This window comes from Bombina bombina, chromosome 10 (genome assembly GCF_027579735.1).
Source record: "Bombina bombina isolate aBomBom1 chromosome 10, aBomBom1.pri, whole genome shotgun sequence".
NCBI classification, from domain to species: domain Eukaryota; kingdom Metazoa; phylum Chordata; class Amphibia; order Anura; family Bombinatoridae; genus Bombina; species Bombina bombina.
The window spans coordinates 80,524,344-80,792,341 of record NC_069508.1 but is presented as its reverse complement, the minus strand read 5'-3'; the positions used below and the strand labels follow the sequence as shown (position 1 = coordinate 80,792,341).

General features: G+C 41.6%; 1 protein-coding gene across 1 annotated transcript; it reads left to right on the top strand.

The window, feature by feature from the left end:
• Window positions 1–25,569: 25,569 nt before the first annotated feature.
• On the top strand, window positions 25,570–171,388 carry LOC128640724 (flavin-containing monooxygenase 3). Its single transcript, XM_053693152.1, has 4 exons — window positions 25,570–25,583; window positions 34,963–35,318; window positions 55,494–55,566; window positions 170,888–171,388. The coding sequence occupies exons 1-4, from the start codon at window positions 25,570–25,572 to the stop codon at window positions 171,234–171,236; spliced, it is 792 nt and encodes a 263-aa protein (XP_053549127.1). The 3' UTR covers window positions 171,237–171,388.
• Window positions 171,389–267,998: the final 96,610 nt, after the last annotated feature.

Below are 267,998 nucleotides of genomic sequence, written 5' to 3'. Positions count from 1 at the left end.
CCAATAGGATTTCAGAAGCTCTCATCCTATTGGCTAATTTGAAAATTTCAGTCAATAGGAATGCAAGGTACCCCAAATATGCGATGGTTGCATGAAGAGGATGCTACATGCTGGATGGCTCTGCGGCCGCAGGTCCTGCTTTGCAGCCGCCTTCACTCTGCACTGCCTTTGCTCTGATGAACATATATGTCCCCTCGCTGGATGAAGATGGAGCTGCCTTGAAGAAGACCTTCACCACTGGACTTCAGGAATGGTAAGTGCCTATTTCGGGGTTAGACTTAGTTTTTTTTTTTTTGGGTGAGCTTTTTTTTAGATTAGGGCTTTTTTATTTTAATGGGCAGCAAAAGAGCTGATTGCCCTTTTAAAGGCAATGCCCATACACATTCCCCTTTAGGGGCAATGGGTATCTTAGGTTTATTTAGACTTAGGTTTTTTTATTTTGGGGGTTGATTGGGTGGGAGGGTTTTACTGTTAGGAGGTACTTTGTATTTTTTTTAATGTAAAAGAGCTGTTTAACTTAAGGACTATTTGTAGTTTATTGTTAGATTAGGGGGTGTTTTTATTTTGGGGTGACTTTTTTGTTTTATTATTAGATTTAAATTTTATTATTTTATTATTTTGGATAATTTTGTTTATTTTTTGTAATGTTAGTTTTTTATTTTTCGTAGTGTTATGATTTTTTTAATTTTGTAATTTAGGTTTTTTATTTTTAGTTTATTTTAGTTTTTTTTAAATAGTAATGTTATTTTTTTTTATTTCACAGGTAAGTTTTTATTTATTTTAAGATAGTTATATTGTAAGGGCTTATTAGTTTAATTCAGTGTGTTACGATGTGGAGGCCGGTGGTTTAGGGGTTATTAGGTTTATTTTAGTAGTTGCGATGTGGGGGGTCGGTGGTTTAGAGGCCAATAGATTTATTTTAGTAGTAGCGATGTGGGGTTTAGCGGTTTAGGTATTAATACTTTAATTTAGTGTTGGTGATGTGGGTGGGTTGCGGATTAGGGGTTAATAGGTTTATTATAGTATTTGCGATGCGGGGGTGGTGGAGGTTTAGGGGTTAATAAGTAGTTTATGGGTGTTAGTGTACTTTGTAACATTTTTGCTATGAGTTTTGTGAGACATTTTTGTTTTGCAAAATCCATAACTACTGGTCTTTGATCGCGGAATGGATCGTTGCGGTATAAGCTATAACGCTAGCATAATAGCCGGACCGCACAACCTGTAATGCAAATGACCTGAAAATTCCACACGCAAGAGCCATTTTTTGAGTGCGGAATGGAGAGTTGCACTATAGGTGAAAACGCTAGGGGTAAAGCCGTACCTCTACGACTTGTAGTACGAGTGACCTGCCATTCCACGCGCATAGGCCAATTTTTCAGCGGTGTAGCCATACGGCAAAACTTGTAATTTAGGTGAATGTGTACAAAAAAGAAATCAAAGCAATTCTAATATACAAAGAATGAATTATATGCCAGTCAAAGTGTAAACCTTCCAGGATACTTAGGACGTCACTCTTGGACTTCAAACAGAAACAAGACAAAGTTAACAATGCAATGTAATCCTGAATGTAAGGATGGTTCCCTATAAACAACCTCATTTTTTTTATTTTTATTTTTTTCCATATGTTTAGCTTTAAGTAGTTTACTCAAAAATGTTCTCCCCTTTAATTTGTTCCAATGATTCACTTTACCTGCTGGAGTGTATTAAATGTTTATAAGTATTTCCATTACCTTTATTGCCATTTTAATTAATTTATTTAGCCTGTGGCAGCAATAGAAGAAATTACACTCCCAGTGGGTTATAGAAGGGATAAAGTAATAAAAATGTTAATTTTCCATTGTCTCTCTCCAAGTATTGGTGATTGGTTTATGGACAGATATAGGATAAAGAGAGCAGGTATTTTTACACAATGTGATAAAGTAATGAGATCTGATTATACCTACAAGCTCAACCCATTTTACTAGGCTGTGGCTTCAAAACACAAAATCAGCTAATTCATATACACAAATAAGCCTTAAAAAAGCAAATCTTATACATTTTATACTCTGCAGTCTGGTAAAAAAGTAATTGGAAACACATAAGGGAAAAACAATTTTATAGTATACTGTCCCTTTAAGGGAGAAGCGACTTTTTATGAGATTAATTGGAACATATGTGTATTTCCTCTAAACAAATAATAATGATATATATGTTTAGAGAAGATTAATATGCACTTGAAATATCCTGAGCTCTTAGTTATGGAGTTCTCTTAAGTTTTATAAAGGCTCCCAGCACAGAACTTATAGATGTAGATAAGGCTAAGCGAGTCCTTATATATCAAGGGGAATATCTAATAGACCTTCTTGTAAGTTATCTAATTATTAGGCAACAATTCTGAAGCTATAGCGATATGCCAGAATAATATTTCAGTTTATGAGTGCCCGTATCATAATAAGTGGTGAACAGCTTAGAAGCAGATTCCCAGAGTGCAGGCATAGTATAACATACTTTGAGAATAGGGTGAAGATGCTAAAGTCAACATATTATAAGTTAGTAATAATGTCTATGCACCTGATATACCCTCAATGGATTCTCTTAGACCATATCTGTTCAAGTAGAAGCACCTTATACATATCTTACAGTTTGAATAATGCTAAGCATGCCCATATATACAAAGGTGAGTACCTAAGAACGCTTTGCTAATTTAGCAATAATCCAACAACCATTAAAAGGCTATAATAGTAAGTGGAAGTAGTAATTTGTAAAGTAAGTGCCACTGACATAATGAGTGGTGAACATTATAAAGGGATATCCCCAAAGTGTCTTAGTATAGCATATGTTCAGCTTAGGGCAAGAGGGCACTAGAATCAACAAGTAATAGGTCATCCTAGAGCAATGTACAACACTAAATAATATAACAAAAGGTGTTGATTGAGTAGGCAACGAAGATGCCCAGGTTCTATTTGAAATAATGTGTTAACCCTTATCAGCTAGATCTAGAGCTTGATTAGTTAATGCTAGTTTACTGTGCCTAATAGGGAAGCCACTCAATAAGCAAAAGGGGTATGATCCAATAGGGTAATACTTGGTGGCTCCTAATATAGGCTATAGTTTATTTATATTTACACGAGGATATCTATGAAATAATCATAAAAATTATAAGAAAGTATCACCACAGTTTGGGTATAGCATAATAAGCATAGAGTGCATGAAAAAATTCAGTACACAGTTCTCCTTATAGGTGACTCAACATCATAGAAAATAACTATAATACCCCTAAAGAGCATTATGGTATGCTATATATAAACATAACTATACTACAAATAGGGATTAATCTAATAAATCACATAGCAATGTACATCCTCAACCCAGGGTGTTACTTGTGGTTGTAAAAGAAGCATTCCCATTTAACCAGTATGAGATAACAAGGATTCAGATTTGGTGTAGTCCTCATATATACTGTAATTGACCTGTTTCCAGATAAGTCAAACTAGGCAGAGAGATAGATTTCATGTCTTAGTTACACATACTTTCATGTCGGTTGAAGCTTGGCACGCTTACACTACCACAGTATCACCCAATTCCACCTTTGACGGTCCTCGCAATTTGAGGTAGTCCTTATTTCCAAAGTAGCAAAAAATATGCTTAGTTGCCCATAGAGACTCAGGCTCATATGATTGTTTTAACATATCATTTTTATTAGGGAAAAAACTGAATGTACAGACAGTATAAGCATCCAGTATACAAGATACAAATAATAAGCAGAATTGTAGTGATTTACAAGATATGGGGTAAATGACAACATAATCACGCAAGATGTTATCGCCTGGTACAGTTAGACATTTCTGCTAGATTTAAAGATATAAATGCGTTAAAGGGACAATCTCTGCTTCGTGTCTGCCCGCTCCCAAACATTTTATTGATTTTAAACCAGAAAGTCCCTAAATTCTCTAACTCTAACTAACTATATTTAATAACCTGCACTACTATTACCCTATCAGAGGGGTCCCAATGTGGGACAGGTTGGGTGTCGATGTCGAGGCCTGGCAGAAGATAAAAAAAAAAGGGGGGGGGGGAAGAAGAAAGGAGGGGGTGGGGGAAGGCAGGAGGGAAGAAGGACACAAGGACCGTGAGAAATGAGATGAGAATGTGTGAGAAGGGTATTGTAAAACCTGGGTGTAGTTCTCTAACGACCTTCATGAAACAAGTGGACCCAGTCTCCTCTTAGAGTGCTCTCCATGAAAATCACAGAGTCTGTGAATGGTCTGAGAATTAGCCTCTGTATTTCCAACTCAAAGGTGAGAATTAGTCTGTGCCATTTGCGCAAAAACAGGTTTAGTCTGTTCTGGACATCCGGTCGTAAGTCCATTTGTTCAATGAATAATTGGGATTGTAGCAGGTTTTTAAAACCTTTAAAAGAGGGGCCCTACCGTTGCTATCCAGTGTTTTAATATATGTTTTCTAGCCACCAAGATCATTAAGCTCAGTACCCAAATCATGTTGTTAATACCGTTCATCCAGCGCAAAAAATATGAAGTTTCAGGTCGTATGTCAAGCTGTATCTGAAGTTTTTGTTTCAACTAGAATTGTATTTTACCCCAATATTGCCTAATCGGAGGGCAATCCCATATGTAATCCAAGAGACTAGGGTTATCTAATGCACATTTAGAGCATTTTATTCGTGTAGGTAGGTACCCATTTTGCCATGACCCTCGGTGTGAAATATGCCCTGTGCAAGAAGCGTACTTGGGATTCTCTAAACATAGCTGATAGAGATGCTTTCCTAGTTTTTTCCATACTGTTCCTTATCTCTGCCCATGAACCTCTTCTAAACCCTCCCTAATCCAGCCCGCCTGTATAGACGGCTGAAGCTCCGAAAGGTGATGTTGCAATAGAGTTTGATAAATTTCTGAGATGGAGAACCTGCCCATGGCGTTACAGTGATTGTGTGAGATGGAAAGGGGACCCCTCCCAAAAATGTGCTGTGTCTCTGACCAATGCCCCAACATAAGTGGCATACTTGGAGAAAGGCATAAAAGTGGGTTCTTGTAAGCCCATAATCCCTTTGTAAGGCACCAAATGTCTTGACTGTTTTAGTTAGTGGATCAAATAAGTGTTTGAGTGACTTTATCCCTTTTTCCTCCCAGACCTTGAAGGGCAAAGTGTCAGATCCTGCCGGAAAGTCTGGGTTTTTCCTAATAGGTAGATAGAGTGAGGTGTGACAAGTTTTACCTAGGTATCTGTGGGCAAGGTGGTCAGGCTTCAAAGGGTCCTTGAACAGAATGCTAAGACCCAGGGTCTTCAAGGAACCTCGGGTCTGCCATATGGGAAGGTAAGTCAGGGACAACGTCCCCCAACCACTGCCTGCTCCAAGTTTGGGCGACAAAAAATGATGGGTGCCTACCTGCCAATCCACTACCAGGCGTATCAAAGCGGCCCAGTTATAGAGCCTAAAATCTGGAAGTGCCAAACCTCCATTAAGGAAAGTCATATTAATTTATCTCTCGAAATCCGCAATTTTTTTCCCCTGCTAAATGAACCTTCGAGCTGCAGAGTCTAAGAGCTTGAGGTCTGGTTTGTTCAAGATCAGGGGGAGCATGAGAAGTGGGTATAGGACTCGGGGAGCACCACCATTTTAAGTAAGGCAATTCTTCCCGACAGCGACAATGGCAGAGAATTCCAAGTTTATCTCTCGAAATCCGCAATTTTTTTCCCCTGCCAAATGAACCTTCGAGCTGCAGAGTCTAAGAGCTTGAGGTCTGGTTTGTTCAAGATCAGGGGGAGCATGAGAAGTGGGTATAGGACTCGGGGGAGCACCACCATTTTAAGTAAGGCAATTCTTCCCGACAGCGACAATAGCAGAGAATTCCAACTATTCATTTGAGCTTGTAGTTTAGCACAAATGGGGGTTAAATTGTCAGCATATAGCCTGTTAGGGTTAGCAGAGATCTTAATACCGAGGTAGGTAATATCATGCTTAGCCACAGTGAAGGGGTAGTCCCCAACAGTGCCCGCTTTTCTATTTAGCCAAAGGATCTCCAATTTTTGTACGTTTACCCTATATCCCGAGAATAGGCCAAAGTTCTTAAGGTTATTCATGATATCAGGCAGGTGCTTCTGAGGGATCCCGCTCCGAAGAGAAGCATATCATCTGCGTACAGTGCAGATGCTGCGGTACTCCTGCTATATCAATGCCCGGAAAATCCTGCCGTAATTTAATGGCCAGGGGTTCTAATGCTATATTAAACTATATTAAAGAGCAGGGGTGATAAGGGGCACCCATGTCTAGTACCCCTGTGTAGCTGGAAGTCAGGTGAGAAAACATTATTCACAAGCACATTCGCAGTGGGTGAGTGATAAAGGTTTTTAATAAGAGTGAGGAAGGGGCCAGAGAAGTTAGCCTGGGTCATGGTGTTGAAGAGGTGGCCCCCACTCCACTCAGTCAAAGTCCTTCTCTGTGTCAAGTAACAGAAGGAAGGCCCCCCCGGACCGTCCGTCCCTGTACGAATCCCAGAGCCAGACCAGAAGTGTTGGACTATCTGTAGGACCCTGCATACATTAACCACTGAAGAACATGTGTGCATGAAGCCCATCTGGTCCTCGTGGATGATGGCAGGTAAAATAAATTTTAGTCTCTCGGCGAACAATTTAGTAAGGATCTTATAGTCCGAGTTTAACAGGGAGATTGGTCTATAAGATTCGGGCAACAAGCAGTCTTTACCTGCTTTATGGATCAATGTGATGGAGGCCGATAAGAATTCTGGGGAGGGTGTCGGTCTCCTCTCTGAGATAGGTGGTAAACAGATCCACGAGGGAGGGGGCCACCTGTGGTTTAAGCAGGCGGTAAAATTCGATCGGCAACCCATCAGGACCGGGTGCCTTATCCAAAGACATGGTCATGATAGTTCTCTCAACCTCCTCCCTCTCTATCGGAGCATTCAGTTTGTTCAATTGCTCCTCAGAGATTTTTGGGAACAAACATCCCCGTCCCCGTAACGATAATATTTACCTCGGTTCCGGAGGAGCGCCTGTGAGGCCTGATGCGCAAGAAGCGCATCATATTCTGTTTTGGACACCAACATATTTATGATAGGAACAGGTTGGAGGGGGTAGTGCAGTACTCGCGGTAAGTATCCGCCAGACGATTTCTTAGTCTCTCGATCTTTTCCAAGCATTGTTCTTTCTGCGAGCTAAGTACGCAATAATATCACCTGAAAGCACCGCTTTAGCCGCAGTCCAGAAAAGTTCTGGAGTGTGGTATGTGTTGAATGTTGTTTGCCCTATAATCGTCCCAGCAACGCACTAGGTAAGCTTGGAATTCCTGAGACGTCACAAGATATTTTGGAAAACGCAAGGTGTGCCTGTTACCTACTCTGGGAGTCACGTCATGAAAGAGTTGCTATGGGGGCATTGGTCAGAGACAATAACTTCAACATTTTTTGTATCAATTACTTGGATGACTAGAGAGCTTTGAAATCATGAAGAGGTCAATGCGCGACATGGAGGGCGTTGCTCGAGATATGCAGGTATAGTCTCTGCCATCGGGTTAAGCAGTCGCCAGATGTCTAATACATCCAGGGGTGCCACCCAGAACCCTCAAAAAACATCTCTCTCAAATTTATCTGACACCCTAGGCAGGCTCCTCGCTGCGCATCTGTTGGGATCTTTAAGCCTGTCACAGTGAGGGTTTGGGGCCAGGTTGAAATCCCCTCCCAGAATGATATGAGTGCCCAGAAAAGGTGTGAGTGTAGTCAGTATTGGAGTCCCAGAATTTCCTATCCTTTTGATTTGGGGCGTTAGATATACATAATGTGTAGATATTATCTGAGGTGCGGATCTGTACAACAAATGTATCTACCCTCGGGGGTCTTTAAGTACATCTAGAACCTCATAATCCAGTTGTTTACCAAAAAGTATGGCTACCCCTCTGCTGGCTGTCTTGTACGAGGTATATTCTACTCTACCCACCCAATCAGTCCGCAATTTGTTATGTTCTAAATCCGAGAGGTGCGTCTCTTGTAGAAACACAAGGTGGGTCAGAATCGACTTCCTCTTAATAGGGGAATGAATTCCCCCTATGTTCCAGGAATATAAATTAAATGTTGTCTAATATTAACGATCTTCGAGGGAAGCCACACAGTGTAGGCAAAGGAGCCGCATAGTGTGCATGGCAAAGCAAGAGAGAAGAGGTGACACCAGGGAAGGGACAAGAGCGTAAATAGTGGAGAGAAAGAAAAGAAAAGAGGGGAGAAGGAAAGAAGGGGAAAAGAGAGGGAAAAAAAAAAAGGGGGGGTCACACACCTCACTTTCGTAACCCTCCGTGGCGTATGTAAAGGCTCCCGGTTCAGCCTCACAGCACACCATTCTCTCGCCAGGCCTCGCCAATCGGACATTCTCAGCTGCTGTGCTGTAAAGAGATTCAAATTTGTCATTGAAATCCAGTTAGTACATCTTTTATATCATAACCAATAAAAGTTAGTGTGTTGTGACAAAAACATTTTCCTTATGCTTGCGCTTAAATAGCAGTAGTGCAAAAGAACAACCCTAACAAAAAACTTTCTTGTAAAACTGTAGCTGTTGTGCTGTAAAGAGACTCTTTAGTGTACATCTTTTGTGTCATAACCAGTAATAAGTAATGCGTTGTAGCATAAACATTTTTCTTTATACTGGCATCTAGATAGAAGTAGTGTCCAAGAGACACTCTAACAAAAAACTCAAAACATTTCTTCTAAAACTGTGTAAAAAAAACATCCTGATCGACCTTTACTACCTCTTGTCTGAGGTCTAAACTGAATCCCACCCTCCCAATTCCTATTTGTGGCCTAGGACATAAAATCCCAACCATATCAGAAGGTTTCCCTAGGAGGAACCTCAGTAGGCATATAATCAACTGGGTTACCATCAGCCATTACCAATCCAGCCATTATGTAAGAGTGAAGATTAGCTGCGCAAGGGGGCTGCGTACAGGGGGCTCATATTTGTCAAGAAACTCCTGGGCAGCAGCTGGGGAATCAAAGAATCTAGGGCCCCTAGGTGTAACCAATTTGAGTCTGGTGGATACCAGAAGATAGGCCTGCCTGCCCTCCTTGTGAAGCTGGGAGCAGAGAGGCGAGAACTCCCTGCAGCCGTCTCATAAGATCCGCAGAGTAGTCCTGAAATAATAGCAATCACAAACACCAGCTCATGTAACTTCCTGTATGCTCTCAGGATGGCCGTTTTGGTCTGAAAATGCAAGAACTTTATCATTATGGGGCAGGGTTGTGCTAAGTTCTGTCCTTCTCTGTCCGGACCCACTCTGTGTGTCCTCTCCACCCCTCCAATTAGGTCTTTAGTAGGATATGTTTAACTGAGGTGGCAGTGTGTTTTCTACAAAAGGAATTAATATCGGATTGCTTGATGGATTTTGGGGAGCCAAGGAGACGCATATTATTGCGCCTCAATCTATTTTCTAAGATCATATATTTTCAATTGGAGGGTTGTGGCTTGCCTCTCCAGTTGTTCTATCTTGCTAATGTTCGTAACATTGGAATCCTCCAGGTCAGATATTCTGCCCTCCGCCTCCCCCCATCCTGGTTGAGAACTGTTTAACCTCACCCGCAAGGGTGTCTACTCCCTCTGAAAAATGTCAATTTTAGGCATGAAAAGCATGGTTATTTGTTTGACAATGGAATGGGTATCTATTAGTTCTCCCTCTGATAGGGATTCAGAACTGGGACCCTGGGTGGTCAGATCATTTGAAGCCCTGTGGTGGCGGTCATTAGCTTTATTGCGGCTCGCCATTGGTGTGTTAGTTAAGTATTTCTCCATAAACCCATAAAACGTGAAGGGCAAGTGTATTACGGTAAAAAGGCAAGGTTAAGAAACTGTATCAAGTTGAGATAACACCAGATGTAAACCCCACTAGTGATGTCGTGAACCTAAAAATTTAGGTTCGCGAACGGCGGGACTCGAACTTCCGCAAATGTTCGTGAACCGGGCGAACCAGGTGAACCGCCATTGACATCAATAGGCAGGCGAACTTTAAAACCCACAAGGACGACTTCCGGTGGGCGGGTCAAGGAGCAAGCAGCTGCATTGATGAGCTCCGGTGAATCTGCAACACTAATGGGCTTTTACCTGCACTTTTCTTACTTTTTGAGAGAAGATAGAATCTGCCTCAATTGCCCAACATTGACCCTTGCAAAACCCTAGTGCACTTTAGCCTTAACACAGAAGGTGTTCGGCAATTCTACAGCACAGGCGACAAACACCTCGCCCCCACCGCAAGCAGACTAGCACATCTACGTGCGCTCATGCCCTAACAGAAAGTACCCGACCTGGTCAGCCAAGCCACGCTACTAAGACACAGCTTGGCGAAGACTAAGTGAGGCTGAGGACCGAGGCGACCACCTTGCAAACACCTGACTGCCATACCACAGAGCCGACTTACCGCTCCTTGGCACCGGAGTGAACCGGAGCTGGGCCGGCGGAGGTGAACAGACTGAACCACTTGCGGAGTGAGCCCACTTGAGAAAACTGTGGGCGGGAGAGCCGGAGCATCTACGGCTGCACGAGACTCACTAACTCTGCCTGTCGGCTGATAAAGCAGCCCATTGAGAGAGGGCGCGAAAAGACACCATATTGCCCGCCTCAGGCAAAGAAGAAGGACCCAAGCTAAAGCCCCACTGCTGCACAGACAAGGGACTCAACGCAGCTACCGGTGGCCTAGATCACCTGCAAGGCCCTGTGACTCACTGCGGACCCGGCCGGATGTCGCTTCGAACCAGCATACAGACCTCCATCACAGCCTGCCTACAGCCGACTGACAAGGTAACTCTGCTGATCCCCCCACACAAGTACACAGGGCCTTTGTTTTGCTAAAAAGGGGATAAGGACACTCACCACCCCAGACCTACTCTAGACAAGCTTATTTTCTGCACCCGGGCCTGGCCTGTGGGACTTTGCAGGGGGTCTGAGGCATCGGAACTTGGTGGCGGAGGTTTGCCAGACAGGGCTTGCCACACTATACCAGAGAGACTTTTCCTTAGTACTGCCGGCTCTGGAACGCAAGTCGCCCTTCTCTCTATATAGACGTCTCCGGCAAGTCACAGATCTGAACTACTGAGTGGGTTGTGCCGCACTGACCACAGCCCTGCTTTCTTTCTGCACAGCTTAATTTGCAATACATACTGCAGGTGGTTGGTGCTGTGCCGCTGAGAGACCGGGACTTGTCAGTAAAGGATTACAGGACAGGCCTCACTACACTATATTGCAGAAAACTAATCCCTGCTGCAAACTGCTACAGAACACAGGTCACCCCTCTCTCCCTGCAGACGTCTTTTATATGTTACAAGTATGCCATGCTGAGGGGGGTTCTGCACTTCTGATCACAGACTTGCTGTGCTCCTGCATAGTTTATTTCTGCTTTGTATATTATTGATGTACTGTTTCTCATACCTGCACATATCTGCCCTGTACTGTCATTGAATTGCTGTGGGGGATAGATAAACACGCTCTGTATCAGTGGGAGATACTATATATATGGATAAATTCCTAGCTGTAGGCAAAATGTCGGGGAAAAATAAAAGCTCAGGAAAGACTAGGGGGGCTGCTGACCACCTGCATGATACATCCTCTAATGTGCAGGATACAAACACGCTACCATTTGAAACACATGTGGTGGTGGCAGCAGCTCTCCTCCATCTTTCTCGCCAAAATGGAGAGCTTGCAGAGAGGCCTAGACCATCTGGCGGGCGAGATGAAGCAGTTCTCGGTCCGCTTCACTGAGATAGAGAATAGGGTGTCAGGGCTGGAAGACACGGCTGTCACCCATGGTACCCAAATTGATGTATTGGTAAAGGAAAATGTGATTTTGCACCAACGGCTGGAGGATCTAGAAAATAGATCCCGCCGCAATAACCTGCGTATCTTAGGGATCCCTGAAAATGTCAAACCTAAAGACCTTATCCATTTCATAGAAAACACTTTACCACTTTTACTTAAACTAATCCCGGCCATATTCAAAGGCAGTGTAGAGAGAGCACACAGGATGGGCCCCGATAGGCAACATGAAAGGGAAAACGCACAGCCTAGACAAGTGATGATTAAGCTACTACACTTCCAATTAAAAGTGGAAATGCTAAGGGCTTACAGAAAGGTCGCCCCAATAATGTATGAGGGTTCCAAAATACTAATTTTTCAAGATACTACTCTGCCGAGCTCATGAGAAGGCGCAAAGAATTCTCCCCACTTTGTTCACAGTTAAATGGGGAGGGTAGGAAGGTATATCTCTTATATCCTGCTAAACTAAAAATGCTAACCTCCTCAGGCCCAAATTCTTTGACACCCCATGGGAGGTCAATGAGTATCTAAACAGGGAGCAAAACGAAATGGCGACTGGCTCACCTAGAGCGTCCCACTCAGACCCGGGCTGAAGAGTATTATCTGTACTATTATGAGTAGGTACACACATTCTTATCTAGGGCGAACATTAATAAACCCCTAGAATATGTTATGATGGGGTTGTTAAATATGTATGATTATAGAGTTATTGTTATGATTGTTATAGTTTTGTTCTATGTTCAAAGTGTACTTAATTTCAGACAATGTACCTCTCCAGGATCTGGGACGATTGCTCGGGCCCCCGAGTCAGAGCAGATTCAGCCCCTTAGTTTAAATATTCCTGACAATACTGATGCAGAAGAAATTCCCCATCCTGGAGAGTACCAGTTATTCTGTTTACTTGTAATGTCGCTACCATATAGAACAGTAAGTTTATTCACCATACACCATGTTTTTTGGAAGCGCGAAGCTTTGCATGACTTAGTACCAATCCTGTTTCAATATGCAGCCAGACTATGTGGGGCAATACTAGTCACTATACACGTTACAGCCGCACATGCCTTAATTCATCGTAAGAATGGGACATTGTATCCGTGCCCGGGTGTGGCAAACCCGGAGTTCTTTAGTTTAAATAATCTAGACAATCCAAATGAGTATAACAAACAACCCCATTCTGAAATGTCTCACAGCTCATCCTATTTACTCTTCAGGTTGCATAGACTTAATCTTTTTGTACGCCTAATACTGATTTGTGGTTGTGGGAGTTTTTTTTTTTTCTCCTTCTCTCCCTCTTCTCCTCTTCTCCTCTCTCTCCCCTTCTCCTTCTTGCTTGCAGGTGTCTGGTCTGGTTCGGAACCGTGCATGGCCATTTAAATGACGGTAAGACTTATGACATGGAACGTGGGAGGGATTAACTCCCCCACTAAGAGAAAAACTATACTTACACACTTAAGACGCCTAGGGACAAACATTGCACTACTACAGGAGACCCACCTCTCTGAGGTGGAGCACGAAAAACTGAAAAGAGACTGGGTGGGAGCAGTAGAGTATGTTTCTTACACTAACTCTAGCAGAGGCATAGCAATTCTGTTTGGGAAGCAAGGGAATATAGAGGTTCTAAACACCCACAAGGACAGGGAGGGAAGATTTTTGATAGTTAAAATCAGAATAAACCAGAAAGTTTTGGTTATATGTAACATCTATGCCCCAAACTGTAAATCCACAGCTTTCTGGACTAGACTAACCCAAACACTTTCCCCGTACTTAGGCCTAGATATCATACTGGGGGGGGATTTTAACCTAGCACCAAATCCCATTTGTGATAGACTGAGGGATCCAGAGCGCTTGGCGGAGAGGTGTAGGCGAGTGGCAAGGGCACTTTTGAACGGAAGATATTCTCCAGGCTCACGAACTCACTGCAACTCGTGGATATTTGGAGACTGCGGAATGCGGAAGGCAGAGACTTCACTTGCATTTCGAGGTCTGCGCCTACAGTGTCGCGAATCGATCTCTTTATGGTATCTTCTACTATAATCCCAAGAGTCACCAGCACCAAGATCCATAATGTAGTGGTCTCTGACCACGCGCCGGTTGAACTGGCACTTTTGTCTGGTGCACGGATTGCTAACAAGCAAACGCTGAGATTTCCGGGATATTTATATACCTCGGACGCTTTTACAAAACACCTGGTGCATGCATGGAATGATTACTATACTGATAATATGGCCCACCGAGATAACCCAGAACTGTTCTGGAATACAGCCAAAGCGGTCTTGACAGGCGACATTATCTCCTATGTTGCAACATTGCGGAGGTAGGCGCAAGCCAAGCTGCAAACGTTGCAAGAGGCCCTGGCAGAGTCTTATCAAACATATTGCGACAATACCCACCAATCCTCAAAGGATGAGTACCTCACCCATAAAAATGCACTGGATGTATATCTGGAGCACCAAGCGGTTTCTCAACTCCTGAGGTCCAGCGCTAAGTACTATAGAGAGGGTGATAGATCTGGCAGATTGCTGGCCTCGCTGATCAACAGGAGAACGACTCGTAAACCCATTGCAGCCATAGTGGGAGCTCTGGCGAGCTACTACTCCTCTTTATATGCAAGTCAAAAGATGCTGTCTCAAGGGGCAATTGAGTCCTTCTGGAGGGGTCTAAATCTACCCCAAATCACAGCGGAACAGCTGGAGGCCCTCAATTCTCCTATCTCCTTAGAGGAGATCACAAAAACAATCTCCTCTATGTCCAATGGTAAGGCGGCAGGTCCAGATGGCCTTCCAATTGAATTCTTTAAACTATTGAAATCCCAGATTGCACCTACCTTAACTCACTTATTTAACTTGTACTATAAAGACTCGGTCTCCCTCCAAAAACGTTCACGATGGCGCACTTGTCCCTGATTCCGAAACCTGGGAAGAACCCCGGCTTGCCTGAATCTTATCGCCCCATTTCCCTTCTCAATTCGAATTACAAGATACTCATGAAGATCTTGACCGATAGGCTGAAAGTAATACTGACGGATATCATTCATCCGGATCAGACCGGCTTTATGTTCCACAGAACCTCAGTGACTAATGTACGGAGGATACTCCATGCAATGGCGCATTTTGCGACAGACTCGGGAGATCCAGGAGTACGGAGCGAGTCGGAGGCCTTCCTGCTGTCCTTGGACGCAGAGAAGGCCTTTGATAGAGTGGAATGGAGCCATCTGTTGGACACGCTACAACGCTTTGGCTTCTCGGGATCGTTCCTGCAATACATAGGTAACATCTATGCAGCTCCATGGATCCACATCATGGCCAACGGCCTATTCTCGCCTCGTATTACTTTACAGAGGGGCACTCAACAGGGGTGCCCCCTATCCCCCCTTCTCTTCAATCTAGCCCTAGAGCCCCTGGCTACCAAACTACGTGCGGTGTACCCAGGTATCTTACTGGGTGATGAAAGGCTGCATCTAGCACTCTATGCAGATGACATGCTCCTGTTTGTGGAGCACCCAGCGAACATATACCAAAAATCTTGGCAACTATCGAGGCATTTGGATCCTTTTCGGGATACAGGGTGAATAACACCAAGTCGGAGATCCTGTGGCTCCGAAGACACAGGGTTCAGAACATCTCCTACCCTTTTCAGGAGGCTAAGCCCACTATGACCTACTTGGGCATTCAGCTGTCCACTGACAACCATACCCTTTACCGTACCAATGTTACCCAGGTTTGTCGCGATATTGAACAGACTCTAGAGGGTTGGAGAAATTTACCGGTCTCTCTTACAGGACGCATTAACCTGATAAAAATGGTGATCCTGCCACGGATTTTGTACCCTCTTTTAATGCTGCCACTTCTAATTACTAAAAAGGATCTGGCACTATATACCCGGGCCCTCTTAAAATTCCTATGGAGGGGGAGTAGACCTAGGATAGCGCTCGCGAAGCTGTGCGCGCATCCCTCATTCGGCGGTTTGGGGCTACCCAGCCTAAAACTGTATAACTGGGCGGCACTTGACCGCCTCATGCTCGACTGGCAACTACAAACAGGGCACTTCTACTCACCAGCACTGGAGAGACATGCCCTGGGGGGCTTCGACCTCTCTTTCTTACCATATGCCTCAATCAATGACATTCCATCCAAAGTCAAAGACAGCTTGTTATACAAGGATGTTTTGAGAGCTTGGTGGCTGACTCTTGGCCACATTGGCCGCTGTCGCGTGGCTTCGAGAATGATCCCACTACGGAATAATATTGAATTCCCCCCAGGGATCGACACCTCTCCGTTTGCTAATTGGGAGGGCAGGGGATTATGCTCAGTGGGGGACGCTCTGGATCTCTCTAGAAGGTGTATAAAGTCATTTATTGAACTACAAGTCCAATTTGGGATTCCGAGGGTCCACTTTTTCGCTTACCTTCAGATGAGACATTATATTGACAAGCTGATTAGAGGCGACCCACACTTCTGGGAACCACATGCACTTGCCATGCCGATGGCCTCCTTTAAAACAGGCTGTTTTTCAATTTCAGGGATCTACAAAACCTTGTTGAGCCAGATTGAATCTAAAAACTTACTCCTGCTAGAGAACAAATGGAACACAAGCCTGGAAAGGGAAGACTTAACAGAGATGATCCAACATAGTGTAGAAACTACCAAAAGAGCTACTCTGTCTATGACCCTTAGGGAATCCCAGACTAGAATGTTACACAAGGATTACATTATCCCACGTAGGCTATCTAAATGGAACCCCGGAGTGGTGAATGAGTGTAGCAAGTGCAGACTTTCCAACCCAGATTTCCTGCACTACTTCCTTGCCTGCCCCCCGGGTTAGACAGTTTTGGGGTAGAATTGCCTTTTGGATCACTACGGTCCTTAAGCACAGGATCCAAATTGAAATCGAGCAAATCTGCTTTTTGGAGTGGAGGGAGCAGAGCCCTAGACACATCCCCCTGCTAACTACTATTGTCTTGGTGGCTAGGAAGGTCATTCTGAGAGTCTGGACGGAGAGTACGGCTCCGACATTCAATGCTTTTAAACACAGCTTGCATAAACAACTACTCACAGAACAGTTAGATACTAGGATGGACACCAATAGAAGACTAAAACACTTCATAAATAAATGGAGGGATTACATTATGACGCTAAACATTGACTTACAAAGCCAAATTTTAGGACCCTTTGCACACACTGAATACATGCTTACCGCCTCTTTGCGGGGAGAGTGGGGTTTCTTGTATCGTACACGGGGCGGCGTGGAGGGAGAGAGAGAGACAATCACTATATAGAAAAGTAAACCTACTGAACTGTTCCTGCTTTTCCCCCTTTTTTTTTTTATGCTCTCACACCACAAAAGTGATTGGTGAACTAACTTCTAGGCTGCCACAAAGGCCGATTCTGGTGGTTTCACTATACCCTGGTTAATTTGTTAATATATTTAGGTACCCCACAAAAGGGGAACAAGTTAGGAAAAAAAAGAAAAAAAAGGGAGGACCGAGAACTTGAATATTGTCAATATCATGATTGTATTCTTTGTATGTACATGTGGTAATGTTGTTTAACCATATCTCTTCTATTGTACTGAGAAAATGTACTTGTATACTGTTTTCGTGTCCTCAATAAAAACAGAATTTAAAAAAAACAAAAAAAAAAAAAAACCCACAAGGACTCTTTCTGGCCACAATACTGATGGAAAAGTTGTTTCAAGGGGACTAACACCTGGACAAAAACAAAACAAAACAGTTTATTGGAAAAATATTAAGTTAGTATAACCTAATGGTTTGGTTTTTATCACATTCACTGTATCTACATATTGAATTTCTGAAACTGAACTCCCTCAAACCCCATAATTTTATAATTTATAATAAAATGCAATAATAATAATATATATTTGATGAGGGAGTTTAAGACTGGACTTTGATGGAGTTTGTTATGGTTGGGAGCTTAAACACAAAAACCTACATATGTAATTTATATAATTAACATAATACAGATTTTCCTTCTGAAATCAATATTTCATATTTTTTTTATGCATGTTTCTATCAATTTTAATACAAATTTCTTTCTACTCTATTTTGTATATGGGTATGAGAAGGTATTGAAGAATATACAAACATCAATTGTTTTTTCTTTCATAGTTGTTTTACGCAAACATTTTATTATTTAGTTTGTGTGTTAATTCTGGTATTTTTAATGTAATAGTTACAATAAATATTGGAAGATAGTTATAAGAATGATATTTCACAATCAGTTAACAATTAATTTTTGACATTTGGCATTAATGACACATTCTATGTAATGGACTAAACCTTTGTTTAAAAATATATTACTATATGTGTTATATAATGGCATTAGAGAATGATACAATGTAATGCGCTACATTTAGCGGACTACACAAATTTGATCATTATTCTTATTGTTCGATTATGAAGACTTTGCCCAACCTTGTGTACAACTTACTGCTCTGTCAGTTATGTGTCTTTTTTTGTTTAAGTAATTTTTATTGGGTATAACAATTTGACAACAGAGTGATATTTCTCTGAACAGCAAGATAACAATTGAATACATATACATTGTGAGACAATATTGACCCAATGTTTTCTAAAGTTAAGGGAAAGGATGGGGACGGGAAGGGGTATAGGTAAGGGGGAAATGGGGAAAGGTAAAGAGATCCTATCGCATGTATATCTTTTCAAATCCGTACTGTGCCGTAAGGCTGAGGAAAAAAATAAGAAAAGAAAAAGAAAAAAAAAAAAAAGAGAGAATTTCCAAGATGCTGAATTAACATAACCGAACTGAGCTTCATATTTCTCATCATACTGTACGCATTTCTATTTACCACTGTGGATTAGACAGTTACATAGGAAAGAAAAGCAAAAAGGGAAGATTTACCCATATGTCAGTTGTGGATATGGGGCCTTTGTTCCCATAAGAATAGTACGTTAGCTATGAAGTCTTGTTTCCCAGAGTAAGAGTAGTGCAGCTTTTCAAGGGCCAGAACATGGTCTACTTCCGAGATCCATTTGGGGATGGAGGGTATCTCTCGTTTCTTCCAAAGTCTGGGAATCAGTCTTTTAGCGCATGTCAGCATTAACAGAAACTATTTTTTATGGTAGGCGCAGGGGATCTGCGGGACATGATTTAGAAGAACGGAGCATGCATTCAGAGATATGTTAGTACCCAACACATGGTTTATGTTCTGCTCAACTTGCGGCCAGAAGCCGGCCAGACCAGGACAAGACCACCATATGTGGGTCATGGAGCCCACCTCACCACACCGCCTCCAGCAACTGGAAGAGGCTTTGGAGTAGATGACTCGTAGGCGCTGGGGTGTCAGGTACCAACGAGCTATGATTTTATAATTCGCTTCAGCCATAATTAGAGAGGTGGAGGAGGTGTGTGTAGAGTGGAAGCAACTCTTCATCAGTTAAGTCATTCAACACTTCCTCGTTCCACTTCGCCAAGTATGCAGGGCGTTGTTCTGGGAAGGAGCCCCGTAAGATAGTATACGTCCTAGACAGGTGTGTTTTTTTGATCTGAGAGTTGGTGCAAAGTAGTTCGAATTGTGTCAGTGATCTTTGTATATCTTGTTTAAAGGGGCTACTATGGATAGCATGCCTGATTTGAAAATACGCATACCAGGTTTGGAAGGGAGACCCCAACTCTTCATAGAGCAAGGCTCTTTCCTTAACGCCAGACGAGCCTATGAGTAAATATATAGGTAGGTTCTGTAGTGGTATGTTTGCGCTGGTGCGGGTGAAAAGGTCATGTTGTAGGAATAGTTGGTTACCCAGCAACAAAAGCAGAGGGGATACTGAAGTGGATACTCCACTAATATGGGTAAGGACATAGTCCCATGTATCAAGAGTAGCTTTAATATAGCTATTGAAATATGGAGTCTGAGGTCTGGAGTGCTTCGGTAGCCCAGGCTAAATCTCTCATATTGTTAACTCTAGAAAGGTGGCTCTCTATTTGTATCCATACTTTATCAGGCGGAGAGCGATTCCAAGAAAGTATTCTCATTAAATGAGCTGCTCTGTAATAATTAGTGAGGTTAGGGACATTAAGACCACCATCATCCTTACTCAGGCCTAAAGTATGTTGTGCTATTCTAGGTCTCTTATAGGCCCATATGAATGAATTTATCATTTTCCCTTGAGCTCTGAGGTAAGTATTTGGCAAGGCCATCGGGAGAGTCTGAAAAAGATATAAAAATTTAGGGACTATCATCATTTTGATTGTATTGATCCTGCCCATCCAGGACAGATGTCCTTGTCTATGCCAGGAGTCTAACAGTCTTTTGACCTTTTCTTGGAGTGGTATGTAGTTGTCTGAGAATAGTTTGCGGGTGTCTTTCGGAATCACCAAACCCAGGTATTTAAGTTTATCAGTGAAAGTGAATTTTGTGAGTCGTGTTATGGCTTCTACCCCCTGTGGTGGTAGATTAAGTGGGATTAGGCCAGATTTTTCCATATTAACGGAAAAGTTTGAGACTTGCTTATACCCCTCAAGTGTCTTAATTAAGGTCGGTAATGTCGTCTCTGGGGACTGCAAAGTGAGGATCACATCGTCCGCAAATAACAGGCACTTCTGGTTGACAGTGCCAGGCCTCTGATTTCTACGTTGTCTGATCTGTATTGCAAGATTTTCCACTGTGAGGGTGAATAACAAGGGTGACAGGGGGCAACCCTGACGTGTGCCATTAGAAATGGGAAATGATTGGGAGATGGTGTTATTTATTTTAATTTTAGGGCTTGGTTTATTGTATAGGGCCTGAATCCTGTTGATAAATGAATCTGGGAGACCAAATTTCGACAGGGCTTTCCACATAAATTGCCAGTCCACCCTGTCGAAAGCTTTCTCCGCATCTGTGGAGAGTAAGGCTAGTGGAATGTGGTAGTCGTGGGCATACTGCAGGGAGTGCAATAATCTAATTGTGTTATCCTTGGCTTCTCGTCCCCTGATAAAGCCCACCTGGTCTGGGTGAATAATCTTTGGTAATATATTATTTAACCAATTTGCAAGGATCTTAGCATAGATCTTCATATCTATATTAATAAGTGAAATTGGTCTATAGTTGCCCACTAGATCAGTTGCTTTGTCTGGTTTCGGAATGACGGTAATTAACGCCTCAAGTAGGGATTCTGGAAAAGTTATATCCTGGTCCACAGTGTTCTAGGAGTAACTGGTAGAATTTAACTGTAAGGCCGTCAGGGCCAGGGGATTTGCCATTCAGTAGTGCTTTTATAGTGGTAGTGATTTCCTGTAACGTTATTGGGGAGTCTAAAAATTTCTTATCGTCGTCTGTTATAGACGGCGTAGCTGTGGTTGCTAAGTATGAATCTATGAGTCGTGATCTTTCTGGGGACGTCGAGGTTCTTAGGTTATATAGTTTGGAGTAGTAGGAGATAAAGGAGTTCGCAATCTTGTCATTATTACTAACAGTCACTCCAGGGGATTGCGTGATAGACTTGATAAAGTTAGCATATCTTTGTTTCTTGAGTGACCTGGCTAGCAGGCGACCTGCTTTATTGCTCTCTACAAAAAATTTGGCTTTGGTAGTCAGGGCTCTCATATGTGCATTCCGTATAAGGAAATTGTTAAGAGTGTCCCTTGCCTCCGTGAGAGTGGCGAGTTTTGTGGGGGAAGTTGGGTCTAGTTTATGAATAGATTCCTGCTTAGCAAGATTATCTGTCAGTGAGGTGAACTGGGCAGATCTAAGTTCACGCTGTTTAGCATTGTGCTTTATCAGTACCCCACGTATAAAACATTTGTATGCCTCCCAGTTGGTTGTGGCTGATGTGTCCTCAGGCTTATTAAAGGAGAAATATTCCTCAGAAAGCTTTTTTTAGCTCGTCAATGGTTTCTTGATTAGTGAGAATAGTGTCATTTAATCTCCAATTAAAGGTACCCTGAGAATCTTTATACCAATTGAACTTGGTGATAACCATACTGTGATCTGACCAGGGTGTATGGGATATTTTAGAGTGAATAAGATTTGTCAAGAGTGTTTGGTTGCATAGAATAGAGTTTAACCTGGAGTAGGAATGCTGTGGATGGGAGAAGGTGGTGTAATCTTTCCTATTTGTATGCGTTACTCTCCAGGTGTCAAATTTATACTTTGGAGAGATGCACAATTATTTTTCAAAGAATTGTTACGTAGATAAGACATCCCAGTGGATGTATCGATGGAAGGGTTCATAGGGAAATTGAGATCACCCCCCAGGATTATCGGGCCTTTAGAGATGTCTAGTAGAGTGTTGGCCAGAGACCTAAAAAAATTAGGGGTGGGTCTGTTTGGTGCATATACATTAGCCAGGGTGACAGGAATCCCATAACATAGACCAACTAAGATTAGGATCCTGCCCTCCTTTTCAGTGTGCTTTTGTAGAAGCTCAAAGGGGATGTTGCGTTTGATGGATATGCATACTCTGTTCTTCCTATGTGGGCCGGAATTACAAAATGTTTGTCATAATATCTTGTCGAGAGTGTGGGTTCAGCATGTTTTTTGAAATGGGTTTCTTGGAGCATAACTATATCTAAATTTTTCTTATAGAAATCATAATAGGCAATAGACCTTTTTTCAGCTTGCAAGAAGCCTTTGACATTTTGGGTTGCTAGCACTAATGTACCTTTTCCTTTGCGTGTCGGCATGTCTGTATTGGATTAGTGACTCCTACAAGGATGAGTGGACTAATCCAGCAAGCGCTAATAGGATATCAAGTTAGTCAGGGAGAGGGGAAAATAAAATAAAAGGGAGGCAATAAATTGCTGTGAATAACTCAGGGGGGATTAAATAAAAATACATTTTTCAAGGTCTGTGACAGTACAATAACCGCACAGCTCCTGAATATCTGTGGCCACTAAGTATCCCTGACATCGTGATAAGTGAGTCATTGTCTGATACAGTCAGTCTGCGAGAGCAGTGTGGTGTGGTCACTAGGTAATAGTGTAACAATGGTAATCACAGCGATAATAGACCTTAAAGGATTACTTTCTGTTATAATTTTTAAGCTAAACAACTAACATATTAAAGTTAATAAACATTAATTAAAACCTACTGACCTATATATTTTCTCCAAAACGAAGTTTCATAACGTTCTAAAAGTTATATCTTTTATTCGCCGATGATGTCACGTTATCCTGCCCACTATTTTCAGCACTGCATGTTCAAAATACTTAAACCAATAACTTTGTGTTTAAAGCACCATTTTGAGAGCTAGGTATTGTAAATGGATTGGTACAGAGCAAAGGATACCCACGGAGTGGGTTTGGAAAACAATTAAATTTGCAGACAAGATTTCTGATATATGGTAGAGATATGTTAATGAAATGCTATTGATAAAAAGCGTATTTGGGGTAGTTAGTTAGTAACAGGCATAGAAAATATTTACTTACAGTGGCCCTTTAACTTATGCTGGTGCATTAATTACATTGTGCATTACATTCAGGGTACAAGCATATTGAGAGATCCATCCTGCCTCAAACAAAGTACATGTAACTAGATGCAATTATAACCCAAACAATACCTGGGGCTTGTAGCCAATTAGAATAGTAACATTAATACATGGCATGAACAATACACAACAACTTCTTGAACTCAGAGTGCGGTTGCATAGTGCAGCAGGATAACTAACTTATTGAGAACATTAAGAAAACATATCGAAACAACTTACTCCTGTGACATAAATTACATTCCAGGTACAAACACCAGATAACCTGGTGATCACTAATCAATTCTAACCAAGAACTTAAAACAGATCTCTAGTGTTACCCTCCTGCAGAAGTGAAGGCGGACCCAGCTGCTTCAGATTGGTCCAGGACCTGCAAAAAAAAAAAATGTTATCTTGACTCTGTAGTTCCTTTAGAAAGTTCACTTGAGAAGGCATAATATTTGGGGCTATACTGCAGCACCCTAGTGACTCAGAGGACGTAACCCTGTGCGGGCCGTCTTAGATGTTCATCCTGGAGTCTCTATTTCTACATCGTCAGATGAGGGCAAGGTGGTTTGTCTACATTTGTGTTGCAGAGCTGGCAGCTCCGGGCCTTGGCGCCTTTGAGGTCTTGGGTTGTTTTGCCCGCCCGATGGCCTCTGGGAGGGCTGTGGATCACTTTTATCAGGCAGAGAAATGTTTAACAAATTGCAGAATTTCCCCATGTCAGACATAGATGTGCATTCAATCTTTTTCCCATTCTTTGTGGTGATTATTGATGTAGGGAATCCCCATCTGTAAGGGATATGTAAGGCACGTGAGTAGTCAGAATCAGAAAGTCTCTCCTCTTTTGGAGGGTTCTTATAGATAGATCTTGATAGACCTGGATCCTATGGCCTCTAAATGACTATGCTTGCTGCTTTCTAGCGATGTTATACAGTTCCTCCTTTTGCTTGTAATTTTGGAAGTGAACTATGTCTCTAGGAGCATCGTCGGGTGGTCTAGGGCGTAGCGCCCTGTGGGCTCTATCGAGTGGTATAGCCGGACTCTCTTCTTCAGGGCTTTCCATCATCTCTGCAAAAAGGGCTTGCAAGTATTCTTGGAGTTCATTGTTCAGCACCATCTCAGGGATTCCCCTGAATCGTAGATTGCCTCGCCTAGAACGATTCTCCAAGTCGTCAATCTTATCTTCTAGCGCCATTACCAGTTGATTCTGCTGAGATTGCCTGGATGACAGACTTGCAACTTTTTGTGACATAACATATTCATGCTCTGCGCCCCAGGTCATTAATCTCTCTCTTTAAGTCTGCGCACTCGTCCTTAATGCAGGATTTAACCTGTTCTATGAGCGCTTCCATTGCCTTGTAGGTAATCTGGGAGTCCTCCCTGCTCATCTCTGCTGGGGGAGAGGGGCAGCTGGAATTATCAATCATGTCGCATTGACTCTCTTCAATGTGTACCTGCTGGGTTCCTGAGTCTCTTTTATTTATAACCTGATCTGTGTGCCTAAAAAAGGTGTTAACAGTGCTCTGGGTATTTGACGGCAGCTTTTGTACTTTTTCACTCTTTTGAGCTCTCCTTTGAGACATCTTATAAGATAAGCCACAGACACAGGGTTAACAGAGGTATTTTATCACAAGTCCTGCAATATAGTTGGTAAGCGTGCCCCTGGAACACCACAGCCCCCGGGGAGTTTACCCTCACAGGGTGATCACGGCAAAGGGAATAGATGATATGACCTGCTGTTATCTAGAGCAGCAGGAAAGGGGAGAGGGCTATGTGTTCCAGGGGAGTAGCAAGTAATGCCGTTTGAATGGACCAGAGTCTTAATCCAGAGCTGCAGACTCAATGGGCAATATTTTACTTATTAGGGGATGCAAAAAAAAAAAATATATGTAAAGTCCTAAACAGCTGCACAGACTACAGATCAATGGTCTTGTATTTATATGCTCCAGTTCTGCAGAGATTAAAGCTGTTCTGTGGCTCTCAGGGTTTTCTCTGTTTGCACTGTCTCAGGTTAGAAAGGTTAGAAATGAAGTTTTTACTGACCATGTGTAGGTTATAACAAGCTGAATTGATGTTGCCACCTCTCTAAGTCAGTCCTGGGAAATACTATAACCCTTTTAGATAGAATATGTGTCAGCAGTGGGGTTTATATGGCAGCGTTGTACTCACATTAAGAAGCTCCACGTGGCGATCCATTCTCAGAAGCCCTCAAGCCAGCAAAGGATGCACTGCAACACATTTCCCCTCTACTACAATCCGCCTCAGCCAAGAATTGGTGGTCAGCGTTAATCCGTAGCCCCAGATAAGACAGCCGGTGGCCCGAGGTAAATGACCGTTACTTTAGAATGAGCCTGGACAGGTGAGTGGGTGCAATAACATAGGCGCCTTTCCGTGTAGGCCTCAGACCTGGTTGCTGGCACTAGCGATGTTTCGATCGTGTAGGCGATCCGGAGGCAGCTCAGATTGTTTGACGGAGCTTTGCGACCGCTTCACATATCATAAGGAGAGGTCTTGGGAGGAATTAGGCAGCTTTTGCCGATTTATGCACCCGGCTTGTTCACGGAGCCTCAGTGTGTTGCGACCATCTTGGTCGGTCGCTCGCTCCGCTCCCAATGCAGAGTCTGGTTTTAACCCATAAAGGGCCTAAATCACCTAACATTCCTAAATTGTTTGGAATAACGTGCTTTAAAACATCAGGTATGATGTTGTATTGATCAGGTAGTGTAAGGGTTACGCCCGCTTCACAGTGACAGACCAAACTCCCCGTGTAACGCACCGCAAACAACCGCAAACAGTCCATTTGCACAACCACGAGATAGATAGATAGATACATTGAAGGCAACTTCAATTAGATTACACTAGCAGACTGATGTTTCACAGTCAAAAAATATTTTTTTAAAATATTTACACTACTGTTATAACAAATATGATTGGTGGCACTAGTTTGCAAGTGGGCCTGGCACACACGCTGGGAGGAAGGCAACTGCAATTAGATTACACTAGATGACTGACGTTTCTCAGTCAAAAAAGTTTTTATTTTAAATATTTACAATACTGTTATAACAAATATGATTGGTGGCACTAGTTGGCAAGTGGGCCTGGCACACACGCTGGCAGGCAGGCAACTGCAATTAGATTACACTAGATGACTGATGATTCACAGTCAAAAAAGTTTTTATTTAAAATATTTACACTACTGTTATAACAAATATGATTCGCGGCACTAGTTGGAAAGTGGGCCTGGCACACACACTGGCAGACAGGCAACTGCAATTAAATAACAATAGCAGACTGATGTAAAAGTTTTTTTTTAAAAAAGTTACACTAATGTTACAACAGATAGGAGTGATGGCACTAAGGATAGACGTAGACACAGTATGTGCTGGCAGCCTGACACACAGACTGGCACTAGTGGTAGGCTGGCCTGGCAACTAAAATTAAATAACACTAGAAGACTGATGTTAAAGGTTTTTTTTTTACAAAATTTAAACTAATGTTACACCAGATAGGAGTGGTGGACTGGCACTGAGGATGGAAGTAGGCACAGTATATGCTGGCAGCCTGACACACAGGCTGGCACTAATGGCAGCCAGGCTGGCCTGGCAACTAAAATTAAATAACACTAGAAGAGGACTGATGTAAAAAAAATTTTTTTACAAAAATTTACACTAATGTTACACCAGATATAAGTGGTGGAAAAAAGAGCTATTAATCACACTATATGATGTGGGCCTGACACACAGGCCTGATGGAAAATAAAATTAGATTACACTAGCAAAATGATTTAAAAGTTTTGTTGTTTAAATTTACACTAATGTTAAGCAGATATGAGTGGTGGCTGGCACAGAGCAATAAACCACAATATATGCTGGGTGAGCCTGAGACACAGGCCTGATAGAAAATGAAATTAGATTACACTAGCAAAATGATTTAAAAGTTTTGTTGGTTAAATTTACACTAATGTTAAGCAGATATCAGTGGTGGCACTAATCACAGTATATGCCGTGAGCCTCACACCCAGGCTGAAAGCCAGGCAAATGCAAATAAAAAAAAATAAAAAAGACTGAAGTTATAGCCCTAAAAAGGGCTTTTTGGGGTGCTGTCCTTATAGCAGAGATTAGATGAGTCCTTCAGGACTGTAGTGGACACTAAATACACTAGCCTAGCTATCTATTTCCCTATAATGTCAGCAGCAGCAACACTAAAGCTCCTCTCACTAAGAAAGCAAGATCGTAATGAATCTAAAATGGCTGCTGCCAAGGAGCTGGGAGGGTCTGTGAGGGAGTGTCTGCTGCTGATTGGCTCAAATGTGTCAGAAGGCTGTGAGATACAGGGTCAAAGTTTCCTCAATGATGACACATAGGGGGCGGATCGAACATCGCATATGTTCACCCGCAGCGGCGAACACGAACAAGCTATGTTCACCGGGAACTGTTCTCCGGCAAACAGTTCGCAACATCACTAAACCCCACTATTAAAGGTAATAAAACAGAGTTAGACCGCTAATCTTTGCAGGGAGCAGCTGCACAAAACATGAGTAAACCGAGCAATATACAGTCAATTATTCCTGTGTGAGAATCAGGGTGTTATATGGTTGCCAGAGCTAACAACCTAGCTGTCTAGTGAGGAGGGGAAAAAGGTTAAGTGCAAATATTAACAATGCTAAATTTTAAATTCTATACAGTAGACTCTCTTAAGAAACACATGAGGTTATTTTTCAGCATAATATGCACAAGAATCTTTGCAGGAGCAGCTGCACAAAACTTGAGTAAACCGAGTAGTATACAGTAAATTAACCCTGTGTGGGAATCAGGGTGTTATATCTAACAACCTAGCTGTCTAGTGGGGAGGGAAAAAGGTTATGTGCAAATATTAACAATGCTAAGTTTTAAATTTTATACACTAAACTCTCTTGAGAAACACATGAGGTTATTCTTCAGCATAATGTGCACAAGTTCTTTGTCTCAGGGGCAGGAGATTACATGCCCCATCAAATATGGGTCAGAAAAGCAAGTGATAGAAAGTTCCACAGTTGTGCTCCTAGGGGTTATAGGCTCAGACCCACAGCAGTCCAGCCGAAGGATGGCAAATGTCTGAGTAATTCAGGGGGAAAAATACAAAAGGATATAATCCTAGACCCACGTGGATCCAGTGAGGGTAGGCACCGTTCATTGCCTAGATAAGAGACTCTCTCCACCCATGCAGGGCTTCACCGCACTTAGGGGATTGAACTAAACCCCGGCGCATTTCCACCGGGTAAACAGTGGCAAACTTCAGTGTCACAAAGAGCGTGGGTAGTTCACTTAATTACTGTGCTTAAGAGAAGGCATTATAGACAAGGCCCCATGTAGTTCAAACTCCAGGTTCCCCCCCAATGTAGCTGCTCATGTGCAAATGGCCATGAGATAGAGCAGTTGTGGCCAGCAGTGGTTAGGGGGCCCCTTATTAGGGAAGAATAAAGCTATCTTACCCCTGTCAGGCTCCGTGCCTTTCACTCGGTGTCCGATGAGTGGGGAATTCCTCCTGGGAGCAGCCGTATTGTTTCGCGCCAAATGGCGGGCTCTGTGGTAGAGATGTTCCGGGGCATGTGACTCCTTACCAGTCCGGGCTGGCCAGGTTGGGGGGTGGTGTACGTTCCCAGATCTCTGTGCTGGTGTCTGCTTTGGTCCCAGATTTCCGCCGGTCTCCCTGCTTTACAGCGGCCCAGAGAGGGAGCGGGCCACGCGGGGATAAGATGCTGGCTCACAAGTAAGGAGGTAGTTCCTCCCGGCCGGGGTATTACCGATGTAGGAAGCTGTCGGCAGGTCCCCGGTGTCAGTCTGGGCACAGTATGGTGTCCCGTGGCTACGATCTGCATCCCAATTCTTGGTGGCTCAAGCAGCAGACCTCGGTGGTGGAGCGGTGCCTAGCTCTCCTGAAAAGGGCAGAAGGGGTCCTCTTTTGAATGTCCGTTCTGCTCCGGGCAGCAATATCTGCCAAGGATTTTTCAGTGGGCTCCTGGTCAGCAGCAGGACCGATAAGAGACCATATTAGGGCAAAATAAAGTATTCCGAGTCACTTTATAAGAACTTTTAGGCAAGGTTTGTGCAGAGTTCAATTAATCTGCTGCCGGCCATGGAGTCTGCCCACCGGAAGTCGGCTCATATGATTGTTGATTGTAGGAAGGTAAAGATCAGCGGTCTCTGTACTTGCGCCCGGCTCAGTTTTATCCTGTAGGATATCCTCTCCACCAACTTCTATGCCTTTGTGTCACGCAAAGATCAAGAGTAGTTCCAGGGGCTTTCCTCTGTCTCCTTGATTCTGGAAATTATTGCAGGTTTCATAGGGACTGCCAACACCACCACAGTAGGTTGAATCATAGGCTGATCTATGTGTGGCGGCTTCCAGTGGGATTCAACTCATGGCTCCCCAAACTGCTCGCTGATTTCACATTGTATTGATGGACCGCGTGGCGCAGCACCAACACACTGCGCACTGGCTTCTTCATCTTTGTTAGCCTCAGAATAACATGCAACTGAACCCATGTGCCAGGACACCCACTTCCCGCGCCAGAAATATGTAACTAAAGAAACGCCATGATTTTTCTATGCCGTCCCCCAGCTCTGACCGACAGACCAGTAGCTGATTTCGTGCTTCTTGGCGAACAAACCCTTAAGGGACGCTACACAGGCGGTCTTATTCTGAGTGGCAGAAACACACACATTTTCACTCTCCCACACTCACACACACACACACTCTCTCTCTCTCCCACACACACTCTCCCACACAAACTCACACACACACACTCTCCCACACACACACAAACTCTCCCACACACAAACACACACAAACTCACACACAAACTCTCCCACACAAACACACACTCTCTCTCTCTCCCACACACACACAAACTCACACACACACACACTCTCTCTCTCCCACACAAACTCTCCCACACACACACTCTCTCTCTCCCACACAAACTCACACACACTCTCTCTCTCTCTCTCTCTCTCCCACACATTTCCTAGACAACAATTGATTATGCAAAATAATTCAAGAACCTAAACTTTAATACCAAATCTTCAATTAATTGAAGCTAAGTACTGCAATTTAAAAGAATGAAGAAAACCTTGGCTTTGGGAGTGTTCATGAGCACTATGAGTTTAGTGGGGGGGATTTTATATGCCAAAAGCCCCCGTTTATTGGTGTCAGCAAAAGTTTCTGTTTTAAAATATAAAAGCCCATGTTTTCATTGGAGTGGCACATGGAAGGGGTGTTCATTTGCTGATCCTCACATTTATGGAACCCACATTCCTCTCATCAGAATACTAATGCCTGATTTTTCCTTTTTTTTTTTTTTTTTGTACAATACATTTATTATATTTGGTATTTATTGTCAATTGTATACCTATTGGAAAGACTAATTAACACCACAATATATTCAGACTTAGCTGGTGTAGCCTCAGCTAATGTGTATTAAATTCTGCTTGCTAGCCAATGAATCATCAGGGGACCTCTCCCAGAGTATAGCCCTTCTCATTTTTAAATATATTTAAACAAACTGAGCTAATAACCCAAAAGACAAACAGGGAGCACAGGTATAGAGCTAGCCTCAGCATAGACAGATCACACAAATGTAGTATGCACTTGCAGCAGCACAACATAAATGTTTTCTTCACAGACAGCTTTTTGATTAATGATGATGACCTGTGCACTCTGAAGTAGGTAGAGTTTGTAGTATCCGTTTTCACTGCAGCAAGAGAATAACAGACTTAACCCCTGCAAAGGAATTCTACTCACCCCCAGCACAATGTTCCCGCGCACCTTAGTGAAGCAAACAGTTTTCAGAAGCTACACTGCAGGGTGGATCACATGACCGCAATAACAGGCAAGCTAAAAGGGAGGGGATTGCCCTCATTACAAAACCACATCAAGCAATTACCATGTCAGCTCCGTATAACTAGCTGCAAAGCCTGTGCCACTTAATTATGTAAACAGTAAACACTTTTAGTTGTGACAGTGTTCTCACTAAGCTGAGCACATTTCAGAATTGTTTGCTTGCATAAAAATACTGATGTGTGCTTCAGTGTCTTAGCCAGGGTGCTGTCATCGCAAATCTACCTGCTCTGTGCTTAGTGTAGACGCTCCGTATCTTGCTGGGTGAGGGGAAAGCCAGGGAGGGAAGCAGAGTGCACAGCGAGTGGTATAGTCTCAGCTAATTCTGTAGCAGTTAACTACGCCCTTTTTTAAGGTAGCACCAGTCACTCTGAATGTTCTCTGCACGCTTCTGGAGTAAGGGAGTTTACGTTTCCGGTCCTGTGTACCCTGACATGTGGCAACACTCAGGGGGCTGTCTTCCCGGGGACATAATTTGTCAGGGGACAGTATCCTCAATCCGGGGACTGTCCCCGGAAATCGGGGACGTCTGGTCACCCTACCTTAAGGGGCGCTACACGGGCGGTCTTATTCTGAGTGGCAGAAACACCACAGCATCTGCCCTTAGCCGTGTCGCTTGTGACTCTTGCATGTGACCTCTTCCTTGGGCTAGGCTTTGTTGTTTCGAGGGAGGGAGGGAGGGAAAAAGAAAAATAATTATTTCTGAGCTCATCTGTTATACAGGCACTTATATATGCAGTTAATCCCTTTCTGCCCGAAACCACCCTTTCCCCCTCTCTGGCCAATCCCTGAGCTAGCCTAATCAGGGACAGCTAGCTGCAGCTCACCTGAAACTGCCCCTGCCCTTTTCTATTGTCCTGGCTATGCCTGTGTGAGACAAATATACCAAACACTACCCCCACCCTTATTCTTCCCAGTCAGTAAAGCAAATATCCCTTAAATTGTTCCCTTCCTAATTAGTCAGTACACTTTACTTAACTCCGGATCATTGTAGCGGTCAGAAATTCCAAATAAAAGGACAAACGAGATACAGACAAAGAGATAAGATAAGGAGACATTAACGTGTAGATAAATAAATAAGATAAGGATGCCTGATCTTTCTGCAAGCTTAGCTCATTTAAATGTGTTGTGTTTTTCAGTTAGCAAAAACAGCTATTTCAAATAACAAATAAACTAAATTAGACATGTGTATTCATTTTCTACTCTGCAGCTGGTATAACAAGTAATTGGAAACATTGTTTTTACCATACACGACTAGATTACGAGTTTTGCGTAACAGGGGTGCGGTGCTAACTTGCACGTTATTCTAACTGCTCACTTACCTGCAGCGCTGGTATTACGGGTTTTTATCAACCCAGCATTAACAGGCAAGAAGTGAGCGTAGAGCAAAATTGAACTCCACACTGCACTCCAATACCAGCGCTGCTTAAGTGAGCAGTGAGCTGGTTATACATGCTCGTGCACAATTTCCCCATAGACATCAATGAGGAGAGCCAGCTGAGAAAAAGTTTAACACCTGCAAAAAAGCAGTGTAAAACTCAGTAACGCAGCCCCATTGATTCCTATGGTGAAACATATTTTATGTTTACACCTAACACCCTAACATGAACCCCGAGTCTAAACACCCCTAAACTTACACTTATTAACCCCTAATCTGCCGCCCCGACATCGCCGACACCTACATTATATTTAATAACCCCTAATCTGCTGCTCTGGACATCGACGCCACCTACATTATAATTATTAACCCCTAATCTGCTGCCCCCAACATCACCAACACCTACATTATATTTATTAACTCCTAATCTCCCTCCCCCATTGTTGCCGCAACATACCTACATTTATTAACCCCTAATCTGCAGCCCCCAATGTCGCCACCACTATTCTAAATGTATTAACCCCTAAACCTAAGTCTAACCCTAACCTTAACCCCCCTAACTTAAATGTACTATAAATAAATCTAAATAAAATTACTATCATTAACTAAATTATTCCTATTTAAAACTAAATACTTACCTGTAAAATAAACCCTAAGATAGCTATAATATAACTAATAGTTACATTGTATCTAGCTTAGGGTTTATTTTTATTTTACAGGCAAGTTTGTATTTATTTTAACTAGGTATGATAGTTACAACCTTAATTCCGATTGGCTGATAGAATTCTATCAGCCAATCGGAATCTAAGGGACGCCATCTTGGATGACGTCACTTAAAGGTACCTTCATTCGTCAGGTAGTTGTCATTGGAAGAGGATGCTCCGCGCCGGATGTCTTGAAGATGGACCCGCTCCACGTCGGAAGGATAAAGATAGAAGATGCCGTCTGGATGAAGACTTCTGCCCGTCTGGAGGACCACTTCTGCTGGCTTCGTTGAGGACATCTTGCCGCTTGGATAAAGACTTCTCCCGGTAAGTGGATCTTCGGGGGTTAGTGTTAGGATTTAAGGGTGTATTGGGTGGGTTTTATTTTTAGGTTAGGGCTTTGGGCTGCAATAGAGCTAAATGGTACAGGTGAAAGAGCTGATTTCTTGGGGGCAATGCCCCGCAAAATGCCCTTTTAAGCGCTATTGGTAGTTTAGGTTAGGCTAGGTTTTTTTTTATTTTGGGTGGGCTTTTTTATTTTGATAGGCCTATTAAATTAGGTGTAATTAGTTTAAAGATCTTGTAATTTTTCTTTTTTCTTTTCTGTAATTTAGTGTTTGTTTGTTTGTTTGTTTTTTGTAATTTAGCTAATTGTATTTGATTTATTATATTGTATTTCATTTAGGTAATTTATTTAATTGTAGTGTAGTGTTAGGTGTTAGTGTAACTTAGGTTAGGTTTTATTTTGCAGGTAAATTTGTATTTATTTTAGCTAGGTAGTTATTAAATAGTTAATAACTATTTAGTAACTATTCTACCTAGTTAAAATAAATACAAACTTACCTGTAAAATAAAAATAAACCCTAAGCTAGATACAATGTAACTATTAGTTATATAGTAGCTAGCTTAGGGTTTATTTTACAGGTAAGTATTTAGTTTTAAATAGGAATCATTTAGTTAATGATTAATTTTATTTAGATTTATTTAAATTATATTTAAGTTAGGGGCTGTTAGGGTTAGACTTAGGTTTAGGGGTTAATAAATATAGTATAGTGGTGGCGACATTGGGGGCGGCAGATTAGGGGTTAATAAATGTAGGTAGGTGGCGGCGATGTTAGGGGTGGCAGATTAGGGGTTAATAATATTTAACTAGTGTTTGCGAGGCGGGAGTGCGGCAGTTTAGGGGTTAATATGTTTATTCTAGTGGCGGCAAAGCCGGGAACGGCAGATTAGGGGTTAAAATTTTTATTATAGTGTTTGCGATGCGGGAGGGCCTCGGTTTAGGGGTTAATAGTTAGTTTATGGGTGTTAGTTATGAGTTTTATGCTACAGCTTTGTACTATAAAACTCATAACTACTGACTTTAAAATGCATTAGGAATCTTGCGGGATAGGGTGTACCGCTCACTTTTTGGCCTCCCAGGACAAACTTGTAATATCAGCGCTATGGAAGTCCCATTGAAAAAAGACTATACACAATTTGCGTAAGTTGGATTGCGGTAAGGCCAAAAAAGTGTGTGGTACCCCTAAACCTGCAAGACTCGTAATAGCAGCGGGCGCGAAAAAGCAGCGTTAGAACCTGATAACGCTGTTTTTTCAGCTTACTGCAAAACTCATAATCTAGCCGATAATTAGCTAAAAAGTACAGTGTCATCTTTTATGTTTTGAGTCTTATTAATGTCTATTCTTCTGAAATGTAAAATCGTCATATTTGCAAATATTAATTTGTATTCTTTAAAATTATTTCATTTTTGCTAACTTTTCTTTTGGCATCTCTAGGAACTTAAGGAAAGAACCTGTTTTCAATGATGATCTGGCTGCCTGCATTACATGCGGCACTGTGGTGGTGAAGCCAGATGTCAGAGAATTTACAGAAAGCTCTGCAGTTTTTGAAGATGGGTCAGTGATGGAGAATGTAGATGTTGTCATTTTTGCCACTGGCTATAGCTATGCCTATCCATTTATTGATGACTCACTTGTGAAAAACAGCAATAATAAAGTATCACTCTACAAAGGAATCTTCCCGCCAACACTTGAAAAGACAACCATGGGTGTTATTGGGCTGGTACAATCTTTAGGAGGGATCCCACCAACCTCTGATGTTCAGGCTCGTTGGGCAATCAGAGTTATAACTGGTAAGTGAGATACACATGATTAAACAACTTAAAGGGGTAGTCTAGTCAAAATTAAACTTTCATGATTCAGATAGAGCATTCGATTTTAAGCAACTTTTTAATTTACTCCTATTATAATGTTTTCTTTGTTCTCGTATCTTTATTTGAATGTAAGCTTAGGAGCCAGCCCATTTTTGGTTCATCACCAGGGTAGCACTTGCTGATTAGTGGCTACATTTAGACACTAGTCAGAAAGTGGCTAATAAGCTTACATTCTTGCTCTTTCAAATAAAGATACCAAGAGAATAAAGAAAAATTGATAATAGGAGTAAATTAGAAAGTTGCTTAAAATTGCAAAATCTGAATCATAAAAGTTGAATTTTGACTAGACTATTCCTTTAAATAAGCCTGTTATACCGCAGAGAACAACATCAGTACAATGTTAATTGTAAACATTTCAACCATTTATAATGTGAAAATATAGTTGGATATGGCATTTGGGCACTTCCTATCAAAAAGGAATTGCACAGCTAATAGCATACCGAGACGGACAATACAGTTAACAAAGAGAATTTACAGATGTTAGCCAAATAAATTCTGTTTTCCTTACAAAGTTAATGCTAGTTGAAAGGTTATATGATAATTTTAAATTATTTGCAAATGACAAGAGGTTATGTTAGAGAAAATTACATTTCACATTCAAAGACATTTTTAGAGTAGAATTAGTAAAGCTGATGAACTCACTGTCAGGTAAATTACTGACTACAGATATTGTATATATATATATATATATATATATATATATATATATATATATATATATATATATATATATATATATATATATATATATATACAGGGAGTGCAGAATTATTAGGCAAGTTGTATTTTTGAGGATTAATTTTATTATTGAACAACAACCATGTTCTCAATGAACCCAAAAAACTCATTAATATCAAAAGCTGAATATTTTTGGAAGTAGTTTTTAGTTTTAGCTATTTTAGGGGGATATCTGTGTGTGCAGGTGACTATTACTGTGCATAATTATTAGGCAACTTAACAAAAAACAAATATATACCCATTTCAATTATTTATTTTTACCAGTGAAACCAATATAACATCTCAACATTCACAAATATACATTTCTGACATTCAAAAAGAAAACAAAAACAAATCAGTGACCAATATAGCCACCTTTCTTTGCAAGGACACTCAAAAGCCTGCCATCCATGGATTCTGTCAGTGTTTTGATCTGTTCACCATCAACATTGCTTGCAGCAGCAACCACAGCCTCCCAGACACTGTTCAGAGAGGTGTACTGTTTTCCCTCCTTGTAAATCTCACATTTGATGATGGACCACAGGTTCTCAATGGGGTTCAGATCAGGTGAACAAGGAGGCCATGTCATTAGATTTTCTTCTTTTATACCCTTTCTTGCCAGCCACGCTGTGGAGTACTTGGACGCGTGTGATGGAGCATTGTCCTGCATGAAAATCATGTTTTTCTTGAAGGATGCAGACTTCTTCCTGTACCACTGCTTGAAGAAGGTGTCTTCCAGAAACTGGCAGTAGGACTGGGAGTTGAGCTTGACTCCATCCTCAACCCGAAAAGGCCCCACAAGCTCATCTTTGATGATACCAGCCAAAACCAGTACTCCACCTCCACCTTGCTGGCGTCTGAGTCGGACTGGAGCTCTCTGCCCTTTACCAATCCAGCCACGGGCCCATCCATCTGGCCCATCAAGACTCACTCTCATTTCATCAGTCCATAAAACCTTAGAAAAATCAGTCTTGAGATATTTCTTGGCCTAGTCTTGACGTTTCAGCTTGTGTGTCTTGTTCAGTGGTGGTCGTCTTTCAGCCTTTCTTACCTTGGCCATGTCTCTGAGTATTGCACACCTTGTGCTTTTGGGCACTCCAGTGATGTTGCAGCAAATCTTGGCAGCTGCACGCTTGACTTTTCTCAGTTCATGGGCAGTTATTTTGCTCCTTGGTTTTTCCACACGCTTCTTGCGACCCTGTTGACTATTTTGAATGAAACGCTTGATTGTTCGATGATCACGCTTCAGAAGCTTTGCAATTTTAAGAGTGCTGCATCCCTCTGCAAGATATCTCACTATTTTTGACTTTTCTGAGCCTGTCAAGTCCTTCTTTTGACCCATTTTGCCAAAGGAAAGGAAGTTGCCTAATAATTATGCACACCTGATATAGGGTGTTGATGTCATTAGACCACACCCCTTCTCATTACAGAGATGCACATCACCTAATATGCTTAATTGGTAGTAGGCTTTCGAGCCTATACAGCTTGGAGTAAGACAACATGCATAAAGAGGATGATGTGGTCAAAATACTCATTTGCCTAATAATTCTGCACTCCCTGTATGTATATATATATATATATATATATATATATATATATATATATATATATATATATAGGATTGCGATATTGCCGCTTTAAGGGAGGAAACATTTGAAAAATACATATGTCAGGGTTCTTATAGTGGAACATTAAACATTTATTTAAACAGCCCTTGACATATGTATTTTTCAGAAGTGTCCTCCCTTAAAGCAGCAATATGGCAACCCTATGTACATACCTTTAAAAGGATCCGTGTTTTTATCTAAAACTGATATCCAGGTTAATGTTACTCAGTGTAATAAAAGAAATCTTTGTAACAAATTACAAGATTAGTCATGAATTAATATAATTTTATAAAACATTTATTTACATGTCCACAGATTTATACAGTTCAAAAGAGTGAATTTATTTGCACTCCTTAAAAGGACAGTAACGTCAAAATTAAACTTTAATGATTTAAATAGATTTTACCTAATTTGATTCGTTCTCTTGGTACCCTTTGTTTAAAACATACCTATATAGTTTTAGGAGCATTAATGCCCTACTGTGTGCTGATTGGTGGCTGCATGTAGATGCTTCTTGTAACTAGCGCATTTGCTAGCACCCAGCTAGCTCTCAATAATGTATTGCTGCTCATTCAACAAAGGATACCAAGAGAATAAAGCACACTTGATAAAAGAAGAAAAATAGAAAGTTGTTTCAAATTGTATGCCATGTGAATTCTGAAAGAAAAATGTTGGGTTTCATGGCCTTTTAACCTGAACTCTAAAGCATCAAAATGCAATATATACACTTGAAATATAATATTGTATTTGGACATTTTCAAATATATGATTTTATTTTTGTGTCATAGGATATGTAAAATAGCCCTTGCAATGTCAGAACATGTATGAATAAAACATAGTATGTGCATTGTGAGTGTATGTTGTGTTCTAGCTTTAAGTACTCACTCTTGCACATCTGTCTATTTATTACAATCCTTCATAGATTTTCTTCAAATACCAGATGCACATTAAAAAAGGATTTATTGGTTGACTGTTAACAATTTGTTTATTTAAATTATAGGCACCTGTTAGGGTTGTTAAAGGAAGAAGGCTGGGCCAAAGATAATATCTGGTTAACCATAGATGTAAAAGCCCTTTATTCCTCCATACCGTACAAGAAGGGCCTTAAAGCAATAAAATACTTTTTGCACAGGTCATGACAATTTGATGAGGTTCATTGTGAGTTTATTTTACGGGTAACAGATTTCTTGTTGACCCACAATTATTTTAGCTTTGATGGTAAGTTCTAACTCCGGAGATGTGGGACTGCTATGGGGGCTACATTTGCCCCTTCCTACGCTAACCTCTATATGGGGTGGTGGGAGCAGTCCCACATCTATGGAGCTAAAAATTCATTTAGATCTAACATCACCTTCTACAAAAGGTTTTTAGATGACCTCATAATAATCTGGAAGGGTGAGAACAGACTTGTTCAAAATTTCATTGACAAGCTGAATAACAATAGATTAGGACTAGGCTTTACATTTGAGACAAGCTGTACCAACATTAACTATTTGGATGTCACCTTGGTTGGTAACCTGGAGGGCAAACCAGGTACCATTGATACATTTGTTTATCGCAAACCCTCTGCAAAGAACACAATTCTACATGCGAACAGTAGTCACCCAAATAGGGTGTTTAAGGCCATAGCAAAAGGGCAGTTTGTGAGGACCCTAAGAAATTGTTCAAGTAAGATTATGTTTGAGAAACAGGCTGATCAACTTACTGAAAGATTAGTCTCTAGGGGCTACCCGAGAAAAATGGTTGTGGCAATTAAGAATGAAGTAGGGAAGAGAGACAGGGGTCCCCTGTTAATGAGGGTGTCTGAGAGAAATCCAAGAGGGAAAACGCAAAGGATGATGTTCCTCATGACTTACAGTGAGCAACATGGGGACATATGTGATATTATTTCCAAACACTATTCATTACTTTCAGCTGACAGTGACCTAGCAGACACAATAAGATCAGGTTGTAGATTTGCTTTTAAAAGAGGCCTTAGGATAGGCAATAGGCTAGCACCCACAACTCTAAAAAGCAGGAATATGAATATTCCCAGCTCTTGGTTGACGACCAAACTAGTATTCAAGTGTCATAATGCTAATTGTATAGCCTATGATCATGTAATAATGGGTAATGGTTTGAAAAGTGAAGTGACAGGGGAAAGCTTTGCACATGAGAAATGTTTTAATTGTAGAGCCACGTATGTTATCTATCTATCACTTTGCAAATTGCAATATATAGGCATGACCTCACGGGAGGTCAGGTCTAGAATTTGGGAACATGTCAGCAAAATTAAGACAGGCAGTTTAACCACTCCACTAATTTCTCATTTTAACTATCAACATGACAAGAATCCAAGTAGTCAGATTTTGACATGTTAACGACGAAGTTTGATAATGATTGGAAAGTGGCGAATTCGGTCAGGAGGTGGGGGATTGAATTTACGGGGTCGATAAGGGTGAAGAGCATGTCATCCGTGAACAGAGACGTGGTGTATACCCGACCGTCTATATCGATACCGGTGAGATGGGGATTTTGTCTAATTTTTTCAGCTAGTGTTTCGATAACACATACGAAGAGGAGTGGGGACAGAGGACAGCCCTGGCGAGTTCCATTGGGAATGGGGAAGAAAGGGTGCCATTAACCAGAATCCTTGCGGTTGGATGAGAGTATAGGGAGAAAACCCATTTGGGTTAGTGTGGCCCTTATAAAGTCCCAGGCAACACGGTCAAAGGCCTTTTCCGCGTCCGTGGATAATAGGACTGAGTAGATATTTTTGGATTTACTATAGTGAATTAGATTTAATTCCCTGACCGTGTTGTCCTTCGCTTCCCGGCCAGGTATAAAACCGACCTGATCGAGATGGATTAAGTCTGGGAGAATTTTATTCAATCTTAGTGCCAGTATTCTGGCGTAAAGCTTAACGTCAGTGTTTAGCAACGATATGGGTCGGTAGCTGTTAGGGAGGTCTTGCGGCTTATTGGGTTTAGGGATTAGTATTATATGGGCTTCTAGCGCTCTAGGAGGGAATGATTCACTTTCATCTATGGATTGAAAGTAATTTAGCATGTAGGGGTTCAGGATATCCTGGAACGTTGTGTAATATTTATGACTAAAGCCATCAGGGCGTGGGGCTTTACCGGTAGGCAAGTTCTTCAAGGCTATCTTTAACTCCAGTAAGGAGATGGGGTCTTCTAACTATTCTTGTTGGGAGTCTGTCAGACATGGCAATTGGAGTTTCCTAAGGTAGCCCTCAATTTGTCGGGCTCTTGTCTCATCTTGGTTGGTGTGGTGGTCATGTGGGTTTTTAATATTATATAACTTGTGAAAAAACGTTTGAAAGGTATGTAAAATTTTCTTGGTTGATTTGTGTACAAGGCCGTTGCTATCTTTTACTTGCATAATGTATTTTGTATGTGCTTTTTGTTTTAAATATCTGGCTAGTAGTCTGCCTGATTTATTTCTGCCTTTGTAGTGCTTACGCTGAGTGTATAGTGTTTGTCTCTTGTGTATTTTGCCAAGATGTGTAGCCAGCGTCTGTTTTTCCTGGGTAAGTTCGGGGGGGAAGGTCTTTGTTTGATGGCGAAGTTTTGTGCAGTTGTTCCAAGCGTTTTATGTTTGCAATGAGAGAGGAGGTTAATTCTCTTTTAGATTTATCTGTGCTTTTATAGCTATTAGCTCTCTTCTGATAACGCTCTTGTGCGCTTCCCATAGGGTGTGAGGGGTAGTTTCGGGGTTATCGTTATGTTCAAAGTATTCTAGAAGTGCTGCTGAAATTCTAGGGGTCACTAGGGGGTCTGTCAGCATGTATTCGTCAAGTCTCCAGATATAATCTTTTATGGGTTTTGAGGGCCAAGTCATCTTACAAAGTATAGAAGCGTGGTCTGACCACGTTATCGGTGAAATTTTGGCTGAGTTAAATAATGAGAGGCCTTCAATGTCTGTCAGTACATAATCAATTCGAGTATATATTTTGTGTGGGTAGGAATAAAACGTATAGTCCCTGCAGTTGGGGTGGAGTGTCCTCCAAACGTTGTGTGCTACTATACTTCTAAGACATGAGTTAACCTTGGTTAGTCGGGAGGTGGGCAGAGAGGAGTGTTGCGAAGAACAGTCCATACTAGGGTCTAAGGTGATGTTGAGGTCTCCGCACATAATGAGGGTCCCTTTTTGGTGTTCCAATATTAGATTGGCTATTTTTTTCATGAAGGAGTGTTGGGCCGTGTTGGGGGCGTATAGTGAGACCAGAGTTACTGGTCTGCCGTATAATAGCCCAATCAAAATGAGATATCTTCCCTCTTTGTCTCTAATAGCCTGTATGTTTGTGTAGGGGATGTTTTTATTTATCAGTATGCCCACCCCATGTTTTTTACTCCTACAGTTTGAAGCCCAATAACAAGAACCATATGTGCATTTAAAAGTCTGGGGTTCCCGTCCCTTCCGGAAGTGGGTCTCCTGCAGAAACACAAGGTCTACTTTTTGTCTATGGAGTTCTCTGGTGACAGTTGATCTTTTTTTAGGAATATTCAGGCCATTGGCATTAACAGAGTACAAATGTATATAATTTTTGGCATTGGAGTGTGTTTTTAGATTAGCCATTATCTCTGTGGTGGGTGCTGAGCTTATGGTGTGAATATGGTGTAATGCTAGTTAGTATAGTGTGACAGTGAAGAGCTGGGGTGCAGGGCGGACCAAGGACAATTACATTTTGGTTGAAACAACACATCTAGTATTTGAAACATGCATATAATAAACATAATAAAAACATGTACTGAGAAAACGTAAACAACAAAATTAGTACATACCAACATTGGTAACCTATTGGTAATAGGGGTGGCAAATCCTGTATGCTACTGATGCTCCTAGTTTAGAACAGTGGGAGCATACTATTTACTTTTTAAAGCAGTAACTCCAACACAATAAGAATTAAACATCTGGGTCTAGACTGAATGGGGAATAGTTACTTGACGGTGCAGCAATGAGGCTTCATATTTAGTCTATCGCCTCAAAATAACACTGAAAAAGAAGTGGGTTATTTAACACAATTTTAAGGGTATCAAAGGCCTACTCCTAATAGAGAGCCTGTGGAACAATTATGATAACAGGTGCTTTTCCCTAAGTGTGCAAAGATTTGCCAGATAAGTACAGTAGTTAGAGCTGTCAAGTGACACATCATAAATCATTTTGTTGGAATACTTATCAGCTTCCGTTGGCGGGGGTCTGTTTCAGATCTTGTTAATGGGAGGCGGTGTTGGAAAGCTACCTACACATCAAGCAGTAGACTTAAAGTTCGAGATAGTTGAGTGTCCAGCTTTTTCTTTTTGTTGACTAGAGTCCATTGTGACCTTTGGGGTTTGGGTGCGTCGTCGCTCCTAGGGGAGATCAGGCCTTGTGATTGTTGGTTCTGTGGTGGAAAGGTGATATTCAAACCCTTTGAAAACGCTTCTAGGTCCTCTGGTTCTTTGTATATGTGAGTCTTTCCTTCTTGTTGGACAATGATGCTAAAAGGAAAGCCCCAGCGGTATCGCACCGCCTTTCCTGCAGGACTTGAGTAATGAATTTCCCTTTGCCTTTCAATCGTAGATGGGCAGATATCCTGAAATATTTGAATGCTGTAGGTTTGAAACTTAATCTCTCTTTGCAGACGGACTTGTTTCCATATGGCTTCTTTTTCTAAATAATTAGCGAATTTGATGATGATGTCTCTTGGGGGATTAGGGGTTTTTGAGGGAGGTCTCAGGGCCCTGTGTGCGCATTCCATAGAAGACTCTGTAAGTTTTAAGGATGGTATGATGTATTCAAATAGTTGTAATAGGTAGGAGAGAAGGGATTCTTGTGTCGCTTCCTCTGGTACCCCTCTTATCCGTAAATTGTTTCTACGACTTCTATTGTCGAGATCTTTGACTTTGAGCTGAAGTGAGTGTATGAGGATCTCTTGTCTCACCATTTGGTGGTTTGAGTCTGACATCATATTATTCAGAGTGTCTTGCCCCTCTTCAAGGCATTCTATCCTTGATCCCATGGCATTTATGTCATTTTTAAGGGAGGTCAGTTCAGTTTTGATGAAAGTTTTTAGGTCTGCCATGTCAGATTTAGATGGAAGTTGCGAGATAGTTGATTGTATGAGAGAGAGTTGTTGGGAGTGTGGTGAGGACAGTTGATCTTGTTCTGCCTGGGTTTCTGGTGTCTGCAGGTCTGTAGCAGTGTCGGCAACTTCACAGTCTGGTTTATGAAAGAAGTGATTCATGGTGGGTGTGGACATGGCAGAAAGTTTGTTGTCTGATTTGGGTTTCTGCCTAGACGCCATTTTATGGTTAATATCTGTCTCACCCTGTGGTTAACGGAATTATGGCTGTGCAGTCTGTAATTGGTATATAGATTTTTGTGGGCGCAGCACAGTGAAGCAAGTCTAAGGCCCTAAGAGTTATTTTTACAACTCTTTCCCCCAAGTTGTGATTTATATTGTTAGGTGTTAGATAGGTCCCCTTGTAAGCGATATGAGTGTCCGGCTTCTAAGATATAACTTTATGACCCTGTTGTCACTCCTTACCCTCAGTGTGTGGCTTTCCGGTATCAGGCTGTGGACACAGCAGTGCATATCTTTTGCGTGCGACAGAGGTAGGCCTCAGCAGTTACTGTTAGGTCTCAATTGCGATCTGCCCAGTGTAGAGGTCGGTCCCTGGTCTTTAATACCTGATCTTGGAGCTCACGCAGAGGAGCAGATTTCGCAGTGAGAACAGGTCCGGTGATCGCCCAGTGAGTCAGGTCTCGTGTAGAAGAGATTGCGGCCAGTGATGTATTTCTGGACTCTCCTGCCTCCCCACGTCCGGTATGGATTATAGTAAGCCGTCGCCTGTATGTCGTCCTCCGGGTGTCGGGGAGTGTAAAGGTAGCATTTGAGGGATGTTATTGCTCTTGATGTCATACTAGTGAAGCCAGTAGCACAGGATAAGCTCCAGAGCTCTTTCAAAGCGCGGCCATGTTCCAGCACGGCTACGCTCCGCCCCCGGGGAAGTTTTCTTCTTAGACAGGATGTCTTAAAGGACTAGTAAATGTGCAATTAAAAGACAATACAATAGCATTTAGGGGTAGATTTATTAAATGTCGCTGTATCGGATCATGTCCGCCTGAAATCGCTAAATGCTGACAGCATACGCTGCCGGCATTTTACATTGAAATGCTTGTGCAATGCCACCCCTGCACATTTGCAGCCAATCGGCCGCTAGCAGGGGGTGTCAATCATCCCGATCGTATCTGATCGGGATGATTGCAGTTCGTCACCTCAGAGGTGTCTTACGACCGCTGCTTCTGACAGACATTTGTTAAATAGGCCTCCTTATGTCTACATTAAGGGATGCTACGAAAAATAGAAACAAGCTTAACAGTAATCTTTTTACAGAGGATGAGGTTTTGTTAGCATTATCAAAAATAAATGTTAAAAAGGCAGTGGGTCCTGATAATATTCATCCAAGGGTTTTAAAAGAACTTTGATCAGTGCTAACTGTCCCATTAGTTACTAAAAATTCAAGTTAGGCGCTCAGCTTTTATTCTTTGCTCCCTTTCTTTTCAATCTTCCCCTCAGATTGAAAAAACGTTTTAAATAAATAGTATAAAAAATAAAAAATAAGTAAGGAAGCGCTAAAAGCTCAAGAACAATGGAAGATGAAATTTGATAAACAATTTCCAAATTTATCTACAACTCTTCATACACAATTTTTTTTTATATGAATTATAAAAAATAAAGAATTAAAATTTATATTGCTACTTAAGGGACGTCTCCCAACAGTATATTTCACCAAAATCTTAAGCTTGTGATCCTATCTAGAAACTTAATAACAGATTAAAAACTCTTAATACTCTAAATATCAATGTATATTTTTAAAAATGGTTTCCACCTTAACACTGATCGCATATAGTGATGAATAATAGCTACTAAGTATTTAAATGTTCCTATTCAAATGTGATATGTTCACTTTCTTTGTATCTTTTGAGTTTAGGCAAAGAAGGGATAAAAAGAGAGGCGCTTGTGTGTACCAGTATAAGCAGATTAAAAAAACTATATTAGCCCACACAGGGTACTCACATTTGGGTGAAGCACTCAGACAGTGCTATTAGGCGCAGACTGGGTGATTAACAGCAACCCAGTTTGCTGTGCTTATCAGCAGATGTCCAGGAATGCCTCTGGCATTAGTCCTTGAGAACTGGAAGTGGGGCTGCCAAACGAGATCCCTTTTAAACGGACACAGCAACCAACATACGAATAACACACATAGGGACCTCCACAACTCACGGAGCCAATTCAAAATGGTGATTTATTAAAACATTAAAAAATTCTTAAAAACAGGAACCAAGAGGTGAGGCATATAATATCCCCCTCTATATTATAACATGCAATGCGTTTCTCAGCACCAACCCTGTTTCATCAGGCATATATTTGTACCTGTGTGTGCAGGCATGGGGCACAAATTTGTTCCTGTGTTTTCTCCGGTATTAGGTTTCGTTCGTTAGCTGTTAGTAACAGCGCTGCTATTACCTTCAATCTCCCTTCTGGTTCCACCCGATCAGCTGTGCTGACGTGCGATCCTGCGCAATTCTGGGCGGGATACAACAAACGGCCATTTGTATTCCTTTTATCGTCTCGGTTTACAGTTTTGAGTGACAAATTGAAATAGATCTCCTTCAGGTTCTCCCAGAGCTAGTAAGACAAGACTCTGCTTTTAAGGCCAACGCATTTCGCCGTCTGATGGGCTTTATCAAGACGTATATTTGATGTGTGATAGTGCTGGCATTTAAATAGCCCTCCTCTTTCCTCTATTGGTCAGTTTCGTGAGTTGGCTCATTTACTCATGTTAAGGTGGATTTGATTTCTAGTTCATTTTACTTAGTGGTTAAGGTGGACTTTAAAAGGGGAACAATCCTATTTTCATAAAGTGTTGCTTGTTTTCCATTCTATAAACCTATTTTTGAACATTTTGTTTAAAATAAAATAAAATATGGATCATTACAGATATTACTTAGTACAAAAAATATAGACAGACTTTTTTGGGTATATACTTGGACAAATTTCATTATAAAATGTTTTCTTTAAATACATAGGTAAAGTTGAGATTTTTGTAAAATATATTACACATTTCACTTAACTAATGTTATTTAATTATTTGCAAAATGAATATTACTGGTATTTTTAAAAATATACATTGATATTTAGAGTATTAAGAGTTTTTAATTGGTTATTAAGTGTCTAGATTGGATCACAAGTTTAGGATTTTGGTGAACTAACTGTCCCATTAACTGATCTGTTTAATCAGTCACTATTAACATTAGCTGTCCCAGATGATTGGAGAATAGCAAATGTAATAGCTCTTCATAAAAAGGGCAGTAGAGAAGAATCTGATAGCTACAGGCTAGTTAGTTTAACTTCAGTAGTAGGGAGATTAATGGAAAGCCTCTTAAAAGAAAGAATTATGACTTACATAAAGACAAACAATTTAGAGGACCAAAATCAGCATGGTTTTACTTCAGGGAGATCATGTCAGACTAATTGACTTCTTTGATTATGTAACAAAGGTATTAGACAAGAGTGGAGCAGTTGATGTAGCATATCTAGATTTCAGCAAAGCATTTGACAACGTCCCACAAAATAAACTAATTCACAAACTGTATCTCCGTGGTCTAGATTAAAAAATTGTGAACTGGGTGGAATGCTGGCTTAAGGACAGAAAACAAAGTGTCTTAGTAAATGGAGTCCACTAGTAATAGTGGTGTTCCTCAGGGGTCAGTTCTGGGGCCTGTTTTGTTTAACATATTTATCTGTGATATCAGCAAATGGCTACAGGGGAAATTATGTCTGTTTGCAGATGATACAAAAATTTGTAACAGAGTGGATGTTCCAGGGAGGGTCAACAAAATGAGAAGTGAATGTACAACAATTGGAGGATTGGACAAACGACTGGGATCTAAAGTTTAACACATTATAGTGTAAAATAATGCATTTAGGGAAGAAAAATCCAAATGTCAATTACAGACTCAGTGACACTTTACTGACTGTTACAGATGAGGAACAGGACTTGGGAATTATTATTTCAGATGATTTAAAACTTAGTAAACAATATAGTAATGCAGCGAGTAAGGCTAGCAGAATACTTGGATGTATTGCTAGAGGTATTTGCAGAAGAAATAGTAAGGTTCTTATGCCACTTTATAGATCATTAGTTAGGCCACATCTTGAGTATTGTTTACAGTTCTGGAGGCCATGCGGCCTATGTATCAAGCCGTCTACTTTGCTGCATTCGCCGGCCCAATACGCTCGCCTAAGCTCGCCTACCATCGCCGCCGTGGACCTGAATACGTTCTCCAAAGTTATCAAAAAAGACCGTTGTTAACTGACAGTCATCGATCTTGCTGCTCATCGGCTTCTTCGCAGCTTTTTTGATAGCCTGTCACTAAGCACCCACACTAAACTACACTGTTTTACCCCTTAAACCGCCGCTCCCGAAGCCCCCCGCAGCTAAATAAAATTATTAACCCCTAAACCGCCGCTCCTGGACCCCGCCGCCACCTACATTATACCTATTAACCCCTATCCTGCCCCCCACTACACTGCCGCCACCTACATAAAGTTATTAACCCCTATCCTGCGGATCCCGGACCCCGCCGCAACTAAATAATTGTTTAACCCCTAAACCGCCGCACCCGGAGCCCACCGCCACCTATATTAAAGTTATTAACCCCTATCCTGCCCCCCACTACACCGCCACAATCTACATAAAACTCATTAACCCCTAAACCGCCACTCCCAGACCCCAGCGCAACTAAATTAAATGTTTAAGCCCTAAACCACCGCTCCCGGACCCCGCCGCCACCTATATTAAACTTATTAACCCCTAAACCTAAGTCTAACCCTAACCCTAACACCCCCTAGCTTAAATATTATTTTAATAAATCTAAATAATATTACTATTATTAACTAAAGTATTCCTATTTAAAACTAAATACTTACCTGTAAAATAAACCCTAAGATAGCTACAATATAACTAATAATTATATTGTAGCTATTTTAGGATTTATATTTATTTTACAGGCAAGTTTGTATTTATTTTAACTAGGTACAATAGCTATTAAATAGGTATTAACTATTTAATAGCTACCTAGTTAAAATACTTACAAAATTACCTGTAAAATAAATCTTAACCTAATTTACAATTAAACTTAACACTACACTATCATTAAATTAATTAAATAAATTACCTACATGTTACAGTACCAACAGGATACCAAGGTTAATACCAGATGAACAATGTCCTGCATAGGGAATCAGCAATTCACAACCAAGCCAGTTTTCAGGTTTAAAACAGAATGATATTTATTAAAAGGCTATGCCTAGTATTTATGCAGGTCTGAACCCCCCCCCCCCCCCAGAGGGGGGTTGAAAGGCTGTTGTACATTACATGGAGGGAACAAGCCCTTTGACATGATACAATAGGATTATATTACTTAAACACTTCAACCACAAGACACTCTTGGCCCTTCTTATCACTTAGGCGTTTTCTCTCTGGAGGTGATCAAACAATAGAATGCTTAGCACTAATTAGATTATAGCTGGAGCCAGCAACTCTGTCTTTGGAAATTAGTTTCTTAGCTAAACACAATTAACTCCTTCAGTCCTGACAGAAGGGTCTGTCACATATCTCCCCCGTTGTGGAACACTCCGGCAGACCCGGCTTGACCCTTTGGCGGGTCAACCTGGGGATGACCGGACTAGGAGGTGGTAGGCATGTCAGTTTGCCAGGACAATCCATCTGTATTCCCGTTATGAAAGAGAATTCCTGTCCATACAAAGAAGGGTTCAACTTCCTCAGTGCCCAGACTAGGGCTAAACAGTCCTTCAAAATCCCATCAGCTTCTTTACGAGTTTTCTGTACCTGCTCTTTATAGGTATCCACAATCCCTTCATACTGACATAGGGTGCCCTTGAGTTGCTGCACCTCACTATGAGCCAGCGTCAGCTTCTCCTCAAGTGTCGCTAAGTTTGTCTTTAAGGTTTCATGTCCCACTCTCAAGCTGGTGTTTTCTGCAGTCTGTCGGTGCAGCTTGTCTAGCAGAGATTCACGTTCTAAACGTGCTTTTTTATCTGCGCTCCTCTTCTCCTTCATCAGCGCATTGTAACGGGACCTCCACATATCAATAGCGGATAGAGATTTACTGAGCTCAGCGTCCTGGGGCTTAGCAGCAGGTGGGTCAGTCTCTGCTGCACGGATCTGGGCATGGGTAGTCACAGAGTTAACATCAGCGGGACCCATAGGAGCGTAGGCAGAAACAAGGGGGGCCAAGTCATTTCCAAGAAGAACATCAGCAGGTAAGTCCTTCTTGACCCCCACATTCACAGGTCTAGCGCCCACTCCCCAATCCAAATGTACCCTGGCAACAGGTAGGCTGAACACATCGCCCCTTGCTACCCTCACAGCCACAGTGTCTCCAGTGTACTGTTTCTCAGACACCAAGTTCTTTTGAAGCAAGGTCATGGTAGCACCAGTATCCCGTAGACCACTGACCTTCTTCCCATTCACTTTAACCAGTTGCCGGTTATTCCGGTGGGCAGCTTGCACAAGGTCTGCCTCATGTAGGATGCTCCAGCATTCTTGCGCCTCTACGTAGCGGGCCGCAGGCTGAGGATTACGTGGGATTCCGCCGGCAGGTCTTCTCCAGGACTGCGCTTGGTTCGCTGCGTTTAGGGGACACTCTGGTCTTTTGTGCCCTAGTTGCTTACATCCAAAGCATCGAATCGGTTGTGAGTAGCCCCGCAAATTGAACAGGGCTCTCTGAGGGTAGTTCGTGGCCGGAGGCCGTGTGGTATAGCGGTGCGCCGGGGTTTGGTAACTGGCAGCTGCTGGGGTGACTGGGGGTCTGTACTCCACTCTAGCAGGGGGCTTAGTGGTAGCAGTGTCCAGTTTGCGGGCATCCGTATACTCATCTGCCAAGCGAGCCGCTTCCTGCAGGGTGGAGGGTTTACGGTCCCGAACCCACTCTCGAACTCCTGCGGGTAACTTGTCGAAGCAATGTTCCAACAGGAATAGCTGCAGCACCTCTTCCCCAGATACGGCTTGGCACCCCGCTATCCAGTGAGCTGCTGTGCGGTGCACCTTACATGCCCACTCAAGGTAGGAATCTCCAGCTACTTTAACAGTGTCTCTGAACCGCCTCCGGTATGCCTCCGGTGTAACCGCATACCTGGAGAGCAGAGCCTCTTTTACAGTATTATAATCCCTGACTTCCTCATCTGGAATGGCCCGAAAAGCCTCTCTGGCCCGGCCGGATAATTTTCCAGATAATATCGTGACCCAGTCCTCTGCGGGTACCTTGTGTAGTGCACATTGCCTCTCAAAATCCGCAAGGTACCTATCAATCTCTCCTTCTGTTTCCAGGAAGTTTTTAAAAGCTGCAAAATTTACTTTTCTCTTTTCCATCTTAGTCAGTATTGTAATAATCCCCCTCTTCCTGAGGTTACTGGCTTGTGTAGTTGCTCTTCTGGGCGATAAGGTTCATTCCGTCGCTGCCACCAATGTTACAGTACCAACAGGATACCAAGGTTAATACCAGATGAACAATGTCCTGCATAGGGAATCAGCAATTCACAACCAAGCCAGTTTTCAGGTTTAAAACAGAATGATATTTATTAAAAGGCTATGCCTAGTATTTATGCAGGTCTGAACCCCCCCCCCCCCCAGATGGGGGTTGAAAGGCTGTTGTACATTACATGGAGGGAACAAGCCCTTTGACATGATACAATAGGATTATATTACTTAAACACTTCAACCACAAGACACTCTTGGCCCTTCTTATCACTTAGGCGTTTTCTCTCTGGAGGTGATCAAACAATAGAATGCTTAGCACTAATTAGATTATAGCTGGAGCCAGCAACTCTGTCTTTGGAAATTAGTTTCTTAGCTAAACACAATTAACTCCTTCAGTCCTGACAGAAGGGTCTGTCACACTACAATTACCTACAATTAAATTAAATAAACTAAACTATAGTACAAAAAAACGAAACACTAAATTACAGATAATAAAAAAGAATTACAAGAAGTTTAAACTAATTACACCTAATCTAAGCCCCCTAATAAAATAATAAAGCCCCCAAAATAAAAAAAATTCTCTACCCTATTCTAAATTACCAAGTAACCAGCTCTTTTACCAGCCCTTAAAAGGGCTTTTTGCGGGGTATTGCCCCAAAGTAATCAGCTCTTTTACCTGTAAAAAAAAATACAACCCACCCCAACATTAAAACCCACCACCCACATACCCCTACTCTAACCCACCCAAACCCCCCTTAAAAAACCTAACACTAACCCCCTGAAGATCTCCCTACCTTGAGTCGTCTTCACCCAGCCGGGCCGAAGTCTTCATCCAATGGGGCAGAAGAGGACATCCAGACTGGCAGAAGTCTTCATCCTATCTGGGCAGAAGAGGACATCCGGACCGGCAGAAGTCTTCATCCTATCCAGGCAGAAGAGGACATCCGGACCAGCAGACATCTTCATCCAAGCGGCATCTTCTATCTTCATCCATCCGACGAGGAGCGGCTCCATCTTCAAGACCTCTGGCGCGGAGCATCCTTCCTGGCCGACGGACTAACAACGAATGAAGGTTCCTTTAAATGACGTCATCCAAGATGGCGTCCCTTGAATTCCGATTGGCTTATAGGATTCTATCAGCCAATCGGAATTAAGGTAGGGAAAATCTGATTGGCTGATTCAATCAGCCAATCAGATTGAAGTTTAATCCGGTCTGGATGTCCTCTTCTGCCCCATCGGATGAAGACTTCGGCCCGGCTGGGTGAAGACGACTCAAGGTAGGGAGATCTTCAGGGGGTTAGTGTTAGGTTTTTTAAGGGGGGTTTGGGTGGGTTAGAGTAGGGGTATGTGGGTGCTGGGTTTTAATGTTGGGGGGGTTGTATTTTTTTTACAGGTAAAAGAGCTGATTACTTTGGGGCAATGCCCCGCAAAAAGCCCTTTTAAGGGCTGGTAAAAGAGCTGGTTACTTGGTAATTTAGAATAGGGTAGGGCATTTTTTTATTTTGGGGGGCTTTAATATTTTATTAGGGGGCTTAGATTAGATGTAATTAGTTTAAACTTCTTGTAATTCTTTTTTATTTTCTGTAATTAGTGTTTATTTTTTTGTACTATAGTTTAGTTTACTTAATTTAATTGTAGGTAATTGTAGGTAATTTATTTAATTAATTTAATGATAGTGTAGTGTTAGGTTTAATTGTAACTTAGGTTAGGATTTATTTTACAGGTAATTTTGTAAGTATTTTAACTAGGTAGCTATTAAATAGTTAATAACTTTTTAATAGCTATTGTACCTAGTTAAAATAAATACAAAGTTGCCTGTAAAATAAAAATAAATCCTAAAATAGCTATATTATATATATATATATATATATATATATATATATATATATATATATATATCATATTGTAGCTATATTAGGTTTTATTTTATAGGTAAGTATTTAGTTTTAAATAGGAATAATTTAGTTAATAATAGTAATTTTTATTTAGATTTATTAAAATAATATTTAAGTTAGGGGGGGTTAGGGTTAGTGTTAGATAAGTGTTAGGGGTTAATAATTTTAATATAGGTGGCGGCGGTATAGGGGGGCAGGATAGGGGTTAATAAGTTTAATATAGGTGGCGGCGGTATAGGGGGAGCAGAATAGGGGTTAATAAGTTTAATATAGGTGGCGGCGGGGTCTGGGAGCGGCGGCTTAGGGGTTAAACAATTTATTTAGTTGCGGCGGTGTCCGGGATCCGCAGGATAGGGGTTAATTAGTTTATGTAGGTGGCGGCGGTATAGGGGGCGGCAGATTAGGGGTTAATATGTATAATGTAGGTGGCGGCGGGGTCCGCGAGCGGCGGTTTAGGGGGTAATAAATGTATTTAGTTGCGGCGGTATGGGGGGGCAGATTCGGGGTGTTTAGACTCGGGGTACATGTTAGGGTGTTAGGTGCAGATGTTTCCCATAGTAATCAATGGGATATCGGGCAGCAGCGAACATGAGCTTTCGCTATGGTCAGACTCCCATTGATTCCTATGGGATCCGCCGCCTCCAGGGTGGCGGATTGAAATCCAGGTACACTGGCCCGGAATAGTGGCGAGCGTACCTGCTAGTAGTTTAATAACTACCAAAAGTAGTCAGATTGTGCCGAACTTGCGTTCGGAACATCTGTAGTGACGTAAGCATTGATCTGTGTCGGACTGAGTCCGGCGGATCGAAGCTTACGTCACTATATTCTACTTTTGCTGGGCAGTAGGGGTTGATAACTAAGGAGAATCAGCCTCGACACAAATACGCTGCGGAATTCCAGCGTATTTGCGGTTGACGGCTTGATAACTAGAGGCCTATATCTTCAGAAGGATATTAACAAACTTGAATCTGTGCAAAGGAGGGCTACCAAAATGGTACATGGTCTAAAAAAATAAAACTTACCAGGATAGGTTCAATGACCTAAATATGTATAGCTTAGAGGAGAGAAGGGAAAGAGGTGATATGATAGCAACATTCAAGTACGTGAAAGGGCTTGGTAAAACTGAGGCTGTGGGTATTTTACATAAAATGGAAAATTCAAGAACAAGGGGTCATGATCTCTAGCTAAAGGGTAGTAGATTCAGGAGTAATTTGAGGAAGCACTTCTTTACAGAAAGAGTGATTGATTTATGGAATAAACTTCCTCAAGAGGTAGTAGCGACAAACACTGTGGGGGACTTTAAAAATGCATGGGACAAGCATAAGGCTATCCTACAAACTAGATAAGTTTATACTGTTAGGTAATATTGGGCAGACTTGCTGGGCCTATGGCTCTTATCTGCCGTCAATATCTATGTTTCTATGTATGTATGTGTGCTTGTGCGTGTATGCATAAGTATGTATGTGTGTGTGTGAATGCATATGTATGTATGGGTGCATACTCACACACACACACTAGAGTGTGCATATTTGATTAATACCCTCCAGCAGTGGCACAATATTGTAAAAAAACAATGCATTTTTATATACAAAGTGTACCTCAATAAAATGATAAAAATAAATAAAAATATCTAAATTAGGTACTGGAAGATAGCTTCCAGTACCAAGATGGCAGTCATTAATGGGAGGGGGGAGGATTAGAGATCTGTTTGAGAGGGGTCAAGGAGGTAGGAGGGTTGAAGAGGGATTACTACATTGCAGAAAAAATGATAAAATATTATAATAATAAAAAAGCCCTAAACAGCTCTACCTCCCACCCACACTCACCCCACCATCTTACGTACTGGCAGATGGTGGGGGTGAGTGTGGGTGAGAGGTAGAGCTGTTTGGGAGGGATCAGGTGTCAGGTGGAGGGTAATCTCTACACTAAAGCTAAAATTAGCCTTACAAGCTAGCTCCTCAACCCTACCACATCCCTGATCCCTCTCAAACAGCTCTCTAACCCTCCCGCTACCCCTAATGACTGCCATCTTTGGTACTGGCAGCTGTCTCCCAGTACCTAATTAAAGATATTTTAATTTACTTATTTTAATTTTTATATATTTTTTTTTCATAACATATAAACAGGGTAGTACAGAAACAAAAATATTATATTTTAAGCATATGGCAGATGAGTTTAGGCATTTGTAGCTATAGTCACATAAATAATGTAATACTTGTTTGTTTGTAAATACTGTATATCAGAGTTTGGACCCATATCGTAAGATTGTTTTACAGATTTCTTAGACTGTAGATGGGTTTACATGATTCTTTTTTTTTTTCTCAGGAAAATGCAGACTTCCTCCTAAAGAAATAATGATAAAAGAACTTGATGAAGAAGAAGGTGAAAAGAAGTGTTGGTATGTTCTTCTATACTTTTCCATGCAAATTATTAATAAGAATGGCAAAATTTAATTTCATATAATTATTTGCAAGTAAGAAATTACCAGCTTACAGTTAACATCTAACCCAAGATGCAGTGATACTGGTTACAATATAATTTAAGAAAAAAACACTCTCACTGGTCCATCGCAAATTCAGGGCATTATGTGACCTCTTCCAACCCAAGTATCATAACCTTAATGAACTACTACTAACATAATAGACTACACAGAAGAACCCAACTTGTAACCCTGGAAACACCTAACCCAAATTTCTGCAATTCAGTTATTCCTAAATCACCTGGCCAACAACCACAATTATTTCTTACTGACCCAGAACAGCAAAGGGCTTTATTTTGGCATTCAGCCTTTCACTTACATATAAGATAAAGCATCTGTCTTCATATGGTAATAGAGCACAATCAGTGCTCCATTACCATATGAAGCCAGATTACTACATCATTACAGACAGTGACATTTCCTGTGTCACTGTCTGTAATGATTGATTTCCGTTGGTGCTGTTGGGAGGGAAGGCGGGAAGTGGGTGGGTGGCCTCTGCGGCGGAGGGGGGAGGAAGGTAGGGGTGGGACCCTACACCACAGAAACTAGATTTGGATGGGAAAGAGAGGGGTGGGACTCTACACTACAGAAAATGGCATATCAAAATGGGGGGTCTTACAAAATTATCACGGGGAGGAGGGGAGGGGTAACCACTACATTACAGCAAAAAGTATAAATAGATAAATAAAATAATACTCTAAACTGGGTACTGGCAGACATACCTAAGATGGCTGCTACTACTGAGAGGGGGAGGATTAGAGAGCTGCTTGGGGGTGATCAGGGAGGTGGGATTGTTGAGGAAGGATCCCTATACTGCAGGTAAAAAAATGATAAAAAAAAACATTGAACTGCACACTGGTAGACTGTCTGCAAGTACCTAAGATGGTGGTGAGGAGTATGAGTATGTGTGTGTGTGGGGGGGGGGGGGAGAAATCTGTTTGAAGGGAGGTGGGAGGTGTGTGGTGGGAGGATAATCTCTACATTACATTGCAAAACTATTATCCTTACCAGTTAACTAATTGACCCATTCACTGTCGGGAATTTCAGAAGTGTGATGCACAGCTGCAATTAGTGGTCTTATAATTACCAAAAAGCAATGGCAAATCCATGCATTTATAAACAAAAAGAATCCCAGAGAAGCTTCTATAACCATTTGTGTTATTACTGTACAAGCAACATATAAATAATTTCAGTGAGAAACCCAATGTTTGCGAAAAAGTTAATGATTTTTTTTTTATATATATAATCATATTTGGTGGCATGAAGTATACCCAAATGGGCCCACATCAATTCCTTGGGTTGTCGACTTAAAAAAAATATATAGTTTTGATAGGTAAATAAAAAAGTCTCTATTTCTGTTTAAATGGAGTGATAGCCAAACTGCTAACAATTCTCCGGTCTTTTGGGCATTTATTTCCCCTTCTTAGCTGATGAGAGTCCAGAGCTTTTTAACATGTGAAAAATATATCAGCCTATCAGGAGGAGGTCAAGAACCCTCACAGAGTCCCTCCCACCTCCTCTCCCTTTCCAGTTTGTTCTTGGCCTCTGAGGACAGAGGTTTAAGATTTCAGAGGTGGTCTTTTATTATTTTTTCATATGATTTGTGGGCTCAGACCTGACTTAAGACCCAGTATCAATAGACTGATTTCACTCCAAGTTTTAAAAAGACAGGGATGAGGATTACCCCTATTATGTACTTTCCATAACCCTGGTGGGTAGTCTAGCAATCATAAATGCCCTCAGGATTTGCAGGGACTCATCCCTAGCCTCCCCTGAGTGGTTACAGGTATATCTGAAGTATCCTCTGCAATATAGCTACTTGCACTGGATGGGCTCTCTACTGGATCAGCAACCTGTGAGGGAGAAAGGCCTCAGCATGCTGGTAAGACACAGTGGAGGGGTGCTTCAGTCCAGTTAGTGACAATAGTACTACATAGCTGGGGGTCACAGCCTTACACCTGAGGAGCTTTACGTATGTGTTTAACTTCGGAATTTGGGTTAACAAGGTACAGGATAGTTCTTATCAAGCATCCTTAGAACTCCTTAGCAGCTCAAGTTAACATTTTTTTACCTAAAAAAAATATTTTTGCATTTTTCTAAAAATGTGTACTATCTCTTTAATAGAGCCAGTAACTGCCATGTGCAGATATCAAATAGATCTCCCACAGTGCAGTTGAGCAGGCAGATACACAAAGGGGCCTTAGGAGGATTGTTTTTTTTTTCACAATTTTAAATTTTTACAGTTTATTTCAAAATCCTGCGCAAGTCTTGGGCCTGCATATTGTTATAATGATAAGCCACGCCCCTTTCCTTGGCAACCTCCTTCTCTTTTTTGCTTCAGCGGCTGTGAATTTGATCTGGTGGATTCTGTAATATTTGCATATATATTTTCCAACCAATCACATAACAGTATTCATATCATACCTTTACCTTATCTAGTTTCAGTTGGCAGTTGGATTTCTGCAACTGCTCTGTGAGCAATAGTTTGTACTCACCTCTGCTGTTTTTTTTTTTAATAAAACCAGCACCGGTTTACCCTGTAACTGGCATCTGAGCTTTATTAGTACATATGCTTCAGCAGCACAATAACCAAAAATTAATTGGTGTCAGAAGATATGGATCTCTTCTATTGACAGAAATACAGCTGGAGTCCCAAAACCCACAATTAAATAGGAAGCAAGTAACTTGCCTGGCTCATGGTGGAAGTTCAGACAACACGCAGAGCTCATGTTCGGCAGACCCCTGAAAAGTAAGGGTGAGGATGAAAAATTTAATAACCTTCTACTATGGGTTGGTGAACAGGTCAGAGACATTTTCAATACGTGGACCTTACCTAAAGATGAGGTATATATTATGAAAATTTTGCAGCATACGTCGAGCCCAAAACAAACAAGATATTTGCACGATAAGACAAGACCGCATTGTCTTTAGCATACACTCTCCAAGGGTAAGTGAGAAATTATTAAATGTCAGGTCAGAGTTAAAAGTGATCGATTTTGCGAGATCCCATGAATTGGCCCAGGTACAGCTACTGTCCATCTCTAGAAGCCATTCACGAAGTTTACTGCCACATGAGCAATGACACGGACTGGAGGCAACATGACAACCCTTACATAAAGAAGTAGGAAAAGGCTATACAATCTCATAACTCTGACCCAGTGCAACCCTCAGAGTGCAACTGCTGTGGAAACAAGCCACCTTCCACCCAATGGCAATGTCCTGCAAAAGAGAAAGTATGCAAGTCTTGTAGAAAACTTAACCATTTCACCAAAGTGTGCCGCTCCAGCCATGGAAAAATGTCCATGCTGTAAACAAAGATGGTGCTGACCCAGAAGAGTGTGAAGAAATATTTTTAGTCTCTGTGACCCAAAACAGTCAGAGTCCAGAAATAGAGCAAGCCTTTGCCAGTTTCTAAGTCAGTCCAAATCTAATTAAAATAGGATTCAAGATAAACACTGGATCCTCAGCTAATCTCATTCCCCTGTAAAAATACAATAAGCTGAAAACCCAGTGCACTCTGTGACCAGCTCCTCGCCCCATGTATGGCTATGGTGGTGAACACCTGGCAGTTAAAGGTTAGTGTGACCTGAAATACCAACACAAAGACACTCAAATGTTCCTGACATTCTACATTGTCGACATGAGGGCACCTTCCGTCATAGGCCTAAAAAGCAGCATAGATTTTGGCCTCTTTAAACTAATGCTATCAGTCGCAAGCAGTCAAAGTGAAGTACCAATCATGGATAAATTAGCAGATGTCTTCAAAGGGGAATAGGCCTATTCCGTGGTGAGTGTAGCATACATTTAAACCCACAGGCAACCCCATTAGTGCACCTGCCGAGACAAGACGAAGCATTCAACAAAATAATAGAGCTGCTCACATGCAAGCCAGGACCAGTATTAGCATACTTTGATCCTCACAAAGAACTAAAGCTACAGGTTGATTCTTCCAAGTATGGACTTGGAGCAGTATTGCTGCAAGATGGAAGACCTATTACGTATGCATCAAAATCACTCATCAACTAACTGTGCACAAATCGATAAAAATTAATTTTTGCCATACTATTTGGCTGCAAGCATTTTCATCAATATATCTATGGCTGCCATATTCTCGTAGAAAGTGACTATAAACCTTTAGAGTCCATCATGCGCAAACCAATTACATCAAGTCTGCTAAGGCTTCAGAAAGAATGATTCTACAGCTCCAGAGGTGTAACTTCACTATCATTCACCACCCAGGCAAAGAAATTCCAGTTGCAGACACGCTGTCCAGAAAGTTATTATCTGACCATGACTCAAGCCTCAGTGAATGTATGGACATACAAGTGCATAATGTGTATAGCAATATTCCTGTTAGTGACCCAAAGCTAAAAGTAAATCAAAACTCAGACTTAAAGGGACCCACAGTTCCAAATACTTAAAGACATCATACTAGCCTGATGACAGAAAGAAATGCCCCACAAATGTCTTGGTATTCTGGAATCACTGAGATGAACTCTCATACCTACATGACATGATTTTTTAAGGGGAGAAAATTGTCATTCCTTCAAGCCTTCATCCAGAAATGTTGTCACGCATACACAAAAGCCACCTAGGCATTGAAAAGTGCAAGCAAAGAGCATGTGATATTTTGTTTTGGACTAGAATGGGAAAGGAAATAGAAGAAATAATCAGTAAGTGTTCTATATGCCCAGTGGAGGCTCCTCCATAGGCGCACATGAACCCCTAGAGAAAAAGAAGAAGAAAGCCTTATTTTTTTTAAAACGCACGTGCGGTAGAGTCTAGATGCCTGGCATAACCATTTAAACTTATTCCTGAGTGCCTACAGGACCGCTCCAACCCAGCCCCTATCCTTTCCTAATCTCACAGTTTTTGCTGTGCAAATGTAAGAAGACGCAGACGTCACCACTCACCAGGTCACATGCCGACAGGCGATGAGGCTCCTCCTCCCCTCGTCGGCGCAAAACCGCAGTGCGGGCTAGTCTTTGAGCTGTGAGGAGCTCCTTTAGTTAGCTGCAGACTAGTTGTTTGTTACTAGATTAGTTGTAAAAAGTTTGTTTAAAAAAAAGACAACAGTTAACTGCTGCAGACAGGCAGAAAACCTTTTTTGCATATTATAAGGTTTTAGTTTTTAGTCAATCTGACTGCTACATTTACTTGCATTAGCAGCCACCCAGTTTGTTTGGCTTTGTCAGTTCTAGACACACTGTCTGTTCATTTAAATATATGAAGACGTGGTGGATGGTGGGAGCTATATATATATATATATATATATATATATATATATATATATATATATATATATATATATATATATATATATATATATATAAAAATATATATTTATATATATATTTATATACGCACACACATATATATACAGGGAGTGCAGAATTATTAGGCAAATGAGTATTTTGACCACATCATCCTCTTTATGCATGTTGTCTTACTCCAAGCTGTATAGGCTCGAAAGCCTACTACCAATTAAGCATATTAGGTGATGTACATCTCTGTAATGAGAAGGGGTGTGGTCTAATGACATCAACACCCTATATCAGGTGTGCATAATTATTAGGCAACTTCCTTTCTTTTGGCAAAATGGGTCAAAAGAAGGACTTGACAGGCTCAGAAAAGTCAAAAATAGTGAGATATCTTGCAGAGGGATGCAGCACTCTTAAAATTGCAAAGCTTCTGAAGAGTGATCATCGAACAATCAAGCGTTTCATTCAAAATAGTCAACAGGGTCGCAAGAAGCGTGTGGAAAAACCAAGGAGCAAAATAACGGCCCATGAACTGAGAAAATTCAAGCGTGCAGCTGCCAAGATGCCACTTGCCACCAGTTTGGCCATATTTCAGAGCTGCAACATCACTGGAGTGCCCAAAAGCACAAGGTGTGCAATACTCAGAGACATGGCCAAGGTAAGAAAGGCTGAAAGACGACCACCACTGAACAAGACACACAAGCTGAAATGTCAAGACTGGGCCAAGAAATATCTCAAGACTGATTTTTCTAAGGTTTTATGGACTGATAAAATGAGAGTGAGTCTTGATGGGCCAGATGGATGGGCCCGTGGATGGATTGGTAAAGGGCAGAGAGCTCCAGTCCAACTCAGACGCCAGCAAGGTGGAGGTGGAGTACTGGTTTGGGCTGGTATCATCAAAGATGAGCTTGTGGGGCCTTTTCGGGTTGAGGATGGAGTCAAGCTCAACTCCCAGTCCTACTGCCAGTTTCTGGAAGACACCTTCTTCAAGCAGTGGTACAGGAAGAAGTCTGCATCCTTCAAGAAAAACATGATTTTCATGCAGGACAATGCTCCATCACACGCGTCCAAGTACCCCACAGCATGGCTGGCAAGAAAGGGTATAAAAGAAGAAAATCTAATGACATGGCCTCCTTGTTCACCTGATCTGAACCCCATTGAGAACCTGTGGTCCATCATCAAATGTGAGATTTACAAGGAGGGAAAACAGTATACCTCTCTGAACAGTGTCTGGGAGGCTGTGGTTGCTGCTGCACGCAATGTTGATGGTGAACAGATCAAAACACTGACAGAATCCATGGATGGCAGGCTTTTGAGTGTCCTTGCAAAGAAAGGTGGCTATATTGGTCACTGATTTGTTTTTGTTTTCTTTTTGAATGTCAGAAATGTATATTTGTTAATGTTGAGATGTTATATTGGTTTCACTGGTAAAAATAAATAATTGAAATGGGTATATATTTGTTTTTTGTTAAGTTGCCTAATAATTATGCACAGTAATAGTCACCTGCACACACAGATATCCCCCTAAAATAGCTATAACTAAAAACAAACTAAAAACTACTTCCAAAACTATTCAGCTTTGATATTAATGAGTTTTTTGGGTTCATTGAGAACATGGTTGTTGTTCAATAATAAAATTAATACTCAAAAATACAACTTGCCTAATAATTCTGCACTCCCTGTATATATATATATATATATATATATAAATATATATTTATATATATTTATATACGCACACACACATATATATATATATATATATATATATATATATATATATATATATATATATATATATATATATATATATAGTAAACCCCCATTTGAATAACCCATGAGCTGCCACTGTATATGCCTCGCATACCGTTCTTCCAACTCTAATGAATCAAACAAAGAATCCAGCACCTGAAAGTAACCAGGTGTGCAAGCTTCAAGGATACTGCACTGTATCCCACAATATGGAAAATCACAAAAAAAGAAGCAGCACCATCCAATAGTTTCCAACAAATTTATTCGTGCAGTTTGCACAATGTGAAATCCAGACCAACAAGCAGCAACGTTTCGGACCTAGTCCTTAATCATGCATAGTTACACCTGGAGATCATACAGCTTAAATACACCTGTAAACCACACCCACTCCACCTAATACCTGTAACACACTGAATGCAAGAGCCCTCTAGTGGTCATATCATAAAATTACTCTAACAGATCATAAAAAGTCAGGTTAAACACATATTGCTCCTAATAAATCAGAACATAAAAATACATTTCAAACCCTTCAATATATTACAATACTGTTATATTAAATAACAACGGCACATTACAGACATAGAGACCAATCAAGCTCCCTATTCATACCTTTTGGGTACATAGTATCCAATCTATTGATCCACTAGACTTCCCTAATTTTTAGCCTCTTAGTTCTATTGCCACCCCGCCTAAGGTGTCCCACCTGCTCTAATATCTGGATCCTTAATTGGGTAAGATTATGGCCTGCAGATAAAAAATGATTGGCCACTGGAGCATCCAATTTTTTTGTTCTTATGCTACTCTTGTGCTGGGTTATTCTTTCACGGACCGTGCAGGCGGTCTCACCCACATACCCCAACCCACAAGGACATTTAATCTAATACACAGCGAAATCTGTGTTGTAAGTAAAGTGCCCCCTGATTTCAAATTTTTTACCTGTACCAGAATGGCTAAAAAAAGAACCCTTGATCATGTTGTTACAATTCGAACAACCTAGGCAAGGGAAGCAGCCTAAATTCTTGCTACCAATATGTCTCTGTACAAGTGTCTTAGATTGACCAATATCTGCATGTCCCAAAAGATCTTTCGAATTTTTCCCCCTCTTAAAAGCAGGCATAGGTGGTTCTTTAAACTCATGTACATTAGGGGTATATGTTCTTAAAATGTGCCAATGTTTAGAAATTATTTTATTTATTCTGTTGCTCAATTTGGAGTACTGACTAACAAAAATCAATCTGTTAGGTCTTGTTTTCTTTTTAACCTCCTTCTGTTGCAGTAAATCTTGTCTAGGGATTTGTTTTACATGTTCAATCTCCTTCTGAATTAAGGCCAATGGATAGCCCCTAACCTTAAAACGGTCACCCCTCTCTTCCAGTCTCTGTACTACAGGACCTGTTTCAGAGACAATTCTTTGCACTCTTAGGAGTTGACTCCTTGGGAGTGACCTAATGAAGGATGGAGGATGCATACTGTTGTAATGAAGAAGAATGTTGCAGTCCGTTGCTTTCTTGTGTAGATCAACTACCAGAACCTGGTTACTCTTGAGTACCCTGGTGTCAAGGAAAACAACATTCTCCTCACTACAGACCAGCTTGAATTTAATGTGGCATGTTGCAGAGTTCACTTCATTAACAAATTCCTACAGGGTTCCAATATGGCCCAACCATACGCCAAAGATGTCGTCTATATATCGCCACCAGGTGGCACCATACTGTAAGAATAATGAATTACTATAGATGAAATATTCCTCATACATATTCATGTATATATTGGCGTATGTAGGGGCGACATTGGAACCCATGGCCATGCCTTGGAGCTGCATATAATAATGATCTTCAAAAAGAAAATAATTACACCTCAGAATGATACTTAACAGTTGTAAAAAAAATTCCCTATGTTGGGTATTATATCGCTCATCCTGACTCATTATTTTGCTCACAGTGCCAATGCCAGCCTCATGTGTAATAGATGTATACAATGAAATAACATCTAAACTAAAGAGGATCCCTTTAGTATTCTCAATTGGTAAATTTTGTTAATTTGTCTAAAAATCCCCAGTATCTTTAATAAAAGAGATGGAATTAACATAGGGTCTCAGAGCTTTGTCTAAAAAAATAGATACATTTGATAGTAAAGACCCCATCCCTGCCACAATAGGGCGGCCCGGGGGGGGGGGGGGGCAGTATAGCTCTTATGAACCTTGGGGAGAGTGTAAAGGACCGGGGTAATCTCCTCTGTATTTAAAAGGAACTGTGCAGTGTCATTATCAATAATACCCCACTTAACAGCTGTCTGTACACAGAACATAACCTCCTTTTTGATCTTAAAAAAAGGATTGCAATCCAGATTTTGATACACATCACTATCAGATAATTGGGTATAAATTTCAATGACATAATACTGTTTATCTAGGAGCACTGTGGCCCCACCCTTCCAACTCTAGAGAGCCCATGCCAGCCCCAGAGTACCTGACAGACCATGGCAAATAGTGGCTACTGATTTATTCACCTGGCACAATATGGATTATCTGATAACTGCCGACTACTACAGCAGATATTTTGAGCTGGACAGACTTCACAGCACAACATTCGCTGCTGTAATACACAAGATATAGCCGCCTTACTTTTTTAACTATTAGAAACATAGATATGAAAGATAAGAGCCATAGTCCCAACAAGTCTGCACAATATTACCTAAAAGTATAAACTGATCTAGTTCATAGGGTAGCCTTATGTATGCTTTTAGTCTGAGGACAGGGGAAACCCCAAAAACGTTAACTGCTAATAAAGCAATTTAACACAGAGAGTGCTGTTCCTGATAGGACTAACTATATATATATATATAGTATGTATGTGTTTTAATGTGTAAATATTTATATGCACACATATATAGACATATATATTGTGACAGGGTGAGAAAAGGTGTGTACATTAGCAGGCGCTTAGAGAGAGCAATTTCCCCCTGCAACTAAAGAGTTAAATATGTTGCGTCATTTTCACAGCTGCTCCCTATTTAAGGGACATTAAACCTAAATTTTTTCTTTCATGACTCAGATGTAGAATACCATTTAAAACAACTTTCTAATTTACTTCTATTATCTATTTTGCTTCATTCTCTTGAAATTGTTTCCTGAAAAGCATATCTAGATAGGCTCAGTAGCTTCTGATTGATGGCTGCACTTAGATGCCTCATGTGATTGGCTCACCTATATGTATTGCTATTTCTTTAACAAAATATATCTAAAGAATGAAGCAAATTAGATAATAGAAGTAAATAGGAATGTTGTTAAAAATTGTATTTTCTATCTGAATCATGAAAGAAAATTTTGTGGTTTAAAGTTAGCTCAGGCCTTTATAAGCAGCTCTCTAGAAACGGTATGTGGCTTAGGTAGCAGGCTGGTTTCCAGAGTGAAAGAGAGGCTGGAGACCAGCTAGCATGGCTGATTGCCTGTAAAGAGACACACTGGTGAGACAAACTTGTTTTGATTTGTTTTGTATTTTACTTATGCCATTTCTGTGAAGTACTAACTGGGTTCAGGTTAGCTGACCAGTTTATCATTAATAAGGGAAACTATATGTATAGTTAGGCTCCTGACAGGAGTAGGCTTTTTATTTGTATGCTTTGTTTTGCTGGCTGCTTAGAAGTTGCTGAACTTAAAGAGACAAGTACACCTGTTATGTTAAAAGACTATCACCTAGATTTAGAGTTTTGCATTAGCCGTCCAAACCAGCGTTAAGGGGTCCTAACGCTGGTTTTGGCCGCCCGCTGGTATTTAGAGTCAGTCAGGAAAGGGTCTAATGCTCACTTTCCAGCCGCGACTTTTCCATACCGCAGATCCTCTTATGTCAATTGCGTATCCTATCTTTTCAATGGGATCTTTCTAACGCTGGTATTTAGAGTCTTGGCTGAAGTGAGCGTTAGAACTCTAATGACAAAACTCCAGCCACAGAAAAAAGTCAGGAGTTAAGGGCTTTCTGTGCTAACGCCGGTTCATAAAGCTCTTAACTACTGTGCTCTAAAGTACACTAACACCCATAAACTACCTATGTACCCCTAAACCGAGGTCCCCCCACATCGCCGCCACTCTAATTAAAATTTTTAACCCCTAATCTGCCGACCGCACACCGCCGCAAACTACATTATCCCTATGTACCCCTAATCTGCTGCCCCTAACTTTGCCGACACCTACATAATATTTATTTACCCCTAATCTGCCCCCCCAATGTCGCCGCTACCTTACCTACACTTATTAACCCCTAATCTGCCGACCGGACCTCGCCGCCACTATATTAAATGTATTAACCCCTAATCTGCCGACCGGACCTCGCTGCTACTCTAATAAATGTATTAACCCCTAAAGCTGTCTAACCCTAACACTAACATCCCCCTAAGTTAAATATAATTTAAATCTAACAAAATAAAATAAATCTTATTAAATAAATTAATCCTATTTAAAGCTAAATACTTACCTGTAAAATAAACCCTAATATAGCTACAATATAACGAATAATTACATTGTAGCTATTTTAGGATTTATATTTATTTTACAGGCTACTTTGTATTTATTTTAACTAGGCACAATACCTATTAAATAGTTATTTACTATTTAATAGCTACCTAGTTAAAATAATTACAAAATTACCTGTAAAATAAATCCTAACCTAAGTTACAATTAAACCTAACACTAAACTATCAATAAATTAACTAAACTAGCTACAATTATCTACAATTAAATCAACTAAACTAAATTACAAAAAAAAACAAACACTAAATTACAAAAAAAATAAAAAAAGATTACAAGAATTTTAAACTAATTACACCTACTCTAAGCCCCCTAAAAAAATAACAAAGCCCCCCAAAATAAAAAAATGCCCTACCCTATTCTAAAATAAAAAGTTAACAGCTCTTTTACCTTACCAGCCCTTAAAAGGGCGTTTTACGGGCATGCCCCAAAGTAAACAGCTCTTTTGCATTTAAAAAAAACATACAATACCCCCCCAATATTACAACCCACCACCCACATACCCCTAATCTAACCCAACCCCCCCTTAAACACTAAGCCCCTGAAGATCTCCCTACCTTATCTTAACCACGCCGGGTATCACTGATCCGTCCAGAAGAGGGTCCGAAGTCTTCATCCTATCCGGCAAGAAGAGGACATCCGGACCGGTAGACATGTTCATCCAGGCGGCGTCTTCTATCTTCATCCATCCGGCGTGGAGCGGGACCATCTTGAAGCAGCCGACGCGGATCCATCCTCTTATTCCGGCGACTCCCGACGAATGAAGGTTCCTTTAAGTGACATCATCCAAGATGGCATCCCTCGAATTCCGATTGGCTGATAGGACTCTATCAGCCAATCGGAATTAAGGTAGGAAAAATCTGATTGGCTGATTGCATCAGCCAATCAGATTCAAGTTCAATCCGATTGGCTGATTGGATCAGCCAATCAGATTGAGCTTGCATTCTATTGGCTGATCGGAACAGCCAATAGAATGCGAGCCCAATCTGATTGTAATCTCTTGTAATCTTTTTTTTATTTTTTGTAATTTAGTTTAGTTGATTTAATTGTATATAATTTTAGATAGTTTAGTTAATTAATTTATTGATAGTGTAGTGTTAGGTTTAATTGTAACTTAGGTTAGGATTTATTTTACAGGTAATTTTGTACTTATTTTAACTAGGTAGCTATTAAATAGTTATTAACTATTTAATAGCTATTGTACCTAGTTAAAATAAATACAAAGTTGCCTGTAAAATAAATATAAATCCTAAAATAGCTACAATATAATTATTTGTTATATTGTAGCTATATTAAGGTTTATTTTACAGGTAAGTATTTAGCTTTAAATAGGATTAATTTATTTAATAAGATTTATTTTATTTTGTTAGATTTAAATTATATTTAACTTAGGGGGGTGTTAGTGTTAGGGTTAGACTTAGCTTTAGGGGTTAATACATTTATTAGAGTAGCGGCGAGGTCCGGTCGGCAGATTAGGGGTTAATACTTGAAGTTAGGTGGCGGCGATGTTAGGGAGGGCAGATTAGGGGTTAATACTATTTATTATAGGGTTTTTGAGGCGGGAGTGAAGCGGTTTAGGGGTTACTACATTTATTATAGTGGCGGCGGGGTCCGGTCGGCAGATTAGGGGTTAATAAGTGTAGTTGGGTAGCAGCAACGTTGGGGGGGCAGATTAGGGGTTAATAAATATTATGTAGGTGTCGGCAATGTTAGGGGCAGCAGATATGGGGTACATAGGGATAATGTAGGTTGCGGCGGTGTGCGGTCGGCAGATTAGAGGTTAATAATAAAATGCAGGGGTCAGCGATAGCGGGGACGGCAGATTAGGGGTTAATAAGTGTAAGGTTAGGGTTTTTAGACTCGGGGTACATGTTAGGGTGTTAGGTGCAGACTTAGGAAGTGTTTCCCCATAGGAAACAGTGGGGCTGCGTTAGGAGCTGAATGCTGCTTTTTTGCAGGTGTTAGTTTTTTTTTCAGCTCAAACCGCCCCATTGTTTCCTATGGGGATATCGTGCACGAGCACGTTTTTGAAGCTGGCCACGTCCGTAAGCAACGCTGGCATTTAGAGTGGAAGTAGCAGTAAATTATGCTCTACGTTTTATTTTTGGAGCCCAACGCAGCCCTTCAGAGAACTCTAAATCCCAGCGTTGTTTAAAAGGTGCAGGGGAAAAAAACCACACCTAGCTAACGCACCCCTTTGGCCGCAAAACTCTAAATCTAGCAGTATTTGTTTTTTCTCTGAACAAAGCAGTCTCATTGAGACTGCTCTTCCAGTGACCTTACCAATATATATATATACAGGGAGTGCAGAATTATTAGGCATTGAGTATTTTGACCACATCATCCTCTTTATGCATATTGTCTTACTCCAAGCTGTATAGGCTCGAAAGCCTACTACCAATTAAGCATATTAGGTGATGTGCATCTCTGTAATGAGAAGGGGTGTGGTCTAATGACATCAACACCCTATATCAGGTGTGCATAATTATTAGGCAACTTCCTTTCCTTTGGCAAAATGGGTCAAAAGAAGGACTTGACAGGCTCAGAAAAGTCAAAAATAGTGAGATATCTTGCAGAGGGATGCAGCACTCTTAAAATTGCAAAGCTTCTGAAGCGTGATCATCGAACAATCAAGCGTTTATTCAAAATAGTCAACAGGGTCGCAAGAAGCGTGTGGAAAAACCAAGGCGCAAAATAACTGCCCATGAACTGAGAAAAGTCAAGCGTGCAGCTGCCAAGATGCCACTTGCCACCATTTTGGCCATATTTCAGAGCTGCAACATCACTGGAGCGCCCAAAAGCACAAGGTGTGCAATACTCAGAGACATGGCCAAGGTAAGAAAGGCTGAAAGACGACCACCACTGAACAAGGCACACAAGCTGAAACATCAAGACTGGGCCAAGAAATATCTCAAGACTGATTTTCTAAGGTTTTATGGACTGATGAAATGAGAGTGAGTCTTGATGGGCCAGATGGATGGGCCCGTGGCTGGATTGGTAAAGGGCAGAGAGCTCCAGTCCGACTCAGATGCCAGAAAGGTGGAGTACTGGTTTGGGCTGGTATCATCAAAGATGAGCTTGTGGGGCCTTTTCGGGTTGAGGATGGAGTCAAGCTCAACTCCCAGTCCTACTGCCAGTTTCTGGAAGACACCTTCTTCAAGCAGTGGTACAGGAATAAGTCTGCATCCTTCAAGAAAAACATGATTTTCATACAGGACAATGCTCCATCACACGCGTCCAAGTACTCCACAGCGTGGCTGGCAAGAAAGGGTATAAAAGAAGAAAATCTAATGACATGGCCTCCTTGTTCACCTGATCTGAAACCCATTGAGAACCTGTGGTCCATCATCAAATGTGAGATTTACAAGGAGGGAAAACAGTACACCTCTCTGAACAGTGTCTGGGAGGCTGTGGTTGCTGCTGCACGCAATGTTGATGGTGAACAGATCAAAACACTGACAGAATCCATGGATGGCAGGCTTTTGAGTGTCCTTGCAAAGAAAGGTGGCTATATTGGTCACTGATTTGTTTTTGTTTTGTTTTTGAATGTCAGAAATGTATATTTGTGAATGTTGAGATGTTATATTGGTTTCACTGGTAAAAATAAATAATTGAAATGGGTATATATTTGTTTTTTGTTAAGTTGCCTAATAATTATGCACAGTAATCGTCACCTGCACACACAGATATCCCCCTAAAATAGTTATAACTAAAAACAAACTAAAAACTACTTCCAAAACTATTCAGCTTTGATATTAATGAGTTTTTTGGGTTCATTGAGAACATGGTTGTTGTTCAATAATAAAATTAATCCTCAAAAATACAACTTGCCTAATAATTCTGCACTCCCTGTATATATATATATATATATATATATATAATAACATTTATTATTCAAAAAAGTTAAAAATGCCAAGAAATACCATAAAAAATATTAGAAAATAACAACAAAAAACTACGGTCTGATGGAAAAGAGAGCCAAACATGTTTCTGGCCTATCCCTAGCCCTTGATCACTGGCATACCACAGACTCCAAACAGACCTCTATTTAAAACAAAGGTGTCCCTAATTAGCTCAGAAACACCTGATTCAATTAACATTTTAAAGGTATATTACCATATATTGTACTGTTGTAAAAAAACAGCCACTATATATATAAACATTAGCATAAATGTTAATGCCAAAGTTTATAATTAAATATCCTAAATGCATACAATCTCAATGTGGTCAACAACGAAGAAAAAAACAAATAAAAAAAAACAACCATATGTAAATATGCTACAGCAATAAAATTATATACTATTTCCTATTGGACTGGTTTGTCTCTTAATTGTATGCTATTAAGATATCCTAAGTCTCTCCCTTTTTATTTTAGAAAATCATGAATGTTAGAATAGAATTAGAAATTTTAATAAAACAAATTTACATCCCTAATGGAATTTAAACCATCTGGGTGTTTGGATTGAAGCTTAAAGATCAAAAATACTTCCTTTTGGTCCAATAACCTTTCCCTATCACCTCCTCTTCTATGTCTAGGAATATGATAAAAGCCTTGTATTTGTAAAAGTGTGTCATTGGATTGATGTCCATATCTAAAATGCTTAGCTATAGGAGTATTACTGTCTGGATTATTGATATCCTTGAGATGTTGAAGAGCTCTATCCCTCAAGGCCCGTTTAGTACAACCTACATACTGTTTGTTGCAGCCTTTGCATGTCATTTAATAAATGACATGTGTTGTATTGCATGTTATATTGCACCTAATCTCATATGTTACTTTAGTTACTGTTGATTCAAATTTGTTTCCACTTTTACTGTATTGGCAAGTTTTGCATATATTGACATTACATTTGTGACAACCCAAACGAGTGGGGAGCCATGTGTTATGTTGTTGTTTAGGTAACATAGATGGTGAAAGAATGGTCCTGAGTGTTTTTGCCCTTCTAGTCGAGAAGTTACAGCCTTTAGATGAAATAGCATTCAGTTTTTTATCACCCTTAAGAATTGGAAGACAACTTTGAACAATATTTCTTATTTTGCTGTAATCTCTACTGTACGTAGGGATAAATGTTGGTTTAGAATTAAAATTTGTTGTTCTCTTTTTGTATTTTAGAGAATTTTCTCTGGGTATACAATTAACCTTTTCTTTCATTGTATCAAGCATTTCTGTACTGTAACCACGGGCTTCTAATCTTCATTTCGTATCCTCTGCGTATTCCTGGTACTTGATATCTTGTGTACAGTTTCTTTTAGTACGGATGTATTGCCCAAAGGGTATTGATTGAAGTGTGTGTTGAGGATGACAAGAAGAATAATGTAAAATAGTGTTCCCTGCAGTTTCTTTTCAATAGAAAACTACTTCTATAGATTTGGAACAAGCCACAAGAGTGACATCCAAAAAATTTATATGTGAAAAACTATGTTCCATAGTGAAAGAAAGATTAAAGTGATTGTGGTTAACCCCTTAATGACCGGACCGTTTTTCAATTTTCTTACCCTTAATGACAATGGCTATTTTTACATTTCTGCAGTGTTTGTGTTTAGCTGTAATTTTCCTCTTACTCATTTACTGTACCCACACATATTATATACCGTTTTTCTCGCCATTAAATGGACTTTCTAAGGATACCATTATTTTCATCATATCTTATAATTTCCTATAAAAAAAATATAAAATATGAGGAAAAAATTGAAAAAAACACACTTTTTCTAACTTTGACCCCCAAAATCTGTTACACATCTACAATCACCAAAAAACACCTATGCTAAATAGTTTCTAAATTTTGTCCTGAGTTTAGAAATACCCAATGTTTACATGTTCTTTACTTTTTTTGCAAGTTATAGGGCCATAAATACAAGTAGCACTTTGCTATTTCCAAACAACTTTTTTTCAAAATTAGCGCTAGTTACATTGGAACCCTGATATCTGTCAGGAATACCTGAATATCCCTTGACATGTATATATTTTTTTTTAGAAGACAACCCAAAGTATTGATCTAGGCCCATTTTGGTATATTTCATGCCACCATTTCACCGCCAAATGTCATCAAATAAAAAAAAAAGTTCACTTTTTCACAAATTTTGTCACAAACTTTAGGTTTCCCACTGAAATTATTTACAAACAGCTTCTGCAATTAAGGCACAAATGGTTGTAAATGCTTCTTTGGGATCCCCTTTGTTCAGAAATAGCAGACTTATATGGCTTTGGGGTTGCTTTTTGGTAAGTAGAAGGCCGCTAAATGCTGCTGCGCACCACACGTAAATTATGCCCAGCAGTTAAGGGGTTAAATTAGGTAGCTTGTAGGGAGCTTGCAGGGTTAATTTTAGCTTTAGGGTAGAGATCAGCCTCCCACCTGACACATCCCACCCCCTGATCCCTCCCAAACAGTTCTCTTCCCTCCCCCACCCCACAATTGTCCCCGCCATCTTAAGTACTGGCAGAAAGTCTGCCAGTACTAAATAAAAGGAGTTTTTATTTTTTTTTAATAAAAAAAAAAAAAATGTTTTAGCTGTGATGGACTCCTGCCTTAGCCCCAACCTCCATGATCCCCCCCCCCCAGCAATCTAAAGCTCTCCCCTACCTAATTGCCGCCATCTTGGGTACTGGCAGCTGTCTGCCAGTACCCAATTTGCCCCCCAAAAAAGTGTTTTTATTATTATTTTTTATTACCAATTTATTTTTTTCTGTAGTGTAGCAGCCCCCCACAATACCCCAACCCTCTCCCCCTCCCAGATCCTCATATATATATATTTTCCCCCCTCTTCCCACTCATTGGTGTCAGTGTGGGTAGGTAATCGCGCGCGTGCGCGCGCACCCGCGCGCGCACGCGCACGCGCATGCGCGCACCCGCACGCTCCCGGCACCCGGCGTGCACATTGCACTTACAGGAGCCGGATGCCGGGTAGCGATGGGCCGCCCACCCGCCTCCCAGTTGCGCTCCCACCCACCAACGAACCGGCCGCATCGCTACCGGTGCAGAGAGGGCCACAGAGTGGCTCTCTCTGCATCGGATGCTTTCTAAGGGTATTGCAGGATGCCTCAATATCGAGGCATCACTGCAATACCCTGAGAGCTGCTGGAAGCGATTGCGATCGCTTCCAGCACTCTCTTAGACAAGTGACGTACCAGGTACGTCCATTGTCACTAACTGCAAGTTTTTGCAGGACGTACCTGGTACGTCACTTGTCATTAAGGGGTTAATATAGTCGTGAAACTGTGAAATGAGATGGTCATCACCATCCCATATTATTAAAAGATCATCAATATATCTTCCAAAATAAATCATATTTGGCTAGATTACGAGTTTTGCGTTATGAGTAAAAAAGCAGCGTTATGGGTTATAACGCTGCTTTTTCACTACCGCTGCTATTACGAGTCTTGTAGGTATAGCTGTACAGCACACTTTTTTTGGCCGTACTGCAAATTAACTTACGCAATTTTTGTAAAGTCTTTTTTCAATAGGACTTCCATAGCGCTGGTATTACAAGCTTTTTTTTAGAGGCCAAAAAGTGAGCGGTACAGCCTATCCCGCAAGATTCGTAACACAATCTAAAGTCAGTAGTTATGAGTTTTACGCGACAAAGCTGTAGCATAAAACTCATAACTAAAATGTTAAAAAGTACACTAACACCCATAAAGTACCTATTAACCCCTAAACCGAGGCCCTCCCGCATCGCAAACACTAAAATAAAATTATTAACCCCTAATCTGCCGCTCCCGACATCGCCGCCACTATAATAAACATATTAACCCCTAAACCGCCCGCTCCCGCATCGTAAACACTAGTTAAATATTATTAACCCCTTATCTGCCACCCCCAAGTCACCGCCACTATACTAAATTTATTAACCCCTTAACCTAAGTCTAACCCTAACCCTAACACCCCCTAACTTAAATATAATTAAAATAAATTTAAATAAAAATTTATATCATTAACTAAATAATTCCTATTTAAAACTAAATGCTTACCTGTAAAATAATAGTTACATTGTAGCTAGCTTAAGGTTTATTTTTATTTTACAGATAGTTTGTATTTATTTTAACTAGGTAGAATAGTTACTAAATAGTTATTAACTATTTACTAACTACCTAGCTAAAATAAATACAAATTTACCTGTAAAATAAAACCTAACCTGAGTTACACTGACACAACATTACACAACAATTAAATAAATTACATAAATTAAATACAATTACCTAAATTACACAAAAAACACACTAAATGACACAAAATAAAAAAAAATGATCAGATATTTAAACTAATTACACCTAATCTAATAGCCCTATCAAAATAAAAAGCCCCCCCAAAATAAAAAAAACCCTAGCCTAAACTAAACTACCAATAGCCCTTAAAAGGGCCTTTTGCCGGGCATTGCCCCAAAGAAATCAGCTCTTTTACCTTTAAAAAAAATATAAACAACCCCCCAACAGTTAAACCCACCACCCACACAACCAAACCCCCCAAATAAAATCCTAACTAAAAAAAAGTAAGCTCCCCATTGCCCTTAAAAAGGCATTTAGCTCTATTGCTGCCCAAACCCTAACCTAAAAATAAAACCCACCCAATAAACCCTTAAAAAAAACTAACACTAACCCCTGAAGATCCACTTACAGTTTTGAAGAGCCGACGTCCAACCTCAACGAAGCCGGGAGAAGTCCTCAGTGAAGCGGCAAGAAGTCCTCAACAAAGCCGGGAGAAGTTTTCATCCAAGCTGGCAGAAGTGGTCCTCCAGACAGGCAGAAGTCTTCATCCAGACGGCATCTTCTATCTTCATCCATCCAGAGCGGAGCGGATCCATCTTCAAGACATCCGGCGCGGAGCATCCTCTTCTTCCGACGACTAAAGACGAATGAAGGTTCCTTTAAATGACGTCATCCAAGATAGCGTCCCTTGAATTCTGATTGGCTGATAGAATTCTATCAGCCAATCGGAATTAAAGGTGAAAAAATCCTAATGCCCATCCAAATGCCCTTTTCAGGGCAATGGGGAACTTAGTTTTTTTTAGTTAGGATTTTATTTGGGGGGTTTGGTTGTGTGGGTGGTGGGTTTTACTGTTGGGGGAGGTTGTTTGTATTTTTTTTTACAGGTAAAAGAGCTGATTTCTTTGGGGCAATGCCCCGCAAAAGGCCCTTTTAAGGGCTGTTGGTAGTTTAGTTTAGGCTAGGGTTTTTTTTTATTTTGGGGGGGCTTTTTTTATTTTGATAGGGCTATTAGATTAGGTGTAATTAGTTTAAATATCTGATCAATTGTTTTTTATTTTGTGTAATTTAGTGTTTGTTTTTGTAATTTAGGTAATTGTATTTAATTTATGTAATTTATTTAATTGGTGTGTAATGTTAGGCGTTAGTGTAACTCAGATTAGGTTTTATTTTACAGGTAAATTTGTATTTATTTTAGCTAGGTAGTTAATAAATAGTTAATATCTATTTAATAACTATTCTACCTAGTTAAAATAAATACAAACTTGCTGTAAAATAAAAATAAGCCCTAAGCTAGCTCCAATGTATCTATTAGTTATATTGTAGCTATCTTAGGGTATATTTTACAGTTAAGTATTTAGTTTTAAATTGGAATTATTTAGGTAATGATAGTAAATTTTATTTAGATTTATTTTAATTATATTTAAGTTAGGGGGTGTTAGGGTTAGTTTTAGACTTAGGTTTAGGGATTAATAAATTTAGTATAGTGCCGGCGATGTTAGGGGCGGCAGATTAAGGGTTAATAATATTTAACTAGTGTTTGCGATGTGGGAGTGCGGCGGTTTAGGGATTAATATTTTTATTATAGTGCTGGCGACGTTGGGGGCGGCAAATTAGGGGTTAATAAGTGTAGGTAGGTTGCAGCGACATTGGGGGTGGGGGATTAGGGGTTAATAAATATAATGTAGGTGTCGGCAATGTTCAGGGCAGCAGATTAGGGTTTAATAAGTATAATGTACGTGTCAGCGATGTCCAGAGCGGCAGACTAGGGGTTAATAAAAAAAATGTAGGAGTTGGCGATGTCAAGGGCGGCAGATTAGGGGTTAATAAGTGTAAGATTAGGGGTGTTTAGACTCAGGGTTCATGTTAGGGTGTTAGGTGTAAACATAAATTTAGTTTCCCCATAGGAATCAATGGGGCTGCGTTACGGATCTTTACGCTGCTTTTTTGCAGGTGTTAGGCTTTTTTTCAGCCGGCTCTCCCCATTGATGTCTATGGGTGTAATGATATATGTAATCTATCAGAACAAGTGATAGGAAAGAGTTCTGGTACCTAGTATCCTCTATTGTAGGACCCCACTCAGCCTCACATCAAACCTTGGATTCACACAGATTTAACTTATAGGAATCCAGTTATGCTCATTGAACTGAGGGTCACTACTGCAGGGTACAGAGTGAAAACGGAGCTGTCACGCAACCATGTGATATGAGAGACTGATATCAATAGATAAATAAGGTAGAAAGAAATCTACAGGTAGTTATGGTAGATATTTCTTCAAGATAGAATAATATATATATAAATATCAGGAACTTCATACAAACACAACAGCCATAATAAAATATATACAGTAGACACTCACACTCAATCACACAATCTGCCAATAATAATATATAAGACAGAGGATTTAATTCCCCAGGAGGATTATATGGCAGACAGGAGTAGTAGTGAATGAAAATGAGTGTGTGAAAAGGCAATGTTAATTACTGAGGTTAATGCCCAATGTGTGTTAGTTGAGGCAGTGAAACAAGGCCTTTGTTGTTGTTAGGAAATCTACTGTAAGATATGAGCAGCAGCTGAGGAGTTAAACAACGTTTGAATATGGTTATACTGGGATATGCAGATGGTTATTGATATGGCAGTCCTTAGCAATGATAACCAAACAGACAGACTTGAGGTATAAGAATTAGTAGGTATAGCAATTGACAAGGAGTATCCAATGACAGTTAGTAATGAGTCTGGCAAACTAACGTAACATGCAGCAGAGATTAGCAACAGAGTCTATTAAGGTAACGTAGTTATGAATCAAGCGTAAGTAACATGCTATTATCCGGTAAAAGTAAGTAAGTTCATACAGACCAATCCTTGTAGAATCGCTGGAAGAGAGAGTAAGCAGTTGCAGGTATGTCCAATACCCATATAGTAGGGAGAGAGCGCAGTACACGCGCTGAGAGGAACGCTGAGATGCCGGGTGTGACGTCACTTACACCCGGTGTTGCGGCAAAGAGAAACTTAGGCAGTATTTTTGGTTCCGATCAGCTGGAGTTTAGCTGTTAGAAGCGCACCAGCATAGAGGAGCTGAGGCCAGCAAGACTCAGCTATATATTGGAATCACAGGTGAGAAATTCCCCTGAACAGAGGAATATAGGCAAGGTTTCTTTAGGCAGCAGTCACTGGAACAATTGGAACAAATTACCAAGCAGAGAGGATAGGGAGGAGGGGCCTTAAATAGGGTAGAGGAGTGAGATTTAAAGTGACAGACTAGATAAGCTAAATTCCCTGACAGGACACCCCCCTCAAGGAGCCGCTCAGCGGATCAAGGGCCCGGACGGTGAGGATTCCTCCGATGGAATAAGGAGAGAAGACGCGGAGCCGTGGCATTGGTAGCAGGCTCCCAAGAATCCTCCTCAGGACCGTATCCCTTCCAAGAGACCAAATACTGGAGGTGGTTTCGGTGGTATCGTGAATCTTGGATGGACTCAATTTCATACTCCACTCTGCGACATGAGTTTGAGAAGCACCCATTGAGGGTGTAGCCCTAATAGGACCATAAGGTTTTAAAAGTGAGATGTGAAAGGTTGGATGTATTCTCATAGAAGAAGGTAGCAGTAACGTGACTGCATTAACATTAATAACCTTCTTAATCTCGAAAGGACCCAAATAAAGAGAAGCAAGTTTCTTGGATGGAACCTGTAATCTCAAATTCTTAGTGCTCAACCAAACCTTGTCGCCCACCCTATATTCAGGAGGTTTGGAACGACGTAAGTCATAGTGGTGTTTTTGTGCAGCTTGAGCATCAAGTAATAATTGCTTTACACTGGCAAAGCCTTTGGACAGGGTGTTGACCTTGTCGTTAACTATAGGTATAGGTGAGTTATTGGAAGTATGAATATCATAAGAAGGATGGAATCCATAGTTAAGAAAAAATGGAGTGGTTTTAGTGGAGGAGTTAAGCATGTTATTATGAGCGAATTCGGCAGTAGACAGAAGTGAATGCCAGTTGTCTTGTTCTAGAGAACAATAACAACGGAGATACTGCTCCAGAGCTTGATTCGTTCTCTCAGTCTGCCCGTTGGTTTGAGGGTGAAAGGCTGTACTTAACTTCCTTGAGATGTTGAGGGATTGACAGAGATGATTCCAAAACCTGGAAGTAAACTGTGAACCTCTGTCTGTAGTGATGGAATTAGGAATACCATGTAGTTTAACAACATGATCTATGAAAAGGTTAGCTGTTTCAGAAGCTGTAGGTAGACCCCTATGTGGCAAGAAATGTGCCATTTTGGAAAATAGATCAACCACAACCAATATGGTGTTAAAGTTTGCAGAAGGTGGAAGATCAACAATGTAGTCCATGGCAATGTCCGCCCATGGTCTTTCAGGAATGGGAAGAGACAAAAGATATCCATAAGGACGTTTATATTGATGTTTTTTAGTGGTACAAAGTAAACAAGTTTGAATATACCTACTAACTGTATCAGTCATTTTGGGCCACCAATAAGTCCTTGAAAGAATATGAAGAGTCCTATGAACCCCGGCATGACCTGCTAAAGTTGAATCATGAGCTGCTGCCAATACCTGATTCCTAAGAGCCAATCAAAGCGTTTTTCTAAGTTGAGATGTTTTGTTAAAGAATCCTCCTTTTGTTGAAGTTTTAATGTTTCTAGAAAGTTATTTGTTAAGCAGATAATTCTATCCGCAGGTATCACAGCACCAGGAGTCAGATGGTTTTGTGGTTTAGGAGGTATACGGGAGAGAGCATCAGCCTTGAAATTCTTTGAGCCTGGACGATAGGTGATCACATAATCAAAACGTGAGAAGAAAAGGCTCCAACGGACTTGACGGGAAGTCAAGGTCTTATTTGTCTTCAAGTATTCCAGGTTACGATGGTCGGTATAAATAGTAATGGGGTATCTAGTACCTTCTAGAATATGCCTCCAAAACTCCAATGCGGATTTGATAGCAAGCAATTCCTTATCTCCAATGCCATAGTTAATTTCAGCTGAACTCATGACACGGAAATAGAACGAAACTGGGTGCAAAGGGTCTTTTTGGGAGACTCTCTGGGACAGAACAGCCCCGATTGCATATTCAGAAGCATCTACTTCAAGCGTAAAGTGACAACTGGGATCTGGGAATTGCAGTATAGGAGCTGAAGTAAATCTGTTTTTAAGAGTAGTGAAAGAATCCTCAGCATTACTATCCCATGAAAACTTAATATGTTTTCTAGTTAGACTGGTTAGAGGTCTGACAATGTGTGAAAAATCTTTTATGAATTTTCTATAAAAATTCGCAAATCCAAGAAATCTCTGGACATCTTTTTTACAAGAAGGTGCTGGCCATTTAAGTATGGCTTCTACTTTACTGGTTTCCATGGTAATTCCAGTGGGGGAGATACAATAACCCAAAAAGGATATGGTGTTGGTGTTAAATATACACTTCTCTAACTTAGCGTAGAGATGATGATGTCTTAAACGAGATAGAACTTGTTTTACATGTGATAGATGGTTTTCATAAGTGTCGGAATATACTAGAATGTCATCCAAATAGATAACTATACAGACATCCAATAGGTCATGGAACACATCATTTATAAAGCACTGGAAAGTGGCTGGGGCGTTACAGAGCCCAAACGGCATTACTGTGTATTCGTATAATCCGTAACGTGTACGGAAAGCCGTTAACCATTCATCCCCTGCTCTCATCCTGATCAAATTGTATGCGCCTCTAAGATCAAGCTTGGTGTAGATGGTAGCACCTTGCAAGCGTTCAATAAGTTCAGGAATGAGAGGCAGGGGATATCTGTTTTTCTTAGTGCATTTATTTAGTTGTCTGTAATCTATAATGGGGCGTAAACTGCCGTCCTTGTTCTTCACAAAAAACATTGCAGCGCCCGCTGAAGAAGTAGATGGACGTATGAAGCCTTTTTTAGATTTTCGTCTAAATAGTCCTTGAGGTGAGCTAATTCCGGCTGAGATAAAGGGTAAATGTGACCATAAGGAATGGAACAATTAGGAATAAGATCTATAGGGCAATCATAACTTCTATGTGGTGGAAGTGTGGCTGCCTCAGCTTTATCAAAAACATCTGCATATTCCTTATAACATTCTGGAAGTGTGTCTACAGTAATATGACAAAGTGTATGGTTGTTAGAACAAGATTGCTTACAGAACTGAGAATCAAAAACTACTGTTGCTTCTGTCCAGGAGATAGTGGGATTATGTTTAGACAACCACTGAATACCAAGTATCATGGGGTAGACAGAATTTGGCAGGACATCAAAAGACATTAGTTCTGTATGCCCAGAAACTGAGGTTACAGTAAGAGGAACAGTGTGGTGTGAAATAGGTCCTGAACTGAAATAAGAACCGTCAACCAAACGGATGGCTAGTGCAACACTCTTTTTTATTAGTGGTATATTGTGCTTAACAACAAAAACTGAATCTATGAAATTCCCAGATGCTCCAGAGTCAATTACGGCCTGTACGTCTATCTTCTGATGATCCCACTGTAATGAAAGAGGGATTGATAAATGGGGTGAACTATTATCGACTAGATTTACTGTGTGGCTAAAACTTGATCTCTTACCCTTCTTTTGACGAAGGAGAGATGGGCAATCCCTTACGCCATGATCTTTTTCTGCGCAATACAGACACAAATTTAAAAGCTTGCGTCTAGCTTTCTCTTTGGCCTTAAGCGGCCCTCTGATCACGGCAACATCCATGGGTTCATCTGCAATCCTAGTAGAATGGGAAGGAGGATTTGAATGATACGGAGTGTATTTCCTAGGCGTGTTATCTACTGTAGATTTCTCATACTTCCGTTCCCTTAGTCTTCGGTCAATACCAATACACAAAGTCATTAACGCCTCGAGGTCATCTGGTATTACACCTCTGGCAAGTTCGTCTTTTAAGGAATCACTCAGTCCCAGACGAAATTGATTCTTCAAGGCCGGATTGTTCCACAAGGTGTCAGGGGCCCACCTTTTAAAATCCGTTATATATTCTTCTACCATCCTTTTCCCTTGCCGTAAGGATCTTAAGGCAGTCTCAGCGGTATTCTGCTTGTTGTGATCCTCATATAAAAGGGACATTGCGGTGAAGAAGGAATCAAGAGAATCTAGTATGGGGTCATTAGATTCATAGAAGGCGTTAGCCCAGGATCTAGCTTCTCCACGTAGAAAAGAAATTACAGTCAATACCCGTATTCTATCAGTAGGATAAGACTTCGGTTTCAAAGTAAACATGAGAGTACATGAATTTCTAAAGTCTCTAAACATAGACCTATCCCCAGAGAATTTCTCAGGGGGACTTACCACAGGCTCAGGTGTGGTCTCTGGTGTGGAAGATTTATTTGCCATATGCTCATTAATAAATTTCCTTATGTTCTGGTTCTCAATTTGTATCTCCCTTAAGCCCTGTATCATGTTGTCCATACTTTGGGCTAAAGAACCGACTCTGTTTGAAAGTTCATTCAACTCCATAATAGAGGATAGAGGTATTATTTGGGCTTGGTAATATGTAATGATATATGTAATCTATCAGAACAAGTGATAGGAAAGAGTTCTGGTACCTAGTATCCTCTATTGTAGGACCCCACTCAGCCTCACACCAAACCTTGGATTCACACAGATTTAACTTATAGGAATCCAGTTATGCTCATTGAACTGAGGGTCACTACTGCAGGGTACAGAGTGAAAACGGAGCTGTCATGCAACCATGTGATATGAGAGACTGATATCAATAGATAAATAAGGTAGAAAGAAATCTACAGGTAGTTATGGTAGATATTTCTTCAAGATAGAATAATATATATATAAATATCAGGAACTTCATACAAACACAACAGCCATAATAAAATATATACAGTAGACACTCACACTCAATCACACAATCTGCCAATAATAATATATAAGACAGAGGATTTAATTCCCAAGGAGGATTATATGGCAGACAGGAGTAGTAGTGAATGAAAATGAGTGTGTGAAAAGGCAATGTTAATTACTGAGGTTAATGCCCAATGTGTGTTAGTTGAGGCCGTGAAACAAGGCCTTTGTTGTTGTTAGGAAATCTACTGTAAGATATGAGCAGCAGCTGAGGAGTTAAACAACATTTGAATATGGTTATACTGGGATATGCAGATGATAATTGATATGGCAGTCCTTAGCAATGATAACCAAATAGACAGTTAGACTTGAGGTATAAGAATTAGTAGGTATAGCAATTGACAAGGAGTATCCAATGACAGTTAGTAATGAGTCTGGCAAACTAACGTAACATGCAGCAGAGATTAGCAACAGAGTCTATTAAGGTAACGTAGTTATGAATCAAGCGTAAGTAACATGCTATTATCCAGTAAAAGTAAGTAAGTTCATACAGACCAATCCTTGTAGAATCGCTGGAAGAGAGAATAAGCAGTTGCAGGTATGTCCAATACCCATATAGTAGGGAGAGAGCGCAGTACACGCGCTGAGAGGAACGCTGAGATGCCGGGTGTGACGTCACTCACACCCGGTGTTGCGGCAAAGAGAAACTTAGGCAGTATTTTTGGTTCCGATCAGCTGGAGTTTAGCTGTTAGAAGCGCACCGGCATAGAGGAGCTGAGGCCAGCAAGACTCAGCTATATATTGGAATCACAGGTGAGAAATTCCCCTGAACAGAGGAATATAGGCAAGGTTTCTTTAGGCAGCAGTCACTGGAACAACTGGAACCAATTACCAAGCAGAGAGGATAGGGAGGAGGGGCCTTAAATAGGGTAGAGGAGTGAGATTTAAAGTGACAGACTAGATAAGCTAAATTCCCTGACAATGGGGAAATTGTGCACAAGCACGTACAACCAGCTCACAGCTGACTTAAGCAGCGCTGGTATTGGAGTGCGGTATGGAGCTTAATTTTGCTCTACGCTCGCTTCTTGCCAAATAACACCGGGTTTCTGAAAACCTGTAATACCAGCACTGTAGGTAAGTGAGCAGTGACAATAACGTGCAAGTTAGTACCGCACCCCTCATAATGCAAAACTCATAATCTAGCCGATTGTGTCTGAAGGGATTATTATCTCCTAAAATGTGGCACAGCTCCCAGAATCCCATATAGAGATTAGCATAGGATGCCACATCTCTGGAGATAATGTTAACCCTCAAAAAGAAAAAAATAATGTGAAAGCAAATACTCTGCGGTTAGACAGAGAACTTGAATTGTGTAATTGTCATACAATGACGAAGTGTACAAAAAGTGTTCTAAAGCATTAAGACCTTTGGTGTGAGGAATAGATGTGTACAGTGATGATACATCAAGGGTGATAAACCTGTATGTGTTCTTCCATTCAATATCCTCAATTTGTTTAATCAATGTTGTAGTATCTTTCAGATGATCTGGTAATTTGGTGACAATTGGCTGTAAAAAAACTATCCAAAAAATTGGAAATGTTTTCATTAAGAGAACCTATGCCTGCCACTATGGAGCGACCAGGGGGATTAGTCATATTTTTGTGTAGTTTTGGCAAATAGGGGAAATGGGCATTACAGGACAAACTGGTATAAGGCCATCAGCCACCTTAAAAGAAATAATGCCATAATTTCTTGCCCCTTCCACTAATTGACGAAGAACAAATGTAAAAGAGCCAGTAGGATCAGACAAGAGAGGTTCATAGGTGTGTGTATCACTAAGTTGTCTATTGGATTCCGCTAAATAGTCAGTTTTATTTAAAACCACAACATTCCCTCCCTTTCCAATTCTCTTATGACAATACTGTTATCATTGCTTAAATTTTGCAAGACTTTTTTTCCCTGCAAGTTAAGATTGTCTGAGTAATGTTTCCCTTGTGAATTAGCAAGGCTTTTATTCTTTTTATCTAACTCAATATGGAGACTTTCTGCTGTTTGTTGGAAAAATTTAAGTGTAGGGCCCCTAGAGTTAATGGGATAAAAGTAGCTTTTGTTTTTAAATTTACTCAAGTCTATGTCCTGTACTGTTGGACCACTATGTGTAGACTGTTTTCCCTCATTTTCAATAAGTATTTGTTGCATGTCATTGACAATGCTGATTTCTTCAAATGAAAGAGTAGAGGGAACACACTCTACAGGAGGATTTGCTACACCAGGATTTCCAAAGTGTCTTCCTTAAAAAAATGTTTCTTAAGGGTGAGATCCCTTACAAATCTATTCAAATCCAAAATTGTGGAGAATAGACCAAAACTACTACTTGGTATGAAAAACTCAAACCCTTGTTCAGTAAGGAAATTTCATGTGTAGTTAACTGTCTATCTGAAAGATTTACTACATTATTTAATAATGTGTTGATTTGTGAGGTGTTCTCTTTCTCTAAAGGGTATCTATAACCGTTTGTGTTTTTCTTTTTCTTTTTTTCTTTTGGGTTTGGATAGACCTACCCCATTTTTTTGACTGAGAGTTGGTGTGTGGGACAGGTGGATCTAGAACAGAAATGACCACACTAGTGGTGATATGATCAGTTTCTTGTGCGTTTTCAGTGTCTGAAGTGTCATATTCATATTCAGTCTCACTAAAAGTAACCTTTTTAGGGGTCTCAACTGCAGTTCTATTTTTAGACCATTTATTCTGACCCTTATTATGGAAAGTCTTCCTAGGGTTTGAATTGTATGTTTTGTGTGTCCATCTATAGACTAGAGTCTATAGATGGACACACAACACATACAATTAAAACCCTAGGAAAGGTTGTCATAGTCTGATTTGTCCCTATTCATTTTTTGTTGTTTAAACAACCACAATTCTTTTTTGAATGATTTCATATTATTCGGAAATTTCTTATCATCATCTATGAAATCTTTCTGTGTTTGATACACTTTTAATTGTATTTGTAACTCCTGCATCTGTTGTATTAACTGTGTATGGTGTTGCTTTTATAATCTGTTAATAGATTCATTAATGCTTTGGAGCAAGCTGTGAGAATATAATTCCATTTAGTGATAAAATCATGACATGTGACATGAAAACAGGGAAATTTAGAGATTCTTAAACCCCTAGGTATTCGTTATACTTGTAAAAAAGATTGGAATGTTTTAATCTCCAAATCTAATCTAATATCCGTCTTCCATTTGGAAAAAAAGATTGTCCAAAATAGTTTCAACATCCTCCAAAAGGTCATCCATGTCAGAAGAATCCTCATCTATAACAATGTCTCTCAGGACATAATTATCCTCCATAGTTATTTGTGCTTAAGTCCCAATCCTTGATTATTATAATGCTGTAAGTGGTATATTTGTAAAAAGTTCTTATATTTCACACAAAAAATGTTTTTATATTATTTGTTGTAATAGCCACTGTTACTTAAGAGTTGTGCAAGCTTTATTTGTTTGGCACTCTTTATATTTAAGTGGACAATGAAAGAAACATTTCCATATTAGTACAAATTCCAGATTGTGGCATAGATGAGACTTTGTTTTGTTGTTCTACTGTATCAGTGTCAGGGTTTTTTCCTGCTTTGTTTGCTATGTGCTGATGGCAGCCATTTTACTCAACTCTCTTGCTGACTTTAGTGCATTCTGTGTGATGTTGCTCATTTCCTGCACTTCCTTTTATGGCCAGACTGGTGTACATCATCCGTGTGAGACAGGATGCAGTCTCAGAATTGTGATGTCATCACTTATTATTTAAAGGGCCTTTGTTCAGTATGCTTTGCCCTTGCGTTGTCTCAGACCTGTTTGTATGAGCTCCTATGTATTACCTGGCTGTATGACGTCCCTCCTGGTTCCTGATCCCTGGCTTGTTCCTGACTCTGCTGTTCTCCTTGTTCCGGATTCCGGCTCGTCTGACTACGTGCTTTGGCTCCTGACTCAGCTCGTCTGACTACCAGCTCTGGGTTTGATTCTTGGCTTGTTATTTGACTTGTGGACTTTTTATTATTTTTTGCTATTAATAAAGGTGTGATTATTTTTGCACTTCTCATCTCAGTCTGATTCCTGGCAACCTTACATTACGCAAGGGCTATGAATCCTGATGGTACTAATAATCCACCTTTACCTTGCATAATTTCCAGGATGGATGAACAGGATCACTGCTTGGATCAATTTGCACTAGCCCTGCAAACCCTGCTGACTCGCACTGCACATTTGGACCAAAGTGTCCCGCAAGTTATGGCTGCTCCTGTTTCCGCCGATGCACCTCCTACCAGGAGCATGTCCAGTTCTGCACCTCTACCTCAGCGATATGGAGGTGATCCTAATCAGTGCAGAGGGTTTTTGAACCAGATGGGCCTTTACTTTGAGATGTTACCTCAGGCGTTTCCCTCTGACAGAGCTAAGGTGGGATTTCTCATCTCATTACTTTCTGACACAGCTCTTGCCTGGGATAATCCCTTGTGGGAGACTAATAAACCTGTGATTTCAAATTACCCTGCATTTGTGGCCTCCTTTAGAAGGGTATTTGATGTTCCGGCTTGCTCATCCTCTGCTGCTAAACGACTCATGTCCATTCAGCAAGGTACAAGATCTGTTGCTCAGTATGCCATTGAGTTCCGTATGTTTGCCACAGAGGTAGGTTGGAACAATGAAGCCCTTGTTGCTACCTTCTTTCATGGGCTCTCTGATGCGATTAAAGACAAAGTTGCTGTCAGAGATTTACCAGAAGATCTCGAGGCATTGATGTCTTTTTTTTTATCCTAATTGACATCAGACTAAGTGAGAGGCCTTCTTTCAAGGAGCGCTTGCAGAAGCCTCCTGTACGGTTGTCTCCTATGTGTTCGTTCCCACCCATGCCTCCCTCTCCTCCCATGCCTCCTGGTCCCGAGTTACCAGATACTGCTGAGCCGTTGCAGTTGGGATTCTCACGTCTCTCTCTCTGGGGCTCTCCATTTTGAAACTCTCCAGTTCCAGGTGATAAACTCTCCGCATTTTACGGTTGTTCTGGGTTATCCCTGGCTCCAAAAGCACAAACCCAGTCTCGACTGGCGCAGGTCCAAGATTTTGTCGTGGTCTCTGCAATGTATTTCCACTTTTCTTCAGAAACCATTTAAAGTCTTGTGCACTTCTTCAGTATCTCAATTGCCAGAGGAGAACCGAGAGTTCCTAGATGTTTTTGACAAGGTGCGTGCCAGTGCTCATTCTTATTGACCACAAGAATTTAACTTATCTATCTGAAGCAAAAGGTTTGTCGCCCCGACAGACCTGATGGGTGCTTTTTTGTCTCGGTTTAATTATGTGGTCTCCTACCTGCCTGGTAGTAAGAATGTTAGGGCTGATTCCCTCTCTCAGCAATTTTCACCTCTGTCCTAGGAGGAGTCTGTACCTACTCCAGTTATATCTCCTGACCATATTTTGGCTACCATACATACTAATTTAACTTCTCCCTTGGGGGAGGATATCCTGGCTGCATAAACCAATGCACCTCCTGAGAAACCTAGTGGTAAGTGTTTTGTTCCTGAGAATCTAAGAACTAAATTTTTGCACACTTACCACTATCCTAAAGCCGCAGGTCACCCAGGCAAGAACCAAATGATTTGGTCTGTCACTCAACAATTATGGTGGCCAGGTCTTCGTGCGTATGTTGCCTCCTGCTCAGTTTGTGCACAGAATAAGACTCCTTGATGTCTTCCTGTGGGTCTTCTTCAACCTATTGCTAATGGTGAGCATCCTTGGACACATCTTTCCATGGACTTCATTGCTGAGCTCCCTGTTTCCAATGGCAATACTGTTATCCTTATGGTGGTTGACCCTTTTTCTAAAATGTCACATTGCATTCCCTTGAAGAAGTTGCCTACCGTTCAGGAGCTTGCTTCAATTTTTGCCCGTGAGGTCTTCCATTTACATGGGTTACCCAAGGAGATAGTGTCGGACCGGCGTAGCCAGTTTGTTTCCAGATTTTGGCGTTCCTTTTGTGCTCAAATGGGGATCCAGCTCTCCTTCTCCTCGGCATATCAGCCTCAATCCAGTGGGGTTGCGGAACGGTCTAATCAAGCTCTGGAACAGTTCCTCCATTGCTATGTCTCAGATCACCACAATAATTGGTCTGAACTGTTACCTTGTGCAGAGTTTGCTCGTAATAGTGCTATTAATGCTTCCTCCAATTTATCCCCATTCATGGTGAATTATGGGTTTCAACCATCCTTGTTGCCTGATTCATCCATGTCTCAGGGTATTCTGGCTTTAGAGGAGCATCTTCTGCAACTCCTTTCCACGTGGGTGCAGATTCAGGATTGACTTAATCGTTCTATGCAGCGCCAAAAGTTCCAAGCTGATCGTAGGCGTCTGCCCGCACCTTCCTACCATGTTGGTGAGAGAGTTTGGCTGTCCTTCCGCAACTTGAACCTTCGTGTGCCTTCCAATAAACTGGCTCCCCATTATGTTGGACCTTTTCGAATTCTCCGACGGGTCAATCCTGTGGCCTACGCTCTTGACCTTCCTCCTGCAATGCACATCTCCAATTTTTTTCATGTCTCCCTCTTGAAACTATTGGTTTGTAATCAGTTTACCACTGTGTTGCTTCATCACCATCCTATCTTTGTTGACAACCATGAGGAGTATGAGGTCAGCAGCATTATTGACTCTCGTATGTCCAGGGGCCGTGTACAGTATTTGGTTCCCTGAAGGGGCTACGGTCCAGAGGAGCGATCATGGGTTCCATCCTCTGATGTTCATGCTCCCGTCCTCCTCCGTGCCTTCCATGCTCATTTCCTCAATAAGCCTTTTGTCCTCCCGTGGGGGAGGGGTCACTGAGGGGAGGGTACTGTCAGGGTTTTTTCCTGCTTTGTTTGCCATGTGCTGCTGGCAGCCATTTTACTCAACTCTCTTTCTGACTTTGGTGCATTCTGTGTGATGCTGCTCATTTCCTGCACTTCCTTTTATGGCTAGACTGGTGTACATCATTCGTGTGAGACAGGATGCAGTCTCAGAATTGTGATGTCATCACTTATTATTTAAAAGGCCTTTGTTCAGTATGCTTTCCCTTGTGTTGTCTCAGACCTGTTTGTGAGAGCTCCTGTGTATTACCTGGCTGTCTGACATCGCTCCTGGTTCCTGATCCCTGGCTTGTTCCTGACTCTGCTGTTCTCCTTGTTCCTGATTCCGGCTCGTCTGACTACTCACTTTGGCTCCTGACTCGGCTCGTCTGACTACCAGCTCTGGTTTTGATTCCTGGCTTGTTATTTGACTTATGGACTTTTTATTATTTGTTGCTATTAATAAAGGTGTGATTATTTTTGCACTTCTCATCTCAGTCTGATTCCTGGCACCCTAACAATTAGAAAATAAGCATACAATACTAAGCTCAATTATAATGGAATAAATATCTGAAGATAAAATCAGTGTACAGATATATGACTGCAGATGAGGCACATAGCCTGTACTCACTCAGTATACTCCACAATTGGCTTCGATAATACAGATATCCCCTCTGTGAAAATGTCAGCTAGCTCCAGTCACCAAGGTAAGGTTGTTGCTCTTGAAAACACGGGCATAAATTTACAGCCTCTCCAAGTGCCAGCATACACACCTATACCTGGGAACAGCGTCCATGCCATCAAAATGATCAGTCGCAAAGTCCAGATCAAAGTGGTCTGCTAGCTCTAATATCTAAGGTAGGGTCATTGCTATTTAGGCACAATCTCACAGCCTCTCTAAATGCCAGTACACGCACCCAAACATGGCTACAGCGTCCGTTCAGACAAAATGATCAGTGATGACGTCCAGATCACATGAAAAGTGTTTGCCAATTGGAAATATACAGCTGTCGTCACCTACAGCAAAGTAATGTAGGAATCGTGGCCCAAACCAAGATGGCAATATGAATATCCAAAGGAAAAGGAGACAAAGGTGGATATGAAGTAAAATTCAAAATTGAGTACAGGGTTAGTGCATTAACAAAGAGCCATAAAGTCAGTATTGTAATCCAATTACAAAGGCATCTTGTATAGCAAACAGTTACACTGATATGTTGGTGTAGAAAACAGGAATAGAATCAAAACAAGGGAGTCCTTCGATTAGGAAGCTGTGCATATAATAAAAAACTTAAAATTGTTGACAACTTAGTGAATCAATAATGACATTTTAGCTATAAGGAACCTACGGCTAGATTACAAGTTTTTGTCGGTAAGGCTTGCGGTGCTAACGAGCAGTTTATGCTCACCGCTCACTTAAGACAACGCTGGTATTACAGGTTTTTACAAACCCTGCGTTAGCCACAGAAAAGTGAGCGGAGAGCAAAATTTAGCTCCCCATCTCACTGTAATACCAGCGCTGCTTACGGTAGCGGTGAGCTGGCTGAACGTGCTCATGCATGATTTCCCCATAGGAATCAATGGGGCAGAATTGGCTGAAAAAATCCTAACACCTGCAAAAAAGCAGCGTTCAGCTCCTAACCCAGCCCCATTGATTCCTATGGGGAAATACTTTTTTTGTCTACACCTAACACCCTAACATGAACCCCGAGTCTAAACACCCCTAATCTTACACTTATTAACCCCTAATCCGACACCTGCATTATATTATCAACCCCTAATCTGCCGCTCCGGACACAGCCACCTACATTATACTTATAAACTCGTAATCTGCTGCCCCCAACATCGCCGACACCTACATTATATTTATTAACCTCTAATCTGTCGCCCCCAATGTCGCCGCAACCTAACTACACTTATTAACACGTAATCTGCTGTCCCCAATGTTGCCGCCACTATAATAAAGTTATTAACCCTTAAACATAGGTCTAACCCCCCTAACTTAAATATAATTTAAATCTATATAAAATGACTACAATTAAATAAATTATTCCTATTTAAAACTAAATACTTACCTATAAAATAAACCCTAAGAAAACTACAATATAACTAATAGTTACATTGTATCTAGCTTAGGGTTTATTTTTATTTTACAGGCAACGTTGTATTTATTTTAACTAGGTACAATAGTTATTAAATAGTTATTAACTATTTAATAGCTACCTAGTTAAAATAAATACAAATTTATCTGTAAAATAAACCCTAGCCTAAGTTACAATTACACCTAACACTACACTATAATTAAATAAATTACCTAAATTAATTAATCCATTTATACACGGTGAAATAGGTAAACCCAATTTATCAAATGCTTATGCTTGTTAGATTAATCTATTTTCAATCTATACAAGTAAGCAGTGAGAGTTAGATCAAATGCCAGTAATATATAGTAATTTGATGGCATTACTAGAAATAAGCTTACATACATTTCCATATGTTCAGTAATGTATAGTTCCAGCAGAGTGCTGAAATATTATTTCCCAAAATTTTGTCCATGAGAAACGGTGCATAATTAATTTCCTCATTAAGACCCTGTGGCTGCAAGAAATTCATATCATAAATAGTGATGTCACAAACTTAAAAATTTCGCGCGAACCGCCATTGACTTCAATAGGCAGGCGAACTTTAAAACCCACAAGGACTCTTTCTGGCCACAATAGTGATGGAAAAGTTGTTTCAAGGGTACTAACACCTGGACTGTGGCATGCTGGAGGGGGATCCATGTCAAAACTCCCATGGAAAATTACATAGTTGATGCAGAGTCTGCTTTTAACCCATAAAAGGCCTAAATCACCTAACATTAATAAATTGTTTGCAATAACGTGCTTTAAAACATCAGTTATGATGTCGTATCGATCAGGTAGTGTAAGGGTTACGCCCGCTTCACAGTGACAGACCAAACTCCAAGTAACGCACCGCAAACAACCGTAAACAGTCCATTTGCACAACCACGAGATAGATAGATTTGATAGATAGATACATAGATTACATAGCTCAATAGATGCAATATACATATGATCGATACAAATTACATAGCTCAATAGATGCAATATACATTTGATAGATACGAATTACATAGATCAATAGATACAAAATCCATTTGATAGATACGAATGTTATCGATCAAAATATGCAATATACATTTGATAGATACGAATTACATCGATCAAAGATGCAATATACATTTTATAGATACGAATTACATTGATCAATAGATGCAATATACATTTGATAGATACGATTGATAGTTAGATAGATTTGATAGATAAATAGATAGATTTGAAAAATATATAATTTCCCTGACAGAGTATAACAATAAGACATGCGGTCTGGGACAAGTGGTGTGTTAAGTAGTACTATTCTTAGCAGTTTACTACTACCTGTTACTCCCCCTATCGGGGGAGGTCTATATGGCCTGCATTTTTGGAACAGGGAGATGGAAGAAGATGATTGGTCTGTCCTCCTACTTCAAATTTGTCAAAAAAACAAGTGGCTGTCTCAAAACAGTCCGGACACGAGATAGATAGATTTGATAGATAGATATACATAGATTGATAGTTAGATAGAATCAATAGAAGATAAATAGATAGATTTGTTAGATATATAATTACCCTGACAAAGTATAATAATTAAACATGCAGTCTGGGACCCTTGGTAACTAGGTTGTGTTAAGTAATACTATTCTTAGCACTTTAATCCCTGTTACTCCCCCTATCGGGGGAGGTCTATACTGCCTGCCTGATTACCCTCACCAAATATAACCACAAGACATGCGGTCTGGGACCCATGGTAACTAGGTTGTGTTAAGTAGTACTGTTCTTATTAGTTTAATACCTGTTACAACCCCTAATGGTGGGAGGTCTATATGGCCTGCATGATTAGTCGCACCAAATAAAACAACAAGACATGCGGTCTTGGACTGGGACCCATGGCTAACTCGGTTGTGTAAAGTAGTACTATTCTTAGCACTTTTATCCCTGTTACTGCCACCTCTCGGGGGAGGTCTACATGGCCATCATGATTAGCCTAACAAAGTACAACAATAAAACCTGGGGTCTTGAAATCATGTTAAGTAGGTTTATTTCGGTAGTACTGTTCTTATTAGTTTAATACATATTACAACCCATAATGGTCGGAGGTCTATATGGCCTGCATGATTAGCCACACCAAATAAAACAGCAAGACATGCGGTCTTGGACTGGGACCCATGGCTAACTCGGTTGTGTAAAGTAGTACTATTCTTAGCACTTTCATCCCTGTTACTGCCACCTCTCGGGGGAGGTATACATGGCCATCATGATTAGCCTAACAAAGTACAACAATAAAACCTTGTCTCTTGAAACCATGTTAAGTCGGTTTATTTCGGTAGTACTGTTCTTATTTGTTTAATACCTATTACAACCCCTAATGGTGCAAGGTCTATATGGCCTGCATGATTAGCCGCACCAAATAAAACAACAAGACATGCGGTCTTGGACTGGGAGCCATGGCTAACTCGGTTGTGTAAAGTAGTACTATTCTTAGCACTTTCATCCCTGTTACTGCCACCTCTCGGGGGAGGTCTACATGGCCATCATGATAAGCCTAACAAAGTACAACAATAAAACCTGAGCTCTTGAAACCATGTTAAGTCGGTTTATTTCGGTAGTACTGTTCTTATTAGTTTAATACCTGTTACAACCCCTAATGGTGGGAGGTCTATATGGCTTGCATGATTAGTCGCACCAAATAAAACAACAAGACATGCGGTCTTGGACTGGGACCCATGGCTAACTCGATTGTGTAAGTAGTACTATTCTTAGCACTTTCATCCCTGTTACTGCCACCTCTCGGGGGAGGTCTACATGGCCATCATGATTAGCCTAACAAAGTGCAACAATAAAACCTGGGCTCTTGAAACCATGTTAAGTTGGTTTATTTCGGTAGTACTGTTCTTATTAGTTTAATACCTGTTACAACCCCTAATGGTGGGAGGTCTATATGGCCTGCATGATTAGCCGCACCAAATAAAACAACAAGACATGCGGTCTTGGACTGGGACCTATGGCTAACTAGGTTGTGTAAAGTAATACTATTATTAGCACTTTCATCCCTGTTACTGCCACCTCTCGGGGGAGGTCTACATGGCCATCATGATTAGCCTAACAAAGTACAACAATAAAACCTGGGCTCTTGAAACCATGTTAAGTCGGTTTATTTCGGTAGTACTGTTCTTATTAGTTTAATACCTGTTACAACCCCTAATGGTGGGAGGTCTATATGGCCTGCATGATTAGTTGCACCAAATAAAACAACAAGACATGCAGTCTTGGACTGGGACCCATGGCTAACTCGGTTGTGTAAGTAGTACTATTCTTAGCACTTTCATCCCTGTTACTCCCCATGGGTACTGCCTGCCTGATTACCCTCACCAAATATAACCACAAGACATGCGGTCTGGGACCCATGGTAACTAGGTTGTGTTAAGTAGTACTGTTCTTATTAGTTTAATACCTGTTACAACCCCTAATGGTGGGAGGTCTATATGGCCTGCATGATTAGCCGCACCAAATAAAACAACAAGACATGCGGTCTTGGACTGGGACCCATGGCTAACTAGGTTGTGTAAAGTAGTACTATTCTTAGCACTTTCATCCCTGTTACTGCCACCTCTCGGGGGAGGTCTACATGGCCATCATGATTAGCCTAACAAAGTACAACAATAAAACCTGCGCTCTTGGAACCATGTTAACTAGGTTTATTTCGGTAGTACTGTTCTTATTAGTTTAATACCTGTTACAACCCCTAATGGTGGGAGGTCTATATGGCCTGCATGATTAGTCGCACCAAATAAAACAACAAGACATGCGGTCTTGGACTGGGACCCATGGCTAACTCGGTTGTGTAAAGTAGTACTATTCTTAGCACTTTTATCCCTGTTACTGCCACCTCTCGGGGGAGGTCTACATGGCCATCATGATTAGCCTAACAAAGTACAACAATAAAACCTGGGGTCTTGAAATCATGTTAAGTAGGTTTATTTCGGTAGTACTGTTCTTATTAGTTTAATACATATTACAACCCATAATGGTCGGAGGTCTATATGGCCTGCATGATTAGCCGCACCAAATAAAACAGCAAGACATGCGGTCTTGGACTGGGACCCATGGCTAACTCGGTTGTGTAAAGTAGTACTATTCTTAGCACTTTCATCCCTGTTACTGCCACCTCTCGGGGGAGGTATACATGGCCATCATGATTAGCCTAACAAAGTACAACAATAAAACCTTGTCTCTTGAAACCATGTTAAGTCGGTTTATTTCGGTAGTACTGTTCTTATTTGTTTAATACCTATTACAACCCCTAATGGTGCAAGGTCTATATGGCCTGCATGATTAGCCGCACCAAATAAAACAACAAGACATGCGGTCTTGGACTGGGAGCCATGGCTAACTCGGTTGTGTAAAGTAGTACTATTCTTAGCACTTTCATCCCTGTTACTGCCACCTCTCGGGGGAGGTCTACATGGCCATCATGATAAGCCTAACAAAGTACAACAATAAAACCTGAGCTCTTGAAACCATGTTAAGTCGGTTTATTTCGGTAGTACTGTTCTTATTAGTTTAATACCTGTTACAACCCCTAATGGTGGGAGGTCTATATGGCTTGCATGATTAGTCGCACCAAATAAAACAACAAGACATGCGGTCTTGGACTGGGACCCATGGCTAACTCGATTGTGTAAGTAGTACTATTCTTAGCACTTTCATCCCTGTTACTGCCACCTCTCGGGGGAGGTCTACATGGCCATCATGATTAGCCTAACAAAGTGCAACAATAAAACCTGGGCTCTTGAAACCATGTTAAGTTGGTTTATTTCGGTAGTACTGTTCTTATTAGTTTAATACCTGTTACAACCCCTAATGGTGGGAGGTCTATATGGCCTGCATGATTAGCCGCACCAAATAAAACAACAAGACATGCGGTCTTGGACTAGGACCTATGGCTAACTAGGTTGTGTAAAGTAATACTATTATTAGCACTTTCATCCCTGTTACTGCCACCTCTCGGGGGAGGTCTACATGGCCATCATGATTAGCCTAACAAAGTACAACAATAAAACCTGGGCTCTTGAAACCATGTTAAGTCGGTTTATTTCGGTAGTACTGTTCTTATTAGTTTAATACCTGTTACAACCCCTAATGGTGGGAGGTCTATATGGCCTGCATGATTAGTTGCACCAAATAAAACAACAAGACATGCAGTCTTGGACTGGGACCCATGGCTAACTCGGTTGTGTAAGTAGTACTATTCTTAGCACTTTCATCCCTGTTACTCCCCCTATCGGGGGAGGTCTATATGGCCTGCGGGATTACCCTAACCAAAATATAACAACAGATGTGCGGTCAGGGAACCATGGTAAGGTTACTTCCTTTTGCACAATCAAGTATACCAGTTGCAGACAGAGGTTCTGACCCTGCATTATGGCTTCACCTCTCCCTAAAAGAGGCATCTGTTACAGAGTCTGTGGGCATGTATGCAAAGAGCTGGCCTGCCTAAAAGGAGCAGCAAGGCAGTACAGGTCGTTCTCCTTCAGCCATTTTATACGATGGCCCACGACCCTCAACAGCCACAACAGCATGAAACACCACATATGCCATCCTTTTGCACAATAGAGTACAGGTATGGCATTGATTTGAGGAACCCGGAGATAATTTAGAGGAACCGGGAATATTGAACAAAAAAAGTGCTTGGACACCCAGTACTGGTCGTTGTCCTTCCGCCTTTGTAGACGAGGGTCCAGGACCCTCCACAGACACAACAGCAGGAAACACCACCTATGCCATCCTTTTGAACAATAGAGTACAGGTATGGCATCGATTTCAGGAACACAGAGATAATTTTTAGGAACCGGGAAATTTAAAAAGAAACATGATTGGACACCCAGTACACTTCATTCTCCTTCAGCCTTTTTATACGAGGGTCCCGGACCCTCAACAGAAACAACAGCATGAAACACCACATATGCCATCCTTTTGAACAATCCAGTACAGGTATGGCATCCATTTTAGGAACCCTGAAATCATTTTTTGGAACCGGGAGATGGAAAAAGATGCTTGGACAACCAGTACACTTCATTCTCCTTCAGCCTTTTTAGATAAGGGTCCAGGACCCTCAACAGAAACAACAGCAGGAAACACCACCTATGCCATCCTTTTGAACAATAGAGTACAGGTATGGCATCGATTTTAGGAACCCGGAGATAATTTTTCGGAACCGGGAAATTTAAAAAGAAACATGATTGGACACCCAGTACACTTCGTTCTCCTTCAGCCTTTTTATACGAGGGTCCCGGACCCTCAACAGAAACAACAGCAGGAAAGAGCACATATGCCATCCTTTTGAACAATAGAGTACAGGTATGGCATTGATTTTAGAAACCAGGAGATCATTTTTAGGAACCGGGAAATTGAACAAAAAAAATGATTGGACACCTAGTACACGTCGTTCTCCTTCCGCCTTTTTATAAGAGGGTCCAGGACCCTCAACAGAAAACACAGCAGGAAAGAGCACATATGCCATCCTTTTGAACAATAGAGTACAGGTATGGCATTGATTTTAACCAAAACAACAGGGTAGGTATAAGATACAACACTCAAATCTCAAATGCTGTTCCCAAAAGGTAAGTGTACCTCCTAACATCAAACCAAAATAGAAAAAGAACAAGGGGATATGGGAACGCGCTGTACAAAACAGCATATGAGAGGCAAAGAACTATATAAGGAATGTGGATTACACAAGAGTATAATAAAAAAGTTTATATTTGTTTATAATTGTATTACAATAAGCGATGCCGGCATCTGTTACAAAGTAAAATAGTACAATTAAAATAGGATAAGAATTAACATAAAATATAAAACATCAGTGTGTAGTGCTGTAAGTAACTGTTTAAATTTTAACATTGTGTTACTTTGCAACATATTATTATTTTTATAGAGTCAATGTTACCGTCCTTTCACAATCAGGCCAGTGATTAACGTGTCTGATCCAGCTGTTTATATGAATGACTTGGAAAATTCCCTCTGCGTTGTTTTTAAAACAGCGAAAAACTTGCAAGAATCTTCTGGCTTGTATCCAATGACTGTGAGTTAAATTTCAAAGACACATTCACAGCCGTATTTGCGGGATGTCCCGTGCTGTGGACCGGTTCCGGTCAGGAGGTCAAAGTGAAGTAAAAATGAATCAGACTGCTTTTAACAAATGTGGGTCATGGGTGGGAATTACGCATATAGAGTCAATTCATATATTAAAGAGGCTCAATGCACCGCACCTACCGCATATGTAAGTCAAGCAGTTGTATTGCAAGTAAAGTTTGTAACAGTGTCCATATTATTCAGATTCCAGTGCTGGACAGAAGAAAGTAGATCATGGGTATGATGGTATTTCCAGGAAAAAACAACTCTGTGAATTAGAGTTGGTCTCAACCACCTTACCTACTACTTAATTTCACAAGTTATGAGCAAATTTCTACGCGTTTCAGCCTAGTCAGGCCTTTATCAAGATGCTCATTATGGTCTTTCATGAATTTAAATACACTGTGGTTCTCTGTGATTGGATCAGAGAGGGTCATGGGATTAGATGAGAGAAAGTCATGTGATTAGATGAGAGAAAGTCATATGACTGGGTTTTACCATGATTTTTCACAGTTTAATCAACATTCGTTATATGTTTATAAATACCTCAACATTTTGTTCTATTTTGATGAATGTTAGAACTAATGAGGATTGGAGTAAGAGCATTTAGATTGTGCAGTAGATCTATATACCAGAGATAATACAAAAAATTGTACATGAAATATTTCCATGAAAGATTATGGAAAAATATGAAAAAAAAAATATATATATATAAAAAACCACTAGCAGCACGTATTTGCAACAAAAAACTTTTTTAGTGGTGATTAAGTTGTGAGTATGGTTAACTCTAAAAAATATTGAAGTGAAATACTATAGAAATATGATATCAAAAACACATCCTTATTTGGAAGACATATCTTTTTTTGAGAAACATATCCTTTTTTGAAAGACATATCTTTTTTTGAAAGACATATCTTTTTTTGAAAGACATATATTTTTTTGAAAAACGTATCCTTTTTTGAAAAACTTATCCTTTTTTGAAAAACGTATCTTTTTTTGAAAAACATGTCGTTTTTTGAGACATATCTTTTTTTGAAAGACATATCTTTTTTTGAAAAACTTATCTTTTTTTGAAAAACTTATCTTTTTTTGAAAAACATGTCGTTTTTTGAAAAACATGTCGTTTTTTGAAAAACATATCTTTTTTTGAAAGACATTTCGTTTTTTTGAAAGACATATCTTTTTTTGAAAGTCAGATCTTTTTTAGGAGTTACATCTTTTTTTGATTGTTAAATCTTTTTTTGAAAGGCATGTCATTTATTAAGGTACTTTGAAGTCTAGATTATAAAATTGAGGTCTAATTCAGAATTAAGGCCATACGGGTGAAGACTTTTATAGTTGTATATAAATTCCGCTTCTTTCTTGGTGAGGAGTGTGTTCATATTTCCTCCTCTATTGCCTAAATTCATCTTTTTAATTCCCCAGAATTTAAAATGTTTCAGGTTACTAGAATGTTTCTCTTTAAAATGTGCATAAAGATTAGTGTCAACAGATTCGTGTTCAATTTTTAATATGTGTTCACGTATACTGTCTTTTAACATTCTGCTCGTTTGTCCGAAGTAAAATAATTTACAAGAGCATTGAATGCAATAGATAATGTTTTTGTCTGTACATCTAATCAGTTCTCTAATTTTAGTGAACTGACCCGTCGTAGTGGACTTAATTTCTTTTATTTTTGAGCTATATTTGCAGGACTTGCATGAATTGCACGGGTAGAAACCAACAAGTGCTTCACCTTCGAGATCTCTATCATTTTTTGTTTTATTCTTTTTGAATTCGCTAGGTGAAAGCCAATTCTTTAGATTTTTGTTTTTTTAAAGATAACATCCGGACGGTTTTTTAATCTGTGACCTAGAACTTGGTCTTGTTTTAGGAGATACCAGTGTTTTTTAAGTATCTTTTTTTATCTCTGAATGTTGTACACTATAGTTAGTGATAAAAGGTATGAATAGATTGTCTAGGTTATTCTCCTCTAAGTTGTGCTTTTTAAGAGGATTTCTTTTTTCTTTGTTTTTTTGTGATCAAAAGTGATTCTCTGTCTATATTGGCAACTTCTTTCTGTGTCCTCTCTATTAGTCTAGGGTCATATCCTTTTTCAATGAATCTGGTACTGAGGATTTCTGATTGTGATTTATAGGTATCTAAGGAGGAACAGTTCTTTTTTACCCTCATGAACTGACTTTTAGGGATGTTTAGTTTCCACTGAGCCAGGTGACAACTTTCAAAGTGGACATAATTGTTGGCATCAATATCTTTGTAGTAGGTTTGGGTATGTACCTGGTTATTTATTATTTCTACTTCAATGTCTAAGAAGTGGATTTTATGACTACTGTAATCATGTGTGAATGAGATGCCCATGTTATTAGTATTGATATCTATCATAAAGGATTCGAGAAGCTCTATGTCTCCTCTCCATATTATAAAAATGTAATCTATGTATCTGCAATAGTGCACAAGGTTCGCCCCCCATGGGCCATTATAGATATTTTGTTCTTCAAACTGACCCATGAAAAGATTAGCATAACTGGGGGCGAACCTTGTGCCCATTGCAGTACCCTTTATTTGCAAGTAAATTTCTTCATTGAACATGAAACTGTTGTTGTTTAAAATGAAGTGGATACAATCCAATATAAATTTATTTTGACTTGTGGGTAAATTTTCATCTTTATCTAGATATGCTTTAATAGCTGATAGACCAATGTTGTGTGCAATGTTGGTGTACAGTGAGTTGACGTCACATGTCACAAGGATGTAATTCTTGTGCCAAGTTAAATTTTTGATATAATTTAAAAAATGGGTAGAGTCCTTTAGGTATGATGGTAAATCTACGATGTATTTTTGTAAAAAGAAGTCAACATATTGTGAGACATTGGATGAAATGGATTCAATCCCTGAAATAATGGGGCGGCCTGGAGGGTTTGTGAGATTTTTATGGATTTTTGGGAGAAAAAAGAAGGTAGGAAATTTAGGATGGGTTACAGATAGAAAATCAAATTCGGAATTGCTTATAATTCCTAGAGTTTTGGCCTCTTTTAAAATACTACTCAATTCTTGTTCTTGTTTACTCAGGGGATTCATTTTGAGTCTTTTGTATGTTGATGTATCGTGTAGAAGTCTGTTTGATTCCTCTATATAATAACTGGTGTCCATTATTACAATGCCCCCCCCCCCCCTTTGTCAGCTGGTTTTACTGTTATATCTTTATTATTTTTCAGATTATTTATAACTGTAATTTCTCCTTTACTGAGATTATTTTTGAAATATTTGTTTTCGTTTATTGAATCTAGATCTTTTTTGATGTTTTGTTCGAAAAGTTTTATATGTTCACTCTTTTCATTTGTTGGAAAAAAATCTGATTTTTTCTTAAAATTTGTGTGAACAAAACTATCGTTTGTTGAAAAAGTTTTATTTTGTAAAGGGTTCTTGATGAAATATCTGTTTAGTGTCAATTTACGGATGTATTGATTGATGTTTATCAGAGTCTCGAATTTGTTCAATTTGCAAGAGGGAGCAAAGGATAACCCTTTACTTAGGACCTTTTCTTGTTTTTCATCTAGGGTAATTTTACTTATGTTAAAGATACCAGTATTTTTGGGTTCTATTTTCTGAATGTTTTGTTTAGAGGTTCTTCTCCCTCTTCTACCTCTAGCCTTCTTTTGTTTTGAAAATTTCTTTGTGGTTTTATTGGTTCTATATGTTCTTTTGAGGTCCCCGCTCTTGCGGGGGATTCCCCTAAAAAAAGGTGGATTATGAATCATTTCTGTTTGTTTACCGGTGTTAGGATTCCTACTGTTGAAATGAGTCTTATTTTTGTTCTGGTATGGTGTGTGTTGTAATGCTGAGAATCTATTTTTTAGTGGTATTCTCCAATTTTGGTTCTCATTGTGAAAATGTTCACGGCTTTCAATATGATGATCATAGAAGTTTCTGTTTTGCCTATTGTCATAATTGTTCCTGTATTGGAATCTATTTCTATTGTCATAATATTGTTGGTCATATTGGTGTTGTGGATGGAAATTTCTATTGTAATTCCTGAAATTTCTGGAATCATTATAATGGGATACGTAAGGTGATCTGTTATGGTGAAAATTAATTTCTTCAAAATTTTGGGCGCCTCTTCTTTGGTATGGTTCTCTTATAACGGGTGATATGTATTGTTGATCAGAATGATCTTTAAAAGAATGTCTCTCTCTGTTATCATCTCTCTGTATATTCTCCTTATTTGTGTAAGATTGGTAGTAGTGGGACTGTCCCCTATTTAAGTGAGATTTTTTGTCTTTCTTATTAGTAGAGTTATGTATTTTGGTGTTGGGATTATTGCCGCTTTTGCTAAATATTTGTGCTGGTTCTTTTCTAAAGTTTTGCACAACGTCACTTATATCATTAGTGGGATTTGTGTTATCTGTGTTTTCTTCCTCATCTTTTCTATAGTCTTCTAAATCCCTATTAAATTTTGAATTTTTTTGTATGATAATGGTTTCCTTATGTTCGGAGAGTCTTTTAACAATTTCTAATTTGATGTTTTTATCTTCCTCGTTAGTTTCTAAGCTTGTCAGTTTATTTTTAGAAATATCTATCTCTTTTTTAATTTCCGTTAGTTGCATTTGTCTAGCCTTGATGATTATTTTCATCAAGTTTGTAGAGGCTACTTCCAACACCTCATACCATTCCTTAGACAATATTTCAGGTAAAGTGAATGTACAGTTCTTTTTTAATCTAAGGCCTCTTGGTACCATTTTTTGATCTATATAATTTTGCGTGTATTTCATCTCAAGAACATATTTAATTTCTTTAAGGAGATTTTTCTCAAGATCATAGTATAAATCTTCGGTATTATCAATTTCTAAAAGATCGTTTGTAGTGAGTTTTGTGTTTGAAGCAATATTTTTAAGAATAATCTCTCTTTGAGCAAAGATATCCATAGTGAATGTCTATATCTGAAAAATCAATGTAGTGTATACAGGGTGTATTAACGATATATAAAGATAGGTGTAAAGGATTACCACCTGAGAAAGTGAAAAAATGTTCAAATGTGAAGTCAAACCTTGCGGTGCAAAATTGCGTGTATAAGGGTAGTTAATCTAAGTGAGTGGATCTTACAACTGGAGGTAAAAGTTAATCAAAACAACAGGGTAGGTATAAGATACAACGCTCAAATCTCAAATGCTGTTCCCAAAAGGTAAGTGTACCTCCTAACATCAAACCAAAATGGAAAAAGAACAAGGGGATATGGGAACGCGCTGTACAAAACAGCATATGAGAGGTAAAGAACTATATAAGGAATGTGGATTACACAAGAGTATAATAAAAAAGTTTATATTTGTTTATAATTGTATTACAATAAGCGATGCCGGCATCTGTTACAAAGTAAAATAGTACAATTAAAATAGGATAAGAATCAACATAAAATATAAAACATCAGTGTGTAGTGCTGTAAGTAACTATAAAAATAATAATATGTTGCAAAGTAACACAATGTTAAAATTTAAACAGAGTCAATGTTACCGTCCTTTCACAATCAGGCCAGTGATTAGAGTGTCTGATCCAGCTGTTTATATGAATGACTTGGAAAATTCCCTCTGTGTTGGTTTTAAAACAGCGAAAAACTTGCAAGAATCTTCTGGCTTTTATCCAATGACTGTGAGTTAAATTTCAAAGACACATTCACAGCCGTATTTGCGGGATGTCCCGTGCTGTGGACCGGTTCCGGTCAGGAGGTCAAAGTGAAGTAAAAATTAATCAGACTGCTTTTAACAAATGTGGGTCATGGGTGGGAATTACGCATATAGAGTCAATTCATATATTAAAGAGGCTCAATGCACCGCACCTACCGCATATGTAAGTCAAGGAGTTGTATTGCAAGTAAAGTTTGTAACAGTGTCCATATTATTCAGATTCCAGTGCTGGACAGAAGAAAGTTGATCATGGGTATGATGGTATTTCCAGGAAAAAACAATTCTGTGAATTAGAGTTGGTCTCAACCACCTTACCTACTACTTAATTTCACAAGTTATGAGCAAATTTCTACGCGTTTCAGCCTAGTCAGGCCTTTATCAAGATGCTCATTATGGTCTTTCATGAATTTAAATACACTGTGGTTCTCTGTGATTGGATCAGAGAGGGTCATGGGATTAGATGAGAGAAAGTCATGTGATTAGATGAGAGAAAGTCATATGACTGAGTTTTACCATGATTTTTCACAGTTTAATCAACATTCGTTATATGTTTATAAATACCTCAACATTTTGTTCTATTTTGATGAATGTTAGAACTAATGAGGATTGGAGTAAAAGCATTTAGATTGTGCATTGATTTTAGAAACCCGGAGATAATTTTTAGGAACCGGGAAATTGAACAAAAAAAATGATTGGACACCCAGTACACGTCATTCTCCTTCAGCCTTTTTATAAGAGGGTCCAGGACCCTCAACAGAAAACACAGCAGGAAAGAGCACATATGCCATCCTTTTGAACAATAGAGTACAGGTATGGCATTGATTTTAGAAACCCAGAGATAATTTTTAGGAACCAGGAAATTGAAAAAAAAAATGATTGGACACACCCAGTACACGTCGTTCTCCTTCAGCCTTTTTATAAGAGGTTCCAGGACCCTCAACAGAAACAACAGCAGGAAACACCACATATGCCATCCTTTTGCACAATAGAGTACAGGTATGGCATCCATTTTAGAAACCCGGAGATAATTTTTAGGAACCGGGAGATGGAAAAAGATGCTTGGACAACCAGTACACTTTGTTCTCCTTCAGCCTTTTTAGACGAGGGTCCCGGACCCTCAACAGAAACAACAGCAGCAAACACCACATATGCCATCCTTTTGCACAATAGATTACAGATATGGCATTGATTTGAGGAACCCAGAGATAATTTAGAGGAACCTGGAATATTGAACAAAAAATGTGCTTGGACACCCAGTACAGGTCGTTCTCCCTCAGCCTTTTTATACGATGGGCCACGACCCTCAACAAGCACAACAGCATGAAACACCACATATGCCACCCTTTTGCACAATCGAGTACAGGTATGGCATTGATTTGAGGAACCCGGAGATAATTTAGAGGAACTGGGAATATTGAACAAAAAATTTGCTTGGACACCCAGTACAGGCCGTTCTCCTTCAGCCTTTTTATACGATGGGCCACGACCCTCAACAGGCACAACAGCATGAAACACCACATATGCCACCCTTTTGCACAATCGAGTACAGGTATGGCATTGATTTGAGGAACCCGGAGATAATTTAGAGGAACCGGGAATATTGAACAAAAAATGTGCTTGGACACCCAGTACAGGTTGTTCTCCCTCAGCTTTTTTATACGATGGGCCACGACCCTCAACAGGCACAACAGCATGAAACACCACATATGCCATCCTTTTGCACAATAGAGTACAGGTATGGCATTGATGGAACCCGGAGATAATTTTTCAGTACCAAGAGATGGAAAAAGATGCTTGGTCGGTCCTCCTACTTCAAATTTGGGGCACTGCACGTGCAATGTACTGTGCCACCAGATATGAGTGGTGTGTTAAGTAATACTATTCTTAACAGTTTAATCACTGTTATGTGCCTTTTTTTTGCTTTGAGTTTTGTAGCCACAGTGCAGCAGCAGAGGCCAGAAAAATTAGGCATGTACAAATGCCTTAAAAATTCGGTATTGTTGCAGCCGCTGCTGTAGCAGTGGCCAGAAAAATTGATGTTTGTAAAACAGTTAGAAAGTGCCCTAAAACCTTGCGGCTTGAACACTAGTTGTTGGCGGATAAGTCACGCAAGTCATCCTGCATTATAAGAAAAAAAAAGCCAGTGTGTGTACCATTTGTAGCCCAAAGCAGCTCATGTCATCATCAGGCCTTTTTTACTCAAATGTATCGCCCAATGTCAGTCCCTTCTGGATCCATCCCTCATTCATTTTAATAAAGGTGAGATAGTCAAGATTTTTTTGACCTAGGCGACTTCTCTTCTCAGTGACAAAACCTCCTGCTGCACTGAAGGTCCTTTCGGACAGGACACTTGAAGCGGGGCAGGCCAGAAGTTCAATTGCAAATTGGGATAGCTCAGGCCACAGGTCAAGCCTGCACACCCAGTAGTCAAGGGGTCCATTGCTCCTCAGAGTGTTGAGATCCGCAGTTAATGCTAGGTAGTCTGCTACCTGTCGGTTGAGTCTTTCTCTGAGGCTGGATCCGGAAAGGCTCTGGCGATGAATAGGAGTTAAAAAGGTCTGCATGTCCTCCATCAACAACACATCAGGAATGTGTCCTGTCCTTGCCGCCGTGATCGTGGGAGGAGGAGGATTACTTTCATCTCTTCCCCTGTTCCCGTTGTGCTGTGACATCACCCTTATACGCTGTGTAAAGCATAGTTTTTAATATATTTTTGAAATGCTCCATCCTTTCCGACTTGCGGGAATTTGGTAACATTTCAGGCACTTTATGCTTATACCGGGGGTCTAGTAGCGTGGACACCCAGTACAGGTCGTTCTCCTTCAGCTTTTTTATACGAGGGTCCCTCAACAGGCACGACAGCATGAAAGACCCCATTTGCACAAGGTTGGATTCTGAGCTAATCATGTCCCGTTCCTCATCCTCACTGATGTCACTGAGGGTATCTTCTTCCCCCCAGCCACGTACAACACCACGGGTACCATAGAGGTGACAACAACGAGCACCCTGGGATGCCTGTTGTGCTTGGTCTTCCTCCTCCTCCTCCTCAAAACCACATTCCTCCTCTGACTCCTCTTCTTTACAATCCTCTTCCTGCGTTGCTGTAGGTCAAGCAAGCGATGCTGATAAGGCTGTTTCTGGTGGTGATGGACACCACAACTCTTCCTCTTCCTCTTCATGCTCATCTACGGCCTGATCCAGCACTCTTTGCAGGGCACGCTCCAGGAAGAAAACAAATGGTATGATGTCGCTGATGGTGCCTTCGGTGCGACTGACAAGGTTTGTCACCTCCTCAAAAGGACGCATGAGCCTACACGCATTGCGCATCAGCGTCCAGTAATTTGGCAAAAAAATCCCCAGCTCCCCAGAGGCTGTCCTAGCACCCCGGTCATACAAATACTCATTAACAGCTTTTTCTTGTTGGAGCAGGCGTGTTGAATTCTACCGTGTCGGGCTGTCGCAAATCAAGCGCCTCACTGGCAGGTTGTTTCGACGCTGGATATCGGACAAGTGCGCCATGGCCATGCAGGAACGCCTGAAATGGCCACACACCTTCCTGGCCTGCATCAGGACGTCCTGTAAGCCTGGGTACTTATGCACAAGCGTTGTACAATCAGATTACACACATGTGCCATGCACGGCACATGTGTCAACTTGCCCAATTTCAATGCCGCCACCAAATTACTTCCATTGTCAAAAACAACCTTGCCAATCTCCAGTTGGTGAGGAGTCAGCCACTGATCCACCTGTGCGTTCAGGGCGGTCAGGAGTGCTGGTGCGGGGTGACTCTCCGCTTTCAGGCAAGTCAACCCCAAGACGGCGTGACACTGCCGTATCCGGGATGTTGAATAATACCTGGGGAGCTGGGGGGATGCCGTTGATGTGGAGCAAGACGCAGAAGCAGAAGAGGACTCAGCCGAGGAATAGGTTATGGAAGAGGATGGAGTAGGAGGAGTAGAGGAGGTAGCAGCAGGCCTGCCTGCAAGTCGTGGCGGTGTCACCAACTCCTCTGCAAAGCCACACATTCCATGCTTGTCAGACGTCAGCTGGTTTACCCAATGCGCAGTGTAGGTGATATACCTGCCCTGACCATGCTTTGCAGACCAGCTATCAGTGGTCATATGGACTCTTGCCCCAACGCTGTGTGCCAGACATGCCATCACTTCCTTTCGCACAATAGAGTACAGGTTTGGGATTGCCTTTTGCGAAAATAAATTTCTGCCAGGTACCTTCCACTGCGGTGTCCCAATAGATACACATTTTTTTAATGCATCAGACTCCACCAGCTTGTATGGTAAAAGCTGGCGGGCTAAGAGTTCAGACAAGCCAGCTGTCAGACGCCGGACAAGGGGGTGACTTTGAGAAATTGGCTTCTTACGCTCAAACATGTCCTTGACAGACACCTGACTGTGGGCAGATGACCAGGAACTGCTACGGAAGAGAGACTCAATGAGGATGGTTGAGAGGGGGCAAGGAGGACAGCAGTGGTTGACGTGGCTGAAGATGCTGGAGCAGGAGGAGGAGGGCGGCTTTGAGTTTGTGTGCTGCTTCTACTCATGTGTTCTTCCCATCGGCGTTTGTAATGTGCCTTCGCAAAGCAGTTGTACCTAGGTGGGTGTTGGACTTCCCATGACTCAGTTTCTTTTGGCACCGGTTGCAAATGGCATCACTGTTGTCAGAGGCAGACACACACAAAAAAATGCCACACTGCTGAGCTCTGCGATGACGGCATTCTGGTGGTGGCAACAGCATGCGTTGATGGTCGTCTGCGTGCTGTCTGGCTGACCCCGGGTGCCAATGCATGATGTCTGACTGTGCCACTAGCTCCTTGAGATGACCTCCCCCTGCTTCCAACTCGTCTCCTCCTCCTCCTCCTCTCTGTCTCCCCATCTGAACTTTCCCCTTCTTCTTCTTCTCTTCTAGCAGGCACCCACGTGACATCCACCGACACATCATCATCAACCGCTTCACTTGTATCTGACACATCAAGAAAGGAAGCAGCAGCGGGTACAACATCATCATCATCATCATCATCATCATCACACCGCACCTCTATGTCTGTAATGCTGCCTGACTGAGACATATCACTGTTATCTACATCCTCTGTCAATGATGGTTGCGCATCACTCATTTCTTCCAACTGATGTGTCAATAACTCCTGTGACAGATCAAGTGAAGCAGCTGTGGTGCTAGTGTTGGTGGTGGCGACAGGCGTGTGAGTGGCACTGGTCACTTGAGAGGTGCCCAAAGCACAGCTGGATGTGGATGGTGCATCAAGGTTAGGAGGACTAGGAGCAGAAGCTGTAGAAGATTGGGTGTCCTGTGTTAGCCATTCAACTAAGTCCTCCTCAGAACTTTTCACGTCCCCCCTGGCACCTGGCGTCTGAACAATGTGCATATTTGTAGGGTCTAAAGGAATCACAGCACCACAACCACAACGGCACCTGTGGGGTGGCCTGTCTCTGCCTGTCATTTTTTTTAAAAATGTACACTTACAATACTATTAAACAAATTATGAGTGGTGGCACTGGGCAAGTGGGCACAGTATATGCTGTGAGCCTGACAACAAAAAAAAGACTGATGTTTCAAAGTCAAAAATGTTTATTTTTTAAATATTAAAAGTACTGTTTTAACAAATATGATTGGTGGCACTAGTTGGCTAGTGGGCCTGGCTGGCACACACGCTGGGAGGAAGGCAATTGCAATTAGATTACACTAGCTGACTGATGCTTCACAGTCCAAATTTTTTCTTTTTTAAATTGACAATACTGTTAGAACAAATATGATTGGTGGCACTAGTTGGAAATGGCAGGCAGGCAACTGCAATTCAATGGCACTAGCAGACTGATGATTCACAGTCAAAAAAGTTTTGATTTAAAATATTTTCAATACTCTTACAACAAATATGATTGTGGCACTAGTTGGCTAGTGGGCCTGGCACACATGCTGGCAGGCAGGAAACTGCTATTCAATTGCACTAGCAGACTGATGATTCACAGTCTAAGAATTTTTTATTTTTAATATTTACAATACTGTTATAACAAATGTGATTGGTGGCAGTAGTTGGCAAGCGGGCCTGGCATACACGCTGGCAGGCAGGCAACTGCAATTCAATGGCACTAGTAGCAGACTGATGATTCACTGTCAAAAAAGTTTTGATTTAAAATATTTTCAATACTGTTACAACAAATATGATTGGTTGCACTAGTTGGCTAGTGAGCCTGGCACACACGCTGGCAGGCAGAAAACTGCAATTCAATTGCACTAGCAGACTGATGATTCACAGTCTAAGATTTTTTTATTTTAAATATTTACAATACTGTTATAACAAATATGATTGGTGGCAGGCAGGCAACTGCAATTCAATGGTACTAGCAGACTGATGATTCACTGTCAAAAAATACTGTTAGAACAAATATGATTGGTGTAACTAGTTGGCAAGTGGGCCTGGCACACACGCTGGCAGGCAGGCAACTGCAATTCAATGGCACTAGCAGACTGATGATTCGCTGTCAAAAAAGTTTTGATTTAAAATATTTTCAATACTGTTACAACAAATATGATTGGTGGCACTAGTTGGCTAGTGGGCCTGGCACACACGCTGGCAGGCAGGAAACTGCAATTCAATGGCACTAGCTATAACTATACTGGTAGAACAAATATGATTGGTGTAACTAGTTGGCAAGTGGCCTGGCACACACGCTAGCAGGCAGGCAACTGCAATTCAATGGCACTAGCAGACTGATGATTCACAGTTAAAAAATTATTTATTTTAAATATTTACAATACTGTTAGAACAAATATGATTGGTGGCAATAGTTGGCAGCAAGTGGGCCTGGCACACACGCTGGCAGGCAGGCAGGCAACTGCAATTAGATTACACTAGCAGACTGATCTTTCACAGTCAAAATTTTTTTTTTAATATTTACACTACTGTTATAACAAATATGATTGGTGGCACTAGTTGGCAAGTGGGCCTGGCACACACGCTGGCAGGCAGGCAACTGCAATTCAATTGCACTAGCAGGCTGATGATTCACAGTCAAAAAAGTTTTTATTTTAAATATTTACACTACTGTTATAACAAATATGTTTTGTGGCACTAGTTGGAAAGTGGGCCTGGCACACACGCTGGCAGACAGGCAACTGCAATTAAATAACAATAGCAGACTGATGTAACAGTTTGTTTTTAAAAAGTTACAATAATGTTACAACAGATAGGAGTGATGGTACTCAGGATAGAACTAGGCACAGTATGTGCTGGCAGCCTGACACACAGGCTGGCACTAGTGGTGACAGGCTGGCCTGTAAACTAAAATTAAATAACACTAGAAGACTGATGTAAAAGGTTTTTTTTTTTTACAAAATTTAAACTAATGTTACACCAGATAGGAGTGGTGGACTGGCACTGAGGATGGAAGTAGGCACAGTATATGCTGGCAGCCTGACACACAGGCTGGCACTAATGGCAGCCAGGCTGGCCTGACAACTAAAATTAAATAACACTAGAAGAGGACTGATGTAAAAAAATGTAAAAAAAAATTACACTAATGTTACACCAGATATAAGTGGTGGAAAAAAGAGCTATTAATCACACTATATGCTGTGGGCCACAAACACACAGCCCCGATGGAAAATTAAATTAGATTACACTAGCAAAATGATTTAATTTTTTTTTTAAATTTAAAATAATGTTAAGCAGATATGAGTGGTGGCTGCTAGGTAGGGCAGCAATTAACCACAGTATGCTGTGTAAGTCAGAAACACACAGGCCTGATAGAAAATGAAATTAGATCACACTAGCAAAATTATTTAATTTTTTTTTAATTTAAAATAATGTTAAGCAGATATGAGTGGTGGCTGGCACAGAGCAATGAACCACAGTATATGCTGTGTGAGCCTGAGACACAGGCCTGATAGAAAATGAAATTAGATTACACTAGCAAAATGATTTAAAAGTTTTTATTTTAAATTTAAAATAATGTTAAGCAGATATGAGTGGTGGCTGGCTGCTACTAGGACAGCAATTAACCACAGTATGCTAAGTAAGCCAGAAACACACAGGCCTGATAGAAAATGAAATTAGATTACACTATCAAAATGATTTAAACGTTTTTTTTGAAAAATTTAAAATAATGTTAAGCAGATATGAGTCGTGGCTGCTAGGTAGGGCAGCAATTAACCACAGTATGCTGTGTAAGTCAGAAACACACAGGCCTGATAGAAAATGAAATTAGATTACACTAGCAAAATGATTTCAATTTTTTTTTTTAAATTAAAATAATGTTAAGCAGATATGAGTGGTGGCTGGCACAGAGCAATGAACCACAGTATATGCTGTGTGAGCCTGAGACACAGGCCTGATAGAAAATGAAATTAGATTACACTAGCATAATGATTTAAACATTTTTTTTAAAATTTAAATTAATGTTAAGCAGATATGAGTGGTATCTGATAAGTAGGGTAGCAATTAACCACAGTATGCTGTGTAAGTCAGAAACACACAGGCCTGATAAAAAATGAAATTAGATTACACTAGCAAACTAATTTCAAAGTTTTGTTGATTAAATTTAAACTAATGTTAAGCAGATATCAGTGGTGGCACTAATCACAGTATATGCTGTGAGCCTCACACACAGGCTGAAAGCCAGGCAAATGCAAATAAAAATACAAAGAAAAAAAAAAAAAAACCATTGAAGTTATAGCCCTAAAAAGGGCTTTTTGGGGTGCTGTCCTTACAGCAGAGATTAGATGAGTCCTTCAGGACTGTAGTGGACACTAAATACACTAGCCTAGCTATCTATTTCCTTATTATGTCAGCAGTAGCAACACTAAAAGCTCCTCTCACTAAGAAAACAAGATCGTAATGAGTCTAAAATGGCTGCTGCCAAGGAGCTGGGAGGGTCTGTGAGGGAGTGGCTGCTGCTGATTGGCTCAAATGTGTCAAAAGGCTGTGACATACAGGGTCAAAGTTTCCTCAATGATGACACATAGGGGGCGGATCGAACATCGCATATGTTTGCCCGCAGCAGCGAACGCGAACAAGCTATGTTCGCAGTGAACTGTTCTCCGGCAAACAGTTCACGACATCACTAATCATAAATCCATTTACATTCAGCCTTAACAATCATCTATCAATGTCACCTCCTCTGGATTTCAGATCAATTAACTCTAGACCCATCCATCTAAAGTTTGCATCGCTACTTCCATGACACTCAAAGAAATGTCTCGCTACTCCACTGGTTTTAACCCTTTCCTTCAAGATATCTGTACGATGTTCCTTTATTCTTTAATGCAGTTCCCTATACGTTTTCCCAATATAGAATTTTGGGCATGAGCAGGAGACAAGATAAACAACTCCCTCACTTTTACAAGTAATGTGTCCTTTGATATAGAAGGTTTTTCCCTCCGTATTGGAAACCCTATTACCTCTCATCATGAATTTGCAGATAATGCATTTACCAAAAATGAAAGAGCCGTTTTTTATTTTTATTTTTACTTAACCAATTCAATTGTTCATACTTACTGGGATTGACAAAATGACTATGGACTAGTTTGTCCTTCAAAGAAGGAGCACTGAATTCATAGGAGGGAGTCATTCCCTGTGATTGTGTCGAAAAATGGCTGGAATTGATGATAAGGAGTGGGAGTTTGATCTTAATGAAACATTTTCATTAGTAACTGAACAGGCCACACCTGCAATAGGTGATGGGTCTATTTATCACGACTATAAGGTACATAAGAATAATTTAAACAGTTGAGACTTGAATGGGAATATCTATTTTACTGAGGTATTAAGATAACAAGATGATCCGAAGTGGATTAAGACTAAGCAAGAGACCAGGAAATAATTTAAATAACCCCCTCACTGAAAACTTTAAAACTAAATGGGAAAAACACCTCTCTGACTGCTCCTTTAATTTAATGAAATTGATCTTAAATGAAAATCAATTAAAACTTGATTTAATTATTATACAAATAGAACAATCAGAGAAAACATTTGATAAACGGAGTGACAATGATGATTTTAAAAGACTGAAAGATGAAATGACTATGGAAACTAGAAAATTACAAGAGGAAACTAAATCCAGAAAGAAAAGAAAATTCGTACGTGATCTATTAGATTACAAAGAGGATAAAGTTTATGAATATGCTGGTAGAAATTCATCTGGATCATCTGAATCCGATAGGTCAGATAAAGATAACTTTGGGAATAGGGGCAGACGATCACATAGAAGAGGTAATTTTTTAGGACAGAGGAGACAGATTACTCAAACAAAAGAAGGAGAGGGGGTAGAAAGCACAAAAAAAGACAATGGAAAGAAAGGGGGATACACACTGCGGAGCTCGCAAACAGTGGAGAAATAATGACTGAAAACAATAATACAATGGAGGTTGTAAATTTATCTAAAAAAACCTTAAATGAAAATCATTTAAATTTGTTGAAAAAAGGACTAACTTTTTGTCTTCCGAATAAAGCGGATACATTTCTAATCACTAAAGACTTCCATATGTTTGCGAGACGCGTAGTGCTAAAAATAATTTATGCTAATAAAGGAGATATTACTAAATTGGACATGCATGACCAAAAAACACTACAAGAGCTAGAGATACTCCTAAGTGAATGTGAAGGTGGGGAAATTACTGAACCACCCAGTATTGGATACAGTAACCTCAAGCCTAAGTCAGCTTTCATGCCTTCCCTCTCAATGGTCTCCAATGTAGCCAACTTTGATATAAAAAATTTACAAGATACTATGGATGGTGGTGATAATTTGGAGATCATTGAAAGGCAAGCACTAAGGGATTTAATAAATGATAACAAGGTGGTGATTAAGCCATCGGACAAGGAAGGAAACGTAGTAGTATTAGACTATCAAGATTATATAACAGAGTGTAAAAAACCACTACAAGTAGTTAAACTAATGCTGGAGCATTGATACACTGTTGCAAGGAACATGGATAGCAACAAATGTTAAGGAACCCCTCCTTTGAACCACGGAAGAAAGATCCGCCAGCAGTACAAACTAATCAGGTTGACAGCCGACTGCGGTTTAAGGATCTGTGGATAGATACGCTAAATCCTTGAAAAATCAGGTTTGGTGAAGCACTGCAGGAGCGCGCTCTGGGAAGATTGGAAAAGTGATCCGGTGAGCTGAATTTAACCATTTGTAACTCTCTGGTCTGCAGTACCTTCTAGGAAAGTGGAAATCCTTAACGGCCAACTTATGGTAACTTTTACAACTACACTCACAAGTGGGATGGCTTAATTGACACTGTATACCAGGATTGTGTATTATGTTATATACTAAATAACTACACTTGGACACTTACTTTGATGCCCTCATAGTCCGCATGTGAATTAGTAGTTGGTTGTTGCTTAACCCTGTGAATGCTATACCGTTGCATTATATATTGTATATGTGGTGAAATTACTCTATGCAATGAATTTATACTTTTTTTAGCATTGGGGTACCCCAGTTTGCATTCAGTGCATGCTCTTAATTGTTTATTAACACAATTGTCAAATGCTTTGCTTTAGTAAACTATAAAGTATTTCTTTGACTGCATCTCTAGGAATGTCTTGTTCATTTATGACACAGTATTTGGAGTTACTAGTTTGAAATAGGTCTGTGCTGGCTATAATCTACTATGATGTCTTGTTTATTGGATATATATATATATATATATATATGTGTGTGTGTGTGTGTGTGTATATATATATATATATAGTGATGTGCAGTGAGGTTATGGCTATGATAAGCTGGGGAAACATATATATAAACCCAATAGAGGTAGCTTAAATTAAACTAAAGCATTGTTTCTCAACCACGGTCCTCAAAAAACCGCAACAAGGCAGGTTTTCATTATAGCTGAACCAGTGTGCAGGTGAAATAATCATCTGGTAAGAGCAAGTTAGTAATCATAATGTTACTGATCAGCCGATTACTTCACCTGTGCACTGGTTCAGCTATGATAAAAACCTGGCCTGTTGGGGGTACTTGAGGACCATGGTTGAGAAACATTGCACTAAAGCACCAGCTCATCTGCAATGTGTTGATTACCTGGAGAATAAAGCATACACACTCTGCTCACACACACACATTACATGCACCCACTCTGCTCACTAACACACCTGCACACACACACTGCTCACATACCCACACCCACAATTCTGTGGCATAGTGTCAGTTACCTAGCAATTATAATGATACACAATCTCTTCTCTATTCACTACTGTGTTGTAAATAGAAAAATAATTTACCATACTAAGAGGTGACACAAATCCAATCCTAGTTTCCTATTGTGAGTATGACATTGCATGTGGCCCTGCTCAATAGAGCACACACAAACTTCCCTTTCATAACTTTTAGTCTAAAAAGGGATTGCTATATAGAGGTTAAAAGGTGCATACCCCGATAATGCATATATCTCAAATGCTGCTCCAATACCAGCAAATAAAACCATGTAGTAAAGTAATGTGTATCTCAAATACAGTTCAATACCAGCAGATTGTTTTGTTAAAGTTTTTCTGAATATGTTTTTCATTTTTAAATGTGAAACCTGAAACTGTATGTTTGCTTGAACATTAACTAAGCATCCATGAAAAGCTCATCCAAAGAGAAAAGCACAACAAAAGCCTAGATGCACTTTTGCCATTTAAAATGATTGTGCACAAATGATGTGCATAATCATCTAAAGCAGGGTTCTTAAAACTTTTTCCATCTTAATGGGAGGAGAGTCCATTGCTTCATTCATTAATTGTGGGAAATAAGAACCTGGCCACCAGGAGGAGGCAAAGATACTCAAGCCAAAGGCCCAAACACCTCCCACACTCCCCTCATCCCCCAGTCATTCTTTGCCTTTCGTCACAGGAGGTTGGCAGAGAAGTGTCAGAAGATTCGTAGTAGTCTCTTTTGGAGGGTAGTACTCTTCGAAATGAGACTGGAGTTTTAAGTAATCCTGTCAGCCTCTCAGTCACCTAGATTATGAGTTTTGCGTTATGAGTCAAATAGCAGCGTTGTGGCCCATAACGCATCATTTTCCCTAACGCAGCCATTACAAGTCTTGTCGGTATAGGTGTAATGGGATTCCCATAGAGCCGGTATAACGAGTGTTGCATTCTGGCTAAAAAGCTTGCGTTACGCTCTAAAACGACAAGATCTCTAATACCATCTAAAGTCAGTAGTTATGAGTTTTAGGCTACAAATCTGTAACATAAAACTCATAACTAAAGTGTTAAAAAGTGCACTAACACCCATAAACTACCTATTAATCCCTAAACTGAGGCCCTCCTGCATCACAAATACTATAATAAATGTATTAACCCCTAATCTGCCACTCCCGATATCACCGCCACTTAAAAAAAATATTAACCCCTATTCCGCCACTCCCTGACATTCTCACCCCTATACTAAAGTTATTAACCCCTAAACCACCGCCCTCCGGCATTGTAAACACTATTTAAATATTATTAACCCATAATCTGCCGTCCATCCACATCGCCCCCACTATACTAAAGTTAATAAGCCCTACACCGCCGCTGCTATACTAAACCTATTAACCCCTAAACCACAAGCCCCCCCACAGAGAAATATACTAAACTATTAACCCCTAAACCGAAAGCCCCCACATCGAAATAAACTAAATTAAACTATTTACCCCTAAACCTAACAACCCCCTAACTTTATATTAAAATTACAATTTCTGTAGCTTAAATTAAATTAAAACTTACCTGTCAAATTAAAAAAACTAAGTTTAAACTAACAATTAAACTGATATTAAACTGATATAACAATTAAACTGATATAACTACCAATTAAATTAAACTAAACTACACATTAAAAAAATCTAAATACAAAAACAATAAAAAGCCGCCTGCATGAAGATTGAAGAGGCCGCCTGGATGAAGACTTCTCGCCGCTTTGGTCAGGACTTCGCTGCCGGGATGAAGATTGAAGAGGCCGTCTGGATCAGGACTTCAACTTCGGGATGAAGATTGTTCAAGCGGGACTTCAAAAACTGTAAGTGGATTGTCAGGGGTTTAGTGTTTGGCTTTTTAAAAGGTTTTTTGGGAGGATTTTTTTTTTAGTTTAGGGTCTAGGCAGTAAAAGAGCTAAATACCCTTTTAAGGGCAATGCCCATACAAATGCCCTTTTCAGGGCAATGTGTAGCTTTGGTTTTTTAGATCGTTTTTATTTTTTATTATGTGGGTCTTTGTAAAAAATTTTTCTCTAAAAGAGCTGCTATCTTTAGGGCAGTTTTAAGGGCCATTGGTAGTTTATTCTAGATTATAATTTTTTTTATTTTGGGGTGGTTTTTTTTATGGGTATTAGAATAGGAATACTTTTTTTATTTTAGATAATTTGTTTTAGGTTTTTTTTTTTTAGGAGAAGAGTTGTTTAACTTAGGGCAATGCCCTACAAAAGGCCCTTTTAAGGGCCCCCCAAAAGGCCCTTGGTAGTTTGAGGGGTGGTGGTTTGTATAGTGTTAGGGGGGTGTTTGTATTTTTTTGGGAGCAAAAGAGCTGCTTAACTCAAGGCAATGCCCTACAAAAGGCCCTTTTAAGGGCCCCCCAAAAGGCCCTTTTAAGGGCCCTTGGTAGTTTATTCTAGATTAGGCTTTTTTATTTTGGGGTGGGTTTTTTTTTTAAAAAGGGTATTAGAATAGGAATAATCTTTATTTTTTTGGATAATTTATTTTTTTATTTTTTGTAATGGTAGTTTTTTTTTATTTTTTAAATGTTAGGTTTTAGTTTAAGGCAGGTTAGGTTTTATTTCACAGGTAAGTTTGTATTTATTTTAGCTAGTTAGTTATTAAATAGTTAATAACTATTTACTAACTAGTCTACCTAGTTAAAATAAATACAAACTTACCTGTGAAATAAAAATAAAACCTAAGCTAGCTACAATGTAACTATTAGTTATATTGTAGCTACCTTAGGTTTTATTTCACAGGTTAGTATTTAGTTTTAAAAAGGAATTATTTAGTTAATAATTGTAAATTTAATTTAGATCTAAATTCATTATTTTAAAGTTAGGGGGTTTAAGGGTTAGGTTTAGGGTTAGGATTAGGGTTACGTTTAGGGGTTATTATAGTTTAATTTAGGTTGTTGCGATGTGGGGGGCTGGCGGTTTAGGGGTTAATAGGTTTATTTAGTGGTAGTGATGTGGGAGGCCAGAGGTTTAGGGGTTAATAAGTTTATTTAGTCACAGTGATGTTGGGGAGTGGCAGAATAGGGGTTAATAACTTTAATATAGTTGCGGCAATGTTGGGGTATGGCAGAATAGGGGTTAATAACTTTAGTATAGTGGCGGCGATATTGGGAGCGGCAGTATATGGTTTAAAACCTTTATGTGGTGGCGATATTGGGAGCGGCAGATTAGGGGTTAATAACTGTAGGCAGGCGTCGGCGATGTCAGGGGCAGCAGATTAAGGGTGTTAGGTTTTGTTATGGTATAACCCTGGTATCGAGGGTTAATATCATATGAAAGATGCCCTTAATATGGGGATAGCAACACACGAACCCATGTATGGAGGATGATTGGGCTCATGGTATCCAGCATTGATGTCATTCCATTTTTCAGGCTCCATCTCAGACCTCTTCAGTTATACATGTTGGGACAATGGAAAAGCAATCACTCAGATCTATCCCAACAGATATCTCTGGACAACCGAGTGAGAGAATCCCACTTTTGGTGGATCCATCCGGGTCAGCTGGCCCAGGGGACAAGCTTCTTGAGGCCATCCTGGGAGATTGTGACCACGGACGCAAGTCTATCAGGATGGGAAGCTGTTTGGGGTGCCAGATGGGCACAGGGCAGGTGGACTTGAGAGGAGTCGACTCTACCAATAAATATTCTTGAACTTCGAGCAATATTTAATGCTCTGAAGGCTTGGCCCTACCTGGGGTCATCCCAATTCATCAGATTCCAGTCAGACAACATTAGCTCGGTGGCTTACATAAACCATCAGGGGGGGAACGATAAGCTTCCTAGCCATGAGGGAAGTATCTTGGATTCTGGAATGGGCAGAGACTCTCTCAGCAATCCACATTCCAGGTGTGGACAACTGGGAAGTGGACTTTCTCAGCAGACAGTCGTTTCATCCGGGGGAATGGTCTCTCCATCCCAAGGTGTTTGCGGAGATCTACAACAGATGGGGACGATGGAGATAGACCCCACAGCATCAACTTCAAGCTACCCAGATACGGGTTGCAGTCCAGGGACCCACAGGCAGAGCTAATAGATGCCTTAGCGGTGCCTTGGGAGTTCAACCTAATTTACATATTTCCACTGTTGCCCCTTCTTCGTCAAGTGGTGGCCCACATCAAACAGGAGCAAGCTTCGATCATTCTGATTGCTCCGTTGTGGCCGCGGAGGAGGTGGTTTGTGGATCTGGTGGGGATGTCATTGTCTCCTCCATGGAGGTTACCCTGGTGCAGAGATCTCCTTGTTCAGGGTCACCAAAATCTCGATTCTCTGAGGCTCACTGCGTGGAGATTGAACATCTATTCTTGGCAAAGTGAGGTTTTTCTGGGAGAGTAATTGATACTCTCATCCAGGCGAGGAAGCTGGTCACTCGTCGCATCTATCATAAGGTGTGGATGACCTACTTATCCTGGTGCGAGGAACGTGGATATCCCTGGCACAAGGTTAGGGTATCCAGGATTTTGGCCTTTCTCCAGGATGGACTGGATAAGAGTCTTGCTGCCAACTCCTTAAAGGGACATATTTTGGCGTTGTCAGTGCTGTTACACAAGAAGCTAGCGGAGCTTCCTGATATTCAGTACTTTGTTCAGGCTCTGTCTAGGATCAGACCTGTCTTTAGAAATTCTGCTCCTCCTTGGAGCTTAAACTTGGTTTATTAAGGTTTTGCAGAGGGCTCCGTTTGAGCCTATGCATGCGCTTGACATTAAGATTCTTTCCTGGAAGGTTCTATTTCTTCTGGCTATTGCATCAGCTCGCAGGTTCTCTGATTTAGTGGCCTTGCAATCTGAGCCCCCTTACCTGCTTTTTCACACTGATAAGACTGTGCTTCGCACTGGGTTTGTATTCTTCCCAAAGTGGTGACAGATCGTAACAACAATCAGGAGATAGTAGTTCCTTGTGTCCTAAACCTTCTTCATCTAAGGAAAGGTTACTGCATAACTTGGATGTGGTTCGAGCCTTGAAATGTTATCTTCAGGCCATGAAATAGTTCAGACAGACTTCGTCCTTATTTGTGGTGTATTCAGGGAAGCGTAGGGGGCAGAAGGCCTCTTCCACCACTTCTCTGTCTTTTTATTTTTTTTATTTTTTTTTATATATTATTTTTATTGAATTTCCTTATTACCAACAAAATTTATAAAGAAAACAAGAGAAGAAAAAGAGATAAACATTTCTCATGACTTAACACAGAACAATATTCTTCTTTTTAGAAATATATCTATCCATTATATAACTATTAAGATCACATAGACACAATTAGCTTACTATAACTCAAACACTACCATATCAGGACACGCATTTGATCCTTTTACTTTACTAGATCCCATATCTGATTCCTTATATAAATCATATTTCTTAAATAAAATAGATTTAAAAAAAAAAAAAAAAAAAAAAGGGTCATTCCACCCTGCTCCCCTCAGCCCCCCTCATCCAAACACGTCTCCGGGGTCATTACCCCATATACTAGGAAAATTACCGGCCAATATTTGTAACTGGATATATGCCATGTCCCTAAGTGGTTTAACCATTATAATTTGGGTCTCAACTGGAAACGATAAAATAAATACCTTCCATTGTTTGAAAAACACAGCTAATCGGCCATCTGTCGGGTTTTGGAGATTCATTTGATCATAAGTATATTGTATAGACAGAGCATTTTTGAGCTCTTTCAGGTTAGGTGCTGTGTTGGCTTTCCATGTCCTCAATAACATATTACGTCCCAAAAGTATGATCATATTAATTAATTTGGCATGCCTCAAAGTTCCTTGTGCATGAACCGAAAACAATATATCTAATGGTTGAATATGATAATCCAGTTTAAGAATTGATCACATCCAATATACTACCTTCAACCACAATTGACCAATTTTTGGACAGGCCCAAAAACAATGCATAAGATCTGCTTTAGCAGCAGAACATTTTGGACAACAAATCGTTACCTTATACCAATTAGACTACCTTGCAGGGGTCAGATAAGTCATAAAAGAAATCTTAACCTGAGATTCTCTCCATGAAGTCAAGACCCAGCTTTTATCCATGATTTTGAAAGTATTTATTATAATTTGACCATTTATCTCCGGTAAGAATTTGCTCCATTTTGCTGCAATGTATTCCCTTTTTTCGCTGGAAGGCCTAAGATTAAGAAGAGCATAGAACGGGGCTATCGAATATAAGCCACATTGGAAGTTATTAATTTGTGGTTGAAACACAAAAGTCCACTCATTTACATAATTTCGCTTGAGTTCAGAAATAAAATGTCTTAACTGCAGATATGCATAAAACTCTTTATTCGAGAGACCATATTGTTGTCTTAATTCGGCAAAAGATAAAAGTGTTAAATCAGACTTTAACAATTGAGCAACAAATATCAATCCTTTTGAGGACCATATTCTGAAGACCTCTGCTGACAAACCTGGAATAAAATTCGGATTCCCTGTAATAGGTAGATATTTTGATATATATGGAGAGCATCCTAAAAGTACACAAAATTTTTGCCAAGCACAAATTATGTTTCTGATTGTTATCAACGAAAACAGCGAGGAAGGGAGTGCGGTCATTGAGCAATGTAGGATAGCATCTAGTCAAAACGGGGTTACAAGGGCGGTTTCCCACGCAACCGCCGAAACCTGATCTTGTTCGGTTAACCAGTCAACTGCAACCTTTACCCGTGCTGCTAAACTGTAATATTGTATATTCGGGAGAGACAAACCTGCCGCATCTTTATTACACATGAGTCGTGTAGCAGAAATACGAGTTCTAGCTCCTTTCCAAAGTAATTTTGAGCATGCCTTGTTATATTTATTTATATCTGATTTCTTAATGGGGATCGGAATATTTTGCATAAGATAAAGCACTTTGGGAAAGAGGATGGATTTTATAAGGGTAACCCTAGCTAATAAGGAAATGGGCATATTTTTCCATCCTTCCATCCTTTCCCTACACTCCAGAAAGCACTTGCTAAAATTGAGTTTATACCACTCCTCTGGGTTTACACTTAACTTGATGCCAAGATAAGTAATTTGTGTTGTTTCAGTAAATGGATGTTTAATTTCTTGCTTTTTCCTATTAATCCATAACAACTCGGATTTAGCGAGATTAATTTTATACCCCGAAATTGCTCTGAAAAGTTCAGTTGAGTCTAATAAAAGAGAAAGACTTCGGGCAATATTACTCATGCACAAAATTATATCATCTGCATACATTAATAATACAAGTTTTTGGTCTCCAATACGGATCCCATCTAGCTGTTGACGAAGTAGAATCGCAAATGGTTCTAAGGATATATTAAACAATAAGTGCGATAAGGGGTAACCCTGCCGGGTGCCCCGTTGTAATAATAAACGTTGTGAGATCTCCCCATTGATTAGTAACAATGAAATTGAAGAGCTATATATCAATTGCGTAAATTCTAATATATGACCAGTCAAACCAAATTGCTCTAACGAGAAGAATAAATGCTGCCAAGAAATGCGATCGAACGCCTTCTCCGCGTTAACAGCGCTAAGTCCGGTATGTCTTTCTGTCTTGACAATCTGAATTTATTCCAGAAAAAATCAAGTAGTGTCATAAGCTTACGAGTATTTTTAGTGGGGTTTCTCCCTGCCATAAAACCCGATTGATTTACATGAATTATTGTACCTAAATGGGGCTTTAATCTTTTAGCTAAGATAGATGTCAAAAATTTGTAATTCGGGGGGGGGGGGGGGGGCAGAGCCTAGGCTTGGAGCGGTAGGAAGTGTCTCAGGGAAGCTCCTGCTTATATTTTATAAACTTTGCTTTTTAACTTCAATTAAGAAGAGTAATTTTGCTGAGACTGTTATATTTGGAAGCTGAGATTGTCTGCCTATTCTTCTAAAAGTTCAGGAGCGGATTATTGACACCCTGGCCTATGTTATCCAAGTGAGCCTTGCATAATCTCTGTGAACCAGGTCATTATTGATTTGGGGATAGTAAACTGCATGGCTGGGGCTGCCGCATATATACCCCTTCAGGTCTTTGGATCTAAACATACGCAGATACGATTATTGCTACAAACCCTTGCTCTATACCTATAGTCTATTGGGGCTACTAGACAGTCTTATTCTACAACATGGAAGATATCCATCAGGAGATACAAATTCTCTTTATTGAGTTTAAAGTGGATCTGCTTAGGCAGCTGGAGCGCTTGGGACAGCTTGCTAAATCCGAAGATATTCAACTACTAGATCGATGTCTACTGCCAGTTGAAGAGTTAATGCCCTCAAAGCAGCAGAAACAAGGATCTAAAGGCACTAGTATTGTGAGTGCCGGCCTGACCTCGTGGCTTTATGAACATAGGGGAGTTCTATGGGGTTTTGGTTCCTAACTGTTTTACTAGGGAGTTTTTCCTTTTTTTCTACACAGCTCCTTTTCTTATATACTTTAGCGTTACCGTGGGACTTTTAACTTAGACGCTTGCTATTTTGAATAGGCAGTTATTGGGTCATAGGCCTGGCTGGTTATTTGACATAACTGTATATTGCTCCCTCATTATGTTCCACTTTAATATATTCTGCGGTGTTACTACAGTTGGTTAGGCTGTGCCTTACTATTTGAATAATATAACTCTTTATAGACACGTGGTTTACAAAGCCTTATAGATATCTCACACGCCCTGTGATAGAGAGCGCAATAACTTACTGTTATGCAAGTATCCCAAAACCCCCGCAATTTTATACTTATTGAAGAACACCTTAAATTTTTCAGGATTTCTTTGTATATCGCAAAAAGTAGCCCTACATACTTCTATTACATATACCCCTTGTATTCCAATGCAGATCAGTTGTTAGTGCTAGCTGAATGGGATTATTATGAATAACTATCTATATATAGTAATGATCCTCCCCATATTTGTCGCCTAACGATAATGGAGGTCCAAAAGAGACTTCTGGTAGTGTTGGGAGGTTAAAACTTAAGGTTATTGATAATTATTTGCAGAGTCATATGTCAGACATCACTCATAGGCTTGGAAGCTCAGATTGCTGGGATATTTATTATGTAGAACTGTGCACTTTAATTTTGAGTTGCAGGAATCTATTTGTTCTCTCTTACTGATGACAGATTTGAGTCCCTCTGTTTATTTTTGTATTTATAAGTTTAGACAAGTATTAAAGCAAGCTTCTTCTCCAAAAAATCACCCTATATGTTAAATTTAAGGGGTAATGGCTAGTATTACAATAATGCTTTTGTAACTGTACGTATTTTTTTTTATGTCTCCATGAATAAGATCACGCTTGCTCTACCATGTGGAGACGATTGTATGTTTTGCTACACCTTTACTGTCTGTAATTTTGTGTATAAACCTTAATAAAAATTATTTAATAAAAAAAAAGAAAAAAAAAAGTTTGTAATCCGTATTAAGGACCGATATAGGCCTGTAAGATTCTGGCAGCTCTGAATCTTTATTTTTTGGGGGGATTAACGAAATTACCGTAGCAGCGAAATATACTGAACACTTATTGTTCTTGACAAAATAGTGATTAAATAGTTTCGTGAGAATTGGAACAACCTGCAGCTGGAGTATCCTATAAAATTCAATAGGCAGACAATCTGGGCCTGCAGCTTTTATTGTTTTTGCTGCTTTAATTGCAGCATAAATCTCTTGTTCGTCAATCGGTTTGTTAATTTCTGCCAAAATTTCCTGAGAAATTTTAGGGGTCTTAATCTTATCCCAAAATTGCTTCTGTCTTCCCATAGCATGTTCCTCAGCTTTATATAATTCTGTAAAATATTGATGAAAGATTTTAGTGATGTCTGAGTTGTTAGTGAATCTACTTGTCTTAGATCTAATAGCTGCTATTACGTTATGATTAGTTGCTTTAGTTAACTTAACCAAAAATTTGGCTGAACGTCCGGCGAAACCGCTGTATAGGGCCTTCTGCCTTTGCAGATCTAATGTAGTTTTTTGATGAATAAAGATATCTTGCGCTGTTTTCGCATCTATATATTTGCGCCATATCTCGTTAGAGTGCTCTCTCAAATACAGGGAGTGCAGAATTATTAGGCAAGTTGTATTTTTGAGGATTAATTTTATTATTGAACAACAACCATGTTCTCAATGAACCCAAAAAACTCATTAATATCAAAGCTGAATAGTTTTGGAAGTAGTTTTTAGTTTGTTTTTAGTTATAGCTATTTTAGGGGGATATCTGTGTGTGCAGGTGACTATTACTGTGCATAATTATTAGGCAACTTAACAAAAAACAAATATATACCCATTTCAATTATTTATTTTTACCAGTGAAACCAATATAACATCTCAACATTCACAAATATACATTTCTGACATTCAAAAACAAAACAAAAACAAATCAGTGACCAATATAGCCACCTTTCTTTGCAAGGACACTCAAAAGCCTGCCATCCATGGATTCTGTCAGTGTTTTGATCTGTTCACCATCAACATTGCGTGCAGCAGCAACCACAGCCTCCCAGACACTGTTCAGAGAGGTGTACTGTTTACCCTCCTTGTAAATCTCACATTTGATGATGGACCACAGGTTCTCAATGGGGTTCAGATCAGGTGAACAAGGAGGCCATGTCATTAGATTTTCTTCTTTTATACCCTTTCTTGCCAGCTACGCTGTGGAGTACTTGGACGCGTGTGATGGAGCATTGTCCTGTATGAAAATCATGTTTTTCTTGAAGGATGCAGACTTCTTCCTGTACCACTGCTTGAAGAAGGTGTCTTCCAGAATCTGGCAGTAGGACTGGGAGTTGAGCTTGACTCCATCCTCAACCCGAAAAGGCCCCACAAGCTCATCTTTGATGATACCAGCCCAAACTAGTACTCCACCTCCACCTTGCTGGCGTCTGAGTCGGACTGGAGCTCTCTGCCCTTTTCCAATCCAGCCACGGGCCCATCCATCTGGCCCATCAAGACTCACTCTCATTTCATCAGTCCATAAAACCTTAGAAAAATCAGTCTTGAGATATTTCTTGGCCCAGTCTTGATGTTTCAGCTTGTGTGTCTTGTTCAGTGGTGGTCGTCTTTCAGCCTTTCTTACCTTGGCCATGTCTCTGAGTATTGCACACCTTGTGCTTTTGGGCACTCCAGTGATGTTGCAGCTCTGAAATATGGCCAAACTGGTGGCAAGTGGCATCTTGGCAGCTGCACGCTTGAATTTTCTCAGTTCATAGGCAGTTATTTTGCGCCTTGGTTTTTCCACACGCTTCTTGCGACCCTGTTGACTATTTTGAATGAAACGCTTGATTGTTCGATGATCACGCTTCAGAAGCTTTGCAATTTTAAGAGTGCTGCATCCCTCTGCAAGATATCTCACTATTTTTGACTTTTCTGAGCCTGTCAAGTCCTTCTTTTGACCCATTTTGCCAAAGGAAAGGAAGTTGCCTAATAATTATGCACACCTATAATAGGGTGTTGATGTCATTAGACCACACCCCTTCTCATTACAGAGATGCACATCACCTAATATGCTTAATTGGTACTAGGCTTTCGAGCCTATACAACTTGGAGTAAGACAACATGCATAAAGAGGATGATGTGGTCAAAATACTCAATTTGCCTAATAATTCTGCACTCCCTGTATATGTGCATATGTGTGTATGTATATGCATGTGTGAAAATGTATGTTTATGTGAGTATGTGCATGTGTTTATATGTGTGCGTGTATATGTGTATGTTCATGTTTGTGTATGTATGGGTGTGTATGTCTGTGTGTGTATATGTGCATGTATGTGTATGTGTATATGTGCATGTGTATGTGCAATATGTGTGTATAAATTAGTGTATGTGCCTGTGTTTGTTTTTTTTTAAATATATTTTTAATAAGTTATTATAACATAAATACATTTAACACAAAATATAAGCTCAATATGGTTATATTCCACCTAATTAACAACATATTTACTTCAATATGCATAGACTTTCTTCTCAGTGGTCCAACAGAAAATATTTATTATGTAAAAAAATGTATACAGAAATACAATTTTTAAGGCCCTATAGCATTCAGCTAAAATACATTTTGAGGCCAATACTAACAACAATTAAAGAAAATGGGTGTTTAGCTATAATCTATAGTCTAGATTGTCACCTGTTCTCAATGTTATATTCATATAACGTACCTATTTAATAAATCACTGTTATTGCAGGATACCAATGTAATATACACAGTTTAGGCCACAAACCGGAGTAGATATAAAGAATAAGGAACTGTTTTAAAGTTTCACGGTGATGTGATTATAACCATACCTATACCCCTTCTGATCTAAAATTGAACAACAAAACAAAAAAAAAGGGATTAAATCTCCCTCTTCCCCCACCCCCCATACACACTAGTATTCCTTGTCCTTGTCAAGGGGGAGAATCTCTCTCAATGGACATCTCTGAGATTGGCGATCCATGAGTGCGGGAAAAGATCCAAAAGGACCAGTTCAGCAAAGCTAATTGAAGTCAAGAAAGGGGAAAGGATACATTTTTAATCGATAATGGATAAGATTTAATAATTGGTAGCCAGCCCATTAAAAATCTTTTCACTACTTTTTCTGAGGAAAATCGTGACTGAAATGATTAATAAATTATTTGAAATTGAATTTCTTTCACAATCTGTTCAAAGCCCGGAGCCATCTTGGCTTTACAGTTTTTAGACTATTAGGTGTCTAACCATTAATATAATGGTATTTAACGTATTTAACGTATTTGCCTGACAAAATCTATTCTGGGAATATAACCAGAAAATGTCCCCTAATGACAGGGAAATGGATACATTATAATGTCTATTAAACCAGAACTCAATTTTCCACCAAAGTTGACTAATTTTAGGGCAATACCAAAACATATGGAGTATATCAGCTTGCGGATTAGAGCAGCGAGGGTAGACCCCACTTTTTGTAGGATACATTTTTGACAATTTACGCGGGGATAAATAATATTTATTGATAAGTGTAAAGTGTGGCTCCTTCCAACTCATTGAAATTTCACATTTATTCAGAGCCGCAAAAATAGTGATCTAATAATGCCCAGTTATTACACAACTTATTGAGATAAATTAAGCCTTGTTTAGTGAGCATAATATCGTATAGAAGAGAGATAGATGCGTTACCGGCTACAAATTTTTGGATACATATCTTGACATCAGACCACGAACACAATGAAACAGAACCCCATTTTGGGGCATTAATAAAATGCCTTAATTGGAGATATGCGAAAAAGTTTGTTCTAGCTAGGTAAAAATATTGAGAAAGTAATTAAAATTATAATATTTGTCCGTCTTCACCAATAGTTTGACAGATATATTTAAGCCCTCTTTCTGCCCAATCTTAAATAAATAAATGTTTGATCATTACCTGCAGAAAACCGTGGGTCGCCGGTTATAGGTAAAAACTCTGAGAGCATATAATCTATTTCTAGTATAACGCAAAATTTATGCCAGGCTGAAATAATATTTTTAAAAGAGATAAGATCAGTAAACTTAGGCGGTAGTTTATCGAGTGGGCAATGTAATATGGCCTTCAAAGAATATGGGAATATAATAAAAGACTCCATATCTATCAAGGAAACTAATTCTGCTTCTGCAATCCAATCTATAGCAGTTTAAAGCATGGTAGCCCAGTTATATAATTTGATATTAGGAAGAGCCAAACTAGCTGCTGCACAATCTTGCATTAGTCTTTCTAAAGATATCTGAGGTTTCTTATTTTTCCAGATAAATTTAGAAAACCCTGAAAGTAGGTCAACATTTAAGATTAAGGCATCTATTTATCAAGCTGTCAACTGCAAATAGGCTGGAATTCCGCAGCGTATTTGTGGCGAGCCTGATTCGCCTTAGTTATCAAACCCTACAAACCGGCAAAAGTAGAATTTAGTGACGTAACATACGATCCGCCGGTCTCAGTCTGAAACAGATCAATGCTTACGTCACTCCAGATATTCTGAATGCAAGTTCGGCACTATCTGACTACTTTTGCTAGTTATCAAATAACTAGCAGGTACGCTCGGCACTAATCCGGCCCAGCGTACCTGGTTTTCAATCCGCCATCCTGGAGGCCCCGGATGCCATAGGAATCAAAGGGAGTCTGAAAGCAGCGAAAGCTCATGTTTGCTGCTGCCCGATATCCCATTGATTCCTATGGTAATGTCTGCACTTAACACCCTAACATGTACCCAGAGTCTAAACACCCCTATTCTGCCAATCCCTACACCGCTGCCACCTACATAATACTTATTAACCCCTAAACTGCTGCTCCCGGAGCCCACCAACACTCTAATAAATTTATTAATCTCTAAACCGCCGCTCATGGACCCCGCCGCAACTAAATAAAGTGTTTAACCCCTAGCCCACCGCAACCTACATTATATTTATTAACCCCTAATCTGCCCCCCTACACCACTGCCACCTACATTATATCTATTAACCCCTAATCTGCCCCCCCTACACCGCCGCCACCTACATTATATCTATTAACCTCTAATCTGCCCCCCCTACACCGCCGCAACTATATTAAATGTATTAACCCCTAAACCTAAGTCTAACCCTAACACCCCCTAACTTAAATATAATTTAAATAAATCTAAATAAATATTCCTAGTATTAAATAAATTATTCCTATTTAAAACTAAATACTTACCTGTAAAATAAACCCTAAAATAGCTACACTATAACTAATAGTTACATTGTATCTATCTTAGGGTTTATTTTTATTTTTCAGGCAAGTTTGTATTTATTTTAACTAGGTAGAATAGTTATTAAATAGTTATTAACTATTTATTAGCTACTTAGTTAAAATAAATACCAAAGTACCTGTAAAATAAAACCTAACCTAAGTTACAATTATACCCAACACTACACTATAATTACATTAAATCCCTAAATGAACTACAATTAAATAAAATTAAATACAATTAAATAAAATTATCTAAAGTACAACCCCCCCCCACTAAATTACAGAAAATAATAAAATAATTACAAGGTATTTAAACTAATTACACCTAATCTAATCCCCCTAACAAAATAAAAAAGCTCCCCAAAATAAAAAAAATGCCCTACCCTATTCTAAAATAAAAAGTTAACAGCTCTTTTACCTTACCAGCCCTTAAAAGGGCCTTTTGCGGGGCATGCCCCAAAGAAATCGGCTCTTTTGCATTTAAATAAACATACAATACCCCCCCAACATTACAACCCACCACCCACATACACCTAATCTAACCCAAACCCCCCCATAAAAAACCTAACACTAAGCCCCTGAAGATCTCCCTACCTTATCTTCACCATGCCGGGTATCACCAATCCGTCCAGAAGAGGGTCCGAAGTCTTCATCCTATCCGGCAAGAAGAGGTCCAGAAGAGGGTCCGAAGTCTTCATCCTATCCGGCAAGTAGAGGACATCCGGACCGGTAGACATGTTCATCCAGGCGGCGTCTTCTATCTTCATCCATCCGGCATGGAGCGGGACCATCTTAAAGCAGCCGCATGGATCCATCCTCTTCTTCCGGCGACTCCGGACGAATGAAGGTTCCTTTAAGTGACGTCATCCAAGATGGCGTCCCTCGAATTCCAATTGGCTGATAGGATTCTATCAGCCAATCGGAATTAAGGTAGGAAAAATCTGATTGGCTGATTGAATCAGCCAATCAGATTCAAGTTCAATCCGATTGGCTGATTGGATCAGCCAATCAGATTGAGCTCGCATTCTATTGGCTGATCGGGAAAGCCAATAGAATGCGAGCTCAATCTGATTGGCTGATCCAATCAGCCAATCGGATTGAACTTGAATCTGATTGGCTGATTCAATCAGCCATTTAGATTTTTCCTACCTTAATTCCGATATAATCCTATCACCCAATCGGAATTCGAGGGACGCCATCTTGGATGAAGTCACTTAAAGGAACCTTCATTCGTCGGGAGAAGAGGATGAATCCGCGTCGGCTGCTTCAAGATGGTCCCGCTCCGCGCCGGATGGATGAAAATAGAAGACGCCGCCTGGATGAACATGTCTACCGGTCCGGATGTCCTCTTCTTGCCGGATAGGATGAAGACTTCGGACCTTCTTCTGGACCTCTTCTTGCCGGATAGGATGAAGACTTCGGACCCTCTTCTGGACGGATACGTGATACCCGGCGTGGTGAAGATAAGGTAGGGAGATCTTCAGGGGCTTAGTGTTAGGTTTTTTAAGGGGTGTTTGGGTTAGATTAGGGGTGGTGGGTTGTAATGTTGGGGGGGTATTGTATGTTTATTTAAATGAAAAAGAGCTGATATCTTTGGGGCATTCCCCGCAAAAGGCCCTTTTAAGGGCTGGTAAGGTAAAAGAGCTGTTAACTTTTTAAATTTAGAATAGGGTAGGGAAATTTTTTTATTTTGGGGGGATTTGTTATTTTTTTAGGGGGCTTAGAGTAGGTGTAATCAGTTTAAAATTCTTGTAATCTTTTTTTATTTTTTGTAATTTAGTGTTTGTTTGTTTTTGTAATTTAGTTTAGTTTATTTAATTGTAGATAATTGTAGATAGTTTAGTTAATTAATTTATTGATAGTGTAGTGTTAGGTTTAATTGTAACTTAGGTTAGGATTTATTTTACAGGTAATTTTGTAATTATTTTAACTAGGTAGCTTTTAAATAGTTTTTAACTATTTAATAGCTATTGTACCTAGTTAAAATAAATACAAAGTTGCCTGTAAAATAAATATAAATCCTAAAATAGCTACAATATAATTATTCGTTATTAGGGTTTATTTTACAGGTAAGTATTTACCTTTAAATAGGATTAATTTATTTAATAAGAGTTAATTTATTTTGTTAGATAAAAATTATATTTAACTTAGGGGGTGTTAGTGTTAGGGTTAGACTTAGCTTTAGGGGTTCATACATTTATTATAGTAGCGGTGAGGTCCGGTTGGCAGATTAGGGGTTAATACTTGAAGTTAGGTGTCGGTGATGTTAGGGAGGGCAGATTAGGGGTTAATACTATTTATTATAGGGTTTTTGAGGCGGCAGTGAGGCGGTTTAGGGGTTAATACATTTATTATAGTGGCTGCGAGGTCCGGTTGGCAGATTAGGGGTTAATAAGTGTAGGTAAGGTAGCGGCGACTTTGGGGGGGGCAGATTAGGGGGTAATAAATATAATATAGGGGTCGGCGATGTTAGGGGAAGCAGATTAGGGGTACATAGGGATAATGTAGGTTGTGGTGGTGTGCGGTCGGCAGATTAGGGGTTAAACATTTTTATTATAGTGGCGGCAATGTGGGGGGACCTCGGTTTAGGGGTACATAGGTAGTTTATGGGTGTTAGTGTACTTTAGAGCACAGTAGTTAGGAGCTTTATAAACCGGCGTTAGCCCTTAAAGCTCTTAACTCCTGACTTTTTTCTGCGGCTGGAGTTTTGTCGTTAGAGTTCTAACGCTCACTTCAGCCAAGACTCTAAATACCAGCGTTAGAAAGATTCCATTGAAAAGATAGGATACGCAATTGACGTAAGGGGATCTGCGGTATGGAAAATCGCAGCTGGAAAGTGAGCGTTAGACCCTTTCCTGACTGACTCTAAATACCAGTGGGCGGTCAAAACCAGCGTTAGGACCCCCTAACGCTGGTTTGGACGGCTAACGCAGAACTCTAAATCTAGGCGAATGAAACTATTAGTTATATTGTAGCTATCTTAGGGTTTATTTTATAGGTAAGTATTTAGTTTTAAATAGGAATAATTTATTTAATGCTAGGAATATTTATTTAGATTTTGTAAAATTATATTTAAGTTAGGGGGTGTTAGGGTTAGGGTTAGACTTAGGTTTAGGGGTTAATAAATTTAATATAGTGGCGGCGGTGTAGGGGGGGCAGATTAGGGGTTAATAGATATAATATAGGTGGCGGCGGTGTAGGGGGGGCAGATTAGGGGTTAATAAATATAATGTAGGTGGCGACGGGCTCCGGGAGCGGTGATTTAGGGGTTAAACACTTTATTTAGTTGCGGTGGGCTCCGGGAGCGGCGGTTTAGGGGTTAAATACTTTATTTAGTTGCGGTGGGCTCCGGGAGCGGCAGTTTAGGGGTTAAGCACTTTATTTAGTTGCGGCGGGGTCCAGGAGCGGCGGTTTAGGGGTTAATATATTTATTAGAGTTGCGGCGGGGTCCGGGAGCGGCGGTTTAGGGTTGAAACAGTATAGTATAGTGTGGGTGTTTAGTGCCAGGGTACCAATAAAGCTGGGAAAAAGCCGAAGAGCAGCGAGATCAATGACTGTTAGTTAACAATAGTCCGCTGCTCATCGCACCGTACTTGGTGCGCAGCTTTTGACAACTTTTTTGGTAATTTTGGAGAACGTATTCAGGTCCACGGCAGTGATGTTAGGTGATCTTAGGTGAGCGTATTGGTGCCATTGAATGCAGGTAAGTTGACAGCTTGATAAATAGATGCCAAAGGGTAAATTCTGAAGTGGATTTAATAAGCATGGAAAGCTAATTGTTTTAACAAGATTAATACGCGTGGAGATGGATAGCGGAAAATAAGCCCATAGTTCTAGGTCGGTTTTAATCTTCTGAAAAAGAGGTGAAAAGTTAAATCTGTACCAGTTTTTAGGATTCTTATGTAACACTACACCTAAGTATTTAATAGCATTAACCACTCTGAACGGGTGTTCTTGAAAGCTTTTTATAGATTTATTGACCCACAAAAATTCACTTTTATCAAGATTAATTCTATAGCTCGAGAAAGAACTGAATTCATCCAAACATTGCAAGGAAGATGGAATTGATTGACAAGTGTTGTCTACAAAAATTAATAAGTCATCCGCATAGAGGAGGATCTTCAAATGATGCAGACACTACCTAATTCCTTTTATGATATCTCTTAGACGAATATCTAATGGATCAAGGGCTATGTTAAATAAAAGAGGTGACAATGGGCACCCTTGTCTTGTACCTCTCCTGAGTGTAGTTTTTGTCGATAAAAGCCCATTTACCAAAAGATAAAATATTGGATTATCATAGATTGTATGCATAAATTGAAGAAATTGGTTCTTAAAACCAAAATTTTCTAAAGTTAGATGACCCCACAAGATAGAATCAAAGGCGTCATCTAACACTAGGATTGCCACATCTTGAAAAGGTTTCTTCTTCTTCCCTTGTTCTATATTCTAACAAAAATCTAAGAAAGTAACCAATTTACATATATTTTTAGTAGAGCTTCTAGATTTCATGAATCCAGTCTGGTCAGGATGGATAAGCTTGTTTAAAGAGGAAGAGAGTCTATTTGCAATAATGGCGGCTAAGAGCTTAGTCACTATTAAGCACTGATATGGGCCTATATGAAACTTGATCCTCCAAATGTTTACCCTTCTTGGGTATCACTGAGATATTAGCTGCCGAGAAGTAGGGTGATATTGGATTGTCAGAAATAAAATAATTATTAAAAAGTTTTTCTAGCGTAGGAATAATTTCTTCAGATAAGGTTTTATAGTATTCAGCTGGCAGGCAGTCAGGACCCACAGCTTTATTTAATTTGATATTGTTTAATGCTTTACTAATCTCCTCCGCTGAGATAGTAGCATTAAGCACTGTCAAATTTTCCTCTTGAATCTTAGAGACCTTAACTTTGGTCCAAAAGCTATCTTGCATATGCGTGTTTATATCTATCCCTGCATAAAGTTGTTGATAGTAGTTGAAAAAAATGCTGTTAATCTCTTTAGCATCAGTATATCGATAATCTCCAGCTTTAATGGCTGGGATATAGTTTTTATACCCTGTTTTTAACTAACTTGGATAGATATTTAGCTTAGCATCCATGGAAACCTTTTTAAACGTAAATTGTTTTTTAGCTCCTCTTCTTGCGATTTTTGTTCAAGTAATATATCTCTCTCTCTTCGCATTTTCATATATTTATTCCAATTCACTAGGGATCTCTCCCCACAGTATCTTCTATAGGAGCTTCTAACCTGGTTGGCAAGTTGAATTTTCAATGCCCTATTCTTTCTATTTCTACCGGTCATATAAGCCTTGATTTCTCTATGCAATACCGCTTTTGAGGCTTCCCAGAAAATATCTATTTTATTTTTATTTTTAAATTAATTTTTATTAATTTTTCAGTAATAAAATACAGATAATATGAAAATACAAAAAGGCACAGCAGGATACAGACAAGTTATTGTACTTTAAGCATCGTTCACACGGGTTCATAAAGAACGAGTTAGTACAACTTAATTTCAACAGGTCAAGTTACGTTACAATAATATATATGGAGGAGTGAACATAATGCAGTGCCGTGAACTAAGCCAAAAGAAAAAAAAAGTGGCAGTAGCTGCCATTGGACATAAGTGAGGGGATTACTACTCCCTCAGGTATCTAGGCATCCTATAAACTGGCAAGCGCCCCCTTAGGTCCAAGAAGAATGGAGAAGAAGGGGTTGTGAGGGGGGAAGGACAAAGAGGAGGGAGATAGTGTGGACTATGTAGTTCTGGGATATATTACAATTCCTAACATGCTTAGGAATCCACAACAAATTATAAAGTGTAATATCTGAAAGGATCGAACTTTGCTCTATACTGATCCATTTACTGGTAGATTAGCGATCTCCCCATGCTGAAATATGAGCCAGTCTTGCAGCCTCATGGTATTTAATAATAAATATTTCACCGCAATCCTGGATTATTTCCCCTTCCAAATGAAATGGTTACAGATTCGTTGGAATTGGATTAAAGTGCATTTAGGAATAGGTATAGGTAAGCATTTAAATAAATATGTGATTTTAAAGCTGCAATTCTGCCCCACCAAGATATATAGGATGAGTCCCAACTTTTCAGGAGATGTTTACAATTTTGAAGAAAAGGAGGGAAGCTGCTGGCTATGATCATGGGGATGTTATGTGAAAGAAAAACGCCTAGTTGTTGTATTTCATCTTTAGACCAATGAAAGGGGAATTGACTCTTCAGTCGACGGATACTCTCGTCCGGTATATTTAAGGTGTATGCCATAGTTTTGGAGATGTTAAGTTTATAACGGCTAACCTTGGTAAATTCATCTACGACAGAGAAGAGAGCTGGGATTGAGGATACAGGATTTGAAGTGACAATAGTTAAATCATCAGCAAATAGCACTACCTTATGTGAACTACCAAAAATATTAACATTGATTGATGGAATCAATGCTGGTTATTAGAGATGGGTCTAAAGATACCATATGTTGGGAAGTTAGGGATCTCAGGGTCCTGTGCAGTTGAGCGAGAGATGCTGTGGATCTCTTGCAAGTTTTGCTTTGTAGTTTAACGAAGATAGCTCTGAGGAAGGCTTTTAATGTACTCCATAAGCAGAAGTCGTCGACTTCACCTGTGTCATTATGCTGTAAGAAGTGGAAAATTTCCTCTGAGATATTATCTTTAAGACCTGGGATAGAGAGGAGAGAGTCCTGCAGGCGCCAGGAGGATATAGAGCGAGGAGCCTGAGAGAACGGTAGCTGGATGGTGATGGGAGAATGATCAGACCATGTGCAGGTGCCAATTTGTGCCCCCATGATTTGGTCTAAAAGCCAGGGATTGCAGAAAAAGAAATCAATTCTGGAATAAGAATTGTGTACCGGGGAATAAAACATGAGCTCTGCCTGAGCGAGGAGAGAGAAAAATTGGTGGGAAGTGGTAAACAGAGTTTTATCTAAAGAACGTCCATGAGGAATACGTTTATCGATCCTAGGGTCTAGAACCATGTTAAAGTCTCCCACTATCAACATCAAGCCTTGCTTTACAGCATGTAGTTTAGTGTGAAATTTCCTCAAATGCAAAATTTGCTTTGTGTTAGGGCTATAGTATGATGCCAGGGTATATAATGAGCCAGCCAGTTTGCAAATGAGGATCAAAAAACGCCCTCGTGGGTCAGCCTCTACCCGAATCTGCTCAAAGGGGACTTCTTTATGGACTAAGATAGCTACCCCCTAGCTTTTTTAGTAAAGGATGCAGTTTTTACAATTGGGTATAAGGAGGGCCTGAATAGCAGAAGCTGATTTACCACCCAATGGGTTTCCTGTAGGAAGACCACCTTAGCCCGCTGAAACTTTAGAGAGTAAAGTAAGAGGCTCCTTTTGGTAGGAGACACATGTGACATCCATTATGAAGAGAAAAAAAGGGGGGGAGGATAGAAAAGAAGGAGAAAGGAAACTAGTTAGGGGAAGGGAAAAGGGAAGTGAGGAGGACCCAGGGGGTACGTGAAGAGGTCAGTCAAACTAATCTAGAAGTACAAGTACAGTAGGAAAAATTGAATCTTGCAACTTGGAATGGGAGTAATAAATACTACAGAAAGGTATTACGTGCAGTATGTTATGAGGGAAACCGCAAGACATTCTCTGATGCCAGAATTTAGTTAGACCACCAGAGCGCTAATATGTGTGATGTTGGGGGGATAAATGTGTGCAAGGAGCCAGCCGGGCCAGAAGAGCAACCGACGATTGCTCCACCTGAGAGAGTAAGGGTAGAGAAGAAAAAGACAAAGGGGAGGAGAGGGAGAGAAGATTACTGGGATCTAAAGAGTAGCCAAAGCTACATACTTATAACATATTGATGAACAACAGCATGTAATAACTTGGCACATAAAAAAATACAATTTGCCAAAATGGGAAAGAATACCACAGAAGAAACTAGCATTCAAAAAGGAGATTTGCCAACACACACGTTAAGGATACACAGTAGACATTCATTTTAGTATTAAACATCCTGATAGGCCCGGACCAGCCACTGCAGCCACAGGAATGGGGGAAAGAGGCCCCCAAACAATGAAACTGCCCCTCTCAATAGAGCAATGGAAGATGTGCCAATGACTGCAGCAGCAAACCCGAATTCAGCTACGTGACACCATGTACCTAGGTATGTTTGGGAGATCATTGGAGAGGGCCACAGGTGTGGGGGTCTGGTTCCACACTAATGGGGGCAGGGGGGAAAAACAGACAAACAAAAACATTGGTAAGCAACGTGAGTAAAGAAAAATTTCGGCATAAAAAATCAAGTGTCAAGTCTAACACGTCTGCAAAAGAGGAATTGCATGTAATCTATCTTTAAATAGGAGTAATGGGTGGAAAATTATCATATAGTTTAATCCGGGGTCAGCTTAACATTTTATTAGTAGTAAAACATGCTAAACCTATATAAGCCATAAAACGACCTATGGATATCGAATTAGATGTCAGGCCTACGAGCGTATAGCCCGGTATGTCCTCATCTCTAAATAAGGCAAATGGATTGTGGGAAAAAGGGGAGAGAGCGTGGAATGATCCCCACACATGTAGAGTAGTATAGCATAACAGACAAGGGCTATCAAGGCATAATATGTGAAGGGACAAAGCATTTAACCAGACAGGTTATCTATTGTAACAATTCCCCAAATATTCTACTGCAAGACTAAATTGGTTAACATGCCCAAGATGACAAAACCTTCAAGGTGACTAGTACTATCCAGATTAAAGCTAGGCATACGGGTATATGACTTTGGGCTTTAACACCCCTGAATGTGGCTAAGGTATTATGTGGATTATGAGCAAAGTCATGAGACAAATTCCCACTGGAGCAAATTCGAACTAAACAATGAACATAGTAGGTCAAACATTATACATTAGCGGAACATTTTCCTGGAAGGCAAAATCAGGTAATATTGGACAAATAGTATGACTTAGTATTATTTTGTGCCAAACCTGGAAAAACACAGTTTGTGGTAACCTTGGTGGGGTATAGCCACAAACTCTAGCTATTGGTATCTAGGCTCATTACATAGATAGACCATTAGGAAGGTCCGAATATGTGAGAGTCAGGTACCACGTAATGGGATCATGTGGGAAAGACATTGGGGCCTATTTATCAAAGGTCTTGTGGACCTGATCCGACCTCGCTGAATGCAGAGAGCAATACGCTCTCCGCATTTAACATTGCACCAGCAGCTCACAAGAGCTGCTGGTGCAACACCGCCCCCTGCTGACTTGTGGCCAATTGGCTGCCAGCAGGGAGGTGTCAATCAACCCAATCAAGTACGATCGGGTTGATTTCCGGCGATTCCTGTCCGCCTCATCAGAGCAGGGGGACAGGGTTATGGAGCAGCGGTCTTTAGACCGCTGCTTCATAACTGCTGTTTCTGGCGAGTCTGAAGACTCGCCAGAAACACAGGCCCACAAGCTCCGTTCGGAGCTTGATAAATGGACCCCATTGATGTGTGGCGTGTAAGAGCAGGTATGAGATACAGGTATGAGATACAAATAACAAATCCTTCACACCCGTGGGGTTGTTCCTAGTCTATCTTAAAATAAGAATAATGGGTGGATAAGTATACATTAAAGAATTTGGGACTCATTTAATTTTTAACCAGAGGGGGCACTTGATAAACCTATACCAGCCTTCATCTAACATAGAAATGTCAAGTTGGGGGAAAATCACTCGAGCCTATGGCCCTGGGTGGCCTTGTCTCTAATGGTGGCCAATGTCTAATGGAGAGAGGGGAAGTGAGGCTGAACTGAGGTAAATAGGTTGGCCTGGTCGACTCCCAAGTCTTCCTGTTTGTGTTCAAGCATGTCAATCCAAGCATTGGTAGCGGTTAGATCTTTGCATATTTCTGCTAGGGAGGAAGTCAACTGGTCTGAGAATGAGGAATGGTGTGTGCCCAGCATGGATTTCAGAGAATTTAAAATAAAGGAAGGGGTCACTGTGTTAGGTTCCCAATTACGGAAATCTTGTAAGGCAGAGTCAGCATGAGGTGATGTCTCAGAACTAGCAGACACAGAGTCACTATCCTCCCGGGGTTATGTGAGGGAATAAAGTGATCCAGTACAGTTTTCTTTATCACATTGGTCCCTTTCTGGTTCCTTTTTTTCTGAGAGTGGGACATCTTTGCAAGCAAGTGAAAGCAACAATAGATATTTGAAGCCAACAAGGTATAACAAATACTGAGCTAGGTTTGCCTAGAAACTAGGAGTTAACCCCTCCAAATGGCCTTCAGGGTGTCAGAAGTGGTATAGAGAAAGTTCCCAGGGCTTGAGTGAGTTACCGCCTGAAGGATCCCTCAATCCTCTCCCCCTACAAGCATTGCCTTAGCTTTCCATGATATATGTATGGAGGTGGGCCACAAAGATCAGATACAGGCAAAACATGAGGTTAATGGTAAGAACATAGATAAAAGGGAGGCCAGAACTGCAGGCTGTACAAGACCTGATATGCCTTGGAGAGTAGAAAAGCCCGGTGATTACAAGCAATGCCCCCTGTCAGGATGAGCTCCAGTTAAGTGAGGCTTAGGCTTGACAATTGTAAAGGACCACTTAGGCCCAACCAAAAGAGGTCCAAAGCAGCTAAATGGGTAATAACCCTTGTGAAGGGGCCATGAGTTCACTCCTCCCTCTCACTCTACTCTGATTTATATGCAGCTGGTTTGAATTTAGGCCTGAGATGCTGCCGGTTTAACATGCAACTCGGAGTAGGGGCCTATGCTGAAACCCCTATAAGACTGCCAGAGGGCCTCAGGAGCTATAATTGCAATTTCCAACAGGGCAGTGTAATGAGCGCCTGTATAACTTATAGTGCTCCTCTTAACCTCCTCACTCCACTCACCACTGCGATCGGCTTTCCAGAGGCTCTTGCATCGTTAAATTGACGGCTCCTGTACTTGTACAGGAAACAGTGTGATACGCAGGCTCCAAGATGGCCGCTGGAGTTCTTCCTGAAGAACCATGACCAGCGTGTGTCGCAATCTGAGCCCCAACTCCCCTATGGAAGGGGAAGCAATCTGTAGGGTTGCCTGAGAGGTCTCCTAGGCGTACAGTAGTCGGCTAGTGTGAGATAGCCTCCTTAATGTCCCGGTTGCACACGGGTTTAGGAGAACACCGCATGGAGCTGTTGTGAAGTGCATGTGTTTCCTAGCCCGGCTGGCACCGCCCCAATCTCTATTTTATTAAGATAAACAATTTTATGGGTACAGTAATCATTCCACTTCTTTCTCAACCAAAGTTAAAATCTGGGGTTATTAAAAAGATAACGAGGGGGTTGAACATGTAGAAACGTTTAGCATGTTTACATGATAAACAGTTATCAATTTTTGTAGGCCGGCGATGTAAAGCGGGCTGTAAAATAAGTTCAAGAAAATAATAATTAAAAAAAAAAGATAACGAGGGGAAAAAAAGTTTGCATTTTATCTTGAAGATTAGTTAGAGATGGAAATGATAATGAGAATATAACATGATCTGATATCAAGATATCACCAATTCCTGCATCCATCTGATGAATAGAGAGAGATTCAGAGACCAAAATCAGATCAATTCTAGAAAAAGTTCTATGTATTTTCGATTCACACGAGAACACTAGGGATTTTATTTCTGGATTTTTGGTCCTCGAAATAATATTTTCTTGTATTCTTTTAGATTTTTAGTACAAAATCTATCTAGTTCTGGTGACATATTAAAACCCCCTGCAAGTACTAGGTTTTCCCCAATAAATGGGTATACCTTACATTTAATCTTTTCCCAGAAATCCATACAAACTTTATTCACAGCATATATATTGCAAAATGTAAACTTAATATTCCTAATTAATATTTTTAATAAGATATATCTAGAATCCGGATTCATCTTGACATTTAGAATGCTATAATCTAATTCCTTGTTTAGATAAAATGCAACCCTGCATTTCCTTTTGGGACATGGCATAGCAATAACCTCTCCCACTCATCTTGACCTCAATTTAGCTGCTTCTATGGCGTTAAGATGTGTTTTCTGTAAAAAAAACATCTGGATTGGCCTTAGCCAAGGTTTTAATGATAAGTTTAGGTTTCATAGGAGAGACGATCCCTCCAACATTCCAAGATAATATTTTAACATTTTCGACCAACATGGCCTTTCTGGTTTTTATATATTAATTTAAATCCTATGTGCATGGGGGGTGGGGAGAGAGCGGAGAAAGAGAGAAGAGAGAAAGAAGAAAAAAAAAGAAAACAACCCCAATAAAAACAAAACGCAGAGTGCACTATACTGAATAGGATATTCATTGTACCCTCGCTGTCTAGAATACGAAGCCGAAAAATGTATTTAGATGCAATATATTCCTTCATTTCTGCTACTTCATTGCAGGTTAGTTTACTCCCATTATCTTCGACTAAAATTTTTGCGGGGTAGATCATACAGGCTTTAACTCCTCTGTTAATTAGCTGTGTACAAAATGGTGCCATAAGCTTTCTCTTAGTAAACGTCTCATTGGAGAAATCTTGAAATGGCAAAACCTTACTGTTTCCAAACATGAGAGGGCCATTCATTTTAAATAGTTTTAAAATTTCTATTTTATCTTGGAATATAAGCAGCTTAAATACGCACATTCTGCTCCTGAATGTGTCATTAATATAACCTTTCCTAGCGCCAATTCTATGCATTCTTTCTACTATTAAGGGAAGCTGTTGCACTGGTATTCCTAATGCTTGAGGAAGTACTATAGACGTAAATTTCATTAAAACCTCAAAATTAGCAGATTCTGGGAAACCCACTATCCTAATGTTGTTGCGCCTGGAGGATCTTCCAGATCCTCCAGGCGCAACTGCATATTCTGTATTCTAGAGTCTTGTTTTTGTATTGTACTTTCCTGCGTATTAACAAGGTCCTCTAGATCGGATATCCTGTTTTCTGCCTCACTGATTCTAGAGGAAAATTGCCTAACTTCCGAAGAAAGGAAGGCTATTTCAGTAGAGTACCCACTAGTTCCTTCTTAATCATGTCAAATTGTGGAGAGAATATTTCAGACAGCTGTACTATCAAGCTTTGTGTGTCAAATGCAGGTGGAATTGCATCAGTAACAGCAACTAAACTGACATCAGACATCTTAGCTTTCTTATCTTTTGACTTTACAGGCATTTTAGGTGAACTTATTTTCACTTGTGTAACAAATTTTTCCATTTAGTGCAAACAAAATTAGTGCCAGTGACAAACACTATATTATACATTCACATCAAAGGTACCATTCATATTCAACAAGCAGAGTTAATACAGCAGGAAGCTTTTTATCCACACACAACGCATAATTAGGTAATATAGATGATACTTGCGGTGTGTCCTAGACCGGGACCTTTATAGGCTTTATCGCTTTGACCTTGTCTGCAGCAGATTTGCCCTATGATTGTGGTTTGTCCAACCCGGATCCCTCCGCAAACAACCCTTCCGACCTCAAACAGAGCAGCAGTTCACCAGCCTCCGGTCACACCTCCTCCTTACGGGTTCCTGCTAGCTTACTGCCTGTGTTTGTTTATGTATATGTATGTTTTTTTATTATTATTTTTATTATTTTTTTGAAAATCAGCTTTATTTTTCAAAAACTAAAAGTTACAGGATGTGGAGTCGCAGCTCCTATTCTGTATATACATAGGCTGATTCATTTTTAAAAGTTAACATAACTTTCCGTTGCCACATTGCTTATTGGTGAAAAGTCTAAAAGTCTTTCTTGATGATGTGGACCATTGGTTATCAATACGAATTAACTAAACAAAACAGTTGAACTTTAACAACAACAATAAGCATTGAAACTGGGTGGAGCATCATTTTAAACCCATTTTAAATGTTTATGTTAAGAATATATGTATTCTCAGGTTTTCTAGGAAAGTATTACAACTTATAGTAGTGGTTGTGTTTATGTCTTTTGTTCAATGCCAAAGGTGGTAACCTTGTGTCTTTTCTGTTTTAATGATTGAGTATATTGTTCCCATATCATGGTTATTTCAACATGTGTCCATTTTAACATGTTTTAGATAGTGGCATTCCTCCATTTCCATTAATTCTGAGGTTTTTTTGTATTCCCATAGATATGTGTAAAATTTTTAGTTTTGATTTATGTTTCAATTTTGGAGGTTTATTTTAAAGCCAAATCAAAGGGTTTAGAGGAATTGTGTTTCTAAAATTTGTTCAATTTTCTCAATAATTTGTCTCCAGAAGTTCTGAATAGATGAACACCACCACCACATGAGTCATATCACTTCCCACATTCCCGCATCTCCAGCAATTATTCTCTGAGTTATGAAGTCTCCGTGGAGTATAGTACCATCTGTGCAGAATTTTGAGGTTTATTTCCAGGTTACTAGAAGAGATAGATGTTTTCATAGTATGCTGGAAGATTTGTGAGCAGGTTTTTCCCAGCTTTCCATGTATCTTGGGAGTTGTCCAGGTTGGTTCTAGTATTTTGTAAATTTTGGAAATTGTGTGTCTTGGAGGTTTTTTTTGTGTATATAAGATTTCAAAATTCGTAAGGGGTCTAGTCATATTTTTAGTATGTGGATTGTTAGCGAAGAAATGGTGCAATCTGTGGTAGGTGAACCAATCTTTAAAACTCGGCAATCCCTGAACTTTTATGGTCAATTGTGGTTTAATATGTTAGTTGTCTATAAGTAAATATGCAGATAAGTCATTGAGGATGGTGATCAAAGAATTTTGTAATATGAGTGGTCCTAGGTCTAGTTCTCTATTAGTAACTAGTGAAGTTAAGGGTGAGGGCCCAGATGAAAGGAAGGGGAACTGTGTGAGGGTCAGGTCCCAGGTGGTAAGAGTCTCTACAATTATTGAGTATTGAGATGTGTATACAAGTCTAAGATTCGTTGTAGGAAGATGGAAGTTCTGTATGCCTGCAAATTAGGCATTCCTAGACCTCCCTGATCTTTTTGCTTCATCATTATGTACTTATTGATCCTAGGATGTTTCCTGTTCAATGTGAATTTACTAAAAGCTGTTTGTAAGGATGTAATGTAGAATTTAGGGAGGGGGATTGGCAATGTTTGCAGTAGATATAATATAAAGGGAAATATATTAATCTTAATTAGATTCATTCAGCCCAACCATGAGATGTTTTTGTTTCTCCATCTGGATAGGTCATTTAATATTCTTTCTTTCATGGGTTTGAAGTTAGAGTTAAATATTAAGTTTAGTGTAGGAGTGATATTAATACCTAGGTATTTAAGAGATTGGGAGCACCACTTGAAAGGAGTTACTTTTTTAACTTCATACAATGATTTGTTATTGAGAGTTATATTTAGGATTTTAGATTTGGATAAGTTTATCAGGAAGTTAGAGTGGTCATGGAAAATGTGTAACTCTTTAATAATGATGGGGATTGATCATTCAGGATTTGTCAATGTGAATAAGATATCATCGGCATATAGGGATATTGTATATTTATTGTCTTTAATTTTGATGCCTTCTATATCAGTATTATTACGACTCTTCGCCGCAAATGTCTCTATCATACATGCAAATAGTAGGGGAGATAGTGGGCATCCCTGCCTGGTACCGTTTGTGATATTAAAAGATTCTGAAAGTATGCCATTAAGAGAAATTCTAGCATTTGGGTGTGAGTACAGTGCGAATATATGGTGTATCATTGTGTCTCTAAAGCTCATATGTTGTAGTGTACCCTAGAGGAAGTCACAGCTGACAAGGTCAAAAGCCTTATCCGCATCCGTGAAAAGGAGGACCAGTGGAATCTTATGTTCATGCGCATAATATATGAGATTTAAGACTCTGATTTATTATTATTATTCTTTATTTATGAAGCGCCATCATATTCCGCAGCGCTGTCCATGGATACAGATCATTTAAATACAACAATAGTATAAAACTTCTAAGACTAAGAGACAGGACAGAATTTACAAACACATACAGGAGGAATCGAGGGCCCTATTCCTGTGGGAACTTACAATCTAGAAGGGTAGGTAGGAGGTTGAGAAACAGGAGGTGAGGACTGCAAGATTGAGAAAGATGTTAATGCAGAGTTAGAGGAGGGAAATGTTGTTAGGTAAAAGGAATATTATTGAGTTGGGTGATAGGCTTCTCTGAACAGAAAAGTCTTCAGGGAGCATTTAAAGGAAGAAAGATTTGGGCAAAGCCTGACTGCACTGTTCCAGAGGGTAGGTGCTGCACGACAGAAGTCCTGCAGTCTAGCATGAGAGGAGGTGATAGTCGCAGAAGCAAGGAACAGGTCATTGTTGGATCTTAGTGGGCGGGCTGGAGTATACTTGTTGATAAGAGAGGATAGGTAGAGGGGAGCGGAGTTGGTGAGCGCTTTGTATGCAAGGGTGAAAATTTTGAATTTAATTCTGCTGTATATGGGGAGCCAATGAAGGGACCCGCAGAGAGGTGCAGCAGATACACAGCGACGGCAAAGGTGGATCAGCCTGGCAGAGGCATTTAGGATGGATTGAAGAGGGGAGAGGCGGGAAAGAGGAAGGCCAGTAAGTAGGTTATTGCAGTAGTCAAGTTGGGAAATAACAAGGGAGTGGATAATTTGTTTTGTGGTGTTAGCGCACAGAAAAGGTCGAATCTTGGAAATGTGTAGATGGTTGCGGCAGGATGTAGAAAGCGATTGGATATGGGGGGTGAAGGATAGATATGAGTCAAGTGTAACTCTGAGGCAGTGGACTTGGGGCGATGGGGAAATGGTGATGTCGTCAACAGGGATAGAGAAGTCACAGGTCGGTGTAGAGCTTGAGGGGGGATAAGAAGGAGCTCAGTCTTGGACATGTTAATCTTTAGGTAGTGAGAGGCCATCCAGGAAGAAATACCATATAAGCAGTTGCTGACATGAGAAAGGACAGAGGGAGAGAGAGCAGGGGTGGAGAGGTAGATCTGGGTGTCATCAACATAGAGGTGATATTTGAAGCCATAACTTCATAACTTTTATTCCATTTAAGGCTCTGGTTTAATCCATTTCAAATCAGCACCCCTAACCATGACTGTGGGAGTCCTTCATACCGAACAGTTGCAGTTAAATGTCATTCATTCTCCAGCACAACCAGTAATCCTTATACACAATCCACAGTTTGACTGGACTGAGGGACAGTTGGCCTCCTGGGGTACATCCTGCTTCCACTCCTGTCTGGCTAAAATTACTCCATTACGCCACATTCCTATTGCCAGCCTACAGACCCCTTCAAGCCTTCCCTCAATTTATGTGGATTATACTGATGTGTTTGAAAGAAAGCAGCTGATGTGCTGCCACCCCACCATCCTTATGACTGCAAGATTGACCTCTTTCTTGGAGCCCCACTTCCTAAAGGAAGGACTTATCCACTCCCCAAAGCTGAAACCAAGGCCATGGAGGAGTATATTCCAGAGAACCTAGCTAAAGGTTTTTTTTTTTTAAGGTTTTTATTGGAGGTTCAAAATAAAACATACATTAATATAGAACAGTGACAGATGTAAACAGCACAGTATTTGCATAACAATACAATTTCAAGTTAATAATGAATACATCTGAGAATAAATTCAAAGAAAATAAAATACAAGCAGTATGCCAGGTAATGAGCAAACCTCCTAAAAAAACAAACAAACAGACATAAGAGGCCACTCTTGGGCCTCAGAAATGTAAAACAAAATCACAAGAGGTTGCCTTTAAACCAAGGAGACCACTCATGGGTCCCAGATGATTGACTTCATTTTTCAATACTTATATATTTATATAAAACAGTACACTGAACAAATGTTGCAAAACCTATTTCAAAAATGAGCAAGCACCATTATAAGATTTTAAAAGAAGCAGCTAGGAATGTAGATACAAATATTATAGTCTACGTAACAAAATTAAACGTCATAGTCCCATGAAAACATACTTGTGAAGGAAAGTAAGAGCATTGTACATATTACCCAGCTTGGTCTAGCAATTTGACATTTGATTAAGTGGCAACGTTCTCACACATAAATACTTAATAATCTATATGGGTGCAACAGGCACCCTGCAGCTTGAGCATGGTTGTAGCCATGGGCAGTAGTAATAAGAGACATTAAAATCAATAACTGTGGGAAAGATGAGTCTCAATCCCATGAAACTGCATAATACAAGTGTTAGGAGAGACTAAACAAGAGCGTGGCATAAGATATTTAGCAGCACCAGTTCTAGGAGGCTTTAGTAACATTGGCAAGCAGAGAGGTAAAAAATAAAGTTCCATGGCCATTAATGAAGACTCAGACACATGGTCGTCATAGAAAAAAGCAGCTGTTTAGAGTCACCTCGATCTAACAGAAATATCATTTAATGGTGGTAAATGTTCCCCGCTACAATAGTTCAGACTTGTGGACCCAGACCTGAAGTATGGGAATATCCTTACCCCCAATTTAGCCCACTCCATGCCGGACATCCCGGGGAACACTCACTTGGATGGGGGGTTCTAAGTTAATAAATCGCCACCTCTTTATCTTCTCAGCATAGCTCAATATCTGTGCCGTGATCTCCATAGCCGCCATCTTGCTCCCGGGGTCATTGCAGAAGAACAGGGACCTTGTTAGGTGAGGCCCGCACTGGGAGTTCCCCCCCCCCGATACAGAACCCACCTCTATTATCGGGTCTAGCTTTCGCTGTGTGATGTCGCCCTGTTTGCAGCTGTAACCTGGCACTTCCATCAGGCCCCAGGAGCTCCGGGAAGTGGGTATACAATGTGGCGCCTTCAGAGCGCCGGCAATTCTCTGTTGGGTGGGAATAGATATCTTCTCTCCGGCACTCCAATTAGAAGATTGGTCTTGGCTCAGTGAATAAGGGTTTGTGTAGTCAACCTTATTTCCCTTTGGTGGTTGTGTGTGAGAGCGTTTGTTAGGAAGGACTCCCATTGTTGTATTCTCATAAGCCTTGAGGCTGTGACAGTCTGTAAGTGTCATATCCTTATTAGGGGTGGAAGCACTCTCTCGAGTTAATATGTGTGAATGCTTAATTCTTTGCTCTGGGTTAGAGTGCGTCGGTAGGTTTGTATCCTCAGTTATAGTCCCAAAGGCTTCAAGGAAGCTTTTTTCGATAGCTATAAAATGTTCTTTAAGGAGCTGTATTATCTTCTGTTCCCAATGAACTGATGCCATCTTAGTAGTTACAACAAGAATTAGGTGGTATTTGTAGTTGGAATAAGGAAAGGGATTGAATAAAGGCAGCAATTTTATGCTGCTATTAACCCAGAATCAATAGGATCCTGGGGGGGTTATAAGTGTAGCAGCCTCGATAGCATAGATTAGCTGAGTCACAACATAGGCCTGCTTGCTATGTGGCCAGCTTCCATGTAATCTAGCTGAAGAACATAAAAGCCGTCTATAAGGTAGTATCTCTACTGGAAACACTTCAGGGCACTTTTATTAATGTGTCAGACACAAAAGTTTGATTTTTGAAAGAGAAAATTGTAGATAAATCCAAGTAAGAGTCAGGAGCTCCTCACAAACACGACCTTCTGCAACAGATGTAGGCTCCGCCCCCCCGTAGCTAAAGGTTTTATTCGCCCTTCCTCTTCTCCTGCTGGGGCTGGCTTCTTCTTTTTTGTCATAAGAAGGATGGTGGGCTCAGACCCTGTATTGACTACAGAGCCCTTAACAACATCACTATCAAGAATCACTATCCTATTCCGTTAATCCAGAATGCTCGCTACTTCACTAAGTTGGATCTACGTGGGGCATACAATCTTATTCGTATATTCTCAGGGCATGAATGGAAGACTGCCTTCAACACAAGATCAGGGCATTATAAATACATTGTAATGCCTTTTGGGCTCTGTAATGCCCCTGCTGTCTTCCAGGCATTTGTCAATGATGTCTTCCGTGACCTCCTCAATCGCACTGTCATCATCTATCTAGATGACATCCTTATTTTCTCCTCCGCCCTTGAGGAGCATCATGAACATGTGAGACAGGTACTTCTTCGCTTCAGAGACAATTCCCTGGTAGCCAAACTGGAGAAATGTGAATTTGACCAAGTTCAGATCCAGTTCCTTGGCAATGTTATCTCGAAGGAGGGTTTTGCCATGGATCCTTCTAAGCTCACCACAGTCCTGGAATTGCCTCAACCCACCTCATTAAAGGAACTACAAAGATACTTGGCGTTCTCTAATTATTAACGCAAGTTTATAAAAAAACGTCTCCCAAATATTTGCTCCCCTCACTGAGTTAACTAAACGGAACAGAGACTGCAAACACTGGCCTCCCGAATCCGTGGATGCCTTCTCTTACCTGAAAAAGGCAGTTTGTTCTGCTCCTGTGCTCTGCCATCCTGATCCTGACCTGCAGTTGACTTTAGAGGTTGACGCCTCCTAGATTGGAGCTGGAGCAGTCCTAAGCCAAAGGGATCCTTTATCAGCCAAGTTATACCCTTTAGCCTTTTTCTCTAAGCGCTTTACTCCTGCAGAGAACTATGATGTGGGTAATCGTGAACTCTTAGCCATTAAGATGGCTCTGTCTGAATGGCGTCATTGGGTAGAGGGTACCACCAATCCCATTCAGATTCTCACTGACCACAAGAATCTGATGTACCTTGAGACTGCTCATAGACTTAATCTTCAACAGGCCAGGTGTGCCTTGTTTTTTTCCCATTTTAAATTTGAGGTCTCTTATCAAGAATAAAAAGGCTGATGCCCTTTCCTGTCAGTTTCCTCACTCTAGTGATTCCTCTGAAGCTCCTATTGAACACATTATACCCCGTCCTGTGTGGTTGCTCAACTTAGCACTTTTCTTCTTCAAAGACTGCAACATGCCCAGTCTAGAAAGCTTACTGAAGTCCCCGCGGCTCCCAATATCTTCTTTGTACCTCTGAACTTATGCACCCCTGTGCTATCATGGGCTCATGATAGTAAATTTTCAGGACATCCTGGTTTAACAAGAACTTTTAAGCTTCTTTCCAAGCATGTAGGGTGGCCTACCATGAAAACCAATGCTCAGGATTATGTGAAAGCCTGCACGACTTGTGCTGCCAATAAAACTCCCCAATCCTTGCCTCCTGGCTTACTCCAACCGTTGTCCATTCCCAAACAACCTTGGACACACATAACAATGGATTTCATTGTGGACCTCCCTCCTTCTGACCATCATATGGTTATCTGGGTTTTGGTGGACCGATTTTCCAGACTGGCTCATTTTGTACCCTTAAAGAAATCTGCCTAAGAGTTATCATCTCTTTTTCTGTTACATGTGGTATGACTTTGTGGCATTCCCATGAATATTGTTTCTGACAGAGGTCCACAATTCATCTCTACCTTTTGGGGAGCCTTTTGCAAGTTGATTGGAACCACCGTTTCCTTGTCATCCGGCTACCATCCTCAGACTAATGGGCTGAGAGAGAGTGAATCAAGATCTTGATGCCTATCTCAGAACTTTTGTTAATTCTCTCCATACCTACTGGTCTGAATTGTTGCCCCTAGCTGAGCTGGCAAAGAACACTTATTGGCACTCTTCTCTATGATGTTCTCTTTTTCAAGCCACAGCAGGTTACCAACCTTGTGTCTTTCCTCTCTCGGCTCAGTCCACAGGGGTTCCTGCTGTATGTATGTATGTATTGGGTACTTGTAAAGTGCAGCTAATCACCCGTAAGGGTCTCAAGGCGCTGCTCATTTTATCGACCTCAGAAAGGATGATAGGCTTAGTGGACCTTGCCGGGGATTGAACCTGCAACCCTTGGGTTACTACAGAGCTCAGCCACAGTGCCTTAGCATGCTGAGCTATCTGTCCGGCTGCTGCAGACTGACATGTTACTAACCTCACTACTCATTGGCAACGTATTCGCTCTCAGTTACGTTCAGCTGTTTCCAGATACAAGAGGTTTGCTGATCATCATAGAGCTTTTGTTTGTGCCTTTTCGGTGGGTGAATGTGTTTGGGTCTCTACTCTACATCAACCCAGTCACAAATTAGGGCCTAGGTTTATTTGCCCCTACAAGGTCCTTAAAAGACTGTCTCCTGTTGCCTACAAAGAGGCCTTACCCAGAACCCTGCACATATACCCAGTCTTCCACATCTCATTACTCAAGCCTTACATCAAGAACAGATATACTCAGCTCTGACCACCTCCTTCTCAACTTCTGATTCATGGTGACCCTGAGTATCAGGTTGCTAAGGTCCTGGACTCCAGATACAGGTGCAGGCAACTACAGTACCTCATACACTGGAAGGGTTACTCTGTGGCAGATCGTTCCTGGGTTCCTGCTTGTGATGTGCATGCTTCTTCTTTAGTCTCCAGATTTCATGCTGCACATCCCACCTATGTAGGGTGCCGGAGGTACCCTTTGAGAAGGGGCTCTGTTACGGTGCTCCTCCACCCTGCTGTGGCCGTTGCCACGGATGCAGGCAGTCCTCCTGTTGCTAGGGATGTGGCAGTGTAACTGCAGCACGATGATGACATCATCACCGCCCACCCTGTGTTTCCTATGTAAGTGCCTCAGTCTCTCTCACTTGTGCCCAAGTATAGGTGTTACTTTGTGTTCTCCTGGGTGCTGTATTTCTGTTTACTGGATTGCTATATTGATACACTGTTGATTAACTCTGCCTGTTTGACTACTCTGCTTGCCCTAACCCTTGGATTGCTATAATGATACTAAACTCTGCTTGTTTGACTACTCTGCTTGCTTAATCTCTTAACTACTGGATTGCTACTTTGTTGCTGAACTCTGCCAGTCTGACCATTCTATTGGTTTACTCCTGAACTGCTATACTGCTGGATATCCTTTTGTTGCTGACTCCTGCCTGTTCCCGGTCCATCTATTGGTTTACCCCTGAACTGTTATACTGCTAGATATCCTTTTATCGTTGACTCCCGCCTGTTCCCGGTCCTTCTATTGGTTTACCCCTGAACTGTTATATTGCTGGATATCCTTTTGTTGCTGACTCCTGCCTGTTCCCGGTCCTTCTATTGGTTTACCCCTGAACTGCCATACTTCTGGATTATTTTCCTGTTGCCGCTGAGTACTGCCCTGCCTACTGTGAGTACTGCTTACCTCCTTTTACAAACTCTCTCTCTGCTCTGGGATATTTCCTATCATTCCTTTGACCCCGGGATAAGAAGACTACTGGCCAAGTTTGGGCTGATAGTGGAATATCCCACGAGCATTACATTTTGGACACAGACTGTCATCTGATTTGTTAGAAGAATCCTAAAATTGTATTTGGTGGTTCTTGGATTTACTTGACTTGAATTCCTCTTTATCTCCATCGCTGTTTGCTCTATTATTGTAACAATGTTGATATCACTCTTTAAACTTAAATCCTCTTCTGTGATAAGTTTCTTGAGCACAGGCTTACTTAGTAGCCTAATCACAAACTGATCCCATTAGTCTGTCAGCAAATAATCACTGAAACGGCATGTGCTAGCCAATTAACATATGTGGAGATGTTCTCAACAGGGTTGTTAGTCTCTTCTAAAACTGAAAACTCTCTGCAATCCCCAGAAGCTTTGGGTGGTCGTGTTCTTTGAGGAGAGCAACCAAAGCTGCTAGTTGCTTGCTTGCAGGCAGATCAACAATTCCTAGGAGCGTTATGTTCTTGCTTTTATTGTGGTAAGGAAAACAGCCACTTGTGCAACATTATTAGCTGAAAATATCACACCCTTGTACCAGTACACCAACTCTATAACTTTTGTTTGTTATAACTGTGGAAGAGTCTAGCATGTAGTATGCCACATTACATATACAAATGCAGATGGCTGTAATTATACTGAGAGAAATGTGTTAAAGGGACACTGAACCCAATTTTTTTCTTTCGTGATTCAGATAGAGCATGCAATTTTAAGCAACTTTCTAATTCACTCCTATTATCAAATTTTTCTTCATTCTCTTGGTATCTTTATTTGAAAAGCAATAATGTAAGTTTAGATTCCGGACGATATTTGGTGAACAACCTGGGTTGTTCTTGCTGATTGGTAGATGCCTTCTTTTTCAAATAAAGATAGCCAGAGAATGAAAAAAAACATAATTTATGTAAGAACTTACCTGATAAATTCATTTCTTTCATTTCATTCATTTTCTTTAAAATGCCTATAAATACACCCCTCACCACACCCACAATTCAGTTTAACGAATAGCCAAGAAGTGGGGTGATAAGAAAAAAGTGCGAAAGCATATAAAATAAGGAATTGGAATAATTGTGCTTTATACAAAAAAATCATAACCACCACAAAAAAAGGGCGGGCCTCATGGACTCTTGCTAATATGAAAGAAATGAATTTATCAGGTAAGTTCTTACATAAATTATGTTTTCTTTCATGTAATTAGCAAGAGTCCATGAGCTAGTGACGTATGGGATAATGACTACCCAAGATGTGGATCTTTCCACACAAGAGTCACTAGAGAGGGAGGGATAAAATAAAGACAGCCAATTCCTGCTGAAAATAATCCACACCCAAAATAAAGTTTAATGAAAAAACATAAGCAGAAGATTCAAACTGAAAACGCTGCCTGAAGTACTTTTCTACCAAAAACTGCTTCAGAAGAAGAAAATACAACAAAATGGTAGAATTTGGTAAAAGTATGCAAAGAGGACCAAGTTGCCGCTTTGCAAATCTGATCAACCGAAGCTTCATTCCTAAACGCCCAGGAAGTAGAAACTGACCTAGTAGAATGAGCTGTAATCCTATGAGGCGGAGTCTTACCCGACTCAACATAGGCAAGATGAATTAAGATTTCAACCAAGATGCCAAAGAAATGGCAGAAGTTTTCTGGCCTTTCTAGAACCGGAAAAGAAAATAAACTTGAAGTCTTTCGGAAAGACTTAGTAGCTTCAACATAATATTTCAAAGCTCTAATAACATCCAAAGAATGCAACGATTTCTCCTTAGAATTCTTAGGATTAAGACATAATGAAGGAACCACAATGTCTCTACTAATGTTGTTGGAATTCACAACTTAGGTAAAAATTCAAAAGAAGTTCGCAATACCGCCTTATCCTGATGAAAAATCAGAAAAGGAGACTCACAAGAAAGAGCAGATAATTCAGAAACTCTTCTGGCAGAAGAGATGGCCAAAAGGAACAAAACTTTCCAAGAAAGTAATTTAATATCCAATGAATGCATAGGTTCAAATGGAGGAGCTTGAAGAGCCCCCAGAACCAAATTCAAACTCCAAGGAGGAGAAATTGACTTAATGACAGGCTTTATACGAACCAAAGCTTGTACAAAACAATGAATATCAGGAAGAATAGCAATCTGTCTGTGAAAAAGAACAGAAAGAGCAGAGATTTGACCTTTCAAGGAACTTGCGGACAAACCCTTATCTAAACCATCCTGAAGAAACTGTAATATTCTCGGTATTCTAAAAGAATGCCAAGAAAAATGATGAGAAAGACACCAAGAAATATAAGTCTTCCAGACTCTATAATATATCTCTCTGGATACAGATTTACGAGCCTGTAACATAGTATTAATCACAGAGTCAGAGAAACCTCTTTGACCAAGAATCAAGCGTTCAATCTCCATACCTTTAAATTTAAGGATTTCAGATCCTGATGGAAAAAAGGACCTTGAAACAAAAGGTCTGGTCTTAACGGAAGAGTCCACGGTTGGCAAGAGGCCATCCGGACAAGATCCGCATACCAAAACCTGTGAGGCCATGCCGGAGCTACCAGCAGAACAAACGAGCATTCCTTCAGAATCTTGGAGATTACTCTTGGAAGAAGAACTAGAGGCGGAAAGATATAGGCAGGATGATACTTCCAAGGAAGTGATAATGCATCCACTGCCTCCGCCTGAGGATCCCGGGATCTGGACAGATACCTGGGAAGTTTCTTGTTTAGATGAGAAGCCATCAGATCTATTTCTGGAAGTTCCCACATTTGAACAATCTGAAGAAATACCTCTGGGTGAAGAGACCATTCGCCCGGATGCAACGTTTGGCGACTGAGATAATCCGCTTTCCAATTGTCCATACCTGGGATATGAACCGCAGAGATTAGACAGGAGCTGGATTCCGCCCAAACCAAAATTCGAGATACTTCTTTCATAGCCAGAGGACTGTGAGTCCCTCCTTGATGATTGATGTATGCCACAGTTGTGACATTGTCTATCTGAAAACAAATGAACAACTCTCTCTTGAGAAGAGGCCAAGACTGAAGAGCTCTGAAAATTGCACGGAGTTCCAAAATATTGATCGGAAATCTCACCTCCTGAGATTCCCAAACCCCTTGTGCCGTCAGATACCCCCACACAGCTCCCCAACCTGTAAGACTTGCATCTGTTGAGATTATAGTCCAGGTCGGAAGAACAAAGAAGCCCCCTGAACTAAACGATGGTGATCTGTCCACCATGTCAGAGAGTGTTGTAAAATCGGTTTAAAGATATTAATTGAGATATCTTTGAGTAATCCCTGCACCATTGGGTCAGCATACAGAGCTGAAGAGGTCGCATGTGAAAACGAGCAAAGGAGATCGCATCTGATGCGGCAGTCCTAAGACCCAACATTTCCATGCATAAGGCTACCAAAGGGAATGATTGTGACTGAAGGTTTTGACAAGCTGATATCAATGTTAAACTTCTCTTGTCTGACAAGGACAGAGTCATAGACACTGAATTTATCTAGAAACCTAAAAAGGTTACCCTTGTCTGAGGAATCAATGAACTGAATGGTAAATTGATCCTCCAACCATGAAATTGAAGAAACAACACAAGTCGATTCGTATGAGATTCTTCGAAAATGAGAAGACTGAGCAAGTACCAAGATATCGTCCAAATAAGGAAATACCAAAACCCTATTCTCTGATTACAGAAAAAAGGGGCACCGAGAACCTTTGAAAAAAATTCTTGGAACTGAGGCTAGGCCAAACGGTAGAGCCACAAAACTGGTAATGCTTGTCTAAAAAGAGAATCTCAGACACTAAAAGTGATCTGGATGAATCGGAATATGCAGATACACATCCTGTAAATCTATTGTAGACATATAATGCCCTTGCTAAACAAAAGGCAGGATAGTCCTACAGTAACCATCTTGAATGTTGGTATCCTAACATAACGATTCAATAATGACAGATCCGGAACTGGTCTGAAGGAATTGACCTTCTTTGGTACAAATGAAGAGATATAATAAAACCCCAGCCCCTGTTCCAGAACTGGAACTGGCATAAATACTCCAGCCAACTCTAGATCTGAAACACATTACAGAAATGCTGAGCCTTTGCTGTGTTAACTGGGACACGGGAAAGAAAAGAATCTCTTAGCAGGAGGCCTTAACTTGAAGCCAATTCTGTACCTTTCTGAAACAATGTTTCTGAAACCAGAGATTAAGAACGGAATTGATCCAAATTTCTTTGAAGAAAACGTAATCTGCCCCATACCAGCTGAGCTGGAATAAGGGCTGCACCTTCATAGGTACTTAGGAGCTGGCTATAGGTTTCTATAAGGCTTGGATATATTCCAAACTGGAAATAGTTTCCAAACTGATACCGCTCCTGAGGATGAAGGATCAGGCTTTTGTTCCTTGTAAGGAAAGGAACTAAAATGATTATTTACCCTGGAAAGAAAGGGAAAGCAAAGATGACTTAGAAGACATGTCAGCATTCCAAGTTTAATCCATAAAGCTTCTCTAGCTAAAATAGCTAGAGACATATACCTGACATCAACTCTAATGATATCAAAAGATGGTATCACCAATAAAATTATTAGCATGTTATAGAATAATAATAATGCTATAAAATTATGATCTGTTACTTGTTGCTCTAAAGCTTCTAATCAAAAAGTTGAAGCTGCAGCAACATCCGCTAAAAATATAGCAGGTCTAAGAAGATTACCTGAACATAAGTAAGCTTTTCTTAGAAAGGATTCAATTTTCCTATCTAAAGGATCCTTAAATGAAGTACTATCTGCCGTAGGAATAGTAGTACATTAGCAGGAGTAGAGATAGCCCCATAACCTTAGGGATTTTTGTCTCAAAAAACTCTAATCTGTCAGATGGCACAGGATATAATTTGCTTAAACGTCTAGAAGGAGTAAATAAATTACCCAAATTATTCCATTCCCTGGAAATTACTTCAGAAATAGCATCAGGGAGATAAAACACTTCTGGAATAACTACAGGAGATTTAAAAACCTTATTTAAACGTTTACATTTAGAATCAAGAGGACCAGAATCCTCTATTTCTAATGCAAATAACACTTCTTTAAGTAAAGAACGAATAAATTCCATCTTGAACAAATACAAAGATTTATCAGCATCAACCTCTGAGACAGAAACCTCTGAACCAGAAGAACCATTATCAGTATCAGAATGATGATGTTCATTTAAAAATTCATCTGAAAAAAGAGAAGTTTTTAAAAGACTTTTATGTATACTAGAAGGAGAAATAACAGACATAGCCTTCTTAATGGATTTAAAAAAATAAAATCTCTTATGTTATCAGGAACACTCTGAAAATTAGATGTTGACGGAACAGCAACAGGAAATGTAACAGTACTAAAGGAAATTTTATCTGCATTAATAAGTTTGACATGACATGCAATACAAATAACAGCTGGAGAAACAGATACCAAAAGTTTATAGCAGATACACTTAGCTTGGTAGCTCCAGCACTGTGCAGTGACTTTCCTGAAGTAACTTCTGACTCAGTTGCAACGTGGAACATCTTGCAATATGTAAAAGAAAAAAACAACATATAAAGCAAAATTGATCAAATTCCTTAAATGACAGTTTCAGGAATGGGAAAAAATGCCAAAGAACAAGCTTCTAGCAACCAGAAGCAATAAAAAATGAGACTTAAATAATGTGGAGACAAAAGTGACGCCCATATTTTTTCGCGCCAAATAAGACGCCCACATTATTTGGCGCCTAAATGCTTTTTGGCGCCAAAAATGACGCCACATCCGGAACGCCAACATTTTTGGCGCAAAATAACGTCAAAGAATGACGCAACTTCCGGCGACACGTATGACGCCGGAAACGGAAATAGAATTTTTGCGCCAAAAAAGTCCGCGCCAAGAATGACGCAATAAAATGAAGCATTTTCAGCCCCCGCGAACCTAACAGCCCACAGGGAAAAAGTCAAATTTTAAGGTAAAAAATGTTAAATTAAAATGCATTATCCCAAATATGAAACTGACTGTCTGAAAAATAAGGAAAGTTGAACATTCTGAGTCAAGGCAAATAAATGTTTGAATACATATATTTAGAACTTTATAAACAAAGTGCCCAACCATAGCTAGGAGTGTCACAGAAAATAAGACTTACTTACCCCAGGACACTCATCTACATATAGCAGATAGCCAAACCAGTACTGAAACGAGAATCAGCAGAGGTAATGGTATATATAAGAGTATATCGTCGATCTGAAAAGGGAGGTAAGAGATGAATCTCTACGACCGATAACAGAGAACCTATGAAATAGACCCCTTAGAAGGAGATCACTGCATTCAAATAGGCAATACTCTCCTCACATCCCTCTGACATTCACTGCACGCTGAGAGGAAAACCGGGCTCCAACTTGCTGCGGAGCGCATATCAACGTAGAATCTAGCACAAACTTACTTCACCACCTCCATCGGAGGCAAAGTTTGTAAAACTGAATTGTGGGTGTGGTGAGGGGTGTATTTATAGGCATTTTAAGGTTTGGGAAACTTTGCCCCTCCTGGTAGGAATGTATATCCCATACGTCACTAGCTCATGGACTCTTGCTAATTACATGAAAGAAATGATAATAGGAGTAAATTAGAAAGTTGCTTAAAATTACATGCTCTATCTGAATCATGAAAGAAAACATTTGGGTTCAGTGTCCCTTTAAGGAAAATGTTCTCTGTGTCAATCAGAGCAGGCATCCTTTGAGTCTTTCCTACCCATCTGTTTTTATTAGTTACAAAGTTGATGCTGCTATTTGGTGTCAGGTGGAGGGGTTTATACCAGCTATTCTATTATGCTTTTTATTATAATATTTTAATGCTAGTTGGTGACCTGCCAGTGTTTAACTGGTTATCATATTATTGCTCCCTAAATGATCAGATTGCTTTAAAACAGGGGTGGGCAAGAAGTAGATTGCAGTCTACCAGTGGACCAAAAGTGAATTTTGAGGTGACCTCCTGTAGGATTTTATAAATCTGCATAATAATAGAGATTTGTCACACATCTACGGCAGCAAGGCTCTTCACTCATAATCTAGAATTCTAGATAGAATATAGATTCTGAGTGAAGGGCCTCTCCACTCTAGATGTGTGAGAAACATTTATCTTATGCAGACTTTTGAAATCAGCTATGACTCTAAGGCCCCTATTTATCAAGCCGTCAACCTCAAATATGCTGGAATTCCACAGCGTATTTGTGGCGAGGCTGATTCGCCTTAGTTATCAAGCCCTAGATACCAGTAAAAGTAGAATTTAGTGTTGTAAGCTTCGATCCGCCGGACTCAGTCCGACACAATTCTTACGTCACTACAGATGTTCCGCACACAAGTTCGACAGAATCTGACTACTTTTGATACTTATCAAAAAACTAGCAGGTACGCTCGGCACTTTTCCGGCCCAGCGTACCTGGTTTTCAAACCGCCACCCTGGAGGCGGCGGATCCCATAGGAATCAATGGGAGTCTGACCGTAGTGAAAGTTCATGTTCGCTGCTGCCAGACATTCCATTGATTCCTATGGGAGCTGTCTACACCTAACATCCTAACATGTACCCCGAGTCTAAACACCCCTAATCTGTCCCCCCCTACACCGCCACAACTAAATAAAGTGTTTGCCCCCTAAACCGCCGCTCCCGGACCCCGCCGCCACCTACATTATACCAATTAAACCCTATCCTGCCCCCCCTATACCGTCACCAACTATAATAAAGTTATTAACCCCTATCCTGCGGATCCTGGACCTCGCTGCAACTAAATAAATAGTTTAACCCCTAAACCGCCGCTCCTGGACCCCGCCGCAACCTATATTAAACTTATTAACCTCTAATCTGCCCCCCCCCTACACCGTCGCCACCTATAATGCATTTATTAACCCCTATCCTGCCCCCCCCTACACCGCCGCCACTGTAATAAAATTATTAACCCCTAAACCTAAGTCTAACACTAACCCTAACACCCCCCTAACTTAAATATTAATTAAATAAATCTAAATAATATTTTTCTTATTAACTAAATTATTCCTATTTAAAACTAAATACTTACCTTTAAAATAAACCCTAATATAGCTACAATATAAATAATAATTATATTATAGCTATTTTAGGATTTATTTTTATTTTACAGGCTTTCAATCTTTCAATTTATTTCAACTAGGTACAATAGCTATTAAATAGTTATTAACTATTTAATAGCTACCTAGATAAAATAAAGAGAAATTTACCTGTAAAATAAAAACTAACCTAAGTTACAATTACACTACACTATACTTTAATAAATTATTCCTATTTAAAACTAAATACTTCCCTGTAAAATAAACCCAAACGCCTAGATTTAGAGTTTGGCGTTAGCCGTCAAAACCAGCGTTAGGGGCTCCTAATGCTGGTTTTGGGCTACCACTGGTATTTAGAGTCAGTCAGGAAAGGGTCTAACGCTCACTTTGCAGCCGCGACTTTTCCATACCGCAGATCCCCCTACGCCATTTGCGTATCCTATCTTTTCAATTGGATCTTTCTAACACCGGTATTTAGAGTCTTAACTGAAGTGAGCGTTTGAAATCTAACGACAAAACTCCAGCCGCAGCAAAAAGCCAAGAGTTAAGAGCTTTCTGGGCTAACGCCGGTTCATAAAGCTCTTAACTACTGTGCTCTAAAGTACACTAACACCGATAAACTACCTATGTACCCCTAAACTGAGGCCCCCCACACCGCCGCCACTCTAATAAAAAAATGTAACCCCTAATCTGCCGACCGCACACCGCCGCAACCTACGTTATCCCTATGTACCCCTAATCTGCTGCCCCTAACACCGCCCCTATATTATATTTATTAACCCCTAATCTGCCCCCCCAATGTCGCCGCTACCTACCTACAATTATTAACCCCTAATCTGCCTCACCCCTACTATAATAAAGTTATTAACCCCTAATCCGCCTCACTCCCGCCTCAATAACCCTATAATAAATAGTATTAACCCCTAATCTGCCCTCCCTAACATCACTGACACCTAACTTCAAGTATTAACCCCTAATCTGCCGACCGGACCTCACTGCTACTCTATTAAATTTATTAACCCCTAAAGCTAAGTCTAACCCTAACCCTAACACCCCCCTAAGTTAAATATAATTTAAATCTAACAAAATAAAATAAATCTTATTAAATAAATTATTCCTATTTAAAGGTAATACTTACCTGTAAAATAAACCCTAATATAGCTACAATATAAATTATAATTATATTGTAGCTATTTTAGGATTTATATTTATTTTACAGGCAACTTTGTATTTATTTTAATCAGGTACAATAGCTATTAAATAGTTAATAACTATTTAATTATCTACCTAGTTAAAATAATTACCAAATTACCTGTAAAATAAATCCTAACCTAAGTTACAATTAACTCTAACACTACACTATCAATAAATTAATTAAATAAAATACCTACGATTATCTACAATTAAACCTAACACTACACTATCAATAAATTAATTACATAAAATACCTACAAATAAATACAATTAAATAAACTAACTAAAGTACAAAAAATAAAAAAAGCTAAGTTACAAAAAATAAAAAAATAATTTACAAACATAATAAAAATATTACAACAATTTTAACCTAATTACACCTACTCTAAGCCCCCTAATAAAATAACAAAGCCCCCCAAAATAAAAAAAATCCCTACCCTATTCTAAATTAAAAAAGTTAACAGCTCTATTACCTTACCAGCCCCAAAGAAATCAACTCTTTTGCCTGTAAAAAAAAACACAATACCACTCCCCAACATTACAACCCACCACCCACATACCCCTAATCTAACCCAAACCCCCCTTAAATAAACCTAACACTAAGCCCCTGAAGATCTTCCTACCTTGTCTTCACCACGCCGGGTATCACTGATCGGTCCTCCAGAGGGTCCCGAAGTCTTCATCCTATCCGGCAAGAAGAAGTCCAGAAGAGGCTCCAAAGTCTTCATCCTATCCGGGCATAAGAGGAGATCCGGACCTGCAAACATCTTCATCTAAGCGGCATCTTCTATCTTCATCCATCCGACGACGAGCGGCTCCATCTTCAAGACCTCCAGCGCGGATCCATCCTCTTCTTCTGACGTCCTAAGTCCGAATGAAGGTTCCTTTAAAAGACGTCATCCAAGATGGCATCCCTCGAATTCCGATTGGCTGATAGGATTCTATCAGCCAATCGGAATTAAGGTAGGAAAAATCTAATTGGCTGATGGAATCAGCCAATCAGATTCAAGTTCAATCCGATTGGCTGATCCAATCAGCCAATCAGATTGAGCTCGCATTCTATTGGCTGATCGAAACAGCCAATAGAATGCAAGCTCAATCTGATTGGCTGATTGGATCAGCCAATCTGAATGAACTTGAATCTGATTGGCTGATTCCATCAGCCAATTAGATTTTTCCTACCTTAATTCCGATTGGCTGATAGAATCCTATCAGCCAATCGGAATTCGAGGGACGCCATCTTGGATGGCGTCCCTTAAAGCAGCCTTCATTCTGTGTTAGGACGTCGGAAGAAGAGGATGGATCCGCGCCGGAGGTCTTGAAGATGGAGCTGCTCGTCGTTGGATAGATGAAGATAGAAGATGCCGCTTGGATGAAGATGTTTGCCGGTCCGGATCTCCTCTTCTGCCCGGATAGGATGAAGACTTTACATCACTAAATTCGGGACCCTCTGGAGGACCGATCGGTGATACCTGGCGTGGTGAAGACAAGGTAGGAAGATCTTCAGGGGCTTAGTGTTAGGTTTATTTAAGGGGGGTTTGGGTTAGATTAGGGGTATGTGGGTGGTGGGTTGTAATGTTGGGGGGTGGTATTGTGGGTTTTTTACAGGCAAAAGAGCTGATTTCTTTGGGGCATGCCCCGCAAAAAGCCCTTTTAAGGGCTGGTAAGGTAAAATAGCTTTTCAATTTTTATTAGGGCATTTTTTTTATTTTGGGAGGTTTTGTTATTTTATTAGGGGGCTTAGAGTAGGTGTAATTAGTTTAAAATTGTTGTAATATTTTTATTATGTTTGTAAATTATTTTTTTATTTTTTGCAACTTAGCTTTTTTATTTTTTGTATGTGGGTGGTGGGTTGTAATGTTGGGGGGGTATTGTATGTTTATTTAAATGCAAAAGAGCTGATTTCTTTGGGGCATGCCCTGCAAAAGGCCCTTTTAAGGGCTGGTAAGGTAAAAGAGCTGTTAACTTTTTATTTTAGAATAGGGTAGGGCATTTTTTTTATTTTGGAGGGCTTTGTTATTTTATTAGGGGGCTTAGAGTAGGTGTAATTAGTTTAAAATTGTTGTAATATTTTTATTATGTTTGTAAATTATTTTTTTATTTTTTGCAACTTAGCTTTTTTTATTTTTTGTACTATAGTTAGTTTATTTAATTGTATTTATTTGTAGGTATTTTATGTAATTAATTTATTGATAGTGTAGTGTTAGGTTTAATTGTAGATAATTGTAGGTATTTTATTTAATTAATTTATTGATAGTGTAGTGTTAGGTTTAATTGTAACTTAGGTTAGGATTTATTTTACAGGTAATTTGGTAATTATTTTAACTAGGTAGCTATTAAATAGTTATTAACTATTTAATAGCTATTGTACCTGATTAAAATAAATACAAAGTTGCCTGTAAAATAAATATTAATCCTAAAATAGCTACAATATAATTATTATTTATATTGTAGCTATATTAGGGTTTATTTTACAGGTAAGTATTTAGCTTTAAATAGGAATAATTTATTTAATAAGAGTTAATTTATTTCATTAGATTTAAATTATATTTAACTTAGGGGGGTGTTAGGGTTCGGGTTAGAGTTAGCTTTAGGGGTTAATACATTTATTATAGTAGCGGTGAGGTCCGGTCGGCAGATTAGGGGTTAATTATTGTAGGTAGCTGGCGGCGACGTTGTGGGGGGCAGATTAGGGGTTAATAGATATAATATAGGGGTCAGCGATGTTAGGGGCAGCAGATTAGGGGTACATAGGTATAATGTAGGTTGCGGCGGTGTACGGAGCGGCAGATTAGGGGTTAAAAAAAATATGCAGGTGTCAGCGATAGCGGGGGCGGCAGATTAGGGGTTAATAAGTGTAAGGTTAGGGGTGTTTAGACTCGGGGTGCATGTTAGGGTGTTAGGTGCAGACTTAGGAAGTGTTTCCCCATAGGAAACAATGGGGCTGCGTTAGGAGCTGAACGCTGCTTTCTTGCAGGTGTTAGGTTTTTTTTTCAGCTCAAACTGCCCCATTGTTTCCTATAGGGGAATCATGCACTTGCACGTTTTTGAAGCTGGCCGCGTCCGTAAGCACCGCTGGTATTGAGAGTTGCAGTGGTGGTAAATATGCCTGTACGCTCCCTTTTTGGTGCCTAACGCAGCCATTCTGTGAACTCTAAATACCAGCGGTATTTAAAAGGTGCGGGGGGAAAAAAAACAGCGTTAGCTATGTGGGTCGTTACCGACAAAACTCTAAATCTAGCCGAAAGATAGCTACAATATAATTAATAATTACATTGTAGCTATTTTAGGATTTATATTTATTTTAAAGGTAACTTTGTATTTATTTTAGCTAGTTAGAATAGTTATTAAATAGTTGTTAACTATTTAATAACTACCTAGCTAAAAGAAATACAAAATTACCTGTAAAATAAATCCTAACCTAAGTTACAATTAAACCTAACACTTCACTATCATTAAATTAATTAAATAAATTAAATACAAATTACTACAATTAAATTAAATTAAATAAACTAACTAAAGTACAAAAAATAAAAAAAAGCTAAGTTACAAAAAATAAAAAAAATAAGTTACAAACATTTAAAAAAATATTACAACAATTTTAAGCTACTTACACCTAATCTAAGCCCCCTAATAAAATAACAAAGCCCCCCAAAATAAAAAAAATGCCCTACCCTATTCTAAATTGAAAAGTTACCAGCTCTTTTACCTTACCAGCCCTTTAAAGGGCCTTTTGCGGGGCATGCCCTAAAGAATTCTGCTCTTTTGCCTGTAAAATAAAAATACAACCCCCCCAACATTAAAACCCACCACCCACATACCCCTAATCTAACCCAAATCCCCCTTAAATAAACCTAACACTACCCCCCTGAAGATCATCCTACCTTGAGTCGTCTTCAGCCAGCCGACCACCGATGGAACCGAAGAGGAGATCCGGAGCGGCAGAAGTCATCATCCAAGGGGTGCTGAAGAAGTCTTCCATCCGATGAAGTCATCATCCAGGCAGCACTGAAGAGGTCTTCCATCCGATAGAAGTCTTCATCCAGGCGGCGTCTTCAATCTTCATCCATCCGGAGCGGAGCCATCTTCAGACGAGCCGATGCAGAGCCATCCTCTTTTTCCCGACGACTTATGACGAATGAAGGTTCCTTTAAGGGACGTGATCCAAGATGGCATCCCTTCAATTCCGATTGGCTGATAGGATTCTATCAGCCAATCGGAATTAAGGTAGGAAAAATCTGATTGGCTGATTGAATCAGCCAATCAGATTGAAGTTCAATCCGATTGGCTGATCCAATCAGCCAATCGGATTGAGCTCGCATTCTATTGGCTGATCGGAACATTCAAGGGGCGCTGAAGAAGTCTTCCATCCGATGAAGTCATCATCCAGGCGGCACTGAAGAGGTCTTTCATCTGATAGAAGTCTTCATCAGGGCGGCGTCTTCAATCTTCATCCATCCGGAGCGGAGCCATCTTCAGACGAGCCGACGCGGAGCCATCCTCTTCTTCCCGACGACTAACGACGAATGAAGGTTCCTTTAAGGGACGTCATCCAAGATGGCATCCCTTCAATTCCAATTGGCTGATAGGATTCTATCAGCCAATCGGAATTAAGGTAGGAAAAATCTGATTGGCTGATTGAATCAGCCAATCAGATTGAAGTTCAATCCGATTGGCTGATCCAATCAGCCAATCACATTGAGCTTGCATTCTATTGGCTTAGATTAGGTGTAAGTATCTTAAAATTGTTGTAATATTTTTTAAATGTTTGTAACTTATTTTTTTTATTTTTTGTACTTTAGTTAGTTTATTTAATTTAATTTAATTGTAGTTATTTGTATTTAATTTATTTAATTAATTTAATGATAGTGTAGTGTTAGGTTTAATTGTAACTTAGGTTAGGATTTATTTTACAGGTAATTTTGTATTTCTTTTAGCTAGGTAGTTATTAAATAGCTAAAATAAATACAAAGTTACCTGTAAAATAAATATAAATCCTAAAATAGCTACAATGTAATTATTAATTATATTGTAGCTATCTTAGGGTTTATTTTACAGGTAAGTATTTAGTTTTAAATAGGAATAATTTATTTAATAAGATAAATATTATTTAGATTTATTTAATTAATATTTAAGTTAGGGGGGTGTTAGGGTTAGTGTTAGACTTAGTTTTAGGGGTTAATAATTTTATTACAGTGGTGGCGGTGTAGGGGGGGCAGGATAGGGGTTAATAAATTTATTATAGGTGGCAATGGTGTGGGGGGGCAGATTAGGGGTTAATAAGTTTAATATAGGTTGCGGCTGGGTCCGGGAGCAGCGGTTTAGGGGTTAAACTATTTATTTAGTTGCGGTGGGGTCCGGGATCGGCAGGATAGGGGTTAATAACTTTATTATAGGTGGCGGCAGTATAGGGAGGCAGCATAGGGGTTACTAGGTATAATGTAGGTGGCGGCGGTGTCCGGGAGCGGCGGTTTAGGGGTTAAAACATTTATAAGAGTTGCGGCGGGGTCTAGGAGCGGCTGTTTAGGGGTTAATAACTTTATTGAGTTGCGGGGGGCTCCGGGGGCGCCGGTATAGGGGGTAGAACAGTGTAGTTAGTGTGGATGCTTAGTGACAGGCTAGCAATAAAGATGTCAAAAAGTCAAAGAGCAGCGAGATCAGATGAGTGATAACTCTCACAGTCCGCTGCTCATCGCCCATACTTGGTGCGCGGCTTTTTGACAGCTTTTTTGATAACTTAGGCGAAATTTTGAAGGTCCGTGGTGGCGATGGTAGGCGAGCTTAGGCGGGCGTATTGGGCCGGCGAAGGCAGGTAAAGTAGACGGCTTGATAACTACCCCCCTGTGTCTATGACGGTGTTATGGGCACTGTACTTTAGCATGCGCAACGCGGCTGTAGCTGAACTCGCTGCCCCAGCTTTGGTTACAGAACCTGCCCCCTAATCAACCTGACATGCTGTCCAGCCAAAAAAATAACTTTGTAGAATGAGTCTCGAGCCGTCTTGATTGTGAGACTACTTATGCAGGTGCGTAACACAGATAAGGTTGCTTGACGGTCCCAGCATTACGTAAAGAGAGAGCTCTTGCAGTAAGTAAAGACACTGCGCGGCTGTATTTGTTAAAGAGTGCGGCAGATTTTTAAAGCTGGTCCTATTTGTGGTAATAAATACATTATTGTAATTATTATTATCAAGATTGTTTTTTTTGTTTTTTTAAGTTAGGTGACCACGTCACCTAACCTAGAGGTAGCCCTTGCCTTACAAAAGTCTGCCCACCCCTGCTTTAAAACATTGTATCCAATCGTGGTCCTGCGCTCAGAATAATACACAATCTGGTATATATGCAAGTGTGTATTGGCATGTGTGTACATATGTGTGTATGTATGTGTATGTACATATGTGTGCAGTGTTTTAAACATATATTTTAACAGAAAATCATAGTTTAAAAGTTAGTGTAACTTTAGCTTAGCACTTGAGTGAGGGATTTCGGGCACCTGTAATATCCGACATCCAGATGTTGGCATGCCCTAAACTTTCACTCAAGCACTAATTTATTACTTTCCATTTAAATTATGTGAAAAAATAAAAACACTATTAATTTAACTTAAGCGATATTAGCGCACAATATTGTAAAATTGTAGCCCATAATATTCTAAAGAAATAGATGCTCAAGTTTGTTTTATTTAAATGTTCTTTTGAGTTTTATAATTAGTAATCTTTCTTTTTATCTTAAAGGTTTGGTCGCAGTGAGACACTGTCCACAGACTATGTATCCTACATGGATGAACTCAGTTCTTTTATTGGCTGCAAGCTCAACATTACTCATCTCTTCCTCACTGACCCAAAATTGGCATGGCAAGTGTTCTTTGGGCCATGTAGTCCCTACCAGTTTCGTCTGACTGGTCCCGGCAAATGGGAAGGTGCAAGAAAGGCTATTTTAAATCAGTGGAATAGAACAATCCAAGCCACTAGGAAACGTGTAGTGTCCTCACATACACAGTCCTCTCCTGTCATTTTATTATTGAAGCTAATTTTGATACCCCTTCTCTTTGCTGCATTACTGGCATGCTGCTACTTGTTTTAAGTTCACTAAAGGCCAAACTGATAAAAAAAAAAGAACAACCTTCTTCTACACATGCAAAAAATATATAATTTGAATGCTTTCAAAACACATTTTTTCTGAAGTTTAATTGTCATAATGGGTTTGATTCAATAAAACACTTAGCAGTAATGGAATTATATTTGTCAGACACCTCTTTACAAGTAACACAGAGATTCATAAATAAAAGGGGTCTATACGCGCACTTCATTATCAGCTATCACTAGTAGGTAGTAAAAAGTAATTTCAACTTATAATTTGCAATTGTGTAGTACAGCTTAGAATATTTTATGAATGCTGCTGTTGCTGTGTAGCATGCTTTAGCTCCCCTCTTCCCTCTCTATATGCCTTTATGAGTTATACAAACTTTTTTTTTTTTTTAAATGTTCTAAGACTCCAAAAGTAAAATAACAATGTTAAAATGTAAAAAAAAAAAAAAATCTCAACTCTCTGAGACCTGCTGTGCAATTATACCATAATTTTGTTTACCCTGTGTTTACCCTTTACAAAATAACCATAACTAAACCATAACACTCAGCCGGGATAATTGTCATTAATCATACCAATCTAATCCAATCAAATAGTGGGTGGTGTTCTATGACTTCAATAAAGCATCAAAAATTGAAAAAAATCCACAGATTTGGGAAAAGAAATAACATTTAAGAACAGCCATAATGACTAGCCCACCTTTGAGAAAGCTTATATTGACTAAACGCATGTCAGCCGTGGGCCAAGTACCTTGGTATTTGTTGGAAGTTTCTATTTTTTATATGTTATAGAAATTTACACCTAGATTATGAGTTTTGCGTTAGCCTTAAAAAGCAGCGTTGAGGGGTCCCAACGCTGCTTTTTAACGCCCGCTGGTATTACGAGTCTGACAGGTACAGGTGTACCTCTCACTTTTTTTCTGCGATTTTAGCATACCGCAAATCCCCTCACGTCAATTGCGTATCCTATCTTTCAAATGGGATTTTCCTAATACCGGTATTACGATTGCTGGAAAAAGTGAGCGGTACACCCTCTCCTGTCAAGACTCCTACCGCATTTAAAAGTCAGTAGTTAAAAGTTTTATGGGCTAACGCCGTAACATAAAACTCTTAACTAAAGTGCTAAAAAGTTCACTAACACCCATAAAATACCTATTAACCCCTAAACCGAGGCCCCCCCACATCGCAAACACTATAATAAAATTTTTAACCCCTAATCTGCCGACCGGATATCGCCGCCACTTAAATAAATGGATTAACCCCTAAACCGCCGCACTCCCGCCTCGCAAACACTAGTTAAATATTATTAACCCCTAATCTGCCGTCCCTAACATTGCCGACACCTACCTACATTTATTAACCCCTAATCTGCCGCCCCCAACTTCACCGCCATTATACTAAATTTATTAACTCTTAAACCTAAGTCTAACCCTAAAACTAAAACCCCTAACTTAAATATAATTTAAATAAAACTAAATAAAATTACTACAATTAAATAAATTAATCCTATTTAAAACTAAATTACTTACCTATAAAATAAACCCTAAGCTAGCTACAATATAACTAATAGTTACATTGTAGCCATCTTAGGGTTTATTTTTATTTTACAGGCAACTTTGTATTTATTTTAACTAGGTAGAATAGTTATTAAATAGTTATTAACTATTTAATAACTACCTAGCTAAAATAAATACAAATTTACCTGTATAAAAAACCCTAACCTAAGTTACAATTACACCTAACACTACACTATAATTAAATTAATTACCTAAACTAACTACAATTAATTACAATTAAATTAAATAAATTACGAAAAACAAACAAACACTAAATTACAGAAAATAAAAAAGAAATTACAAATGTTTAAACTAATTACACCTAATCTAATCCCCCTAATAAAATAAAAAGCCCCCTAAAATAAAAAAAATTTCCCTACCCTATACTAAATTACAAATAGCCCTTAAAAGGGCCTTTTGCAGGGCATTGCCCCAAAGTAATCAGCTCTTTTACCTGTACAAAAAAATACAATACTCCCCCCCAACATTAAAACCCACCACCCACACACCCAACCCTACTCTAAAACCCACCTAATCCCCCCTTAATAAAACCTAACACTACTGTTACAGAAGCATTAGTTATTTTGTTGTGAAGAGCTTATTTCCCAGCAGCAATGCCTGAACCAGCAAGCCAGCGCCTAAGAAGGGCTCCAAGAAAACTGTAACAAGTTTCATTTCATAAAGAGTTAACTTTTTTTTTTCAGCTTTTAGAAACTATTGTCTAATCACCTCTGGAGCCAGACTGCTAATTGATAAGATGAACTTGTAAACTTGTTATCTTAAGTACTGTAATCCTATTGTGGCCTGTCAAAGGACAGTGCTCTCTATCTAAATGTGTGATGGGGGATTTTGTGCTTCCCCCCCTCTCCCCCTGGGAGTGCCCTGTGTGCATGTAACCTTAATAAAAAGCAGGCTGGGCATCCCAGTCCTGAGTTCTTGTTTGACCCTCAATCGCAGCGTTGACTCGTTTTTGTGGGCAGAAGGGTATCCTAGCTGTACTGCAGCTAAGGGAGATTATTCTATATTTGCGAGACTCATATAGAATACTATGGAAAGCAGCTTCTCCCCTCTTTAGCAATAGGGATCCAGGCTACTAAGCGGTCCATCTCTCAGCGAGACTAAGGGTAACCGTAACATTTGGCGGCAGCGGCGGGATTTTCCTGGATTTCCTAGGAGAGGTACAGAACGGAAAAATTGAAGCGTACAACCCTAAAGGATTTACTTGAAAGCAGAGGGGGGTACGCCAGCAACCGGCCGAGGAGAGAGCTGATCGCAGAATTGACCGAACTGGATCAGAGCTTCACAATGGCGGAAACACCGACCACGATTAGTGACGAAAAAACCAGGATTGTTCGGGAAAGGCTCTCATTATACGGGCCGAACCCCTCCATGGAATTGGTACAGCAGTTGATGGCGGAGGCGGACGAGGATATACGAGAGACTCGAGCCCACGAACTCAACCTAGCGAACGCACACCGCAATGCTGAAGCCCCGCAGGTAATCATCCCTGTCGAAAATGCTGGGAGGCCCAAGATACCCTATGCGGCATTTCGACCCTTCCTAGAGAGCGAGACAGGGATTGATGAATATTTGGCGGACTTCGAAAGGCAATGTGCCCTGCACCAGATTCCCAACAGAGAGTGGCCCACGATATTGTCTGGGAAACTATCCGGGCGAGCCCTGGAAGCCTTTCGTACTCTGGGTGCTGAGGAAGTGACACAGTATGAGCTAGTTAAGGAGACACTGTTGCGACGGTACGCTGTAACTCCGGACACGTATCGCCGACAGTTTCGGGGCACGGAAAAGAAGCCTAACGATACCCATATGGAATGGGCGCACCAAATGCGGAGAGCGGCAAATCACTGGCTGAGCGGAAGTAAAGCGGTGACTGGGGAGGAAATTTTACAATTGTTTCTCTTAGAACATTTTTATAATGGCATGGAACAGCAAGGGAAGGAATGGCTGCGAGACAGGCGGCCTTCTACCTTAGAAGAAGCAGCCAAATTGGCCGATGAACATTATGACTCCCGTCTTCACGAACCCATGAACTACCGAGCTCCAGCACGGGTCGAACCCAGAGAGGTTTACCGTGCACCCCCTCGTGCTGAATTCCGAGCCCTGGTGCCCACAGGGCCCGTCCGACACTCAGGACCACCCAATAACAGCTCTGAGCGTCCCAGACCGACTTGCCACCGATGCAAGCAACCAGGGCATTTCATGGCTAGCTGCCCCCTTAATACGCACCAGACACCCAGGAATTACAATTACCCCTCTGGGTCCTATCGTCCGGCCCGGGCCCTCTGTGTTAACCAAGAGGCCCCTATGGAGGGATATGTGGGGCCGCTTCACGAGGCAGACCCTGTATATGCTGCCTCAGATAACCGCCAGCACCATCGGCAGAGGGTATGGCTCGAGGGGCGATCTACCGAGGGATTGCGAGACACAGGGGCTACTATCACGCTGGTACAGAGTCATTTGGTGCCAGAGCACAAGCGATCCGGACAGACTGTGGCCGTTAGAGTGGCGGGGGGGGATGTGTACAAAATTCCAACAGCTAAAGTGCATCTTGATTGGGGAGCGGGAAAGGGGGCTGTGAACGTGGGCCTAATGGATAATTTACCTGCCGAAGTACTACTGGGCAACGATTTGGGCCCCATGACTTCTGCCTATGCTCCAGTATGCAACAACGAGGCGGACCCAGTGACTACCCGGGCCCAAGCCCGGACGGAGCGAGAGCTCTCACCAGTGCGGGAGACACAGGTAAGACCTACCCCGACCTTGCCTGACAGGTTAGGCCCCATACCCTGGGACACCCCAGATGCCTTCGAGGCAGAGTCTAAGACTGACCCGACCTTACAAAAGTACCGGGAACGAGCAGAGACCGGAGGGGGCGGGGCAGATAACGAAACATTCTTATGGGAAAAAGGGAAACTATACCGCTGGACAGAGAAAAGGGGACAGCGTAGGCGACAGCTGGTAGTGCCCCACAAATACCGTCAAGAAATCCTCAAAATAGGCCACGACATCCCCTTAGCAGGCCACCTAGCCGTTACCCGTACCCTACACCGCATTACTCACACGTTCTTTTGGCCAGGGGTGCACGCTGACGTTAGAACTTACTGTAACACCTGCGATGTGTGTCAACGAGTAGGAAGGCGAGGCGATCACCCTAAAGCCCAGCTAGTAAATATGCCCATTGTAGAGGAACCCTTCAGCCGGGTTGCTATTGACCTAGTGGGACCACTGGCTACCCCTAGTCCCTCCGGTAAGCGATACATTCTTACCGTAGTGGACTACGCTACCAGGTACCCAGAGGCTGTCGCCCTATCCAACATACAAGCGGATACGGTAGCGAATGCACTAGTACAGGTGTTCTCCCGGGTAGGATTTCCAAAAGAAATCCTATCCGACCGAGGCACCCAATTTACGGCTGAATTGACCCAACAACTCTGGCAGGTTTGCAAAATTAAGTCCCTCCTAAGCTCCCCATACCACCCCCAGACGAACGGGCTGTGTGAGAGGTTCAATGGGACCCTCAAGCAAATGCTCAAGACGTTCACTCAGGAATACCGAGACTGGGAACGCTTCCTGCCGCACCTCCTATTTGCTTATCGGGAGGTGCCCCAGGAAACGACAGGGTTCTCTCCCTTCGAGTTGCTCTACGGAAGAAAGGTACGGGGACCCCTAAACCTGATCCGGGAGCACTGGGAGGGAGAGATGGAGGCTGACGGTGTCCCAATTGTGCCATACGTGCTGGAACTCAGGGACCGAATGGAGCAATTAGCCAAATCCGTGCGGGCTAATCTCCAGTTGGCCCAGAGAAGACAGAAAGTATGGTACGATCGGGGGGCCCGAAAGAGAATCTTCACCATAGGACAAAAGGTGTTAGTACTTAAGCCGGTGAAGACAGACAAATTGCAGGCGTCCTGGCAGGGTCCCTACCAGATCGTAGAGAAAAGGGGAGACACCACTTATGTGATAGCTAGCTGCCACGACAACAATCTTAGAAAGACATTCCATGTAAACATGCTCAAGGAATATTTTGAGCGACCAGAGAACGTGACGGCCGTATGTTGTTCCCCTCAGGAAGACCCCGACAGTTTACCCATTCCAGACCTATTAGAAAAGAGCCTCCCCACAGGTATAGTGGCGCAGGTTCAGATAGGGGACCGACTTAGCCCCACTGAAAGGGAGCAGCTCAACCAACTCCTCCAGTCCAAACACCTCACCTTCTCCCCGAAGCCAGGGTACACTACTTTAACCACCCACCAGGTAGATACTCCGGGACAAGCTCCCTTGCGCCAGGCTCCGTACCGAATCCCCGAAGCAGTTAGGACAGGAATGAAGAAGGAGATCGATGAGATGCTCCAGCTCAGGGTAATTGAGCCCTCCGATAGTCCCTGGGCCTCCCCAGTTGTCTTGGTGCCCAAGAAAGATGGGACCACCCGGTTCTGCGTAGACTATCGGAGGCTCAATGAAAATACCGTGACGGACGCTTACCCTATGCCCAGGGTAGACGAGCTACTCGATCGTATAGCCAGGGGAAATTACCTGACCACTATTGACCTCTGCAAAGGTTACTGGCAGATTCCCCTGGCCCCGGAGGCTATCCCCAAGTTGGCATTCGTCACCCCATTCGGCTTATATCAGTTTAGGGTAATGCCGTTTGGGATGAAGAATGCCCCAGCTACATTCCAGCGCTTGGTGGATAGGCTCCTGGATGGCTTCCAGAGTTTTGCTTGCGCCTACCTGGACGACATAGCGATCCACAGTGAGTCCTGGGAGGACCACTTAGCTCATGTGGGAATGGTTCTGGATCAGATCCGGGCTGCTGGCCTGACTCTGAAGCCAGAAAAATGCCACTTTGGGATGGCCGAGGTACAGTACCTGGGTCACCGGGTGGGGTGTGGAAAGCAGCGACCAGAGCCGGCCAAAATAGAAGCTGTCGCCAATTGGCCCACCCCCATCACTAAGACTCAGGTCCTAGCCTTCCTGGGCACGGCAGGGTACTATAGACGGTTCGTACCAGACTACAGCACACTTGCCAAACCCCTGACTGACTTGACCAAGAAGAACTTACCTCGACAGGTCCTGTGGTCTCCCCACTGTGAAACGGCTTTCCAGGCTCTCAAAAATGCTCTAATTAACGCTCCTGTCTTGGCGGCCCCAGCCCTTAACAAACGTTTTATCGTCCATACCGATGCTTCCATGTTCGGGCTGGGAGCCGTCCTCAGCCAAGTAGGCGAAGATGGAGGGGAGCATCCAGTTGCCTACATCAGCCGGAAGCTCCTGCCCCGCGAAGTCAGCTATGCAGCGGTCGAAAAGGAGTGTTTGGCTTTGGTGTGGGCATTAAAGAAATTGACTCCCTATTTATATGGTCAGGAGTTCACTCTGGTCACCGACCATAACCCGTTGGTGTGGCTGAACCGGGTCTCTGGAGATAACGGCAGGCTATTACGTTGGAGCTTATCGTTGCAAACCTTCAATTTCACCATTACTTACAGACCTGGGAAACAGAATGGCAACGCCGACGGGTTGTCCAGACAAACCGACCTCAGCCCCGCATAACCAGCGGTCTGGACAGCCTTAGTCTGCCCCGAAAAGGGGTCAGACCGTGTCTGCCAGAGTGTTCCACAGAAAGGGAGCAATGTTACAGAAGCATTAGTTATTTTGTTGTGAAGAGCTTATTTCCCAGCAGCAATGCCTGAACCAGCAAGCCAGCGCCTAAGAAGGGCTCCAAGAAAACTGTAACAAGTTTCATTTCATAAAGAGTTAACTTTTTTTTTTCAGCTTTTAGAAACTATTGTCTAATCACCTCTGGAGCCAGACTGCTAATTGATAAGATGAACTTGTAAACTTGTTATCTTAAGTACTGTAATCCTATTGTGGCCTGTCAAAGGACAGTGCTCTCTATCTAAATGTGTGATGGGGGATTTTGTGCTTCCCCCCCTCTCCCCCTGGGAGTGCCCTGTGTGCATGTAACCTTAATAAAAAGCAGGCTGGGCATCCCAGTCCTGAGTTCTTGTTTGACCCTCAATCGCAGCGTTGACTCGTTTTTGTGGGCAGAAGGGTATCCTAGCTGTACTGCAGCTAAGGGAGATTATTCTATATTTGCGAGACTCATATAGAATACTATGGAAAGCAGCTTCTCCCCTCTTTAGCAATAGGGATCCAGGCTACTAAGCGGTCCATCTCTCAGCGAGACTAAGGGTAACCGTAACAACTACCCCCTTGAAGATCACCCTACCTTGAGACGTCTTCACCCAGCCGGGCACAAGTGGTCCTCCAGATGGTCCGAAGTCTTCATCCTATCCGGGCAGAAGAGGACATCCAGACGGGCAGAAGTCTTCATCCAGGCGGAATCTTCTATCTTTTTCCATCCGGAGCGGAGCGGGTCCATTTTGAAGACATCCGATGCAGAGCATCCTCTTCCATCCAACCGCGACTGAAGAATGAAGGTTCCTTTAAGTGACGTCATCCAAGATGGCGTCCCTTCAATTCCGATTGGCTGATAGAATCCTATCAGCCAATTGGAATTAAGGTAGGAAAAATCCTATTGGCTGATGCAATCAGCCAATAGAATTGAGCTTGCATTTTATTGGCTGATTGGAACAGCCAACAGAATGCGAGCTCAATCCTATTGGCTGATTGAATCAGCCAATAGGATTGAACTTCAATTCTATTGGCTGATTGCATTTTTTTTCGTAATTTAGTTTATTTAATTTAATTGTAATTAATTGTAGTTAGTTTAGGTGTAATTATAGTGTAGTGTTAGGTGTAATTGTAACTTAGGTTAGGGTTTATTTTACAGTTAAATTTGTATTTATTTTAGCTAGGTAGTTATTAAATAGTTAATAACTATTTAATAACTATTGTACCTAGTTAAAATAAATACAAACTTGCCTGTAAAATAAAAAATAAACCCTGAGATAGCTACAATGTAACTATTGTAGTTATATTGTAGCTAGCTTAGGGTTTATTTTATAGGTAAGTATTTAGTTTTAAATAGGAATACTTTAGTTAATTCTAGTAAATTTATTTAGATGTATTTAAATTATATTTAAGTTAGGGGGGTGTTAGGGTTAGACTTAGGTTTAGGGGTTAATAACTTTATTATAGTGGTGGCGACGTTGGCGGCAGATTAGGGGTTAATAAATTTAATATAGTTGCGGCGACGTTGGGGGCGGCAGATTAGGGGTTAATAACTATAATGTTGGTGTCGGCAATGTTGGGGGCAGCAGATTAGGGGTTCATAAGTATAATGTAGGTGGCGGCGGTGTCCGGAGCGGCAGATTAGGGGTTAATAATAAAATGCAGGTGGCGACGATGTCGGGCGGCAGATTAGGGGTTAATAAGTGTAAGGTTAGGGGTGTTTAGACTCGGGGGTTCATGTTAGGGTGTTAGGTGTAGACATAAAATGTATTTTCCAATAGGAAACAATGGGGCTGCGTTGGGAGCTGAACGCTGCTTTTTTTTTTTTTCAGCCAAATCTGCCCCATTGTTTCCTATGGGGAAATCGTGCACGAGCACGTTCAGCCAGCTTACCGCTACAGTAAGCAGCGCTGGTATTGAGGTGAGATGTGGAGCTAAATTTTGCTCAACACTCACTTTTTAGAGGCTAACGCAGGGTTGAAAAAAACCTGTAATACCAGCGTTGTTTGTAGGTGAGCGGTGAGCTGAAACTGAATGTTAGCACCGCACAGCTTTACGAACAAAACTCGTAATCTAGCCGATAGATTTGACTGCAGATAAGAACCATAGGCCCAACACATCTGTCCAATATTTTCTAAAGGTATACGATTATCTAGTTTGTAGTATAGCCTTATGCTTGTCCCAGGCATTCTTGAAGTCCCCCAAAGTGTTAGTCATTACCACCTCTTGTATCAATCATCCTTTCTGTAAAGAAGTACTTCCACAAATTACTCCTGAATATACTACTCTTTAACTTAAGATCATGACCCCTTGTTTTTTAAAAAAAATTCTGACGAATCGTTTGTGCAAAACACCCCTAACACGTGTTTTACATAGTTTCATCTCCATTTTATGTTTGTGTGTGCCTGAACTTCAATGAAGTGGGGAAGTTATGAATGGGGAATCTAGATAATGTTAAACATAATATAGCTTGTGGATTGGAGTTTAGTTCATAGTTGAGTTTGATATGTATGGGGATTATGAATGGATGTTTTCACCAAAACTCTATAGTTTATTCCCATCCACTTAATATTGTATAATCATCTTCAGACAAACTAGTCATAATTTGTTGTAATTTTTGTTTAAACAATTGAATATTGCTACGTCTGATGGAGATTACTAACATAGGACTTGTTTCCCTTGAGCCGTTAAAAATGGAGCCGTAAGCTACCAAAGCGGCCGACAGCTAAAAGTAATTTATGGCTCCATTTTAATACCAGGTTTCCATTGAAAAGGTCACTCTTTTTGTACAGGTGTAAGTTAGCGTTGTTTTAAGGCTTCCACCCGATGACGGATTTCTAAAACATTAATAGGTTACTATGGTAACCCGACCTTACACTACACTCAATCGCAAATACAGCGCTGCATACAAGTATGGCGCCGTATATTTTACCTGTTGCTCGCTGTTAGAATAAAATCAAACACCTAACGCATGTGCAATATCTACCTCTCAACCACAACCCCCCCATCACAATAACTAATGTATTAACCCCTAAACCGCCATCCACTCACAATGCAAACTATCTATTTAAAGTATTAACCCTTAAACCACCAATAACCCACAACACAAACTATCTATTAAATCTATTAACCCCTAAACCACTATCACCCACAACACAAACTATCTATTTAAACTATTAACCCCTAAACCGCCAATAACCCACATTTCAATTAACCTAATAAATCTATCAACCCCTAAACCGCCATACCCCACAATGCAAATAACTAATCACTAAGCCCCCTAACCTAAAAACCCTAATTTACATCCCGTTACATAAATTAAAATAATCCTAAATAATAATTAAAATAAAAAAAACTAAAATTACTTTAAAAATAAAAATAACTAAGTTTAAATTAAGCTAAAATTACAGAAAAATAAAAAAGTCTAACATTACTTTTGTAGGACATTGCCCTAAGTTAAACAGCTCTTTTACCTTTTTAAAAAAACAAAACAAGTTCCCCCTAACAGTAAAAAAAAAAATAATAAAAAAAAACTAACACTAAAAAATCCTAAACTACCCATTGCCCCTAAAGGGGCATTTGTATTGGCATTGCCCTTTAAAAGGGCATTCAGCTCTTATACAGCGCCCAAATCCCTAATCTAAAAAATAAAAAAAGCCTAACTCTAACCCCCAGATAGGTACTAACTGTTCCTGAAGTCTGGCGGTGAAGTCTTCTTCGAAGCAGCAACCCCTTCTATCTTCATCCAGGACCGTGTAACTGAAGACCGGCGACCATGGAGCGTGGAGGATCCTCTTTGTACGCTCGCTGCCGTACACTGTATAGTGAATTAAAGGTACGCAATTAAATATGGCGTCCCTTGTATTCATAGTCGCTGATTTTATTCTTCAAATTCAAATCAGCTAATAGGATGTGGGTTAATGGCGGATTAGGGGTTAATAGTTTAAATAGCTAGTTTGCGTTGTGGGGCATGGCGGTTTAGAGGTTAATACATTTATTATAAGTTGCGATGTGGGGGGATGGCGGATAGAAGGGTTTTGACATGCCAGGTTAGATTTCAATGGGAAAAAGGTCTCAAAGAGCACCTTTTTCCTGTTTTACACCTAGTTGAGCTGGGTGTTATTTTTGTTAATGTATCGGCAGCCTCCAGCAGTGTATTTACCGTTTGCGCGGGCATTGTAAACCGGGTATTATTTAAATATTAGCAGCTTCCTATACTTTGTATGGGACACGATGATGTTTTCGGCACCCGGAGTACGGTTGCCGAAATTGGGTTATAACGGGCCGTTGGAAGCAGTCAATAAACGATATTGCTTCCGGCAGCTTATTTATCGGTTTGCGAGTGCACGCAAATGGAATTAAGACTCAATGGAAACTTGCCCATAGTAGGTAAATTGCTAAAACTATTCCTTATTTTGCTACTTAAGGGGGTAATAGGATCTTTAACTTTGTGAACAGATAAGTTTGCTGTATGTGTATGTTTAGGGTGATATGATTGCACACCCTTAATTAAATACTTTACCAAACACCTATATTTAAATTGTTATCCATCTCCCTTTGTTTCGTCATATTCCAATTTATATTTTGGTATTTTTAGGATTATTGCAGTAGTTATACAATTTTTACAAATGATTTATCCACACTATGAAAAATATTGGTATAATTGCTAATTAGGGCTATGGCCCATTATGACTATACTGATAAGTATACCTGTGAAAATTTCCTATGATTTTTCCTTGTTTTCCTATGATGTGATTGTTTTCTTGTTTGTTTTTTTAATTGAATTTTTATTGAGATTCAATCAAGGTCTTACAAGGTGAAGTGTATCAATAAAGAAATTATGTCATAAGTTACATAAAGTAAAATAACAATGTGTATAGAATACCAAGTCATATGATAAATTTCCAAAACATAAATATACAAATTACTCGCCCTCTCAATCCAAATTAGACCCCTTTTGGGTTTAAAAGGTAAAGCTCCTAGCCTAGCTAAATTTGAAACTGGCATGAATATACTTATGTATCTTAGTAAAAGTATAATAGAATGTGTAAAATGTAAGTGTTTTGTGAATACGATCTTGCTATAGAGTTCCTTAAAGATCTAAATTGTAAGTGTACACCTTGTTAAATAAAGGACTGAAAGTCTGATCAATAAAAGGTTAATTACTGGGTGCACCTTTAGCCTAAGCTTTCTGCTTATAAGACAAAATATCATAAATCCACTATTGGTAAAGATATATAGAGGTAAGGATATGGGGAGGAACAGAAATAAAAAGGAAAAACAATAGTTATAAGGAGTTGATATAGGAGATATCAAGGCAGGTATTGTAATACATTGTATGCAAATACTTATTGCAATGTGAATATGGGCCCATCGGTAGCCAAAAGTGTAAAAGAGCATAAAGTAGCCTGCTACTAAATTAGTGGATATGCATAACTGTACAATTTCCTAATAAAAATCTTTGATAGACAAAACTATATTCCATCCTCCCATTAAACTAATCCAAACATATAGCAATATACCAATAATAAAAAAAAAAGTGAAAATCAAATTAGCCATGTCTTGATTATAGTTGAGGGACCTATCTGTAAATAGATCTATTTCAATAAGCATCACATAACATAATATTATAGGCAGTTTTAATTAAATGGAGATTATTATTGTGGTATGTTGCAAGGGAAACCGCGAAAATATACTCTAAGCCAAATTTACCTTGCTAAAGTATATTCATTTGTGGGGGTAGGAGCTTATTGATAGCTAAGAAGCAAGCTTAGGGTGCAAATTATTTTCTAGTTGTAAAATCTATGCATAATTAAATAAAGGCTATAGGGAAGAGGTGAGCTCTGTATGGCTAAATAATATATCTACAGCTTAGGAAAACCGCAACTTTGTGGAGCATATGATAAGGATATTGGGAGACAAAAAAGTGATCACAGAATGTGCCCTTTATATTCTCACTGGTAAAAATTTGGTTAGAGAAAGAAGCATCACAAACTAAAAAGACAGATAACTTTATTGGGGTCCACTTCTCAGTGGTGAAATGAAGTGAGTGTTATAGCGCAGAGGCAAGGGATATCCTAGAATAAGAATATATGGAGCATTAAAATTGCTAAATAAAGGGTATGCTGTTTAGCATTATGACCTGCAATGCAAATTAGGGAAACTACTCTATCCAAGTATTATAAATTAAAAAAGTTGTATTAGCAAAACAGCCCACTGGGTTTTAACTGTAAATAGGAATAGGAGCAGTTGTCTAGATAATAATAAACTTATTATAACAAAATGCTTGGACTAGTAATTTGATTTTATCTATCGACCTATGAACCAGTAGAAAAAGCATTATACAAAACACAGGGCTTGTGACATAAACAAACAAGACGTGGTTAAGTTAAAATACTCAGAATGGTGAATTGAAAAAAAAGAAAGAAAAGTCTGTTATTTCCCATATCACTGTTCTAAGCATGTTATACATTGCGGCTCAATACAAATTTAACCCCTCAATAATAATAATACATAACTAGACCATTATATGCTCTTTCTAACTATCACAACTAGGATAAAAGTTAAACTAGGCGATATCCTAATGAGAAAATAAGGAACATAAGTATAGTGATAACAAGAAGGTGACTAATATTTAACCCTAAACTAAACAGGTAGCAACATATTCTGCAAACACAGAATAGGGTTACACTATAGCACATTTGGACAAGGATCCAGAGCATAGGAAGAGCCCTGTGTAACATATTACTCTATTACCCCACGCCAAGCTTTAGAAAAGGACAACAGTTCCGTGTGATGTTGAAAAAATCACCAGTGACCCAGCAGAATGAAGGAAATTTCCAATAGCGATAAGCTTTTAATGGTAGAGATCAATGGAGGCTCCTCTATAGGAGTACTTGAGCACGTGAACCCCTGACCCCTGATAGACAGGAAAAAAAAAGAAAAAAAAAGAGTGAGAAATAAAAAAAATAATATTAAATTTTTAAACCTTTTTTTTTTATAAAATAAAAAAATCTTTCAGGCTCCACTGTGTTTTTAATATAAAACATTAAAATTGCACTTTTTAAATCTATAGGGTCAGTGAAAGTGAAATGGGCTTTTGCCTAATACTTCTGTGCAGTGCGATAGATAGAAGTATAGGCAAAAGCACTTTCCACTTTAAAACTGCATTGACTGCAGCGCCACCTACAGGCCAGCCCATAGGTCTCCTAACCGCACAGCTCTTAGTGTGCGAGAGCCAGCTGCCACGTGACACTCGCACACTAAGAGCTGTGTGTGTGTGGGAGGAGGAGGAGGAGCATCGTGGGCTTCAGTTCAGAGACGAGGTACAACAGAGGAGAGCAGAGAAGCTGCTGGAACAGACAGTTAGTGCCTGTTAGGTCTCAGAGATGGAAGCGCTGTACATGGTCTGGAGACTGGGACTATCATTCATGCAGGATAAGGATTACTGAGTTTGTGGGGTAAGTACAGGGCCATTTTTAGGTGCAGGCGAAGGGGGCAGTAGCCTGGGGCATGCACAGGGGAAAATAAGAGGCGCTGCACACTGGAGAGTTGTAGTTTGGACTGGAGAAAATAGGAGGGATAAGTGATCACAGCCAGGGGTGCAATTTTGGTCCGGATGTTCTACCTCTAATACTGCCCACCACTTTTCCCTATTAAGATCAAGCACACATGCAAAATGTATAATTATCGTTGTGTTTGCAGATTAAAAGCAGTTAACACTCTGCAACTGCATAAGGACTCCCTTATGCAGTTGCAGAGTGTTAACTGCTTTTAATCTGCTGGCTAATTTTAGCGTTTGCTAATTTGATTTTGCAGTAGTACAGGTAATTAGTTTTCAGGCTTCTGGATGGAAACTACAATTCCCATGATGCAAACAGCACTATCTATGGACCACCCACTACACAGCAGTGACAGCACCACTGGAATATACACCGGACGTCCGGACCGGTTGACTGAACAGCAAGGCTCTGTAAGTGCTGTCAGCAATGACTGATCTCTTATGATTCAGATCAGGACATCGGGTGCTGGGGAAAACATGTGTTTTCAACTTCAGATTCTGTTATTTTTGTTCTGCTTGACTGCATAACTCCCTCCTTTGCAGCAATTGATACAGCTGTGCTCCCAATGCATAGGGCTGTTCCCAAGAAATCTAAAGTTTTTGGTATGTATTTTATGACAGCCACCATTTTTTGTTTAAAGGGAGTTATGCACTGAAACAGTACAAAAATACCAGCATAAGACAACAGCAGTTTAATTTCCCTCATACAAAGCATGTAAATGTCCCTTCAAAATGAAAATGAAAAAAAAAATGTAAAAACACAATGCAGATAAGTATAGGGTTTATAATTAACTCCTATTAAACAGCATAGTGCTAAATAATACTTTGGCAACCATGAGGTTAATCACCACTGTGTTATGTAATATACCTGTATAAATATTTTATATTAATGGGGCCCAAAGAATGCTGGCTCCTAGATTTCAAAGAAATTTGTCAAGCCCTGAGCCATACATTTATACATGTTCTATGCTAATTATGGTGCAGATACCGACACAAAAGCTCTGTATTTGTTACTACATAAATTTGTACGTGTTTATTTTAGAGATTGCTGCACAATTTTCTTATGTGTGTGTGTGTGTATATATATATATATATATATATATATATATATATATATATATATATATATATATATGTATACACATACACTGTATATATATATATATATATATATTTATTATATACAGTGTGTGTGTATATATATTAAATGTGTGTGTGTATATATATATATATATATATAATATATATATATATATATATAATATATGTATATATTATATGTATGTATGTATATATATATATATATATATATATATATATATATATATATATATATATATATATATATATATATAACTATTTTACATAACTGGTCCGTGAACCCCCATTTGAATAACCCACGAGCCACCACTGGTAGAGATATCACTAAAAAGTATTCCCTTTACAGCTGCGTCTGCATACCCACACCAATATTAAGAGCCAAGCCTCCAGGGTCCCATTTGAAACATTCAATGCCAACAAATGTCAGAAATATCTGCAAGTCGCTCCTGGGGTAGGTTGTAACTAAGGCCACATTCTGAAATGCCCTGTGTTCCTTCCGATTGCCCTGAAATTTAATCGTAGCAAATGGTATACGGAGGCTACCCAAGGCTGGCGTTGAGATATAGTCCAGAGACTGATGGCTCCACTGGTTTTGTGGAAATTGGTTGCAAGTTAATCAAAGGAAACGCCGGTGTGGGAGAACTTATAATATCATAGCTCAACCCAGTTTTCCTGAAGTACCCATGCTGCTCTTCAGATGTGGTTGTGTCGGAAACCCTCACAACTCTCTGTTGACCCGAGTGACATTCTGTTTCTCAGGTAACATCAAAGTCCTGCTCAAGGTTTGGTTGATTAGTTGTGGAGGTCTCCCATCTCTTCAATCTATCCTCTGGCATTGGGGCTAAAATGCTTTCGGAAGCTGTCAATACATTACGCTGAATGTAGACGTGCTTGGCTCCTTCCCATGCCGTCATCACACTCACCTCGAGCCGTAAGAAGTGGTTACACAATAGGTGGTCCAGTGAATCTATTAAAGTAGGGTTCAAGAGTTTCATTTTATAACTTCTTAACATCTCCAGCATCCCCACCGGCTCACCAGCTCCTTGTATAGGGAAGTTTTAAGTGGTCATTGGCTTATCTGCAGTTAGGTCATTACAGGAGCTGGAAGATGGCCACTCCTCAGAAGTCCCGGCATAGGGCGCCATAAGGTATATCAAAATGATTTGCAGAAGAGTCCCTTTCTCAAACAAATTCCACTGGTATTTAGTCACACAAACTTAGCAAATTGAGCTGGGCTGATCGGTCAGAGATATGTTTAAAGATAATATATAGCCGGAACTATACTGGCATGCGACAGTTCAGTTCCAGAGCTTGCTCCGCCCCCCCATGATGTGAATTTAATTTGTGCTAGCGATGTACAGCTTGACTCAATGCCAAATAAGCAATTTTACATTTTGAAATATAAACAGTATTCCATATTGTTTGTTTTCTCTTTCTGTCTTGATATAATATATAGCACTTTTTACACTGTGGACTCCCTTTGTCTCTTGTTTTGCTTCACGTAACTTAATTAAGTAGTTATTCATTGTCCACAGTGTATCTCTAGTTATAATTAACCATAGCTATACTTTATAATTTAACTCTTTCACTTTATATATATATATATATATATATATATATATATATATATATATATATATATATATATATATATATATATAAATATATATTTTTTTCCATGTAACATTTTAGTATTTCTCATTTGCACAGCTTCTAGTTTGTTTATATCCTTCTGGAGATACAGCCTCCAGAACTACATACAATACTCAAGATGAGACCTAACTAAAGATCTGTAAAGTGGCATAAGAATCTTACTATTTCAGCTGCATATACTGGCCCTTCTGCAATACTACATTGTTTACTAAATTTTAAATCATCTGAAATAATAATTCCTAAGTCCCATTCCTCATTTCTAACAGTCATTAAAGTGTCATTGAATGTGAAGTTTAAGTCAAGAGGATTTTCCAGAGAGGGAATTTTTTACTCTAAAGATTGCACTTTTATAGCACTTCTGAGACCCCTTAAATAGAAAACATCATACTTGAGAAAGCATGGAGGTTGGAGTAGGTAAAAATAAAACTTAACTTTTATTATAATATACGTTCAATAAAAATACTTGGTATGTATGTGTGTGTTTATTAAAACCACAAAGAAACTCGAAGTTGCATTCGTTCCAATACCTATTTGGGTATTGGCTACACAAATATAGGGGAGAAATTAACACTGTGTTGGGGATGGGGGTCTGGCTAGCTCGAATTTTCCAGTATTTGCTTAGAAATTGAGGTTGTGAAGCCTATTTAACAACGGTCTGTCGGAACTGATCCCACTGTGCGGATCAGGTCCGACAGACCTCGCTGAATGCAGAGAGCAATATGCTCTCTGTATTCAGCATTGCACCAGCAGCTCTCGATCGGGTTTATTTGTGGTGATGTCTGTCCGCCTGCTCAGAGCAGGCGGACAGGGTTATGGAGCAGTGGTCTTTACACCGCTGCTTCATAACTGCTGTTTTTGGCGAGCCTGCAGACTCTCCAGAAACACGGGGCGTCAAGCTCCATACGGAGCTTGATAGATAGGCCCCTATGTCTGAATATTATTTAAAGAAGTAAATTGAGGTGTGGGTTAGTGTGCCCAACTGGTTCGGTTTTACTCGAGAAATTATTTTTATTTTTACTCATAACAACAAATTGGACATTTATTTAGATTCTATTTTGTGTACATTGGAGGAGTACTATTGTGTGCTGGTATATCTATGTCCTTTAATATAGCACAATTTTTCTGGGTATCTTTGTGTTGTCACAATATTGTGTCAGTTGGTGTGCCCAACTGGTTTAATTTTGCTATCTAACGGCCAGATTACGAGTTTTGCGTTATGGCTGCTCGCTAGTTACTTGTACGTTATTTCCATTGCATATCTTTTTAAAACAACCTTGTAATGCGGTAACACGACTACTGCATTTATTTAATAAGCATAATTACAGGTGCGTTAAAGATTCTCCCATAGAGATCAATGCTAAATGAACTAAGCATGGATTTTTCATCTAACACTCGATCTCGCGAGAAATACACACTGCTCTGTCATATTACGTATACAGAATAATGCACAACAAAAACACAGATCAATTGTACAAACAACAATCGCTCACGCAACATAGCACATACGCATTACACATTCAGAACCAGAAACAAAACATAATGCACAACATTTACACTATACGAGGAATCGCTAAGTACGTTCAAATCTTGCAACATGGAACAAAAAAACATGAAAAAAGAATTGTAAACTGATACACAAACAAAACATTTGCATTAAAGAGTACGGAACATTAGTACAAATAAACATTTACACCACTTGACAAATACGAGACCATCACAAATCAACGTTTACATTTACAGATACTACTTTTGGACAATGTTATGAAAAACGATCACTATGACATCATCGCATTATACACATTACACAAATACTAAATCAATATGAGTATGCGCAAATTTAAACAACTAATACACATTGCACACATACAAATTACTAAGGCCTAGATTTGGAGCTTGGCGGTAGCCGTGAAAACCAGCGTTAGAGGCTCCTAACGCTGGTTTTAGGCTACCGCCGGTATTTGGAGTCATTCAAAAAAGGGTCTAACGCTCACTTTTCAGCCGCGACTTTTCCATACCGCAGATCCCCTTACGTCAATTGCGTATCCTATCTTTTCAATGGGATCTTTCTAACTCCGGTATTTAGAGTCGTGTCTAGAAATCTAACGACAAAACTCCAGCCGCAGAAAAAAGTCAGTAGTTAAGAGCTTTCTGGGCTAACGCCGGTTTATAAAGCTCTTAACTACTGTGCTCTAAAGTACACTAACACCCATAAACTACCTATGTACCCCTAAACCGAGGTCCCCCCACATCGCCGACACTCAATTAAATTTTTTTAACCCCAATCTGCCGACCGCCACCTACGTTATACTTATGTACCCCTAATCTGCTGCCCCTAACACCGCCGACCCCTATATTATATTTATTAACCCCTAACCTGCCCCCCACAATGTCGTCTTGGATGACGTCATTTAAAGGAACCGTCATTCGTCGTTCAGTCGTCGGCCAGGATGGATGTTCCGCGTCGGAGGTCTCCAGGATGCTGCCGCTCCGCTCCGGATGGATGACGATAGAAGATGCCTCTTGGATGAAGACTTCAATCGGATGGAAGACCTCTTCTGCCCCGCTTGGATGAAGACTTCTACCGGATGGAGGACCTCTTCTTGCTCCGCTTGGATGAAGAATTTGGCTCGGCTGGGTGAAGACGACTCAAGGTAGGGAGATCTTCAGGGGCTTAGTGTTAGGTTTATTTAAGGGGGGTTTGGGTTAGATTAGGGGTATGTGGGTGGTGGGTTGTAATGTTGGGGGGGGTATTGTATGTTTTTTTTTACAGGCAAAAGAGCTGAACTTCTTGGGGCATGCCCCGCAAAGGGCCCTGTTCAGGGCTGGTAAGGTAAAAGAGCTTTGAACTTTAGTAATTTAGAATAGGGTAGAGCATTTTTTTATTTTGGGGGGCTTTGTTATTTTATTAGGGGGCTTAGAGTAGGTGTAATTAGTTTAAAATTGTTGTAATATATTTCTAATGTTTGTAAATATTTTTTTATTTTTTGTAACTTAGTTCTTTTTTATTTTTTGTACTTTAGTTAGTTTATTTCATTGTATTTATTTGTAGGAATTGTATTTAATTTATTTATTGATAGTGTAGTGTTAGGTTTAATTGTAGATAATTATAGGTATTTTATTTAATTAATTTATTGATAGTGTAGTGTTAGGTTTAATTGTAACTTAGGTTAGGATTTATTTTACAGGTAAATTTTTAATTATTTTAACTATTTTAGCTATTAAATAGTTCTTAACTATTTAATAGCTATTGTACCTGGTTAAAATAATTACAAAGTTACCTGTAAAATAAATATTAATCCTAAAATAGCTATAATATAAATATAATTTATATTGTAGCTATATTAGGATTTATTTTACAGGTAAGTATTTAGCTTTAAATAGGAATAATTTATTTAATAAGAGTTAATTAATTTCGTTAGATTAAAATTATATTTAATTTAGGAGGGTGTTAGTGTTAGGGTTAGACTTAGCTTTAGGGGTTAATACATTTATTAGCGGTGAGTTCCAGTCGGCAGATTAGAGGTTAATAATTGAAGTTAGGTGTCGGAGATGTTAGGGAGGGCAGATTAGGGGTTAATACTATTTATTATAGGGTTAGTGAGGCGGATTAGGGGTTAATAACTTTATAATAATAGCGGTGCGGTCCGCTCGGCAGATTAGGGGTTAATAAGTGTAGGCAGGTGGAGGCGACGTTGTGGGGGGCAGATTAGGGGTTAATAAATATAATATAGGGGTCGGCGGTGTTAGGGGCAGCAGATTAGGGGTACATAGGGATAATGTAAATAGCGACGGTTTACGGAGCGGCAGATTAGGGATTAATAATAATATGCAGGGGTCAGCGATAGCGGGGGCGGCAGAATAGGGGTTAATAAGTGTAAGGTTAGGGGTGTTTAGACTCGGGGTACATGTTAGTGTGTTAGGTGCAGACGTAGGAAGTGTTTCCCCATAGGAACAATGGGGCTGCGTTAGGAGCTGAACGCGGCTTTTTTGCAGGTGTTAGGTTTTTTTTCAGCTCAAACAGCCCCATTGTTTCCTATGGGGGAATCGTGCACGAGCACGTTTTTGAGGCTGGCCGCGTCCGTAAGCAACTCTGGTATCGAGAGTTGAAGTTGCGTTAAATATGCTCTACGCTCCTTTTTTGGAGCCTAACGCAGCCATTCTGTGGACTCTCAATACCAGAGTTATTTTAAAGGTGCGGACAGAAAAAAGCCAGCGTTAGATACGCGGGTCGTTACCGACAAAACTCTAAATCTAGCCGAAAGAAAGCACACCTGAACCTCCTTTACTTTGCAAACCGGTATATCATTAAACATTTGCATAGGGTATATAAGCACGCTCAAAGCATGGCTTCTTTGACTGTATTGCATTTTCGAGTTAGGTGCAGGTCTAGGCGTTAGTGGGTTTGGTGAGAGTAGAGAGATTTGAGAGTGGAGAAATTTAGTTTGAGTTAGTTAGTGAGAGTTAGTGTGAGTTAGTGAGCGAGAGTTTGTTTGGGTGAGTGTGCGAGTGGACACGCAAACACATTCAATACATACATACATACACTTATCACTAACACTACATACACTCCATGCCCCATTCCCTCTCATACTACACTCCATACCCTACCTTTAAGCCCATACCCCATTCCCTTTAATCCCATAGCTTTTTGGTTATTAAACTTATTGTTTAAATATCCTCAATTTAGTCTTTTTCCACATATACGTTTGTATGTTATTAAACAGACAAATGTATATGTGGAAAAAGACTAAATTGAGGATATGTAAACAATAAGTTTAATGAACTAAGCACGGATACTTACCCTCTTTTATTTATTTCCCATTCACACTTTGAGCACTTTTTTTTACTTTTTGTTCATGATTTTGACCCCCTTTCATTTGGGCACATTCACATTTTGTTTGAGTATGTCGGGAGGGGGGGATAGGGGGCAGATTAGCACGGAGCAATTAGAGCTCCTTAGGCAGGAGGCTAGGGCTGAGTTCAAGGATGAGCTCATAGAGAAGGCTAGGCAGGAGGTAAGTTAGGAGAGAGGGAGGGGGAGAGGAAGGGGGAGATGAATGGGGCAGGAAGGGAGAGAGGAAGTGGTGGCTGGACCCAGCCACATTGTTGAAGATGAACAAGTGGCTGGGCCCATTGGTGTGCAATGTAGACAGGGAGCTTCACAGGCCGGGGAACAGAGGCTCACATCGCATGGGAAGCCCAGGCAGAGTGCCAAGTATTGGTACACTTTTACTTTAGCTCCTGAAAGAAAGAGATTATTATGCATAAGAGTTGAATCCAACTGTAGGTTTGGTGGAATGATACGTTACAATATAAGTCAGATACTAATTAAGTAGATTGTTTTGTGGGATAATTGATGCTTCAGGAAATAGTGTCAGACAATGATACAAAGTGATCATGAAAGAAGCAGCAATTCTAACCTTACTGTTAGGTGCATATATATGTTATATGTATCTATCGCCATAGGGTGGCAACAGGTTATGGCAGAGTAACATAACATATTACACCTGGATGCAAAGAGAGTGGAATACAATTGTGTGAGAAATATAGGACTGTATTAGACAAAGTTGTGGAAGACCTTATGAATCCCTCACGGCAGTGGTAACAAGATCGTTAAAATCTTTACATTTGGCAAGATGGAAGCATTAAAGTAAAAAGTGATCTTACTTTGTAGACTGCTGGGGAGAAGATGTGCTCTGCGATGAGGTGGCAGAGATTCAGGCTGCTTTCAGTGTGAAGCTTCAGTGTGTGACGTCACCGCTAGTGTGTGTCAGATCCGTAACTCAGGGAGGTGCAGGCAGCATCAGCTGTGAAGCGTGATCTAAGATGGTAGGTAGAGAACGCAAGATGGATTACCGCTGGAGGCGGATAGAGAGACAGTTAGCAGGTGGCTTCCAACAGCTTAAACAAAACAAAAGCTTAGGTGACGGAACGGTTAGAAGGTCTTTAGGAACATTCCAAAGGGTTGACCTTACAATATTGAGCCAGTAAAAGGAACTTATGTTTGGCTGAACCAAAACACATTTGAGTAAGAATTACCAAGCACTGAATGGAATGTGGGAGGACATTTTATGCAGGTGAAAAGAGATTAACACACCTCCTATTAAAGAGAGAGGTACATGTTAGGAGGAAAGGGTATTTATGACACAGAGGGAGGAGAGGTATACCATGGATGAGAAGGAGGCCCTCATCGAGGCTTATATGCAGAGGACTAGGAGGCTGCAGACACAGAAGGTCACCCCTAAGCTTAAGAGGAAGCTATGGCTGGAGATCAGGGATGCCGTTAATGCAGTGGGGGTTTATAACAGGAATGTGAAGTCTATCCAGCATCGCTACCGGGACTGCAGAGCGGAACTTAAAAGAAAGCTCACAAGAGAGAGGGAATACATAGCGGGGACCTGTGGCAGTCCTGAAATAATCTTTGAGTTTTCCCGCTGGTAAGAAATACTGCGTCTCAACATCTCCAAGGTGGCCATAGTCGGTATCGGAGGAGTTGATACCAGGAACCTGCTCCTCTCATCTGCCGGTAAGCTCATTTACTAATCTCTTTACATCCAACTCATAACCCATTCACACGAAAACATTATTTAAGGATATGAATAACGCAATTACGCTTTTTTATACATTATTATGTAAACAAATTCACAATTACCTTGCGAAAGTTGCATTTCCAGAAAAGACATCACATTAGAATCTAGCCTGCAGATTAGGTGTGCATTTAAACAGATTGAAGACAAACGCAAAAAGACATTCAGATTGACCATGTAGATATCAGAAACACAGGTTTGCAAATGCTGAAATCGAATTGATTGTTTTTGATTTCAATAGAATTACGAAGGCAGCCTTATTAATACACTTTCAAATAGAACATTTACATCTTTATTTGGAATTCTGCTAATATCTCGATTTCTTTCTTTTTTACAATATACAGAGTCTGAGCCCGGGGAGGAGGCAGCACAGCACCCACAGGCTTCTCCTTCAATCAGGCATGAGAGTGGTGCAGATGACTCGCCACCTTGGGGAGACATGGAGGACATCCCTGTACCCTAATCCCCTGAAGAAGCTGCCGTTTCAGAAGAGAACTCTGCAGCAGCCCGTCATCCACCAGCAGCCCCTCGTGCACCATCAGCCTGCCGTGCACCAGCAGCCCACCCTGCAGCAGATCCTTAGGAGAACATACCCCCATAGATAGCAGAGGTGCAGATCATGACTGATTTCCTCGAGGAGATGCGTGCCTCCCAGAGGGAACAGGCGGAAAGCAGAGTCTACCTGATGGGAGTACTAAATGATAGTTGTGAAGACCAAAGAGAGATGTTGAATACTCTTAAGGATATATTGCAGGTCCTCCTGGAGGCGCATAACACGCCATCTGCTCCTGAGCCATCTGCTCCAGGGCCATCTGCTCCTGAGCCTCCTCCATCTTCTCCTCTGCCTCAATCTCCTCCTCACCCGGGTGATCCCTTAACCACTCACAGTACTCCTCCTCCCCCTCTTCCCCAAACATCTCCTATGAGAACTCATCAGAGGGGGCAGTTGCCCCCCCAGAGCCTCAATCTTGTGGAAAGAGGGGAAGGAAGAGGAAGTAATTTTTTATATTTTTTTATTTATTTAATGTGTAATGGATAGGTATGTGATGATGTGGTCTTCTAACACTTGTGGAGCACACTCTGTATATAATAGGCTTCTATGGGACCGGGTCCATGTAGGCAGATTGTTTGCAGAGTGTGTTTTACAAGTGTGTGGAGACCACATCATCACATGCTGTCCTCGTTGATTACATTGGTTGTTTTTTTGCGTTGATGTCCAAACTGTTCTCCTAATCTCTAACAAAATGACCATTACAATTATACATGATGGCATATCACTGTTTTGATGCCAACAACACAACTTAAAGGGACAGTCATAACATGAATTATTGTTGGTTACAAAGAAAACACTTTATTATTACGCATGATCAAGTTTGGAATAACAAGACTTATAGAAATACACGTTTTACTTCTGTGATTAACGTTGTATCTATGCCTCAGCAAAATGACCCCTTATTTCAGTTCTTTTGACAGACCTGCATTTCAGCCAATCAGTGATCAATCCAGGGTAACTATACTGCATGAGCTCAATGTTTTATATATGAAACACAATAACTAATGCCCTCTAATGGTCAAAATGCATTCAGATTAGATGCACTCTTTAAGGTCTAAGAAATGAGCAGATGAACCTCCTAGGTTTAGCTCTCAACTAAGAACACCAAAAGAACAAAGATAAATTTGGGATAAGAGTTTAAGATAAATTTAAAAAAAATAGCATTTTTTAATATTTAAATCATTAATGTTTTGATTAACTTGATGGTCCCTTTAAACAATAACATATGCTAACATATACTAATCCTTAGCGCTTGTTGGTATATCTACATGTACTTGTTAAAACAAGAAAATATTTGAATAGGATACTAAGCCTGTATGCCATATTTCTCTCTACATGTTAAATAAAGTCTATTTAATTAAAGCTACATTATAGTTATTTAAGAAAGACATTTCATTTAGAAGGAATCTGGTTTCATATCCTTTTAAGAGTAACATTACAAATACATGCTCACAATACTATATTTTGAGATCAACAATGTGGAAGCCATACATGACACAATACTGAGCATTTACATTAATAAGAAATATAAGGACATAACATCTAGAATAAGTAGACATCTCATATATTTATCATATGACAAAGGTCAATGCATATTGATAATTTTATTCAAATACAAAAGTGCATCTTTAGGAATTATATATGGATAAAATTCAACACAACACAGTAATTATTTAGGAAAGTGAAAATATTGTTGACAAACATATTAAACAAGATGGAGTATATTCATGGATTTGCACTTGCCTCAAAATATATTATGCATGAAAAACATATTTCCTTTATTTGTTTCTTCAACGATACAGCCATCCAAAGATATTTTTGTGTTCTTTATCAGCTATGGTTCAACAATGTACATGATTGACAAAATCCATAATCCAAGAAAGTCCTGGTTTTAAACCTGTGTTCTCATTCAGAAACGTGGGTTACGTGGAAAATAAAATATTGCGGGACAACGTAATCCAATCAGACGGATTTAACACCTTGGCATGTGACGTCTCAAGCGCATCCGAGATCGCGTAAAAACAGCATCCAATCAAAGAACTCATTTTACAGCTTTGCAGGTGACGTCTTAAGCAACATGGTGCATCCGAGATTGCTTAAAAATGGCATCCAATCAAAGAACTCATTTTACAGCTTTGCAGGTGACATCTTAAGCAACATAGCGCATCCGAGATCGCGTAAAAATGGCATCCAATCAAAGGACTAATTTTACAGCTTTGCAGGTGACGTCTTAAGCAATATGGCACATTCAAGATCACGTAAAAACGTCATTCAATCAAAGGCGCATCCGAGATCGCGTAAAAATGGCATCCAATCAAAGGACTCATTTTACAGCTTTGCAAGTGACGTCTTAAGCAACATGGCGCATCCGAGATCGCGTAAAAACGGCATCCAATCAAAGGATACATTTTACAGCTTTGCATGTCAATAAGAAACGTATTTATATTTTAAAAAATAGTATGTGCTATATTGTTATCTATGAATGTCATGCTAGATAAAGTAATACTGTGATATATAAAATATAATCCATTGTTGGTAATAAGGATATATTTCATTAGAATCGGAGGATTCTGAACTATTTAGGAAGGGTTTAAATGGACATGATACCCACATTTTATGTTACACGATTATGTACGAGATTGCAATTTTAACAACCTTTCAAATGTAATGATATTATTTAAATTTGATTCTTTATATTGTTATCTTTTGATGAAATGTGTTTCAAGGTAATCTCCAGAGCAGAAATGTTCTAAATGCTTATTGGTGGCTACATATATATATACCGATTGTCCTTGGTTCACCTATGTGTTCATTTAGAAACCATTAGTGCACTGCTGCTCCTTTAAAAAATGATACAAAGAGACTGAATCAAATTTGAGAATTTAAGAAAATTACAATTTGGTTTAAAATAGTATGTTATACCTAAATGATAAAATACATTATTGTGTTTCATGTTTCATGTTTCATGTCCCTTTTATATCAGAAATAATGCTACGAGATACATTCTGAAAATGTGGATTGGTTATACATTATATGTTACCTATAGCTCAGGGGCCCGATCCGATATGCAGCGTCGCCCGCAAAAGCCGGTGACGCTGAATTTTGCGCGGGTTTGGTATCCTATATAAGGCGTAATTTAGACGTTACGCTCATATATTTCTGCCTTCACCCGTAGTTTTTTGGGCCATAGAAAGGTATACCAAACCCACACAGTTTGGTATCCAATATACAGCGTAAGGACTGGCGAAAATGGATAAATCTTACTCCATTTTCACCTCGCCACAAAATGCAGCCGTAGTAAGCCTTAAGCTGTGTATTGGAGACCCGTAACTCCCTAAACTACCTGCTGCAAAACAAAACCTAACACCTAACGCATGCGCAATGTCTATCTACCTGTCAACCGCGAACTGCTAAATAAAACCTAACACCTAACGCATGCGCAATGTCTATCTACCTGTCAACCGCGATCCCCCGCCGCAATCCCTAATACAGTATTTAACCCCTAAACCGCTGCTCCCAGACCCCGCCGCCACCTACATTAAATGTATAACCCCCTAATGTGATCCCCCTACACCGTCGCCACCTATATTACATACCCCCTAATGTGAGCCCCTTACACCACCGCCATCTACATTACATACCCCCTAATGTGAGCTCCTACCCCGCCGCCAGCTATATTAAAATTATTAACCCCTAATCTAATCCCCCTACCCCGCCGCCAGCTATATTAAATTATTAACCCCTAATCTAATCCCCCTACACCGCCGCCAGCTATATTAAATTATTAACCCCTAATCTAATCCCCCTACACTGCCGCCAGCTATATTAAAATTATTAACCCCTAATTTAATCCCCCTACACCGCCGCCAGCTATATTAAATACATTAACCCCTAATCTAATCCCCCTAAAGTAATCTCCTCTATTACCAGCCCTTAAAAGGGCCTTTTGCATGATATTGCCCCAAAGTAACAGCTCTATTGCCAGCCATTAAAAGGGCTTTTTGCGGGGCATTTCCCCAAAGTAATCAGCTCTTTTACCAGCCCTTAAAAGGGCATTTTGGGGGGCATTGTCACAAAGTAATCAGCTCTTTTGCATCTAATCTAAATCCCCCTACACCGCCGCCACCTATAATAAATGTATTACCCCCTACAGGGAGTGCAGAATTATTAGGCAAATGAGTATTTTGACCACATCATCACTTTATGCATGTTGTCTTACTCTAAGCTGTATAGGCTCGAAAGCCTACTACCAATTAAGCATATTAGGTGATGTGCATCTCTGTAATGAGAAGGGGTGTGGTCTAATGACATCAACACCCTATATCAGGTGTGCATAATTATTAGGCAACTTCCTTTCCTTTGGCAAAATGGGTCAAAAGAAGGACTTGACAGGCTCAGAAAAGTCAAAAATAGTGAGATATCTTGCAGAGGGATGCAGCACTCTTAAAATTGCAAAGCTTCTGAAGCATGATCATCGAACAATCAAGCGTTTCATTCAAAATAGTCAACAGGGTTGCAAGAAGCGTGTGGAAAAACCAAGGCGCAAAATAACTGCCCATGAACTGAGAAAAGTCAAGCGTGCAGCTGCCAAGATGCCACTTTCCACCAGTTTGGCCATATTTCAGAGCTGCAACATCACTGGAGTGCCCAAAAGCACAAGGTGTGCAATACTCAGAGACATGGCCAAGGTAAGAAAGGCTGAAAGATGACCACCACTGAACAAGACACACAAGCTGAAACGTCAAGACTGGGCCAAGAAATATCTCAAGACTGATTTTTCTAAGGTTTTATGGACTGATGAAATGAGAGTGAGTCTTGATGGGCCAGATGGATGGGCCCGTGGCTGGATTGGTAAAGGGCAGAGAGCTCCAGTCCAACTCAGACGCCAGCAAGGTGGAGGTGGAATACTGGTTTGGGCTGGTATCATCAAAGATGAGCTTGTGGGGCCTTTTCGGGTTGAGGATGGAGTCAAGCTCAACTCCCAGTCCTACTGCCAGTTTCTGGAAGACACCTTCAAGCAGTGGTACAGGAAGAAGTCTGCATCCTTCAAGAAAAACATGATTTTCATGCAGGACAATGCTCCATCACACGCGTCTAAGTACTCCTCAGAGTGGCTGGCAAGAAAGGGTATAAAAGAAAATCTAATCACATGGCCTCCTTGTTCACCTGATCTGAACCCCATTGAGAACCTGTGGTCCATCATCAAATGTGAGATTTACAAGGAGGGTAAACAGTACACCTCTCTGAACAGTGTCTGGGAGGCTGTGGTTGCTGCTGCACGCAATGTTGATGGTGAACAGATCAAAACACTAACAGAATCCATGGATGGCAGGCTTTTGAGTGTCCTTGCAAAGAAAGGTGACTATATTGGTCACTGATTTGTTTTTGTTTTGTTTTTGAATGTCAGAAATGTATATTTGTGAATGTTGAGATGTTATATTGGTTTCACTGGTAAAAATAAATAATTCAAATGGGTATATATTTGTTTTTTGTTAAGTTGCCTAATAAATATGCACAGTAATAGTCACCTGCACACACAGATATCCCCCTAAAATAGCTATAACTAAAAACAAACTACTTCCAAAACTATTCAACTTTGATATTAAGGAGTTTTTTGGGTTCATTGAGAACATGGTTGTTGTTCAATAATAAAATTAATCCTCATAAATACAACTTGCCTAATAATTCTGCACTCCCTGTAATATAATCCCCCTACACCGCCGCCACCTTTATTAAATAGATTAACCCCTAATCTAATCCCCCTACACCGCCGCCAGCTATATTAACTATATTAACCCTAATTATATTAGAGTTAATATAGTTAATATAGTTATTATATTATATATATATTAACTATATTAACCCTAATTTTGTCGGTAAAGACCTGCGTAGCTAACGCTCCTTTTTTTCCCCCTGCACCTTTTAAACAACGCTGGTACTGAGAGTTCTCTGAAGGGCTGCGTTAGGCTCCAAAAAGGGAGCATAGAGCATAATTTACCGCCACTTCAACTCACAATACCAGCGTTGCTTACGGTAGCAGCTAGCTTGTGCGCGATTCCCCCATAGGAAACAATGGGGCAGTTTGGGCTGAAAAAAAACCTAACACCTGCAAAAAAGCAGCGTTAAGCTCCCAACGCAGCCCCATTGCTTCCTATGGGGAAACAGTTTCTAAGTCTGCACCTAACACCCTAACATGAACCCCGAGTCTAAACACCCCTAACCTTACACTTATTAACAACTAATCTGCCGCCCCCGCTATCGCTGACACCTGCATTACACTATTAACCCCTAATCTGCCGCTCTGTACACCGCCGCGACCTACATTATCCCTATGTACCCCTAATCTGCTGCCCCTAACATCGCCGACACCTATATTATATTCATTACCCCCTAATCTGCCCCCCCCCAACGTCGCCGCTGCCTACCTACACTTATTAACCGCTAATCTGCCGACCGGAGCTCGCCGCCACTCTAATAAATGTATTAACCCCTAAACCGCCTCACTCCCGCCTCAAAAACCCTATAATAAATAGCATTAACCTCTAATCTGCCCTCCCTAACATCGCCGATACCTAACTTCAAGTATAAACCCCTAATCCGCCGACCGGACATCGCTGCTACTCTAATAAATGTATTAAGCCCTAAAGCTAAGTCTAACCCTAACACCCCCCTAAGTTAAATATCATTTTATTCTAACAAAATAAATTAACTCTACTTAAATAAAGTATTCCTATTTAAAACTAAATACTTACCTGTAAAATAAACCCTCACGCCTAGATTTAGAGTTCTGCGGCCAAAGGGGTGCGTAGCTAACGCTGGCTTTTTTCTGGCCGCACCTTTTAAATACCGCTGGTATTGAGAGTTCACAGAATGGCTGCGTTAGGCTCCAAAAAAGGAGCGTAGAGCATATTTAACGCAACTTCAACTCTCGATACCAGCGGTGCTTACGGACGCGGACAGCTTAAAAAACGCGCTCGTGCATGATTCCCCCATAGAAAACAATGGGGCTGTTTGAGCTGAAAAAAAAACTTGCAAAAAAGCCGCGTTCAGCTCCTAACGCATGCCTATTGTTTTCTATGGGGAAACAATTCCTACGTCTGCACCTAACACTCTAACATGTACCCCGAGTCTAAACACCCCTAACCTTACACTTATTAACCCCTATTCTGCCGCCCCCGCTATCGCTGACCCCTGCATTTTATTATTAACCCCTAATCTGCCGCTCCGTAAACCGCCGCTACTTACATTATCCCTATGTACCCCTAATCTGCTGCCCCTAACTTCGCCGACCCCTATATTATATTTATTAACCCCTAATCTGCCCCCCACAATGTCGCCTCCACCTGTCTACACTTATTAACCCCTAATCTGCCGAGCGGATCGCACCGCTATTATAATAAAGTTATTAACCCCTAATCCGCCTCACTCCCGCCTCAATAACCCTATAATAAATAGTATTAACCCCTAATCTGCCCTCCCTAACATCGCCGACACCTAACTTCAAACATTAACCCCTAATCTGCCGACTGGAGCTCACCGCTATTCTAATAAATGTATTAACCTCTAAAGCTAAGTCTAACCCTAACACTAACACCCCCTTTAAGTTAAATATAATTTAAATCTAACAAAATAAATTAACTCTTATTAAATAAATTATTCCTATTTAAAGCTAAATACTTACCTGTAAAATAAATCCTAATATAGCTACAATATAAATTATAATTATATTATAGCTATTTTAGGATTTATATTTATTTTACAGGTAACTTTGTATTTATTTTAACCAGGTACAATAGCTATTAAATAGTTAAGAACTATTTAATAGCTAAAATAGTTAAAATAATTACAAAATTACCTGTAAAATAAATCCTAACCTAAGTTACAATTAAACCTAACACTACACTATCAATAAATTAATTAAATAAAATACCTACAATTACCTACAATTAAACCTAACACTACACTATCAATACATTAATTAAATACAATATCTACAAATAAATACAATGAAATAAACTAACTAAAGTACAAAAAATAAAAAAGAACTAAGTTACAAAAAATAAAAAAATATTTACAAACATCAGAAAAATATTACAACAATGTTAAACTAATTACACCTACTCTAAGCCCCCTAATAAAATAACAAAGACCCCCAAAATAAAAAAAATGCCCTACCCTATTCTAAATTACAAAAGTTCAAAGCTCTTTTACCTTACCAGCCCTGAACAGGGCCCTTTGCGGGGCATGCCCCAAAGAATTCAGCTCTTTTGCCTGTAAAAAAAACACATACAATACCCCCCCTCCAAACATTACAACCCACCACCCACATACCCCTAATCTAACCCAAACCCCCCTTAAATAAACCTAACACTAAGCCCCTGAAGATCTTCCTACCTTATCTTCACCATACCAGGTTCACCGATCGATCCAGAAGAGCTCCTCCGATGTCTTGATCCAAGCCCAAGCGGGGGGCTGAAGATGTCCATGATCTGGCTGAAGTCTTCATCCAAGCGGGAGCTGAAGAGGTCTATGATCCGGCTGAAGTCTTCATCCATGCGGGAGCTGAAGAGGTCCATGATCCGGCTGAAGTCTTCTATCAACGGCATCTTCAATCTTCTTTCTTCCGGATCCATGTTCATCCCGCCGACGCGGAACATCCATCTTCACGATGAATGACGGTTCCTTTAAGGGAAGTCATCCAAGATGGCGTCCCTCGAATTCCGATTGGCTGATAGGATACATAGGCCAACACAGCCCCATTAGAGTCTCCCTAAGTGTGATGCAGGAATCCAGACGTGGACCCATTGCTCAGTGTGCTTAGAGGGATATGGCTGCACCTCACTAACGAGGCACACAATAGGCCGAAACGTACGTCTGTGGTTTTGCTGTTTCTCTCGTTCAGAGAGGGGATTGCCTGATATTTCGGGGCTAGACTGTACTATGAAGTCAGGATCAGACTGATATGCTTCAGGAAAGTTCTTCTCTGTGAAAGGCATATGTTGAGCAAAAAGAGGCTGCTTCTTGTATAGTAACTAGCCATAGAACAAGCTATTATGGTATTGTTCGTTCCCAGGTTGAGCGCTTCTTTCTTTCTATTTACAGCCCCATTGGAGCCATCTGACAAGGTGCCATAGTGCATCACAGTCCTTGGAGGGAGTTGACAAGGCAAACACAGACCCATTGGAGACATCTGACAAGGTGAAATAGTGCATCACCATCCTTGGATCAAGTTGACAAGGGCAAACATAGGCCAACAGAGCCCCATTGGAGCCTTCTGACAAGGTGCCATAGTGCATCACAGTTCTTGGAGGGAGTTGACAGGGCAAACACGGCCCCATTGGAGCCATCTGACAAGGTAAAATAGTGCATCACAGTCCTTGGAGGGAGTTGACAAGGGGAAACATAGGCCAACACAGCCCCATTGGAGCCATCTGAAAAGGTAAAATAGTGCACCACAGTCCTTGGAGGGAGTTGACAAGGCAAACACAGACCCATTAGAGACATCTGACAAGGTGAAATAGTGCATCACAGTCCTTGGATCGAGTTGGCAAGGGCAAACATAGGCCAACACAGCCCCATTGGAGCCTTTTGATAAGGTGCCATAGTGCATCACAGTTCTTGGAGGGAGTTGACAGGGCAAACACAGCCCCATTTGAGCCATCTGACAAGGTGAAATAGTGCATCACAGTCCTTGGAAGAGTTGATAAGGGCAAACATAGGCCAACAAAGCCCCATTGGAGCCATCTGACAAGGTGACATAGTGCATTACAGTCCTTGGAGGGAGTTGACAGGGCAAACACAGCCCCATTTGAGCCATCTGTCAAGGTGAAATAGGGCATCACAGTCCTTGAAGGGAGTTGACAAGGGCAAACATAGACCAACACAGCCCAATTGGATCCATCTGACAAAGTGCCATAGTTCATCACAGTCCTTGGAGGGAGTTGACAGGGCAAACACAGCCGCATTGGAGCCATCTGATAAGGTGAAATAGTGCATCACAGTCCTTGGAGGGAGTTGACAAGGCAAACACAGACCCATTGGAGACATCTGACAAGGTGAAATAGTGCATCACCATCCTTGGATCAAGTTGACAAGGGCAAACATAGGCCAACAGAGCCCCATTGGAGCCTTCTGACAAGGTGCCATAGTGCATCACAGTTCTTGGAGGGAGTTGACAAGGGCAAACATAGGCCAACACAGCCCCATTGGAGCGATCTGACAATGTTCCATAGTGCATCACAATCCTTGGAGGGAGTTGACAGGGAAAAAACAGCCCCAATGGAGCCATCTGACAAGGTGAAATAGTGCATCACAGTCCTTGGAGGGAGTTGACAAGGGGAAACATAGGCCAACACAGCCCCAAAGGAGCCATCTGACAAGGTATCATAGGGCATCACAGTCCTTGGAGGGAGTTGACAGGGCAACCACAGCCCCAAAGGAGCCATCTGACAAGGTATCATAGGGCATCACAGTCCTTGAAGGGAGCTAACAAGGGCAGACATAGGCCAACACAACCCCATTGGAGCAATCTGACAAGGTAAAATAGTGAACCACAGTCCTTGGAGGGAGTTGACAAGGCAAACACAGATCCATTGGAGACATGTGACAAGGTGAAATAGTGCATCACAGTCCTTGGATCGAGTTGACAAGGGGAAACATAGGCCAACACAGCCCCAATGGAGCCATCTGACAAGGTGTTATAGGGCATCACAGTCCTTGGAGGGAGTTGACAGGGCAAACACAGCCCCATTGGAGCAATCTGACAAGGTGAAATAGTGCATCACAGTCCTTGGAGGGAATTGACAAGGGCAAACATAGGCCAACACAGCCCCATTGGAGCCATCTGACAAGGTGCCTATAATGCATCACAGTCCTTGGAGGGAGTTGACAGGGCATACACAGCCCCATTTGAGCCATCTGACAAGGTGAAATAGTGCATCACAGTCCTTGGAGGGAGCTGACAAGGGCAGACATAGGCCAACACAGCCCCATTGGAGCCACCTGACAAGGTGAAATAGTGCATCACAGTCCTTGGAAAGAGTTGACAAGGGCAAACATAGGCCAACACAGCCCCATTGGAGCCATCTGACAAGGTGCCATAGTGCATCACAGTCCTTGGAGGGAGTGTGCATCACAGTCCTTGGAGGGAGTTGACAAGGGCAAACATAGGCCAACACAGCCCCATTGGAGCCATCTGACAAGGTGCCGTAGTGCATGACAGTCCTTGGAGGGAGTGTGCAAACACAGCCCCATTGGAACCATCTTAAAAGGTGAAATAGTGCATCACAGTCCTTGGATCCAGTTGACAAGGGCAAACATAGGCCAACACATCCCCATTGGAGCCATCTGAAAAGGTGCCATAGTGCATCACAGTTCTTGAAGGGAGTTGACAGAGCAAACACAGCCCCATTTGAGCCATCTGACAAGGTTAAATTAGTGCATCACAGTCCTTGGAGGGAGCTGACAAGGGCAAACATAGGCCAACACAGCCCCAATCGAGGATGCAGGAATCCAGACGTGGACCTATTGCTCAGTGTGCTTAGAGGGATATGGCTGCACCTCACTAACGAGGCCCACAATAGGCCGAAACATACGTCTGTGGTTTTGCTGTTTCTCTCGTTCAGAGAGGGGATTGCCTGGTATTTCGGGGCTAGACTGTACTATGCAGTCAGGATGAGACTGATATGCTTCAGGAAAGTTCTTCTCTGTGAAAGGCATATGTTGAGCAAAAAGAGGCTGCTTCTTGGATAGTAACTAGCCATAGAACAAGCTATTATGGTATTGTTCATTCCCAGGTTGAGCGCTTCTCTCTTTCTATTTACAGCCCCATTGGAGCCATCTGACAAGGTGCCATAGTGCATCACAGTCCTTGGAGGGAGTTGACAAGGCAAACACAGACCCATTGGAGACATCTGACAAGGTGAAATAGTGCATCACCATCCTTGGAACAAGTTAACAAGGGCAAACATAGGCCAACAGAGCCCCATTGGAGCCTTCTGACAAGGTGCCATAGTGCATCACAGTTCTTGGGGGGAGTTAACAGGGCAAACACGGCCCCATTGGAGCCCTTCTGACAAGGTAAAATAGTGCATCACAGTCCTTGGAGGGAGTTGACAAGGCAAACACAGACCCATTGGAGACATCTGACAAGGTGAAATAGTGCATCACAGTCCTTTAATGGAGTTGACAAGGGCAAACATAGGCCAACACAGCCCCATTGGAGCCATCTGACAAGGTAAAATAGTGCACCACAGTCCTTGGAGGGAGTTGACAAGGCAAACACAGACCCATTGGAGACATCTGACAAGGTGAAATAGTGCCAAACTTCAAAAAACTCCAGCCACCATATCAATTTAAAAGACCTTTATTTTCTTATCCTGGGTCCAAACATACAACGTTTCAAGCCAATGTGGCTCTTAGTCATGTACATCTTAATTATACAGGTTCATGCTTTTTATACCCTCACCTGTTAATTATTCATCAACTGTTCATTAACCCATTGTGTGAAAAAACATGTATTGCAACATGCAATAGTGACACCTGTTGGTTGTAAAATATAGTACACTCTTTTTTACTTTTGATGTCTCTTTGTTTTTCAATAGAATGGGTGAACAGTGTACATATCATTTAAAATATAAACATAAAACCTATATACAATATTAAAAGAGGAGCATAAAATCCAAACATCCACAATGTCTGCACAGTCTACAGAGTATATTTACATCAATCAAGATTTATTCCTTTACAGAGTGTATTTTTTCATTGAGAAAATTTCTTTCACTTTGATTGATTCATTTATCCTTTATTTTACCATTATAACACCCTGTTATTCACAAGCCATTTTTAAGCGCCCTTGATCAACCAGAAAATATACAAACAATCCTAACCTTCTCCCTGTGTGATTTTCTTTAGTAAAATAGACTCCAATCAAAGAATTGACAAGGGCAAACATAGGCCAACACAGCCCCATTGGAGCCTTCTGATAAGGTGCCATAGTGCATCACAGTCCTTGAAGGGAGTTGAGAGGGCAAACACAGCCCCATTTGAGCCATCTGACAAGGTGAAATAGTGCATCACAGTCCTTGGAGGAGTTGATAAGGGCAAACATAGGCCAATACAGCCCCATTGGAGCCATCTGACAAGGTGCCATAGTTCATCACAGTCCTTGGAGAGAGTTGACAGGGCAAACACAGCTCAATTGGAGCCATAAGACAAGGTGAAATAGTGCATAACAGTCCTTTGAGGGAGTTGACAAGGGCAAACATAAGCCAACACAGCCCCATTGGAGCCATCTGACAAGGTGAAATAGTTAATCACAGTCCTTTAAGGGAGTTGACATGGGAAAACATAGGCCAACACAGCCCCATTGGAGCCATCTGACAAGGTGCCATAGTGTATCACAGTCCTTGGAGGGAGTTGTCAGGGAAAACACAGCCCCAATGGAGCCATCTGATAAGGTGTCATAGTGCATCACAGTCCTTGGAGGGAGTTGACAGGGCAAACACAGCCCCATTGGAGCCATCTGATAAGGTGAAATAGTGCATCACAGTCCTTGGATGGAGTTGACAAGGGCAAACATAGGCCAACACAGCCCCATTGGAGCCTTCTGATAAGGTGCCATAGTGCATCACAGTTCTTGGAGGGAGTTGACAGGGCAAACACTGCCCAATTTGAGCCATCTGACAAGGTGAAATAGTGCATCACAGTCCTTGGAAGAGTTGATAAGGGCAAACATAGGCCAACAAAGCCCCATTGGAGCCATCTGACAAGGTGCCATAGTGCATTACAGTCCTTGGAGGGAGTTGACAGGGCAAACACAGCCCCATTTGAGCCATCTGTCAAGGTGAAATAGTGCATCACAGTCCTTGAAGGGAGTTGACAAGGGCAAACATAGACCAACACAGCCCAATTGGAGCCATCTGACAAAGTGCCAGAGTTCATCACAGTCCTTGGAGGGAGTTGACAGGGCAAACACAGCCCCATTGGAGCCATCTGACAAGGTGAAATAGTGCATCACAGTCCTTGGAGGGAGTTGACAAGGGGAAACATAGGCCAACACAGCCCCAATGGAGCCATCTGACAAGGTGTCATAGGGCATCACAGTCCTTGGAGGGAGTTGACAAGGCAAACACAGCCCCATTGGAGCCATCTGACAAGGTGAAATAGTGCATTACAGTCCTTGGAGGGAATTGACAAGGACAAACATAGGCCAACACAGAGCCCCATTGGAGCCATCTGACAAGGTGCCTATAATGCATCACAGTCCTTGGAGGGAGTTGACAGGGCATACACAGCCCCATTTGAGCCATTTGACAAGGTGAAATAGTGCATCACAGTCCTTGGAGGGAGCTGACAAGGGCAGACATAGGCCAACACAGCCCCATTGGAGCCATCTGACAAGGTGAAATAGTGCATCACAGTCCTTGGAGGGAGTTGACAAGGGCAAACATAGGCCAACACAGCCCCATTGGAGCCATCTGACAAGGTGCCATAGTGCATCACAGTCCTTGGAGGGAGTGTGCATCACAGTCCTTGGAGGGAGTTGACAAGGGCAAACATAGGCCAACACAGCCCCATTGGAGCCATCTGACAAGATGCCGTAGTGCATCACATTCCTTGGAGGGAGTGTGCAAACACAGCCCCATTGGAGCCATCTGACAAGGTGAAATAGTGCATCACAGTCCTTGGATCGAGTTGACAAGGGCAAGCATAGGTCAACACATCCCCATTGGAGCCATCTGACAAGGTGCCATAGTGCATCACAGTTCTTGGAGGGAGTTGACAGAGCAAACACAGCCCCATTTGAGCCATCTGACAAGGTTAAATTAGTGCATCACAGTCCTTGGAGGGAGCTGACAAAGGCAAACATAGGCCAACACAACCCCAATGGAGCCATCTGACAAGGTGCCATATGGCATCACAGTCCTTGGAGGGAGTTGACAGGGCAAGCACAGCCCCATTGTAGCCATCTGACAAGGTGAAATAGTGCATCACAGTCCTTGGAGGGAGTTGACAAGGGCAAACATAGGCCAATACAGCCCCATTGGAGCCATCTGACAAGGTGAAATAGTGCATCACAGTTCTTGGAGGGAGTTGACAGGGCAAACACAGCCCCATTTGAGCCATCTGACAAGGTGAAATAGTGCATCACAGTCCTTGGAGGAGTTGACAAGGGCAAACATAGGCCAACAAAGCCCCATTGGAGCCATCTGACAAGGTGCCATAGTGCATTACAGTCCTTGGAGGGAGTTGACAGGGCAAACACAGCCCCATTGGAGCCATCTGTCAAGGTGAAATAGTGCATCAGAGTCCTTGAAGGGAGTTTACAAGGGCAAACATAGACCAACACAGCCCAATTGCAGCCATCTGACAAGGTGCCATAGTTCATCATAGTCCTTGGAAGGAGTTGACAAGGGCAAACATAGGCCAACACAGCCCCATTGGAGCCTCCCTAAGTGTGTTGCAGGAATCCAGACGTGGACCCATTGCTCAGTGTACTTAGAGGGATATGGCTGCACCTCACTGACGAGGCCCACAATAGGCCGAAACGTACGTCTGTGGTTTTGCTGTTTCTCTTGTTCAGAGAGGGGATTGCCTGGTATTTCGGGGCTGGACTGTACTATGAAGTCAGGATCAGACTGATATGCTTCAGGAAAGTTCTTCTCTGTGAAAGGCATATGTTGAGCAAAAAGAGGCTGCTTCTTGGATGGTAAATAGCCATAGAGAAAGCTATTATGGTATTGTTCGTTACCAGGTTGAGCGTTTCTCTCTTTTTATTTACAGCCCCATTGGAGCCATCTGACAAGGTGCCATAGTGCACCACAGTCCTTAGAGGGAGTTGTCAAGGCAAACACAGACCTATTGGAGACATCTGACAAGGTGAAATAGTGCATCACAATCCTTGGATCGAGTTGACAAGGGCAAACATAGGCCAACACAGCCCCATTGGAGCCATCTGACAAGGTGCCATAGGGCATCAAAGTTCTTGGAGGGAGTTGACAGGGCAAACACAGCCCGATTTGAGCCATCTGACAAGGTGAAATAGTGCATCACAGTCCTTGGAGGGAGTTGACAAGGGCAAACATAGGCCAACACAGCCCATTGGAGCCATCTGACAAGGTGCCATAGTGCATCACAGTCCTTGGAGAGAGTTGACAGGGCATACACAGCCCCATTGGAGCCATCTGGCAAGGTGAAAAAGTGCATCACAGTCCTTGGATGAAGCTGACAAGGGCAAACATAGGCCAAAACAGCCCCAATGGAGCCATCTGACAAGGTGCCATAGTGCATCACAGTCCTTGGAGGGAGTTGACAGGGCAAACACAGCCCCATTGGAGCCATCTGACAAGGTGAAATAGTGCATCACAGTCCTTGGAGGGAGTTGACAAGGGCAAACATAGGCCAATACAGCCCCATTGGAGCCATCTGACAAGGTGCCATAGTTCATCACAGTCTTTGGAGAGAGTTGACAGGGCAAACACAGCCCCATTGGAGCCATCTGACAAGGTGAAATAGTGCATCACAGTCCTTTGAGGGAGTTGACAAGGGCAAACATAAGCCAACACAGCCCCATTGGAGCCAACTGACAAGGTGAAATAGTGCTTCACAGTCAACCGCAGTGATCATCCAATCATGTCCACTGAATATACACACCCCTTGTTTACTTAGTGTTGATTGGTCCTTTATCGACACATATACGCCCCCCTACTCACACTCCCTCCTCTCGTTACGTAATACCGGATGTCACTGTCTATTCATATTACTGACAGAATGAGCATCCAATCAGAGCCACTTGAAATCGAGAGGGACAACAAATCAGGGGCATGAGGTGGGACAACCACCAACATAAATAACGCTGAGTAGCAGCGGCCCGCACCCCCTCTGAGGAAGCGTTCTGTGAAACGCGCGTCAGGGGTCCAGCAGGAGAAGCTAGTTCTCTCCTGTCTGTCGCTTTTTTAACTGCTTGCCTAGTGAATAATAGAATCTGTATATACCTATATATTTGTTGAATCCTGGTGCCTACTATTTACCTTTGTAAACATAACTATTTAAAAGTAAAATAGCCCTCGGATTGTAAGGGCTTAGTTTATCCTTCATTATAATTCTGTGGGCATCAGGTTGAATACATAGAGCATTGCTGACTATATCAATCTAATTTAACTGGGTTTAAGTGTTTTTAACCCTTTCAGGCTACTTCTGTGTGAATGTTTCTTCCTAGTTGTAACAATAAAGTATTAAAGTATGAATGTAATGGAACATTTTAAACAAATAGAGTAATTTTCATATTCATATGATCATTTGGAGTTAAAGAAATAATTTTCTTTGTGGCATTCTTTTCTAATAATCCTAAGTGTATCTCTTTGTACAATTAGTATTCCTAGTTGTTTAGTCCTTTGAGGGAGTTGACAAGGGCAAACATAAGCCAACACAGCCCCATTGGAGCCAACTGACAAGGTGAAATAGTGCTTCACAGTCCTTTAAGGTAGTTGACAAGGGAAAACATAGGCCAACACAGCCCCATTGGAGCCATCTGACAAGGTGCCATAGTACATAACAGTCCTTGGAGGGAGTTGACAGGGCATACACAGCCCCATTTGAGCCATCTGATAAGGTGAAATAGTGCATCACAGTCCTTTAAGGGAGTTGACAAGGACAAATATAGGCCAACACAGTCGCAATGGAGCCATCTGACAAGATGCCATAGTGCATCACAGTCCTTGGAGGGAGTTGACAGGGCAAACACAGCCCCAATTGGAGCCATCTGACAAGGTGAAATAGTGCATCACAGTCCTTGGAGGGAGTTGACAAGGGCAAACATAGGCCAATACAGCCCCATTGGAGCCATCTGACAACGTGCCATAGTTCATCACAGTCCTTGGAGAGAGTTGACAGGGCAAACACAGCCCCTTTGGAGCCATCTGGCAAGGTGAAATAGTGCATCACAGTCCTTTGAGGGAGTTGAAAAGGGCAAACATAAGCCAACAAAGCCCCATTGGAGCCATTTGACAAGGTGCCATAGTGCATCACAGTCCTTGGAAGGAGTTGACAAGGGCAAACATAGGCCAACAAAGCCCCATTAGAGCCTCCCTAAGTGTGATGCAGGAATCCAGACGTGGACCCATTGCTCAGTGTGCTTAGAGGGATATGGCTGCACCTCACTTACGAGGCCCACAATAGGCCGAAACGTACGTCTGTGGTTTTGCTGTTTCTCTCGTTCAGAGAGGGGATTGCCTGGTATTTCGGGGCTGGACTGTACTATGAAGTCAGGATCAGACTGATATGCTTCAGGAAAGTTCTTCTTTGTGAAAGGCATATGTTGAGCAAAAAGAGGCTGCTTCTTGGATAGTAACTAGCCATAGAACAAGCTATTATGGTATTGTTCATTCCCAGGTTAAGCACTTCTCTCTTTCTATTTACAGCCCCATTGGAGCCATCTGACAAGGTGCCATACTGTATCACAGTCCTTGGAGGGAGTTGACAAGGCAAACACGGCCCCCTTGGAGCCATCTGACAAGATAAAATAGTGCATCACAGTCCTTGGAGGGAGTTGACAAGGGCAAACATAGGCCAACACAGCCCCATTGGAGCCATCTGACAGGGTAAAATAGTGCACCACAGTCCTTGGAGGGAGTTGACAAGGCAAACACAGACCCATTGGAGACATCTGACAAGGTGAAATAGTGCATCACAGTCCTTGGATCGAGTTGACAAGGGCAAACATAAGCCAACACAGCCCCATTGGAGCCTTCTGATAAGGTGCCATAGTGCATCACAGTTCTTGGAGGCAGTTGACAGGGCAAACACAGCCCCATTTGAGCCATCTGACAAGGTGAAATAGTGCATCACAGTCCTTGGAAGAGTTGATAAGGGCAAACATAGGCCAACAAAGCCCCATTGGAGCCATCTGACAAGGTGCCATAGTGCATTACAGTCCTTGGAGGGAGTTGACAGGGCAAACACAGCCCCATTTGAGCCATCTGTCAAGGTGAAATAGTGCATCACAGTCCTTGAAGGGAGTTGACAAGGGCAAACATAGACCAACACAGCCCAATTGGAGCCATCTGACAAAGTGCCATAGTTCATCACAGTCCTTGAAGGGAGTTGACAGGGCAAACACAGCCCCATTGGAGCCATCTGACAAGGTGAAATAGTGCATCACAGTCCTTGGAGGGAGTTGACAAGGGCAAACATAGGCCAACACAGCCCCATTGGAGCGATCTGACAATGTGCCATAGTGCATCACAATCCTTGGAGGGAGTTGACAGGGAAAAAACAGCCCCAATGGAGCCATCTAACAAGGTGAAATAGTGCATCACAGTCCTTGGAGGGAGTTGACAAGGGGAAACATAGGCCAACACAGCCCCAAAGGAGCCATCTGACAAGGTGTCATAGGGCATCACAGTCCTTGGAGGGAGTTGACAGGGCAAACACAGCCCCATTGGAGCCATCTGACAAGGTGAAATAGTGCATCACAGTCCTTGGAGGGAATTAACAAGGGCAAAAATAGGCCAACACAACCCCACTGGAGCCATCTGGCAAGGTGCCATAGTGCATCACAGTCCTTGGAGGGAGTTGACAGGGCATACACAGCCCCATTTGAGCCATCTGACAAGGTAAAATAGTGCATCACAGTCCTTGGAGGGAGCTGACAAGGGCAGACATAGGCCAACACAGCCCCATTGGAGCCATCTGACAAGGTAAAATAGTGAACCACAGTCCTTGGATGCAGTTGACAAGGCAAACACAGACCCATTGGAGACATCTGACAAGGTGAAATAGTGCATCACCGTCCTTGGATCGAGTTGACAAGGGGAAACATAGGCCAACACAGCCCCAATGGAGCCATCTGACAAGGTGTCATAGGGCATCACAGTCCTTGGAGGGAGTTGACAGGGCAAACACAGCCCCATTGGAGCCATCTGACAAGGTGAAATAGTGCATCACAGTCCTTGGAGGGAACTGACAAGGGCAAACATAGGCCAACACAACCCTATTGGAGCCATCTGACAAGGTGCCTATAATGCATCACAGTCCTTGGAGGTAGTTGACAGGGCATACACAGCCCCATTTGAGCCATCTGACAAGGTGAAATAGTGCATCACAGTCCTTGGAGGGAGCTGACAAGGGCAGACATAGGCCAACACAGCCCCATTGGAGCCATCTGACAAGTTGAAATAGTGCATCACAGTCCTTGGAGGGAGTTGACAAGGGCAAACATATGCCAACACAGCCCCATTGGAGCCATCTGACAAGGTGCCATAGTGAATCACAGTCCTTGGAGGGAGTGTGCATCACAGTCCTTGGAGGGAGTTGACAAGGGCAAACATAGGCCAACACAGCCCCATTGGAGCCATCTGACAAGGTGCCGTAGTGCATCACAGTCCTTGGAGGGAGTGTGCAAACACAGTCCCATTGGAGCCATCTGACAAGGTGAAATAGTGCATCACAGTCCTTGGATTGAGTTGACAAGGGCAAACATAGGCCAACACATCCCCATTGGAGCCATTTGACAAGGTGCCATAGTGCATCACAGTTCTTGGAGGGAGTTGACAGAGCAAACACAGCCCCATTTGAGCTATCTGACAAGGTGATATAGTGCATCACAGTCCTTGGAAGGAGTTGACAAGGGCAAACGTAGGCCAACACAGCCCCATTGGAGCGATCTGACAATGTGCCGTAGTGCATCACAATCCTTGGAGGGAGTTGACAGGGAAAACACAGCCCCATTGAAGCCATCTGACAAAGTGAATTAGTGCATTACAGTCCTTGGAGGGAATTGACAAGGGCAAACATAGGCCAACACAGCCCCATTGGAGCCATCTGACAAGGTGCCATAGTGCATCAGAGTCCTTGGAGGGAGTTGACAGGGCATACACAGCCCCATTTGAGCCATCTGACAAGGTGAAATAGTGCATCACAGTCCTTGGAGGGAGCTGACAAGGGCAGACATAGGCTAACACAGCCCCATTGGAGCCATCTGACAAGGTAAAATAGTGCATCACAGTCCTTGGAGGGAGTTGACAAGGTCAAACATAGGCCAACACAGCCCCATTGGAGCCATCTGACAAGGTGCCATAGTGCATCACAGTCCTTGGAGGGAGTGTGCATCACAGTCCTTGGAGGGAGTTGACAAGGGCAAACATAGGCCAACACAGCCCCATTGGAGCCATCTGACAAGGTGCCGTAGTGCATCACAGTCCTTGGAGGGAGTGTGCAAACACAGCCCCATTGGAGCCATCTGACAAAATGAAATAGTGCATCGCAGTCCTTGGATTGAGTTGACAAGGGCATACATAGGCCAACACATCCCCATTGGAGCCATCTGACAAGGTGCCATAGTGCATCGCAGTTCTTGGAGGGATTTGACAGAGCAAACACAGCCCCATTGGAGCCATCTGACAAGGTGAAATAGTGCATCACAGTCCTTGGAGGGAGTTGACAAGGGCAAACGTAGGCCAACACAGCCCCATTGGAGCGATCTGACAATGTGCCGTAGTGCATCACAATCCTTGGAGGGAGTTGACAGGGAAAACACAGCCCCAATGGAGCCATCTGACAAGGGGAAATAGTGCATCACAGTCCTTGGAGGGAGTTGACAAGGGGAAATATAGGCCAACACAGCCCCAATGGAGCCATCTGACAAGGTGCCATAGTGCATCACAGTCCTTGGAGGGAGTTGACAGGGCATACACAGCCCCATTTGAGCCATCTGACAAGGTGAAATAGTGCATCACAGTCCTTGGAGGGAGCTGACAAGGGCAAACATAGGCTAACACAGCCCCAATGGAGCCATCTGACAAGGTGCCATAGTTAATCACGGTCCTTGGAGAGAGTTGACAGGGCATACACAGCCCCATTTGAGCCATCTGACAAGGTGAAATAGTGCATCACAGTCCTTGGAGGGAGCTGACAAGGACAGACATAGGCCAACACAGCCCCATTGGAGCCATCTGACAAGTTGAAATAGTGCATCACAGTCCTTGGAGGGAGCTGACAAGGGCAAACATATGCCAACACAGCCCCATTGGAGCCATCTGACAAGGTGCCATAGTGAATCACAGTCCTTGGAGGGAGTGTGCATCACAGTCCTTGGAGGGAGTTGACAAGGGCAAACATAGGCCAACACAGCCCCATTGGAGCCATCTGACAAGGTGCCGTAGTGCATCACAGTCCTTGGAGGGAGTGTGCAAACACAGCCCCATTGGAGCCATCTGACAAGGTGAAATAGTGCATCACAGTCCTTGGATCGAGTTGACAAGGGCAAACATAGGCCAACACATCCCCATTGGAGCCATTTGACAAGGTGCCATAGTGCATCACAGTTCTTGGAGGGAGTTGACAGAGCAAACACAGCCCCATTTGAGCCATCTGACAAGGTGATATAGTGCATCACAGTCCTTGGAAGGAGTTGACAAGGGCAAACGTAGGCCAACACAGCCCCATTGGAGTGATCTGACAATGTGCCGTAGTGCATCACAATCCTTGGAGGGAGTTGACAGGGAAAACACAGCCCCATTGAAGCCATCTGACAAAGTGAATTAGTGCATTACAGTCCTTGGAGGGAATTGACAAGGGCAAACATAGGCCAACACAGCCCCATTGGAGCCATCTGACAAGGTGCCATAGTGCATCAGAGTCCTTGGAGGGAGTTGACAGGGCATACACAGCCCCATTTGAGCCATCTGACAAGGTGAAATAGTGCATCACAGTCCTTGGAGGGAGCTGACAAGGGCAGACATAGGCTAACACAGCCCCATTGGAGCCATCTGACAAGGTGAAATAGTGCATCACAGTCCTTGGAGGGAGTTGACAAGGTCAAACATAGGCCAACACAGCTCCATTGGAGCCATCTGACAAGGTGCCATAGTGCATCACAGTCCTTGGAGGGAGTGTGCATCACAGTCCTTGGAGGGAGTTGACAAGGGCAAACATAGGCCAACACAGCCCCATTGGAGCCATCTGACAAGGTGCCGTAGTGCATCACAGTCCTTGGAGGGAGTGTGCAAACACAGCCCCATTGGAGCCATCTGACAAAATGAAATAGTGCATCACAGTCCTTGGATTGAGTTGACAAGGGCATACATAGGCCAACACATCCCCATTGGAGCCATCTGACAAGGTGCCATAGTGCATCGCAGTTCTTGGAGGGATTTGACAGAGCAAACACAGCCCCATTGGAGCCATCTGACAAGGTGAAATAGTGCATCACAGTCCTTGGAGGGAGTTGACAAGGGCAAACTTAGGCCAACACAGCCCCATTGGAGCGATCTGACAATGTGCCGTAGTGCATCACAATCCTTGGAGGGAGTTGACAGGGAAAACACAGCCCCAATGGAGCCATCTGACAAGGGGAAATAGTGCATCACAGTCCTTGGAGGGAGTTGACAAGGGGAAATATAGGCCAACACAGCCCCAATGGAGCCATCTGACAAGGTGCCATAGTGCATCACAGTCCTTGGAGGGAGTTGACAGGGCATACACAGCCCCATTTGAGCCATCTGACAAGGTGAAATAGTGCATCACAGTCCTTGGAGGGAGCTGACAAGGGCAAACTTAGGCTAACACAGCCCCAATGGAGCCATCTGACAAGGTGCCATAGTTCATCACGGTCCTTGGAGAGAGTTGACAGGGCAAACACAGCCCCATTGGAGCCATCTGACAAGGTGAAATAGTGCATCATAGTCCTTTGAGGGAGTTGACAAGGGCAAACATAAGCCAACAAAGCCCCATTGGAGCCATTTTACAAGGTGCCATAGTGTATCACAGTCCTTGAAAGGAGTTGACAAGGGCAAACATAGGCCAACACAGCCCCATTGGAGCTTCCCTAAGTGTGTTGCAGGAATCCAGACGTGGACCCATTGCTCAGTGTGCTTAGAGGCATATGGCTGCACCTCACTGACAAGTCCCACAATAGGCCGAAACGTACGTCTGTGGTTTTGTTGTTTCTCTCGTTCAGACAGGGGATTGTCTGGTATTTCGGGGCTGGACTGTACTATGAAGTCAGGATCAGACTGATATGCTTCAGTAAAGTTCTTCTCTGTGAAAGGCATATGTTGAGCAAAAAGAGGCTGCTTTTTGGATGGTAACTAGCCATAGAACAAGCTATTATTGTATTGTTCATTACCAGGTTGAGCGCTTCTCTCTTTTTATTTACAGCCCCATTGGAGCCATCTGAAAAGGTGCCATAGTGCACCACAGTCCTTGGAGGGAGTTGAAAAGGCAAAAACAGACCCATTGGAGACATCTGACAAGGGGAAATAGTGCATCACAGTCCTTGGATCGAGTTGACAAGGGCAAACATAGGCCAACACAGCCCCATTGGAGCCTTCTGACAAGGTACCATAGTTCATCATAGTTGGAGAGAGTTGACAGGGCAAACACAGCCCCTTTGGAGCCATCTGGCAAGGTGAAATAGTGCATCACAGTCCTTTGAGGGAGTTGAAAAGGGCAAACATAAGCCAACAAAGCCCCATTGGAGCCATTTGACAAGGTGCCATAGTGCATCACAGTCCTTGGAAGGAGTTGACAAGGGCAAACATAGGCCAACAAAGCCCCATTAGAGCCTCCCTAAGTGTGATGCAGGAATCCAGACGTGGACCCATTGCTCAGTGTGCTTAGAGGGATATTGCTGCACCTCACTAACGAGGCCCACAATAGGCCGAAACTTACGTCTGTGGTTTTGCTGTTTCTCTCGTTCAGAGAGGGGATTGCCTGGTATTTCGGGGCTGGACTGTACTATGAAGTCAGGATCAGACTGATATGCTTCAGGAAAGTTCTTCTTTGTGAAAGGCATATGTTGAGCAAAAAGAGGCTGCTTCTTGGATAGTAACTAGCCATAGAACAAGCTATTATGGTATTGTTCGTTCCCAGGTTAAGCACTTCTCTCTTTCTATTTACAGCCCCATTGGAGCCATCTGACAAGGTGCCATACTGTATCACAGTACTTGGAGGGAGTTGACAAGGCAAACACAGACCCATTGGAGACATCTGACAAGGTGAAATAGTGCATCACCATCCTTGGATCAAGTTGACAAGGGCAAACATAGGCCAACAGAGCCCCATTGGAGCCTTCTGACAAGGTGCCATAGTTTATCACAGTTCTTGGAGGGAGTCGACAGGGCAAACACGGCCCCCTTGGAGCCATCTGACAAGATAAAATAGTGCATCACAGTCCTTGGAGGGAGTTGACAAGGGCAAACATAGGCCAACACAGCCCCATTGGAGCCATCTGACAAGGTAAAATAGTGCACCACAGTCCTTGGAGGGAGTTGACAAGGCAAACACAGACCCATTGCAGACACCTGACAAGGTGAAATAGTGCATCACAGTCCTTGGATCGAGTTGACAAGGGCAAACATAAGCCAACACAGCCCCATTGGAGCCTTCTGATAAGGTGCCATAGTGCATCACAGTTCTTGGAGGCAGTTGACAGGGCAAACACAGCCCCATTTGAGCCATCTGACAAGGTGAAATAGTGCATCACAGTCCTTGGAAGAGTTGATAAGGGCAAACATAGGCCAACAAAGCCCCATTGGAGCCATCTGACAAGGTGCCATAGTGCATTACAGTCCTTGGAGGGAGTTGACAGGGCAAACACAGCCCCATTTGAGCCATCTGCCAAGGTGAAATAGTGCATCACAGTCCTTGAAGGGAGTTGACAAGGGCAAACATAGACCAACACAGCCCAATTGGAGCCATCTGACAAAGTGCCATAGTTCATCACAGTCCTTGGAGGGAGTTGACAGGGAAAACACAGCCCCATTGGAGCCATCTGACAAGGTGAAATAGTGCATCACAGTCCTTGGAGGGAGTTGACAAGGGCAAACATAGGCCAACACAGCCCCATTGGAGTGATCTGACAATGTGCCATAGTGCATCACAATCCTTGGAGGGAGTTGACAGGGAAAAAACAGCCCCAATGGAGCCATCTAACAAGGTGAAATAGTGCATCACAGTCCTTGGAGGGAGTTGACAAGGGGAAACATAGGCCAAAACAGCCCCAAAGGAGCCATCTGACAAGCTGTCATAGGGCATCACAGTCCTTGGAGGGAGTTGACAGGGCAAACACAGCCCCATTGGAGCCATCTGACAAGGTGAAATAGTGCATCACAGTCCTTGGAGGGAATTAACAAGGGCAAAAATAGGCCAACACAACCCCACTGGAGCCATCTGGCAAGGTGCCATAGTGCATCACAGTCCTTGGAGGGAGTTGACAGGGCATACACAGCCCCATTTGAGCCATCTGACAAGGTAAAATAGTGCATCACAGTCCTTGGAGGGAGCTGACAAGGGCAGACATAGGCCAACACAGCCCCATTGGAGCCATCTGACAAGGTAAAATAGTGAACCACAGTCCTTGGATGCAGTTGACAAGGCAAACACAGACCCATTGGAGACATCTGACAAGGTGAAATAGTGCATCACCGTCCTTGGATCGATTTGACAAGGGGAAACATAGGCCAACACAGCCCCAATGGAGCCATCTGACAAGGTGTCATAGGGCATCACAGTCCTTGGAGGGAGTTGACAGGGCAAACACAGCCCCATTGGAGCCATCTGACAAGGTGAAATAGTGCATCACAGTCCTTGGAGGGAACTGACAAGGGCAAACATAGGCCAACACAACCCTATTGGAGCCATCTGACAAGGTGCCTATAATGCATCACAGTCCTTGGAGGTAGTTGACAGGGCATACACAGCCCCATTTGAGCCATCTGACAAGGTGAAATAGTGCATCACAGTCCTTGGAGGGAGCTGACAAGGGCAGACATAGGCCAACACAGCCCCATTGGAGCCATCTGACAAGTTGAAATAGTGCATCACAGTCCTTGGAGGGAGTTGACAAGGGCAAACATATGCCAACACAGCCCCATTGGAGCCATCTGACAAGGTGCCATAGTGAATCACAGTCCTTGGAGGGAGTGTGCATCACAGTCCTTGGAGGGAGTTGACAAGGGCAAACATAGGCCAACACAGCCCCATTGGAGCCATCTGACAAGGTGCCGTAGTGCATCACAGTCCTTGGAGGGAGTGTGCAAACACAGCCCCATTGGAGCCATCTGACAAGGTGAAATAGTGCATCACAGTCCTTGGATCGAGTTGACAAGGGCAAACATAGGCCAACACATCCCCATTGGAGCCATTTGACAAGGTGCCATAGTGCATCACAGTTCTTGGAGGGAGTTGACAGAGCAAACACAGCCCCATTTGAGCCATCTGACAAGGTGATATAGTGCATCACAGTCCTTGGAAGGAGTTGACAAGGGCAAACGTAGGCCAACACAGCCCCATTGGAGCGATCTGACAATGTGCCGTAGTGCATCACAATCCTTGGAGGGAGTTGACAGGGAAAACACAGCCCCATTGAAGCCATCTGACAAAGTGAATTAGTGCATTACAGTCCTTGGAGGGAATTGACAAGGGCAAACATAGGCCAACACAGCCCCATTGGAGCCATCTGACAAGGTGCCATAGTGCATCAGAGTCCTTGGAGGGAGTTGACAGGGCAAACACAGCCCCATTTGAGCCATCTGACAAGGTGAAATAGTGCATCACAGTCCTTGGAGGGAGCTGACAAGGGCAGACATAGGCTAACACAGCCCCATTGGAGCCATCTGACAAGGTGAAATAGTGCATCACAGTCCTTGGAGGGAGTTGACAAGGTCAAACATAGGCCAACACAGCCCCATTGGAGCCATCTGACAAGGTGCCATAGTGCATCACAGTCCTTGGAGGGAGTGTGCATCACAGTCCTTGGAGGGAGTTGACAAGGGCAAACATAGGCCAACACAGCCCCATTGGAGCCATCTGACAAGGTGCCGTAGTGCATCACAGTCCTTGGAGGGAGTGTGCAAACACAGCCCCATTGGAGCCATCTGACAAAATGAAATAGTGCATCACAGTCCTTGGATTGAGTTGACAAGGGCATACATAGGCCAACACATCCCCATTGGAGCCATCTGACAAGGTGCCATAGTGCATCACAGTTCTTGGAGGGATTTGACAGAGCAAACACAGCCCCATTGGAGCCATCTGACAAGGTGAAATAGTGCATCACAGTCCTTGGAGGGAGTTGACAAGGGCAAACGTAGGCCAACACAGCCCCATTGGAGCGATCTGACAATGTGCCGTAGTGCATCACAATCCTTGGAGGGAGTTGACAGGGAAAACACAGCCCCAATGGAGCCATCTGACAAGGGGAAATAGTGCATCACAGTCCTTGGAGGGAGTTGACAAGGGGAAATATAGGCCAACACAGCCCCAATGGAGCCATCTGACAAGGTGCCATAGTGCATCACAGTCCTTGGAGGGAGTTGACAGGGCATACACAGCCCCATTTGAGCCATCTGAAAAGGTGAAATAGTGCATCACAGTCCTTGGAGGGAGCTGACAAGGGCAAACATAGGCTAACACAGCCCCAATGGAGCCATCTGACAAGGTGCCATAGTTCATCACGGTCCTTGGAGAGAGTTGACAGGGCATACACAGCCCCATTTGAGCCATCTGACAAGGTGAAATAGTGCATCACAGTCCTTGGAGGGAGCTGACAAGGGCAGACATAGGCCAACACAGCCCCATTGGAGCCATCTGACAAGTTGAAATAGTGCATCACAGTCCTTGGAGGGAGTTGACAAGGGCAAACATATGCCAACACAGTCCCATTGGAGCCATCTGACAAGGTGCCATAGTGAATCACAGTCCTTGGAGGGAGTGTGCATCACAGTCCTTGGAGGGAGTTGACAAGGGCAAACATAGGCCAACACAGCCCCATTGGAGCCATCTGACAAGGTGCCGTAGTGCATCACAGTCCTTGGAGGGAGTGTGCAAACACAGCCCCATTGGAGCCATCTGAAAAGGTGAAATAGTGCATCACAGTCCTTGGATCGAGTTGACAAGGGCAAACATAGGCCAACACATCCCCATTGGAGCCATTTGACAAGGTGCCATAGTGCATCACAGTTCTTGGAGGGAGTTGACAGAGCAAACACAGCCCCATTTGAGCCATCTGACAAGGTGATATAGTGCATCACAGTCCTTGGAAGGAGTTGACAAGGGCAAACGTAGGCCAACACAGCCCCATTGGAGCGATCTGACAATGTGCCGTAGTGCATCACAATCCTTGGAGGGAGTTGACAGGGAAAACACAGCCCCATTGAAGCCATCTGACAAAGTGAATTAGTGCATTACAGTCCTTGGAGGGAATTGACAAGGGCAAACATAGGCCAACACAGCCCCATTGGAGCCATCTGACAAGGTGCCATAGTGCATCAGAGTCCTTGGAGGGAGTTGACAGGGCATACACAGCCCCATTTGAGCCATCTGACAAGGTGAAATAGTGCATCACAGTCCTTGGAGGGAGCTGACAAGGGCAGACATAGGCTAACACAGCCCCATTGGAGCCATCTGACAAGGTGAAATAGTGCATCACAGTCCTTGGAGGGAGTTGACAAGGTCAAACATAGGCCAACACAGCCCCATTGGAGCCATCTGACAAGGTGCCATAGTGCATCACAGTCCTTGGAGGGAGTGTGCATCACAGTCCTTGGAGGGAGTTGACAAGGGCAAACATAGGCCAACACAGCCCCATTGGAGCCATCTGACAAGGTGCCGTAGTGCATCACAGTCCTTGGAGGGAGTGTGCAAACACAGCCCCATTGGAGCCATCTGACAAAATGAAATAGTGCATCACAGTCCTTGGATTGAGTTGACAAGGGCATACATAGGCCAACACATCCCCATTGGAGCCATCTGACAAGGTGCCATAGTGCATCGCAGTTCTTGGAGGGATTTGACAGAGCAAACACAGCCCCATTGGAGCCATCTGACAAGGTGAAATAGTGCATCACAGTCCTTGGAGGGAGTTGACAAGGGCAAACATAGGCCAACACAGCCCCATTGGAGCGATCTGACAATGTGCCGTAGTGCATCACAATCCTTGGAGGGAGTTGACAGGGAAAACACAGCCCAAATGGAGCCATCTGACAAGGGGAAATAGTGCATCACAGTCCTTGGAGGGAGTTGACAAGGGGAAATATAGGCCAACACAGCCCCAATGGAGCCATCTGACAAGGTGCCATAGTGCATCACAGTCCTTGGAGGGAGTTGACAGGGCATACACAGCCCCATTTGAGCTATCTGACAAGGTGAAATAGTGCATCACAGTCCTTGGAGGGAGCTGACAAGGGCAAACATAGGCTAACACAGCCCCAATGGAGCCATCTGACAAGGTGCCATAGTTCATCACGGTCCTTGGAGAGAGTTGACAGGGCATACACAGCCCCATTTGAGCCATCTGACAAGGTGAAATAGTGCATCACAGTCCTTGGAGGGAGCTGACAAGGGCAGACATAGGCCAACACAGCCCCATTGGAGCCATCTGACAAGTTGAAATAGTGCATCACAGTCCTTGGAGGGAGTTGACAAGGGCAAACATATGCCAACACAGCCCCATTGGAGCCATCTGACAAGGTGCCATAGTGAATCACAGTCCTTGGAGGGAGTGTGCATCACAGTCCTTGGAGGGAGTTGACAAGGGCAAACATAGGCCAACACAGCCCCATTGGAGCCATCTGACAAGGTGCCGTAGTGCATCACAGTCCTTGGAGGGAGTGTGCAAACACAGCCCCATTGGAGCCATCTGACAAGGCGAAATAGTGCATCACAGTCCTTGGATCGAGTTGACAAGGGCAAATATAGGCCAACACATCCCCATTGGAGCCATTTGACAAGGTGCCATAGTGCATCACAGTTCTTGGAGGGAGTTGACAGAGCAAACACAGCCCCATTTGAGCCATCTGACAAGGTGATATAGTGCATCACAGTCCTTGGAAGGAGTTGACAAGGGCAAACGTAGGCCAACACAGCCCCATTGGAGCGATCTGACAATGTGCCGTAGTGCATCACAATCCTTGGAGGGAGTTGACAGGGAAAACACAGCCCCATTGAAGCCATCTGACAAAGTGAATTAGTGCATTACAGTCCTTGGAGGGAATTGACAAGGGCAAACATAGGCCAACACAGCCCCATTGGAGCCATCTGACAAGGTGCCATAGTGCATCAGAGTCCTTGGAGGGAGTTGACAGGGCATACACAGCCCCATTTGAGCCATCTGACAAGGTGAAATAGTGCATCACAGTCCTTGGAGGGAGCTGACAAGGGCAGACATAGGCTAACACAGCCCCATTGGAGCCATCTGACAAGGTGAAATAGTGCATCACAGTCCTTGGAGGGAGTTGACAAGGTCAAACATAGGCCAACACAGCCCCATTGGAGCCATCTGACAAGGTGCCATAGTGCATCACAGTCCTTGGAGGGAGTGTGCATCACAGTCCTTGGAGGGAGTTGACAAGGGCAAACATAGGCCAACACAGCCCCATTGGAGCCATCTGACAAGGTGCCGTAGTGCATCACAGTCCTTGGAGGGAGTGTGCAAACACAGCCCCATTGGAGCCATCTGACAAAATGAAATAGTGCATCACAGTCCTTGGATTGAGTTGACAAGGGCATACATAGGCCAACACATCCCCATTGGAGCCATCTGACAAGGTGCCATAGTGCATCGCAGTTCTTGGAGGGATTTGACAGAGCAAACACAGCCCTATTGGAGCCATCTGACAAGGTGAAATAGTGCATCACAGTCCTTGGAGGGAGTTGACAAGGGCAAACGTAGGCCAACACAGCCCCATTGGAGCGATCTGACAATGTGCCGTAGTGCATCACAATCCTTGGAGGGAGTTGACAGGGAAACACAGCCCCAATGGAGCCATCTGACAAGGGGAAATAGTGCATCACAGTCCTTGGAGGGAGTTGACAAGGGGAAATATAGGCCAACACAGCCCCAATGGAGCCATCTGACAAGGTGCCATAGTGCATCACAGTCCTTGGAGGGAGTTGACAGGGCATACACAGCCCCATTTGAGCAATCTGACAAGGTGAAATAGTGCATCACAGTCCTTGGAGGGAGCTGACAAGGGCAAACATAGGCTAACACAGCCCCAATGGAGCCATCTGACAAGGTAACATAGTTCATCACGGTCCTTGGAGAGAGTTGACAGGGCAAACACAGCCCCATTGGAGCCATCTGACAAGGTGAAATAGTGCATCATAGTCCTTTGAGGGAGTTGACAAGGGCAAACATAAGCCAACAAAGCCCCATTGGAGCCATTTTACAAGGTGCCATAGTGTATCACAGTCCTTGAAAGGAGTTGACAAGGGCAAACATAGGCCAACACAGCCCCATTGGAGCTTCCCTAAGTGTGTTGCAGGAATCCAGACGTGGACCCATTGCTCAGTGTGCTTAGAGGCATATGGCTGCACCTCACTGACAAGTCCCACAATAGGCCGAAACGTACGTCTGTGGTTTTGTTGTTTCTCTCGTTCAGACAGGGGATTGCCTGGTATTTCGGGGTTGGACTGTACTATGAAGTCAGGATCAGACTGATATGCTTCAGTAAAGTTCTTCTCTGTGAAAGGCATATGTTGAGCAAAAAGAGGCTGCTTCTTGGATGGTAACTAGCCATAGAACAAGCTATTATGGTATTGTTCATTACCAGGTTGAGCGCTTCTCTCTTTTTATTTACAGCCCCATTGGAGCCATCTGAAAAGGTGCCATAGTGCACCACAGTCCTTGGAGGGAGTTGAAAAGGCAAACACAGACCCATTGGAGACATCTGACAAGGGGAAATAGTGCATCACAGTCCTTGGATCGAGTTGACAAGGGCAAACATAGGCCAACACAGCCCCATTGGAGCCTTCTGACAAGGTGCCATAGAGCATCACAGTTCTTGGAGGGAGTTGACAGGGCAAACACAGCCCCATTTGAGCCATCTGACAAGGTGAAATAGTGCATCACATTCCTTGGAAGAGTTTATAAGGGCAAACATAGGCCAACAAAGCCCCATTGGAGCCATCTGACAAGGTGCCATAGTGCATTACAATCCTTGGAGGGAGTTGACAGGGCAAACACAGCCCCATTGGAGCCATCTGTCAAGGTGAAATAGTGCATCACTGTCCTTGAAGGGAGATGACAAGGGCAAACATAGACCAACACAGCCCAATTGGAGCCATCTGACAAGGTGCCATAGTTCATCACAGTCCTTGGAGGGAGTTGACAGGGCAAACACAGCGCCATTGGAGCCATCTGACAAGGTGAAATAGTGCATCACAGTCCTTGGAGGGAGTTGACAAGGGCAAACATAGGCCAACACAGCCCCATTGGAGCGATCTGACAATGTGCCATAGTGCATCACAATCCTTGGAGGGAGTTGACAGGGAAAACACAGCCCCAATGGAGCCATCTGACAAGGTGAAATAGTGCATCACAGTCCTTGGAGGGAGTTGACAAGGGGCAACATAGGCCAACACAGCCCCAATGGAGTGATCTGACAATGTGCCATAGTGCATCACAATCCTTGGAGGGAGTTGACAGGGAAAACACAGCCCCAATGGAGCCATCTGACAAGGTGTCATAGAGCATCACAGTCCTTGGATGGAGTTGACAGGGCAAACACAGCCGCATTGGAGCCATCTGACAAGGTGAAATAGTGCATCACAGTCCTTGGAGGGAATTGAAAAGGGCAAACATAGGCCAACACAGCCCCATTGGAGCCATCTGACAAGGTGAAATAGTGCATCATAGTCCTTGGAGGGAGTTGACAGGGCATACACAGCCCCATTTGAGCCATCTGACAAGGTGAAATAGTGCATCACAGTCCTTGGAGGGAGCTGACAAGGGCAGACATAGGCCAACACAGCCCCATTGGAGCCATCTGACAAGGTGAAATAGTGCATCACAGTCCTTGAAGGGAGTTGACAAGGGGAAATATAGGCCAACACAGCCCCAATGGAGCCATCTGACAAGGTGCCATAGTGCATCACAGTCTTTGGAGGGAGTTGACAGGGCATACACAGCCCCATTTGAGCCATCTGACAAGGTGAAATAGTGCATCACAGTCCTTGGAGGGAGCTGACAAGGGCAAACATAGGCTAACACAGCCCCAATGGAGCCATCTGACAAGGTAACATAGTTCATCACGGTCCTTGGAGAGAGTTGACAGGGCAAACACAGCCCCATTGGAGCCATCTGACAAGGTGAAATAGTGCATCATAGTCCTTTGAGGGAGTTGACAAGGGCAAACATAAGCCAACAAAGCCCCATTGGAGCCATTTTACAAGGTGCCATAGTGTATCACAGTCCTTGAAAGGAGTTGACAAGGGCAAACATAGGCCAACACAGCCCCATTGGAGCTTCCCTAAGTGTGTTGCAGGAATCCAGACGTGGACCCATTGCTCAGTGTGCTTAGAGGCATATGGCTGCACCTCACTGACAAGTCCCACAATAGGCCGAAAACGTACGTCTGTGGTTTTGTTGTTTCTCTCGTTCAGACAGGGGATAGCCTGGTATTTCGGGGCTGGACTGTACTATGAAGTCAGGATCAGACTGATATGCTTCAGTAAAGTTCTTCTCTGTGAAAGGCATATGTTGAGCAAAAAGAGGCTGCTTCTTGGATGGTAACTAGCCATAGAACAAGCTATTATGGTATTGTTCATTACCAGGTTGAGCGCTTCTCTCTTTTTATTTACAGCCCCATTGGAGCCATCTGAAAAGGTGCCATAGTGCACCACAGTCCTTGGAGGGAGTTGAAAAGGCAAACACAGACCCATTGGAGACATCTGACAAGGGGAAATAGTGCATCACAGTCCTTGGATCGAGTTGACAAGGGCAAACATAGGCCAACAAAGCCCCATTGGAGCCTTCTGACAAGGTGCCATAGAGCATCACAGTTCTTGGAGGGAGTTGACAGGGCAAACACAGCCCCATTTGAGCCATCTGACAAGGTGAAATAGTGCATCACAGTCCTTGGAAGAGTTTATAAGGGCAAACATAGGCCAACAAAGCCCCATTGGAGCCATCTGACAAGGTGCCATAGTGCATTACAATCCTTGGAGGGAGTTGACAGGGCAAACACAGCCCCATTGGAGCCATCTGTCAAGGTGAAATAGTGCGTCACTGTCCTTGAAGGGAGATGACAAGGGCAAACATAGACCAACACAGCCCAATTGGAGCCATCTGACAAGGTGCCATAGTTCATCACAGTCCTTGGAGGGAGTTGACAGGGCAAACACAGCGCCATTGGAGCCATCTGACAAGGTGAAATAGTGCATCACAGTCCTTGGAGGGAGTTGACAAGGGCAAACATAGGCCAACACAGCCCCATTGGAGCGATCTGACAATGTGCCATAGTGCATCACAATCCTTGGAGGGAGTTGACAGGGAAAACACAGCCCCAATGGAGCCATCTGACAAGGTGAAATAGTGCATCACAGTCCTTGGAGGGAGTTGACAAGGGGCAACATAGGCCAACACAGCCCCAATGGAGTGATCTGACAATGTGCCATAGTGCATCACAATCCTTGGAGGGAGTTGACAGGGAAAACACAGCCCCAATGGAGCCATCTGACAAGGTGTCATAGAGCATCACAGTCCTTGGATGGAGTTGACAGGGCAAACACAGCCCCATTGGAGCCATCTGACAAGGTGAAATAGTGTATCACAGTCCTTGGAGGGAATTGAAAAGGGCAAACATAGGCCAACACAGCCCCATTGGAGCCATCTGACAAGGTGAAATAGTGCATCATAGTCCTTGGAGGGAGTTGACAGGGCATACACAGCCCCATTTGAGCCATCTGACAAGGTGAAATAGTGCATCACAGTCCTTGGAGGGAGCTGACAAGGGCAGACATAGGCCAACACAGCCCCATTGGAGCCATCTGACAAGGTGAAATAGTGCATCACAGTCCTTGAAGGGAGTTGACAAGGGCAAACATAGGCCAATACAGCCCCATTGGAGCCATCTGACAAGGTGCCATTGTTCATCACGTTCCTTGGAGAGAGTTGACAGGGCAAACACAGCCCCATTGGAGCCATCTGAAAAGGTGAAATAGTGCATCACAGTCCTTTGAGGGAGTTGACAAGGGCAAACATAAGCCAACACAGCCCCATTGGAGCCATTTGACAAGGTGCCATAGTGCATCACAGTCCTTGGAAGGAGTTGACAGGGCAAACACAGCCCCATTGGAGCCATCTGAAAAGGTGAAATAGTGCATCACAGTCCTTTGAGGGAGTTGACAAGGGCAAACATAAGCCAACACAGCCCCATTGGAGCCATCTGACAAGGTGCCATAGTTCATCACGGTCCTTGGAGAGAGTTGACAGGGCAAACACAGCCCCATTGGAGCTATCTGACAAGGTGAAATAGTGCATCACAGTCTTTTGAGGGAGTTGACAAGGGCAAATATAAGCCAACAAAGCCCCATTGGAGCCATTTGACAAGGTGCCATAGTGTATATAAAACAATATACAGTAAAGCGCTAAAAATACACCCCAATATATAGAGAGCAATAGTCACAATAAATACAATATGTCTATACAATAAAAAGCCTGTAAAATAAATATTTACATATGGGTACACAGGTGACTGGTATATGTGTCCAACCAAACACTAGTACTTGCAAAGCCAAAGTCCACAGATAAAGTTCAATTAATATAGGAATATATTAGGGTCTCAACGGTCACAAAGAAAAATGTAGTCCCGCTGCTCCTCTAAGATGAACTTCCAAAGTTCCCACGTAACTATACAAAAAAAGAAAAAGAGAGGAGCGCCGACTCAAATGTAGGGAATAATAATTTATTTGGACAAGCAAAGTGAATTAAAAACACTCACAAGATAGATAGATGTATTGTTCGTATCAAGGCCGACTGCCATACATATCTCCCTGGTGTCTATTCAGGATCACTCCGGTGTTGTATGGTGTGGTATCGGGATATCCAGGTCTCACGCTGTATTAACCGTCTTTCCAATCCCGCTCTGCAGTCGCGGGGAGGTGACGTTGTTAAGGTATTCAGCGTAGATTCTCGGCTGTTTGCAGTAGGATTGTAAGCTACGGTTCCCTTGTGGGGACAAAAAGGTAGCGAACTTGTATGTTTCTTCAACGCGTTTCGTCCCGATCAACGGGACTTTATCAAGAATACTAAAGCTGCTCCACCTAGGCCTTTATATACCGGGAAATAGGCAATGATAACCTGGCTTAGAGTTCATGTTAATATAAGTCAAAGCGGTGGATCAGAGTTCGCTAGCTAGTACAAAGCCCCTAATTAGGAGCAACATTAATAGCAACTTCAATATTTAAAATACTTTCATACGTTTTATGCTAATCACAAAATGGGAATAAAAGAGAAATAAAAAGAGAAATAAAAATACAAATACATATTATAAATACCACATTAATAGACTAATTCATACGTTATAAATATTAATAGTCCACATATAATGTATACAAATTAAAAACAAATATTAAAATCATTAGATAGTACTCAAATACATACCTATAGTTCATATGTTATTCACTCATTAGATCAAAATTCATAATAGTTCCCATAAATATATAATTCATTATGGTCTCTAAAAACTCGCTGAAAAATAAAAATAAAACATATCACTACATACAATAAAAATACATGTATAGAAGAACAGTAAAACATGTCTACAATCAACCAAATTATAAAAGAATTATTTAAGACTAAAACAAGTGTGCAAGATAGTATTTACTTCATAGAAATGCTTGTTTATCTAATTCAATGTTTAACCCTTTAGGTTCTAAGCAGTCTAAAGTTTTAATCCAATAAGTTTCCCTTTGTCTCAATTTCAACAGCCTATTAGTATCCCATTTATCTGGTGCTACCCATTCAATAACTTTTATATTGAGATCCTTTCGATTCTGATTGTGACAAATTTTGAAATGGTACGAGACGCTGTGATTGTCAAAACCTGATTCTATATTTTTTACATGCTCTCTTAGTCTGTATTTGATTTTTCTTTTTGTCCTACCTATATAGATTTTTCCACATTTGCAGCTTAATTGATATACAACATAGGTGGTATGGCAAGTGCATCTGAATTTGCACTTGTATACCTGTTTGCCATTATAATTAGTAAATGTAGTGTGGCTCCTATCAATTAAAGGGCACATGATGCATTCAGGGACCTTACATGGATACAAGCCTACATTACTGCCACACCAACTAGTTAAGGTACCATTTGATGTTTTATGTCTAAGTTTAGTGGGTGCTATGTAATTTTTAAGGTCTTTATTCTTCCTAAAAATAACTTCAGGTTTATCACTTAATACTCTTTGTAATACAGGGTCAAGTTTTAACACATTCCAATGTTTATTAATAATCTTTTAAATCTGGTAATGCTGATTATTATACCGTGTGATAAATTTGACAGACCCCTCCTTTTGATTTTTTCTGGTGGTCTTCCTTTCTTTAGTCCCATGCTGGTTAGTAATAAGTGCTTCTCTATCCATATTTAGGGCTTTAATTCTAGCAGTATCAAGTAATTCCCTATTATAGCCTTTCTCTAAAAATGTATCTGTTAAGTAATCAGCTTCTTTATTGTAATCTTCTATGTGCGTACAATTACGTCTGATTCTCTGGTATTGCCCTAATGGAATATTGTTTTTCCACTGTTTATAGTGGCCACTTTTGGCATTTAGCAAACCATTTCTGTCAGTAGGTTTGCGATAATTTTTTACACATACTTTGTTAGTGTGAATATCACAATATATCACCAAATCTAAAAATGATACAGATTCTGGGGAGCTTTCATATGTTAAAAAGATTACAATTAATATGAGAAATAAAATCTTCTATTTTATCCTTGGGGCCCTGCCATATTATTAAAATATCATCTATATATCTAAAATATTTAAAAATATTGTTTAAAAAGGGATTATTATTCCATATATAGCTGTTTTCAAACAGGGACATATAAATATTAGCGTACGACGGGGCAAAAGTGCTCCCCATCGCCGTTCCCTGTATCTGATGATAAAAGATACCCTCAAATAAAAAATAATTATGTGTTAAAACAAAATGTACAGCGTCCTCAATACATTTTCGTTGGACTTCTGGTAAATGGCTGTTACATAGTGTCTCTCTAATGGCTGCTATGCCTTGTAGATGAGGAATACTAGTATATAATGCAGCAGCATCACAAGTGATCCATATATAATCTTCCTGCCATTCTATACCCTCCATTTTATTTATAACGTCAATAGTGTCTCTGAGATAGGCTCTAGTGGATGTAACAATGGGTTGTAAATAGGAATCCACATATTTGGATAAGTTATCACATAAAGAGCCTATCCCAGAGACAATAGGTCTACCCGGAGGGTTGAGAGGATCCTTGTGGATCTTGGGTAAATGATAAAAACATGAAATTTTGGGGGCCACTTCATATCAAAATTGATATTCTTCTGTATTTAAAACCACCATAGACTTGGCTTAATTTAACCCCTTAATGACCGGACCATTTTTCAATTTTCTTACCCTTAATGACAATGGCTATTTTTACATTTCTGCAGTGTTTGTGTTTAGCTGTAATTTTCCTCTTACTCATTTACTTTACCCACACATATTATATATCGTTTTTCTCGCCATTAAATGGACTTTCTAAAGATACCATTATTTTCATCATATCTTATAATTTACTATAAAAAAATATAAAATATGAGGAAAAAATTGAAAACAAACACACTTTTTCTAACTTTTACCCCCAAAAGCTGTTACACATCTACAACCACCAAAATACACCCATTCTAAATAGTTTCTAAATTTTGTCCTGAGTTTAGAAATACCCAATGTTTACATGTTCTTTGCTTTTTTTGCAAGTTATAGGGCAATAAGTACAAGTAGCACTTTGCTATTTCCAAACCCCTTTTTTTCAAAATTAGCGCTAGTTACATTGGAACACTGATATCTTTCAGGAATCCCTGAATATCCCTTGACATGTATATATTTATATTTAGTAGACAACCCAAAGTATTGATCTAGGCATATTTTGGTACATTTCATGCCACCATTTCACCGCCAAATGCGATCAAATAAAAAAAATTGTTGACTTTTTCACAATTTTTTTCACAAGCTTTAGGTTTCTCGCTGAATTTATTTACAAACAACTTGTGCAATTATGGCATAAATGGTTGTAAATACTTCTCTGGGATCCCCTTTGTTCAGAAATAGCAGACCTATATGGATTTGGCGTTGCTTTTTGGTAATTAGAAGGCCGCTAAATGCCGCTGCACACCACACGTGTATTATGCCCAGCAGTGAAGGGGTTAATTAGGGAGCTTGTAGGGAGCTTTTAGGTTTAATTTTAGCTTTAGTGTAGTGTAGTAGACAACCAAAATTATTGATCTAGGCCAATTTTGGTATATTTCATGCCCCCATTTAACCGCCAAATATGATCAAATTAAAAAAAAAACTTAAATTTTTCAAAATTTTAGGTTTCTGACTGAAATTATTTACAAACAGCTCGGGCAATTATGGCACAAATGGTTGTAAGTGCTTCTCTGGGATCCCCTTTGTTCAGAAATAGCAGACATATATGGCTTTGGTGTTGCTTTTTGGTAATAATAAGGCCGTTAAATACTGCTGCGCACCACACTTGTAATATGCCCAGCAGTTAAGGGGTTAATTATGTAGCTTGTGGGGTTAATTTTGAGCTTTAATGTAGAGATCAGCCTCCCACCTGACACATCCCACCCCCTGATCCCCCCCTGACCCCCCTCAAACAGCTCTCTTCCCTCCCCACCTCACAATTGTCACCGCCATCTTAAGTACTGGCAGAAAGTCTGCCGGTACTGAAATAAAAATATATTTTTTTATTTTTTTTTATTTTTTGTCATACAGTCTGCAGTGATGGATCCCCCCTTACCCCACAAACTCCCTGATCCCCCCATACATCTTTCTAACCCTCCCCCTCTATCTATTTGCCGCCATCTTGGGTACTGGCAGCTGTCTGCCAGTACCCAATTTGCTCCCCAAAATATTTTTTTTTACTTTTTAAATATAAAATGTTTGTTTTCTGTAGTGTAGCTGGCCCCCCTAAATAATCTACATCCCTCCCCCTCCCAGATCCCTTACTAAAAAACAGAGATGCCCCTGCATCTACATCGATCTTTTTATTTTCAAGATGACTGTATATTTTGCGTGCGCATGCACGCGCGCGCACCCGCCATCCCGCCCCCCCCCCCCCGGCGCAACCGCAGCACCGGGTAATGCAAACAGGATATTGTGCGATCGGTTGGGGTATCAACACCTAGGGGCATAATTAGAAATAGCAGCTCCCACCCACCAACTTGTTTGTGCACATACATAGCCGATGCAGATGGGGCCACAGAGTGGCCCTTTCTGCATCGGTATGTGAAATGGGGGATTGTAGTGATGCCTCAATATTGAGGCATCACTACAATCCCTTGTAAGCAGCTGGAAGCGATTGTGATCGCTTCCAGCACTTAAGACAACAGAGGACGTACCAGGTACGTCAACTGTCATTAAGGGAAGTTTTTTCTGTGACGTACCTGGTACGTCCTCTGTCATTAAGGGGTTAAACGTATAAATAATTCCTTCTTGAATTTCTCAGTAGGGTTAAAAGTTAAAGGTAAATAAGTGTCTCTATCTGATAATAGGCGATGTGCTTCTGCTAGATAATCCCTCCTATTCTGTACCACTATACCACCACCCTTAAGGTGCCATAGTGCATCACAGTCCTTGGAAGGATTTGACAAGGGCAAACATAGGCCAACACAGCCCCATTGGAGCCTCCCTAAGTGTGTTGCAGGAATCCAGACGTGGACCCATTGCTCAGTGTGCTTAGAGGGATATGGCTGCACCTCACTGACGAAGCCCACAATAGGTCAAAACGTACGTCTGTGGTTTTGCTGTTTCTCTCGTTCAGAGAGGGGATTGCCTGGTATTTCGGGGCTGGACTGAACTATGAAGTCAGGATCAGACTGATATGCTTCAGGAAAGTTCTTCTCTGTGAAAGGCATATGTTGAGCAAAAAGAGGCTGCTTCTTGAATGGTAACTAGCCATAGAACAAGCTATTATGGTATTGTTCGTTACCAGGTTGAGTGCTTCTCTTTATTTACAGCCCCATTGGAGCCATCTGACAAGGTGCCATAGTGCACCACAGTCCTTGGAGGGAGTTAACAAGGCAAACACAGACCCATTGGAGACATCTGACAAGGGGAAATAGTGCATCACAGTCCTTGGATCGAGTTGACAAGGGCAAACATAGGCCAACACAGCCCCAATGGAGCCTTCTGACAAGGTGCCATAGTGCATCACAGTTCTTGGAGGGAGTTGAGAGGGCAAACACAGCCCCATTTGAGCCATCTGACAAGGTGAAAAAGTGCATCACAGTCCTTGGAAGAGTTGATAAGGGCAAACATAGGCCAACAAAGCTCCATTGCAGCCATCTGACAAGGTGCCATAGTGCATTACAGTCCTTGGAGGGAGTTGAAAGGGCAAACACTGCCCCATTGGAGCCATCTGTCAAGGTGAAATAGTGCATCACAGTCCATGAAGGGAGTTGACAAGGGCAAATATAGACCAACACAGCCCCATTGGAGCCATCTGACAAGGTGCCATAGTTCATCACAGTCCTTGGAGGGAGTTGACAGTTCAAACACAGCCCCATTGGAGCCATCTGACAAGGTGAAATAGTGCATCACAGTCCTTGGAGGGAGTTGACAAGGGCAAACATAGGCCAACACAGCCCCATTGGAGCGATCTGACAATGTGCCTTAGTGCATCACAATCCTTGGAGGGAGTTGACAGGGAAAACACAGCCCCAATGGAGCCATCTGACAAGGTGAAATAGTGCATCACAGTCCTTGGAGGGAATTGACAAGGGCAAACATAGGCCAACACTGCCCCATTGGAGCCATCTGACAAGGTGCCATAGTGCATCACAGTCCTTGGTGGGAGTTGACAGGGCATACACAGCCCTATTTGAGCCATCTGACAAGGTGAAATAGTGCATCACAGTCCTTGGAGGGAGCTGACAAGGGCAGACATAGGCCAACACAGCCCCATTGGAGCCATCTGACAAGGTGAAATAGTGCATCACAGTCCTTGAAGGGAGTTGACAAGGGCAAACATAGGCCAATACAGCCCCATTGGAGCCATCTGACAAGGTGCCATAGTGCATCACGGTCCTTGGAGAGAGTTGACAGGGCAAACACAGCCCCATTGGAGCCATCTGACAAGTTGAAATAGTGCATCACAGTCCTTTGAGGGAGTTGACAAGTTCAAACATAAGCCAACACAGCCCCATTGGAGCCATTTGACAAGGTGCCATAGTGCATCACAGTCCTTGGAAGGAGTTGACAAGGGCAAACATAGGCCAACACAGCCCCATTGGAGCCTCCCTAAGTGTGTTGCAGGAATCCAGACGTGGACCCATTGCTCAGTGTGCTTAGAGGGATATGGCTGCACCTCACTGACGAGGCCCACAATAGGCCGAAACGTACGTCTGTGGTTTTGCTGTTTCTCTCATTCAGTGAGGGGATTGCCTGGTATTTCGGGGCTGAGCCTTCTGACAAGGTGCCATAGTGCATCACAGTTCTTGGAGGGAGTTGACAGGGCAAACACAGCCCCATTTGAGCCATCTGACAAGGTGAAATAGTGCATCACAGTCCTTGGAAGAGTTGATAAGGGCAAACATAGTCCAACAAAGCCCCATTGGAGCCATGTGACAAGGTGCCATAGTGCATTACAGTCCTTGGAGGGAGTTGAAAGGGCAAACACAGCCCCATTGGAGCCATCTGTCAAGGTGAAATAGTGCATCACAGTCCTTGAAGGGAGTTGACAAGGGCAAACATAGACCAACACAGCCCAATTGGAGCCATCTGACAAGGTGCCATAGTTCATCACAGTCCTTGGAGGGAGTTGACAGGGCAAACACAGCCCCATTGGAGCCATCTGACAAGGTGAAATAGTGCATCACAGTCCTTGGAGGGAGTTAACAAGGGCAAACATAGGCCAACACAGCCCCATTGGATCTGACAATGTGCCATAGTGCATCACAATCCCTGGAGGGAGTTGACAGGGGAAACACAGCCCCAATGGAGCCATCTGACAAGGTGTCATAGTGCATCACAGTGCTTGGAGGGAGTTGACAAGGGGAAATATAGGCCAACGCAGCCCCAATGGAGCCATCTGACAAGGTGTCATAGTGCATCACAGTGCTTGGAGGGAGTTGACAGGGCATACACAGCCACATTTGAGCCATCTGACAAGGTGAAATAGTGCATCACAGTCCTTGGAGGGAGCTGACAAGGGCAGACATAGGCCAACACAGCCCCATTGGAGCCATCTGACAAGGTGAAATAGTGCATCACAGTCCTTGGAGGGAGTTAACAAGGGCAAACATAGGCCAACACAGCCCCATTGGATCTGACAATGTGCCATAGTGCATCACAATCCCTGGAGGGAGTTGACAGGGGAAACACAGCCCCAATGGAGCCATCTGACAAGGTGTCATAGTGCATCACAGTGCTTGGAGGGAGTTGACAAGGGGAAATATAGGCCAACGCAGCCCCAATGGAGCCATCTGACAAGGTGTCATAGTGCATCACAGTGCTTGGAGGGAGTTGACAGGGCATACACAGCCACATTTGAGCCATCTGACAAGGTGAAATAGTGCATCACAGTCCTTGAAGGGAGTTGACAAGGGCAAACATAGGCCAATATAGCCCCATTGGAGCCATCTGACAAGGTGCCATAGTTCATCACGGTCCTTGGAGAGAGTTGACAGGGCAAACACAGCCCCATTGGAGCCATCTGACAAGGTGAAATAGTGCATCACAGTCCTTTGAGGGAGTTTACAAGGGCAAACATAAGCCAACAAAGCCCCATTGGAGCCATTTGACAAGGTGCCATAGTGCATCACAGTCCTTGGAAGGAGTTGACAAGGGCAAACATAGGCCAACACAGCCCCATTGGAGCCTCCCTAAGTGTGTTGCAGGAATCCAGACGTGGACCCATTGCTCAGTGTGCTTAGAGGGATATGGCTGCACCTCACTGACGAGGCCCACAGAGAGGGGATTGCCTGGTATTTCGGGGCTGGACTGTACTATGAAGTCAGGATCAGACTGATATGCTTCAGATTAGTTCTTCTCTGTGAAAGGCATATGTTGAGCAAAAAGAGGCTGCTTCTTGGATGGTAACTAGCCATAGAACAAGCTATTATGGTATTGTTTATTACCAGGTTGAGCGCTTCTCTCTTTTTATTTACAGCCCCATTCGAGACATCTGACAAGGTGCCATAGTGCACCACAGTCCTTGGAGGGAGTTGATAAGGCAAACACAGCCCCATTGGAGCCTTCTGATAAGGTGCCATAGTGCATCACAGTTCCTGGAGGGAGTTGACAGGGCAACAGCCCCATTTAAGCCATCTGACAAGGTGAAATAGTGCATCACAGTCCGTGGAGGAGTTGATAAGGGCAAACATAGGCCAACAAAGCCCCATTGGAGCCATCTGACAAGGTGCCATATTGCATCACAGTCCTTGGAGGGAGTTGACAGGGCACAAACAGCCCCATTGGAGCCATCTGACAAGGTGAAATAGTGCATCACAGTCCTTGGAGGGAGTTGACAAGGGCAAACATAGGCCAATACAGCCCCATTGGAGCCATCTGACAAGGTGCCATAGTTCATCACAGTCCTTGGAGAGAGTTGACAGGGCAAACACAGCCCCATTGGAGCCATCTGAAAAGGTGAAATAATGCATCACAGTCCTTTGAGGGAGTTGACAAGGGGAAACATAAGCCAACACAGCCCCATTAGAGCCATCTGAGAAGGTGAAATAGTGCATCACAGTCCTTTAAGGGAGTTGACAAGGGAAAACATAGGCCAACACAGCCCCATTGGAGCCATCTGACAAGGTGCCATACTTCATAACAGTCCTTGGAGGGAGTTGACAGGGCATACACAGCCCCATTTGAGCCATATGACAAGGTGAAATAGTGCATCACAGTCCTTGGAGGGAGCTGACAAGGGCAAACATAGGCCAACACCCCCCCAATGGAGCCATCTGACAAGGTGCCATAGTGCATCACATTTCTTGGAGGGAGTTGACAGGGCACACACAGCCCCATTGGAGCCATCTGAAAAGGTGAAATAGTGCATCACAGTCCTTGGAGGGAGTTGACAAGGGCAAACATAGGCCAATACAGCCCCATTGGAGCCATCTGACAAGGTGCCATAGTTCATCACAGTCTTTGGAGAGAGTTGACATGGCATACACAGCCCCATTGGAGCCATCTGACAAGGTGAAATAGTGCATCACAGTCCTTGGAGGGAGTTGACAAGGGCAAACATAGGCTAACATCGCCCCATTGGAGCGATCTGACAATGTGCCATAGTGCATCACAATCCTTGGAGGGAGTTGACAGCGAAAACACAGCCCCAATGGAGCCATCTGACAAGGTGAAATAGTGCATCACAGTCATTGGAGGGAGTTGACAAGGGGAAACATAGGCCAACACAGCCCCAATGGAGCCATCTGACAAGGTGTCATAGTGCATCACAGTCCTTGGAGGGAGTTGACAGGGCAAACACAGCCCCATTGGAGCCATCTGACAAGGTGAAATAGTGCATCACAGTCCTTGGTGGGAAATGACAAGGGCAAACATAGGCCAACACTGCCCCATTGGAGCCATCTGACAAGGTGCCATAGTGCATCACAGTCCTTGGAGCCAGTTGACAGGGCATACACAGCCCCATTTGAGCCATCTGACAAGGTGAAATAGTGCATCACAGTCCTTGGAGGGAGCTGACAAGGGCAGACATAGGCCAACACAGCCCCATTGGAGCCATCTGACAAGGTGAAAAAGTGCATCAGAGTCCTTGAAGGGAGTTGACAAGGGCAAACATAGGCCAAAACAGCCCCATTGGAGCCATCTGACAAGGTGCCATAGTTCATCATGGTCCTTGGAGAGAGTTGACAGGGCAAACACAGCCCCATTGGAGCCATCTGACAAGGTGAAATAGTGCATCACAGTCCTTTGAGGGAGTTGACAAGGGCAAACATAAGCCAACACAGCCCCATTGGAGCCATTTGGCAAGGTGCCATAGTGCATCACAGTCCATGGAAGGAGTTGACAGTGCAAACATAGGCCAACACAGCCCCATTGGAGCCTCCCTGTGTGTGACAGGAATCCAGGCGTGGACCCATTGCTCAGTGCGCTTAGAGGGATATGGCTGCACCTCACTGACGAGGCCCACAATAGGCCGAAACGTACGTCTGTGGTTTTGCTGTTTCTCTCGTTCAGAGAGGGGATTGCCTGGTATTTTGGGGCTGGACTGTACTATGAAGTCAGGATCAGACTGAAATGCTTCAGGAAAGTTCTTCTCTGTGAAAGGCATATGTTGAGCAAAAAGAGACTGCTTCTTGGATGGTAACTAGCCATAGAACAAGCTATTATGTTATTGTTCGTTACCAGGTTGAGAGCTTCTCTCTTTTTATTTACAGCCCCATTGGCGCCATCTGACAAGGTGCCATAGTGCACCACAGTCCTTGGAGGGAGTTGAAAAGGCACACACAGCCCCATTGGAGCCATCTGACAAGGTGAAATAGTGCATCACAGTCCTTGGATCGAGTTGACAAGGGCAAACATAGGCCAACACAGCCCCATTGGAGCCTTCTGATAAGGTGCCATAGTGCATCACAGTCCTTGGAGGGAGTTGACAGGGCACACACAGCCCCATTGGAGCCATCTGACAAGGTGAAATAGTGCATCACAGTCCTTGGAGGGAGTTGACAAGGGCAAACATAGGCCAATACAGCCCCATTGGAGCCATCTTACAAGGTTCCATAGTTCATCAAAGTCCTTGGAGAGAGTTGACAGGGCAAACACAGCTCAATTGGAGCCATAAGACAAGGTGAAATACTTCATCACAGTCCTTTGAGGGAGTTGACAAAGGCAAACATAAGCCAACACAGCCCCATTGGAGCCATCTGACAAGGTGAAATAGTGCATCACAGTCCTTTAAGGGAGTTGACAAGGGAAAACATAGGCCAACACAGCCCCATTGGAGCCATCTGACAAGGTGCCATAGTGCATCACAGTACTTGGAGGGAGTTGACAGGGAAAACACAGCCCCAATGGAGCAATCTGACATGGTGTTATAGTGCATCACAGTCCTTGGAGGGAGTTGACAGGGCAAACACAGCCCCATTGGAGCCGTCTGAGAAGGTGAAATAGTGCATCACAGTCCTTGGAGGGAGTTGACAAGGGCAAACATGTGCCAACACAGCCCCATTGGAGCCATCTGACAAGGTGCCATAGTGCATCACAGTCCTTGCAGGGAGTTGACAGGGCATGCACAGCCCCATTTGAGCCATCTGACAAGAGGAAATAGTGCATCACAGTCCTTGGAGGGAGCTGACAAGGGCAGACATAGGCCAACACAGCCCCATTGGAGCCATCTGACAAGGTGAAAAAGTGCATCACAGTCCTTGAAGGGAGTTGACAAGGGCAAATATAGGCCAATACAGCCCCATTGGAGCCATCTGACAAGGTGCCATAGTTCATCACGGTCCTTGGAGAGAGTTGACAGGGCAACCACAGCCCCATTGGAGCCATCTGACAAGGTGAAATAGTGCATCACAGTCCTTTGAGGGAGTTGACAAGGGCAAACATAAGCCAACACCGACCCATTGGAGCCATTTGACAATGTGCCATAGTGCATCACAGTCCTTGGAAGGAGTTGACAGGGCAAACATAGGCCAACACAGCCCCATTGGAGCCTCCCTAAGTGTGTTGCAGGAATCCAGACGTGGACCCATTGCTCAGTGTGCTTAGAGGGATATGGCTGCACCTCACTGACGAGGCCCACAATAGGCCGAAACGTACGTCTGTGGTTTTGCTGTTTCTCTCGTTCAGAGAGGGGATTGCCTGGTATTTCGGGGCTGGACTGTACTATGAAGTCAGGATCAGACTGAAATGCTTCAGGAAAGTTCTTCTCTGTGAAAGGCATATGATGAGCAAAAAGAGCCTGCTTCTTGGATGGTAACTAGCCATAGAACAAGCTATTATGGTATTGTTCGTTAGCAGGTTGAGAGCTTCTCTCTTTTTATTTACAGCCCCATTGGCGCCATCTGACAAGGTGCCATAGTGCACCACAGTCCTTGGAGGGAGTTGACAAGGCACACACAGACCCATTGGAGACATCTGACAAGATGAAATAGTGCATCACAGTCCTTGGATCGAGTTGACAAGGGCAAACATAGGCCAACACAGCCCCATTGGAGCCTTCTGATAAGGTGCCATAGTGCATCACAGTCCTTGAAGGGAGTTGAGAGGGCAAACACAGCCCCATTTGAGCCATCTGACAAGGTGAAATAGTGCATCACAGTCCTTGGAGGAGTTGATAAGGGCAAACATAGGCCAATACAGCCCCATTGGAGCCATCTGACAAGGTGCCATAGTTCATCACAGTCCTTGGAGAGAGTTGACAGGGCAAACACAGCTCAATTGGAGCCATAAGACAAGGTGAAATAGTGCATAACAGTCCTTTGAGGGAGTTGACAAGGGCAAACATAAGCCAACACAGCCCCATTGGAGCCATCTCACAAGGTGAAATAGTTCATCACAGTCCTTTAAGGGAGTTGACATGGGAAAACATAGGCCAACACAGCCCCATTGGAGCCATCTGAAAAGGTGCCATAGTGTATCACAGTCCTTGGAGGGAGTTGACAGGGAAAACACAGCCCCAATGGAGCCATCTGACAAGGTGTCATAGTGCATCACAGTCCTTGGAGGGAGTTGACAGGGCAAACACAGCCCCATTGGAGCCATCTGACAAGGTGAAATAGTGCATCACAGTCCTTGGAGGGAGTTGACAAGGGCAAACATAGGCCAACACAGCCCCATTGGAGCCATCTGACAAGGTGCCATAGTGCATCACAGTCCTTGGAGGGAGTTGACAGGGCATACACAGCCCCATTTGAGCCATCTGACAAGGTGAAATAGTGCATCACAGTCCTTGGAGGGAGCTGACAAGGGCAAACATAGGCCAACACAGCCCCATTGGAGCCATCTGACAAGGTAAAATAGTGCATCACAGTCCTTGAAGGGAGTTGACAAGGGCAAACATAGGCCAATACAGCCCCATTGGAGCCATCTGAGAAGGTGCCATAGTTCATCACGGTCCTTGGAGAGAGTTGACAGGGCAAACACAGCCCATTGGAGCCATCTGACAATGTGAAATAGTGCATCACAGTCCTTGGAAGGAGTTGACAAGGGCAAACATAGGCCAACACAGCCCCATTGGAGCCTCCCTAAGTGTGTTGCAGGAATCCAGACGTGGACCCATTTCTCACTGTGCTTAGAGGGATATGGCTGCACCTCACTGACGAGGCCCACAATAGGCTGAAACGTACGTCTGTGGTTTTGCTGTTTCTCTCGTTCAGAGAGGGGATTGCCTGGTATTTCGGGGCTGGACTGTACTATGAAGTCAGGATCAGACTGATATGCTCCAGGAAAGTTTGTCTCTGTGAAAGGCATATGTTGAGCAAAAAGAGGCTGCTTCTTGGATGGTAACTAGCCATAGAACAAGCTATTATGTTATTGTTCGTTACCAGGTTGAGCGCTTCTCTCTTTTTATTTACAGCCCCATTGGAGCCATCTGACAAGGTGCCATAGTGCACCACAGTCCTTGGAGGGAGTTAAAAAGGCAAACACAGACCCATTGGAGACATCTGACAAGGTGAAATAGTGCATCACAGTCCTTGGATCGAGTTGACAAGAGAAAACATAGGCCAACACAGCCCCATTGGAGCCTTCTGACAAGGTGCCATAGTGCATCACAGTTCTTGGAGGGAGTTGACAGGGCAAACACAGCCCCATTTGAGCCATCTGACAAGGTGAAATAGTGCATCACAGTCCTTGGATGAGTTGATAAGGGCAAAAATAGGCCAACAAAGCCCCATTGGAGCAATCTGACAAGGTGCCATAGTGCATTACAGTCCTTGGAGGGAGTTGACAGGACAAACACAGCCCCATTGGAGCCATCTGTCAAGGTGAAATAGTGCATCACAGTCCTTGAAGGGAGCTGACAAGGGCAAACATAGACCAACACAGCCCAATTGGAGCCATCTGACAAGGTGCCATAGTTCATCACAGTCCTTGGAGGGAGTTGACAGGGCAAACACAGCCCCATTGGAGCCATCTGACAAGGTGAAATAGTGCATCACAGTCCTTGGAGGGAGTTGACAAGGGCAAACATAGGCCAAATGAATGCTGATTCCCTGTGACTACGTGTTACTATCCTGATATACTTGGTTATATAAGTATCGCTTCAATTTTAAATAGCCTAAATTGCTACGTATAAAATGCTAATGATCTCAACTATTCTATTTGTGTGACTAAGTATTAATAATATACTCCTTACATAAAATAAATGCCAATAAGCTGATGATAGTAAAACAATTTATTAAATCTTAAAATATATATATGTATACACTTTACACAATATTGACACCGGTGTCAGATGATACGTGAATTTTAAAAGAAATATAAAATGCTTCGAAGTATTAAGTACATAAAATGACGATAGAAATATATAAAATGATAAAAGGATATTAATACATTGAAGTAATTTTATGCCACATTGAGTTACAGTGTTATTTACATACGGTCTAAAAACGTTTTAACCTTACAGTTTAGGCCGGGTCTGCGTGATGGTTCACTATATTATATTATTGCGGATAGTGCTGTATTTTATTACGCTTTATAGTACCTTTAAGTGTATCCGTCTGATGACACTTTGTGCGTTGGAGAATACTGCGGTTAAATATATGCCGCTGTTTGATTCTCTTTAGTGTATCCGTCTGATGACACTATTTTTGTTGGAGAATGCCGCGGTTAAATATATGCCGCTGTTTGATTCCCTTGATTCCTAGGTGAGTCGTGATGTTTGAGCGTTCTAGCGGTTAAATATATGCCGCTGTGATGACTTATTGCAGTCTAAGTTCCACCTGCAGTAAGCGAAGGATGGTGATAATCTTCGTGGTGATTCACACTGACGTGTGAATATTTCCTGCGGTTCCCGTGACCGCTTAATGTGTTGTCGGTCAGTGACCGATTTAGCTCTTTAAAGGATGTTGGTTCCTGATACTTTGTTCGTGAGGTGTGGGATCTTTGCCGCTTCAGTTGTTTGTTCTTCTGCCTCCGTTTGCTGCCGGTCAGTGACCGGTCCGGCTGAGTTCTTTGAAGTTTTTAGATGGAGGTGCTGCTCTTGTGTCCTGCAAATCTGTGTGAGGGTGATCGGGTATCAACGCGTTTCGGCTTCCAAGCCTTTTTCAAGATACCTGATGAGTAGATTGGCCAGCTATTTATACCTGTTTCGGTTAACTGTTAGACTGCCAGTAAGAAATTATTGTAATTTTCGCTTCTAGTCAGTTTTAACGTCATTATGAATTGGTTCTGGGTAAATTATCTTATATACAAATTTTACAGATATTCGTACTTTATCATTTGTGGATCTTCAATTTATTATTGTGCACGATATTGCAACTTGGCTATAAGGAGTATGTTATTAAACATATATCTAGATTTTGGGATATATTCCATACAGACGCATTTTTTAGAAATTTTATACTTTGTGGTCTGTGATATGGGTTAATGCGTACCTTAGATATTTCTGGCTATACGCTAGTTTGTTTTGAGGCGTAAAAAACATTATTGGCGTAAACTTTAACTTTGTGTAAAATTTAAAGGTAAAATTTAAAGGTAAAATTATGGGTAAGGTTTAAATATGATATTTAGTATTATGAAAATTGTTTTAGGGTTGTGGTTATGGGTCGACCAATTATTCTATGGTGTAGATTGACTTATGCATATTTTACATATCATGAGTTTGTTGGTCAGAAGTTATAACACCTAGAATTTCTAATGTGTGACTTATTATAAACATTGGGATATAGTTTTATAAGGTGTGCATTATTCCCCTCCTTACTTACAGTCTAATCACAATCCCAAACACACATACATATTTTATCCCTAGACTGTTAAGAAAGGTACACCAACATCTGAAGGATGGACATATTCAACACTAGGAATAACATTCTTGATGACATTTCAAATAAAATTGACCCCGTGAACTCAAATTTCAATAAAATAGATTATATAAACGAGAAAGACACTATAAGCGAATTAGAAAATATTCTATTTAAGGAAATAAAACAGAAATTGGAGTTAGCTTTTTTAAATAAATACATAAAAGAAAATATGGTCCCTAGGGGACTACGACTCAAAAAAGACTGCACGTTCGAATTAAACGAAGAGCATAGTAAAGAATGGTTTGACATTCTGGAAACAGCTTCCCTTAAACTTATAACAGTAATTATTAAATCAAGAGAAATAACCTCACAGGAATTAGGGATCAAAATTCAAAATTATAAAGAAAAATTGGAACATACAGATCTAACAGATTCTTTAAACACAAAACAACAAGAAATAGCTAAAAGACTAGGTGAACTGAACAAAGATATAATAGAAGTAAAATGGAAAAAATTCAATAGAGACATTGAGGATTATAAAAGACAAACAGATAACAGCAATGAAGAAGCACAACCTAATTACAGATTACTTTTTAGCAATAAAAAATTTAATAATGAACCTGAGACAGGGAACATGCTGGTTGAGCAAGAAAACACAGGAAAGACCTTAAATCAAACACGAAATGATAGTAACTATTACTATCATAGATACCACAATCATAACAAAGGAAACTACATAAATAGATTCCAAAGACCAAATTACCACTATAATCAACACCGAAACTGGGACAATGATAGAAATAGAAACTACAGACGTGACAACTACAGACATAACGGACACACCTATAATGAATACAGGCATAGTAATAGAGAATTACAACAAGGAAGAAGTAACACAGGATATTCACACAAGGATGATCATAGACACAATACGGAAGAGGAACACACACAAGAACACAGAAACTACATACAGCACGATTACCAAAATTCAAACAATTTTCACAATTCAAATAGAAATCACCAACATAGAAATAATTATAGAGATAATAATGAGCACTATTACAATAGAAATGAGCACTATAGAGGTGAAAATAGAAACCCACTTTTCAACCGATATGAACACCACCAAGATGATAATAGAGATTCACATTTTCAAAATTATAGAAACCACCAAGATGATAATAGAGATTCACATTTTCAAAATTATAGAAACCATGGGGAAAGAAGATTTGAAAACCAAAATTATGATAATTATAACCACAATCACACTTGGAGAAATCAAAATAAAGAAAATCCAGATAGGGAAACACCAAAGGAAAATTTTAAAAGACCACAATCACCAAAAACAAAAGATAATTTCAAAAAACAGAGCACCACCTCACATCCACCAGAAAGAAATTTAGAACACCAGAACAGATACAGTGCACTAAATCAGGAAGAAGAATCTAGAACTCCCACTACATCCACCAAAACAATTAACCATAGATCTTTTTTAGAAGAAGGCCCAAATCAAACACACGACCCACCGAAAGGAAAAAGAAGATTAGAGGAAACAGAGGAAGGGGAGGGAGAATCAAAAAAAGCAACGAAGAAATCAAAATAGAACCTAAAGGTATCTTTAATTTGAGTAAATTAATACTAAATGACAAACAAAAAACAATACTCAACAAAGGTCTATCATTTGCCCCGTCCTGTAAAATCAACAAATTTGAAACCCTGATTAATGTGAATCAATTCACAAGAAAATTAGCCTTAAAAAAGTATTTTTTGAGAAATCCTCTGGAAAATAATGGTAATTACACATCAAAATATATTCACACCAATTACAAACAAAAATCCACTTTTAACCCCACTCAAGAAAAAGGTAGTATGATTGAAACATTTGAGAAAAAGGTAAAAGAGGATATTGAAAAACTGGAAATAAATAAGGAGCTTAAATGGAATTTAAGTAAAAAAGAAAATGAGGTTCTAAAAGAGCTGAAAGAGAACAAAAACATCACTATTAAGCAGGCTGATAAAGGGGGGGGAGTTGTCATTATGGACACAGAAAATTACCTCAAAGAAGCCGACAGACTATTAGGGGACAAAACAACATACAATAAATTAACAGGTAACCCTATTGAGCAAATGAGAAAGAATTTAGAAAAAATGATCACTTCAGCAAAAGATAAAGGCATAATAAACAACCAAGAATTCAATTTTATTTTAATAGAACATCCCCGTACCCCAGTCTTTTATTTCCTACCAAAAATCCACAAGGATCTAATCAACCCCCCAGGACGGCCCATAATATCAGGAATAAATTCACTAACATCAAACTTATCTCAATACACTGACTTCTTTCTTCAAAAATATGTCAAAAACATACCTTCCCACTTAAGAGACACTAAACATTTCCTGAATCTAATTGATCATATTAATTGGAAAGAAAATTACATTCTTGTTACTTGCGATGTAAGTAGCTTATACACATGCATTGACCATTCAAAAGGCCTAGAAGCCCCAAAATCCTTTTTAACTAAAGACAGCGAAATGGAAAAACCCCAAAAAGAATTTATATTGCAGTGTATGGAATTCATACTCAGAAATAACTATTTTTCTTTCAACGGAAGTCATTATATACAAAAAAGAGGAACAGCTATGGGCACGAGATTCGCACCCAGTTACGCTAATTTATTTGTAGGACATTTTGAGGAGCAATTTCTATCGAACACTCCGTGGGGTGCGAATCTCGTGCTCTATAAACGGTTCATAGATGACATATTCATCATTTGGAGAGGAGATGAGGAACTATTAGATGAGTTCATACTAGACTTCAATAACAACGACTTCGGTCTAAAATTTACACATGAACATAACAAAACTAAAATCAGCTTCTTAGATATAGAGATAGCCATAATAAATAACGAAATCACCACAACGACTTTTTTTAAGAAAGTAGATGCAAATAGCTACATTGACTACAAAAGTTGCCACCATACAAAGTGGAAGAATAATATACCAAAAGGACAGTACTCGAGAATAAGAAGGAATTGCACCAAAGTAACTGACTACGACACACAAGCAGAAATTTTAGACAAGAGATTTGCTGAAAAGGGATATCATCCTAAAATTCTAGTAGACACAAAAAAACAAGTCAGATCAATAGATAGAAAGGACCTTCTGGAGGATATAAATAACATGATGAAACATGAGGACAGAGACCCATATCACATTCCATTTATCACCACATATTCCAGCCAACACAAACAGATAGAAAACATTATAAAGAAACACTGGCATCTTGCAAGAAGTGACCCTATCCTTGGAAAAAGATTAAAACAACATCCTGATATTATATATCGAAAAGCTACCAGTCTGAAAAATATCCTAGCACCTAGCGAGTACAAACAACAAAAATACCACACTATCCAACGAGACCTTAATAATGAAACCATATCTGGTTTTTTCCCATGCCATGAGTGTAAATCTTGTAAACACAGCACCAAATCTAAATCAGTCAGGTCAACTGTGACAAATAAAGAAGTAAAAATAAATGACATCATCAGATGCACGGATAACAATATCATATATCTAATAGAATGCAATTGCAAACTTCAATACTTAGGCCAAACAAGTAGAAAGTTGAAGGATAGGATGAGAGAACACATCCTAAATATTGAAAAAGAAAGAGATAACACAAAATTATACGCACACTTCAAAACATGCCATAAAGGAAACCCAAATGAAATGTTATTTTGGGGCATTAAAAAGATTAAACCAGACAGCAGAGGAGGCAATCTAGGGAAAAAACTTTTACACCAAGAAGCCAAATTAATATTCGAAATGGGCACTCTACACCCAAAAGGTCTAAACAGTGAAATGGACTTAAACGCCATCCTGTAGTACACCCCAAACCAAATTATCTATGGACCTTAACTACATCCGGATTACACAATAGTCATATATTAAACACATCGAGGAATAACCATATTCAAGATGTCTAATAATTTATTGGACATACGAAATAATATAAAAGACACTTCCAAACATTCCAGACGCAAAGTTAAAGATGTACTAGTCCATAGCTATAAAAACCAGTTCATCGCTATACGATTCAATACTCCAAACCTGGAGTTAATGATGTAATCAAACAACAGTTTTAGTTAGGGATACATATATGCTAGAACCCGTCCATTAAGAATAAGTCACACATTAGAAATTCTAGGTGTTATAACTTCTGACCAACAAACTCATGATATGTAAAATATGCATAAGTCAATCTACACCATAGAATAATTGGTCGACCCATAACCACAACCCTAAAACAATTTTCATAATACTAAATATCATATTTAAACCTTACCCATAATTTTACCTTTAAATTTTACCTTTAAATTTTACCCAAAGTTAAAGTTTACGCCAATAATGTTTTTTACGCCTCAAAACAAACTAGCGTATAGCCAGAAATATCTAAGGTACGCATTAACCCATATCACAGACCACAAAGTATAAAATTTCTAAAAAATGCGTCTGTATGGAATATATCCCAAAATCTAGATATATGTTTAATAACATACTCCTTATAGCCAAGTTGCAATATCGTGCACAATAATAAATTGAAGATCCACAAATGATAAAGTACGAATATCTGTAAAATTTGTATATAAGATAATTTACCCAGAACCAATTCATAATGACGTTAAAACTGACTAGAAGCGAAAATTACAATAATTTCTTACTGGCAGTCTAACAGTTAACCGAAACAGGTATAAATAGCTGGCCAATCTACTCATCAGGTATCTTGAAAAAGGCTTGGAAGCCGAAACGCGTTGATACCCGATCACCCTCACACAGATTTGCAGGACACAAGAGCAGCACCTCCATCTAAAAACTTCAAAGAACTCAGCCGGACCGGTCACTGACCGGCAGCAAACGGAGGCAGAAGAACAAACAACTGAAGCGGCAAAGATCCCACACCTCACGAACAAAGTATCAGGAACCAACATCCTTTAAAGAGCTAAATCGGTCACTGACCGACAACACATTAAGCGGTCACGGGAACCGCAGGAAATATTCACACGTCAGTGTGAATCACCACGAAGATTATCACCATCCTTCGCTTACTGCAGGTGGAACTTAGACTGCAATAAGTCATCACAGCGGCATATATTTAACCGCTAGAACGCTCAAACATCACGACTCACCTAGGAATCAAGGGAATCAAACAGCGGCATATATTTAACCGCGGCATTCTCCAACAAAAATAGTGTCATCAGACGGATACACTAAAGAGAATCAAACAGCGGCATATATTTAACCGCAGTATTCTCCAACGCACAAAGTGTCATCAGACGGATACACTTAAAGGTACTATAAAGCGTAATAAAATACAGCACTATCCGCAATAATATAATATAGTGAACCATCACGCAGACCCGGCCTAAACTGTAAGGTTAAAACGTTTTTAGACCGTATGTAAATAACACTGTAACTCAATGTGGCATAAAATTACTTCAATGTATTAATATCCTTTTATCATTTTATATATTTCTATCGTCATTTTATGTACTTAATACTTCGAAGCATTTTATATTTCTTTTAAAATTCACGTATCATCTGACACCGGTGTCAATATTGTGTAAAGTGTATACATATATATATTTTAAGATTTAATAAATTGTTTTACTATCATCAGCTTATTGGCATTTATTTTATGTAAGGAGTATATTATTAATACTTAGTCACACAAATAGAATAGTTGAGATCAATAGCATTTTATACGTAGCAATTTAGGCTATTTAAAATTGAAGCAATACTTATATAACCAAGTATATCAGGATAGTAACACGTAGTCACAGGGAATCAGCATTCATTTGCGCCACCTACCTCCACCTCAGCAAACATAGGCCAACACAGCCCCATTGGAGCCATCTGACAAGGTGCCATAGTGCATCACAGTCCTTGGAGGGAGTTGACAGGGCATACACAGCCCCATTTGAGCCATCTGACAAGGCGAAATAGTGCATCACAGTCCTTGGAGGGAGCTGACAAGCCAAACATAGGCCAACACATCCCCAATGGAGCCATCTGACAAGGTACCACAGTGCATCACAGTCCTTGTTGGGAGTTGACAGGGCAAACACAGCCCCATTGGAGCCATCTGACAAGGTAAAATAGTGCATCACAGTCCTTGGAGGGAGTTGACAAGGGCAAACATAGGCCAACACAGCCCCATTGGAGCCATCTGATAAGGTGCCATAGTTCATCACAGTCCTTGGAGAGAGTTGACAGGGCAAACAGACCCATTGGAGCCATCTGAAGAGGTGAAATAGTGCATCACATTCCTTTGAGGGAGTTGACAAGGGCAAACATAAGCCAACACAGCCCCATTGGAGCCATCTGACAAGGTGAAATAATGCATCACAGTCCTTTAAGGGAGTTGACAAGGGAAAACATAGGTCAACACAGCCCCATTGGAGCAATCTGACAAGGTGCCATAGTTCGTATCAGTCCTTGGAGGGAGTTTACAGGGCATACACAGACCCATTTGAGCCATCTGACAAGGTGAAATAGTGCATCACAGTCCTTGGAGGGAGTTGACAAGGGCAAACATAGGTCAATACAGCCCCATTGGAGCCATCTGACAAGGTGCCATAGTTCATCACAGTCCTTGGAGAGAGTTGACAGGGCAAACACAGCCCCATTGGAGCCATCTGACAAGGTGAAATAGTGCATCACAGTCCTTTGAGGGAGTTGACAAGGGCAAACATAAGCCAACACAGCCCTATTGGAGCCATTTGACAAGGTGCCACAGTGCATCACAGTCCTTGGAAGGAGTTGACAAGGGCAAACATAGGCCAACACAGCCCCATTGGAGCCTCCCTAAGTGTGATGCAGGAATCCAGACGTGGACCCATTGCTCAGTGTGCTTAGAGGTATATGGCTGCACCTCACTACCGAGGCCCACAATAGGCCGAAACGTACGTCTGTGGTTTTGCTGTTTCTCTCGTTCAGAGAGGGGATTGCCTGGTATTTCGGGGCTGGACTGTACTATGAAGTCAGGATCAGACTGATATGCTTCAGGAAAGTTCTTCTCTGTGAAAGGCATATGTTGAGCAAAAAGAGGCTGCTTCTTGGATAGTTACTAGCCATAAAAAAAGCTATTGTGGTATTGTTTTTATTTACAGCCCCATTGAAGCCATCTGACAAGGTGCCATAGTGCATCACAGTCCTTGGAGGGAGTTGACAAGGCAAACACAGACCCATTGGAGACATCTGACAAGGTGAAATAGTGCATCACCATACTTTGATTGAGTTGACAAGGGCAAACATAGGCCAACACAGCCCCATTGGGGCCTTCTGACAAGGTAAAATAGTGCATCACAGTCCTTGCAGGGAGATGACATGGGCAAACATAGGCCAACACAGCCCCATTGGAGCCATCTGACAAGGTGCCATAGTGCATCACAGTCCTTGGAGGGAGTTGACAGGGCAAACACAGCCCCATTGGAGCCATCTGATAAGGTGAAATAGTGCATCACAGTCCTTGGAGGGAGTTGACAAGGGCAAACATAGGCCAACACAGCCCCATTGGAGCCATCTGACAAGGTGCCATAGTGCATCACAGTCCTTGGAGGGAGTTGACAGGGAAAACACAGCCCCAATGGAGCCATCTGACAAGGTGTCATAGTGCATCACAGTCCTTGGAGGGAGTTGACAGGGCAAACACAGCCCCATTGGAGCCATCTGACAAGGTGAAATAGTGCATCACAGTCCTTGGAGGGAGTTGACAAGGGCAAACATAGGCCAACACAGCCCCATTGGAGCCATCTGACAAGGTGCCATAGTGCATCACAGTCCTTGGAGGGAGTTGACAGGGCATACACAGCCCCATTTGAGCCATCTGACAAGGTGAAATAGTGCATCACAGTCCTTGGAGGGAGCTGACAAGGGCAAACATAGGCCAACACAGCCCCATTGGAGCCATCTGACAAGGTGAAATAGTGCATCACAGTCCTTGAAGGGAGTTGACAAGGGCAAACATAGGCCAATACAGCCCCATTGGAGCCATCTGACAAGGTGCCATAGTTCATCACGGTCCTTGGAGAGAGTTGATAGGGCAAACACAGCCCCATTGGAGCCATCTGACAAGGTGAAATAGTGCATCACAGTCCTTGGAAGGAGTTGACAAGGGCAAACATAGGCCAACACAGCCCCATTGGAGCCTCCCTTAGTGTGTTGCAGGAATCCAGACGTGGACCCATTTCTCACTGTGCTTAGAGGGATATGGCTGCACCTCACTGACGAGGCCCACAATAGGCTGAAACGTACGTCTGTGGTTTTGCTGTTTTTCTCGTTCAGAGAGGGGATTGCCTGGTATTTCGGGCCTGGACTGTACTATGAAGTCAGGATCAGACTGATATGCTCCAGGAAAGTTCGTCTCTGTGAAAGGCATATGTTGAGCAAAAAGAGGCTGCTTCTTGGATGGTAACTAGCCATAGAACAAGCTATTATGGTATTGTTCGTTACCAGGTTGAGCGCTTCTCTCTTTTTATTTACAGCCCCATTGGAGCCATCTGACAAGGTGCCATAGTGCACCACAGTCCTTGGAGGGAGTTGAAAAGGCAAACACAGACCCATTGGAGACATCTGACAAGGTGAAATAGTGCATCACAGTCCTTGGATCGAGTTGACAAGAGAAAACATAGGCCAACACAGCCCCATTGGAGCCTTCTGACAAGGTGCCATAGTGCATCACAGTTCTTGGAGGGAGTTGACAGGGCAAACACAGCCCCATTTGATCCATCTTACAAGGTGAAATAGTGCATCACAGTCCTTGGATGAGTTGATAAGGGCAAAAATAGGCCAACAAAGCCCCATTGGAGCAATCTGACAAAGTGCCATAGTGCATTACAGTCCTTGGAGGGAGTTGACAGGACAAACACAGCCCCAATGGAGCCATCTGTCAAGGTGAAATAGTGCATTACAGTCCTTGAAGGGAGTTGACAAGGGCAAACATAGACCAACACAGCCCAATTGGAGCCATCTGACAAGGTGCCATAGTTCATCACAGTCCTTGGAGGGAGTTGACAGGGCAAACACAGCCCCATTGGAGCCATCTGACAAGGTGAAATAGTGCATCACAGTCCTTGGAGGGAGTTGACAAGGGCAAACATAGGCCAACACAGCCCCATTGGAGCCATCTGACAAGGTGCCATAGTGCATCACAGTCCTTGGAGGGAGTTGACAGGGCATACACAGCCCCATTTGAGCCATCTGACAAGGCGAAATAGTGCATCACAGTCCTTGGAGGGAGCTGACAAGCCAAACATAGGCCAACACATCCCCAATGGAGCCATCTGACAAGGTACCACAGTGCATCACAGTCCTTGTTGGGAGTTGAAAGGGCAAACACAGCCCGATTGGAGCCATCTGACAAGGTAAAATAGTGCATCACAGTCCTTGGAGGGAGTTGACAAGGGCAAACATAGGCCAACACAGCCCCATTGGAGCCATCTGATAAGGTGCCATAGTTCATCACAGTCCTTGGAGAGAGTTGACAGGGCAAACAGACCCATTGGAGCCATCTGAAGAGGTGAAATAGTGTATCACAGTCCTTTGAGGAAGTTGACAAGGGCAAACATAAGCATACACAGCCCCATTGGAGCCATCTGACAAGGTGAAATAGTGCATCAGAGTCCTTTAAGGGAGTTGACAAGGGAAAACATAGGCGAACACAGCCCCATTGGAGCAATCTGACAAGGTGCCATAGTTCGTATCAGTCCTTGGAGGGAGTTGACAGGGCATACACAGCCCCATTTGAGCCATCTGACAAGGTGAAATAGTGCATCACAGTCCTTGGAGGGAGTTGACAAGGGCAAACATAGGTCAATACAGCCCCATTGGAGCCATCTGACAAGGTGCCATATTTCATCACAGTCCTTGGAGAGAGTTGACAGGGCAAACACAACCCCATTGGAGCCATCTGACAAGGTGAAATAGTGCATCACAGTCCTTTGAGGGAGTTGACAAGGGCAAACATAAGCCAACACAGCCCCATTGGAGCCATTTGACAAGGTGCCATAGTGCCTCACAGTCCTTGGAAGGAGTTGACAAGGGCAAACATAGGCCAACACAGCCCCATTGGAGCCTCCCTAAGTGTGATGCAGGAATCCAGACGTGGACCCATTGCTCAGTGTGCTTAGAGGGATATGGCTGCACCTCACTACCGAGGCCCACAATAGGCCGAAACGTACGTCTGTGGTTTTGCTGTTTCTCTCGTTCAGAGAGGGGATTGCCTGGTATTTCGGGGCTGGACTGTACTATGAAGTCAGGATCAGACTGATATGCTTCAGGAAAGTTCTTCTCTGTGAAAGGCATATGTTGAGCAAAAAGAGGCTGCTTCTTGGATAGTAACTAGCCATAAAACAAGCTATTATGGTATTGTTCGTTCTTTTTATTTACAGCCGCATTGAAGCCATCTGACAAGGTGCCATAGTGCATCACAGTCCTTGGAGGGAGTTGACAAGGCAAACACAGACCCATTGGAGACATCTGACAAGGTGAAATAGTGCATCACCATCCTTGGATTGAGTTGACAAGGGCAAACATAGGCCAACACAGCCCCATTGGGGCCTTCTGACAAGGTAAAATAGTGCATCACAGTCCTTGGAGGGAGATGACAAGGGCAAACATAGGCCAACACAGCCCCATTGGAGCCATCTGACAAGGTGCCATAGTGCATCACAGTCCTTGGAAGGAGTTGACAGGGCAAACACAGCCCCATTGGAGCCATCTGACAAGGTGAAATAGTGCATCACAGTCCTTGGAGGGAGTTGAGAAGGGCAAACATAGGCCAACACATCACCATTGGAGCCATCTGACAAGGTGCCATAGTGCATCACAGTTCTTGGAGGGAGTTGACAGGGCAAACACAGACCCATTGGAGTCATCTGACAAGGTGAAATAGTGCATCACAGTCCTTGGAGGGAGTTGACAAGGGCAAACATAGGCCAACACAGCCCCATTGGAGCGATCTGACAATATGCCATAGTGCATCACAATTCTTGGAGGGAGTTGACAGGGCAAACACAGCCCAATTGGAGCAATCTGACAAGGTGAAATAGTGCATCACAGTCCTTAGAGGGAGTTGACAAGGGGAAACAGGCCAACACAGCCCCATTGGAGCTATCTGATAAGGTGCCATAGTTCATAACATGCCTTAGAGGGAGTTCACAGGGCAAACACAGCCCCATTCCAGCCATCTGGGAAGGTGAAATAGTGCATCACAGTCCTTGGAGGGAGTTGACAAGGACAAACATAAGCCAACACAGCCCCATTGGAGCCACCTGACAAGGTGCCATAGTGCATCACAGTCCTTCTAGGGAGTTGACAAGGGCAAACATAGGCCAACACAGCCCCATTGGAGTCATCTGACAAGGTAACATAGTTCATCACAGTACTTGGAGGGAGTTGACAGGGCAAACACAGCCCCATTGGAGCCTTCTGACAAGGTGAAATAGTGCATCACAGTCCTTGGAGGAAGTTTACAAGGGCAAACATAGGCCAACACAGCCCCATTGGAGCCATCTGACAAGGTGCCATAGTGCATTAAAGTCCTTGGAGGGAGTTGACAGGGCAAACACAGCCCCATTGGAGCCATCTGACAAGGTGAAATAGTGCATCACAGTCCTTGGAGGGAGCTGACAAGGGCAAACATAGGCCAACACAGCCCCATTGGAGCGATATGACAATGTGCCATAGTGCATCACAGTTCTTGTAGGGAGTTGACAGGGCAAACACAGCCCCATTGGAGCCATCTGACAAGGTGAAATAGTGCATCACAGTCCTTGGAGGGAGCTGACAAGGGGAAACATAGGCCAACACGGCCCCATTGGAGCTATCTGACAAGGTGCCATAGTTCATAACATTCCTTGGAGGGAGTTCACAGGGCAAACACAGCCCCATTACAGCCATCTGAGAATTTGAAATAGTGCATCACAGTCCTTGGAGGGAGTTGACAAGGGAAAACATAAGCCAACACAGCCCCATTGGAGCCATCTGACAAGGTGCCATAGTGCATCACAGTCCTTGGAGGGAGTTGACAAGGGCAAACATAGGCCAACACAGCCCCATTGGAGCCATCTGACAAGGTGCCATAGTTCATCACAGTACTTGGAGGGAGTTGACAGGGCAAACACAGCCCCATTGGAGCCTTCTGACAAGGAGAAATAGTGCATCACGGTCCTTGGAGGAAGTTGACAAGGGCAAACATAGGCCAACACAGCCCCATTGGAGCCATCTGACAAGGTGCCATAGTGTATCACAGTCCTTGGAGGGAGTTGACAGAGCAAACACAGCCCCATTTGAGCCATCTGACAAGGTGCCATAGTGCATCACAGTTCTTGGAGGGAGTTGACAGGGCAAACACAGCCCCATTGGAGCCATCTGACAAAGTGCCATAGTGCATCAAAGTCCTTGGAGGGAGTTGACAGGGCAAACACAGCCCCATTGGAGCCATCTGACAAGGTGAAATAGTGCATCACAGTCCTTGGAGGAAGTTGACAAGGGCAAACATAGGCCAACACAGCCCCATTGGAGCCACCTGACAAGGTGCTATAGTGCATCACAGTTCTTGGAGGGAGTTGACAGGGCAAACATAAGCCAACACAGCCCCATTGGATCCATTTGACAAGGTGCCATAGTGCATCACAGTCCTTGGAAGGAGTTGACAAGGTCAAACATAGGCCAACACAGCCCCATTGGAGCCTCCCTAAATGTGATGCAGGAATCCAGACGTGGACCCATTGCTCGGTGTGCTTAGAGGGATATGGCTGCACCTCACTAACGAGGCCCACAATAGGCCGAAACGTACGTCTGTGGTTTTGCTGTTTCTCTCGTTCAGAGAGGGGATTGCCTGGTATTTCGGAACTGGACGGTACTATGAAGTCAGGATCAGACTGATATGCTTCAGGAAAGTTCTTCTCTGTGAAAGGCATATGTTGAGTAAAAATAGGCTGCTTTTTGGATGGTAACTAGCCATAGAACAAGCTATTATGGTATTGTTCGTTACCAGGTTGAGCGCTTCTCTCTTTTTATTTACAGCCCCATTGGAGCCATCTGACAAGGTGCCATAGTGCATCACAGTCCTTGGAGGGAGTTGACAAGGCAAACACAGACCCATTGGAGACATCGGACAAGGTGAAATAGTGCATCACAGTCCTTGGATCGAGTTGACAAGGGCAAACATAGGCCAACACAGCCCCATTGGAGCCTTCTGACATGGTGCCATGGTGCATCACAGTTCTTGGAGGGAGTTGACAGGGCAAACACAGCCCCATTGGAGCCCTCTGACAAGGTAAAATAGTGCATCACAGTCCTTGGAGGGAGTTGACAAGGGCAAACATAGGCCAACACAGCCCCATTGGAGCCATCTGACAAGGTGCCACAGTGCATCACAATCCTTGGAGGGAGTTGACAAGGCAAACACAGCCCCATTGGAGCCATCTGACAAGGTGAAATAGTGCATCACAGTCCTTGGATCGAGTTGACAAGGGCAAACATAGGCCAACACATCCCCATTGGAGCCATCTGACAAGGTGCCATAGTGCATCACAGTCCTTGGAGGGAGTTGACAAGGGCAAACATAGGCCAACACAGCCCCATTGGAGCCATCTGACAAGGTGCCACAGTGCATCACAATCCTTGGAGGGAGTTGACAGGGCAAACACAGCCCCATTGGAGACATCTGACAAGGTGAAATAGTGCATCACAGTCCTTGGAGGGAGTTGACAAGGGCAAACATAGGCCAACACAGCCCCATTGGAGCGATCTGACAATGTGCCATAGTGCATCACAATCCTTGGAGGGAGTTGACAGGGCAAACACAGCCACATTGGAGCCATCTGACAAGGTGAAATAGTGCATCACAGTCCTTGAAGGGAGTTGACAAGGGGAAACATAGGCCAACACAGCCCCAATGGAGCCATCTGACAAGGTGTCATAGTGCATCACAGTCCTTGTTGGGAGTTGACAGGGCAAACACAGCCCCATTGGAGCCATCTGACAAGATGAAATAGTGCATCACAGTCCTTGGAGGGAGTCTACAAGGGCAAACATAGGCCAACACAGCCCCATTGGTGCTATCTGACAAGGTGCTATAGTTCATAAAATTCCTTGGAGGGAGTTCACAGGGCAAACACAGCCCCATTCCAGCCATCTGAGAATGTGAAATAGTGCATCACAGTCCTTGGAGGGAGTTGACAAGAGCAAACATAAGCCAACACAGCCCCATTGGAGCCATCTGAAAAGGTGCCATAGTTCATCACAGTACTTGGAGGGAGTTGACAGGGCAAACACAGCCCCATTGGCGCCTTCTAACAAGGTGAAATAGTGCATCACAGTCCTTGGAGGAAGTTGACAAGGGCAAACATAGGCCAACACAGCCCCATTGGAGCCATCTGACAAGGTGCCATAGTGCATCACAGTCCTTGGAGGGAGTTGACAGGGCAAACACAGCCCCATTTGAGCCATATGACAAGGTGAAATAGTGCATCACAGTCCTTGGAGGGAGCTGACAAGGGCAAACATAGGCTAACACAACCCCAATGGAGCCATCTCACAAGGTGCCATAGCTCATCACAGTCCTTGTAGGGAGTTGACAGAGCAAACACAGCCCCATTGGAGCCATCTGACAAGGTGAAATAGTGCATCACAGTCCTTGGAGGAGTTGACAAGGGCAAACATAGTCCAACACAGCTCCATTGGAGCCATCTGACAAGGTGCCATAGTGCATCACAGTCCTTGGAGGGAGTTGACAAGGGCAAACATAGGCCAACACAGCCCCATTGGAGTAATCTGACAAGGTGCCATAGTGCGTCAGAGTCCTTGGAGGGAGTTGACAAGTGCAAACATAGGCCAACACAGCCCCATTGGAGACATCTGACAAGTTGACATAGTGCAACAGGCACAACATGAAAACAAAGGCCAAATGGCAACCAAACAAATCAAACAACTAAATAACAACATGTCGATGGAGGAGTTTTTAGTTCTCCCTCAGGCCATCTCCGGATCCTCCACTTATGGGGCATCAGCATCACCCTCGTCGTCCTGTTCATTTACAGCTGCGGCTTCATGCATTGACTCTAACCGCATTTTGCGTTCTAGAATAGTGATGTCGCGAACTTAAAAATTTTGGTTCGCGAACGGCGGACTCGAACTTCCGGAACTGCCATTTACTTCAATAGACAGGCGAACTTTAAAACCCACAAGGACTCTTTCTGGCCACAATAGTGATGGAAAAGTTGTTTCAAGGGGACTAACACCTGGACTGTGCATGCTGGAGGGGGATCCATGTCAAAACTCCCATGGAAAATTACATAGTTGATGCAGAATCTGCTTTTAACCCATAAAGGGCCTAAATCCCCTAACAATCCTAAATTGTTTGCAATAACGTGCTTTAAAACATCAGTTATGATGTCGTATCGATCAGGTAGTGTAAGGGTTACGCCCGCTTCACAGTGACAGACCAAACTCCAAGTGTAACGCACCGCAAACAACCGCAAACAGTCCATTTGCACAACCACGAGATATATTTGATAGATAGTGATGTCGCAAACCTAAAATGTTGCGTTCGCGAACGGCGAACGCAAACTTCCACAAAAGTTCGCGAACCGGCGAACCGGACGAACCGCCATAGACTTCAATAGGCAGGCGAATTTTAAAACCCACAGGGACTCTTTCTGGCCACAAAAGTAATGGAAAAGTTGTTTCAAGGGGACTAACATCTGGACTGTGGTATGCCTGAGGGGGATCCATGGCAAACTCCCAAGGAAAATTACATAGTTGATGCAGAGTCTGGTTTTAATCCATAAAGGGCATAAATCACCTAACATTCCTAAATTGTTTGGAATAACGTGCTTTAAAACATCAGGTATGATGTTGTATCGTTCAGGTAGTATAAGGTTTTTTTTTTTTAAATGTACACTACTGTTTTAGCAGATATGACTTGCACTGGTGTGACACTGTGCCCTGGCAGGACCTGGAACGCACATGTTTGAGGGAAACTGACTGCTATTATTTCACAGTAAAAAAAGGTTGTTTTTTTTTTTAAATGTATGTACACTACTGTTTTAGTGGATATGACTTGCACTGGTGTGACACTGTGCCCTGGCAGGACCTGGAGCGCACACATGTGAGGGAAACTGACTGCTATTATTTCACAATAAAAAAGGTTGTTTTTTTTAAATGTATGTACACTACTGTTTTAGCAGATATGACTTGCACTGGTGTGACACTGCGCCCTGGCAGGACCTGGAACACACACGTGTGAGGGAAACTGACTGCTATTATTTCACGGTAAAAAAAGGTTTTGTTTTTTTTAAATGTATGTACACTACTGTTTTAGTAGATATGACTTGCACTGGTGTGACACTGTGCCCTGGCAGGACCTGGGGCGCACACGTGTGAGGGAAACTGACTGCTATTATTTCACAATAAAAAAGGTGTTTTTTTTAAATGTATGTACACTACTATTTTAGCAGATATGACTTGCACTGGTGTGACACTATGCCCTGGCAGGACCTGGAATGCACACGTGTGAAGGAAACTGACTGCTATTATTTCATAGTAAAAATAGTTTTTTTTGTTTTTTTTTAAATGTACACTACTGTTTTAGCAGATATGACTTGCACTGGTGTCACACTGTGACCTGGCAGGACCTGAAACGCACATGTGTGAAGGAAACTAACTGCTATTATTTCAAATCAAAAAAAGTTTTTTTTTTTTTTTTTTAAATGTACACTACTGTTTTAGCAGATATGACTTGCACTGGTGTCACACTGTGCCCTGGCAGGACCTCAAACGCACACGTGTGAAGGAAAATGACTGCTATTATTTCAAATTAAAAAAAGTTTTTATTTTTATTTTAAATGTACACTACTTTTTTTTAGCAGATATGACTTGCACTGGTGTCACACTGTGCCCTGGCAGGACCTCAAACGCACACGTGTGAAGGAAAATGACTGCTATTATTTCAAATTAAAAAAAGTGTTTTTTTTTTTAAATGTACACTACTGTTACACCAGATATGAGTGGTGGCACTGGGCAAGTGGGCACAGTATACGCTGTGAGCCTGAGCTGGCAGGCAGGCTGTAAATAGATTACACAGGGGAAAAAAAAAGCAGACTGATGTTCTAGCCCTAAAAAGGGCTTTTTGGGGTGCTGTCCTTACAGCAGAGATCAGATGAGTCCTTCAGAATTACATTGATCAATAGATGCAATATACATTTGATAGATACGTTTGATAGTTAGATCGATTTGATAGATAAATAGATAGATTTGAAAGATATATAATTTCCCTGACAGAGTATAACAATAAGACATGCGTTCTGGGACCTGTGGTGTGTTAAGTAGTACTATTCTTAGCAGTTTACTACTACCTGTTACTCCCCCTATCGGGGGAGGTCTATATGGCCTGCATTTTTGGAACAGGGAGATGGAAGAAGATGATTGGTCTGTCCTCCTACTTCAAATTTTTCAAAAACACAAGTGGCTGTCTCAAAACAGTCCGGACACGAGATAGATAGATACGATAGATAGATATACATAGATTAATAGTTAGATAGAATCGATAGAAGATAAATAGATAGATATGTTAGATATATAATTACCCTGACAAAGTATAATAATTAAACATGCGGTCTGGGACTCATGGTAACTAGGTTGTGTTAAGTAGTACTATTCTTAGCACTTTCATCCCTGTAACTCCTCCCATCAGGGGAGGTCTATATGGCCTGCATGATTACCATGACAAAGTATAACAACAAGACACGCGGTCTGGGACCCATGGTAACTAGGTTGTGTTAAGTAAAACTTTTCTTAGCAGTTTAATCCCTCTTACTCCCCCTTTCGGTGGAGGTCTATATGGCCTGCATGATTACCCTGACAAAGTATAACAACAAAACATGCAGCGTGGGAGCCATGGTAACTAGGTTGTGTTAAGTAGTACTATTCTTAGAACTTTAATCCCTGTTACTCCCCCTATCAAGGGAGGTTTATATGGCCTGCATGATTACCCTGGCAAAGTAAAATAACAAAACATGAGGTCTGGGACCCATGGTAACTAGGTTGTGTTAAGTATTACTATTCTTAGCACTTTCATCCCTGTAACTCCTCCTATCGGGGGAGGTCTATATGGCCTGCATGATTACCCTGACAAAATATAACAACAAGACATGCTGTCTGGGACCCATGGTAACTAGGTTGTGTTAAGTAAAACTTTTCTTAGCAGTTTAATCCCTCTTACTCCCCCTTTCGGAGGAGGTCTATATGGCCTGCATGATTACCCTGACAAAGTATAACAACAAAACATGCGGTGTGGGACCCATGGTAACTAGGTTGTGTTAAGTAGTACTATTCTTAGAACTTCAATCCCTGTTACTCACCCCTATCAAGGGAGGTCTATATGGCCTGCATGATTACCCTGACAAAGTATAATAACAAAACATGCGGTCTGGGACCCATGGTAACTAGGTTGTGTTAAGTAGTACTATTCTTAGCACTTTAATCCCTGTTACTCCCCCTATCGGGGGAGGTCTATATGGCGTGCCTGATTATCCTGGCAAAATATAACAACAAGACATGCGGTCTGGGAACCACTGTTAACTAGGTTGTGTTAAGTTGTACTATTCTTAGCACTTTAATCCCTGTTACTCCCCCTATTGGGGGAGGTCTATATGGCCTGCCTGATTATCCTGACAAAATCTAACAACAAGACATGCGGTCTGGGAACCACTGTTAATGTTAACTAGGTTGTGTTAAGTTGTACTATTCTTAGCACTTTAATCCCTGTTACTCCCCCTATCAAGGGAGGTCTATATGGCCTGCATGATTAACCTGACAAAATATAACAACAAAACATGCGTTCTGGGACCCATGGTAACTATGTTGTGTTAAGTAGTACTATTCTTAGCATTTTCATCCCTGTAACTCCCCCTATCGGGGGGAGGTCTATATGGCCTGCATGATTACCCTGACAAAGTATAACAACAAAACATGGGGTCTGGGACCCATGGTGGTACTGGTATAACTAGGTTTTCTTAAGTATTACTATTCTTCGCAGTTTAATCCCTGTGATTGGTCTGTCCTCCTACTTCAAATTTGTCAAAAACACAAGTGGCTGTCTCAAAACAGTCCGGAC

Bases quoted from the DNA above. Each gene is read 5' to 3' on its own strand.
- LOC128640724 (XM_053693152.1), top strand. The intron at 35,319-55,493 runs GTAAGTGAGATA...TTTTTTTCTCAG, and splicing joins GGCAATCAGAGTTATAACTG to GAAAATGCAGACTTCCTCCT. The intron at 55,567-170,887 runs GTATGTTCTTCT...TTTATCTTAAAG, and splicing joins GAAGGTGAAAAGAAGTGTTG to GTTTGGTCGCAGTGAGACAC.